This window comes from Sciurus carolinensis, chromosome 10, assembly GCF_902686445.1.
Source record: "Sciurus carolinensis chromosome 10, mSciCar1.2, whole genome shotgun sequence".
In the NCBI taxonomy this organism is placed as follows: domain Eukaryota; kingdom Metazoa; phylum Chordata; class Mammalia; order Rodentia; family Sciuridae; genus Sciurus; species Sciurus carolinensis.
In genome coordinates this window covers 137,412,755-137,688,466 of record NC_062222.1, presented here as the reverse complement: position 1 = coordinate 137,688,466, position 275,712 = coordinate 137,412,755, and the positions used below count along the sequence as shown (strand labels likewise).

At 61.0% G+C, this 275,712-nt stretch overlaps 4 protein-coding genes across 35 annotated transcripts in view; 2 read left to right on the top strand and 2 right to left on the bottom strand.

The window, feature by feature from the left end:
- The window catches only part of Htra3 (HtrA serine peptidase 3), a 23,725-nt gene extending 1,386 nt beyond the window's left edge, over window positions 1-22,339 (bottom strand). Inside the window, exons 1-8 of one of the 2 annotated variants that reach the window (XM_047567009.1) lie at window positions 21,843-22,339; window positions 15,085-15,184; window positions 12,370-12,592; window positions 10,146-10,340; window positions 9,481-9,513; window positions 8,646-8,760; window positions 2,053-2,101; window positions 563-658 (exon numbers count right to left, since the gene is read on the bottom strand). In XM_047567009.1, coding sequence (XP_047422965.1) covers window positions 563-658; window positions 2,053-2,101; window positions 8,646-8,760; window positions 9,481-9,513; window positions 10,146-10,340; window positions 12,370-12,592; window positions 15,085-15,184; window positions 21,843-22,227 — 1,196 coding nt within the window. In that variant the 5' untranslated portion in view covers window positions 22,228-22,339. Of the gene's footprint in view, window positions 1-562; window positions 659-2,052; window positions 2,102-7,078; window positions 7,221-8,645; window positions 8,761-9,480; window positions 9,514-10,145; window positions 10,341-12,369; window positions 12,593-15,084; window positions 15,185-21,842 lie in introns of those variants that run through there. The other variant, XM_047567010.1, reaches the window with a different exon arrangement.
- Window positions 22,340-43,242: 20,903 nt separating this feature from the next.
- On the bottom strand, window positions 43,243-76,866 carry Sh3tc1 (SH3 domain and tetratricopeptide repeats 1). Of its 4 annotated transcripts, none has more exons than XM_047567144.1 (17): window positions 76,845-76,866; window positions 69,368-69,585; window positions 63,497-63,624; window positions 62,601-62,706; window positions 61,906-62,052; window positions 61,189-61,384; window positions 60,200-60,276; window positions 59,239-59,434; window positions 56,647-56,780; window positions 54,921-54,962; window positions 51,586-53,274; window positions 48,423-48,603; window positions 47,275-47,425; window positions 46,115-46,237; window positions 45,466-45,616; window positions 44,519-44,715; window positions 43,243-43,847 (listed from the first exon to the last, which is right to left on the bottom strand). In XM_047567144.1, exons 2-17 carry the CDS (start codon window positions 69,537-69,539, stop codon window positions 43,590-43,592), a joined length of 3,948 nt encoding a protein of 1,315 aa, XP_047423100.1. In that variant the 5' UTR covers window positions 69,540-69,585; window positions 76,845-76,866; the 3' UTR covers window positions 43,243-43,589. The 4 variants fall into 4 exon arrangements, with proteins under 4 accessions (XP_047423100.1, XP_047423099.1, XP_047423101.1 ...); XM_047567143.1 differs by lacking the exon at window positions 76,845-76,866 and adding an exon at window positions 74,834-75,196 and having other exon boundaries at window positions 43,245-43,847; XM_047567145.1 differs by lacking the exon at window positions 76,845-76,866 and adding an exon at window positions 74,834-75,197 and having other exon boundaries at window positions 43,715-43,847; window positions 44,519-44,603.
- Window positions 76,867-98,525: 21,659 nt separating this feature from the next.
- Window positions 98,526-224,461, top strand: Ablim2 (actin binding LIM protein family member 2). Of its 26 annotated transcripts, XM_047565945.1 has the most exons (25): window positions 134,453-134,589; window positions 137,771-137,914; window positions 143,023-143,206; window positions 146,756-146,868; window positions 147,123-147,217; window positions 152,683-152,809; window positions 155,782-155,875; window positions 164,156-164,243; window positions 166,708-166,766; window positions 172,873-172,950; window positions 176,444-176,590; window positions 178,852-178,884; window positions 181,078-181,198; window positions 182,806-182,904; window positions 187,799-187,876; window positions 188,390-188,491; window positions 188,975-189,028; window positions 195,609-195,728; window positions 196,644-196,696; window positions 197,377-197,515; window positions 206,656-206,717; window positions 212,548-212,602; window positions 213,709-213,716; window positions 213,908-213,988; window positions 222,847-224,461. In XM_047565945.1, the coding sequence occupies exons 1-25, from the start codon at window positions 134,558-134,560 to the stop codon at window positions 222,958-222,960; spliced, it is 2,280 nt and encodes a 759-aa protein (XP_047421901.1). In that variant the 5' UTR covers window positions 134,453-134,557; the 3' UTR covers window positions 222,961-224,461. The 26 variants fall into 26 exon arrangements, with proteins under 26 accessions (XP_047421914.1, XP_047421907.1, XP_047421923.1 ...); XM_047565958.1 differs by lacking the exons at window positions 134,453-134,589; window positions 143,023-143,206 and adding an exon at window positions 98,526-98,700; XM_047565951.1 differs by lacking the exons at window positions 134,453-134,589; window positions 147,123-147,217 and adding an exon at window positions 98,526-98,700.
- Window positions 224,462-233,827: 9,366 nt separating this feature from the next.
- The window catches only part of Afap1 (actin filament associated protein 1), a 134,846-nt gene continuing 92,961 nt past the window's right edge, over window positions 233,828-275,712 (top strand). The window contains exons 1-2 of one of the 3 annotated variants that reach the window (XM_047566841.1): window positions 233,828-234,004; window positions 246,689-246,807. The gene's annotated coding sequence lies outside the window, so the exon portion shown is untranslated. Of the gene's footprint in view, window positions 234,005-246,688; window positions 246,808-275,712 lie in introns of those variants that run through there. The other 2 variants (XM_047566840.1, XM_047566842.1) reach the window with 2 other exon arrangements.

Here is a 275,712-nt window from a genome sequence, read left to right as displayed (position 1 = left end):
CTCTGACGCAGCCCACCACAGCACGGGGGAGACTGAGGCCGAGGAGGGGAAGGACCCCGCTGGACCCCTTCTTGGGGGCCGGTCAGGTGGGCCTGGGTGTAGCACATGCCCCACGGTCCACCTCGGCCGGCAGCACTGGGCGCTTCAGAGGCCTCTAGCACTTTTTGGTTTCAAGGGAAACAACCTCATTTCACCTGATCCTGACAAACCCCCTGGGGCGGGAAGAGTAGGCAGAGTCTTTCACACAGGAGGACTGGGGCCTCTGAAGACCCAGCTCAGCCCCTGGCCAGGACAGTGAAGCTCAAGAAGGCCTGAGCCCAGGCGGGAGCTCTTCAGCCTCTGCTTCTGGACGGAAAGGTCACTCTGGTCCACCAACGGGTATGTCCAGTGCTCCAAGGGACAGTTCATCTCTCCGGCCCTCCCTTGGCTTAGAGAGGCCAAATCCACCTCCCACAGCACTTTGCCAGGAAGCTCACGGCCACAGGAGGTCTGTGCAGGAGACCCAGCCCAGGTAATCCGACACCTCCTGGCCAGCCTCCCTGCCTCCTCTGGCAGAACCTACCTCTGAGAAGGCGAATTTGGAACAACCTCCTGCACATAAATTCCACTGCTGACCGACGGGAAGTCCGGGTTGCCAGCCTTAAGTTCTTCCACCAAACTGAAAGGACAGCTCAGCTGTGAAGCCTCTTCTGAGCCCTGGAACCAGCTCCTTGGCAGGCAGCTGCCCCACCACTGCCCAGGCCAGAGAGGGAGCCTCCTGGGGGCCACCACACTGCCCTCTCCTGCCACCTGAGCTCTGTGTTCCCCATGAGGTGCATACAGCTCCTCAAGAGAAACTTAAAGCAAAGACGGGTGAGAAATGCGAAGGCAAGAGCCGGGGGCGGGGGGGAGGGGAGCATGCATGGGAGGAAGGAGGAAAGGGGGTGGGTGGGCGGATGGACGGATGGACGGATGGAAGGAAAGAAGGATAAGTGGGGAGAAGAAAGGAGAGATGAACAGACATCTGACAGGTCAGGCACGGAATGCTCAGAGAAGACTGGACAGATGGTAGGGTGGTGGATGAAAGAGGAAAAGGCAGAACACATTCAACTGGTCCATTAGTGTGGTGACCTCGATTACAGATTGCTTCCAATCGAACCCCTGAATACACTGCTGAAACAGGAAGAAGGGTCGTTCGGGACCATGTAGGCCGGGGGTGAAGTCAGAGCTCCTCGATGGCGTCACGTCCTCCTGCTTCAAGCCCTGGACCTGATCTGCACACCCTGTCTCCTGAAGCCTACCCGCCCCTCCCTGATCATCCCACCCCCTGGGACCTTCCAGGCACTGATCACGGCAGACCTGCCATTAGGGGCAGAGTAGACATGCGTGGAACACAGTCCTCGCTCCCAGGTCCCGGTCAAGGAGGTGGGGAGGGGGCCCACAAACAGGAAGCTGCTACACAGTGGGGCCAAGGGGAAGCTGGAGAGAAGCCTGGCTCTGCAAAGAGGAAGGCCTTATGAGGTAGAATAGCATCTCCCCGAATTCTTGCACCCAGAACCCCAGTGTGTGACCTTGCTTGGAAATAGAATCTTTGTAGATGTAAGTAGTTGAGGATCCTGAGATGACATCATCCAGGATGTTGGGTGAATCCCAAGTCCAGTGATGGGTTTTGTAAGAGAAACAGGAGAGAGATTTGGACACAGACACACAGAGAGGAGGCCTTATAGAGACAGATGGAGGAATTGGCCTGATGTGGCCACAGCCAAGGACTCCTGGAGTCACCAGGAGCTGAAAGAAGCAGGAAAGTTATTCCCTGAGCACCTCAGACGGGCCCCACTGACCCCTGACTGCAGAACTGACCCCAGAACTGTGAGCTAACACATTTGGCTGTTTTAAGCCACCAACTTTGTGGTGATCTGTTGTGGCAGCCCCAGGAAAAAATACAGAAAGCTCTCTGAGAAGGGGCCTCTAAATCAAGCCCCAAAAGGAGCAGCACAGGAGTCCAAGCAGAAGCCCAGGCCAGGACCAAGGCCGGCAGGAAAGGGGTGCAGAGGGTGGCACCCCATTGCTCACCTGGGAGTGATGGTCCGCATCCGTAAGCCGATGAACCGCTTCTTCCAGTCTGGAAATGAGCACAGTGGGATGGGGTTACAGCGGCTGAAATCCACTGCCCACCCCAAGGGCACCAGCAGGGGACAGACAGACCTGCCACTCTCCTCCCAACCACTCCTCAGAGCTGGGAAATGTCCCAGCTCTAGTCTGGCTCTCCCCCGGTGGCTTTGTGTCCACGACCATCTTCCAACCAACTCATCAGTTCCAAACATCTGCTCCCCTTGCTGAGCCCCCAAGGGCTCTCCTGACAACCCCTGCATTGCTGATCCCCAAATGCTGTGGCTTGGAACTGAACCTATCCCAACCCCATAAATAATAATATCACCTGAAGTGCCCAGTGAGCCCACGCACCAGGCCCAACTGAGGTGGCACCTCCACCCCCCACTGCTCCAGCCAGCGTCCTGGCAGGCGGGATAGACCCGGAAAACACATCAACATATTCTGAACCATCAAATGAGACTCAATTTGATTTACATTTTCATGTCATAGAAGTTTTCTGACCACAATGGACTTAAACTAGAAATCAATAATATAAAGTTATCTAGAAAGTTCTCAAATGCTTTTAAAGAAGTCAAAAGGGAAATGAGAAAGTATTTTCAACTGCATAAAAATGAAAATGTGACAAATTAAACCTTATAGGGATAAAGCAGTTCTTAGAGGGAAATTAATAGTACTAAAGTGTGTATATCACAAAGAGGGATGGTCTCAAGTCAGGAACCAGAGTCCACCCGAAAAACTGGGAAAATAGGCCAAATGAGACCAGAAACCAGCACATGGAAAGTAAAGGTAGAGTATAAATCAGTGAAATAGAAACAATGGAGAAAATAAACGAAAACCAAAGCTGATTCTTTGGACCAAAAAAGTTGATAAATCTTTAACCAGCGTGACCGTGAGAAAGAGAAGACATAATTGTCGCTACCAAGAACAAGAGAGGCCGGGTGGCTGTGGATCCTACAGACAGCGGGAGGCTTGAGAGGGTGTCACCAGCAACCTGGAGCCAGCACGTCCAGAAACGTCTGTCTTGCCCCCAAGATGGGGAACTGGACCAGGACGTCCACTCTCACTACTTCTCTGGAATATCTTACCAGAAATTCTAACCAGGCAAGAAAAAGAAAGAAAGGACATTAAGTTTAGAAATGAAGAAGTAAGACTGTCCATATTTAGACTGCAAAACCATCCATGTAAAAAATCGAGTGGAATCAAAAAACAGTGACTAGCGCCAGGGTTGTGGCTTGGATCTGGAATGCCCCAAAGTCTCCTGGTTTGAATGCGGCAGAGTCCAGAGGTGGGACTCCTGGGAGGGGACTGGATTCGAGGGCTCGACCTCAGTGGCTTGGTCCACCGGTGAGACATCCGAATGGACCCTGGGAGGCGTGGAGACTGCAGCAGGGGGGCCCCACGGGAGGAAGGACTCACGGGACTGCCCTGGAGGGCACGGTGCGTCCTGGGGCCCTCCACTCGCCCTCCTCCCCAGACACGGGAGGCCAGCAGCTGCTTCACCCTGAGCCCCTGCCCAGCCCCGCCTCACCACAGGCCCGGAAATGATGGCGCCAACAGACCGTGGACTGATACCCTGAAACCGACCCACGATAAATCTCCTCTTCTGCTCTGATTTTCTCAGGTGCTTCACTTGGTGACAGAAAGCTGACTGGCCATCAGGAAGCTACCTAGCCTGCCTGATGACCAATACCCAATATCAACTTTACGTGTATATTCTTGTTACAGACGGCTGGCGACTGACCCGTACGTTATGATCTATGACACATTGCTGAGAAAGTAAAAGAAGACGCACATCACAGAGAGGGAGTCTGGGGCCGCGGGGCCCAGGCGCATCAGCATTCGAATGCCAGTTCCCTGATTCAACCTCAGGGCCAGCGCAACCCCCGTCAACACACAGCAGGATCGCCAGAGACTGGAAAGCTAGCCTAAAGGTTTTGGGAAGGAAAAGGACCTAGCGGAGCCAAAGCGACCTGGGAGGAAGATGTCCACCCCTGACTCCAGGACTCGCTGCAAGGGACAGGAGCCGAGTCAGGGGACGGCACAGGTGAAGCAGCCGAGCAGCACGCAGGTACTTGAGCTTCTGCCAAAGCCGCGTTGGCGAGTGAAGAGGAGCGTCCTCTCTCTAGCCAATGGTGTAGAGCAACGGAATATCCAAAGCAAACGCACAACTAAAACCCTTGCTCTATTTTTTGCACTCTATAATTTTTTCTTTTTTTGAAATGTGCCGTAGCCCTAAATCTGAAACCTCCAAAAGTAAAACTTCTGGGAGAAAATATTTCTGTCTTTGGGTTGCAAAGATTCCTAGAATCAACACCAAATGCATGACCTATTACCAAAGAAGCCTGACTCCCTCCAGATGGACAACTTTCTGCTCTTTAAAGACACTGGTAAGAGGAGAAAAAGACAAGGCAGACCAGCGGAAAACACCTGCCATTGATTTATCAGGGCTCCTCTCCAGGGGAAGGAAAACTCTCGCAACCCCGTAACAGGAGCACAAGCAACCTGAGGGTTTTGCTTAATGGGCAGAATATTTAAACAGACACTTTTGCCAAAGATGACGAAGGGACGGTCAGGAGCCATGTGGCAGGGGCGTCTGGAGGCCCTGGTTCCCCCAATCTCAGGCAGAGTCTGCCTTTCGTTCTGAAGACCCCCAGCTGCAGAGACAGCCCAGGTGAGCGCTCTGGTGGCCAGAGGTGAAGGAGGGGCGGCGGGGCCAGGGCCAGGGCCAGGTGCAACGTGTCTTGCAGGTAGGGCCCAAGGACCTGCTGACGGGAGGGACGGGGGTGGGAGGTCTGAAGGGTGGGACTGCCCTCCGCGGAGGGGAGGTGGCTGGCGGGCGGGCGGTGGCGCGGAGTCTCCTACACTGCCGTGGGTGGATGTCCACAGCAGCCGTGAGCCACCTCACAGCTGCGGGGAGGCCGGTGGGGAGGTGACTTTGGGGGATCACTCCCAGGTAGCGCCTAAGCCTACGAAGCTGGACGAGGACCGGCCAAGCCCAGGTCTCAACACCTGGGCACCCCCAGTTGCTCCCTCCGGGGACGCTGGATGCTGGCTGGCCTGCCATAGCCTGAGGTCACGTGGAAAGCGGATGAGGTTTCAGCCTCCCACACACGTGGGGAGCAGGGCCTCAACCCTTGCAGGTGAAGGACACCTTCCCAGCAGCCCAGCCTAGGGTCACCTTGGAGGCCAGGGATGGTCACTGGGTAGGCGTGCAGTAGGGCCAGCAGCCCAGCTGTGGAGGCAGGTCTCTAGAGACACAGGGGCAGGGCCAGGGGTGCGGTGGAGACCCCAACTCTTCCCACTGCCTTTAGTGGAATGCTGTGAACGAGGCGCCTCCTGCGAGCCGCTGGCGAGCCGAGTGGGGAGCCAGGGCCTGGCTGGGCTCCTGCCTAGGCACCCCTCGCTGGCTCCGGGCTGCACCTGAGTATGAAGCCGAGCACCAAACAGGACTTACGGGGCCCGGGAGACCTGGGGTGAGCAGAGAAGCCCTGTGCGGGGAACTGCAGTGGCCCACGGCACCCTGGGAGTTCCGCCTCCACAGACCCAGGTCACGGCGGGCGTGCTGCACACCAGGGCTCCCGTGCACAGGCTGCTCCCCAAGCCCCTCCGGGGCTCTGCCCCCTCCGCGCCCCCTGGAGCCCAGCCACACTCTACCTCTCTGCAAAGCCTGCTGCCTCAGCAGTACATGGAGCCAGGCACCAATGCTCCCGTGTGCTGCCACCCGGGCAGGGCACCGAGAGCCCTACCGTCTCCTTGGCTCACCTTGGGCCCTCCGTCCCGCAGCCCAGGGCCCCTCTGAGTCACCACTGCCCTCTCAAAACCCCCCAGGCCCCAGGGCTCCGTCAGAATCCTTGGCCCCAGGGGCCCACGGCTCCAAGGACCTCCTCTCTGGCCCCTGCTGGCCTCCGGGATCCCAGGTGGACCTGGCTGCCCACCTCTGGGATGCCACCTGCCTTTCTCCTGGTCCATCTCTCAGACACCACGTCACCTGTTGGCCCTTAGGGGCAGCAACTTTGAGGGTTTGGCCTACAGCCTGTGTCGGGGCAAGACCAGGAGCAGGCAGCTGGACACTTGCCCGGGCTGCCCTGGCCTCGTGTGGGACAAAGTCAAAGCTTAGCTGGACCTTGTCTGGAGCTCAGGAGGAGAGGCTGGCCTGGGCTTAGCTGCCTCCTCTCCCTGAAGAAGGAACAGAGGTGCAAGAGCACCTGCCCAGCTCCGGGTCACCACTCCTGGACACGTCCTGCCCTCCCCTCCTGCTCCCGCCTTCTGCCTGCTCCTCCCTGCCCCGTTCCAACCCCACTGCTCTCCTCAGCTCTCCCAGCCAAGGGAGGCCCTGCCCCCTGGGACAGTGTGGTGGTCACTCTGACCCTGGAAACCCCCACGGGCATCTGCACCCTCTTATCCCCACCCCTGGACAACAACACGACTTAATAAAAAAGACTGATCATTTTAAAGAACTTAAACTGGGTTTGGATCATTTGATAATTTTATTTAAAAAAAGAAAGACAAACCCTAACTCTAGAAGGATTTTAAAACAACAGATTTGTTACTCAGCTAAGATATGTGGGGGTGAAGGCTTCCCAGGGGCCAGGAGAGGTCAGTGCTGACCAGGACGGTCCTGTGCGACAGAGAAGCAAAGTCACGTGCTGGGGGTCCTCGTCCGAGGAAGGAGAGGAAGAGGTTTGAGGGAGCGGGGCCACCACCTACTTCAACGAGACAGGTAATCACACTGGCCTGCACAGGCACAGTCCCCTGACCCCCAGGGTGGCCAAGGTCAAAGGCATCCAGAGAGCTGAGGAGTTAAACTGGAAAGGCCGGCTCAAAGGAGGAAGGACCAAACCACAAAGGTACACGGGTGCGGCCCTGGGCCTAGCTCTGAGCTGCCTGGCAGCCACGAAGAAAAGGCTTGGGAGGCCAGGTGACCCCCACTGTCCAAGAGGAGGAGCCTTGGCTTCTTGGGAAAGAGGCTCTGCCCAGCCCCAGGCGGTCTTCACCTAAGGGCACTGAGGAACAGAACGCAGGCTCCAGTGCAGCTCCTCCTTGACCAGTCCTCGGGCTGCACGGGGTCCGTGAGCTTGGCGGGCGGGATTGTGGGGGCAAGCAGAGGAAGGCCCCTGCTCAGTGGAGTGCTGGTGAGGGGCAGGGAGGAGACAGGAAGCAATGTGAAGCCTGCGTGTCCACAGAAGGTGAGCAGATGGAGAAGCTCGCCCGGGCCGGAAGTGCAAGGTGGAGGCCACCAGGAAAGGATCCAGGTCAGGAGTGTCCCCCGGGAAGGTGGCCCAGTCGCCAACTAAAGGCGACTGGCAGGCTCTCGCTTGGACAGCCACCTTGAGCCATGGCAAGACCTTTCCCAGTGGGGTGCTCATGGCCCCATAGGAGTGGGAAGGGTGGACTGGGCATCCCTGTTTGGATGGGGGTGAGAAGACGGAAGCTGGCTGGTGGGTGCCTTCCAAGGATGAGGGTCTTGTGCTCTACTCCCCTGGAATAGAGACACCCCACCAAGACACCCCACAGATGAAGGAAGAACTTAGCAATGAATGGATGACCGGACAGGTGGAAGGAAGGGACAGGAAGAGACAGGTGAATGGGAAAATGGATGGGTACATGGACGTAAGGGTGGATGGAGAGACGGATGGACTAGTGAGGGATAGAGGATGGATGGATGAGCAAGTAGGTAGGTGGGTAGATGGACAAGTGAGTGGAGCAGGCGGGTGGGTGGGTGGATGGAGGGTGGCATGGAGGAAGGGAGAGAAGGAGGGATGGGTAGGTGGGCAAATGGATGGATGGACAGACAAAGGAGAGATGGACAGATGGAGAGATGAATAGAATACAGTGGGTAAATGGAAGGAAGAAGGAAAGAAGAAAGAATGGATGGGCAGATGGGTGGATGGGTGGGTGGGTGAGTGGGTGTGTGGAATGGGTAGATGTGTGGATGGGTGGGTAGATGCGTGAATGGAAGGATGAATGGGTGGATGGGTAGATGCATGGATGGATGGATGAATGGGTGGATGAATGGGTGGATGGGTGGACGAGTGGGTGGATGGGTGGATGGGTGGATGAATGGGTGGATGAATGGGTGGATGGGTGGATGAATGGGTGGATGGATGGATGGATGGATGGATGAATGGGTGGCTGGGTGGATGGATGGATGGCTGGGTGGATGAGTGGGTGGATGGATGGATGGATGGATGGGTGGATGGGTGGATGAATGGGTGGCTGGGTGGATGGATAGATGATCGGTGGGTGCACTGATGGATGGGTGGGTTGGTAGATACGAGGAAGAAAGCACCAAACTGTGACCACCAATGAACAGCCCGGACAAGAGGAACCCAGAAAGTCCAAGCGGATGAAGAGAATGAGATCACAGCTCCTGAGCCACAGAGCACGTTCTGGAGGGCAGGAAGTGACTGGGGTAGGAACTGAGAGAGGCCACGAGGGTCCTGGGGTCTCCTGGCTTTGTGGAGGGTGAGGGGCCCAGCCTGGCTGTGAGCATTACTCTGCCAGCACCGCGGTGCCTCTGGCCCTGCCCTACTCGCCTCCCGAGGGCTCTTTACCTTTGATGGGCTTGTCTTGGAACTCTGAAAGGAAGCGCGCGATGCGGTCCGAGGGGATGGCAAAGGAGATGCCGGCTGCGACCTTGAGCGTGTTGATGCCGATGACCTCGCCATCCTGGCAGGATCGTCACAACAGGTGGTCACAGGAGGGAGACCAAGCAAACCGCTGCCCACAGAGCATGGTGCCCGCAGCCTCCCCTCCAGAGGGGGCCCTCCTGGAGCCGCCCCAACTGTCTTGAAGGGTTGCTCTTGGGTCACGTCTGGGTCAGCAGCCCCCTTCCGCTACCTCCAGAGACCCCTCCTCCTGCTCCACCCCTGCCCTGGGGAGTAGGGCCCCTGGACCCTGCCCGCAGCCAGAGACTGAGAGGGAGGGTGGCGAGGGCATCTCCCTTCCTTCAGGAGCCCCACGGCCCTGTCTCCGAGCCGCTCCCTGCCCGAGGCTGCTGCCTCCTGCAGGACATCTGCCCCAGCCATGGGGACCTCACTCGAGAAGGTGCCCCTCCCCACAGCCTGGTCCGCCCCCATGGACCTGCGCACTGGCCAGGGTGTGGAATGCACCTTGATATAAACCTGAGGACAGGAGGCCAAGGGAGGGCGGGTGGGCAGACTGTCTCCTGCCCACCTCCACTAGCGGCTGCTCCTGGGCAGGTCACTCCTGGTGGCTGCTGCAGACCTTGGGCAGCCACCTCCTCCTGGACCTCTGGTCTGGCCGTGCTCCTGACTGTTAGTGCGCAGGTTCTGGGCCTACTGTGGGTCCTGTCCCTGCCTTGAGGCTATGTCCCCACATGAGCAAAGTCCCAGAAAACCACAGGCTCTGGACCTAGAGGACACTTACCAGGTTCACCAGGGGTCCCCCGGAGTTCCCGTACTGCAGGGGGAGGAAACGGTGTTAGCTCTGCCCCGAGCCCCAAGGGCTCCTCTGCTGGCTCTGCTCTGCCAGCGCAGACACAGCAGCACGGCTCGCACGGCAGCCTGAGCCCGGCCTCACAGACAGGAAGGTGGAGGCCACAGAGGCGGAGCACACGGCCCCTGAGGACGGCGGTCTGCCCGCGCGCACTCTCCGTGCAAGCACCTGCTTTGGTGTCTGGGGCACCTTCTTCCGCCCTGCTGGCCAGGCCCAGGGGTCCCAGTGGAGACTAACGGTTCCTGCACAGGGAGTCGAGGCCGATGTGGGGGCGTGTGCTGAGCTGTCTGGGCGGAGCTTTGTGAACGCAGGAAGGGCGATGACCCCAACAGAGCAGAACGCAACGCTGACCAGGCAGCGAAGGCATTTTGGGGTCGTGGCCAGGCCTCCCTGTCTCTGAAGGACTACTAGGGTTTGAACTCCCAGGCCAGCGTGCCTGGGTAGAAGCCACAGGCCAGCACACATTCAGGAAAAAGAGACCTTTCTAGCAACACGTCAAGAGCGGAAATCGGCTCTGGGGACAGGGTAAGCCTGGTCAGAGGCGACCTCGAGGTCCACCCTGGTGCCCTGGCTGGCCTCCCCTCTCCAGGACTCACGTTGATGATGGCGTCCGTCTGGATGTAGTCCATGTCTGAGTCCCGGAGGCCCAGCTCCTTGCCGTCCCGCTGGGCGGTGCTGACGATGCCTGTTGTCACCGTGTTCTGCAGAGCGAAGGGACTGCCGATGGCCACCACAAACTCTCCAGGCCGCAGGTCTGCCGAGTGACCCAGCAGCAGCACAGGGAGCTTTTTCTGTGGGCGTCGGGAGAAAAGGAAGGACGTGGAGAGCGAGGGTAAGGTGACCTGAGCTGAGATCCTGGCCAGGGGTTCCCGGCAGGCCAGGGGCAGTTTACAGGGTGGCGCCCCAGGAGGCCAAGGCAGACCCCAGCGTGGACGGGGGCCAGGACAGCGCCAGACCCAGGCTGGGGTCCAGGGCACAGAGGGCCCAGCTGGGCAGCCTCTAAGGTCCTGAGCCTCCTGGCTTAAGGGTCACAGGTCCCTCTGGAGATCTGGAAGAAGCTGCAGGCCCGCCAGCCAGGAGGTGTGGGGAGCTCTGAGGCGCCAGCTGAGGGCTCAGAGCCGTCGCGGGGGACCCTCGGCAGTGCCCCCACCTCCTGCTGGGTGCCGGGGAAACCGAGGCCTGGAGCAGCGAGCCGACGCAGCCACGCACGCCAGCCCCACCGAGCGGCCCTCTTTTAGCTTCACGTGGGCCAGCGGAGCCTCGACTGACCTGAACTGGGCTGGGAGCTTGGGGAGGGGCCGGGTCCAATTTGCTGTGCACTCGGGAGTGCAGGGGGCCCTCGCGTGCCGGTGAGAAAGTGCCAAGGTGCACACTCAGGGCAGGTGACTTCGGCAAAAGCCAGGCAGCTCTGCCATCGCATCCATGCCGATTCCCAGGCTCTGGTTTGCACGGGGAACCCGAGAGACACCGCGGGCAGGCTGGGGAGGGCCATGGGCCTCGCTCTGGAGGGAGCAGGACAGGCTGGGCCACAGCTGGATCTGACGCCGCAGGCAGCCCGGGGGCTCGGGGGCACTCGCACTGGGGACGCGCAGGAGGTGCTGGCCAGGGGTCCAGGCGTCCGGTCTCACTCACCCTGGCAGCGCCTCAGGCACAGGAGTCGGCCAGGGCGTCTGCTCTGCCCCAGCGGGGACGCGGCGCTGACCGCCCCTGAGGTAGTGCTGGGAAACCAGGAGAGGCCCGGCGGGCACCTGGTCTGGCTCTCCCCTCCCCGGCTGGGCCTTGAGCTGGGGCCAGGAGCTGGGGTCCCCAGGCCTCACCCTCCTGCTGCTGTTTGCAAGCCAGGTTCTGCTGGGGCACACCACACCCCGCGCGGCCTCCGCCCCTCGAGCTCAGCACAGTGGCACCGTGATGGCAGAGAGAGACCACGGGCCCGAGCCGGCCCCACCGGGCACTGCACAGGAGAGCTGGCTGCTGTCCTCGAGCCGCTCCCGCCAGCCTCAGTGTCCCTGTCTTCACGGGAGGCAGTGCCCCCAGACCCGCAGCTAGGCTGAGGGCGCCCAGGTGCGGAACTTGTGCAACCCCTGCCCACCCTGCTTTAGCTGGCCGGAGGTCTTGCCAAAGACCCGTCACCATGAATGCTGTCCCCCTGTGCCCAGGGGAGGGGCCAGGCCCCAACTGGGCACCCGGGAAGTTCCGTGTGCAGCCCTAACCCCGAGGCTTAGGGACTGCCTGACGTGGGGAGGCCACCGGTAACCCCAAGACCCACCCGAGCGGGTGACGACACGCTGGGCAGGGTGAGCAAGCACAGGAGGCCCAGGCTGAGCCGCCACACTTGACCACGGTCCTGGGAGTCCTGCCCTCCCCTGGCCTCAGTTTCCCCATCTCAAATTCCAGGTAAGGGCGGAAGCCTTCCAGAGCTGTCCTGAGAACGGGGCGAGCGCAGGCTGTGCCCAGCACCAGCCGTGCAGTTGTGCTTGGGCAGCCAGAGGGGGGCGCGGGTGCCGCGGCGTGCCTGTCCCGAGTGCTCTGGCCTTAGCACGCCATGGGGACAGCTGCGTCCCCAGGGGTGGGCCTGGGCGGGCCCGCAAGGAGCCTCCACTCAGGCAGTCTTGCTCCGTCCTGCACCTGGGGTGTGGGGCAGTGCAGGGCTCCAGACCCAGGCTCCAGCCCCGACCCGACCAGTGACCCGGGCAGATTGCCGGTGGCCTCCAGGACTCCATTCCCCCGCTGTCCCGTGGGAACGTTGGACCAGGGCACCCAGGAGGCCTGGAGGCTGTAAGAGGCCACGGCGGTGCCACCCCTGCTGTCCCTCGCGCTCACCTTGGGGTGGATCTTGATGGTGGCGATGTCGGACTTCTTGTCGATGTCCTTGATGGTGGCCTCGTAGGAGTCTCCGTTCTGCAGCTGCACCTTGAGCTGCTGCCGGCCTGAGGCGGTGTTGGTGCTGGACACCACGTGGGCGTTGGTGACGATCAGACCCGCCTCGGACACAATGAAGCCCGAGCCGCTGGAGAGGGGCACGTTGCGGCCAAACAGAGGGTGTCTGCAGCCAGAAGCACAGGCGCGCTCAGGAGGGCCTCCTGGGCCCAGGGGCCGGGGCAGAGCCAGCGTGGGGAGAGCAGGCTTGGAGTCCCCAGGCCTGGGTTTGAAGGGTGGCTGCCACTTGTGAGCCACACCCTGGCCATCGCTGAAGCTGGACCTGCCTCACAGCGGTGAGGCGGGGATGGTCACTCCAGCCTGCAATTTGCTGCAGGAAGACGCCACACCTGTGGAGGGTCAGGCCTGCGCCGACCGGCAGGGACACGATCTACCCAACACGGGCACTGGAGCCAGACAGACCAGGCAGGTCTAATTGCCAGTCCCCGCTGTCACCTGCAGCCTCAGGCAGGGCACCCAAGCTCCCCCAACCTCGGTCGCCCCGTCTGGGAAACAGGCTGTCTGCGTCGCGGCCGCACCCCACCAGGAGGGGAGGGAGGCTGAAGGCAGAGGCAGCTGGGGCCTTCTCCAGGCCGGGGTCCCAGGCCCGGCACCGTCCCTGGGGCTGCTACGCAGACTGGAGCTGGGAGAAGGGCCCTTGTGGGGCCTGGCACCAGGCAGGAAGGGACAGGCCCAGGGGGAGCGTCTGCACACCTCAGGGCACAGCGGCCTCCGCACGGGGCAGAACCAGCACCTGGGGCAACAGCCAAGGCCGCCTGGCCCCCCTCCAAGGTAGGGGCCAGGCCCTGCTCCCTCAGGGCAGGTGTCACAAGGGTTAGCTCAGGGCCTGTGACCCTGCGAACGGGGCCTTTGCAGGTGTGCTGAACTAGGATGGGGCCACACTGGGGCAAGGTGGGCCCTGAATCCAGGGGCGTGCGGGCACAGGGAACCGGGGCATGGGTCCATGGGCAGACTGCACAACACAGCACAGCCCAGGACACCACAGCTGCTGCCCACCAGGGAGGAGAGAGGCCTGGAGCAGGCTCTCCGGAGCCCCAGAAGGGTCCTGCTGGTGGCACCCTGAGGTTGGGCTTCCGGCCTCCAGAGCTGTGAGCCAACCCTTCCCAGGGCTCAGCCCGGTGAGACTTTCATTAGAACCCCAGGGAAATAATACACTACACACTCCAGGGTCTGCACTTTCAAGGAGGGGAAACTGAGGCCCCGCCCGGGCTCCACACACAGTGACGGGCAGAGAGGAGTCCGTCCGGCTGCTCAGCCACCGTGTGTGGAGCCTGGCACCTGTCCACTCAGCGGGGACAGTCCCCACCCCGCCAGTGCATCACCTCCGAAGCGCCGCACAGCCACGGCGCCTGGCATGTGAGGTTGGCAGAGAGGGCGGAGGGAGCCTGTGGTCTCCACCATGCCCAGACCGGGGCCCGGGTCAGCAGGTCCACTCAGCTCACTGCCTCCAAGGCCAAGGAGGGACCCGCGCTGCCATGCACCTGGGCCACGCAGCAGTCAGTGATTAGTGGCTTAGGGCCTGGTGCCCCTGGCCTTCCAGAGGGATGTTATGGCTGTCCAAGCCACCAGAGGGCTGGTGACGTGCCACCAAGTGCACCCAGTTGTAATTTCCTCAATGACACGTCTCAGTGCCCCAAGGGAAGGGCAGCCAGGGGTCAGTCTCTGCAAAGGGACAGGCTCTGCTCTGGGATCAGGAGCCCGGGTCAGCCTCAGCTGGGTCTCAGGTCTCAGCTTCCATCTCCAGAAATGGGTCTCAAGGGGAAGACGCCTGGGGCACCATGGACCTGTGACTGTCCCCCAGTGCGGGTCACCTAGTGCCACATGCACGAGTCCCGTGAGTATGTCTCTCTCCTCTAGGAGGTGGTCACCACCAGGGCTGCGTTGAAATTTGGACCACGCCTGGACACCACAGGGAGCTCTGGAGAAGACCCTGAACAGCCACCCAGGCTCCGTCCCAGGATGGCCGGGGGCGGGAGGGCGCGGCGCCAGGCACCCACGCCCACTCACAGGTCAGACCGATGAGCCAGCAGCCCGGCTCCTCCGATCCCTATCAGGACGGCAGGGCTCCCGTCGGACTCCCAGGCCTCACCCAGGCCTCACCAGGGCCTCACCAGGGCCTCACCAGGGCCTCACCAGGGCCACGGGGCCGTCGGGCAAGGAGCACTGAGCTCGAGAGAAGCGTGTGACCGTCTTCCTTCCAGGGCATCTCAGTCAATTGGGAAGAGACCCCGGGACTGGGTTGGACGCTCTGCCAGTGCTCTGCGGGCAGGGCAGCTGGGGTGGGGTGTGGGCAGGAAGAGGCTCCCTCCGTCCACGCGGGCCATGTGGGCCCTGCTTCCGGGCGCAGGGATCCCTCCCCACCGGCTCCCTCCCTCACTCCTGCCCCCGACACCCTGCCCACTGTTCCCGCCAGGCTGTGCCCGCAGGGCCACTCGGCCAGCTCCCTCAGGGGTCCTGCTCCCGGCCAGCTTCCTGTGGCCGCTCTCACCACCCGACACCCGCTGCCACGACGCTCTGCCTGCCGGAATCGAGTCTGCATTGGCCCCAGCGGACAGAAGGGACTCGGGACGTGGGAAGGCGCGGCAGGGCTCCACGCACCTCAGGAAGAGCTCGATGTGGACCACCGCGGGCGCGATCTTCTCCACCACGTCGGCGATGAAGTTGAACTTGTACCGCGGGCTGGTCAGCTGGTGGAGACCTGCACTGGCAGAGGCAGCAGGTCGTCAGGGAGGCCGGGGGCTCCCGGCAGCCCCGCCTGGCCCAGGGAGCGGAAGCCCCACCTGAGGCCCCCCTGTTCAGGGCCAGCCTGGGCATGAGCAGAGTCTGAGGGACAAACAGTGCGGTGACATCCAATACGCGAGAAGGGGGCCCCTCACCCTGAGGACAGGCAAGGAAGGCACTGCAAGCTGAGCATCCTGATTGCCTTCCTGGACCTTGCTGGGCTAGCCAGGAGGCTCAGAGAGGTAAAGACAATTGCCCGGGTCACACAGCATTGACGCTGGGGTCAGCACCCTGTGCCCTTCCTCGAGATAGGACAGCAGCGTTCTGTCAGGACATGACAGTTCCACCTCCTTGCAGGCTTCGGCAGGTCCTCTAAGCCTGGGGGCTAGTGCAGTACAGCAGAGACCCTGGGTGGTCCCCTCTAAGCTGCCCCCACCTGGCCCCACGGTGGCCCTGTCTGGACTGATGGCCACTGAGTCCTGGTGAACAAGGCCCATGTCTTCATCTCACTTGGCCGCAGCCCAGTCCCGTTGCCAGGCAGTTCACGAACCTCCCCGGAACCTTCCCCAGCTCAGGTTTCTGCTGCCCTCAGCAGCGGGCTGCCGGCCGCCAGGACCACAGGCCGGAGGCGTGGAGGGGCGGGCGCAAGGCCACCGCCTTTGGTCTCCTGCACTGGCCCCGTCGAGCCTCCAGGTCCCTGCCACCTGGCACCTGAGCCGCAGGGAGTCGTGGACGCCTGGGCTGTGCTGGGCACGGGCGCTTCCGCTCTGTGGCTTCGGCCCCGCGTCACCGCCCTGGGCCTGAAGGTGCCCCGGGCCTGCGGACAGGGTGTGAGGGCGGCTTGCAGACGGTGAGGCCGCTGCCCGGGCCACCACTGCACCTGAAAGTGCAGATGCAGCTGAGACGCCTCGGGGCTCTGGCAAGAGCGGAGCAGCAGCCCGGGGGGGACCTGGCTTCCTGGACTGTCCAAAGGGTGGCAGGCCTCCACCGACCGGGGCTCGGAGTGGGGTGCCCGCCTGCGGTCCCCGCTCCACAGACACAGCCCACTCGCTCTCCCCGGCCGTCCAGGCTGGCTGCGCGGCGGGAGCCCTTGCCTCTGCTCTGAAGGTGGGGAAACGGGGGCTCTGTAAGGCAGACCCCTCGTCCGGACGTGCGCGGGCTGCGGGCTGCCCCCGGGCTCCCCCAGCCAAGGCGCCCCAGAGGCCAGGCCTCCAGGCTGGCGAGCCCTGGTGTCAGAGCAAGGGGTCCCCCTCCCGCGATCCTGCCTCTCGACCAGCGAGCGGATGCCGGCCCCACCAGTCAGCCTGAACCAAAGCCACCGCTCGGGGTGGCCAAGGCCTGCAGGGAGACGCCAGCCAGCCCGCGGGTCAGTGTGGTGGCCCTGGGGCCCAGTGCCCTCAGGCCAGCAGGTCCCCAGACCACATCGCCACTGGGGTGGCCCAGGCACATGTCCCCAGGAGATCGCTGACCCCTCGCACAGCAGGCAGCCAGGCCCGTGGGGTCCTCCTCCTGTCCCCAGGTTCTGGGGTTCCCTTCCCGGACCCCCTCAAGCAAGAAGGAAGCCAGACCCGCCACCCAGGCCAGAATCTGCTCTCCTGCAAGATGCCCAACCATGGAGGCTCCTGACCAGGGACGCCAGGGCACCTCGTGCCCTCCGTGCCCAGCAGGCTGTGTTGGGGAGAGGCACTCAGACACCCCATCACAGGACGGCCCAGGAAACAGGCCGGGAACAGACCACTCATGGAGGACGCGGGCCTGGAGACCCTCGGCCCCGCTGGTCCTGGCCCTTTAAGCCGGCCCCGCACAGATGAGTCAGGATGAGTCAGTGGGAGGGAGCCGCGCCTCTCCCTGAGGAGCCGGGGCTGGAAGAGGCTCTGTTTATTTGGGGTTTCTGACAACCCCACCCCCACGCCTTCCTGGAGCCAAAGTTCTGAAGCCAACGTCGCCTCAACCCACTCAGCTGTTAGTTTTTGTTTTTTTTTTTTTCAAAAAATAAACTTCAAAAGGCCCTGCCTGAAGTTTTGACCGGGAAGAACCGGACAGAGCAAAGCCACCAAGGCCAGGTGTCTCCTGCGCCTCCCCGGAGAGGAAGGCGCACAGCTGGGACCGGGGCAGGCTGGGAAAAGAGCCACCAGGGAGAGAAGCCGGGTCTCAGGGATCCACCTCTGACATTCCGTCCTGACAGGGCTTCCAGGAGCACTGAGGCACAGTGGCAGACCCTCAGCTGAAGATTTTGTGCTGGTTCCAGTCAAAACTGCCAGGAACAGAGGGGGAAACTAAGTCCTGGAATGGAACAGTGAATGAGCAAGACATTGTGCAGGACTGCCTTGCACTGCTGCACAGGTTGTGCACTGCACAGTTCTGGGACCATTAAAGACAATGAGTGTGGCCTGCTTCCTGGGGAGCTGTGCAGTGCACAGCTGTGTGCATTAACCCTCTAGCTCCTAAGAGACACAACCAGGACAGAGACCCGGGTCCCTGCGTCTGCTGCTTAGGGGTGCCACTCCCATGGCGAGACGCCACAGCCTCCCACGCTCTTCACCCCTCCATTTCCTCATCTGTGAGCGGTATGACTGCGGCACTCTCCTTCCCTGGGTCACTAGACAGTCACATGATTTGTCAAGAGGCTTCCTTAAGCAAAGAGCACGTGAAACACGAAGGAAGGTCTGGGTGAGGTGCCAGCCAGCGACCCAGAGCTAAGGTGAGAGGGCGGCAAGTTCAAGGTCAGCCTCAGCAAATTAGCAAGACCCCCTCTCAAACAAACAGGGAAGCGTGAAGGAGGGGGTCGGAAGGTGAGCCAGGGCGTCCCTCTGGCCCCGTGGGAGGAACTTGAGACCAGGAGGGTCAAGCCTGGACTCCTTGAGGCGGGGAGGGCTTCCTGTAAGAGGAGGGCCGGGTGCATGGCTTAGGTGGCCCTGGGCCGTCCAGCACCAGCCTAGCTGGGGACGGGGCCCAGGCTCCGTCTCCATACAGCAGTGAGCTGCAGGACCGTCCTCACAGGGTGGCTCGGCGTGGAATTTCACAGCTAGAGGAGCCAGGCTGGCCCAAGCCAAGGACAGGCCAGGGCTGGGCTCTCCTGGAGGCTGGACCCCCATCACATCAGCCAAGGACCAGCAGAGGGGAGGGTCAGGAGTTCAGGGGCTGGCTGCGCGCCTTGGGCGGGTCCCCTGCTCTCTGAGCGGTCTCCTTGCCTTACAGCGACCGGCGGCTCCTGCACGCAGTCAACGAGGCCACACACTCCAGGAGCTTCGCAGTGTAAGGCAGCCGGGGCCCCTGGCCCAGGTCAGGGCTGCTGCCCTCCCTGCCCTGCGTGCTAGGCAGGACCTGGCCTGAGGTCGCAGACGCAGCATTCGCTGATGTTCTGGGAGGGGTGGGGCTGGACTCACTCGGAGCAGCCGAGACGGAGAAACACAGGGATCTGGCCGGGTGCCCAACAGACCCCGCAGGCTCCTGGGGCTCCAACGCCCGGCCCGCGGAGGGTGGGTGGAGGCCACCAGGGCCCTGGGACTGCTCAGCTGCTTCCAGAACATTCCCTCACACACTCCCTCCCTGCTAACTGCTGTGGGCCAGGCCAGCCCAGGATCAGGGGCCCAGGCCTTGGGGACCGTCAAGAGGACAGCACCTAGAGACTCGGTGCTGCTGGGTCCAGAGGGCAGAGAGTGTTCACAGGCCTGTGAGGCTGAGCCCCACGGGAGCACTGCTGGCCAGGCCTGAGGGACAAAGGCTAGGACGCTCCTGGCGGCGGACACTGCACAGGAAATGCACAGGATGGGAGCTTGCGGCTGAGGGACGGTGGCAGCAGGTGGACCAGACACCTGGTCCCCAGCGCCCTGCAGAGAAGTCCCCAGCGGGTGCAGGCAGCGGAGGCACCGAGCAGAGCCGGGCCAGCCTGGCACGTGCACGTCCTGGCCACGCTCCTGCTGCTCCGGGGACCCGGGCCGAGGTCTGAGTCCGCTCCCGGCCCACACGCAGCCATGCCAGAGCTCCCTCCTCACGGTGCGGGGCCAGCTGGGGGGACCAAGTGGACGGGCAGGGGCCCAGCGCAGGGCACATCTGTCCCTCCACTCGAGGGATGGCTCACACGGCTCGCGGGTCTCTCCTCCTAAAGGGACATGACGGCCGGGCGCGGGGGCGCACTCCCGTAGCCCCAGCGACTCGGGGGCTGAGGAAGGAGGATCACAGTTTTGAGGCCAGCCTCGGCGACTTAGCAAGAGCCTGCCTCAACCAAGAAATCAAGAGGCTGGGGAAGCAGCTGGAGGTGAGCGCCCGGGTTCAGTCCCCAGGACCGCAAAAATAACCACTGAGGTTCGTGATGCAAATGCCCAAAGACGTGACTCAGGCGCCCGAGCCTGGCACACAGGCCCAGACTCGGGGCCTCTGGGGCAGAGGGAAGCCGATCCTGGCCCTCTGGCCCCAGCTGCCCGGGCTCCCTGGCTCTGCGGTCCTGGGTCCTCCAGCCCCTTCCAGGGAGTGGCCACTCAGGGGCTCGGCTCGGGCCCCTCCTCGGGAGCCCTCCTGACACCCAGGACTGAGTGGATGCTGGCGGCAGGACGCGCGGGAGAGAACCGCAGCCGCGGGGCTGAGTGAGGAGCTGCCCTCCCAACACCGGCGGGCACACGGAGCCCCGGGAGGTGCCCTCGGGTGCACCGGCACCCCACTCACAGGGAGCAAGGGACGGGCTCGGCGAGGGGCTCTGGGCCAGCCAGTCTGCCGAGACCCCACACCCACAGCCTCCTGCCGTCCCGAGCAGCCCGCACGTGTCCCCGGTGGTCTGTGCCAAGCCCTGTCACTGGCCCAGGGCCAGCCAGCACACGGCAGGTGCCTCGTGAGAGTGGACCCAGCAGCAGGAGTGTTCCCAAGGCCAGCCTCCGCCTGCCTCCCGGCCCCGGGCCCCTCCGAGCCCTCGCCCACAGGCCCCGGCTGGGAAGGCGGCCACCACTCAGGCTGCAGCAGGCAGATGCCAGGTCCCGGGCCTTTGCCCCTGGACAGCGAGGTCCAGGAGGGACCGGGAGCCAAGCCTGCTGGGTGGGGGCCTCGAGGAGCAGGGGACCTTCTCAGCTGCAGGACCATCTCGGAGCCACGGTGCCCGCCCCACGCTCCGTCTCCTGGGCAGCCGAAACGCACGCCCGGCCACGCCCTCTGCCAGCTCGCTGTGTGTGACCCCCTCCTCCAGACCCAGTGCTGAGGCTCAACGTCCAGCGCGAGGCGCTAGGTGGGTGTTGGGGGCCCAGTCACGAGGGCCCACACAGAGGGCTGAGGCCCTTAGCGGGGAGCCTGGCGCTCTGGTCACCCCCCCACTGCCAGCAGCTGGCCCTCTGCCTTGGCCGTGTGGACCTGCAGGGCACACAGCCCCACCAGACACCCGGGTGCCTCCAAGTGGGACTCCAGCCTCCAGAACAGGGCGACAGTCTGTCCTCGGCCAGCGACCCAGCCTCGGCCACCTGACTGCACCACCACAAGCCAGGCACGGCCTCGCCCTGCCAGACCCTTCAAGGTTCTCCCACACGATCCAGAGTCCCACTGCTTCCCAAAGCGGTGCCCAGACCTGGTGTTTGTGGAGGGGTCCGCCCTGCGCGGTGGCGTCCCCAGCGCTCGTGGGAACCCCGGCTCGCGCGGGGCGGGGCTCCTTACTGCAGGTTCTGCTCCACCCCGCAGACCCGAGCCGGGAGGGTGCCATCTCCATCTTTCAGGGCTACCGGACCCTAATTTTCAGAGTGCCGGACACAACCTGGGGAGCTCTGGCCTTCAGGATGAGGTCTCAGACAGTGGCATGACCCCGACGGTCACTCACAGTCCTGTCCAGCCTCTGGTGCCAACCCCAGGCTTCCACACCAGCCGCTCTGAGCGATCTGCCCCACCCCGCAGGGTCACCTCGCCCAGCGGAACCAGGAGTGTGTTCCTGCAGGTCCCTCCTTCCAGAACCCCTGCGACCGCAAGGCTGGTCCTCCTCCTCCAGATCCCCACAAGGCCCTCCGCAGGCTTCCCTGGTGTTCCAGGGGCCTCAGACCATGTCCCGGCTGCACCCCGTCTCTGCTGCGCTGGCTGCAGGCTGTGACCAGGGCCCCCACTCATCACCACCAGCAAGCGCCCCTCCCACCAAGAGCAGAGCCTGGACGGCAGGGTTTTCTAGCACCTTCCTCATGCTCAGGGCCATCTGGGGGGCGTGGTGAGAAGCACCAATTGCAAGCCGGAAGAGGCTGTTTGGGGGACTCTGGGGCCTCCTCTCCCCATGGAACCCCACACCTCAGGTTCCCGAACAGCCAGCCGGAGACAAGCCCGAAGCCACCAGCAGAAGATAGTGCCGGTGTCGCCCTCCAGGGCACAGAGACTAGAGACCAAAGACCAGGACAGACTGCCGACAGTGGGTGCCCTGGCAGAGTCCCGCATGTGGTCAATGTGCCAGGCCAGAAGCTGGGAGCCCAGCCCAGGAGCGGGGTCCAGGGGTCTGGTTTCACTTCGACTCGCTGTGTGGCCTAGCAGCAGCCGTTTCCTTCCTGGGCCTCAGTGTCTCCTTCCTTCTGGAAGGCCAAAGGCAGTAGGACAGCTTCTAAAGGACTGGGGTGCAGGGCGCGGGCCTGCGCCCGGTCCCTCCGGCCTCCGTTCCCGGCCTCCGCCCGCCCACCGCGCAGGCTTACCCGAGGGGCAGGCGCCCTTCTGCAGCTGGCGCACGGGCGACCCCGAGAGCTGCAGCGCGCGGCGGCTGGCCGCCTGCAGCGCGCACACGTTGGCGTAGGTGCGCCCGTCGGTACCGCACACGGCGTGCGACCAGCGGCAGCGGCACACGCCGCGCGCGCACTCCAGGCTCTCCCCGCACGGCGAGTCCAGGGGCCGCCCGCAGGGCTCGCCCTCGCCGGCCGCGCACACCAGGCAGCAGTTGCAGAGGTCGGGCACGTAGCCGCCCGGGCAGCGCGGGCTCGGGCAGCGCGACACGTCGCAGCGCGCGGGACACGGCGCGGCAGGGGGCTCCCGGGCCAGCGCCAGCGCGGCCAGCGAGGCCAGGAGCAGCGCGCGCGTCTGCATGGCGGGGGCTACGGCGAGGGCACAGCGAGGGGGGCTCAGGCGGGCGCGTGCCCGGAGCGCTGGGGCATGGCGCGGTCGCAGGGCCGCTCCCTCGGCGAGTCTGCGGGCCGCGGGCGCCTCCGCGCTTAAGGCGACCGCCCGGCCCGCCCTCGCTGGAGGCCGCCCGCCCCGCGCCCCGCCCCGCGACGGGCCCCCGCCCCCGCCTGGGACGCTGCCCGCCGGCTCGAACTCCGACTCAGAGTGACAGACGGGTGCGGTGCGTGAGGACGGGGTAGGGATCCTGCGCAGGGCGGCCAGCGGCCGCCCCAAGGTCAGCCACAAGTCAAGAAGCTGCCGCACGCCCTCCCGCGCCCTCCTCGGGGCACCACCAGGTCTCCCTCCCGGCTCCCCGCTGCCCCTGGGGACAAACACGTGGTCAGCTTTGGGAAGCATCCCAGGTGTGCTGGACTGTGGCTCCCAGGCTTCAGGGTGCGGGCTCCCTCTGCAGCGGGGGACAGGGTCTGTGTCAGCCTGTCCTCCGTGGGAGTGCCAGTCTCTGCCCGCCCTCCTCTGACCCTGCCACCCCCGCCTCAGTTCCCCCTCCATCGGGAGGATTTGGTAGCACCGCCCACATCGCAGGGGCCTTGGAGTCCACTCTGACCTTGCTGACCCTTCGTGCTGGGGACTGGACGCTGACTCCTTTCTTATTGTCCCTCATGCCTTCCCCACGGCCACCTCAGACCTGCCTCAAGGGCTGCTCTGGTGCCGGGCCGTCAGGCCTGAGGCTGCGGAGTCAGGGAGGGCGCCTGCCTTTGAGGTGAGCCTTGGGCTGCGGAGGCTGCGGGTATGCAGCCGCAGGGTGCAGGCCAGGGGCCACCGCCTGCTCTGAGGCCCGGGGAGGAAGCCAGCAGGACAGGAGGCCACGCGCCTGTGCGAGGCCCGCGGTGCCAGGGCCTCACCCTGCCCTGTCAGCGTGTGACCTGCGGAGCTGGCGATTGCCAGGGGATCGGCCAGGCTGCAGGGAGCAGCACATCGCATGGGGATGGAGTGACCCTGGGCGCCCGCAGCCGCCGCGGTGCCTGCTGGGGCTCCCAGTAGCACTGAGTGAGCCGGGGGTGGGAGGCCGGTGGCCAGCGTGTGCCCGGAGACCCCTCGGCCCCAGGCGTTGGGGTCCCGGGAACAGCAGTGGCTTGGGCCTACCGGTGGGTGAAGATGAAGATTTTTTTCCCATCCAAGTTTATGGACACCCAGGTGAGGGGCGGCGGGCACCACAGGAGCGGGCGGGTCGGGCTCCTGGGGCCTCACGTCCCTGGAGGCTGGGGCTCTGCTGCGTTCAGGCAGGGGAGTGGCCCCTCAGACGGGTGTGAGCCCCAAGGGCCCGGCGGCCGCAGTGGCCGGGAGCCTGAGGTGAGCCTCAGGGCCTTCGGCAAAGGAGGCCGACAGCAGGCACTTCTGCCTCGGAATGTGTGAAGTACATGCTGCTCCAAGGCTGTGGACGCTCCAGACCCCCATGTGGATGTCCTGGGTTGGGGACCTCAGGGCTGGTCGGGGCTGGGCGACCCTTGACCCTGACCAGGGCTCCTGGCCTGTCTCCACAGAGGCCCCCAGTGCGCCTTGGGCACTGCTCCCCGGGCAGGCTGCTCTGGGCCTTGTCGTCCTGCAGGTGCTGGGCCCCGAAGGGTCACTCCCTCCAGCTTCTCCAGGACACAGTCCATCAGGGGCCTCGGAGGGCCAGAGCGCTCCTTGCTTCTGACCTCTTCACCTGCAGGTGGGGAAGCCGGGTCCCGGTTCCAGGGCTGCTGCTGCGGACGCCAGGTGTTCCCGGGGCAGGCGGCACACTCCTGGCTCCGGGGCGCCCAGGGGCCGGGTGGACATCTGCCTCGGCCCCGCCTGCTCTCAGAGGCGGGCGCCAGAACGACAGGGCAGGCGGGCTCAGAGTTCAGGCAGGCCGGGCGCGTGCTCTCCCCTCCTGACCACGCTGTCCCCCCATCTGAGGCAGAGGCAGAGTCCCGAGTGCAAGGACGCGGGCCACTTCCAGCTCCGTCCTCTCGGCAGGCCCCGCTCCCACTCCCGAGGCCCGTAGTTCTCGGCCAGAGGCGCCCATGCCCTGCCGGCCCCTGGGCACCCAGGACAGATGGCGGGGTGGTGGCGCCCCCTGCTGCTCCACCCCTTGCTGCCTTGGGCTCAGCCGACCCTTCCAGAGACCTGCGTCTCCCCAGAGCCCTGGCCTTTGCGCAGGGCCGTCCCGAGGACCTGGCATCCTCCAGGGGCCTCAGGTCGAGGCCCTGGTGCTCTCAGGACACGGGACATGGGCGTGTGACGGCCTCCGCCCTCCCTGATGTCGGCCCGCCGCCCGCCTCGGCCACGGTGAGGGGTCTTGTGGCCATGCAGACTCGCCCCTGGTGTGCGCTCCCCGTGGACGCCACCGAGCCGCATGGAGACCTCCAGGGTCTCCCCCGTCCCCCGGCCGGGCCAGGGCAGGACACATGCCGTCTCCAAGCTCCTCCCCGAGCCCAGACCACAGGGGTGAAGTCGCAGCTCACAGCACTTTGGGGACCCAAAGACCATCCTGGCCACACCCTGGCCTGCGATAAGACTCCTCGGTCCACGTCAGGGGGTGACTCAGAGGGTGGCCCCTGCTCAGGGCTGGGGTGGAGAAGCCGTGACGTGGGACCGCCAGCCACCCCTTCCCCTGGGCACTCCCTCCAAGAGGGAGACTCCAGAGCCCCCCTCCCCATTCATCCAGGCCTCCTGCTAACAGTCCTGAACCCCTCTCCGTGCCCACCAAGCCGTCCCTGCCCGTGAGGGCCACAGCTGGAGCTCATCACAGCCCCGGGAGCCCAGTAAAGTAGGTGATGTGATGCTCTGGATTTTGTAGGCGAGGCAGCCAAGGCACAGAGAGGTGGAGTAACATGCCCAAGGTCACACAGCCTGGTTCCACAAGAAGAGAAGCAGGATTTGAACCCGATGCCTGGCTCCAGAACGCCTGTCCTGGGCCGGCCTCCGTCCATCTCTGGCTGCCACACCGTTACACATGCACAGCGGATGCTGCAGTGGAAGGAAGCCAGAGACTGAGCACCACGTGGGGCCATGGAGTGGGTGGCGTCTGAGAGGGGCCCGGGCGGGGAGCAGGGAGGGAGTTCACTGTCCCCTCCCTGGGAGGACCTCCAGCCTGGGCCTTGGCTGCTGGGGCCAGAGGGGCAAGAGTGGAGGGGCAGGAGGGGCAGGCAGGGTCCAGGGTGAGAGTCTGTCCCCAGGGCCAGTGCTCGGCTGTGGAAGGAGCGGCCAGCCGGAGGGGACGCCGGGGCTGGGGTGGCAGGGCTGCAGGGGCCTCAGCCCCAGCGACAGCACAGCTCAGACTGGGGTGGCCAGAGGATCTAGCGGGACCTCTTCCAGCTGGGTCCCAGGGTCTGGCTTCAGGCGCAGCCTGATCCAGGCCCTCATCGTCCTCCAGCCCTCTGGACTGTGTTCCCTCGGTGCTGGTCGCATTCTCAGGTTCCAGCGGTCAGCCACTGCCACTGGCCCAGACCCTTGCCTCTGAGGGGCTTCGCCCCACGGCCCCAGCAAGAGGAAGTGAGTCCCCTTGGCCCTGGCGCACGGTCCACCCCTGAGAACCTGGGCTACAGCCTCCAGTCCAGCTCCTGTAGGGCCCCTGATCGCCTCCTGCTGGGACTCACTGGACGGAAGCTATGTGGGGACCAGGAGCAGGAAAGGCGGGCGTGCCTCCACCCCCCGAGGGCCGGCCTCTGCTCGCACTCCGGGGCCAGGGAGCTCACCCCCGTCAAGACGGGCCCTGCGTGGTGAGGAGGCTGTGCCTTCCTGGAACCACGTTCTGCTCCTGAACCTTTGGAGGTGGCAGGACCCTAGGGGCCTGGGGAGCACGTTGCCCTCACCTGCGGAAGGAGGCTGTGGAGTCAGCCTGCCCGAGCTGTTGCTGTCTGTTAGCTCTCAGGGGCCGACGACCCTCAGCTTCCCATCTATCCAGAAAATGAGAAGCAAACTTCCTCCAGTCCTGAAGTACCAAAGGGGTGGTGGGCAAGACACTAGCAGGCCCCAAGACCCCTGCCCACAGCCTCTTCTCGGGAGTGTGGGTGGGCCTGACCTTATCAGATGAGCCCTCAAAAAAGGGGCCGGGCCTGTCAGGCATCTGTAATTCTAGCAGCTTGGGAGACCAAGGCAGGAGAATCACAAGTTCAAAACCAGCCTCAGCAACTTAGTGAGACCCTCTCAAAAAGGAAAAGGGTTACGTACCCCTGGGTTCAATCCCTGGAGTGAATTAGAAAATAAAAGGAGGCTGGGCCCTTCCTGAGCAGGGGTCTTGGGGAGCAGGGGAGGCGTGGAGAGGACCACAGGCAGGAAGCCGTATGTGACAGGCCTGCAGCGGGAAGCCCTTGGGTCTGACCCCAGGGTGCCGGCCATGCCCAGTGCCAGGAAGGGACATGGCCGCCCGGACAGCCAGGCTAGTTGGGAAGAGTCGGTCACGTTGATGGAGGCTCTGCCGTGTCAGCTGCCTCGGCCTCCGAAGGAGGAATCATCACTGACCCGTGTGTGACCTGGGCAGAGAAGGCAAGCCCAGAGAGGTTCACAAGCTTGCCCCCGGTCACACAGCAGGGAGCTGCAGCACTGGAGTGCGGCAGGGACTCGAGCCTCTCCTGCTGAGGCCGAGCGGACTTGCTGAACTGTGGTTGTTTGAAGTTAGATTACAGCCACCCAAGATGAGCCCACTCAGGGAACAGCCAGGACTGGAGCGGGCAAACAGAGAGTGCCTGCTGTGCTGGGCAGCCTCCCCTGCCCCGTCTGGTGCCCGCTATGCTGCTGTCACGCAGCACCACAGGCTGGGGACTCACGAGGAAGGGAAGTTGAGACGGGCAGTGGTGCACACTTGTAGTCTCAGCTGCTCAGGAGGCTGAGGCAGGAGGACCAAAAGTTGGAGGCCAGCCTGGACAACTTAGTGAGACCCAGTCCAAAGGGTCTGACAGGATGCACCTGGGTCCCCTGAGTTCCATCCCCAGTACTGGAAGGAAGGAGAGAAGGGAGGAGAGAAGGAAGAAAGGGAGGAAGGAAAGAGGGAAGGAGAGAAGGAAGGAAGGAAGGAAGGGAGGGAGGGAGGGAGGGAGGAAGGAGAGAAGGAAGGAAGGGAGGGAGGGAGGGGAGGAGGAAGGGAGGGAGGAGGAGGAGGAAGGAGAGAAGGAAGGGAGGGAGGGAGGAAGGGAAGGAAGGAGAGAAGGAAGGAAGGAATGGAGGGAGGGAGGGAGGGAGGAAGGAAGGAGAGAAGGAGGAAGGGAGGGAGGGAGGGAGGAGAGAAGGAAGGGGAGGGGGGAGGGAGAGAAGGAAGGGAGGGAGGGAAGAGAGAAGGAAGGGAGGGAGGGAGGAGAGAAGGAAGGAAGGGAGGGAGGGAGGAAGGAGGAGAGAAGGAAGGAAGGGAGGGAGGGCGGAGAGGGAGGAAGGAAGGGGAGGGAGGGCGGGGGGAGGGCGGGAGGGAGGAGGAGAAGGAGGGAGGGAGGGGGGGGGGGGAGGGAGGGAGGAGAGAAGGAAGGAAGGAAGGGAGGGAGGGAGGAGGGGAGAAGGAGGGAGGGAGGGAGGGAGGAGAGAAGGAAGGGAGGGAGGGAGGGAGGAAGGAGAGAAGGAAGGAAGGGAGGGAGGGAGGGAGGGAGGGAGGGAGGGGGGGGGAGGGAGGAGAGAAGGGAGGAAGGAAGGGAGGAGGAGGAGGAGAGAAGGAGAGGAGGGGGGAGGAGGAGGGCGGAGGAGAAGAAGGAAGGGAGGGAGGGAGGGAGGGAGGAGGAGGGAAGGAAGGAAGGGAGGGAGGGAGGGAGGGCGGGAGGAGGGGAGGAGAGAAGGAAGGAGGAGGAAGGGAGGGAGGGAGGGAAGGAAGGAGAGAAGGAAGGAAGGAAGGGAGGGAGGGAGAAGAGAAGGAAGGGAGGGAGGGAGGAAAGGAGAGGAAGGAAGGAAGGGAGGGAGGGAGGGGGAAGGAAGGAGAGAAGGAGGAGGCAGGAGGGAGGGGGGAGGGAGGAGGAGGAGGAAGGAAGGGAGGGAGGGGGCGGGAGGGAGGAGAGAAGGAAGGAGGGAGGGAGGGACGGGAGGAGAGAAGGAAGGAAGGAAGGGAGGGAGGGAGGAGAGAAGGAAGGAAGGAAGGAAGGGAGGGAGGAGGGAGGGAGGAGAGAAGGAAGGAAGGGAGGGAGGGAGGGAGGAGAGAAGGAAGGAAGGAAGGGAGGGAGGGAGGAGAGAAGGGAGGAGGGTGGAGAGAAGGAAGGGAGGGAGGAGGGAGGGAGGAGGGAGGAGAGAAGGAAGGGAGGGAGGGAGGGAGGAGGAGAGAAGGAAGGAGAGAAGGAAGGAAGGAAGGGAGGAGGGAGAAGAGAAGGAAGGGAGGGAGGGAAGGAAGGAGAGAAGGAAGGAAGGGAGGGAGGGAGGGAGGAAGGAAGGAGGGGAAGAAGGAAGGAAGGGAGGGAGGGAGGGAGGGAGGAGAGAAGGAAGGGAGGGAGGGAGGGAGGGAGGGAGGAGAGAAGGGAGGGAGGCGGGAGGGAGGGAGGGAGGGAAGGAAGGAAGGAAGGGAGGGAGGGAGGAGAGAAGGAAGGAAGGAAGGAAGGGAGGGAGGGAGGGAGGGAGGAGGGAGGAGAGAAGGAAGGAAGGGAGGGAGGGAGGGAGGAGAGAAGGAAGGAAGGAAGGAAGGAAGGGAGGGAGGGAGGGAGGGAGGGAGGAGAGAAGGAAGGGAGGGAGGGAGGGAGGGAGGGAGGAGAGAAGGAAGGGAGGGAGGGAGGGAGGGAGGGAGGGAGGGAGGAATGGAGGGAGGGAGGGAGGGAGGAATGGAGGGAGGGAGGGAGGGAGGGAGGAGAGAAGGAAGGGAGGAAGGGAGGGAGGGAGGGAGGAGAGAAGGAAGGGAGGGAGGGAGGGAGGGAGGGAGGGAGGAATGGAGGGAGGGAGGGAGGGAGGGAGGGAGGGAGGAGAGAAGGAAGGAAGGGAGGGAGGGAGGGAGGAAGGAAGGAGAGAAGGAAGGAAGGGAGGGAGGGAGGGAGGAGAGAAGGAAGGAAGGAAGGGAGGGAGGGAGGGAGGAAGGAAGGAAGGAGAGAAGGAAGGAAGGAAGGGAGGGGAGGGAGGGAGGAGAGAAGGAAGGGAGGGAGGGAGGGAGGGAGGGAGGAGAGAAGGAAGGAAGGGAGGGAGGGAGGGAGGAGAGAAGGAAGGAAGGAAGGGAGGGAGGGAGGGAGGGAGGAGAGAAGGAAGGGAGGGAGGGAGGGAGGGAGGGAGGAGAGAAGGAAGGGAGGGAGGAGAGAAGGAAGGGAGGGAGGGAGGAATGGAGGGAGGGAGGGAGGGAGGAATGGAGGGAGGGAGGGAGGGAGGGAGGAGAGAAGGAAGGGAGGGAGGGAGGGAGGGAGGGAGGAATGGAGGGAGGGAGGGAGGGAGGAGAGAAGGAAGGGAGGGAGGGAGGGAGGGAGGGAGGAATGGAGGGAGGGAGGGAGGGAGGAGAGAAGGAAGGGAGGAAGGGAGGGAGGGAGAAGAGAAGGAAGGAAGGAAGGGAGGGAGGGAGAAGAGAAGGAAGGGAGGGAGGGAGGAAGGAGAGAAGGAAGGAAGGGAGGGAGGGAGGGAGGAAGGAAGGAGAGAAGGAAGGAAGGAAGGGAGGGAGGGAGAAGAGAAGGAAGGGAGGGAGGGAGGAAGGAGAGAAGGAAGGAAGGGAGGGAGGGAGGGAGGGAGGAAGGAAGGAGAGAAGGAAGGAAGGAAGGGAGGGAGGGAGGGAGGGAGGAATGGAGGGAGGGAGGGAGGGAGGAATGGAGGGAGGGAGGGAGGGAGGGAGGAGAGAAGGAAGGGAGGAAGGGAGGGAGGGAGGGAGGAGAGAAGGAAGGGAGGGAGGGAGGGAGGGAGGAATGGAGGGAGGGGAGGGAGGGAGGGAGGAGAGAAGGAAGGGAGGAAGGGAGGGAGGAAGGGAGGGAGGGAGGAATGGAGGGAGGGAGGGAGGGAGGGAGGAGAGAAGGAAGGGAGGAAGGGAGGGAGGGAGGGAGGAGAGAAGGAAGGAAGGAAGGGAGGGAGGGAGGGAGGGAGGAGAGAAGGAAGGGAGGGAGGGAGGGAGGGAGGGAGGGAGGAGAGAAGGAAGGAAGGGAGGGAGGGAGGGAGGAGAGAAGGAAGGAAGGAAGGGAGGGAGGGAGGCAGGAGAGAAGGGAGGGAGGGAGGGAGGGAGGGAGGGAGGGAGGAAAGAAGGAAGGAAGTGAGGGAGGGAGGGAGGAGAGAAGGAAGGAAGGAAGGGAGGGAGGAGAGAAGGAAGGAAGGAAGGGAGGGAGGGAGGGAGGAGAGAAGGAAGGGAGGGAGGGAGGGAGGGAGGAAGGAGAGAAGGAAGGGAGGGAGGGAGGGAGGGAGGAAGGAGGGAAGGAAGGAAGGGAGGGAGGGAGGGAGGGAGGGAGGGAGGAGAGAAGGAAGGAAGGGAGGGAGGGAGGGAGGGAGGGAGGAGAGAAGGAAGGGAGGGAGGGAGGGAGTGAGGAGAGAAGGAAGGGAGGGAGGGAGGGAGGGAGGAGGAGAGAAGGAAGGAAGGAAGGGAGGGAGGGAGGGAGGGAGGGAGGAGAGAAGGAAGGAAGGGAGGGAGGGAGGGAGGGAGGGAGGGAGGGAGGAGAGAAGGAAGGGAGGGAGGGAGGGAGGGAGGGAGGGAGGGAGGAGAGAAGGAAGGCCTGTGGGGCCATGTCTCCGTGGGGCGTGTGGGCGGGGAGCAGAGGGGGGCGTGGGTCCTGGGGACAGCACACCCCCACTCAGGGCGCCCGGGGGCCCTGGGCCTCCAGCAGGCCCCACACCCTGCAGCGGCCCCCCAACAGTTCCCTCAGGACACGTCCATGCGGGGCAGATGGAGCCCTCCGGTCGTGTCCGTCCTCCCCAAAGCCCTGCCTCTGGACTGCACTGGGGACCACGCCTGCAGCCCAGGTGGCTTTAGGGACCGTCCAGCCCCAACCATGACAGGTGTGTCCACCTCCAGAGCCCATGTGGTTATGTCTCCCTGGGCAGCCGACCACTTATCTATGCCCTGGGACCAGAGCCTGGCCACACCAGACGTCCAGAACTGAAGGTCACCCTCCTGCCCCCCTGGCCAGGTGCATGTGCTGGGGACATCTGGTCAGCCCCTCCCTGTGGAGGGAGCTTTTCATGGCTGAATACTATTCCATTGCCTGGTTTGGTCCCTGTCCCTCGTCTGGTGGACGTGGGCTGTGACGCCGCTGCAGGGCCGCTCCTGGGGACGTGCGTTTCCACTTCCCAGGGACTTGCTGGCTCCTGTGCTGAGGTGGCCACACACCTCTCCAGGAGCCGCCAGGGTGTCTTCCGCAGAGGCAGCGCCCTTTCAGGCTCACCAGCCGCACGAGGGGCCCCGGCTTTCCATCCTGACCAGCTTGCTGTTGCCGAGGTCCCCGTCCAGGGTGTGGTGTCCAGCTGGGGTCTTGGTGTGCCTTTCCCTCACGGCTAAGGGCCGGAGCCCCTGCATGAGCTCCTCGGCCATTGGTCCGTCCGTCTTTTTGGTTGTTCGTCTTCTCATTGTTGAGTTGTGAGGGCTCTTTATATATTCTGGGCCAAAGCCCCTCACCAAACAGGTGGGTGGCGCCTGTGTCCCTGTGTCCTGTGGGCTCCAGCCCTTCCTCGTGGTCCTCTCCAGCACAGAGCCTCGCCCGGGGCAGGCCGGCGTACCTATGGAGTCCTCACTGGGCTCTTCCAAGGTCCTCTCTTGAGAAGACCCCGCCCAACCCACGTCACAGAGATTCAGTCCCCTGTCTCCCTCCAGGGGATCCGTGGCTGCACGGGCTGCGTGCCTCACGTCCGTGGGGTGTGGGGCAGGGGCCTCTCCGTCCGTCTGCATGTGGACGCATTTCCCCACTGCGTGGTCCCAGCGCCGCCCGCTGCCCGTCCCTGTCACACTTCCAGCTCCCACAGGTGCCAGGCCCCACCCCGCCGCCTCTTCTCCCCTCCTTGGGTAGCTCGGACCTCACGTCCACTCTTCCAGCAGGACTGAGTCCCCGTCCCTGCCGAGGTCACTGGCTAACCAATGCTGAGCCGCTGCCTTCTCCCCATCCTTCCTGGCCAGGGTCACACTGGGACCACGGAGCGGGGTCAGTGGCCACCAGTCTCAGGCTACTGTCCTTCCTGACTCTGTGGGTCAGGCAGAAGCTCCTCGGGGTTCCTCGCCCACGGCCCCTGCTCCTGCCCGACGCTCAGCCAGGGCCCGGAATCCCTCTTCTGTTCTCACAGGAGTTGCCTCGTATATTATTGTCCATTGGCAATTTTCGGGGGATACCGGGGATTGAACTCAGGGGCACTTGGCCGCGGAGCCACATCCCCAGCCCGATTTTGTATTTTATTTAGAAACAGGGTCTCACTGAGTTGCTTAGCGCCTCCTCATTGCTGAGGCTGGCTTTGGACTCCAGATCCTCCTGCCTCAGCCTCCTGAGCGGCTGGGATTACAGGCGTGGCCCCTGCGCCCAGCAGCAATATTATTTTGATACACATCCATGGGCAGGGTGGTGCCTTGGTCCCTGTGTGCGAGGTGCCGGGGCCGGGGGAAGCCCATGACCCACCTGCTGACTTATGGCGAGACGTTGGAAGCTTGCTCTCGGCCACTGTGCACTGCGGGGATGTTGACCACGGCCACCTGCCACACAGATCTGAGACCTCCCCGCATCTGAGCCACTGCTCCGGGGCTAGGAGCCCCGCCCTCGCCGCCCTCCTGCTCCCCGCGTCTGCGAGAGCAGCTCCTTGCCTTCCACCCGGAGGTCACGGCCGGGTCCTCCTGCCCCTCGCTCCGTCCACTCTGTGGAGGGTCCTCCAGACTCATCCGTCATGTGGCAAATGACCAGTTTCCCCTCTCTGAGGCTGAGGGGGCTGCAGTGTGGCCTGCACGGTCAGCTGTGGCCCTTAGGTTGAACCCGTCCTGGCTGCTGTGACGGCCTCTTCCTGTGGTGGCAGCGAAGCCGTGTGTCATGTGGGCGTCGTGCCTGCACTATGTGTGCTGCGTGTGGACGTGTGTGGACATGTGTGTGCTGTGTGTGGACGTGTGTGGACGTGTGTGTGCTGCGTGTGGACATGTGTGTGCTGCGTGTGGACGTGTGTGGACGTGTGTGTGCTGCGTGTGGACGTGTGTGTGCTGTGTGTGGACGTGTGTGGACGTGTGTGTGCTGCGTGTGGACATGTGTGTGCTGAGTGTGGACGTGTGTGTGCTGCATGTGGACGTGTGTGGACATGTGTGTGCTGTGTGTGGACGTGTGTGGATGTGTGTGTGCTGTGTGTGGACGTGTGTGTGCTGCGTGTGGACGTGTGTGTGCTGCGTGTGGACGTGTGTGTGCTGCGTGTGGACCTGCGTGGACGTGTGTGGACGTGTGTGTGCTGCGTGTGGACGTGTGTGTGCTGCGTGTGGACGTGTGTGTGCTGCGTGTGGACGTGTGTGTTGTGTGTGTCATGCACAGTGTGTGCACGTGTGTCGTGTGTGTGGTGTGTGGCGTGTGCCTGCCCTGTGGTGTGAGGCCCTGGGGAGGCCGTGACCATGTCTGCTCGTCTGTCACCATCCCGCCCCAGGCTGAGTCCAGGAGGCCGTGTCCAGTTGGGGTGGACGTCCCTGCACTCTGGCGTCCTGGGATTCTTCCTGGAGGAAGGCCATGGCCTGGGAGGAGCGCTTGCTTCCCTGTCCCCAGGGCGGCCTGCTCGGGCTGGACGGCGAGGCAGGACAAGCCAGCATGAGCCCAGGGTACTCTGCACAGCACTGCCAGACGGTCCCCGACGTAGCGGCCACGGCCTCCGTCTGCTGTTCCTGTGTCCCCATCCCTGTCCTGTCCCCTCAGAGACACCGGTACCCATGGATGGTGTCACCCTACTCAGCGGCACAGGGCTGCTGGGGTGTCAGCTCACAGGGCAGAGTGACTGCCCTGGGGGCAGGCGCCACTCTCAGTCACTTGTCCCTTGTCAACCACCGCTCCTTGTCACTTGTCCCTTGTCAACCACCGCTCCTTGTCACTTGTCCCTTGTCAACCACCGCTCCTTGTCACTTGTCCCTTGTCAACCACCGCTCCTTGTCACTTGTCACTTGTCAACCACCGCTCCTTGTCACTTGTCCCTTGTCAACCACCGCTCCTTGTCACTTGTCCCTTGTCAACCATCGCTCCTTGTCACTTGTCCCTTGTCAACCACCGCTCCTTGACACTTGTCACTTGTCACTTGTCAACCACCACTCCTTGTCACTTGTCCCTTGTCAACCATCGCTCCTTGTCACTTGTCCCTTGTCAACCACCGCTCCTTGACACTTGTCACTTGTCACTTGTCAACCACCGCTCCTTGTCACTTGTCACTTGTCAACCACCGCTCCTTGTCACTTGTCACTTGTCAACCACCGCTCCTTGTCACTTGTCACTTGTCAACCACCGCTCCTTGTCACTTGTCAACCACCGCTCCCTTTCCGTGTCTCACAGAAAAGAAGAGCCGTGCTTTTCCCGACTCATGTGTGGGTGGCGTGGTTACGGCTTGCTCTTGATGGTCAAACGGGCACCTTCTCCTGTGGACGGTACAGAGGGCAGCAGGGCCCTCAGGGGCTCTGGTAGTCCCTGCGTATCGGGCTGCGGTGGCCTGAGAAAGAGGGTCCCGCTCGCGCCTTGCCTGGGGCAGCTCTGTGCTGACCTGAGGGAGCCCGGGAGCAGGAGGGGCGGGGCTCCCGGGGCCTGCTGACCAGCCTCCTGTGACGCGGGCGCTCCCTGGACCTGAGGGGCCATGTGGGCGTTGGGGCTCCTGCGCGGCGCCTGAGTCCTGGCCTCGCCCAGGCCCTGCTCTCCACCAGTGTGACCGCAGCGCTGCCTCAGTCTCCCCCGCGTCCACGACTGGGCAGCAGAACACGCGCTGGGGACCCGAGAGCTGGGGGACGCAGGGACAGGCAAGAGCCACAGCCCCGCGTCCTTCTGGGTGGCTCTCCTGGGTCTGCTCCGCCGTCACAGCCCTCAGGAGACGTGCAGTGGCCCGGCCGCCGCAGACAAGGCCTGGCGGTTCCTTAAAAGCCACCCATACACCCGGGCGGCTGGGGCACCGGATCCCCCGCAGGGAAATGGAGGCCCAGAGCCCCACGGAGGCGAGGAGACCGCACAGCCGCTGCGCTGGCCGGCGGCAGCCGAGGGTGCCCGATGGACGCTAAGCAAGCCCTGGTGCGGCCACTCCCTGTCACGCAGGCTGGGGCCACTGCCCAGCCCAGAGAGGGCACCACCCTCCGACCCACGTGTGCCCAGGTGGTGCCCGCACGTCACACGCCACACGCGTCCATCCGCATCACCTTGAACCCAGCGGCCACAGAGGTGGGCGCAGGCCGTGGGGCCCGGGGCGGGGCGGGTGGCGGGGTGGCAGCTCCGCGGGACAATGCAGAGCCGTCCTCGGGCGGTGGCGGTCAGAGGAGCCCACTGTGACACAGTGACCTGGGACTTCAGATGGGCATGGCGCAGCACCAGGGGCCGGCTGGGGGGCTGCAGGTCCGTGCGGCGGGGTCACTGGGGGAGACCGGGGGGACGGGACCTCGCAGTGCCTCTGCACCTTCTTGTAAACACAATCTTTTCAGAGTCAGCAGCAGAAGTAATCCTGGGGGGCGATGGGACCCGCCCCAGGCACTCAGAGAGAGGAGGCAGCGCGGGGCCTGGTCAGTGGGGAGGAAGGACGAAGGACGCTCAGAGGAACTGACGCGCTGGGCGGGGCGGGGCCCTGGCTGCAGACGGGGCGGGGCTGCTGGAGCCTGGGCGGGTCCCCAGGGCTGGGATCCTGCAGAGCCCCCCAGAGCGGCGGGAGGCGGGCCTGGGGGGAGCTGCAGCAGAGCAGGAGGCCCACCCTCCTGGAAGCAGCGGGGCTGGTCCTCTCGCCAGCCTGCTTAACACAGTGCACCTGTGGCACCCGGATCAGTTTTGAGAGGACATCTGTCTTGTTACCTCACTGCCACCAGCTGTGGGGCCACGTGAGTGTCTGTGGGGATGCAGCGGAGCCCTGGGAGGGGCCAGGCTGCTTCTCATCAGCCTGACGCTTGTGGGCCTGGCCAGCAGCCACTCGTAGACAAAGTCCTCTCATCTGGCAGCCTGCTTGATCAACCCCTCCCTGCAGCCCACACCCCACCACTCATTGTCCCAGAGAACCTCGCTCTGGAGTCGGCTCTGCCTGGAATACCCCCTCCTTCGCTCAGCACGCATTCCCCACAGGAGTGAGTGTCCTGGGTCCCCGTGGCCTCAGGAGCTTGCGGTTCTGTGCAGGGAAGCCCCTCCAGGTACCTCCTCAAAGCCTGGGAGTGAGGTGGAGGGGAAGGCAGAGGCCTGACAGCAGCGAACAGCCAGAAGGAAGCCACCCACCAAAACGGGCCAGTGGGGTGGACAGTGGCTGCAGTGGACAGATGGGCTGCCCGCGATGTCCGGTTGAGCTCCTGCCCCGAGGTGGAGGTGTAGGAGGGGGTCTGGGGCCGATGGCGGCACCCGGCCAGCACACGGCGAGAGCGCTGCCTGGGAACAGGCCCCAGGCTCCTCCGTCTCCCTCGGACCTCGGCCCCCAGAACTGCGGGAAGTCTGTGCTGACTCTCAGCCGCCCAGGCTGCAGCGTGCCCAGGGCTGCGGGGAGGGGAGCCAGGCTGCAGCGAGCCCGGAGGTGCCAGCCCTCCATGGCAGGGCGCAGGCGTGGGAGCAGCAGCCTCACGTGCCACGGGTATGAGTCGCCCCGGAGACGCCTTTCCAGACAGTCCACTCCAGGACGCAGCCCTCGCCCCGGCTGTGTGTGGACCTGTGTCCTTGCCGCGTGTGGCCAGCCCTCGCCCCGGCTGTGTGGACCTGTGTCCTTGCTGCGTGTGGCCAGCCCTCGCCCCGGCTGTGTGGACCTGTGTCCTTGCCGCGTGTGGCCCGCCCTCGCCCCAGCTGCCTTCCTCAGTCTCAGCACCAACCAGGTCTGCCCCTGGCCCTTTGCACCTGCCGAGTTGGAAGCTGCTGTGATCCTAGCTGGTTTCCTTCCCCAGGCCCCAGATACCAGCGTCTGCCAGACACCCGGGCACGGGCACCACTGCCTGGGGCTCCAGAGCAGACTCGGGCGTGGACTCCTTCTCCCAGCGTGGGGAGGCAGGGACCCTCCGGGGCCCCTCAGGGGCTGCTCTGGGGTGAATGGGAGCCAGGAAGCCAGGGCACAGCCTGGCTCTGCCATGCCAGCTCAGTTTCCTCATTCAGAAAATGATTCCTGGGCATCAGGCCTTGGTCACTGGACGCTGCCATCGTCAGCTCCCTGGAAACAGCTCTTGCAGATTATGGTGAGGCTGGGAGAGCGGCGACCTTCCTGGGTGACCCAGGTGGGCCCTGCATGTGTCACGAGTGTCCTTGTCAGAGGGGGCAGAGGGAGAGCTCACACACACAGGCCAGTGTGGCCGGAGGGAGAGACCAGAGCCATGCAGCTGCCAGCCAAGGACGCTGGTGCCCCAGGAGCCAGAGGCCAGGAAGCAGAGCCTGGGCGTGAGCGTGGGCCACCCACCGCACTCCCGACGCCTGGCTCAGGCACAGTTTGCTCAAACCCCAGCCTGGGGCACTAGGGAGCCCCTGACTCAGAGCTAGGGCTGCGGCGAAGGCGAGGAGGGTTTCCCACACGCCTCCCCGAATGGCACACCAGCGTCCTCTTCCCGACCACCCCGAGGGTCTTCATGCAAGAGCTGAACCACTGAAGGGCCAGGGAGCTGAGCAGGCCCCAGGGATGCAGGTGAGGAGGGGCTGGACCCTGGTGGCTTCCAACTAGGGCAAGCTGCCCGAGTCAGGGCTGGCCACCCAGGCCCTGGGGCCTCTGGTTGGGTCTGCTTCTGCAGCCCACTGACCTCTCTGGGCCTCAACTGCAGGGGCCCTGGCCCAGTGGCGGGGCTGTTCCGCCAAGCTGCTGACAAGGTCCGAGCGTGGGGCGGGCTCCGCAAGGCCGCGGGTCCAGGACGGGCGCGCCCTTGTGATCTTCACTTGTAACTGCAAGTCACAGTCCCTGACCGTGGCCATGGGAACTTGGCCTCAGTGAGTCTGCGAGCTCGGGGAGGATGAGTGCTTCAAACGTGCGCCCACCACACAGAGGCCCGGGGTGCAGAGGTGGAGGGGCCCAGAAACCAGTTACAGGAACCGCGGGCTCCTAGGCTGCCCACACCCGCCCAGTTAATGCTTTACCACAAAACGGCCTGACAAACAGAGCCGGACACTTGTGCCCACAGTGCAAGGGCCGCCCTGCCCATCTTACAGGACTGGGGGACGCTGCCCACCTAGAGGGAAACAAGCGGATGGGATAGGGACCCCCACGGAGCCGCCTGCTCCCTGCACAGGCGGGTAAATGGCAATGGTGAAGGAGGGGAACCTCCCTCTCAGACCAGGGTCCTCCGGCCGTCCTTCCCGAGGGCCTCCCCCGGGCCCAACGCCCTCCCCACGGAGCCCCAGCCCAGCCCTGCCTGCCCCCCGCGTCCTCCTCCCAGAGCGCCCACCTCCAGGAGCCTCGGCCCACGCCCAGCACAGGAGGGCGACGGACCCTCGGCAGGCCCTGCCTGAGCGAGGGAGCCAGGCGGAGGACATGTGTGACAGCCGGCGCCACGAGGGCTGCTGGGGTCGCGGGGCCTCCGCGCCACACGCGGGTGTGCGAGTGGGAGGCCTTCCGCCCCTGGAACGTCAGCCGCTACGCTCCAGCGCGCGCTGCCTGCCACACGTCACACAGGTGTCCCCGCCCAGTGCGATGGCCCTTGCCTGCTGGTGCCCAGCTGGTGGCCCAGTGGCGGCTGGCGAGGAGGCCACGTCCACGTGCAGCAGCTGGGGGGACCTGGACTCTGCCGGCCGCCTGGTGTCCTCGGGGACCCCGCTGCCCCTGGGTGCCCTCTGCCCACAACCCGCTCCCCGGCTCAGGTCTGGGTCCAGCCCTCGGCATGCGGTGGGGCCTGAGGGGGTCTCAGCCAGTCCTTCTGCTGCCACGTCCCTCGTGGTGCCAGCTGGTGGGCCCGTGTCCAGGCGGGGCAGGCACGTGGGCGGTAGGGCGTCCCCGCCTCGGGTCCTCCTTAAAGCCCCGTTGCCCAGGTGGTCCTGCACCCGCAGCTGGGCAGTGAGGGTTCCCGTCCCGTGTGGCCATTCCGGGGTGCCAGGCGTGTCCTTGAAGGGACGGGTGCCCAGCCTGTCCTCCTCCAGCCCCGCCTGCAGCCCCGGGCCCTGGGCCTCCTCACCCGTGGCTTGGTGCAGGCCTGGTCACAGTGAGGGCGCTGGCCGGCAGCACGGGCTCCCTCCCGTGCCCTTCCTGGGGCCTGGGGCATGGACACCGTGCACTGCGCCTTCCGCAGGCACCTGGGGTCGGTTCTGAAACCTGACGCGGCCCGAGGGGGTCACGGGCATCGGCTGCCCACGAGTGTGAGGGAGGCGGCCACCTGCACGGTCCTGCCCGCCTATTCATGAGCGCAGTGCGTCCAGTCTGGCGGGTGCCCTTCCAGGCTGCGCGGCCCTGGACGGTCCCAACTCTGGTTTTGGAGTCGAGCGTCCCGCCTCCCTGGCGCCTTCTCCACGCGCTCGGGCGTGAGCCGCCATCCGGGGCTCCGGGGTTCTACGTCAGTGACGGCGTCCCCTGTGCACGCTGCCCCTGGCTTCCAGGCGGCCCTGGGCGTCCTCTGCTCTTCCCTGCTGTGCTGTGACCGGCGGGGCCCTCGGCCTCTGTGGACCAGCGTGGCGGGGTCCCGGAGCCACGCAGCGTCGTCTGCTGCTCCTGTGTCCACGTCAGCCGTGGCGGGACCCACCAGGCCCAGGCAGGCCACGCCGCTGCCTGTCTGCTGTCCGTGGCCGGGGGTCAGGGACAGGTGCTCTGCTGTCTGGGGCCTCCAGCTCAGGGTGTCCCACGGTCTGTCCACGGCCTACAACTGCGCCGACGTGCACAGAGGGCCACGGACCCTGGGTTCCATCCAGCAGCCAGGGAGGCCGTCGCCAGAGGAGCCAGGGCAGAGGCACGGAGGTGACGGCCCCCTCCTCTGTCACCTGATCCCCTCTAGAGCCCTCTGCAGCACGGGCGGGGACACTCGCCTGGCCAGTCTCCAGGCCTTGTGGGGAGTGGGTGTGTCCGCAGCTCTTCCTTGTGCTGACGACCCACTCAGCAGACCTCCCGCTGGCCTCTGCCCTGGAGGACCTGTCCTGGGTGTGTGTCTCTGGACGGGCTTCTCCAGCTGCCTGGCGGGTGGGATGCACTGGGGCTGCCCAGGCAGGGGGCGGGAAGGGCAGGGGAGGCAGGGTCAGCTGGGCTCCGGGCTGGTGGGGCTGCTGGGCTGTCACTTTCAGACCCCTGCCCCGCCCACCCTGCCCAGCCCCAGGGAGGGCTCCACGCCCTGCGGACAGTGCTCGGAGGCCATCACCAAGCTGGAGCCTCCCTGCTTGTCCCCAGTGTCCCTGCTTCCTGGTGACAGCCAGGCCTGGAGCTCCATCTTTTCAGGAAGGAAATCCAGCCCAGGCTGCGGAGGCTTGAAACCCCGTGCTGGCCTGGCCAGTGGCTTGTGCTTGTGGGCAGAGGCCCAGGCCCAGTGTCTCAGTGGACCAGTGACCGTGTCGGCAGGGCTCAGGGCCGCTTGCACGCTGCAGCTGTTGGCAGAGCTCAGTCCTGGCTGTTGAAGGACCAGGGTCCCCCGTCCTTGTGGGTGGTCAGTGGGGACTTCTTGGCTTCTGGAGGAACCTCAGCTGACTTCCATGCTGCCTGCTGGACAGGCAGCGAGTCAAAGCCTGCAGGACTGTCCCCCCGCCGCAGGAGCCGGACTCGGTCTAGTCCAGGCCCGTGTTGGGGTGGCCCAGAGCCAGCGGATCAGAGCCCTTGAGTACACCTACAAAGCCCCTTTGCCACCAGCGTGACTGTCGTCTTCATCAAGGGGTCACACTGGGGAGGGCACTGTGCGGGCCACACAGTCACGCTGCCCACAGCCCTCCCTCCCGGCGAAGGCCCCTCCTGGGCTTCTCCCTCTTTTTGCACCAACTCTGGGGGGGCTGATGAGCCCGGGAGAGCGGGCTGGTTGATTCGGATGCTGCCGGGTAGCTGCCCAGCAAGGCACAGCCCGTAGACAGACGAGGAAACAGGCCGCGGGGGCCAGCGGGGGCCAGAGGCAGAGCTGGGATCCAGCTGGCTTCTTGCCTGAACCCGCGCAGCCCGACCTGCTGCTGGTGGACTGGCCCAGTCAGGGGCAGCCTGTGACTGACACCCCTGGCCAGGCCCTGGACGCCTGAGAAGCTGCCAATGGACAGCCACCAAGTCCCTGGAAAGCAAAGCCGAGGCCCCAGGTGGTGCAGGCAGGAGCCTGAGGGCAGCTCCCAGTGAGGTCACCAGACGCGCTCTGAGGACTGGGAACTCGCTCCTCCTCCAGGACCCCCACCTGCCCTTGAGAGAGTCGGACGCCCACCGGGCTGCGGCCACCTTCTTGCAACACCTGCCCATCCAGAGGCCACAGGCCGCGGCGGCTCCCTGTGGTGGGGAGGATGGTGGTGGACGCGCTCAGGTGCTCACGTGCCCGCCGAGCCTCAGAGTCCACATCCGAAGCCCGAGGCCAGCTGGACCTGTGCTGGGGAGGAAGCTGCCAGCCGTGTGGGGCCGGGGCTGTCGCTGTCCTTCTCTGTTCAGAGGACGAGCTCCGGGGAGCCGGGAAGGAGTGTTTCGCCCCAGCCCTGGGCACCCTGCACGTGGCTCGCCCGCTCCTGGCCGCCTGCAGCAGTTGACAGTGGTCAGTGGGCAGCGAGCACAGGGTAGGCAGGGTGCCTCCTTCCAGAACCCCGCTCTGCACCCAGGGTCTGTCACCGCCGAGGCCCCGCCCGGCCCATGGCTGGCCTCACGCCCGCTCTGCTGGAGGAGGGCTGTGGGGTGTGGCCTGGGCAGAGCAGGGCTGGAGTCCAGCGGGCCTGGCCCAAGCCGGCTGAGTCCCAGGGGCCAACAGCGCTCCTCACCCAGCCTCAGAGAGCCAGAGGCCGGGAGATGCTGCTCCCGGGCCTGCGTGTGGCCCTTTCACGCCTCCTCTCTTCTTCCTCTGGTTATGGATGAAGAGACAGAAGGCCTGGGTGGTTAAGCAAGTTGGCCATCCCTCCAGTTTTGGTCCAGTGCTCTGTGGCTGCTGGGTCGGCTGCAGCTCCGCGTGCTGTGGGCCGCAGCAGCGGTGGGCAGGGCCGGCCCGCCCGAGCTCATGGCCCACCTCGCCGCGCCTGTCGCCCTCATCTCCCTGGTGACCGACCTGAGGCTCAGAGAAAGCAGCTCCCTGAGGCCCTGTGCTCGCAGGCAGGTGGCCGAGGGTGCCTGGGCCTGGGATCCCAGCCCACGTGGAGTGTTGGCAGCAGGCCCTACGGTGGACACTGTCCAGGGGCAGCGACCTCAGCGCCTGTTCCAGCCGAGCGCTCCCCAGGTGTGGCCGGCTCTGGGTGCTCTCTGCTGCCCCCTGGTGGCGAGGCTGGGCGCCCCTGCGGGCCGAGCATGGCTGGGCGAGACCTGGGCTCAGCATCCCGGCTAGTTCTGCACTGGGCTCTGCCCTGAGCTCCCTGCCTCCCCAGTCCTGGTTTGCCTCCCCTGTTACAGGAGGCTGAGGGAGGCAGCAAGGTTTCTCCTGGAGAGGCTTTGGGCGTGGGGAGGCTGGCGCAGGGGGCCACTGGCTGCACCTCAGGGTCCAGTCTGCTCCCAACCACCTCATTTGAAATCACGTCTGAAAGAAGGATCTGCAGGACGGTGGGGCTGGGGGCCATCGCCCAGGAGCCTGCGGCCTCTGAGCCACCCGAGCCTCCATCTCCCTACCCGAAGGTTGGTGAGGACACCACCTGAGCCCCCTTCCCAGGGGCCAGGATAGAGGCGGCACTTGGAGCTCTAGCGACAGGACTGAGGCTGGTGGCAAGAGGGGAGGGCTGGGGGCTTTTGCCCACTGCCCACCTCCGGCAGGGCTGATGGGGCTGGGGTTGTCCTGTCTGGGCTCGGGGGAGTGCTTGGGCCTCCCTCCCCTAGCCTGTGACGCTCTAGGGGTGAGAAGTCCAGGAGCCACCCGCGAGGCCTAATGGCAACATACCGCTTGAGGCAGGCTGGTAGGGTGGTGTAGTTACTGCCCTGGGCTCTAGGGCTCGGCCTCTACCTGCTGTGTGACAATGGATAACACACTTAACCTCTCTGTGCCTTTGTTTCTTTAACTGGAGTGATAATGGTCCCAACCTCCTCACACACTGGCATTTTGAGAACAAAAGTCACAGGGCAGCACCAGATGCCGAGGAGGCTCCCAGGGAAGATGGGGTCACCTCAGGATCCCGCAGGCGTCCACCACCTTCTCACCATTCGACAGGCAAGGAGGCTGAGGTTGAAGTGGGAGGCTCAGGCCATGCGGGAGACGCCAGCAAGCTGCTGGAGATATTTATTGCCATAGCGCCCTTCCCTCCAGCCTCGCCCTTCCTCAGGGCCAGTCCCTCCGGGCGTCAGGGCAGGTGGCCGGGGGCCAGCCAGGGGGCCCGGCCGCAGAAGCGTTGGGGCACCAGGTTGGTCCTGCGGAGGTTGAGCTCGGAGGCGAAGGTCCTCGCCTTCTGGTAGAAGAAGAGGGACATCTCGCGGTCCATGAGGAAGTGGTGGTAGATGGTGGCCAGGCGCGTGCAGATCTTCAGCTGGGCCTTCTTGTGGCCCAGGTCCACGGCTGCCGCCAGCGCCAGCTGGTAGTAGCCAGCTGCGTCGAACGGGTCCTGCAGGTGGAGGTGGGCTCTGACCCGGGAGCCCGAGCCCCAGGCCACCCCAGCCACCCCACCAGGCCCTGGGCCTTGGCTCTGGGCAGCAACCGGCCCGTTCCTTCCTCCCAGGTGCGCAGGGCAGGCGGCTGTGTGCCCAGGAAGAGATCAAGGCCCCTTCTTGGGCACCTGGGGACCCAGCCACAGGGCAGGCTGCAGGGACCACGTCCGGCCACCAGGTGTCGCCGCGCGGCGGGCATTCAGGTGAGCGGTGGGCTCCTTGATTCCTGTCAGCCTAGAGCTGCGCCCCCCACCCCGCCGGCAGGAGAACCTGCGCTGTTGGTGAAGTGCTGGGCTGAGGCTGGGAGCAGGAGGCGGGCAGTGGGAGAGGCCCGCTCAGGGACCAGCAAGGACAGCGGGCTGCGGCCCCTGCACCCTTCCCCGAGCCTCGGCCATCTCTCTGGGCAGGCCTCCTGGGCAGGGGCCCGGTGGGCGGGATGTGAATGTGGGTCTCAGGGGACACCGGTGCCACCCAACACATCCCAGCCTTGGTGTCTCCTCCGCTGGGGACCCCTGACTCTACCCCATGCTTGAGCGTCCTGCACCCCATGACCTCCTGGCTGGCCTCAGCTGCGGGAGGGCCGGACCCCAGGCCGAGGCCCACAGCCCTGCACTGGGCAGGGGCCCACCTTCAGGTCACAGAAGAGGATGTGTCCGAGTGCCAGGTACACCTTCAGGTAGTACAGCGTCTCCTCCTGGAACTCCAGCGGCCAGCTGCAGAGAGACAGGGCCTTGAGGTAGAAGTGCTCGGCCAGCTCGCCGTGGCCCAGCCGGTGGTGCAGCGTGGCCAGCCGGTGGTAGGCCACTCGCTCGTTCAGCCGGTCACCTGGGAAGCGGGGCAAGGGGCGGGCGTGAGGACGTGGCCCTGGGGGTGGGGGGGGCCATCTGGGGCAAGTGCAGACCCCGCAGCGCCTGCCTGCCTCTCGGCACTGGGCAGCTCCACCCCAGCCTGGCTTTTCCCCTGGACCACGGGCTTGGGCCGAGGGGTGGATCTGGACACCCCGCGCAGGTCCATGCAGAGCCGCCCGGACGGGGTGCCTTTGGCTGCTGTCTTTAACCAGGAACCCTAATGGCCCCCAGGTCCATGTGCTTCTGGGCACAAGGCTCAGGCCCCTGCAGATAGGGCGTGGCCCCTTTCTGGGTCTGTCACCAGCAGAGCCTCCAGCCTTGGGGACTTTGCCTGTTAGAGAGGCAGGCCAGCCTCCTGGTCCCCAGTGTCCTTCCCCCGCAGGGCCAGCCTGGAAGCTCTGCAGCCCACCTGCTCTGGGCCAGGCCTGGGGCACCAGCCCTGGTCATTCGTGGGGAGCTCCCTGTCTCTGCAGGAAGACAGGTGGCCTGGCACAGCACAGTCTGGGGAGGGGCTTTCGCCAGCCAGGGAGCAGTAGTGGCTGCCAGAGCAGGGGGACCACAGGAGAGGACCGGTCCATGGAGGCCCAGCCCCCACATTCAGCGAGCAGAGCAGGGGCGTGTCCAGGGGCACATGGGCTTGCACCCCAGAGGGGCCTGTGCCCTTGGTGAGACAGGGTCTGGGGTGGGCACGGGCCGGGCCTGGGCCCCGACGGCAGGCAGGGCTCACCCAGGGCGATGCTGAGGGCCAGGGCCTCGTGGGCGAACTCCAGGCCCTCCCGCGACGACTCCAGTGTGGCCAGCAGGGCCGCCAGCTTGTTGCACAGCCGCAGCTTGGCCTCGCGGTTCCCCACGGTGACAGCCAGGGGCAGCGCCCGGTCCTGTCACGGCGGGGAGGTGGGTCAGGCCTCGGTGGCTGCATGCAAAGTGCCCCTCTGCCCCCGGAGCCCCGCTCTAGAGTGCTCCCCGGGAGAGCACACGCCAGAGGGGACCTGGTGCCCACCCACCCCCACGGCCTCGGACAGCTCCTCCCGGGTCGCCACAGGGCCTGAGTGGGCAGGCCCAGCACCCTCTGCTTGAAAAGCACACAGTTACGAGGACCAGGGCCAGCTGCACACCAGGGACCAGGGGACAGGCAGGAGAAGGCCAGGTCTCACGGCAGGTCCCTTGACACCTCCCATGCCTCCGAGCTATTTCCTCATCCTAAGATGCAGACAAAACCTCCCCCAGGGATCCTCAGACCATGCTGGGCCTCATCGCCTGCCCAGCTGGGGCGTCAAGGTCACCCCTGGAAGCCAAGCGGGAGCCCGCCCTGCCACACTCCGCCTCAGCCCATCAAGGGCCCGCCTGAGCCCCGCCACGGCCTGGGCGCTGCTCACCCGGTAGAAGGACACGGCCTTCTCCCGCTCCCAGGTGCCATTGAAGAAGATGTCTCCCGCTGCCTCGAACAGCTCCAGCCCCAGGTTGGGGTCCCCTGTGCACAGGGCAGCGTTCTGAGCCACCTGCAAGACGGGAGGCTCTGGAGACCAACCTGGACACCCACACGCGGCCTTCTCTCTCCCTGTGCCCTTGGGCCCCGGGGGGCCACAGCCCCAAGCCCCTGAGAGCGCGGGCATGGGCGGGTGCAGGACAGAGCCCAGCCTGGCCTCCCTCCTGCCCACGCGTCCCAGGTCACTGTGTTCCCTCCACTTGCTGCCCCTTTGTCTCCACTTCTCCTTCAGGTCCTCGGCCACCCTGACCTGGCCATCTCCACCTTCTCTCCCTCCTGGAAGTCCAGCTCCATGGGAATGGGGACTGAGGCACAGCTGCGCCCACTGCCTGGTGCACAGTAGGCGCTCAGTGGACCCTGAGTGAAGGTTAGCCCTGCCTGAATCCAGCCAGAAGCTACTGCTCGCAGCTCCGGGGACGTGCCAGGTCCCTGGAACCTCTGGGCCGCTGGATCTGCGAGTCCTGCTGCCCGGAACACCCCTCTTCCAGGGGCTCTAGGCCCCCTTGCCAGCAAATAGCCGGAGTCCAGCCTTCCGGTGCCCAGAGCAGGACGGGTTCTCCTCTCGACCAGAGCTCCTTTCCTGAGTCCTCAGCCTGGGCTCAGGGAAGGCACACAGTGGAGCTCAAAAGCAAAGGCTCACGGACTCCCCATGTGTTCCGGCACGTTTGTGGAGTGTCTAGAAACAGCTTGTATGGTAAATGTTGCTTACAGGAACTGTGCCTCATGCCACTGAAGCAAGTTCTGAGTGCCAACTGAGTGGACACACCGTTTGCACGTTGACTAAGCGCTTCCTGTGTGCCAGCGCAGGGGGCCCATCGTGCTGCCCTCGGGGAGCCGAGATCCTTGTTGGAGATGCTGGGCCCTGGGGGAGACTAGGAGAGAGCCCCGAGGGCAGAGAGGGAGACAGGGGCCCCTGGCATACAGCAGGTGCTCAACAGTGGCTCTGGAATGGGTGGATGGCGGGTGGGTGGTGTGTGTGGACAGGTGGTGAAGGAGGTGGGCGTGCCGGCAGGGAGGCGGGGGCGGGGCGCCCTGCCGTGCCACCCGCACCTGGATGTACAGGTCCACCAGCTCGTCCTGGTGCAGGATGTAGTAGATCTTGCCAGCCTGCAGCCAGGCATGGGCCTCCTTCTCCTTCTGCTGCAGGTCGATGAAGATCCCCAGGCTCCGCTTGGTGTAGTCCAGAGCGGATCTGTAGGCCCTGGAATCAGTCACCGGTGTCAGACAGCAGCCTGGCTCTTCCCCTGTGGGTCTGCTGACGGATGGACCCTGCCGCGTGCAGCGCCTGCCCCTCCCGGGCTCTAGCAGACATGGGCGAACGCACGTCATGGTACCGAAAAGACACCTTGTCAGGGAGGAGGTGTCGGCGCGGCCGCCCAGCAGGAGCGACCTGCTTCCCGTCACTCCCCCGTCCCCCGCCGGCCCAAGCAGCTCCGTCTTCTCTGGACACACCAGGACCCATCAGCACAGGCAGAAATTCAAAGACTGTCTACACTGGGTTCTCAGACTTGCACCCCGCCCCTGGGCGGAGCCAAGCCGAGCCCCTCCAGCAGGCCTCCGGGCGGGGCGATGCCGCTCTGCCGGCCCAGGGTCCACACTCGAGGACCAGCACTCTGGAGCACTGGCCCATTGCACCTGGACAGGAGCCCACCCCCCAAGTCCTCCTGGACATCTGGCTCCTGCCCAGCCATCGGCGAGTCCTACATGAGAGGGGTGTTCACTGCAGGGATCCCCCTGGGCGTGTGGGCTGGTCAGTGGAAGCCACATCGGGTCGTGTCCTGAGGTGCTACCTCAGGGAAGCAGGTGGGACAACCGGTTCTGCTTCTTTGGGTGCAAAACCTTGGGAACTGTCATGTCTGGACAAGTGAGGCCAGATCACCCTGTGACTAAAGACTCGGGGTGAGCAAAGCTCAGCTTACAAAAGCCGCCACAGCAGGAAGGGTGACCTAGAAATGCCTGCCTGGGTCTGTGGGGCAGAGATGCCTGTTTGGGAGGTGTGAGAGCAGATGCAGGGGCTCCCCACCCTCAGGGAGGCCAAGCTGGGACTCACAGGTCATGAGCAATGGCAGCATGACCCCAGGCCCATCAGGTCAGTTTGCTGATGCCAAGGAAACCCGTGGTCACCAAAGAGAGAAGTTTCCCAGGGGCAGGGCACGGATTCCATGCCACCCCTACCCCCACTGTGGCAGTACTCTTACCGCTCGGTGCCCAGGGACAGGTAGAGTTGGCTGATGGCCTCCAGGAGCTGGCCCTCCAGCCCCTTGTCGGCTACCCTGCGGGCCAGCGTGAGCTGGAACTCGTGGTAGATGACGTTCTGGGCCTCGTTGGGCATGACGCTGCTATAGAAGTGGCACAGCTGCTGGACGGCTTGAAGTTGGCCTGAGGAGAGCAAAAGGAGGATGTCACCCTTGTGGCTCCACAGTGGCCACACGCAGGCGTCACAGGCCCTTGCTGCATGTCTGCCTCTTCCACACCTCCTTGAGCCAGGTCCTTGCAGATGGGAAACTGAGCCAGAGACAGTCCAAGAGGCCTCCTCAGGGGCACAGCATTGAGTGCCCAGTGAACAGCATTCTGTGGACACCCCAGAGACAGCACTGACCATTTTGATGAACCCCAGGGCCAGGGTTCTGTCCAGGCATTCCTACTGCATCAGGCCTCCTCTTTCCGCCTCACCAAGCTCTCCCAGCCAGAACAGGGGCTGCCTCTGCCCTGCACTGATGGTAAGGTGGCACCAGCACCCAGCACCTCCTCCTACAGCTGGACACACAGAGTCCAAAGTGTTTGCCTGGAGCACATGGCACATGGTAGAATGGAATTCAGTTGGGCTCTGGTATTACAAAGCCTGCACTCTGTCCAGCAGGCCAGGCTCCAAACCACAGGCCTGCTGGCCTTTCCTCAAACCAGGGACTGGGAGTTATGGAGAGCTTCCAATTGTCAAAAATAATCCAGAGGTCAACACAGAAGTAGAACCTACCCACACCGTAAACCAGCTAGACCTCATAGGTACTTTAAAACACTCCACCCAACAATAGCAGAGTACAGTCTAAGTGCTCAAAGAACACTGTCCAAGATAGTCCACATGCCAGACCACAAAGCAAGTCTTAGTAAGTGTAAAAGGGTTGAAATTATTCAGTTACATTGAAATGAAACTAGAAGTTGGTAATAGAAAGAAGTTTGGGAAATTCAAAAATATGTGAAAATTAAAATACACATTCCTAAATAACAAGTGGGTCTAAGATGAGCTCACAAAGGAAACTAGAAACTACTTTAATATGAACAGAAATAAAAGTACAATATGCCAAGACCTTGGGGATGCAGCTAAAGCAGAGTGTAGAGGGAAATTCATAGCTCTGAATGCCTTTGTTAAGAAAGAAAAATTTCAAAGCCCATACCTAAACTTCCTCTGTAAGAAACTAGAAAAAGAAGAGTTAAGAAATCCCAAAGCAAGCAAAAAAGAAAATAATGATGACCAGAGTGGAAATAACAAAATATAGAAAACAACTAAACAAAATCTGGCGTTCTTTGCTTTTGCTTGTTTTGCTTTTTGCCATGCTGGGGACTGAGCTCAGGAGCATTCTATCTCTAAGCCACGCCCCCAACTCTACTTCAAGGCAGGGTTTCACTAAGTTGCCCAGACAGGTCTTGAGCTTGAGATCCTCCTGCCTCAGCCTCCTGAGTAGCTGGGATCACAGGTGTGCACCCCCAATGCCCACTCACAAATTGGTTCTTTGAAAAGATCGACAAAATTAATGAATCCTTCACCAGACTAACAAAGAAAAAAAGAGATGGAAATTACTAAAATCAGAACTGAAGAGGGATGTGGCTACCACCCTCAGAGAGATGGAGGCTGTAAGAAGAACCATGAGCATTGAGCCAACAAGCCAGATGACCGTGTGAAGTGACCGGCTTCCAGGAAGACATGTCCAACACCCCCAGGGCTCACACATGAGCTGAGTGTGCAGCTGGTAGCCTGGGGGTGCACCCCTGCCTGCCGCCTTGAAAGTTTGGTGTAAAGGGAGAGGGAAGAGACCCCAAGTGCCCTGCCTGGCGTTTTCAGGTCAGGTCTGAATTCCCAGCCCGGGGAGGACTCATGGAGGGTGCCACTGGGCACTATGGCCAGGACCTGCTGGAGGCCAGGAGTCTGCTTTCCCTGCAGGTCCTGAGGATGCCCATCTAGAAAGGGCTGCCCTCTGTGGAGGCCTCATCTGCTGGGGAGGAAGCTCTGGACGGCAAACCTCCCTCCCCTCTCTGGGCCCCTTCATGGGTCACTTCCAAAAACCCTGTTCCTCAGGAGCCATGCATGTGTGCTGGGCCTGAGACGGGACAGACGTGGCTGCAGCACCTGGACTCTGGATGGGCGGCAAGAGGCTCCTTGGAGTGGTTTCGCTGCTGGGTTGAAGGCCACCCTGGTAGATGGACAGGTGCCTTGGGGCAGAGGGCCTGTGGACATCCCATGCCCTGGCTCCCTCCCAGGACTCATTCCGCACCTTGACCGCTGCCCGCCAGTTCATGAGCCTATTGCCCACCCTGCACGAGCCACAGCGAGGTTCCATAGCGCTGGGTGCTGCCCGCACACTCAGAGAAAGGCCGGTCCACCATCGGGCCTGCTGCTGCCCGCACCCCACAGGGAGCACGCCACCCCTCCTCCACCCGTCCTTCCGTGCGGCACAGGGCTGCTCGCTCCTGGGCCCCGGAAGGCCTCACAGCACCCCGCTTGCCTGCCCCTCCACTGTCCAGCCCCAGACCAGAGATCTTCCACAGCTGGGGCCAGGGGCTGCCATGTCGCGCTGACCACCCCCTCATGTGGCTTTTCTGACTGGTCATCTGCCTCCCGTGCTTGGCCACCAACCAGCGAGGGCCACGTGGTCCTGCTTGTGGGTAGAGCTGGCCCCCACCCTGCAGAGAGGTGCTTTTACGTGCACTTAGCTACTCTGCAGGCTGGGTAACCCTGGGTAACCCGCCCGTGTCCTGCACAGGGATGCACAGGGCTGTCTGGGGACACCATGTGACGAGAGCTGGAGCGGCCTTTGAGGTCTGGCTCATGCAGGGCTCCTCTTGGCTCAGCAGGCCCTCGTCTCCAGGGATGTCTCTACACCCACTGTCCATCTGCTGGGCCTGCAGGGTTCCAGGGTGCAGGACTTCCATGCAAGCCAGCACCAGCCTGTTCCCCACATCGTGTGCAGCCCAGTGTGGGGACCTGCAGCTTCCACACTCGGAATTCTCCGTGGGACCTGACCGCTGGCCTCTGACTCACACCCCTGTGCTCTGAACAGAGCTGGGAGTTTTCTTTCCAGGGAGCCAGCATGCTGCAGCACACCCGGAGCACGAGGAGGGACGCGGGGGCCTTGTGGCACCACTTACTCTCCAGGTGGTCCGTCTCCACTGCCACCAGAAGGGCCCACTGGTAGTAACACTTGCCCTGCTGGGCTAGGGCCCGGCGGGCGTACAGGTGGCCCATCCACAGGAGCACCTGGGTGAAGTCCCGGCCACACTCGGAGACGGGCAGCTGTGAGAAGAGTCTGATGGCCTCCAGGAGGTAGTGCCGGGCCAACCCGGTGGCGCTGGCCTGCAGACACAAGGCCCCGAAGTTGGCCAGGACCACCGCCTGGTTCTGCAGCTGGCCCAGGCCCCGGGCCAGGCGCAGGGCGCGGTAGTAGCTCTCAGCTGCCTGCCGGGTCCTGCCCGTCCTCCTCAGGGCGATGGCCGCCATGTTGGCAATCACACCCTCCTGGTCCTCACTGGCCACATCTGCATCCAGGATGGCCTGCAGAATGTCCAGGGCCACCAGGCTCTGCCCGTGGAGCGTGTGCAGCCAGGCAAGCACCACCAAGCGGTCCACCACGGGGCGGAGGCCGGCCAAGCTGTCGGCTTGCACCGCCCGCATCATGAAGGCAATGGCCTGCCCATGCTGCCCGTGGTAGCTGTGCAGCTGGGCCAGGCTGGCGTAGAGGGGACCTCGAAGGGCCCGCCCTGTGCCCGCAGCCGTGGAGGCCAGCGCCTGCCTGAGGTAGTGGGCGGTCTGGGCAGGGAGGCTGTGAGCCGCCCTCCTCTGGCCGTGCAACCGGGGTGCGTTCCAGAGGACCAGGTCCACGCTCCTCAGGGAGCTGGCCAGCGAGCCCGGGGTGTGCAGCGAGGCCACCCTGACGCAGCTCAGTGCCAGGTGGGGCAGGCACTTCCGGCTGTAGGTGTCCGCCAGGAGCAGGTAGCCGTTCACAGGCCAGGAGGCGAGCGGGGAGCCCAGGTCCCTGTGCAGCAGCAGCAGCCTCTCCAGGTAGGGCAGGGCTGCCTCCGGCTGCCTGAGGCGGGTGTGGTGCTTGGCCAGCAGGAAGCAGGCCCGGGCCTCGGCCTGCAGGCTGCCCGCACCAACGGCCCTCCGCAGCGCATACTTCAGGAGCTCCACCTCCACCTCGGAACTGCAGGGGTGGCTGGGTGTGCCCAGGAGCAGGGCTGCGGCTTTGGGCACCACCTGTGCACACTTCTCCCTGGACTTCTGCTTCAGGTAGATGGTGGCCAGGTTTGCATACACGGCCACCACCAGGAAGAGGTCCTCAAAGCTGCCCCCCAGGGCCCTCAGGGCTTCCTCAAAGTACACGCGGGCCTGGGAGAGCTTCAGCTTCCGGGCACACAGCCGTGCCAGCAGGAAGCAGAGTCTGGCCAGTGCCGCGCCGAGGCCAGCTTTCTTGGCCATTTCCCGGGCCCGTGCCAGGAGCCCAGCCAGCTCCTCCTCATCAGCGAAGCTGCGGAACACGCTGCCCAGCCACGGCAGCGAGGCGTCATACAGGCCGCGGTAGCAGGCCTGGTACCCAGGGGCGCTCAGGAACTGCAGCAGCGAGCCCAGGGCCTCTGGGTGGGCCCCACCGTCCTCGGCATCCAGGCAGAGGGGTGGCTCCTCAGTGTCTGGGGAGCGCACACTGCTGGAAGCCTCCTGGAGACCACCGGACTCGGGCTCCTCCTTGGGGCAGCCTGGGAGGGTCTTGCATTGTTCTAGAACATCCTTTACCATCCACAGGGTCTCTCGGGAGTCTGGGGTGAGGTCAGGTGGAGGCCTTTCTGCAAGTCACAGAAAAATCCCAGCAGTATTAGCGTCTGGGCGTGAAGGTGACCCGGCCTGCACGGTCTCCCCAGGTGACACCTCCCCGCAGGCTGCCAGGAGCAGTGGGAACCCAGTGGTGACTCCAGGGACAGCTCGGCTCATTTGGCAAAGTTTGTCCCCGTAAGCACCTTTCCCCTCTCCGCTTGTTTGAGGGCAGTGGCAGTGGGGGACACCTGGCATCAGGGCTCAGCCGTGGCTGGCAGGTCCCTTTCCCTTTAAAAAGAATGGAAGCTGCAGAGCCAGTCCCGTCCACCTTCGGCGCTGGCCCACAGAGGTGTGGTTTGGTCAGAGCCATAACTGCCAGTCAGAACTACTGACCTGCCGGCTGACGCCGTCACACAGACAGAGTGGGCTGGGGCGCAGCTCAGGGGTGGCACGCTCGCCTAGCACAAGTCGGGCCTTGGTTCCACCCCAGCACCCCACAGAAGCGGATGGCAGCCAGCTGGAGGAGAGGGCGGGGCCTTCCACCCTGCTCCACCACAGGGAGGAGCCGTCTCCGGCGAGAGACCGGGAATGGTTCCTAGACCCCATTCCCACCTCTGCCTTCTGAGGCTCGGGAGTCTGAGGCCTGCAGTGACCACAGGGTCACGAAGAAGGTGCTGGCGCTGGCGGAACGTGCCTGGGTGGGAGCAGAACCCAGAGCAAACCAGCCACGCCCCCCGCTGCAGAAACAGGGTCCACCAGGGAGCCCTTCGGAAAGAGCCAGGGTTAAACAGCCTCTGGGTCTCAAGCTCACATGTGAGAAATATTTTTAAAGCAAACTCTTTGTCAGTTGGTAAAGCCTTGAAACAAGAAAAAATTAAACACAGTTTAGGGGCACAGTGCTTCCAAGGTGCTGCCAACCCAATAGTACTGGATTAGCTAAGAATCTGCCTCCCACCAAGCCCCCACGGCTGGCCCCCACAGCTGGCCTCCTCTGCTGGCCTCCATGGCTAGCCTAGCACAGGCAGCTAAGGGGCCCACAGGGCCTTTGCTCAGGAGTGAGGAGGCTGTACAGCCTCCTGCAGAGGCTCCAGGCAAGACTCAGGCAGGCCCAGAAGGCCCTTGTGAGTTTGCATTTGGGTCCTCCCAGGAATTTCCAAATGACCCAGCCCACCATTCAGGGGGACGGGGAGGTGAGCCGAGTTGCAGAGGGTAGCAAAGAGGGTGTCCCTGAACCATGCCCTCAGGAAGGACCTGCAGGGCCCTGAGTTAAGGGAGGGCTTCCTCTCCAGCTCCAGGTTCCAGATCCGCACCTTCTTGTCCCTGCCGCACCCGTGGGCAGTGTGCCCAGGCCACCTGGCACACAGAAGGGCAGGCCTCAGTTGCTCTGGGCCACACGGAGGAAGCCACAGCCAAGGGTGGGCTTGGGCCGTGGGCTGGACATCCGCCCTGTGGGCCAGTGGGGCTGACACATTCGTCAGACGAGGTGTGGGTCCCCTGCACCGCGCAGCTGCGAGGGGCTTTTCAGAAGCCTGCCATAGCCCCACCCAGCCCACACCCGCATGGCAGAGGAGTGGCACCCCACCAGCACCCGCTACCCGCACTGCTGCCTCTGCCCTGCACTCCCGCCACCGAGGCCCGGCCTCTGACCACAGAACCAGAGCCGCAGGACGGCACCCACCTGGCTCCTCAGGCCGCGCACACTCTGCTTCTTCCAGGTGGTCTGGGAAGGGAGGGGAAAGAGGCCATCTCAACCGCAGACAGTGCCCTGTGGTCCTAGGTCATGTCCTGGGGTGTGGACACAGGGCAGAGGCCTTCTGGACGCCAGCCCTCGTGAGGTGGAGGTGTGGCTCGGGAGCCAGGGAGCCCACGTCCCCCAGGCCCTACAGACCAGGACAGCACAGGGGTCTGTCCCTGCCCTTCCCCATGCCAGGCAGGACTGCAGCCTGCCCTCCGGAGCAGAAGACCGTGGCCGCAGAGGGGTGCCCTAGCCCCATGAGCTCCACTAGGAGCAGGGTGGACGGAGCCACCGGACCCACACTGTGGGCACCGTCCCTGCTCAGACGGGGCAGGCACCCCAACCTCAGCTGCCACTCCCGGGAAGGGGCTGCTGCTCGGCTTGCTGGAACCCCAGAGCACCATGTGGGCATGAGGCGCTGTGGACACCACGCAGGCAGGCATGCACTCTGGGCGCCAGGCAAGGGTCACAGAGGGCCTCTGCAGTGCCCCAGCCCACTGCGTCCTGCAGAAGAGGCCCGCTCTGCCCCCAGGAAAATCAGGCACGGGTCAGGGTGGGCTGGAGCCTGGATAGGCCAGGTCCAGTTCCAGGCTGTCCACTTAGAAAGGGACATTCTTTTGTAGGGTCTAAAAAGCTTAAATCTAATACTGGCAGGAAAAAGGTCTTTCGATGCATGTCCCTGAGCAGGAAGAAAAGAAATGTGTGTAAAAATGTCTCCGTGTGTGTGCCCACGCTATTCATGTGTACGTGTGGGCGTGCACAAGTGTGTCTGCATGTACAGCGGTAGCCTGGGTGCATGCGTGGGTGTGTGTGTGCATGTGAGTGTGCACCTGTGGGTGCGTGTGCGAGTGGGAGGTGCAGAGCAGCAGCCTGTGCACACGTCCCTGGCTCAGCCAGGCTGCTCTTGCTGTGGACGGCTGCTGCCCGCGCCCACACAGCCTTCCCACAAGGTGGTGGGGCAGGTGGAAGAGGCTCGGCTTTGCAGGTGGCCGCCCGGGATTCCACCTGCCGCTGGGTGACCCTCCAGGGTGCAGAGCTTGGGCTCCGTCTCTGCAGGGGGTGGCAGGGGGAGGGGGCTGCCGGGGCAGGACCCCACAGGGGCTGGTCCAGCCAGAGCCAGGCCATGCTCCCCTGGGACCAGCAGAGGCCGAGGGTGCTCGTGCCTTGGGCAGGACCTGGGCCCCGTGGAGGAGACGTTTCCTCGTGATCTTGGGCAGCAAGGGCCGCGGGCACCTCCCTCTTCTCTCTGTGCCTGGCTTGTCTGTGTCCCCCACGTGCCTGGCAGCAGCCGCCATCTATCTATCTGCTCCCTCTTGGACACCCAGGGCTTGGCCTTCACTGCCCACAGATGAAGGGGTGAAGAGCGGGCATCTGGGGCCGCTGGGAAAGGTGGGTGGAGCAGAAACTTCTGCCCTGTTGAGGACTCACTGGTGAAAACGTGAACCCAGTGCCCACAGGGTGGGAGAGACAGTGGCCTCAGTGTGGGCTGGACGCCACCTGCTCACACAGGCCCACAGCTCGGGCTCCACAGTGGGCCCAGTCGCTGACCTTCCAGGATCTGCCCCAGCACTCTCCTAGGTACCCCTGCGGGGACACGGTCAGCCTGGGCTGAGAGTCCCTGCAGGCAGCAGGGGAGCAGGGCAGGCGTCCTCACCGGCCCCACACCTACCCAGACTGTGCACGCAGCAGACCGCGGTGCCCGCCATCCTGCCCAGCAACCGCCTGGCGTCATCCTCCGAAAAGTGCCCCTCGTTGCTGAAGAACGCCCTTTCTTCCTGGTCGAGGAAGACCACGCGGTCCAACCTGGGGAGTCAAGTCCCGTCTACAATCACGCACTTCCCAGGTGTCAATCAGCAGGAGGCCACTGACCTGGGCTGCTCGGCAGTGGCCCAAAGACCTCACCTAAAGGCCCTGGGCACAAAGGTTCCGCGTCACCATACCAGGACTAGTGCTCCTCTGACCTCTGGGGAAGCGGGCGAGAGGGCCACCTGCCTTACCCTTACAGAACGGTGGCCTGTGGGGACCGGCACTAACTGAAGGCTCGGCCTGCCTGCTGTTCCCTAGTCCTGCTCACAACCTGCCCTCCCCCCGCCCCTGCCGGACACCAGTCCTGTTCTGCGCAAAGGCAGCTGCCTGACACGTGGCTCTGGGACACGGCCAGTTGGATCTACAGCTGAATCTGTTGTGATCGCGTCTTTGGCGGAAACACTTCGCAGTAAGACGCGTTGCTCCTCCCGCATATGAGCATCCCCAGGCTGCAGAGAGGCAGGGAGAGCAGGCAGAGCCTCTGCCCTGAGGCTGAGGTCGGGAAGGTGAGCTCCTGGCAGCCTCCAAAGCCCCACTTCCAACGTCCCCTGCAGTTGCCGTGCCAACCACGCTGATCCTCACACAGCCTCTGTGGTGTGCCCCACCGTGCCCAGCCCAGAGACAGGGCTGCCTGCAGCCCACCAAGCCAGGCGAGGACACGGGGAAGGAGGGGGCAGGGAGGAGGGAGGGAAGAGGGAGGGAAGAGGGAGGGAAGAGGGAGGGAAGAGGAGGGAGGGAGGAGGGAGGAGGGAGGGAAGAGGAGGGAGGGAGGAGGGAGGAGGGAGGGAAGAGGGAGGGAAGAGGAGGGAGGGAGGAGGGAGGAGGGAGGGAAGAGGGAGGGAAGAGGAGGGAGGGAAGAGGAGGGAGGGAAGAGGGAGGGAAGAGGGAGGGAAGAGGAGGGAGGGGGAGGGAGGAGGGAGGGAAGAGGGAGGGAAGAGGAGGGAGGGGGAGGGAGGAGGGAGGGAAGAGGGAGGGAAGAGGGAGGGAAGAGGAGGGAGGGAAGAGGGAGGGAAGAGGAGGGGGGGAAGAGGGAGAGAAGAGGGAGGGAAGAGGGAGGGAAGAGGGAGGGAAGAGGAGGGAGGGAAGAGGGAGGGAAGAGGGAGGGAAGAGGGAGGGAAGAGGAGGGAGGGAAGAGGGAGAGAAGAGGGAGGGAAGAGGAGGGAGGGAGGAGAGAGGGAAGAGGGAGGGAAGAGGAGGGAGGAGGGAGGGAGGAGGAGGGAGGGAGGAGGAGGGAGGGAAGAGGGAGGGAAGAGAGAGGGAAGAGGGAGGGAAGAGGAGGGAGGAGGGAGGGAGGAGGAGGGAGAGGAGGAGGGAGGGAAGAGGGAGGGAAGAGGAGGGAGGAGGGAGGGAAGAGGGAGGGAGGGGGAGGGAGGAGGGAGGGAAGGGCGATTTTCACCTATAGGACTAAACTGCCAGCAGGACATGAGACTTGGGAATGTATCCCATTGGTCAGCCACAGCCCCCAACCCAGAGCAGGGCCACCAAAGACGTGAGTCTCACCTGTGGGTGTGGGAGGGGAGGCCCACAGAGGAGGGGACGGGGCCTGAGGAAGGGACACTTCTCCAGGCTCCAGGCCAGGTTCTAACAATCCGGCCAACCCCAGCGAACAGATTCTTCACGACAGGCACAGCTGTGCCCACTGACCACTCCCTGAGGACCCCTGCTGTGGCCAGAGCTGGGCAGCTGTGACAGAAGCGACCAGCGTCTTTCCCTGGGAGTCCCTCGGCTGGGGTGGGGGCTAGGGGACAGGAAGGGCACTCCCCGTCACAGATAGGACACAGGACCCGAGCGAGCCAGGGAAGCCAGAGCCAGCCGCCCCACACAGCTGGACTCCCAGTGGGGGCCCTCAAGACGGGAGGCAGCGAGGCTGAGCAGCCTCAGGTCCAGGCCGGAAACGTGGAAGGCCTACGTGAAGGGCTGGCCCGGGGTGCTGAGTCACATAGTGTCCCTCAAAACTCAAAGCTCAGAGAACTGGGAAGGTGACTTTCTGGACGTGAGGACTTTGCAGGTGCAAAGGTTAAGGGGAGACCATGCATGTGGGGGTGACGTGAGAGAAGCGTCCTTATTAGAGAAAACAGTCGCAGGCACAGAGGAGGAGGCTGCGGGCACCGGCTGAGCTGCAGGGAGCAGCCCAAGCTCAGCCAGCAGAGGGTCCCCGGACCTGCGGGGAGCGTGGGGCTGCCCGCACCTTGCCCTCTGCCCCTGGCTCCAGGACTGTGAGCCAGCTGCCCATGGACAAGCACCCAGGGAGATGACCTGCGCGGGCAAGTCGCATCTCAGAGGATGCCCTCCTGGCAGCCCAGGAAGAAGGGTGCAGCCTGAGCATGGGGACAGAGACAGGGAGAAGGGCTTCCAGGCCAGCATCCAGGTTTGTCACCTGGGAAGCTGGGCAGACAGTGAAGGTCCCCTGGGAGTGGCGGGGACCGGCTTAGGAAAGAGGGGCTCATCCACTCACTCAGACACTGGGCCCTGCACGCTGATGAGGCTGGTCCTCACGAAGCCCACCTGGCCTGAGACCACGTGCCGGCCCACACACCAGGGCAGGCTGGGCACCTGGGCACCCAGGATCTCGATGAGGTCGCCAGCATGGAAGGACATCTCTTCAGGCCCCGAGCCCTGGAAGTCGGCCAGCGCCGAGGCCAGGCCAAGCCCTGTGGACAGAGACCGAAACCCTCAGTACTGGGGGCCGGGTGGCAGAGGCTGGTGCTTTTGGCAGAAAATTTGTCTTGCACCCATCAGTGGGTTCGAAGGGAAGTTTGGTCCCTGCAGCATGGAGCCTGGACATCTAAGTGGACCCCAGAGGGGGGCATTTTTATCCTAAACTAAACATGGAAAACTGCGGCGGAGGCTTTGACTGGCAGCCTGGCCGTCAGCCTGCGAGGCAGCTGTGCCTCCTCCTGCCCCTAGGGCCTTATGTCCACTTAGCAGGTACAGGAGGCCATCCAACACCAGCTGGCTTGGTGCCCAGCAAAATGCTCTGGCCCCTCCCCAGGCCCAGGGTGCTGCGGCACCAGTTTGTCACAAAGACCAGGACAGAGCCAGGACGAGACTCCAGCCTCAGGTGGGCTTCAGTACCCATCGCAGACTCGGCCAGGGCCCAGCCCACCTCATCCCAGGGTCTTCCAAGGTGTTCCCTGAGGTGCCACCAAGAGAGTAGAGACCTGGGGTGTGTCATTGAGGTGTCTGTGAAGCCACATTTCAGGCTCTTGAGGACAGCGATCAGGGCGCCAGTTCACTTTCCCAAGAGCTGTGAAGGCTGGCTCAGCCTCCATCTTGCAGACAGGAGGGGACTCTCGCTTTGTCTTCTGGCTTGGCGAGGGGGGTTCAGGGCAAATGCAGAAAATTCCAGAATGCCAGTGCCCACCAAGTCATGGACCAACTTCCCCCAGGAAAGAAAGGCCAGAGGAAGCTCTTACCCATCTGTGAAACTTCAGGTGTCACAGGTCCACCCACGGAGTCATCGATGGGGTCCCAGGGGACCTTAAGGACCCACCTAGAGAGGGGAGAGGAGGTCTGTGCTGTGGGGCCTCAGCCAGGGACAGACATATTTTGGGCAGGTGTCCAGCCCCCAGCAACCTGAGCAGATCCCCCCACCTCCCTGTCACCTGTAGCCGCTGGGGTCTGGGGACCTCATCACTGTTCTGGATCCCTGCAGACTCCCTCCCAAGGCACCAGCCCCCACTGCTTCCCAGGACAGCTCGGCACAGTGGGGCTGCAGAGGCCTGGTGGCAGCCCTGACTCTACTGTCCCTCTCTCTGGGCCTCTGCTCCTTCAGACAGAAGATGGGAACACTGGATTCCTGGATGGGAGACTGACAGCCCTCCCTGTCACCTGACATCTGGAACCTGACACGGGGATGACCCACGAACGAGCTCTGTGCCCGCCAGGACTTCACTAGAAACTCCCCTGGTCTCCGGAGGGAGAGACCTCAGCCCCTGCCTGCCGCCACACCATCACTGTCAGTCAGCAGGTGGCTTCTCTCTTGGTTTTGGCTTCCAGAAACTCGCAGCCAAGTCTGTGGTCCACTCAGCGAGCAGGCGGGAGCGCTTGCGTGTCAGCCATCCTCACGGCCTGGCCTTCCAGCTCTGGGTTTGTATCTGTGCAAACCCCCACATGGCTCCCTTCCATGGCACCAGGGCTCTGAACCTCCTCTAAGGCTTTCAGAGCAAGTGCGACCAGAGCTGTGCGCTGCACACTCCCGTGCCTGCCAGTCCTGGGACAGCCCTGCCAGGAGAGGACACTGGCCCCCCACGCAGGCAGCTGCCCGAGGCCCAAGAGGAGGCAGCAGAAGAGGCACCAGCCTTGCCTTTCTCAGCCTACTGGGCTGCAGACGGGCCAGGCCCAGGGACTTTCAAGGTCCAGCACCACCCAGAGCCATAGGGACAGTGGAGATTTCGGTACCTACTGATGGAATGGAATCAGGGGTTCAAGGGTGACCGCAGCTGCCGTCTCCTCAGATGTGGTGGGCGAGTCCACTTCCAGAGCCATATCCTCCAGGGGGCCCCCCGAAGCCTTCCTGAGAACCCGGGGGCCCTTCCCCATACTCCACGGGCCAGGTGTCAGTTTCACATGGTGGTCGGGACACAGGACGAAGAAAGGCCCTTTAAAGGACAAAGGTGGTCCTCCAGATGGCTGGACCAGGGCATCTGAACTCCGCCAGGCAGGACCACCTCCACCCCCACTGGACCCACAGTGAAGGCAGCCCAGTGGGAGACCCCACCTCAGCCACTTCCACCCCAGGAACCGGTTGACCAGATTCTGGAGGCCCAAGGAGCCCAGACAGGAGGCCAGTGACCTGGGGTGGGTCCCAGCTCTGCCTCCACTAGCCTCAGACTCCCTCTGGGCCTGAGTTTCCCCACCCGTACCATCCAGGGCCAGACAGGGGTGCCTGCACTTCCTGCGTGGACTACCAGTCCCATTAGGCACCTCCCAGACCCGAGACCAGGGGGAAAGGGCAGCTTTACACTCCCTCCCCAGAATCAGGGCCCCACTGCACAGCCAGGGTCAGGCGGGCTGGCGCACCGGACAGCCTCTTCGTTCCCTCCCAGATACCTCACCTCTACCTCCAGCGCTGCCCGGCCTGGACCTAGCCAAGGTCGCCGGTGCCACGCACAGCACCCACCTTCCTGGGCCAGCAGGCTCTGGTACGTCAGCTTCAAGGCCCCCTCCTCCACGTGCACCCGGATGGCCGTCTCCTCCTCCTCGCCGGGCGAGAGCAGCCAGAAGGCCTGGTCCACCAGCAGGTTTTCCAAGCAGTGATGAGTGAAACCTGAAGACAGGTCTGGTCAGCGGCAGGCTCTGGAAGGGGCAGGGAGGCCCACGAGGCCTCAGCCTTGGCCCCCCGTGAAGCTGCCCTGTACTGGGAGCGCATGCTGCCTCCACATTCCGTGGTCCACTGGTCTGACCACTGGCCTGGCTGCCAGTGGCCGTGCCCGGCCTCTCACCTACCCACCACGACCATGGTCAAGTTAACTGGCCTCTCTGTGCCTCTGTGTTTGCATTCCTAAGTCAGAGACTACAGGTCATCACAGGGCCATGTTGAACCTCAGTAAGATGGACACAGAACAGGCAGGAAGCCCTGGCCTGGCATTGCCAGCCAGTGCCAGCTGTGTCCACTCCCGCAGAGACAGCGCTTGGTCTTCAGGGTGCTGGGTGGGCTCCCACAGCCTCAGCAGCAGGCAGTGCCAGTCTCGCTATTTCTCTGGAGAGGTTGCTGTGCACCACCTTACTCTACAGCACCGATCAGTGCCCGGGACAGGGGTGGGTCAGGAGTGCCCAGGGGAGCCGTGATCAGCCCTGGGAGCGTGGCCACGTTACCAAGGGTGTGGTAGGTGGAGAACTTCCAGATTTCTTCAAAAGTCTTAAACGTCACCATGATCCGGTCCTGGTCACTGTGGATGGACAGCAGCCTGGCTGACAAGTCCTTAAGGAAAGAAATGACGTTTAGAGGCGCTCCCAGAGACTTGGGTGTCGGACACGGCAGGTCCCTGCACAGCCCCGCACTCTCCCCTCCTGCTCGGGGCCCCCGCGCTGCAGAACCGAGTCCAAGCTCCAGGCACGAGGCCTCCCTGCTCTGCTCTCCCGTCCTCTGAGCCTCCCCCTGGCTGCTGCTCCTCCCTTAATCCCTGCAACCAGCAGCGTCCTCCACCCTGCACACCTCTGCCCTCAGGCCCAAGGGCGGCCCTACTCCTGAGGCACCTGCAGCACCCACTGAGGCTGAGCCCAGCTGCCTCCGGCCCCCTCCCCTCTGAAGCCACGGTGACGGGTGTTGGGAACAACCGCGCCGAGAGCACTTTCGACTGAAGCAGGGGGAACATCTGACGGAACAAAAGCAAGACCTGACTGACCACCAGACTCAGAGCCCAGAGCCCTCCGCCCTCCCCTGGGGCCCAGATCCCAGGCAGAGTCCTGTTTTTTGAGCAATCGCTACGGGTTGGGCACTGCTGGCCACCTGGTGAGGTATTGACCTCACTTCTAAGCGTCTCCAATGTGGCTTCACACAGGCTAGGGGGCCTAGGGGCCCTGGTCAGGCCAGTCTGACCCCAAGTCTCTGCTGGCAACACCCCTCGCAGCCCCTGCTGCTGACGGGTCCCCAGGCCCAGCCCGGTCCCCTGAGCTGTCCACATCTCTGGGACATTCCTCCTCAGGCCTGGTGCCCCCAGCTTTACTCCGCGGACCCCTTCCATCTCCCGCCGGCGCCAGGCTGCACTCACCCCCAGCACGTGGGCCACCTCCTGGCTCTCGTTCTCCAGCAGACGCAGCCGGCCCCGCAGGGCCTGCTGAAGGCAGGGGTCTGGCAGCCCGCTCTTCCTCCGCACGGCCCGCAGCTGCAAGGCCAGGTCTGGAAGGTGCAGATGGAGGTCAGGCGGTCTGCCGGCCCAGACCTGGCTCTGGGGTGCTCCCCTCCCACCAGCCTCGCTGGAGGCCTGGGCCAGCATCGCCGAGCCCAAATCCCAGTGCCCAGGTCAAAGTCCAATACCAAACGCCCACCACACCTGCAAAGGCCAGGCCCTGCAGAGGATGGGAAAGTGGACTTCCGTCCCACCCACAACAGGCCAGCTCGGGCGGTCACCCAGCAGGGCCCCGCCAGCCCCACCCCCACCTCCCCCGAAGCCCGTCTGCAGATGTGGTTTCCAACCTCCTGCGACAGCCCAGGGCATCACGGCTTTTCATTTCCACCCTGACTCCTCGTCACCTGCCCACTCCACCCTCCCTGTCACACGCGGCACGGGCCCCCCAGCCTGTGCTCCTGGCTCCACCCTCAGCGCCCACCCGCTGCTCAGCACAGCCTGAGCCCCGGTCTGAATGGGCCAGCTGCCTGTCCTGGCCCCGCCCCATTCGCCCCATTCTGGTCGCCCTGTGACAGCACACTCTGACCTGGCCAGGCTCTGGACCCTCAGGGGCAGCACCGACCAGTGGAACTTTCCGCAGGTGGACACAGCCTCTGTCCGCACTGTTCCACGTAAAGACCAGCAGCCAAGGGGCCTGCAGAGCTCTGGAGAGCTGGCCTGCTGGCCTGTGCAAAGACGGGTGGGGCTTCCCGCCATCTCTGAAATGTGGTGGCAGGCGAGGGGCGAGGTCGAGCCCATGGTTCCTAAGTGAGCGTGAATGAGCCACCGTGGAACCCACCCTTCTGCCTAGTTCACACCCACCAAGAAGACAAACCTGAAGCAAGCTCCACGTGTGGCCAGGGCTGCCTATGGGCAGCAGCAGAAGTGGCCTCCCATCCCAGATAGAGAAGTGCAGGTTCCCGGCCTGGCCTGCTCTCTGCTGCCCAGGACAGCGGGCACCGCAGCCCCACCGCAGGCCTGCAGCTCCCAGGGCCTGTCTGCCCAGGCTCCCAAGCCAGCCTTGGCGGCTGCTGCCCTGAACAACTAGGCCGGAGACCAGCACGGGAAGGGACCACCCCTCAGGGTGCTCATCTCCACCAAGAAGGGAAATTGGAGACCCTGAAGGAAGAGCCTCAGGCCTGGGCGTGTCCAGTGGCTGCAGAGACCCCTGAGGTCAACTTCTGCTAGTGACTGGCACGAGCAGTGCCGCTTGCTGCCCCCAGCCCTCCCCCGTGCATTTCTGGGGGGGGGGGGACGTCAGGCATGGGCAATAAAAGAAAGCCTGAGAGGTTCAGCTGTCAATCAGCATCAGGGGACCCAAGCCACCCAGGGGAGGAGACTCACTGCCCGCCACAGCCCCTGCAGACGGAGGCGCCCTCCTCAGCGCCACCCTCTGCTCCCAGAGTCACTTTCCCTCCCAGCACACCTCTGCCTGGCCCCCAGGCCTTGGGTCCAGCTTGTTCTTGGCTCTGGACGCTGAGAAGCTGGAGCCTGACCCTGGGGCCCTGCTCCGGCTGTGCTCACCCGCAGCAGCAGCCTTTCGTCACTACCCTGGCCCCGGGCAGCTGCCTCACCCACCAGGTGCTGAATGTTAAGAAAATTTGCCCTCTCTATCCCTCAAGGTCAAGGCCAGCTAGAGACCGCTGGCAGTGGCCCTCAGTCCTCTACAGAGTGGGGCTGCTCAGAGAGGGAGGGGCGGGGGTGGAGGGCGGAGGTCCCCACACCCTTGGGGTAAGCCTGGAGCACCTGCCTCCAACTCTGCCTGAGGACCCAGGAGCTACACCTCCACCCCAGGCCCGGCCAGTGCTGAGCAGTGTGGAGACTTTTGAATCTGGAATGGGCCCCGCCCCAAGGCGAAGCACCCGCCCAGCGCTTCCCAACATCCTGGGCAGCTCCCGAATCCCCTTCCCACACAGAGGGCTCCCACCCAAAAGGGCAGAGGACAGGCAGGCGGCAGGGCGACCGGGGAGTCCAGAGCCAGAAGCTCTGGGCTGGGGCCTGAGCTGCTGTGTCAACAGCCTGTGGAGGAGGAGACTGGGACGGGCATCCCACAACGTGCAGAGCCTCACCCTTGCTGTGGTGTGGACCTGGGGCGGCCCCACCGGCCTCTGTGGTGATGGCCTTGTCCCCAGCCTGTGGTGCTGCGGGAGGAGCGGGACCTTTAGGAGGTGGGGACTAATGGGGGTTCCGTCACTGGGGATGCGCCCGTGAAGCGGACTGTGGGGCCCATCCCTTCCTCTTCCCGCTCGATTCCTGCTGGTGGGGTGAGCAACTTGGCTCCGGCCCTGCTCTGGCTGTGGGGCCGGCCAGCATGCACTGGCCCCTGAGCCTGTGAGCAAGATGAGCCTCCTTTACAAGCCCACTGTCTCAGGAGCTGGTTCGCTCTCTGTGGCTCTGGTTCTGTGAGTCGAGCCCAGGGAGCGTCACCACTGAGCCACATCCCAGGCTTTTTTTTTCCTTTCCTTTTTTGAGACAGGGTTTCACTATGTTGCAGAGGCTGGCCTTGAACACACAGTCCTCCTGCCTTGGCCTCCTGAGTCTCTGGAGTTACAGGCGTGCCTCCCATGGTGGAAAGTTAACTGGCAGCACTTGTGTTTGACGGGGCTGCAGCGCAGGGCCCACCACAGGGCCCCGGAGGCTCGCCGGTGGGATGCGGCACCAGCTGCCCAGTGCGGGTCTCAGCAGCTGGCCCGGTCATGCCAGGGGCAGAGTCTCAGCTGCAACACAGCGTGAGACTGTGCTCAGGGGGACCAGCTTCTCTCCAAGTTCCTCTCCTAGCACCCAGGGCTCCCCGGTGGAAAAGGGGACTGGTACCTGCCCAGCCTCCTTTGCCTTGGGCCTCCTTCCCCAGGTCTCTTAGCCCAGCAAGGAAGGCGGTGTAACAAACTGCCCCCAAAACCAGTGGCTTCAGCACAACTGTGTCGTCTGACCTGGAATTGAACATGGCCAGTCAAGGCGTGGCCAGGCAGTGCCATCTGGAAGCCCCAGTGCAGGACCAAGCCTGGCCTCCTCTAGCCGCAAGGGGCCACCCTCTACTTTCAACCCTGGGACTCTGACACCACCTGTGTCCTGCGTCCCCTAGAAACCCCTTCACAAATAATCCGGGATATTTCTCCATCTCAGAATCCTTAACTTAATCCCATCTGCAAAGACCTTTTGCCATAGGAGGTCATGGGGTCACAGGCGCTAGCGATTAGGGCATGGACACTCTGGGACCACTGTTCTGCCAACCACGGGAGTGGCTGGTGGCCTTGTTGGGGGCCTGGGACAGAGAGCATGGCTTCCTGGTGGGTCTGCAGCAACACCCACGTGCCCCCGCTCCACCCCATGAGGCTGGAGCATGGGGATCACAGGCTGGTTGAGGAAAAATGAGAGCCCAGAAGTAAGGGGTCAGAGGAAGGGCTCAGCCTCACATCTGCCCCAGCCCAGCCAGACTTAGATCCCAGGTCTCAACTGGTTGGGTTGGGGTTCCATACCTGAGGCCAGCTCCCTCCCCTGCCACCCTGCAAGCCGTGCCTGTCCTTGTGGCCCTGGGGACGTCTTGCTCGGAGCCGTGGGCGTGGTGCAGCCTGGCCACGTTGGCCTTGGCTCTTCAGCACCACGGTGCTCATTTCACGCAGCATCTGCCGATCCTGGTGGCAGTGTCCCGTGGTCCATTGTTATCAGACCCCCTTACAGACTCCACTCTACATCCCCAAGGCCAATCCTGGAACAGGGCACGCAGCAGGGGCTCAGGAGTGGCCGTCAAGTCAAAAGACATGTGGCACCCAGGTGGCAGATTCTAACCGCCAGCCTCCAATTCAGAGGCCAGGTGTCCGGGCTGAATGGCAGGGCAGGGCGGGGCCAGCATAAGATGGGTCTGGACATCTGCGGTCCCAGAAGACTAGGGCATGCTCACAGCCCAGTGGGGACGCGCGGGATGGGGACAACTTGAAGGCCCTCTGATCAACCAAACAGAGACAACCCACGTCCAGAGACTGGGTTAAAGGTCTACCAGCCACACAGAAAAATGAGTCTGGGGAGGAGAGAGCCGAGCGGCAAACCCAGAGGGCGAGGGCAAACAGCAGCCGGCCGAGGACATTCTCAGGCAATAGACCGCATTCTTCAAAGTGAAAACCTCTGGATTAAAAGGTCTCCAAGAGGTGGCGGTGACATGCAAATTGTGACCAGGATGTCCGTGTGCTACAGGGGACCGTCCTGTGATTACCAGCCAGCTCTGAATGAGCTCTGGAGACCAGAAGACGGTGCCATTAAAACCTGAAAGCTGCCACCAAGTACCCGGACTGCGATTCCAGAGGGCAGCGTCCTGCTTGTAGGAAACCTGGACGCTTTGGGGTGAGGGTGTCATGTTTGCTCTTGAACAGATCAGAAAACAGTAAGTGCATGTAGGCAGGCGACGGATGGGTGGAGGGTAGGTAACGGAGAGTGTCCTCACTGGGAGGGTAAATGGGGATCATTCATGCTACTTCTTATGACTTGGAATTGTCCGAGGGACACTAGGAGGTGGGGAGCCCGTGTGGAGTCCTCTCCACCGAGCTGGCCCTGCTGCGGGCTGCCAGTTGAGCCTCCTGAGGTGGAAGTCCACGGACTCCTCCAGCTGGGCTCAGAGACAAGATTTGGACACTGAGGGCAGCGTGTTTGCACAGCCGCAGGGCTGGGGACGGCATCACGCCCTCTGAGATTCGAAGCCACTCCTTGGGTGGGGTGGCCCTTTCTGCTTGCTGCTCTGGCCCACGTAAGTCCGGATTTCCCTGCCCCTCTGTGCACTCTGTGGGCCTAGGCAGGATCCAGGCCCTCCTGTCCCCCAAGGCACAGGGTCCATGGTAGGAGTAGGATCATGGCGGCAGGGTTGGCTGCTAGGCCCCGCCCCCAGCTCTCTAGACCACCCTCTGGGCAGGACCACTTCCCCTTGGGAATCCGTGTGCAAGGGCCACCCCGTTCCTCCCCATCTCCACCCACATGTGGAAGGACCAAGATAACGGGCGTAGTACCCTTCAGGAGCCCAGGTCTCCACTGCACTCTCCCGTCTATCATTCATCCATTGGCTCCTCCAATAGCCTTCGAGCCTCTACACGTGCCAATCCCTGGAGACCCCTGGCAGGGAGAGGAGGGAGCCTGGAAGGAGGGGTCCTGGGCAAGCTTATGCCTGCCTCTCCTCATACCTCTCCTGGGAGGGCGGAGGGAGGGCTCCTGGAGGTCACTGAGGCTGCCCCTCAGATTTCCAAGTGGGGGAATAGGCCCAGGTCAAGCAATGGCCCACTGACCACCAGGATTGGAGCCTGCTGCCCACCACCGTCCCTCACATAGAAGGCGTCTCTGTCTGGGCCTCGGAGATCCTAGTCCTGGAGCAGCCACTGTCCCCTTGTGGCCTGGCCAGTGTCTTCCTGTCTCTGGGTCTTGGAGAGAGTGTTCTCACTGGGAGGGTAAATGGAAGTCATTCACGCTCTGGGCCTTGGTTTGCCCCCTGAGGAGGAGCGAGGGTATGAAAACAAGGCAGGTGGCAAAGGCTGGCCACCAGGAGCCTCCAGGAAGTCTCTGGAGGGTGGTCAGCCTCTGGGTCCTTCCCCAGTGGCCATCACTGACGTGCCCTCAAGAGACAGGAGCTGGTTCTCAACAGGAGAAGGACTCGCCGGGCCGGCTATTCTCCTAACACACCAGGAAATGAGGAGCCCGCGTGATGGCCCCAGTGCTGTGGCCTGCAGGAGGCAGGGTGGGTGAGGGTACGCTGGGTGGGTGGCCCAAAGCCGCACTCACCGCCTCTCGCCGTCGCAGGGGCCTCCTGAGGCCCGGCTGGCTCTCGGCTGCAGGGTGAGCTCACGGCCTCACTCTGGACCTTGCGCCCGCTGCCACAGCCTCCAGAGGGCCCTGCAGGCCCCCAGCCCATCTCGGTTGGCTGCCCAGTGGTCTCCTCCTTGGGGCTTTTCATGACCAGCCCCAGCCCCAGCGCTGAGGGCCCAGCATGCCCAGCCGGCCTGTGGAGAGAGCAGTGGACATCAGCAGAGGCCCTCGAGAGTCAGGCTGCCAAGACCCACCTGAACGTCTCTGCCAGGGTCACGATAGGAGGACAGAGCCCACACTGCAGAGTGTCCAGCACCTCCAAGGCCTAACAGGGTCCCCAACATGGTGCACGGTTGGGCCTGTGAGGACGAAGCTGAGCTGGTTGTGAAAAGAAGTCATAAGAACATACAGTAAGGAACCAGGGCCTGGGAGGGTCCGCGCCCTGCCCGCAGCCTTTCTCCAGGAAGCCGACTGGCCGCGGGTCCCTGCCCTCTGGATTGTAGGTCTGACGACTCCCTCTTGAAAGTAACGGAGCCTGAGAGCAGAGCTGCGGCTCCTTTTTTTAAGTATTTTTTAGATGCGGATGGACAGTAGCTTTATGTTGTTTATTTGCTGTACGTGGTGCTGAGGATGGAACCCAGGGCCTCACACGGGCTCTGCCACCGAGCCCCAGCCCCAGCCCCAGAGCCGCTTCTCACCTGTTCTGTGAGCTGCTGCAGGTTAGAGACCCCGCCTGAGGCCTGAGGCCTTGCAGATTAGGAATCTCTTTAAAAGAGGAAAAGATCCCCAAGGACAGGATGGGCCTAAGAAGATGCCGAATAACCTGTAAATGTTGCCAGACACTGTGGACCAGGGCTCAGATTTTGGAGTTTTTCCTCTGGGCCGCCATGTAAAGTTTGGAGTTCTCTGTGAGTGTTCTCCATCCGTCTGTCTCCAAACACCCACTGCCTCTGGGAAGGGGACCTTGGCCCAGCCTGCAGTTCTGGTCTGGACCTCGGCTGCACCGGGAATCTGGCCTGGGATCGCCATGCTTCTAATGACACCCCCTCCCTACTGGAGCTGGCCAGGGGGCTCAGTCTCTCCCACCAACAGAGGTCCATGCAATCTGCTCGGTGGTGCCTGGAGCCCCTCCAACTTTGAGGCTCCCATTAGTCAGAGAGCCCAGGACACAGGGGGCCCTGGAAGGCAGGTGAGGCGGGACACCCGGTCAGGAGCGGGTCATTATGCCTCACACGTTCCTGGGGTCAGGCTGAGCAAGGACTTTAGAGCCAGGCAGTCCATGCTCCCAGGTCTGTGGCTTTGTCACTCATCTTAGGACACACTGTCTCCTTTCATGCTTCAAACTTGGGCATAGAGACACAGGCTTCGCTCTGCCACCCAGGCAGACCCCTAACTGTGGCTACTGGGACTTGGTCAGCTCTACCACTCAGGGAGGGCCGCAGGTGACTGATGGCATCCTCCCCCACAGGGAGGGCTGGGGAGACCTGCCTTGGCACGCCTAGCCCCGAGGCCTGGCACATTCCGAGCCTGACCGTTCGCTGACTGCGAGACGGGACTTTCAGCCCTGGTGGTGCAAAGCGGTCCCCAGGCGTCCTCTGCACGGAGCTCACAGGGAGCCGAGGTAACACCACCATGACTCCTCTACAGACCAAAGTGCAAGTCTGTGCAAGTCCTGTGACCTGCCCCTTCCTTGGTAGATGCGGGAGACAGACCTGGATCACGTCAGGGCCAGCTGCTCGGGGCTTGGGCTCAGACGTGCTTCGGCCCCAGTCAGGGCCGGCTAGCTGCGCTCCAGTCTCCAGCTCTACCCTGGTCCCAGGCAAGGAACTCAGCAGAGGACAGACAAGCAGGCAGGCAGGGCCGCTGCAGAGGCACTTGGGGACTGGGGCCTAGTATGCAGGACACAGGCTGCAACAAATGAGGCACAGTGTGCCCCCAAGGGCAGAGAGGGCCACCAAAGCCTTTAGCCAGGAGTAGGGGCTCGATTCTGAATGTCTGAAAGTTTGTTTTAGTGTCCGTACCAGAGACGCTGGCTGCAGTGGTACATACCTGCAATCCCAGTGACTCAGGAGGCTCAGGCAGGCAGATCTCAAGTTCAGGGTCAGCCTGGGCAATTCAGTGAGACCCTGTCTCAAACTAATTAAAAAGGGCTGGGGGCAGGGCTCGGTGGCAGAGTGCCCATGGGTTCCATTCCTAACACTGCAGAAAGGAATGTATTGAAGAGTTCCCGTGGAGGTGCGGCTGTTGGGGGCTTGCCTTTGCCCACCTCGAACTGTCACGAAGCAGAGGCAGCTGAGTCCACTCTAGATGCAGCATGGATGCCATCCCACATCAGGTACTTACAGACCATGTCCCCATCCTTAGCCCTGGATGGTTCCAGGTAGCAGGTTCTACAATGGGAACTGAGGGTCACCTAGCCCCCGAGGTGGAGGGAAGGGTATTGGGTAGTCAGGGAAGGCTCCCTGGAGGAGGTGCTCGTGGTGAAGGGCCTTGGTCCAGGGTGGCCAGGCGCTGGCAAGGCCTACAGAAGACCCGAGGCTGGGTGGCCTCTGCGAGCTCCCAACCTGCCCAGCTGCCTCCTGCCTGCCAGTCCTGTGTGAAACCTGATGGTCAGTTTGTGGCCAAGTCCTTCTTGTCCCCAAGTCCTTCTTTTCCCCAGCCATCTCTGAGGGGCAGGGATGGGGACTGGGGTGGGTAGATGGGAAGGGGACATCAAATCAAAGGGCACCCAAGGGTGGGGTCCCTTATGCCTGCAGAAAGCCTTTGCCCCCTTCGGGGAGCTGCTCAGCCCTGAGAGGCCAGTGCAGGCCTGAGAACAGGCCCGCTCCAGAGCCAAGAGGCCAGTGGATCTGGACCCTGGGAGCGCGGATGCCATGGAGGTGATGGGCTGCTGGACAGTTTGTGTCCACCAGGACAAGCCTCCTGCTGGAAGGCCACCCTCACCTGGGCATGCCTGAGGGCTCCTCGGCACCCTTCAGGATTCAGCCGGACGCCCTGGCCACCTCCCCCCGCCCTGAGTCCAGCACAAGCCTCAAGCTTTGCTTTCTTCCCCTGCCCACTTTGCCCAGCTGCCACGCTGGCTCCAACCGTGGCGATGCCCACTGCGGGGCCCAGGTTTCCATGGGTCAGGCAGAAGCTGGCAGGGGCACCTCCACAGAGCCTGACTGCGGCCTCTTTTGTTTTAATACTTCTTGTTGTCCGTGGACCTTTGTTTTATTTATGTATTACATGTGGTGCTAAGGATGGAGTCCAGCGCCTCCCACATGCCAGGCGAGCGCTCTGCCACTGTGCCCAGCCCCTGACTGCAGCCTTTTGGTGCATACAGGGCCTGTAGCTTCCAGGCCCAACCCGCTGGGGTCCCGGGCGGCTGCCACATCCTTCAAAAGCCAGGTGAAGCCGTTGCTGCAGGCAGAGCTGCTGTCCCGGCAACCCAGGAGGTGTTGGCACCACCTACTGATGCCAGGCTGCCTGCCTCCCCCGGTCAGGAAGTGGCCCATTCCAGGAGGGCCCAGGGCCTCACGGGCTTGGCGCAAAGCTGGTGCTCAGGGACAGTTCCCTAAGAAAAAGGGAAGGCTCCCCAGGCTCAGGGAACTTCCTGCCTGCTGGGCGAGGGACGTGGAGCAGCCAACACACACATGAGGCTGCTACGCAGAGGAGGAAGTGGGCTCAGTCTCTGCAGGACGGTTCCCTGCCCGGGGCTGCACGAAGAAGCCTCCCCGCCCGCAGGCCTTCTGACTGCTGCTCACCATAGCAGGAGAGGCACCCCAGAGGGAGGCCTGGAGCAGGAGCCGCTCCCCTGGGGTTGGCTGCTGAGTTTCGGAGACCAGTCTGCAGGGACTGCCTCCTCCTGGCCTTTGCCATACTCCTCTCGGTTCCTCAGGGACACAACCCCAGGCCTGGGCAGCAAAGCCTTAGCCCCAGGCCTTGTCCAGCATCCAACCCCAGAATTTGCTGCCAGAACATAGAGACCTAGGTTCAATTTCGGGGGAGAAGGATGCTCCATGCCTCAGTTTACCCACCCAGATGAGAATGAAAACGCCCACGAGGGGTCATGGGGACTGAGCAGAGGGCACGCTGGTTCCTGGAGCTCGGCCAGCCTGGGCTGGACCCGGGAGGAGATGCCGCCCGCTGGCCCTGACTGACTCGGGAGGCCTGGCCAGAGCTATTGCTGGGCTTGGACTGAACACATACTCTGAGGGACCCTCCAGCCCTGTCCCCTTCACCAGGAAGCAGCCCGGAGGGAGGTCTGGTCACCCTGCACACTGGAGTGACAGGAGAAAGTGCATGACCTCAAATTCATGCCCACTGGACCTCAGACAGCCCTCACTTGCAGCTCATCTTCAGCTGAGCTAAGTTAATGCTGGACAAGGGTGGCCCTCAACCCGGTGCCTGGCAAAGAGGTGGACACACAGAGGAGATCACATGCCCGCAGAGCCGGAGCCTGGGTGGTCGGCCACAGGCCCAGCAGCCCGGCCTCCAGAAGCAGGGAGCGCGGGACCCTCTGCGGGGCCTCCTGGTGCCGCTGGCCCTGTTGCTTCCTGTCTCCACCTTCTGGACTCCAGAACCCTGAGGGCACTTTGTGTTGCTGGGAGTCACCAGAGGGTCACGACGTGTTAGGGCAGCCGAGGGACAGGACCAACCCCATCCCTTTCTCTCTGCAAGGTGGGGCTGCGGGTACCCACGTCACGGCGTTGGTGGGGAGTCAGTGACTTCTCACATGACATGCTGGCACAGGGCCCAGCACGGGGGCCTCAGCCCGTCAACCCCGCCCCCCAACTCCCCTGACTCTGCCTGGCCATTGTCTCACCTGAGCTCAGACAGGGTGGCGTCCTGGCCCCTGGGGATGTCACCTAGGCCTGCAGAGGTCTCAGTGGGGCCTACGGGCACATGTCCCGGCAGGAGGTGGGGGTGGACCTGGGCCCAGGTCTCCCCAGGAATTCTTGGCTGGAGGCCCTGGTCGTCGAGACACTCAACCTGTTTGTTGATGTGAAAAGACCCAGGGTGCCTTCGGAGTGGCCTGGTCACACCACAGTGGCACTTTGGCAGTGTGGAGGTGCCACGCTAGCACTCGTGCCAGGGTGACCTGCGATGACCCAGGGCCAGGGCACACTGGGGACCCACTGGCCCCAGAACCCCTTGCTCCTGGCTCTGTTCCCACGTCCCACCCAGACCCTGGGGCACAACCCCTGAGGGTCAGTGTGATCCCGAGGTCGCCCGAGGGGCTTGTCAAACAAAGTCATAGTGTGAGAATCCCTGAGAGGGTCCAGCAGCACCCTGGGGGTTCCTGTGACAGCCTCCCTTGCCCCACCCCTTCCCAGTCAAGTCTGAAGAGCTTCCCAGAAAGTGGACGGTGGGAAGCTGTTCCTGGACACGACGGCCACTGCGTCTCCACCATCAAAGCTGCCGGGGGGTCCTCCGCCTCCCTGCCCGGGCCCGCCGTACCTGAGCTCTGCTCCACAGACACCTCTCAGCCCACCAGCCAAGGACGCAGGGGGCCTGTCCCGGCTCTGCTTACTGCTGGCGGCCCACAAGGCTGTCCACAGCTGGCCGGGGCAGGCAGAGGCCACCCACAGCAGACTGACTGCGAGCAGCCGCCACCGCCCCTGCTTCCTGCCCCACTTCCTCCAGGGCCTGGGGCCAGTGAGGAGAGGCAGGCGCAGCCGCTGGCCGCGATTGATCATTAGCCCCTCCCTGGGCGGGTGCCAGGCCCTATCTCTGCCTGCCCACTGCCAGCCCCGGGCTCTGGGGTAGAGGCCAGGGGCCACGGGCTCCCGTCGGGTGCTGGGATTGGGGAAGTCCACCAGCTAGTGGCCCTCGGCCCTGCGGGCTCTGCTCTCTGTTCCCCTTCCACTTCTGCACACGTGGATACACACGTGTGCATGCCCAGACGTGTGTGGGCATAAGGACACAGAGACCACGTGGCAGGGCAGACGTGGGCACACAGACACTTACAGCTCCTCACTCCGGCGCCAGGTCACAGGAACGTTCTGAGAGGAGAGGGGACATCATGCTCCTCAACTGGCCAGCGATCCCCCCCCCCCCGGGGGGACTGGCCCAGTAGTCCATCTCTTTACCCGCCTTCTGGGGGCAGCCCTGGGGGCTTGGGAGCAGGAACTTTCCTAGCTGGCCAAGGCTGGGGCTGCAACAGAACCCCTGGTCTGCTCCCTGGGGGCTCAGGAAGGAGCAGGAACTGAACGTGGTCAGCCTCCTGCCCCTTGCCCTCTCCGTGCACGCCCCTCTGGCTGGTGCTGGTTGTGCCACGCCCTGGCCACAGGCCTGGGAGCACCCTCCTCCTCACTCCTGTCTCCCTCTCTGAGGGACCAAGCGCGGGGCATGCATGCCAACCACACTCTGCCATCTCTGGAGGGTGAAGACCCCAGGCGTGCTGGCCTTCCCTGAGGCCTGTTTCTGGAAGCTGAGCTGGAAGAGGTCCCGGATGGGCTCCCTGTCCACACGGGGTCTGGAGGCATTTCCTCTCCCGGCCATTGTCCCACGCTGCAGCCCAAGACCCAGTATCCTGTTTGTCTACAGCTGGGCTCTGGCCACAGCCCAGGGGGATTTTCCGGGAGCCTCTCCGACTGTGTGTGGGCACCTGCCTCCTCCCAGTTCTGTGGCCATCCTGACAAAGGAGCAGGTGTGTTCTGGGTCCAGGGCTTTCCAGCCGGGTCTCTCCTGGGGCTGCTGGAGGCAGGCAGAAGCTCAGGGCCCTGCCTGTCAGGGACCGCCTAAAGCCCTGCACAGCTAGCATTTCTGTGACCACCTGTCCCTTTCCGGAGCTCAGTGTGCCCCCTTGCAGGTGGCAGCTCTGGGCACGGAGCTCTCTAAGTGCCTCCCAGCCCAGTGGTTCTGACCCAGACATGGCAGTAGTGAGCTCAAGTTGACCCTTGTAAGGAAGACCCTCGAGGTGGTCCTCGTCCTGTGGGTCTCCACAGCAGCCTGGCCAGTGTGAACCTGCTTGTGACTGTCGCACAGCTGAGAAGAGGCCCGAGCCCCTGTTCCCGCCTCCTCGCTGACCCAGGCTCTCGGGTGCCTTACCTGTAGCCTGACCTGCCCGCCCAGGAGCCCAGGACGCTGGCCCTGCCCAGAGGACCAGTGACCAAGCACCCATGCCTTCAAGCACCAAGCCCCAAAGCAATGACCACTCTGTCCCTTTTCCCTCGTCACAGAGTCCAGCTGGTGCCATTGACTCTACCAGGTCTGCCGGCCAGTGACCTACAGGCAGGACCCGGGAGGCTCTGGTGGAGCTGGGTGGGAAGTGGCAGCCCCGAGGGTGGGCTCCCTGTGAGGAGCAAGCATGTGCCGGGAGAAGCTCCTGCCCAGCATGGAGGCTGCAGAGGCCGGCACTCCGGGCCAGAGGGCGCCTCGCCCAGCCAACGCAGGAGCCACAGCCCCCGGGGCTTCTCCTGAGACTAAATGTAAGGGCAGGGCACACCCAGGACGGGAGACAGCTCACCTGGGAAGGGGCTCCAAGTCCAGGAGCAGAGGCTCTGGGAAGACCCAGACAGAGGCTGCGCCAGCTCTACCTCCTCAGGGCCACCGGGCTTTGGGCTGGGCCTCCTCCAACGCACGCTGCTGCCCCTGCCGCCCCCGACACCGTCCACCTGAACACGCCCAAATGTGCCAGCCTGGAGGCACTGGGAAGGGCCTAAACCTGTCCCTAGTCCATCCTGAGGAAGTCCCATCCCCCACACCAGGACCCAGTACGGCCTCCAAGTCCCCAGCCAAGCCCTTTGGAGGCCTGCTTGGTGGCCGAGCACCCTGGGGCTCCAAGGGAGGGGGTCCCCGGCCTTCCACCTCCTGCTGACCGACGGCTCTTGTCTCCATGTTTTCTAGTCCAGTAGGAAAAATGGTGATCACTGTGGTCAAATAAAGACAATTGGCCTTTCTAATGGTGTCATTTGAGAGCATCCTCAGGTCTCTGGGATAGCTATGAAGCTATGAGCTGCACCTTGCGGAGGGTCCTGCTGGAAAGGGGTTCAGCCCCCCCACAAGCATGCCGGGGTCCCCTGCACGGCAGGTCCATCCCCACCTCCAGGTAGTTCTAGGGTTCGGAGCTGCCCTGCCTGGTGTGACGGCAGCCCCACTACCCCAACCTTCCTCCTGGTCCCTCCAGGTCTCATAGACAAGAGGGCACAGGAAGCCAGGGAGGGAGGGGAGAGGAGGGCGAGATCCCAGAAGGCTTCCTGGAAGTGGAGGCTCTTGGATAAACAAGGGAAACATCAGGCAAAGAGGGAGGGTACAGGGCAGCCCAGGGACAGGGAGGCTCAGGAGAGCACGCGGCCCAGCAGCAGCTCAGACAGCTGTGCCCAGACACGCACAGCCAGAGCCTCCACCGCCACTCAGGCAACGGGACAGAGGCCTGGCACCCTGGCCCCAGGGCGGGTCTGCAGCAGGCCATCAACACCGACCCCAGGACTGCAGAGGCCCCGGATGGCTCCAGCGCAGAGGCCTCCCCATGGGCCTTCCAGGCCAGACGCGGCCTGCCGGAGCCCCTGGTTGTTCCAGAACACGGTGACCCTCAGTGTAGGGCTGATACTTCCTCACGGCTCTGCCGTCCCAGCGAGAAGGCAGGCAGACAGGAGTCAATGGGCAGGCTAGGTGACCACAGGGCGACTTTAGGAAGCGGGGTCTGGGTCGGGCCCACAGGTGTGGTTGTGGACCTGGCTGCAGGCCGGGGAGGGGCTGCAGGTGATGGGGAGGCAGCTCTGGAACACGGCAGGTGAGGGGCCAGTGGCTCGCACCTCGAGAGCCCGGAGTCACCGGCCTTGGTCACACAGAGCTGGAAGTGAAGAGCCCAGACACCAGCCGGGGCCGGGGCCAGGGTCCCTGGAGGAGCGTGGAGTGGGCGGCCAGAGAGCTGAGCCGCCCAGGGCCGCAGAGCAGGCTGCAGGTGTGACGTGTAACCGCCTCCCAACTCTACTCCACCCTGTTGAGATCCGCGCAGAACGCACAGCAGTCGAGTCCCTGTCTCAGAAGTGGAGACGGGCTCCAGTGAGGACACCTCCACCAACAAACGGGGAGACGGAGGCTCAGAAAGACCTTCACCCACATGCGCTGGGAGGGGAGCCCCTGGGGTCTACACGGGGCTTTCACTTCAAGTGACTCTAAGGCACCAGCCCCTGGCCAGATTCTGAACGTGTGGCCAGGCACATGTGACCCCAAGCAAGCCCTGCAGACCTAAGGACAGGGGAGAAACCTGCCCTGAGGTTCCTTCCCAGGCTCGCACCCCAGGGACAGTACTGGAAGCCTCTAGCTGGACCAGCATCAGGCTGGCACCAGAAGAGCAGGCGCCCACTGCTGGTCCATACAGAGAGGACGGAACAGGCCCCTGTGGGCGGCACTTGGTCCGTTAGTGATTTCTATGCTTACTACTGAAACCAGCAAAAACACGCACCCAGCACCACGATTTCAGGAACTGCGGTTTGCAAAACAAGGCTGAAGGCGTAAACAAGCTTCCCAGATGACTGCTGGCCCCTGGCCCCGGATGAGTGGCTGGGCGCGGGCCCCGGGCCTGCAGGAAGCAGCCGGCACTTCCCGCACCTCCGCCTGCAGCTAGGGCGCCCTCCACGGTCTGGCTTAACCCCGAGCGCCGCAAGACCAGGGCGTGCCAGCTGTCAGGGCAGGGGTGGCCCTCCAGCCTGGGAAGTCAGACTCCACAGCCCGGCAGGTTCTGCACTTCCCTGGACAAGCGCGGCCAGAACACAGCTTCTCCTTGGGGGTGACGGGAAGGTGGGCCGCTCCACAGGCAGGGCTCTTAGAAGAGGGGCATGGGCTCCTCACGCCCCAAACACAGAGACGTGGCCGCCAGAGGAGGGTGAGCAGAAAGGCCCCTCTGCCTGCAGAGGAGAGGCCGGGCTGTGCACCCAGGCAATGCCGCAACCTCTTCAGGACATGGAGAAGCGAGGGCCAGGCTCGCAGCCCACAGTGCTGGCAGGGCCACCTGACCGCAGGCTGCAGGGTGCCCAGAGGAGGCGGGAGTAGGAGGCCCCAGACGGGGGCCACAGTGGGTGCTCCATGGCTGCCATTCTCCCCAAGAACATGTGAAAGGGGGTCCCAGATCATAGACAAGATCCTGACACCCCAATCCCAAGGACTCTCACTCCCCAGGGCCCCAATATTCCTGAATCGGGGTTGGGAGTTGTGCTGGAATTCCTGGCAGTCCCCGGAGCCCAGTCATCCCTGTTGATCTTGACTTTGCCTTGTGCAAACATTAACCTGGCCGGAGCGCTGGCCACCCAGACCCCTCCGTGGGGAGCTAAGTCCTCCCAGGCCAGGCGCCTCTCCCTGGAGCCGAGGCTCCCAGCCAGTTCACTACCTGCCAGGTGGGCAGCAGCTCAGGGCAGGACTTCTGCAGCCCTGCATCCTCAGCTCACCTCAGGCTGCAGGAAGTGTGGGCGGAGCTGCTGGGCATCCCAGGCAACCTTGGCATGTGTGGGGTACTGCCCATTCCACTCCCTCAGCCGCTGTCCACTCTGGCCAGGGCTGTGACCCCTTGCAGTTCGAGTCAACCACCCACCCCTGCGCCTCAGAACGATCTTGCCTCAGTCACCAGCACTGTCCACACTGCCACAGCCTGACGCTCCTGCCTGACCATGTACCTGCCTCTCAAGGGTCCACCCTGCCAACCACAGCCCCTGCTGAATACCTCCTCCTCTAGACCACAGAGTCACCTTCTAGGGTCCTTGCTCCTTGGGGGTGAGTGCACAGAGGCAGGTACTTCTAGAACCTTCTATCCACCCTGCTGGCTTTGCCAGGGCTCTGACTCAGAACGAAACCTGGAGGCCATACCTCCTGGGCTTCCCCAGACAGGTGTCTTGCAGCCAGAATGGAGCAAGGCCCCCAGCACCAGGAGGCACCCAGTGCGGGACCCTCACCTCCCCACGCAGATCCGTCCAGCCCCCTGCCACCCTCAGCCCTCTGTCCCACGGTGTCCTGCACACCTGCCTCGCCTCTCCAGGCTCCCTGACACCAGGCCAACCAGTGGAGGCCCGTCTTCTGTGTGGTGGCCAGGCCCTCCGACCGCCCACACGTGCCTAACGCCCCTCATGGCCCTCCAGGGAGGGCGCTGGCAGTGCCCGCACCCACTGCCCCAGCCTGGCACAGCACAGCACTCTGCAAGGGTTTAGGGAACGACTAACTAGCAGAGTTGCCAGCAAGGGGAACTGGCCATGTCTGTGCACAAAGGCCACCACGCTGATGACAGCACATGGCCCATGTTCTCTGGATGGCTCGGCGGCTCCCAGGCAGTGGGCAGGCCAGGCCAGTGGTACCTGACATGCCCCTTCCACGCACACCCTTCCTGCTCCTCGGGGGCAGCTGTGAGGGAGTCACTGAGGCTTGGAGCCAGGTGTGGGGGCTCACGAGGCAGGGGGAGCCCGCGTGAGGCCCGGGATGAGGCCAGTGGACGGTGCCGGGCTGCATCTGGCCCCAGCCCCCTGCAGCTCCCATGGGGCCTCTGGAGAGAGGGGCAGGGCGGTCCTCATGGGCAGGCCCTCCCAGCAGGCTCTGAGCTGCACACCCTGGGCGGGCACACCCACACCTGCACGCCCTGGCGCCCAGCTGTGCTGTGTCCCAGGTGACATCACAGGGTATGGCCTGAGGGCACTGCTTTGATGCCAGGCCAGGAATGGGCCTCCAGGGCTCCCCTCGCTGCCCTGGGGGTGCAGACCTCCAGACCTCAGTGCACAGAGGACAGGGTGGCTGGCGGTCAGACATGGCGGGTCTGCACCTGGGCACACCTCCACTGGCTGGCTCGGCACCCAGGTGTGTGGTGAAGCAAATTCTAGAACAGCTGCCAGACTGGAATCCCCGGGCGAGTGGCTCCCCTGCTCTGCCTTGGCTGTCTGCCCGGCCCTGCACCCGCCCCACACGGAGAAAGGGGCTCCACCAAGGGAGGCTCACATTGTCCTTGGTCTTCAACGGGGACAGGGCTGGCAGGTGGCCTCAGCCAGCCCTACTCCGGGCCAGGCCCCCCACTGAGCACCGGGACACGGCTGAAGCAGATGCCCGCCTTCCGGAGCTCCCAGCAGAGAGCTGCCTAGAGCAGGCACTGTGAGCCAGGCTTGGAGCAGGAGGGACTTGTGGGACACAGTCCCCAGGAGGAGGCACATAGCAGGGACCCGGAGCATTCCGCAGAGCAGGAAGAAGGAAGCATGACGGACAGACGACGCCGGGGGCCGGCTGCTGGCCGGCTGGTTGACGGATAGATGGACGATTGACGATAGACCAACTGTACCCTAAAATGATGAGACTGTGTCTTTCTGAGGATGTAGGAGCTACTGAAAGAGCTCCGGATACCCAGGGTGGTGGCACATGCCTGTAGTCCCAGCTCCTCAGGAGGGGGAGGCGGGAGGATTGCAAATTTGAGGCCAGACTGGGCCACTTTGGGAGACCACATCTCAAAATAAATTTTTAAAAAAGGGCTGGGGAGGTGGCTCAGTGGTAGATCACTAGCCTAGCATGCTCCAGGCCGTGGATTCCATTCCCAGGACTGCAAAATAAGTGAAATAATATAAGGAACTGGGGGTGTAGCTCAGTGTAGGGCACCTCCCGCGCATGTGTGGGACCCTGGGTTCCATCCCCAGCACCTCCAAACAAACAGAGGCTCCCAATGGGCTCAGCCAGGACGGCTGGAATAACGACATAAAGCAGTATTAGATCCCAGCCCCACGTGCAGCATGAATGTCCCCAAGCCCACGCTGGTCTGTGTAGGTGGCTGGACGACCTGGGGAGGGGAGAAGCCTGGCTCCACGAGGCTCCAGAGGAGCCAGGGGCTGCGGGGCCTGAGGCGGGCAGCCGCCCTGCAGCTCATGGTGGGCGGGTGCAGCCTGAGGGGCAGAGGCCAGCTCACGGCCATCAGACAGGCACACCTCCCAGGCGCCACCACCAGCGGGAGAGTCCTGCGCAGCCTGTGACCTTGACGCCTGTGGCAGCGATGCCACCTCACCCTGGCTTCCTCCCCAAACCCGTTGTGTGAGGACAGGTGTGGCCAGGTGGCTTGGGGACGATTGAGGACATGAACTCTGCTCTTCCTGGAGGAGAGACCCCTGAGCAGGGCTGGCACACGGACAGGTGTCCAGCAGGAGGGGAGGTTGGAGCCCTGGGAAGGACCCAGACTGGACGGGGCAGCAGGGAGGAGGGTGGGCAGAGGGGAAGGAACGGGGCTGCAGGAGGGACCCAGCCAGGGGACGTGTGGCCAGCAGTGCCCAGCATGGGGACTCTCGAGTTCCCGTCTATTGTCTTGAGATACATGAAACGAGACTCAGTCTTAGTAGGAGTGTGAACTGACCCAGGAGACCCTTGGTCCCTTCCCGATTGGGCCTCTTGCCGCGTGCCTCGCAGGGCTGGGTCCCCACCCTCCGTGGTGAGGAAGGGCTGGGCTGGCAGCACAGAGCCTGCTCACCCTGTGTCTGTCGCACACGCTGGGCAGGCTGCAGGGAGCAAGGTGCTGTCAGGCCACCTGCAGGCAGGAAACCAACACCTAGAAAACCACAACCGTGTTCACCCTTTGACCAGCACCTCTCCGGGCCGCTCTCCTGCCTGTGTGTGAGGTTGCGATAGGCTCTGCTGATAAGGCCAACACCCTGGGGCCACCGAGGTGTCGGGGCATCTCCCCAGCTCTGCCCCGCACAGCAGAGAGGGAGGACCTGCCCCGTGTGCCAGCAGGGAAAGACCTCTGCAGCACGCTGAGCCAAAGAAGGGGTGCTGGCCACAGCCTCCTCTCAGGGCCTCAGGGTGAAAGAAACCAGGGACGGCGCCCACCCCAGCCCGGGCGGGGGCCGGCAGCCACCGGGGACTGGGCAACTGTGGAACTTTCTGGATCATGCGGTGAGGGCTGACCCATGGCACCAAGTGCCTCTCCAAAGACCCTGAGCCCTAGGGCACAGGGAAAGTCCAGAGGAACAGCTGGAGTGGGCAGCGCCCCAGGAGGTACAGGGTGACAAGGCAGCTGGTGGCCTGCGTTCCCGATGGGCGGGACGACCCGTCAGAGGGGACGGGAAAGGAGGGCCCCGACGGGTGGGAAGCAGGGGTCCCGACAGAGTGTGGACGGCAGTTAGCACACACTTCCTGCTGCTTTGAGAGCTGCCCCAGCAGGTGTGAGAACTCTGCGCCTGCTCCCCTGAGTCGCTTGCCTAGTGCACGCCCCTTGCACACCTAGTGCACGCCCCCGACAAAACTGCAGAAAAGGCCCAGTCCCTGGGATCCCAGCAGGTCCCAAGGCTGAGGCAGGAGGATTGCAAGTCCCAACAGCCTCAGCAACTTAGTGAGGCCTAGGCAACTCGGCCGGACCCCGCCCGTCTCTAAATAAAACACACAGGACTGGGGTGTGGCTGAGTGGTAGAGCACCCCGGGTTCAACCTCCAGTACTGCAAAATAATAATGACGACATAATAATAATAATAATAACAAATGATAATAGTAATGAGACCAAGGAGGCAGAAGAAGCTGGATGTCTGGAGGGCAAACCATTAAGGCCCAAGGACACACGCTGTGGGCGGGAGCCGGGCTGGAGCTCAGCGCGGGGCTGACATCCCAGGCCACCTGCGTTCCCGACCTGGGAATGACCCCGGAGTCCCCGCGTCACCCCGGCTTCCATGGTGAACCTGGTTTCTCCGTACTGTCTGGCAGGACAGGGAGACCGAGGCAGGCCTTTGGAGCAGCACCCCAGCTCCGGCAGCTGCCTGCCTGGGGTGCCAGACCCCCGGGCCACCCCTGCCCTGGGGAGGAGGGCCCATCCCTCGTGGTAAGCTGAACTGCCCCTGGACCCACACAGTCCTGACCCACATCCAGACCAAGGGCCACCCCTGCCCAGGCCAATCCCTGGGCCCCGGGCTCACCGCGCAAATGGAGAAACAGCTCAGAGAGGTCCACGGCCTGTCCTCGGCCACCCGGCTGGCCTACTCACCCGCAGGGTCTCCTGCACAAAGTCCACACACCCCTGCTAGGGCCGGCCTCAGAATCCCTGGGGCCAGAGGATGGGGTCGGCCGCCCCTCCGCTGCTCAGGTCAGGCCCCTCTGCTCACCTGGCCAGCCCCTGCCACGGGCCCTCTCTCCTGCAAACCCACTCTAAGGCCCCCCAGCTACTGGCAGGGACTTTGGCCTCAGGGCAGGGGACGGCTGCGTGGGGGGTGGGGAGGAAGGAGCTCTGGAATCCCGGAGCCCCTGGAGCTGCTCCAGGGAGGCAGGGCAGCCCGAAGGGGGCAGGACCCTGCCCCAGCCCAGGGCTCCTGATCCTCGGAGGGCCACCGGCACTGCAGCGTCATCTGCAGCCCCGGGGACTCAGCTGCGAACACCCCAGATGCTCCCACCTCATACACAGGAAGCCCAGGCTCTGGAGGGAGGCGCGGCCCGAGGCGCTCGGCCAGGAGAGGCCTCCAGACTCCCCTTTCCACCAGGCCCCGCTGGCCAGTGTCAGCTCCAGGTAGATGGCGGCCCGCCCCACACCCCCGCCCCACAGCACACGGCCCGTCACCTCAGTCAGGGACGCCAGGCTGCCCTTCTGTGGCCACCCAAGAGAAACCCTGCCCTTCTGGTGGTTTCAGCTGCACCCCGACCTGTGCCCACCGTCCCTGGCCTCACCTGTCCACACAGTGACCCTGGATGTCAGGCCCTCCGGAGGCCCAGCACAGAGTCTCAGCCCAGGGTTGGGACTTACCTGCTGCTGGACTGTAGCTGCCCAGGCCTGGGACCCCCACTGCTCTCCCAGCCCTCGGGATGGTGGTGGGGGCAGCACACTGCCGGGGCTCCAGGTGCCCATCAGGTGGCTGGAGCAGGTGGTCAAGGCCCGCCTGCTGGGCAGGGCCAGCCTCCTGACCTTCCTCCTTATCAGCTGGGCCAGCATTCCGGAGCAGGGCGGGGAGAAGCGGCCCCAGCCGAGTGGAGCTTCCAGCCCCACCTGGTTTATCTGGGCTTTCAGGGGCTGGGCTGGGGAGGGGGCCGGACCTGGACGGTCACACCTACCTGCATAGAGGAAAGAGGCCCAGTCTGTGGGACAACTCCAGGGCCACCTCTTAGCTGGGACGTGCATGGCTTGGCCTCTGTGGCCAGGGCCTGGATTCTGCAGCCAGGACCCAACCCTCCCCAGGCCTCGGGGTAGCTGCCTAGAAAGTTCAGCACATCTACTGAGCATGTGCTGTGTGTGTCCAGGCCTCAGGTACGGCCAGCAAGGATGAGCAGGGTGTCTCAGGTGGTGTCCAGAGAGACTGGTGCCTTACTCTGCTAGAGGTGAGAGTCATGGGGATGTCCCTGGAGTCAGAGGCCACTAGTTCTCCCCCTACTGGGCAGCATCTCCCAGGGCGGGCCCAGAAACCTGTAGGGACTCATCGAATGATCCTGTCATCGGGCAAGTCGAGGGACTTTCCTTCCAAATGGCTCTTGTACCTTCAGATATCGCAGGTGGGCAGTCACCTGGGGTCTGTGAAGGGACCTGTGCCCACTCCGCCCCCACAAGCCGCAGCAGCAGGGTGGGCTGCCGTCTCAGGGTGGCTGTGTGAACAGGGGGCACTGCCTCACTTTCCCTCTGCTTCTGAGGTGGCACTGCCTCACTTTCCCTCTGCTTCTGAGGTGGCACTGCCTCACTTTCCCTCTGTTTGCCCCACAGAGCCTGCTCGTCGGTGCCTGCTGCAATGACCGCAGGGTCCTGACAGGTCCCCGTGGTCTGGGGACGCGGGCCTCCTTCCTGCAGGACTCCTCACCACACGTCTGAGGCTCTGGCGCTGATCTGGGCCCCGGCCTTGGCTGTGGTGCATTCAGAGTGGAGATTTCACAAGACCAGACATCTGGCTGGTCTTGAAAACCCAGGCCCTTCCTCCTTATCAGCTCCCGAGGTGGCTTTCCCACCCTGCCTCCGGGCAGGAGCTGAGGCCAGCTGCTGCTTCGCAAGGGACCACAGTGCTGTGACAGAGGCCCTGAGGCTCTGCTCTCCCCAGGCCACCCAGAGCCTGGGACTCCAGGGGCCCCACCGCGCCCGCCCTCAGGTGAGCTCAGCAGGCTTGACTCAGCCCCGGGCTGACCTTCAGAACCACCACCTGGTGACCCTGGAGCCACTCCGGTCACCAGAGCAGGGGAGGCTGGTCCTGACGTGACCCACAGGCCTACAGGGCCTGCGCTTGGGCTTCTCCCACCTGGAGAGGCCTGCTGGGCTTTCCCACTTCCTGGGCCCCACCAGCCCTGGCAGCCCTGCAGCTGGCTGGGAGGCCACCCTGGAAGTCCTGGAGCTGGGGTCTGCACCAGGCCACACCACCAAGGACGTCCCGTGGCACTCAGAAGAACTCCAGGGACCAGAAGCTCTTTTGACCCGAGCTTTGGTGTTGGGTCCTCTGCCCACTCCGTGCCTGGCAGGGCCTCTCCTGGGCCCAGCCCGTGGGCAGCCTGCGGCTTCCACCCCTGTTCCAGGGCGATGGAGACAGCCCTCTGGGTCCCAGGTTCCCCTCTGCCAACTGGGCAGCCCTCCAGACAGGACCCCAGAGCTCGGGCACGGGGCAGGCGCCTCCCCGCTGGCCAGGCTGGGACGGCATTATCCCCCCCGCGGGGCACTGAGGGCTGAGGCCACCACAGGGCCGGCGAGCAGGTGAGCCAGGTCTCTCCTTCCCAGGACTCTCACTGGGCCAGTGGTGGCAGCGCTGACACTGCAGCCTCACACCTGAATTTAGCTGGATTTAGTTTTCCTGGGCCCAGAACGCACAGGAAAAAATGGGGGCTTTGTCTCCGTGTCCCAGTGGGGACTGGCACCGTGGAGCCCAGAATTCACTTAAAACACACAGATCCTCCTGTCACCTCAGCAGCTCGGGAGGCTGAGACAGGAGGATGGCAAGTTCAGGGCCAGCTGCAGCAACTCAGTGAGACCCTGTCTCAAAATAAAAAATGAGATGCCACTCAGCGGTAGAGCCCGGCTCAACCCCCAGCACCGCTGGGACAGAGGGCAAAGCCAGGAACCACTGCAGGGCTGGGGTCATCGTGGCGTCTTTTAAAGACCCTTTTAGAGCCCTTGTTTAGCAAGGCAAGCCAAGCTTGGCTTCCTCTGGCAGCCTTGTCCCCGAGGAGTATCAGGCCACCAAGGGCCTGTGAGGCGGGTCTCACGTCGCACGGAGGAGCCGGCGGGCCAGCGAGGTGGTGGGAGGCAAAAGGTGGCCCGAGGGTCAGACCTGTCCACCTGAGTGAGGAGTCGCCCAGGAGAGGTTGGGCGATCCCAGGTCATGAACCCGCAAGAAGCCGAGGCCCCGGGCAGGGGGAGCAAGAGCCCCAGTGGATGGCTGGGGCCCCCTCTGTGGCCTCCTGGGTGAGCATGTTCCCTGAGGCCAGAGCAAGACCCAGAAAGCGAGGGACAGCGGGCAGGGAGGGACAGGTAGACCAATCTGAGAACTGCAGCTTCACATCCTGGGCTGAGGGATGCTCAGGGCCACCCAGGACCTGAACTCAGCCCTTGTGACTTGGCGGGGGCCACCACATCCTGGACTCCCACAGGGCTGGGCCTGCCATGCCCCAGCTGGACCCAGCCTACTACCTTTGGGCGGGTCAGGTACTAGCTAGCCTTGGGCACTGACAGGCCGGGGTGGTCACTGAGCTCTTCAAATGACTTCAGGGTCCTTCTTGAAACACTTCCTAAGGAGAGGAGAAAGCAAAGGGAGGCGGGTCACTTGTGAAACGGGAACAGTGGCAAGGGAGCCCGCTGGGAATCTGTCAAGAGGACATGGAGCCAGCAGTCATGGCCGGGAGGCCTTCACCTTCACCAAGGACGTTCCTCAGCAGCGAGGCGCACCAAGGTGACGTCTGGCCAGCTGCTGAGCCCAGCGCCCACCTGAACTGGGATGGACTTGTAGACGAAGCCCCACCCTAAATAGGACGGCACCATGACGGTTCCGGAGAGGACCAGCCAAGGTCAAGGTCAAGCACTCCACCACCCGCCGCGAGGGAGGTCCCCAGCTCTCCCCGCAAACAGCACTGGGGAAGGAGGCCCGGCCGCCTGCGGCCCTCTGCTTGGGGCTGGCTCTCCTGAGCGGCTCTCTGCCGATCGCCCTCTTCATCTGCTGGGTTTCGCCTCGCTTTTCCTTCGAGCGGCGACCGCTTGGGCGGCTTGTGGTCACTGATTTTAAATCTTTCTTCGGGACACAGAAGTCAAGGTTTGGAGTTTCAGCTCCCTGCTTCCCTGTGACAGGAGGATCGTGAGTTCAAAAGCAGCCGCGGCAGCCCATCGAGACTGTCTCAAAATAAAAAACGCAAAGGACTGGGGATGTGGCTCAGCACAGAGCACCGGGGTTCAGTCCCCAGCACCCAAACCGGACGCACAAAGACGCTCTTTAGAGGGAAAAGCTGCAAGAAGAGCATGACCGCGCGGTCAGCGAGGCCAGCGCTCCCCGCACTCCTCCCGCCTGCTCTGCAGGCGTCGCCTCACCGTCAGAGCGTCTAGCACCAGGAGCGAAGCCGTCAGAGTGGCAGCTAGAGCAAGGTTTCCTGCAGGTGTGTGAAGGCGAGCAAGTTCACACACCGAGCGCCCCTGCAGGCCACCCAGCCACAAACCCCGGGACCCTCTCAGCAGCCGCACACTGCTCTCCCAGGTTTCCCCGGGAGCTGGCCCCCTCCCCATGCTTTGTGACCTTTGCCCCTCCCTCTCCGGTCTCAGTTTCCGGGTCCCCTGCTCCTCGGGGCTCCCGGGAATCTGCAGCCTCTGTGCTCCGGCAGAAACCCACCACTGCCCTCTACTGGAAGCCCAGGAGACCAGCAGCAAAGCCCAGAGCTGAGCTCAGGCTTCAGACCAGGCTCAGTGCTCAGCAGGAGCCTGTTCCCTAGAGGAGGGTGGGCGAGCGAGCCCTGGAGGCGGCGGGCAGGCAGCCACCGGAACTGAACCCAGGGCGCTTTGCCAATGAGCTAGATCCCCAGAACTTTTAGATTTTATTTTGAGACAGGGGCTAAGTAGCTTGAGGGTCTTGCTAAGTCGCTAAGGTTGTCCTCGAACTTGTGATCCTCCCGCCTCAGCCTCCTGCGTTGCTGGGATCATAGGCATGACCACCATGCCCAGCAGACCCCTGCTCCTCAGCCACAGAGTAGCTGGACAACATGTGTTGATCACTTAGGGTGACTAAGCATCTCCGGGCACTGCCAGTTTTCGTTTCTGCTCACGTGGGCTGCTTCATCTGGTCACCAATGCAAAGTGGACAGCATGACTCTTCAGAGTGACCAGCTGACAGGGCCAGCCTCACATGGCTGACAAGGCGGTTGAGCTCCAGGCCCAGCCCAGGTGCTGGCCTCCTGACCAGACACGACCTTGCCTGCCTCGATGGGAGGGCTTCCTCCCGGGAGCTGTGGCACCATGTGACCAGGACAACCAGGGCCGTGGACCACGGAGGGCCTGCGTGGAGGCGGGGCAACTTTGCTGCTAGCCTTGTTGTGGTTTGGATGTGAGGTGCCCCCAAAAGCTCATGTGTGAGCCCACGACACGAGGGTCAGAGGAGAAACGAGTGGGTCGTGAGAGCCTTGAGCCAATGGGTGAGTCAGTCGCCTGATGGGGTCAGCTGAGTGACCTGAAGGCAGGTGGGGTGGGACTAAGGGCCTCTGGGGCGCGTATTCTGTAGCTGGCGAGTGGAGTCTCTGCTTCCCGACCATCAGGTGAGCTGCCTCAGTCCAGCACACTCTTGCGCCGTGTCGTTCTGCCTCCCGAGCCCGGAGGAATGGACCTCTGAATCCGCGAGCCCTGAAGTGAGCTCTCCCTCCTCTGCGGTGTTCTGGTCAGGTCTTTCAGTCAGGAGCCAAAACGCTGGCTGGACACTTGGGGAGCTGCTGGATGAAGCGGGAGCAGGCCTCTCAGCAGGCACCCCTGGGAAGTCAGAAGGGACCGAGAAGGGCCAGGCCGTGCTGGACCTGCTCAGTGGACATCCGTGGAGCAGGCCGTGGGCGCCCGGCAGCTTCCGCCTGGGAGCTGGAGCAGCTGCTTCCACCTGGACCCCGGGGTCCGCACGGCCCACGGAGCCTCCTGGCTCCCGCCTTGGGGTGTGATTCCCAGCGTCAGACACGAACCTCTCCGCGCCTTGTCTCACAGATGGGGCTCAGGCAAGGTCAGTGTGGCATCGGGCCCTCCCCCGGGCGCCTGGACGGACAGCAACCCCAGCTGACACCCTGGCGGAACCCATGGGACCCTGACCACAGACACGGCGCGAAAATCGACATTTGATGTTGTAGCCCCCAAAGGCACAGGCTCCACGCGCACACCCCACAGAGGACAGTGTGAGTGGGCCAGGGCAGGCAGCAGGAGGGGCAGGCCTGGCCTGGGGCATGGAGCTGGCTCTGCCCCGTGCAGCCCTGGGCAGGGCCCCCCACCCCGCCCACCCCAGTGCCGGCTTCTTGCTGTGAAGTGGGGTTGCCCCCAGCTGAGGCTGGTGAGGAGCTCAGGCGGAGGTCACACAGCACCCTCGGTGAGAGCCGGCGCTGCTCCCTGCATGTCCACCATGGTGGCTTTCTGGGTGCCCCTTCCCTTGCCACCCCAGAAACTCAGCTCCTCCTTGGAGTAAGGAACCTCAGGAAGGTCAGGCCCATCTGCATCTTGGGAGAGCGAATAGCAAACAGGACCTGGAAGGACGGGATGAGAGCAATCTGGGGAGGTTCTGGCAGCCTCCCTGTCCTCTGGTCCCCAGGAGTCCCTGTGCCTGTCTGGCTGGCACCTGGCCCTGAGGGTAGGGGATCACTCTGGCCCTGTATCTCTGCAGCAAGGGTCTGGTTGATGGGTGGCAGGGATCTGCTTCCCAGGGAGGGAGAGAGGCAGGCTGGCTCTGAGGAAGCTGCCGCCCTCCTCCTAAGAACATTCCAGAATCCAGACCAGCCGGGCAGAACAGCTTCCACACCCACTGTGTGCCTACAGAACCGCATGGGCAGCTGCAGGGGCGTGACCTGGAAAGGCCCTCCCCAGGGTCCATTCAGGCCCTGCCCCTGCACAAGGACACCAGGCCAGGGACAGTGGGGGATGTGAGTGACAGTGGGGACACAGGTACCCGTGTCCAGAGAGCACCTGCCTGATGTTTCTAGCATTATTTTAAAGCATTCTACATAAAGTAAAAGTCATGCTGTTTTTGTTTTCTTTTGAAAGAGAATTTTATTTTTGCTTTTTAGAGATGGGGTGTTGCATTGCCAGGTTGGCCTCAGAGCTCGGGAGCCTCCTGCCTCAGCCTCTAGGCAGTGAGCTCCTCAGGTACCACTGCCTCCAGCGGACCCTCATGAGTCACCTGGTGGTGACCTGTGTTCCTTCCTGCAGCAGTGAGGTCCCCTCCGCCACCTCTCCGAATTCCACCTTCCCCTGCAGGTGGTCCAGCTGGTTGAGTTTGCATGGAAAGCCCTGGTCCGGTCCGGTCCGGTCTGCATGGACGGGGCTGGGGGCATTTGTAGCACCCGGCCCAGCTCTGCCCTGCAGCCCCAGGGTCCTCCTTGGGGCCGGGCCCTGCAGCAGGTGCAGCTGGCAACCAACCTGGGTGCTCTCAGCTGCCTCCTGGGACCTCCCGGCACAGGGAGGACCAGCCCACAGGACGAGCCTGTCAGTCAAAGGCGCGGGGTCTCTGGGTGCAGGGCGGGGCCCGTCTCCTGAGCACCTGCCTATGGGCACCACCTCGCAGCACCCATGTGAAGACGAGAAGAGCCAGGCGAAGGGCACAGGGCGTGGCCAGGCGCGTCTGCGTGTGGCCTGTCTCCAGGGCCCCGTCCCCCCAGGTCAAGCCTGCAGGGGCGGCTACTCCAGTGGCTCAGGCTTGGACCCTCTGAGACTCCGAGGAGCCCTCTGCTGGCGGATGGCACCTGGCGTTTGAGCTCCTAGGACCTGGCCACCAGTGCCAGCCTGGACAGCCCCTGCTCCTGCCCCTCATGTCCTGAGCTGACCCCACCCTCCCCTGGGAAGCACCAGGGCTGGGCATCGGGGAAGCCCAGGGCAGAACGGAAGACAGCGCTGACCTGACACGGGGCACATGTCCCCTCCAGAGCCAACCTGGACACATGCCCCCCCCATAGCCGACCTGGACACAGGGCACATGTCCCCTCCAGAGCCAACCTGGACACATGCCCCCCACATAGCCGACCTGGACACAGGGCACATGTCCCCCTCAGAGCTGACCTAACACATGTCCCCCCCAGAGCCGACCTGGACACGGGGCACATGTCCCCCTCAGAGCTGACCTAACACATGTCCCCTCTAGAGCCGACCTGGACACATGTCCCCCCCAGAGCTGGCCTGACACGGGGCGTGTGCCCCCCCCAAAGCCAACCTGGACATATGTCCCCCCCAGAGCCGACCTGAACACGTGTCCCCCCCAGAGCCAGCCTGGACACATGTCCCCCCCAGAGCTGGCCCGGTGTCATTTTATTTCCAGTCCTGAAGAAGGTCAGGGCAGACAGGCTGGCAGGAATCCCTGGAGCCCGCTGTTGGATGAGGAGCAGGAGGAGACCCGACTGCTCTGCCAGTCAAGCCCGAAGCCATCCAAGGACTATCCAGGGGAAGCCATGCCCAGGACACTTAATCCTACTGCATCTGTCCACCTCAGTGGCATCGCAACTGCTGGTGCTCTAGGGGGCTCGTGGAGGATGTCATAAACAACGAGACCTCAAGTCCAAGTGGCTCAAACAAAACCTTCTTCCGGGCTCACAGACTTGCAAGTCCAGAGGTAGGTGGGACTCAGGACTGGCTTGATCCAGGGGCTATGGGCTCACTTCTCCAAGATTCCCTGGGTGTTGATTTCCTTCTTGGGCTGATTTCCCACAAAAGCTGCACTGGCCAGGAGAAGCCACTGCAGGTGAGCTGACATCCTTTCGAGCACCCCTTGGCAAGTGCCTGACGCAACACCATGGCCTGAATTGGGTCCTAGATCCTCCCTGGAGCAAATCCTTGTGCTGAGGGCATGCCGGGTGTGGACTGATGTAGCTGAGCTCTGCCTCCATAGGGTGGGCCACCCTTGGCCCACGAAAACCTTCTGACTCGAGACCTCATATGGAACTGTCCCTCCCACCTGTCCCTTTGCGCTGGCCAGAGGCGGATGCTGGGGAGCTCCTGCCACAACCAACATCATGCTCCTGGGTGTGCCTGCAATGAGGGTGTCCTGCCACCAGGGGCAGCAGAGACCCGGGAAGCCGCATTCATCCTGAGTGAGGTGAAGAACGGAGCCGCAGACAGGAGGGGGGAGCACAGTGACGGGTTCACTAGAGAAGCAGAGAGAACGCGAGCTGCCGCAGGGGAGGGTCTGCGGGAGGGCTCTGGGGCTGCCGTCTAGGCCTTCCCACGATGAAGGGGTAGGTGGCCTGCAGGCCGGTCAGCGGGGCTGGAGGCCGTGGGGTCAGGGCTGCTCTGTTTGTCTTGACCTGAAGACACTGGGAGGCCCTCCCAGCTGTCCAGAGGCACGTGCGGCATTGTCATGAAGAGACGTGCCTGGGCAGCCTGAGAAGAGGAATTCCAACGGGGACCGGGCTGTGCTGCTGCAGAGAGGCCAGCTCTGACCCCAGTGGCCTCTCATACCCGGCAGGCTCGCCGGTGCCCAGCCTTGATGAGCCTGTGGTCCCTCCTCGGCAAACTGGAGGTGCTCAGCACCGTTACCTAAAAGGGACACCAGGACCGGAGACCAGGCTCGGGCAGCACCGTGCGGTTCTGCTGGAGGGCGTTCCACCTGGCCCAGAGCTGGACTGCCCCCAGCTGAGAGGTGCCACATTCCTAGGGCCAAAGCCACGGTCACCAGGCCTGCCGTCCTTGGCACGCACTGACCAAAGCACGGCAGGCTCTGATGATCTTCGAGACCCAGACCTGTGGTCCTGACCTCTTGTCTCCAACACAGGGACTGTGCACACAGCAGGCAGCAACCGTGGCACCCCATCACCTCCCTCCCCCACGTGCTCCTGCGGCACAGGCTGAGTGTCCGCGCGGCCCGGCCAGACCCGAGGCTGCGCGGTGCGTCATCTCTGGAGCTGGCCCAAGCATCGTCTTCAGTCCATCACTTGGATGGGGCCATCTCTCCTGATTCCCGCGATGCCAGCACACTGCCCGTCTACAGACCTCTCAGCGTTAACGGCCACAGACGTGGCCCGTGGAGACGACCCGTGCACCCGAGACCCAGGCAGCTCTTTACCCGGCTCTCTTTACTCCTGCTCTCCCTTGGCGAGGTTTTAAATTACTGAGCGGTTGAGAAGATCCCACAATGAAATCCTATTTCATTTGTTTCTCCACTTGGCTGCAAAGCAAGTCCATTTCTGGGCTGATTTTGGAGGTGCGGACAGGATGAGGCAACCTGCAGCTCTGTGCGTGGACACGATCGTTCCTGTGGAAAGCGGGCTCTTGGGCCTGGATGCGCCTGCCCTCTGCCACCCTGGGCCTTGACCTGCAGGGTTTCTGAGAGATAGTCTTCCAGAGGGGACACAGCACCAACTTCCTGGCCAGGCCCCAGGGGAGCCCACATCTTGCTGCTCTGTCCTAGAAGCAATTTGTGGGAATCCTGTCGCCACAGGGTGGGGCAGGGAACGGACAGGGGCTTGGGCGGGTCTGGGCTTCCTCTGTGTGGGGGGCACGTACTGACCTCACAGCTCAGAGGCTGCTGGCTTCTTGCTGGAACCCGGGATGCACTGGGCTTAGCCTTGCCTGGGGGTCTGGCACCTGGTGATGGAGGCAGGCTGGAAATACAGTTCAAGACAGTGGGTGACAAGGTGGACAGGGGGCGCTCCAGGGGCTCCTTCAAGAGGAGCTTCCATCCAAGCCCGGGGCCAGCTCATCTGTCCAGAGATGGGGCACCCTGCAGCCCAGGAGGCGGAGGCCTGGTGTGCGGTCCCTGGGCACTGCCTCTGGCCATGGGCTTCACGCTTGGCCCTGGACTCAGCCTCGGAGGGTGGGGGGCGACTGGCTGGGGAGGGGCTGGTGCCAGAGACCCTGACCCTCTTCAGGACACGCTGTGGACCTGTGTGCTCCCCCTGGCAATGATCTGCAGCCGGCAGGCTCGGGCCTTAGTGTCCTCATCTGTGAAATGGCAGCAGGGTCCTCTGAGGTGACACTTAGGAAACGTGGTCTGGTGCAGTGTGGCGCCAGGACACAGCAGCCCTGGTCCTCCCTCGCCCGCCTCGCCTGCCGTGGCCCAGGGGCGTCCTCTCGGGTGGCGCTTCACCCTGTCCTCCGTGCCTGCCCTCTCCCAGGTCACTGTGGCTGCTTCCCAGCCCTCATGGAGGGTCTTCTGCCCCAGGCAAGCCGAGGGGCCCTCGGTCACGGCCCGCCCCCTCCCAGCCCCTCCGAACCCTGCGTCAGCCTGGCCTGCCCTGTCCCCTCACCAGGGGATGCCCCAGCCCCTGTGAGCAGCTTGAAGGGACACCAGGAGGGGACGTGGGGGCTCCCAGGGTTCCCACATGCCTACAGGGAGGGGCAGGGGCCACTCAGGATGTCCCTGGGTGGTGCAGGCATGACTGGGCAAGACGTGGGGGCTCCGCTGCCCCCAGGTGTGCCTCCTGCACCTGCATCCACCAAGTTCCAGCTGTTCCTGAGTTCCTTCCAGTGGATTCTATTTTTCTTTTTAATTTTTTTTGCCGCTGGGGATTGAGTGCAGGGCGAGCGCTGTCTCCCTGAGCACAGTCCCAGCCTGCCGTGGGCGGCCGAAGGCTCCTGGTGCGACCGTGCGCTCTCAGACACTGCTGGAGTCCCCAGGTCTGTGGAGGCCTCTACATCCCATCCCTCAGGCCTTCTTGAAAAGCAGCTGGTGGCACTTTTCTGTGTGCATCATCTGACTTGAAAAACAAGCTCCCGCCTGTGTCCTCCACCTGGGCCGTGCCTGGCCGTCGTTGAACCAATGAGGCTGAAATACATGAGAACAGGCGAGCCTTCCGGGAGGTGAAGGCACACGCTGTTCTGTTTTGATAACAACAATTATCATAATAACTATCATTTATTGAGCCCTAGTCGGAGCTTTGAAAGGCCTGGCTGGTATTCTCACTTAACTCCTAAGGCTAGCAGTCCTAAGGGGCACGTGACTGGAAGGCCAAGCAAGTGGCCTGGGGTTGCACCTGGTTCTGAGCAATCTGATGAAATCAGGGCACTTGATTCAAATCAAATTCCCTGAGGGCAGCAGGAAAAGGCGGCCTGGGTCAGCCCCGCCCTGGCCACTGCTTGCTGGGTGACTGGGCAGGACCTCTCTAGGTGCAGGTCCTGTCCCATGAAAGAATATGCTGACACCACAAGACCCTGGTCCTTGCAGGTGAGAACTCCAGCCTCCAGCCCTGTTCGGAGGCTCCCCATGAGGCACACTGCATCTGGGACCACCCCAGACTCACGGGGGACCCTGCAAAGGTTGTGATGTGTTGTGCCAACTCCCCAGCTCCTGGAGGAAACCGCAGGCCCCTGCCTCTGCAGACACAGGGGCTGATGCTCTGTGGAGGCGGGCAGAGGCAGTGGAGGCAACAGAGAGCTCCTCAAGGTGAGTCCTCTGCCGTGCAAGTGCCTGGCCTGCATCGGGGGCCAGGGGAGGGTGTGGCCCCTCCTACCCCTCCCTCCTCTGGGTTTCTTCAGCAGATGTCTGTGCAGTGCCTGCTCTGTGTCCCCATGTGAGGCTCTGGGAGTGACAATAGTGCAGGAACTACACAATAGTGCAGGGTCTCAGGCACAGCTCAGTGCTCAGACTGGGTGCTGTTGCATCTAAGGACGAAGGTGCAGGCGTGAGCAGGTGGAGAGGCCAGGTCCCCACCAGGCAGGTGACCCAGGGCCACTCCACCTCCCCTTGGAGCCCAGAAGGAACGCTCCAGCCTGTGAGGGTCCTGCACTCGGAGACTTCACAGGGAGCCCTGATGCACACAAAGGGAAGGGACTAGCTCAAGCTGGCACCTCTGGGGGGGGGGGCTGGGCTGGCCATGGGACCCCCGACCCCTTCAGGTGTCCCTTCCATTACATGCCTCTTGTGTTCAGGGCACAGGCACCAGTGGGCAGTGCTGGAGCCTCTGGCTGTCCCCTCCAGGTTCTGGGGTATGCCGGGTCTCTGGGCCCCACCCCCCCTTGAAGTAAATGGATGCTGCTGACAGTGGGGAGGAGTTTCGGCTCCTGCCTGGGCATTCCATTCAGAGTCCACGTTCTCTGTGCCCGGTTTTCTTTTTCCTATTTTTGGTACCAGGGGTTGAACTCGGGGGCACTGGACCATAGCCACATCCCCAGCCTCTTTTGTATTTTATTTAGAGACAGGGTCTCACCGAGTTACTTGGCGCCTTCCGTTGCTGAGGTTGGCAACTCCTGCCTCAGCCTCCCGAGCCGCTGGGACTACAGCACCCGGCCCAACTCTCTTTCTCTTGATGGCATCTCCAAACAGCCCTGGCCGGTCAGCGCGGAATGTCCTTGGCCCCTCCTCCCCACGCAGTATCCCGGGGGCCCCCTCCAGGATCTCCGGCAGGCCTCGCTCTCCATCCGCTCAGCCTGTCTCCTCCCAGGCACTGTGGCGCACCTGTTGTCCCATCAAACACACAGCGGGGTCCACCTGCGCCTCCCTATTCCCTGACTCCCTGTCCTGTCCTGGATCCACGCCCTGCGCTGGGCGCCTGACGTCACGGAGAGGAGTTGGTCACCGTGGGGCTGCGGTCGGGCTGCAACCTGCCCGCCGTGCCCGCTCCTCCAGGCGTGCCGCCCGCAACGAGGGCGCCAGTCGGATGATGCGACGCAAGCCTGCAGCGTGTGGCGAGGCGGCGGACAGCCTTGCTCTGGAGTCGGGAAACCCGCGTTCGAACCCCAGCCTGTTCAACCTCGCCGGAGAGATGAAGCCTGCGGCGCCCGCCTCAGTTTCCCCCTCTGTAACCTAGGAACGAAGGGGCGTTGACCAGAGGCCGCCCACAACTCGAGAAGACCTGCTCCCAGCCCCTTTCCTTTGCGCCGCCCTCGTCGCCACTCGGGGCTCCCGAGAGCCTCCACCCCACGGACACCCCCAGGCATCGGTGACAGCGCTGCAGAGCCCGAAGAGCTATTGCGGGAAGCCGCAGCGAGTGTCGCCGGGCTGCGCCTGCGCGGGCCGCGGAGGCTGCCGCTTCTTGTAGTCCGCGCGTCCCGCGGCCGCGGCGCGAAGGCGGGCAGCGGAGGCGCGGCGCCTACACTTCCCAGGGTGCGCCCCGCCCGCGGCGCGCAGGGGCGGGGCCTCCCGAGGGGCGGGGCGGGCGGGGCGGGGCTGGCGCGCGGAGGGGCTGCGGCGGCGCTGCGGGGCGGGCGCTGGCCGTGTGCTGAGACGTCCGGCGGGCAGGCGCGCGGAGGATCGCGCGGGCGCGGCACCTGCGGGTGCGGTCCCTGCGGGCGGGAGTGTCGGGCGGCCGCAGCACAGGCACCGCCCGACTCCTAGCTGCTGCCGAGATGAGTGCAGGTGAGTGCCGGCGGTCCCCGAGCTACCTCCCGGTGCCGCGAGAGCGGGGTGACATTCTAAGGTTGCACCTGCGGCATAAGGGGAAATCGCCCAGCGGCGCCACCCAACTTTTGCTCCAGGGTTTTGCAGTCCAGAGGGGTCGGCACGCAGCCCCCTGCCCCTGCGCCCGGGGCGCTTAGCTCTGTGGCGCGCGCAGAGCATCCCTTCTAGACGCGCCGGCCGTGGTAGCTGCGCAAGGCTGTCTGGTAGGTGACACTCCTTTGCTTTTCATGGGGGTCTTGGGTTGTTCCAGGCTGCAGAAAGCAGAATGGTCCGGGCGAGGGGCCCAGAGCCACCGCAGTTGTAGTCACAGAGAGGTGCGATGACAGCCCGGCTTTGCAGCAGGGGGCGCCGCCCTTGCGCTGCTCCTGCAGTGCCTGGGTGGGGGTCGTCCGCGCCCCGGGCTTGGTGGGGCAGATCCGGAGTCCGCATGTGTGTCAGGCCCCGTCCCATCTCTGTACCTCCTCTCTCCAGCCCCTGGACCCTGTGAGTCCCTGCCGCACCCACCCACCGGGATTTGACAGCCTCTGTGCTGAGCTGGAAAATCCCACGTCGCAGTAACCCATCCATGCCTTATGCTGTTGGGGAAACTGAGACCTAGAGCGGAGAGGCCTTGGTTGGAGGCTGTCTGAAGCCCAGACCAAGGATGCACTCTTCTGAGAGCCTCCTGGGGCGGGTGCTCTGACGTCTGGTGCCTGCATGCCAAGGCAGGGAGGGGCTGTCACTCCAATTTTCAGAGTGGGACCAGAAGTTCACCTGGCTTGAGCCACTTGGGCTCCAGCAACTGAACTGAGCTGGGATTTGAACCTGACTTCGGTGTGATTTCCCCCAAGTCTCTCTTGCCACTGACTGCAGTATGGCCCTTGGCCATGGTGCAGAAATCTATAAGGACGGCTGCTTCCCCCAAGGGAGATCCGATGGGGAAGGAATGAGCATGTAGGGACAGCTCACTGTGGGCTTTGGGGTGGGAGGGGTGGGGATGCTCCCAAGACCTCCCCTCAGGGGAGACTGCCTCCCCCACACCCCAACCAAGGAAGGAAGGACTGCTGCCGTGGGCACTGGGTGAGTGCAGGAGTGAGCCGCAGGCTGTGGGAGGCGGAGTCCTTTGGAAGAGGATTTCTAAAATGGCCAACCTGTTATCTGGGGGTGGCTGGGGAGGAGGGCACCCCAAGACTTGGCAGGACTGCCAGACATCTATCTAATGGCAGGTGGGGATAATGACTGGGTGTCCACTGGGTAATTTCATGTTTTCTGTGACCATAATTGATACCTCTGGTCCCTCCTGTAATCAGGAGCCTTTGGAAGGAGCATGTGCCCCCCATGGTTGTGGTTGTTGTCTCTGGAGAAGGCCAGCCAGGGATGGAGCATGGGCAAGGAGCCTGGGGTTTAACTGTATATGCACCTGGTGGCTTTGGCACTGGGGGTGCTTTTGGGAGCATGGCTTCATGACCTAGAAATGCAGCAGCACTGGTTGTATCACAGCCTTGCTGGCTGGCTGTGGTTGCCCGTTGAGTTTTAGGAGCAGGGACATTGTTTGGACAGTGCCATGGCAAGGTGGAAACAGATGGTTCTGTATCAGGCCTGGGTCCAAATCCAGTGTGCCAGCTGTGGGGCTACCTGTGCCTTGGTTTCCCCAGTGGTATGCAGTGAATGCCTTCAGATCTGTACCCAGCTCCAACCCACAGTGAGCCCAGAGGGGAGATGGTGAGTGTGGTGGCAGCTTCTCCACACAGCCACATGGTCACGATGGGCCAGGTAGGGCAGGATAAGATACCTCAGTTGGGGTGGGATGGGGACCTGGTGCCAGCTCTGCCCTCCTGAGTTCTGCAGGGCCCATGCTGCCTCTGAGCATAGATGTCCCCGGGGCAGCTGCAGGTCTGGTGGGCAGAGGTCCATGGTGTTAACTTGCTCGCATAACAGTGCTACGTACCATGCAGTGTAAATGACAGACAGTGCTGGAATCCAGAAGACTGCAGTCAAAGTTGGTCAGGGTTGGTTCCTCTTCTCCTGGCTTATAGATGGCATCGTCTCCCTTCCTCCTCACACGGCCGTCCCTCTGTGTGTGTGTGTCCTGATCTCCCCTTCTTGTGAGGTCACCAGTTAGACTGGATGAAGACCCACGCCAGTGACCTCTCTTTACATTAATAAAGGGTCCTCACACAGTCACATTCTCAGGTGTTGGGGATTGGGTCATCAGCATTTGGATTTGGGGGTACACAATGCAGCCCATAAGAGGGGAGCAGGGCCAGATGGAGGGTCTGTGAGACTGGCTGAGCTGTCTTAGGCATCCATGGCTGTTGGAGAGGACCCAAGGATGTTCCAGTCTAAATCCATCCACCTGCACAAGGGAAACTGAGGCCTGAAGAAGGAAAGAAACCATCAGAGTCAAGGAGAGGCTGTGACAGCCAGACCTGAGCCCTGGTCCTCTGACTCTGGTCAGTGTGGGCCCAGGTGCTCAGAACAGAAACACATACTTCACCTACCCCAGGATTGGGCAATGACAGAGCCACAAAGGTGTTAAAACGAGTACCAACAAAATGTTAGAAGCCACCTAGACATGGAGGCTGTGAAGGATCTTAGCCATTCAGTCCTTCTTCAACCTTTACTGAATGCCTCCTGTTATGAGCCTCACTCCAGCCCTGGGGTTTCCCATGGACTTAGAGTCTAGTGGGAATGGGAGGCATTTCTAGTCAACAATGTAGTTTGCTACATTCTAGAATTGAGTTTTGAGTTTGATAGACTCTTGGAAATTCAGTCTGATTGTCCCAGAAAAGGGAATGTCCCCTGCCGCATGTAGAAGTCTCCTGTTCGACACCCGGGCTCTCAGAGCTGTTGGGAGTGCTCTGAGCTGGTGAGGGAAAACAGGAAGGCCGGAGAGGACAGAGGGGCCGGCCTTGTGGAAGGGGCCTAGCTCATCACTGACCCTTTAAATAGGAGCTGCCTGTCAGGGCCAGCCAGGCTGCAGTTGCTGGCACTGGCAGCTGCTGGGAGTCTGGACTGCTGGCTCAGTGCCCGCCAGGCCTGGAGTCCCTGCAGTGCCTAGCCCCTTTCTTGTATTCCCTGGTGGGCCCCTGGCTCCGCTGAACTTGGCAAGTCCTGTCTCCAGGCTGGTGCTCTTGGGCTCACATCTGGCTCTGCTGCCCATTGTACCTGTTGCTATCCAGCCCCTCTGTGCTTCCATCCACTGCCACCCCCCAGGTCTCAGGGAGTGGCAGGGTAGCGGGGCAGGTGCTCAGCAGCCCCTGCCTGGCCTGGGTGGAGGCTGGGCCTGCAGTTAAAACAGCTGCAGTAGGATGATGAGCTGTGTTCAGTAGAGGCTTGGTCCCTGGGGGTGATCCCACGGGTCTGCCCAGCACCGAGGGGCCAGCAGCGGGTCACGCAAGGCCCACACACCATTGGCTCCAGCGGTGCACAGTTGCCCAGGCCCAGGAAGCCTGAGGCTGCTGGTGCCTGGCAGAGCAACCTAGTGCTGCGCCTCTGCTTACTCAGGTGTCTCCATTGCCACCTGGCTGGGTCTCCGGTGTCGGGCGGCCCCCGTGGGACGGGCTTGGATGTCGGGCATGAGGCTCACCACGTGCTCCCTCTGGGCCAGGGCAGACCTCACGTGTGCTTTCTCCCGGGATCCTCACATGGCCTCCCTGGGACACTTTCAGATGGAAAAACTGGTGCCCAGGAGGTTCCGTCAGTCGCCTGGTGTCGGGGTTTGTGAGTGAGTGGTGGAGACGAGATTGGGGCCCCGGGAGCCTGGCCCAGCCGTATGCCTCTCCGCCTGAGGGGCCCTGTCTGTCATCCACCTCTGGCTTCAGCCATAGCTGTGGCACCTGGTGCTCCCTGTGACACGTGGACGAGGGCCCTCTGAACGGGTTTGGCCGGTCTGGAGGGCCCCACCATGATGCTCCTTGGAGGGGTTCACACTCCGCTCCTCGTGGGCGCCGGGAAGCTCATTCCTGTTCTCCAGGAAGGCAGAACCAGGCCTGTCTCTCGCCACCTCCTCCACCTCATATGGGTGCTGCTGGGTCATCGCGTAGCCTGAGGACAGCTCGGACGTGGGAGGGATCGTCGCCATATTGGGCTCTGTTGACCTCCATAGCCTTGGCCCTCTGGTTCCGGCTCTCACAGCCTTACCCGGGGTCCTCAGGCCTTCTAGGTCCTGACCGAAGGGCAGCAGTCTCATGGCCTGGGCCTGGCCTCTCCTCCAGCCCACAGCCAGCCCACCTGGGGGCTCCCACTGCCTCCCCACCTGGACCTCTGTGTGACCTGTCTACAGGCCAGGACCCTCCTGGGGTGTGACCCCATCTCATGGGCTCGACGCTGCCTTTCCCCTCTGCCGTGAGCCAGTGTGCTGACCTTGAAACGAGGCTCCCTGGCGAGGAGGGAGGCTTCTTGTAGTTGGCAGGTAAATGGCACCTGTAGGGAGCGCAGTGGCCGGTTCTTGGCTTCAGTGAGGACAGGCAGGTGGGCTCACTGTGGCTTTGTTCTGGTCAGAAGCGGCCAGCCCTGTGGTGCCAGGGCTGGTTCCGTGGCTTCCCATCCTGGTGGTTCCCAGGCGGTGCTGAGTGGTATGTGATGGTCAGCAACGTTGGGGACAAGGCCCCCGGTGGTCTCGAGCTGAAGATCCCGAAGCATGAGGGCAGTTGGGTGGCGTGGGGGGCCCAGTGACCTCCTGGTCCACATCCCGGCTCCCTCCCCTGCTGGCCTCAGCTTCCCCCCAGAGTAGAGGACGCCTGCTCTGGGGAAGGCTGAGGGGGCGTTGAGGGCCCTGGACCCAGCGGGCACCAGGAGGCAGGCAGGGAGTTCTGTCACAGAGTCGGCACCCTCTGCCACTGTGGGGCAGCCTTGCAGGGGTTGGTGTGCTGGTCCACGCTGGCATCAGCTTGCCACCTGAATGGTAAGGCTTGGCCTGAGCGTGCCTGGCCCGCCTCCTCTCAGCCCTGTTCACCCCTGATCTCCAGAGAGCGGCCGCGCTCCAGGGGCATCTGCAGCACCGTCCTTGGTGTCCTGGGGAGGGGTGGTGCTTTGCGTCACGTCTCCTGAGCCCGGCTCGCCGCAGGCAATGGCCGTGGCCAGCCTGCCTTCTGCGTGACATGCATGCTGTGTATTTGGTCTTCGGGTTCTTCGTGCGTAGGAGCTGGGGTTGCAGAGACGACCCGCAGTCACTCCAGCCAGCAGACCAAGCAACCAGCGTGGGTCACTGCCATGCGTGCAGCAGGGCTCCTGTCCTGTTGGCGTCTGTCCGCAGGGCGGGGCCTCAAGCTCACTTCTGTCCCGACCGACATACGGCTGCCTCGTCCAGAGGTGTCTCACGGACACCTTTCGGGTGAGTGGTGGATGGAACTGGGTCCCACCTCACCCTCGGCTCCTCTGCCCTGCCTCTGTGGGTCGAGGATGTGGAGCCTCTGACCCCCAACTTCCCTGGGACTTCAGTGTTCCCAGGATCTGACACAGAAGGTGACATTTCAGAAGTCCCTGGTTGGCGCTGCAGTTGGGCCTAAAGTCCACAGTTCCTGGCAGCAAGCCCCAGAGTCCTCTGTGTGCCCCACCCTTTGCCCACGGCTGTCCTGGTTTTGGCTCCTGAGTGGTCCAGGTGGGTGCCTTGGAGGGACCCCAGAGGCCCAGGGGGGGAGTGCAGAAGTGGGACGGGGAGGGAGGGAAAGTCAGGAAGGGGCGTTTGGATGGGCAGATGCCACGCAGGTCCCCGGGGGCTTGCTCACTCTCTGAATCATCCTGTGGAGGGGCAGGCAGCTGGGTCTTTCTCCATAGGCCCTGTCCTTCCAGGGAAGACTGCCCTGCATGGGGCTGGGTGAGCTGCCATCCAGGAGCAAAGGGAGGCACAGACTGCAGGCGTGGAGGGGCCAGTGTGCAGGGTGGAGAGGCGGGACAGGGACAGGGTGGTGTCACCGTGAAGCCACCATGCCCCAGGGGCTCCCTTCAGGCCCAGGTACGGTCTGGCCTCCCCTGGGGTGGGGCCTCCCCTGTTTCTATCCATCAGCAGCCCTCAGGGGCTCACGGCTGTTCCAGGTGTTCCTGCAGACCCCACCAGACTCCTCACGCAGGACCATCCCAAGCGCTGGGACGCCCATACCATCCGAAGCCACCTCCTCTTCCTCCCGAGGCTCTGCCAGACTCTGCAGGGCAGTGAAGCGCTCTAGTGCTCAGGGCCTTATCTGTTGTCAGACTTGCTTCTGGTCCTGGCTGCTGGGTCCCCTGGGCTGTGGCCTGCCCTCTCTGAAATGCCTCCTCTCAGATGGTGTGGGGGCTGGATGTGGCCCCCAGAACTGTCTCTGTTTCTGTACTTGGAAAACAGATCTGTTTCCCTGTGACTAAATTAAGGACATCAACGTGGGGATGTCATTAGCGTTACTTAAGTGAGCCTGGAATATCATCGCAAGCCTCTTCCTTGATGAGAGGCAGGTGGTCAGAGCAGAGCCGGAGCTCAATGGCCGAGCAGAGCTGGGCAGAGACGCCGCTGGCCCTGAGGATGGAGGGCTGGGAGCCGAGGAGCACAGGAGGCTGGACGCGGCAAGGAAGGCTCCTTCCTGGGGCCTCCGAAGGACCAGCCAGCACGACTGGATGTCAGCACCAGGAGATGCTTGTCAGGCTTCCGTCACGTGTCAGCACCCCACACACAGACAGATGGCGGCCACCCCACCGTCCAGGGCCACTGCCGGGGGAGGGGAGGCCGAGCAGGGGACCTGAAAACATTCTGCTGGCTGAAGATTGTCCCGGGGCCTCCCTGGTTCAAAGCCTCCTCATCTCCACTGGACCAGTCACCTTGGCCCTCTGGAGGCTTTCCTCTGCGGCTCCCAGGGCAGCGCTTGCAGCCCGAAAGTCTGCAGAGTTCAGGCCGGCCCACCACCGCAGGTTCCGACCACGCCTGCCTCGGCACGCCCGGCTCCCCGGGTGGGACCCCGGGCCTCGGGGAGCGTCGTAGATGGCCCTAGTGGATGCAAGTGGTCCAACGCAGAGCCGGGAGGCCAGGGACCAGCCCAACGCCTGTCCCCTGAGCCTTGGCCGTCTTGTCCACAGTTGGGGTCAGGCTGTCCTCTAGGGGCCTCCACGTGTGGCTTGACACGTGTGGCTTGGGTCGGTGGGGACCTGAGGTCCGGCACTGCTTCAGGCACAGGGCCGGGCCACGCCTCCAGGCTGCGCACCCCACCCGCCGGGAGAAGCAGCATCTGGGTTTGGGAAGTAGGTCCTGTGTGCTGAGCTCCAACCAGATGTGTTAGGGTGCCAGGGACACCAGGGGGCTCCGTTCCCTCCGGGGGAGGGCATAACATGGATGGGCAGGAGCACATGTCACCAGAACCATGCGGGGGACAGAAAGGGCAAAGCAAGAGGAGCCCCTTCCACCTGGCACCAGGGAAGGCTTCCTGGAGGAGGTGGAAGCTGTGTGTGAGCAGAGCCCCGGGACTCTCAGAGGCCGGGGAGGGGAGGAGATTCGGGCGCAGCAGACCAGCCAGCGGGGGCACCGCAGAGCCTGGAGGTCGGGCTGGGAGTCGGCCGTGGACTGAGTGGCAGGCCCAGAGCCATGGTCACCGGTCAACCCTCCTCTGTTCCCGGGTGCTCCCTGACCACGCCCAGACAGGCTCGTGGGCATCCGGGGCCGTGGGGACACGGCTTCCTGTTCAGGGTTCCCACGGAAGGACGCCCCAGCTGTACCCCAAGGCTGTTTCCTCACCCGCCTGCGCTCGGAATCACACCACGCGGCCTGCCTGTGAGAGCCGGCGCCCACCAGGCCCCTGCCTGCTCCCAGCGGGCGGTCCCGCAGGACCTCAGGTGGTGCCCTGGCTGAGGGCTGCTCCGAGCCCTCTTGGCTTCCTGCTCTCTGATCCCGCCCAAGCCCCCGGGCCTGGGTGAAATGGAAAAGGGCTCAGTGGGAGAGCAGCCGGGTCCAGTCCCACACACAGTGTACTGGACTGTCGCCTCTCCGACAGCCTCCCGACACCCTGAGCGCCCACTGCCTCCGTGGGCTCCTTCAACCTCCACTCTGCTGGTTCTCCCTACAGTGTGGCCTCGCAGGGTGGAGGCAGCATGGGATTCTTTGCAGTGGTTCTAGGTCCCTGAGGGTCAACCGGGGTAGCAGCTGGGACATTGGCCACGGAAGGGGCCGTGGCAGCTTCTGGGAGGCCTCTCTCTTTGTGCATGGCATGGCCCTGTCCTTGGGAGTTGGAGCTGGTGGCATCCAGCGAGGCCTTGGTGTTCCCCTCCTCTGGACACGGGGCCGCGGCTGGCTATTCTTGGGAAGGATAGTGCTCACAGGAGAGGAAGGTGCGCCTGCAGGCAGACCTTCTGAGCTGGCCCTGGCTGTCTGGAGCGCAGGAGGCCACAGGCCCCTAGCCCTGAGGAAGAGGCCGGGGAGGCCTTGCAGTGACCTCACGGGGTGGGTGAGGACAGCGGCAGCACCTCCTCTTGCAGTTCTGGAGGCCCAAGTCCCAAACCAGGACCACATGGTGCGGCGGGGCAGTGTCCTGCTCAGGCCTAGGGCGAAGCAGTCCTTGCCTCTGTGTGCCAGGGTGGCTGCCAGCGTTCCCCGGCTCGCAGCTGTCAGCCCACACAAAGGCCAGCACCTTCGAATCCCGCTGCTCCGTTCTCTGCTCCTCCTCAGGAGCCTTCTCTCTGTGCAAAACACCCTCTGCCCCTTTCCAGAGGACAGGTGAGTGCGCAGGGCCCCCAGGTGGTGCAGGATGAGCCCCGCCCCGTCTTCAGCTCAGCCACAGCTGCAAAGCACCCCCACCGCACGAGGTCGGGGTCCTGCTCTAGAGAGCAGCACGTGGGCATCCTTTGGGGGCTGCTATTCAGCTGACCCCTGGTGGCCCTCAGAGTGCCCGTCTCTGGGCCTGGGACCCCTCTCCCTGCGGCGTCTCTGGACTGTCTGAGCGTGAGAACGACGTCTCGTAGGATAAAAACTACTCTTAACTCAGCTAAACGTAACCCTCCCCGAGTCCTGTGAGCTAGACGGTCACAGCCTGCTGATGGGATCAGTGTGTAGCCTCTCAGGAAGCGAGCGACGGGGAGGAATGGGCCTCTCAATGGAGGCCTGCTGCTCTGGAGCCTCCTGAAGCAGGGCTCCGGCACATGGCAGTGGGTCTGTGCCCCCAGAGCCCGCGGGGCTGCATTCCCCACCACGCCAGCCAGCAGCCAGAGAGCCCGGCCCAGCACAGTCCACCCACAGCGGCGGCTCTCAGCCTCCTGAGTCGTGGGACTCACCATTACTAAGGGTCTGGAAGAACTTGCTGATGCGGGTCATGTTGATGTTTGCTGTCTTAGAAACTAAACCAGGATTTAAAAAAATATCATTGAGGGAACAAAACCCTTTGTATGTTGACCTACGAGCCTCTTTATTGGGCTGTGGCTCCCTGACAGTTTTGCAGACCTTATTCATATCTGGCTTAATGGTGGACAGCTGGACTTGGCTGGCCAGCTCTGTGTTCAGTCACAGAGTCAGTGTTGTGATGTCACAGGCCATGCAGCTGCTGCAGCCCTGCATTGTCGGGAGAGAGGCGAGGCGACTCAGCCAGCATTCCATCGCCATGATGAAAGGCCCGAGGCGTTCGCTTCTATAAAGGGAAGGTTTATTTTGGTCACAGGCTTAGAGGTCCTCATGAATGATTGGGAAGACCTGTTGCTTTTAGGCCCCTGTTGGGGATGCTGGGTGGCCATGGCAGGGAGCATGTGGCAGAGTGAACCAGGAAGAGGAAGGGTCAGGTTCCACTGTCCCCTTCGAAGGCATGCTCCAATGACCCAGGACCTCCCAATAGGCCCTCCTTCTGAAGGTTCAGCCTCCCACTAGCACCACCTGGGAATCGCGCCTTCAACACCTGGGCCCCTGGGGACACTCAGCAGTGACAAGGGAAATAACACCTTCGCCTATTTTGACCATGATCTTGACCCCACTGAGTTCCTGCTAGGGTCTTGGGGACTGTCAGGAATCACTGGGCCACACTTTGATAATATCTATTAAAGAATAAATATTATGCAGTCATTAAAAAGAGTTTCAAGAGTTGGTAGAGTCTAGCATGTGAGGAGTGGAGGTAGCTGAAGAATACGGGATCTGCACATTTTGCACAGCTGAATCCCTGCAAAATACTCAGACGCGCTAGAAGAAAACGCATCAAGGTGCGATGCGGTGGGCAACTTCCTCATCCCACCGCCTCGCTGCTCCATGTGCTTATTTGTTTCAAGGATGTGTGAGTGACAGGGTTTGGCTGGATACTCAGTCTCGAGGACGTTCTGTTGAAGAGCAGCTGTTGGACTCCCTGGCACCTGCTGGGTCTTGCTCTGGGACCACTTTCTGTACTTTGGAAGGGGGTCTCCATTGTGAGCTAGGACCGTGAGTGGTATTGAAATGTTACAAGCACAGGTTCTAAAATGTGCGTGAACTCTGGAGATCACTAGTCTACGATTATAAAAATGAGGGGATTCTTCTTGGAGTGAATCCTGTGGTTGCTGATGAGCTCTGGAATTCTGTGTCCTTGGCAGGCATGCTTACACCTGGCAGGGCCCCAGCAGAGAGCTAAATATATCCTGGGTGTGTGCAGCAACCTCAGGCACCCCCTGGAGCTGACCAGAGTGGAATCCAAGGCAGTGATTGATTTATCTCATAAAAATCAATGCCTGCCATTTATGGGACATCTAGTAGCCCTGGGCACAGTAGAGAGCGGTATGGGCTTGACCTCCAACCCCGAGAATCCCTGTGGGTAGAGGTCATTGCTCCCAATTTGCAGACAAGACAGGATGCCTGGCGGGCCCGAGGTCCTGGGGCTGGTAGAGTGGGCAGTGGGGTCAAACCCGCCCGTGGCTCTTGGAGCACAGCCCAGGCTCTCTGCCTGGAGAGCACGTGTCTCCCGACTGGGCTCTGCAGGCTCCCGGGAGTAAGGAGTGCCTGATGAAACCCCTGTGGTTGGCGGCGGGGTTTCCGCTCTCAAGCTGTCTGCGCGCTCACGGGCACCTTTGGCACTTACCCACCCGCTCCTAGTCCCTCACCCAGTTTTCAGTGGGGATGCCGAGGCCAGGGGGTGTGGAGAGGCCCAGTGGTCTCCGGTAGGGCCAGCCTCCTTCCAGACTGTGCCCTCCTGGTCTGCGCAGTGGGGAGGCGCCTCAGCAGCGGGGCTGGCTCTGCCTCTGGGTCTCCTCCATGCCTCACTGCCTCGGCTGGCCCTCCTGGTCCTCAGCTTTTGGCCCCAGGCACAGCAATGACACCATCAGCCGGAGGGATGGGTGTGCTGGACGCCAGGAGGGACAACAGCCCTTCCTGGCTGACTGGGACCCTCGGCCCCCAGGGTCGGCCACTTGGTAAGAACATCTTCCTCGAAATGAGGCTGGTGGGTCTTGCCCACATTGGGGCTCTGGGAGCTGCCCCCTGGTGACAATCTGTTCTGAGACGTGATACCTCTTGACTGCAGAGTCCCCCAGGCCCTGCGGGTCTCAAGAGGGCTCTGCTCTGGATCCAGGGAGGTGGGTCAGCCCAGGCCTCAGCCTGCTGCTCACAGGTACCTCCTCGGGCTTGATAGCCTGCAGGGTGTGGTGGCTTACCCACCGGCTCCTCCCTCCCTGTGCCTTGACCTCACAGGAAGGCTCCCCTCCTCCAGCCCGGCCTCCTGTAAGCCCACCCCAGCCTGCCTCCCATGGGCAGCTGTGTCCTCCCACATGGGCAGCTGGTGTGTCCACACTTGAGTGTCCTCCCTGGCCAGGGGCCGAGGCGTCTGATACAGTTCCTCCCCAGGAGCTGCAGCCCCTGCGGCAAGAGACGGGAGGCCATGGCAACAGAGCGCCCAGGTCCGCAGGTCACAGGCCCGGCGGGGTTCACAGCTGGCCTGGACAGAGGTCGTGGCAGGTTTCCTGAAGGGGCGACATCCTGGCAAGTGGGAGTCAGCCAGAAGAGGGCTGGGCACAGGGTTGGCGCTCAAGGACCCAGCGAGGACAGCTGTCCGGGCCTCCTGGGCTGCTCTGCCTCCACGCTGGGCAGCTCTTGTGGCAGCTGACCCTCCGAGGATCCAGCCGCAGACCTTGGGGTGTGGTGAGGAGAGGGAAGTGGAGAGATCAGGTGCCATGAAATGCAGTTCTCGGGGCCTGTGCTTGGTCACCTGTAGAGCAGGTGGGGCCAGGACAGCCTTTCTGAAGGCTGGCTGCCCCTCCATGCAGGTCATGCTGGCCGAGCCAGGGTGGACACTGGTGCTGGCATGCCCTTCAAGATGTCCAGCCATGGGCTGACGGGAGGAAAGTGCCTCAGGCTGGTGTGGCCAGGCCGAGGAGGACTTGGTCATACAGACGGGAGAGGGAGGCCGAGGGAGTACAGGGCGGGAACCAAGGCCAGTCCCTGTGTCTCCTGCCGGTCCGCGGGCTGCTTTCCTTGCCCTATCCCCCCACTCACCCCTAGAACTGAGGTCCCTCAAGGCCGGCAGGTGGACTGCCCTCTGCAGACCCTGGGGTTCCTCACAGCCCACCAGGAGTGGAGGGCACTGCCCTTGGGGATGCAGAGCAGGGAACCCCTGAAGGGCGACAGCCTGGTCATCCTCCAGGGAAGGGTGGGTGGTCCAGCACGAGGGCCGAGTCCTCCCTGCACCCCCGCCCCCCGTGTGACAGCAGTCACACCGGGGACCAGGCAGTGTGGCCGCCAGCCTGCTGCCCATCGCCCTTGAGGCTTCACAGCGCCTGGCAGTGCCTGGCGGTCCTTCAGGCCAGGGGCAGCAGGTGCCATCAGGAAGCCAGGTGACAGGATCGTGCCCTGTGCTCCTGGAGGTGGGCAGGCCTCCCCAGGGCTCCCTGGGCACTGGGGCCTCTGTGCTGGCCCCAGCTGAGCGGCCACAGGAGGCCGGCAGTGCCCTGTGCTGGGGAGAACAGTCTGGAGGCCACTGGCCTGAGTGGACAGCACAGTGGCAGCGTTCAGGGCTACATGGACTAGGAGATGCAGGGAGGGGACCTGGCAGCCTCCTGGCCCTCACTGCCCCAGTTCTGGAAAGAGGGTCAGCTGTGCCAGGAATAGAACCTTCCAGTGCCCAAGGCGCCGCCTGACTCTGGGGCTGCAGTGACCAGCAACCGGGCCTCTGGCGCTGGCATCAGGGCTGGTGACCGGCTACCTGGACAGCATCAGGACACGGTCAGGGGCACAGGGGCTGGTCCTGCTCTGTCCAGCAGCCGCGTCCCCTGCGCGCCCTCCCCGTCCACGAGCAGGAGGAGTGTCCACAGATGTCCGTGCACGAGCAGGCCCAGCCCGAGCACTTTTCCTCCCCAGTCCACGCGAAGCTCAGGCAGAACGTCGGGAGCTCTGGACCTCTGGCTGCACGCGTGCCTGGGTAAGAGCGCTCAGGGCGGAAGCCTGGACAGACCTGGCCAGCGGGCAGATTCTCCTGCGGGGCCCACGCGGTCACCTGGCAGGGAGGGCTGCTGCGTGGACGCGCGTGTAGACCGCTCCGAATGAGGCGCTCCTGCACTCAGGTCCAGCACCGCCCCTGTGGGGGGAAGTTGGATTACTCAGATGTCCTCTGCCTGACCCAGATCACACCGATGTTCCTGACGAGGCCGTGTCCCTGGGCACCGCCAGCTCCTGCTGAGCAGAAGTGGATTGCAGGGGACACTCAGGAGGAGGCTGGGTGGCTGGTGTTACCGCGGGTTGTGTCTGGGGCCTGGGCTGCGGGTTTCTAATCCACAGAGGCCAGTTTTCTCCTGCTCAGGCTGGGCCCTTCGCGGGGCACTGGGATGTCCACGCCCATTAGTCTTACTCCAGAACCCTCATGGGCACTGAGTGCTCCGGGGGAGAGGGGAGCGGGGTGACCGGGCCACAGGGCCAGAAAGAGACCAGACTCTGAGGTCAGGGCTGGCTGTCCCTTGCTGGCCCTGTGCACCACCCCAAGGTGCTGTGCAGAAGAACAAGCTTGTTTGGACGGGCGAGAGGCCACATGGGCGGGCCCAGGGGGCTGGAGATGGGAGACATCAGCTGCTGGAGGTCAGCTCAAAGGTCCTGGAGAAGGGCGGTCAGGCAGCAGCCTTTGCTGTTGGGTGCAGGCCAGGAGTCGGCCACCACGGGGGACACCAATGCCCGGGAGAGGAGAGGGCCTGCCCTGCTGTGAGGCCAGCTTGGGCCCCGGAACCAGCTAGGTTGCTGCCGCTTACTTTCAGGGGCCTCTGAGGGGGAGTGGCAGGGCAGGCGCCAGCCCGTTCCCTAGGGCTCTTGGGTTATCCCCCGCTCTCCCTGGAGCTCCACAACATATTCTGGAAAAGCTTCTGAACCTAGAGAAAAGCTGAAACAGTGGAGAACCACGAACACTGCTGTCTGCCTCGTCTGGACGCAGTTCTTCACATGCTGCCTCGGGCACGTCCCGCGGTCTCTCCTGAACCCCTGGAAAGCGAGCTCCCTCGGCCCCGGGCACCCCAGATCGTGTGCCCTGCTTGCCCTGGGCTTTTGTGTTGCTACGATGGACGGCCTGAGGCTGGGTAACTTGTAAAGAATGGAGGCTCATTTGGTTTACGATTCTGGTGTCTGGAAAGCGCAACCTGCAGGGTGCCAGCATATGGCAGGGTGCCCTGGCTGCGTCACGATGTGGAGAAGCCAAAGAGAGACAGCTGCATGCAGAACAGGCCTCCTGCATGGAGGCCCTGCTCCATGGCAGCCTCGCTCTGGAGGACCCAGGAGACCTCACCCCTGCTGTGAGGAGGCTTGGATCCCTGGAGGGTGGAACCGTGGCCTGGTCATCTTCCCCTGGGCCTCGCCTCTGAGGTTCCGCCCCCTGCACACTGTTCACTGGGGTCCAAGCTTCCAGCTTGTGACCTCTGGGACAAACCACATCAGCCAGGCACCGGTGACCCACGTGGCCCCACAGAGGAGCTCTGCCCATCCTCCCTGCAGCGGGTGCCCATCCCTTGGACCTGCTTTGTCCCCGGTGCTCACAGCCTCTCCCCTGTTCTAATGTGTGTTGCGCTGCATTCGAGGAGCCCAGACCTGTGGGCTGGAGGCGTGGCCCACCGCCTGCCTTGGCCTGAGTCTTTGCGCCAGGCCGGCCAGCTCCCTGCAAGAGTTGGGCTGGGCCGCGTCCGCCTCTGAGCACCTGCAGAGCTACGTCCACACCTGCGTCTTTGAGCCCGGCTCAGGTGATGTGTCCAAGGTGACCCTGGAAGTGGCAGTGTTGGCCAGAGTGTCTCCTGCCAGACCACCCTCCCGAGCGCAGACCACCCTCCCGAGCGCAGACCACCCTCCCGAGGGCAGACCACCCTCCCGAGCGCAGACCACCCTCCCGAGCGCAGACCACCCTCCCGAGGGCAGACCACCCTCCCGAGCGCAGACCACCCTCCCGAGGGCAGACCACCCTCCCGAGCGCAGACCACCCTCCCGAGCGCAGACCACCCTCCCGAGGGCAGACCACCCTCCCGAGGGCTGCTGGCTGCCCTGGTCCAGGCCTTCACCCAGAGGGGCGCGAGGGCCGTCTGGCCCGCTCCCCAGGCCAGGCACAGGAAGGGTGGGTCCTTTCAACCTCTGCGGCTGGAAGGGAAGGGGGCTTTTCCCGCGCTCCCGGGCACTGGCAGGTGGTGTGTTCCCACCTGCTTCCGTTTCTGGCCACCTGTTTCCCAGGGTTCCTGTCCCCTCAGCTTGTTTTTCTGTGGCTCTGCGTGTCCTTATCAACTCGGGAGGCAGGTGGGTGTGGGGATGGCGTGCTGTTGGGAAGGCAGGATCCCTGCCGATGGGTCTTCCCATCTCCCGTGGGGCCCGGAGGCAGGTTGGGGACAGTGGGGGGCTTCCCACCCTGGGGGGGTGGTTGGGGACAGAGGCTCTCAGGACTCTGGAGGCTGCCTAAGGGGACCTCTGCCTAAGTGACCCGACTGACCGGGCTGTTGGCACTGTAGCCAGCGTCTGTGGATGCCTCAGGGGACCCTGGAAGTCACCGTCTCAAGGGGACTTTGTGTCGCACATTGTCCTAAGGCACTGTCCACCAGCACAGCGGAGGTGGGCACTCCTGGTGGGGCAGAGCACGGGGACAAGGGTGGCGTGCAGGGAGCGGGGCTGCAGGAGGCACCAGGCTCAGGATCGGGAACGAGGAGCTTGGTCTCAGCGGGGAGAGCTCGTGGCCTCTGTGTGGGGGACCCAGGGGTCAGTCTGGTAGGGAGGTGGGAGCCATTACTGTGGGACTGAGCTAGACAGGCCCAGGCACTCTGACCACTGGGACTTGGAGGGGAAGCCGCCAGTGCCCGTGTGCCCGCGTGCCCGCGTGTACCAGGCAGGGCCTGGCTTCCTCTCACGTGGCCTCTCCCTGGTGGGTGGGCACCCTCTGAGGCTCTGAGAGGTGGAGTCGCTGGGCTGGGCCAGGGTCAGGGGCTGCTGGGTGGAGTGGCCAGCTCAGGGCTGAGTAGGCTGCAGAAGGCAGCCACCCGGGCCAGGCCGTGTGTCCTGTGGCTTTGCTGGGGTGGCCACGGTGGAGACCATGGGCTGAGAGAGAACAGCGTGTGTCCAGAGGAGCCCCGAGGCCTTGCCAGTCAGGGGCTCAGCAGGGGGCGGGCAGCGCCCCCCGCACCCCTTCTTTACGGCCTTGAGAGCGTGGGGGTGTCGCCCTTGCTGTAGAGCCAGCCTGCCAGCGTCCCTTGCGCTCCACGCCTCTCGTCTGTGGGCAGTGCTCAGAGGTGGCACTGGAGGTGGTTGGCACCTGGAAGGTGGGACGGGGAAACCCAGGCTGCTGCAAACCCCAGGCCTCTTCAGCTCCTCAGCGTGAAGCCCCGAATGGGAAGTCCTGCACCTGAACCTGCTTCAGGCACAGGAGAGTCCGAAGCGCTGCGCCGCATTCCGTCAGCCCACGCGGGCAGGGCGGGTCTGGCACATGGCTGGGTGCCAGGCTTCGCTGGGCCCTGTGCCTCCCGTGCACACGCGGCCATTCCTGCTGCAGGAGCCCTGCTGGGGAGCTGGGGCGGCACGTGGAGCCATGGCAGCCCCAGGGACCCAGGCCCCTTTCCTGTCTGACCAGACCCCTTGCTGGGCCCCTGGTTGGGCCAGATGGGCAGACCCAGCACTTTCCCCTCACCCACAGAGCAGCCCAGCGGGCCCCCAGGTGGCCACACGGTGCTCCAGGGCTGCAAGGTGGCCAGGGCAACATGGCCAGGAGCAAGAGGAAGAGCTGTGGGCCAGGGTGCAGGACCCGCCCACTGGCTGTGTGTGGACCTCCTCTCGTCCTGCCTGAAGTCCTGGCCTCCACCCTGCCACCAGTCAGGGACAGCTCTGGAGGCTGGGACAGAAGTCCCTGCCCTGCAGTGACAGCCTGCTTGTGGGCCCAGAACCAGTTTAGTGGGTCACAGCAGCCCCGTTATGTAAGAAGGGGAGCTGACCAGGAAAGAGCAGAGCCCGTCGCAATAACGTGGGGAAGTGCTTCTGCGTGGACGCCGCTCATGCATGACATTGACCAGATCACTGCTGTGAGGGAGGCTGAGGACGCCCCCGCATCCCGGGCATCATCTGGCGTCCACATCCTGCGAGTGTCGCCTCAGTTGGGAGAAGGCGAGCTTGCCGATGGCTCGCACTGGGGCTGCCCAGCGGGAGGCTCACCTGGATTTTCCCAGGGGCTCAGACGGCCTCGCAGTCGCTCCCACGAGGGCGAGGTAGGAGGAGATTACACAGGCCGCAGGAAAGCGGCAGTGACCACAGAAACAGATCCATCAGAGGGACGCGGTCTCAAGTCTCAAGTCAGCAGCCACCAGCAGCGGACAAGGCCAGGGAACCCCCTGGGGACCGCCATGCACACCTTGATTTCAGCCCAGGGATGCTGATCTTGCACTCCTGGCCTCCAGAACTGGGAGAGGAGACACTGCTGTTGTTTGAAGCCGCTCAGTTTGTGGCACTCTGCCACTGTAGCCCCAGGGAGCCAGCGCGCGGCCACGCAGCTCCCAGAGGCATGGTGGCCTGAGTCCTCATTGCTCAGGGCTGCTGCGTCTGTCAACTCCTCCTGGAACAACAGGCTGCCCTGTGTGACCTCCCTCCAGTGGCAGAAGTGCAGTGCAGTCAGCAGGAGCAGGCGAGGCCTGTGTGCCCATGACCAGAGCCAGCACAGGGACGAGCAGAGTCATGGGCAGGAGACACTCTCTCCAGGAGCCGAGGAAGGGTGTGGATGCAGGCGGCCCAAACTCAGTCCCTGCCACACAGGTGTGCGCACCTATACCTGCAGGACCACCGCCCGCAGCGTGCAGGCCCCTGTCTGTGCCAGTGTCTCAGCTGACCAGCGACAGGGAAGCTGGCTCAAAGTGCCTGGCCCGGCCCTGTCCCCAGGTTGACTTCTCAGCTCTGCCTGTCTTTGGCTCTGCCTGAGCATCAGCCCAGCAGGTGCAGAAAGCCCTGCAGCTGCCCCCTCGCAGCCTCGCTGTCCTTAGGAGGGTGGACCGGGGAGCCCCAGCAAGGCCCTCCTCCATGGAGCAATCGAGGCCAGGCATGGGGCATGCAGATTTCAGTTTAGCTCAAGCCAATCAGGGCCCAGCAGAGCTGGAGGTGGGGCCCCTCCGGCCCAATCACATGGCTGAGAACGGAAGGGGGCGGGCAGGAGGTTCCTCCAGGGAATCCTTTGGAACAGTGGGTCACCAAGGGGAAGGTGGCTGCAGTGGACAGTAACTGTCCACCATTTGGGGCCTTCTCCCTTCCCCAGTCCCCCACCAGGGTCACGCAGATTTTCTGGGTCGGGGCCAGGTGCAGGTGGCTGCTGTGGGATGCTCTTAGGTCCATGCCACACCACCCCTCCTGCCCCAGCTGGGAGCCACTGTCTGTCCTCCAGAGGGATGCTGGCCCCACTGCCCCCTGCTGCCCCCTTTCAGCACCCATGGACAAGGGGCAGCCTGTGGTACCCTACCCCCACCACAAGCCAGGAGTCGCCTCTAAGCCTGAGGGTCTCCCCTCCCTCGCTCTCGTCTGTCCACCACGCGTTTTCCTGAGGCCCACTCCTCCTTTTCAGGCCTGGACCACCTGATAAGCCCCCAGGCCCCACGCTCCAGAGGGAGGTGACCCCGCAGGCCTCCGCCTCCCGCCTCCCTCCCCCAGGCCTGGAGCCCGCTGCAGCTAAGCCCAGGAAGGAAGGGAAGAGGCAGGAGGATTAGAGAAAATACCTGGCAGACGCATCACCGGCTCTGCGCTCACTGGCTAACTCCACAAGCACAGAGTCCTGCCCGGGAAGCCAGGCCGGTAGGGCGGACCTCCCGCTGCCCAGGGGTCACTGCACTCAGGTCGGGCCCTCCTCACAGGCGCCCACAGGATCCCTCCCGTTCCTTCTGTGGTTTTAAACCTTCCAGCATGCTCTCATTAGGAAGCAGAGTCATGGTGTCTGTGTCCGTGGCGGCCAGCGCTTGGGCCATGTGAGTGTTCCTGCGGGAGACAGAGGAAGGGGGTGTTGGCCAGAGAGGCCGGGAGCACCCTTCCCGGTCCTCCCCTGGCGACTCTGTCCTATTGGTACATGGTAATTATACCGAGTAGAGGGTTTCGCCATGGTGAATTTGCACTTGCGCACAGTGGACTTTGGCGGGTTTGACCCAGTACCTGTCCTTGCCCGCCCCTCCTCCCCTGCCTGCCCCTCTCCTGCTGACTCCCGTCTGTTGTCACGAGGTCCCTTGTTTCTGACTTTTCTCTCAGCTTGTCATGTGAGATAAGACATCTGACCTTGACTACGTGAGTCTGGCTCGTTTCACTTCGCATGACGCTCCCCGGTTCCATCCGTTTACCAGCAAGTGCCATCCTGTCATTCTTTATGGCCGAGTGGATCTCCACCTGAGGCATGTGTGTAGAACGCTCTTTTCCATTCACGCCCTGAGGGCACCGAGGCGGGTAAGGTAGTCCGGCCGTTGTGAACTGTGCTGCCGTACGCGGGTCTGAACGTGTCCCTGTAGCGTGATGACTGGCTCCCGCAGGACAAGTACTGAGAAGCAGGGTAGCCCGGCCACACGGTGGTTCCATCCTGGTCTTTTGAGGAGCCTCCATACTGATTCCAAAGCGGCCGTCCTAACTCACAGTGCCACAGCGGTGGATCCAAGCCACCCCGCGTTCGGTGGTGTCTGCATTCTTGATGGTCCTCATTCGCATTTCCCTGATGGCTAAATATTTTTTTTCACATATTTGTTGGCCTTTTATACTTTTTAGAAATATCTGTTTAATTCATTTTCCACTAATTCAGTGGGTTATCTGGTTTCCTGGTATAAAGTTTTCTGAGTTCTTTACATATTATGGATATTAATCCTCCGTCCTGTAGCTCAGGAAATACCACCAATGGTCAGTCAATGGATGCATCAGATTAAAAAGCTTCTGCACAGCAAAGGGAACAGCAGTGTGAAGTGAGCCCCCCAAATGGGAAACGTGTGCAACCTGGTGACTCTTCGTGTGTGAAAAGTGAACTCAGTATCGCTGCAGAGGCAGAATCCCCACCGGCAGGTGGCCTGGGTTGGGCGGGGCAGGAGCCATGGGGAGTCCCCCTGCTCTCCGGAATGTTCTTCTGAGCATCCGACCGCTGCACGCCCTTCCCAGCGCACGCTGTTTCCTGCCACCCAGGGGAAACCGCCAGGTCCCTGGGTGTCCTCTGCCGCCCCCTGCAGCACCAGTGCCCAAGGGCCAGGGTGCAGACACCCCACCTCCACTGCAGCCCCGGGACCACCTCTCAGGCCAGCCCCCTCCCTCCCTCCCTCTCTTCCACCCACCACCCACTATTTCTCCAGCTGATTCCTGCCCCTCCTCCCCACTGGGCTCTGGCGACACCTCCTCCAGAAAGCTTTCCTGCTCCAGCCAGGCCTGTCCCGTGCGTCTGTGCTGGGCCGGCGCTGCCCTGCTTGTCCTGGGTGCCACCAGGCTGCTCCTGTCAGGTCCAGCCTTCTGCTCTTGTGCTGTGGGGATGCTCACAGGGTCACCTCAGGGCCGCAGGCATGGCTTACGTGACACATACAACCCAGGGGTGCTGAGCCGGCAGCCCCCCTCCCTGCAGGAGGTGCCGCCGCGGGACCTGACCCGAGGGCCTGGAGGCAGGGCAGGGCCTTGGAGGGCCCACCCCACTGCACCCCTTTTCCTGACTTAGGGAAGATGCCCTGTGATGGTGGCCTTGAAGGCGGCCATCTGCAGGGCCTCAGGCATCAGCACTGCCCTGCCCCTCGGCTCCCGTCCAAGGCCCCAAGATCTGCACACACCCTGCAGCTGGGCCGCCAGGAAGCAGGTGTGTCCTGCTCACCGAGACCTTCGGGCCCCCCTCGGGAGGACTTTCTGGTGTGTTGGGGGCAGGGGTGGGAACTCGAGGAGGGGTGAGTAGGCCACGCCAGGGGTGGCTGGGAGGACGGGAGGCCTTGCACCCCTATCTCGCACCCTGTCTTCTGGGGGTCTCGAACACAGAGAATCTCCCCTCGGGAGTGCGCCTGGTGCTCCCGGCTGGCCTTCCTCTGGGGTGGGGAGGCCAGGGGCCACGGCTCCAACGGCCCGATGCTGGCAGCCCAGCCTGGAGGGACAGGGCGGCTCTGTCCCAGCCCTGTGGGACTGCTGCTCACACGCGTGCATGTGTGTGGGCGTCTTGTGGAGACGGTGACCACGGGGAAGAGTCGCAGGAGGACGGTGCCCTCTGGCGCCTGAGCAGAAGTCCAGGACCAGCCCCCTCTCCCGCTTTGCCTGGCCACGCCCACTCCCCACGCCAGGGGTGCTGCAGCCTGGGGTAGCTGGCCACCTGCACCTACGAGTGGCACGTGCACACCTGTCCCCAATCTGGCATCTGGCACCACTGTCAGGCCTCCCCGCCCACTGGAGGGGTCACCCTCTGCTGGCACTGTCACTTGCGCCTCCATTACCAGCCCTTGTCCGCCATGGGCCCCTTGGACTCCAAACCTGGGGTGCTCTCTTGCTCTGCGGCTGGCTCCACCTGTTCACCTGCCTCCGAGCCTCCGTTTCCTTGTTGGGAAAGTGAGGGTGCTGGTGGGGCACAGCATGCCGCCTGCTCCGTGTGCCTCCATGTGCTCTGTGGGCCTCCACGTGCTCCGTGGGCCTGCTGCGTGCTCCGTGGGCCTCCGTGTGCTCTGATGGCCTCCATGTGCTCCGTGGGCCTCCGCGTGCTCCATGGGCCTCCGCGTGCTCCATGGGCCTCCATGTGCTCCATGGGCCTCCGCGTGCTCCGTGGGCTGCCGCCATCCCAGGCACTGCCTCGTCACGGCTTGTGCCCTGAGTTGGGACAGGGCTGCCGCAAGGCGGCTACAGTGCCGGGGTGGGAACCTGGCTTCTGAGTGCGAGGCGGAGCTCTGCCTGGAGCGGGTGCGGGTCCCCGCGGCTCCAGCTGGGGAGCCGCGCTCCATCCTCCTGGGCTCCTGCCGTGGTGGCGGTCACCGCGCCCCCTCTCAGGGCTGCGAGGTGCAGTTCTCTGACCCAGCGTGCGGGCACAGGGCGGGCACCCTCTGCTCGCTTCTCCCGCGAGGGCGGAGGCCTCTTGTGGGTGCTCCTGGGCGGTTCTGCCAGCGGCGCGGCTCTGCAGGCTCTCCGGCTGCCGCACTGAGGAGCCTGGGGCCCCCAGAAGCAGGCGAGGCGGGAAGGCTCTTCCCAGGGCCTCGAGGGAGCGAGGCCCTGAGGCCTCCTTGGTCTCCGCCTCCAGGCCCCAGATCTGGAGAAGAGGTGCGGGTTGCCAGCAGCCCCTGTTGGCGGTGCTGTTCTGGACCCTGGACCCTGTGTGGGCTGCAGCTCCCGCCAGCGGCCGGCACTGGGGTCCATATGGTCCCCTGCCCTCCAACCCCAGGGCCTCTCCAGAGCCCCTGTCCTGGACGCCTGGGAACAGGTGCGCGTCCGAGTGGCAGCGTGTGGGAGGCTATTTTGGTGCCTGGAAGGGCTGGGCTGCCTCGCCTTGGGCGTGGGGGTGGCGCCACGTGACCCTCTGGCGTGTCGTTGGGAGACGTCCGGCCACAAGGCTCTCTGCCCGCCGGCTGCCACCCACGTCCTCCGGCGCCGGCAGCTGGCCTCAGAGGGAGAGGCGCAGCCCTTCAGGAGGAGGCTGCGCTCCATGGGGACGCCTGGAGGAGGGGCAGGTAAAGCCCCGGCCGCCTGTGCTGGGGCCACGGGCCGGGAGGAGGCTGGATCTCGAGGGGAGGGGAGTCGGCCCCAGGTGAGCTCTGCGGGTCCGCGGAGAGGAGGCCATGTGGGCAGGCTCCGCTCTCTGGCGGACGTGTGGCAGCCAGCAGCTCTGGGCGCCAGCTACGGGCAGCGCAGGGCTTCCCCACAGACAGGTCTCGAGGTGAGAGTGACCCGATTCCAGGTGGACAGTCTGCGGCTCTGTGGGAGGGGCCCCGGCCAGCATCGCAGCAGCCGGTGTCGGAGCCCTGACAGGGCCCGCTGCCCTCTGCCGGCCCGTCGCTGGCCCACGCCTCGTGCCTGCGCCCCCTTCCTCAAGGCGGTGGTTCTCAGCCCAGGGTCGCTTGCTCCCCAGGGGACACCGAGCATGCAGCGGGGTGGTCACAGCTGGGGAGAGGTGGGATGCTGCCGGGTGTCCTGCCGCGTGCCCGGCCCCTGGGGAGCTGGGAAGCCCAGCCTCGGGATCAGCAGCCTCCCTGGTGCCGCCGAGAAGGGAGGTGTGTCCACCGCAGTGTCTTCTGGTGGGCTCAGACCCTACCTGGCGACAGGGTGGCCAGCGGGGTGTGGGCAGCGGGGGGGCGGGGCGAGGGGGAGCCTGGGCCGGAAGCAGCAGCAGGCAGGGCCCAGGCCCGCGTCCAGGGGCCGAGTTGCCTAGGGCCTCCAGCCAGCCCTCCCGGCATCTGGCGGGCACAGGGCTCAGTGCCCACCCGGGACCTTGCTGGTGGCAGCTGGTGGCCTCCTCCCAGCCTGTGGGTTCCATTCGGCAGCGGGGACAGGACAGGACAGGACCAGGACCAGGACCAGGACCAGGACCAGGACCCTCGCCTCCATCAGCACCCCGCCCTCAGGGAGCAGCCCAGGCTGGGACAGCAGGTTGGCCTTGGAGTGGGACCAGGGGAGCGAAGCCCAGCTGGCCCGACCTCTCCGGGACTGTCGGGATGCACCCACACTCGAGGACCCTCTGTGGGGGGTGGACGTTTCGTTCCCAGGCAGCTGTGTGAACAGGCGGTCGCGCGACATTGACTAGCTAGAAGGGATGACAAGGCGCCGGGCGGCCAGGCCCGGCCCAGAAGAGGAGGCCCCGCTCCTGCTGCTGAGGTCAGGGCTCCGTGCACCTGCCTGACCGTCCTGAGCTTGCTGTGGATGCCCGGAGCTGAGGATGCGCGGCCACGTCCATGTCCTGGTGGGACTTCCAGGCTGGGGGTTGGCGTCTCCCTCCTGCTGAGTGAGCCACAGCTTCTCACGCCGTGCACGTCCACCAGCGCTGGGCAGTAGTGCCCAGGGCAGGGAGCGCGTGGCGATGGTACAGACCCGGCACCGGCATGGGCCCCCACAGACCGGGGGGATCAGCCCAGCGGCCCGCAGGTCACCGAGTGGCCCTAGTGAGGCCAGCAGCGGTTCAGCCTGTGGGATCCAGCTGTGGGAACGTAAGGTCGTGCTGAGAGCTCAGACTTGAAACTGCCGGCAAAACAGCAAAGAGCCACCCTCGCAGGTCAGGCAGCCGTTTGTTGGAAATGAAAAAGAAGCGCTCTGCAGATTGGGTTTCATCACTGCCGAGGACCCTGTGCTCAGAGACCTCGCGAGGGTACCCACGACCCCGGAAGGGGAAGGGACCTGGCAGAGGCTCCGTCAGGAACGCGTGGGCGTCGAGCAGCGGACCTGAGCGCAGCCCCTGGACAGGCAGCCTCCAGACCCTGCAGGAGGGCACCACGTGCTGGAAAGGGCACTCCACACCCTCGGCCATCTGGGCGTGCAGAGGAAAGTGGGATCCTTCGCATCTGCTGGGGCCTAGAACAAAGGGCCAGGGACACCCCGGGCTGGAGGGAGGGTGTGCAGGACTCTGGTGGGAACAGCTGCTGTGGAAAGCAGTCAGGTGCTCCCTCAAAATGTTCAGCACACAGTGACCGCATGGTCCAGCAATTGGACTCCTAGTGTATATATACCCCAGAGAAATGAAAACTCATGTCTGAACCAAAATGTGTGCATGAAGGTTCTTAGTAGGATTATCGTAGGAGCCCCAAAGTGGAAACATCCCCCAAATGCTTTAAATGACGAATGGATAAACAAAATGTGTGGTGGAATATTACTTAGCCACGAAAAGGAAGGAAGTGCTGACATCTGCTACAAACTGAAAAAACCCAGAAAACATGATGGAAGGAAAGAAGCCAGACACAAAAACCACATGTGGTGCCATTCCATTTGAGTGACAAGCTCAGAACAGGCAAATTCATAGAGACCAGACATTGTCAGGAGCTGGGAAGAGGGGGAATGAGGGGAGGGGAGCTCAGGATTTTGTTCTGGGGTGACCAGGTTTCTACATCTGATCATGGTGATTGACACTCGGCTCTGAATACCGCCAGCCAGTGAACCCTCCATTTTCCAGGTGAATTGTGGGCTGTGCGGCGACCCTCAGGGGAGCGACTGGAGCGTGTGCGGGGTGCTCCTGCCCAGCGGCCAGCTTCCCTGGAGTGCGTGGGAGGCAGTGTCGGGCGTGGGCTCAGCCCCTGGAGGAGTGCCTCGGCTCCCGGGTGGACTGGCCACCTCGCGCCGGGGGCTCTCAGAGGACACGGTAGAGGGGCTTCGCCTTGGTCTCTGTCTCCTAACGAGTAATCCCCCTCGTGGGGTTGAAGAGAAGCGTTTTCGTCTTTGAACCCAGAGACGGGTGGTTCAGGCCAGCTGCCCCAGGCCTCCCCCTGGCCTTCCCAGGTTGAGTGGGGACCCAGCCGCAGCAGGCAGGCTGTGAGCTGGACGTGTGGCCTTGGTGAGCGGGGCCCGCTGGCAGGCGGCAGGCGGCACCAGGCCCAGGGTCCCGCCGGAAGGCCTGCTGTATGCCCCGCGTGCTGACCAGCCGGCGGGACTGCGGCCCACCACCCTCCTCCCCCGGCTCCCGGCCAAGGGCTCAGATGCCCGGTTTGAATTAGACACTCAGGAAATGCTTTCCCGACACCGGCCTGCCTTGCCCAGCGGATCGGGCGGCCGCGGGAAGAGCCCGGAAGTCAGGTGGGCAGTGGGGGCCGGGAGCCAGAGGCTGGTTCCTGCCGAGACGGGTTCCAGCCCCCTCGCCAGCTGCGGCTGTGCCCTCTTGCCGGGGTGCTGGGCTCTCTGAGTCTTGGGTCCCTTGTTGGCAGGTTGAGGGGTCTACGCCTCAGTGCCAGCCGGTGGCAGGGCTGGAGCTGACGTGCCCACCGTGCCACCCAGGCAGGGCCCTTGACCCTGGGGTATCCCTTGACCCGTGTGCGCTGCCCGTCTGGGCTGGAGCTGGCCTGCTGTGCTCCCACACTCACGGCCCTGGCGGCAGCCCCTCCATGGGCCCGAGGACCCCGCTGTTTGCAGCTCTGTGCCCAGGACTGTGGCAGAGTGCCCGGGTCAGGGCCTGGTGGGGACCAGGAGCAGCAACTGAGGGCTTTCAAGCTCGTCAGCCGCCCCGGGCCCCGCGCTCTGCTGTCCCAGACATGCGTGCTGACCCCTGAGGGCTGAACATTTACGGCACGTGCTGGACGCCCGAGACCTACCGGAGGCGGGCGCGTGACGTGAGGGACACTCGCAGGGCCAGGAGCCTCGTCACCCACGCGCTGCTGGCCTGGCTGGGGCTCCCTCCCTGGCCACTCATGGTTTCCTGTGTGTGTCCCAATGCCCCCAGAAGAACGGATACCCCCCGTCCTGCAGGGCCATGCTCTTTGGCAGTGCAGTGCCGTCCCACAGGGACACGGGTGGCCGGGGGAGGGACGGACAGCTGCTGCGCCTGGAGGCTTGGCCAGCCTGCCCGCAGGGCTCTCTGGCTCTTCTCCCAGCTCTGCCTCCAGAACACAGCCACGCCCCGGGCTGGCCGGGCCCCACGGGCACATCCGCCCCAAGACGCCTGTGTCCGTGGGCTCTTGGTGGCACTTCGCCATGGAGGACTCTGGGGAGCAGGAAGTGGGCAGGTCCCAGCCCCCACTCCCTGTCCGCCTCCATGGCGCCCCCCCCAAGTCCCACAGACAGTGTTCACGGGGTACAGTGCTCACGGGGTGCAGTGTTCACAGGTGCAGTGCTCACGGGGTGCAGTGTTCACGGGTACAGTGCTCACGGGGTGCAGTGTTCACGGGTGCAGTGCTCACGGGGTGCAGTGTTCACGGGTACAGTGCTCACGGGGTGCAGTGTTCACGGGTACAGTGCTCACGGGGTGCAGTGTTCACGGGTACAGTGTTCACGGGGTGCAGTGCTCACGGGTGCAGTGTTCATGGGGTGCAGTGCTCACGGGTGCAGTGTTCATGGGGTGCAGTGCTCACGGGTGCAGTGTTCATGGGGTGCAGTGCTCACGGGTGAAGTGTTCATGGGGTGCAGTGTTCACGGGGTGCAGTGTTCACGGGTACAGGTTCACGGGGTGCAGTGTTCACGGGTACAGTGTTCATGGGGTGCAGTGTTCACAGGTACAGTGTTCATGGGGTGCAGTGTTCACAGATACAGTGTTCACGGGTGCAGTGTTCACGGGGTGCAGTGTTCACGGGTACAGTGTTCATGGGGTGCAGTGCTCACGGGTGCAGTGTTCATGGGGTGCAGTGCTCACGGGTGCAGTGTTCATGGGTACAGTGTTCATGGGGTGCAGCGTTCACGGGTACAGTGTTCACGGGGTGCAGTGTTCACGGGTACAGTGTTCACGGGGTGCAGTGCTCACGGGTGCAGTGTTCATGGGGTGCAGTGCTCACGGGTGCAGTGTTCATGGGGTGCAGTGCTCACGGGTGCAGTGTTCATGGGGTGCAGTGCTCACGGGTGCAGTGTTCATGGGGTGCAGTGCTCACGGGTGCAGTGTTCATGGGGTGCAGTGCTCACGGGTGCAGTGTTCATGGGGTGCAGTGCTCACGGGTGCAGTGTTCATGGGGTGCAGTGCTCACGGGTGCAGTGTTCATGGGTACAGTGTTCATGGGGTGCAGCGTTCACGGGTACAGTGTTCACGGGGTGCAGTGTTCACGGGTACAGTGTTCACGGGGTGCAGTGCTCACGGGTGCAGTGTTCATGGGGTGCAGTGCTCACGGGTGCAGTGTTCATGGGGTGCAGTGCTCACGGGTGCAGTGTTCATGGGGTGCAGTGCTCACGGGTGAAGTGTTCATGGGGTGCAGTGTTCACGGGTACAGTGCTCACGGGGTGCAGTGTTCACGGGTACAGTGCTCACGGGGTGCAGTGTTCACGGGTACAGTGTTCACGGGGTGCAGTGCTCACGGGTGCAGTGTTCATGGGGTGCAGTGCTCACGGGTGCAGTGTTCATGGGGTGCAGTGCTCACGGGTGCAGTGTTCATGGGGTGCAGTGCTCACGGGTGAAGTGTTCATGGGGTGCAGTGTTCACGGGGTGCAGTGTTCACGGGTACAGGTTCACGGGGTGCAGTGTTCACGGGTACAGTGTTCATGGGGTGCAGTGTTCACAGGTACAGTGTTCATGGGGTGCAGTGTTCACAGATACAGTGTTCACGGGTGCAGTGTTCACGGGGTGCAGTGTTCACGGGTACAGTGTTCATGGGGTGCAGTGCTCACGGGTGCAGTGTTCATGGGGTGCAGTGCTCACGGGTGCAGTGTTCATGGGTACAGTGTTCATGGGGTGCAGCGTTCACGGGTACAGTGTTCACGGGGTGCAGTGTTCACGGGTACAGTGTTCACGGGGTGCAGTGCTCACGGGTGCAGTGTTCATGGGGTGCAGTGCTCACGGGTGCAGTGTTCATGGGGTGCAGTGCTCACGGGTGCAGTGTTCATGGGGTGCAGTGCTCACGGGTGAAGTGTTCATGGGGTGCAGTGTTCACGGGTACAGTGCTCACGGGGTGCAGTGTTCACGGGTACAGTGCTCACGGGGTGCAGTGTTCACGGGTACAGTGTTCACGGGGTGCAGTGCTCACGGGTGCAGTGTTCATGGGGTGCAGTGCTCACGGGTGCAGTGTTCATGGGGTGCAGTGCTCACGGGTGCAGTGTTCATGGGGTGCAGTGCTCACGGGTGAAGTGTTCATGGGGTGCAGTGTTCACGGGGTGCAGTGTTCACGGGTACAGGTTCACGGGGTGCAGTGTTCACGGGTACAGTGTTCATGGGGTGCAGTGTTCACAGGTACAGTGTTCATGGGGTGCAGTGTTCACAGATACAGTGTTCACGGGTGCAGTGTTCACGGGGTGCAGTGTTCACGGGTACAGTGTTCATGGGGTGCAGTGCTCACGGGTGCAGTGTTCATGGGGTGCAGTGCTCACGGGTGCAGTGTTCATGGGTACAGTGTTCATGGGGTGCAGCGTTCACGGGTACAGTGTTCACGGGGTGCAGTGTTCACGGGTACAGTGTTCACGGGTGCAGTGTTCATGGGGTGCAGTGCTCACGGGTGCAGTGTTCATGGGGTGCAGTGCTCACGGGTGCAGTGTTCATGGGTACAGTGTTCATGGGGTGCAGCGTTCATGGGTGCAGTGTTCATGGGTACAGTGTTCACGGGGTGCAGTGTTCACGGGGTGCAGTGTTCACGGGTACAGTGTTCATGGGGTGCAGTGTTCATGGGTACAGGGCCCACAGGTGCCCGGGCTGCCCCTCAGCGGGTGCGGGCAGGTCCATCCTCCCTGCTGGGCACCCATAGTGTCAGGACGGGGCTGGGCCTGCTGGGTGAGGAGGGAGGACATGGAGCCCCTACCCTCAGAGGAGGCAGACCTGGAAGGACCCCTGGGCCGGGCGCTGAGGACAGGGGAGCGTCAGAGCTCCTGGCCTGGGGTTGGCAGGGGCCCGACGGGCAGTGGGAGCCACCAGTCGGGAAGGTGGGGCACTTCCTGGTTCCCTCCACCGGCGAGCACCTGTGACAAGCCTGCGGTCCACTCCTAGGACCCAGCGCAGAGGTGAGCAGATTGCTGTCCTCAGGACAGGTCAAGGGTCGGGGAGAAACCAGAGTCTGCTCTGGGGACTGGGAAGAGGGCCGGCCGTTCCCGGGTGCTGGGGGAGCCGCCCCACGGGGGCAGCTCTCGGGGCCACAGGTTTGCTCCTGGAGACATGGCCTGGGGTCACGCGCCTGCCTGGGCCTGGGCCTCAGGCATCACTGGTGCCGCCAGCTTCGAGCCTGTGGTGTGTGCCCATCTCCCCATCTCCGAGCCCGGGAGTGAGCGGCTTGGGGACAGGGCTGGAGCCGGGCAGGGGTGGGGACCAGCGTGTCTTTCCGAGTGGAGGGCTGAATGGAGACGACGGAGCCTGCCTGCTGGGCCCAGGCGGACGGCCTTGCAAGAACGGGGCCAGCCTTGGGCGCGGCTCCCTGGGCTCGGGTTATAATTAGCGTCAGCCTAAGTAGGTTAGGCAGCGGCTCTGTGACCTGGCATGGTTTCCCAGCAAGCAACGCTGGAGGCCTGGGCCAGGCTTGGCCAGTCTGAAACCAAGAGGCGACTGACAGCGTCCTGAGGGTGAGGGGCTCCGAGGCCCCCGGCCTGTTGTCTGGAGGCAGGTGCCCTGAGCTGAGGGAATGGCTTGGGGGAAGACTGCGACGGAGGCGGTGCCCGTGCCCGCCGCTCCTCAGTGTGCCCACGCCCACGACCCCCCAGGGGGACAGTGCTGGCTGAGCACTGGAGACGGCCAGGCCAGCTCAGGCCTTCCCAGCCCTGGCCAAGTGAGACAGACCACTCAGACCCGACTGTGGCCAATGGGCTTTGGGGCCTGGGAGGCCAACAGACTGTGGACAGTAGCCACCAGGTGGCCAGGCCACACACAGACGAGCCCTGCGGAGCCTGCTGCTCATGTCCCAGAAGGTACCTTGTCCCCCAGCCTGCACATGTCACCTCCTCCCAGAGGCCCCAGCCTGCACATGTCACCTCCTCCCTCAGGCCCCAGCCTGCACACGTCACCTCCTCAAGAGGCCCCCAGCCTGCACATGTCACCTCCTCCCAGAGGCCCCAGCCTGCACATGTCACCTCCTCCCTCAGGCCCCAGCCTGCACATGTCACCTCCTCCCAGAGGCCCCAGCCTGCACATGTCACCTCCTCCCTCAGGCCCCAGCCTGCACATGTCACCTCCTCCCAGAGGCCCCAGCCTGCACATGTCACCTCCTCAAGAGGCCCCCAGCCTGCACATGTCACCTCCTCCCAGAGGCCCCAGCCTGCACACGTCACCTCCTCAAGAGGCCCCCAGCCTGCACATGTCACCTCCTCCCAGAGGCCCCAGCCTGCACATGTCACCTCCTCCCAGAGGCCCCAGCCTGCACATGTCACCTCCTCCCAGAGGCCCCAGCCTGCACATGTCACCTCCTCCCAGAGGCCCCAGCCTGCACATGTCACCTCCTCCCAGAGGCCCCAGCCTGCACATGTCACCTCCTCAAGAGGCCCCCAGCCTGCACACATGTCACCTCCTCCCAGAGGCCCCAGCCTGCACTGTCACCTGCTTCAGAGGCCCCCAGCCTGCACATGTCACCTCCTCCCAGAGTCCCCCAGCCTGCACATGTCACCTCCTCCCAGAGGCCCCCAGCCTGCACATGTCACCTCCTCCCAGAGGCCCCAGCCTGCACATGTCACCTCCTCCCAGAGACCCCAGCCTGCACACATGTCATCTCCTCCCAGAGGCCCCAGCCTGCACTGTCACCTGCTTCAGAGGCCCCCAGCCTGCACATGTCACCTCCTCAAGAGGCCCCCAGCCTGCACATGTCACCTCCACCCAGAGGCCCCAGCCTGCACATGTCACCTCCACCCAGAGGCCCCAGCCTGCACATGTCACCTCCTCCCAGAGGCCCCAGCCTGCACATGTCACCTCCTCCCAGAGGCCCCAGCCTGCACATGTCACCTCCTCCCAGAGGCCCCAGCCTGCACATGTCACCTCCTCCCAGAGGCCCCAGCCTGCACATGTCACCTCCTCCCAGAGGCCCCAGCCTGCACATGTCACCTCCTCCCAGAGGCCCCAGCCTGCACATGTCACCTCCTCCCAGAGGCCCCAGCCTGCACATGTCACCTCCTCCCAGAGACCCCAGCCTGCACATGTCACCTCCTCCCAGAGACCCCAGCCTGCACACATGTCATCTCCTCCCAGAGGCCCCAGCCTGCACATGTCACCTCCACCCAGAGGCCCCAGCCAGCACATGTCACCTCCACCCAGAGGCCCCCAGCCTGCACACATGTCACCTCCTCCCAGAGGCCCCAGCCTGCACTGTCACCTCCTCCCAGAGGCCCCAGCCTGCACTGTCACCTGCTTCAGAGGCCCCCAGCCTGCACATGTCACCTCCTCCCAGAGGCCCCAGCCTGCACATGTCACCTCCTCCCAGAGGCCCCAGCCTGCACATGTCACCTCCGCCCAGAGACCCCAGCCTGCACACACGTCACCTCCTCCCAGAGGCCCCCAGCCTGCACACATGTCACCTCCTCCCAGAGGCCCCAGCCTGCACATGTCACCTCCTCCCTCAGGCCCCAGCCTGCACATGTCACCTCCTCCAGAGGCCCCAGCCTGCACATGTCACCTCCTCCCAGAGGCCCCCCCAGCCTGCACATGTCACCTCCTCCCAGAGGCCCCCAGCCTGCACACCTGTCCCCTCCGATGGCAGATGGAGTTTGACTGAACACAGTTGGGCCCCTTGTTGACCTACTGTCCATGGCTGATACAGTGATGGAGACGGCATGTCCTGCAGGGGTCAAACACCCACGGTCTGGGCTCTAACAGGAAAGGTCTGTGACCTGCACAGACGTGAGCCCCGGAGCCTGCAGAGCCAGCACCCCAGGCCCTCCCCCGCCTGTGCCGCAGCTCCCTGGGGCCGCACGGATGCCCGGCTGCACCTGCAGCGTGGTGTCCAGCGGGGACACAGGTGGGCAAGGCGGCCATGACCCGGGGCCAGTGGCTGCAGGCCTGAGAGCCCTCTGCTGCTGGCCAAGCGGCAGCCGCTGTCCCCACGGAGGCTGCCCCGGGCAGCGGGTGGTGACGCGTCCTCGAGCGTCCCAGCCCCGCCTGGTTGGTTCTCACCGCAAGTTTCCGGCGGTGTCGTTATGGCAGCGAGAGCCTCGTTATCCCAGTGTGGAGGCTGACTGGAGGTCCTGGTGGAGCGCGCGGCCTCCGCGCGGGCCTCGGAGCATGCGGCTTCCTTTTTTAAACTGAAAGGAAAGTGTAAACAGACGGTAGACTCGCCACGCGTCCCCCGGCCCCCCAGGTCCCCTGTGGCCAGCACTTTAGGCGGGTGGCTTCTGGGTGGTGCTGACAGGCCCTGGGCCCACTGCGCCCTGGGTTCTATGAGGCTGGACAGATGCACAATGACCTGCGTCCACCGCCACAGCATCCTCTAGAGCAGGACCACTGCTCTGAAAGTCCCTGCTCCACCTGTCTGTCCCTCCCACCATCCCCCAGTCTCCGCCAGCCTTTCCACTGTCCCCACCGCTCTGCGTTCCCAGAGCACCCGGTGGAGCCTCCGGCTGGCAGCCTCTTCAGACTGGGGCCTCAGCATTATGCTTCCAAGCTCCCTCCGGGTCCCTCCCTTGGGGGCTGAGGTACCCCAGGTGAGGGCGCTCCACCGCGTGCTCCTCCACCTGCTCCACACCAAGCCCTCCAGCAGGGTGGAGCCCTAAGTGCAGGCTTGGGGTATGACTCCCACCCACCCTCCTTCCAAGCTCACCTGCCTGGGGTAGCTGACTGACAGGTGGCGATGACTCTCCCACCTGTGCAGACCTCATGCACAGCTGCACGCCACCTGCAGTCAGAGGCGGAGGCAGCCTGGCCTGGGGAACCCCGAGGATGTTTGGAGGCAGGGGCGCAGTGGTGGCACCTGCAGGGAGTGTGGAGAGGGCCGGAGGGCTTCCCGAGGAGGCAGAACGAAGGCCAGGGCCTCCAAGAGCCTGTGCCTGCAGACTGTGAGCAGGCCTAGGGCAGGCAGGAGGCAGGGCTCCTGGAGACCCGGACCCCCGGAGGAGAGTGTTTAGACCTGGGTGACCTGCTGCCCGCCAGAGGCAGATGTCCCTGATAAACCCAGGCAGGTCATGTCTAGTCTGCGACTCCGGAAGATGCGGCAGGTGTCTCACATCGAGCCAGGGGCCCGTGGCTCCTGTCCCAGTTCTCGCCAACCTCCGTCCTTGGAAGAGCCTCTGAGGCCAGCCCTCAGCCCTGGGGTGCCCCTCCCCGCCCAGCGAGGCTCTGTCTGGGGCGTGGTTTTCCAGTCTGACTGGGACACGCGTCCTTTATTCACCAAGTGCATTGTTGAAGGCAGGCCTCTGACGGGACAGCCCAGGGCTGGTCCTCCAGGCCAGAATCGCTGTGGGCGACGCTGGCCAGGCCAGCCCTTGGCGACATGAGCCAGCAGTTTCCAAGTCTGGAGTTGGAATCGTTGGGACCACTGAAGATGTTTTTAAATTAAGTGACTGGGTCCCCTGAATTGCAAACTCGGGTGGGCTCAGGGGTGAGTGTTCTGCAGGCCCCCAGTGCTCGGCCGGGGGAGCACAGCTTCTTGTGGCCTCAGTGTCCACCCTGTGAGAGGGGCAACCCCCTGGCCTGTGGGGGTGGCAGGAAGGCCGAGCACGCCTGACCCTCCCTTGGCCCGGGCTGGTTTGGAGAGGAGGAAGGGGGCAGTTCAGGTCCACACGCTGCCCTGGCTGCCTGCTGCGCAGGACAGGCTGGGGAGCAGCACCCGTCCCGGGCCTGAGCTGTGGAGGGCAGGAGGCGGCCCGCCCGGAGGCACCGTGTCCTGGAGCTTTGCTGGAGCTCATCTATGTGAAAGGCTGCTCTTCTCCAGCGTCGTGGGCACCCTCTGGCTGCCAGGCTCTCTTTGGCCTTCAGGGCCAGCTTGTCTGAGCTTGCCTCTGGTTGGTAGAGCTTAGTCTTAGGGAGGCTGGTTGACCGGATGAGCCACACCCGGCCCTGCACCCTGGGGACTCTGTCCTTGGCCAGCACCAGCTCCGGGTTCCCCAACGCCCTCCCAGGGAACACAGTTGTGGTGGCCCCATGGAACAGCCCCCTCCTGTTGGCCATGCACGGGAACCCCAGGGCACGGCCCGTGCCCTCCTGCTGCTGTGGCTGGCAGGGACGCATCCCTGAGCCGCAGTCTGCACAGCAGCAGCGCGAGGCAGTGGCCCTCTGCAAGCTCTGGAAGAGCGGCTGTCTCCTGATGCACGTGATGCACGTTGTCAGCCACGGTCAGGACACGAGAGCGAGGAGGAAGCACACAGGGCCCGCAGGGTCTTGTGCGTGCCGACCGTGCACGGCAGCGGCTGTGGCAGTGCTAGGAATGAACCCCGCCTTGGGGCACAAAGGCCCACACCTCAAACCCACCCTGATTCACCAGCGGGTGGTGACAGGGAGCTGCGTGCTGGAGGGAAACCTGCAGGGTCCACTTGGCTGCACCAAGAGGAGCTGCCCTCGAGGCGCAGTGCCTGCTTCCTGTCGCCAGAGGGCAGCACCACAGCCCGGACCCTGTGGTCAGAGGCCCCAGGCTGCTGCAGGGGCTCCAGGTGGGTGGGGTTGCGCAGCCGGCAAGTCACGCCCTTAAAATAGCTCTCCCCAGTCCAGAGATGTTCCCACAGCCTGGGAGCTGGTGATGTCAGGCCGTGTTGTTCCAGCAGCGAAGGTCATTGTTTCCTAGTGCTGACTGTTTGTGGGCTGGTTGCTGGGCTGGTTGCTAGGCAGGTGTTTTTGCCCATTGTCCCAGCACACCTGCCCTGCCAGGTGATGTGAGCAGAGGGTGGGTGGGTGACAGGACAGACAGGCAGGAGGTGGGGTGCCAGGGACTGTCAAGGTCACAACATGAGGGGACAGAGCTGAGACTGCATCCTGGGCCGCTGTCCCCACAGCCCATGCTGCCCCCTGGAACCTGAAACTGACCTTTCTCCTCCCCTGGACTCGAGCTGGAGTCCAGCCAGACTCCTGCCTTGCTCATGAAGCACAGCATGTCATCCTTGTGTCTCTGGTAGGTAAGGACACAACAGAGCCACATCGACCCCCTCCCCCCCACCATCTCTGACTGAGCTCAGATGGGGTCAGGGCCACTCGCTGGCATGTGCCCTCCAGGAGCCCCGTGGCCCAGCCCCTGTCCACCCAGCCTGGAGTGGGTGCTGTCGGGGTCTTCAGACCCCCTCCAGGCCTGTTCTCCCTGAGAAGCTTGGGCCCAAGCACAGGAGGAAAGTGGGCTTGGCTCCTCCCTCCAGCCTACAGCAGTAGGCAGGCCCGGCCCACAGGGGGCTGCGGCGTGCTGTGCAGACAGGAGCGCACCCACCACCAGGGAGGGAGGGAGATGTGGCAGGTGCCCCCGGGCTGCAGCTGAGCTCAGGGCCCTGGCTGGCTCTGCACCATGGTTTTGCTGTAGCTTCTTGACCTCTTAAAGGCGAGGCGGGTGTGGTCACCAAGCCCTGGGTGCCCAGCGCCACCCGAGTTATTATTCAGGGTGCTCCCTCTCCTGCACCTGCTTCTCCAGGGCGACAACTCACCTCGTGCCCAGGCAGCTGACGCCACCACGCTTGAGCTATTTAGTGTCCCTGTCCTTGGAAGCCCTGTTGCCCCAGAATGACCCGCTCCCTCCTCCAGGCAGTCCATGGTCAGCCTCGCATGGGGGGCCGGCTCTGCAGAGGACGGAAGTCCCGCCTGCCTGACCCAGGTGGCTGCTGGCATGCGGGGCCCTGGGAGGTGAGGGACCGGCTGGAGCTGGGGGAGCTGCCCCTGTCTGGGCTACAGTTCCTTGATTCTCACTGCAGGGACGGGGGCCACCAGGCCTGGTGGCCAGGCCAGCCTTCGGCCTTCTTATATAGATACTTGAAGAGAACTGTGGCAGGCACTTTCTGGACCAGCACCGTGTCCTCCTGCCACCTGTGGGTCCAGCTATGCCGTGACAGTGGCCCTGCCCCTGTAAGCATCCATAGCACTGCAGCACCCGGCCTCGGAAGCAAAGGGCCAGCCCAGACCCAGCAGCCCAGAGAGGGGAGGGATCTCTGCCTTGGGTGACCCTCATGCGTGGGGGACAGGAAGTGAGGGACCCCCATCTCCCTTCCCTCAGTCAGCAGGATGAGCTGGGCAGGTCCTACAGGCTCCCTGGAGCCCCGGAGGTGAGCTACTCGGTAGCACTGGGCTCTTGGCTTCTGCCTTCCCCGTTCCACCCTCCCGGTTCCTCTCTCTTTCCTGGCACTTGGGACCCCCAGATTTGCCACGTGTAGCCCCCACCTGTCTTGACTCAGCCTCAAGGGAACCCAGACCAAGACAGGAGAAGCTGGCTGAGAGCGTTGTGGAATCAGTGGAGACCAGCCACAAGGACATTCAGCAGGGCCACCTGTGACTCCCTCTGCAGTGGCTCTGAGTAGCTGGCAGGTCACCTGCAGGTGGGGCGGGGCAGCTTCGCAGTGGAGAGGGAGGCTCTGCTGGGCCTGGAGACAGGGGCACCTGTGTCCTGGGAGACTGGCGAGGGCCGTATTTGGGCTTCTGTGGCTGGTCTGGCATTGGAAGCAGGGCAGCTGTGGGCCCGTCATCGGGTTGTGCCATCTCGGACCCCTGGTTGTCACTAGAGATGGCGCCTGCCCCCCTGGGAGTGTGCTCTGGCAGGTTGGCCTCCTGGCTGTGCCGTGGGCCGGGGACTGGGTTCCGGGGGGCCGCAGGCTGTGCACAGCCTGTGGTTCAGTCTCAGTACGATTGCAGAGAGCTCTTGGCACAGGGTCTGGGCCAAGGGGGGATCCAGGGGGCAGCTGCTGGGCATGGTGGATCTGGCACCCAAATGAGGGTGGGCAGTGGATGGGACGGGTGAGGTGCCTTGGCCCCGCCCAGACCCCAGCCCATCTGGAGGCTTGTGTGCCGTGCGAGACCCTGCGGCTGCCTGACAGATGCCCACAGATGAGGGGCTTCAAACAGCACCAGGTCGTGACTGCGGGCTGGAGGTCAGACGCCTGACCCAGGTCACCCCCAGGCTCGCTACCCTTCCTGCGCCTGGGAGGCCAGTGATGTCGCTCCTCTGGCCTCCTCCACAGCCTCGTCTCCACCAAGCACACGGGGGTATCCTCCACGCCGGGGCCCTGGGCTGGTGCTGGGCCAAGCGGGGTCCTGGCCAGCTCCCCAGTGCTCCAGGTCCTCAAGGGCCGGCCTGCACAGCCCCTTCGACTACGGCGGGATTGTGCACAGGCCTGGAGATCAGAACCCACACTGGGGGCTGCGGTTCTGTCCTCTGAGGCCTCTGGCCACGGGTCCCTGGCTGCACCCTGGTGCTTGCCCGGCCCCTGACCTCTGGGGTCCTCAGTCCCTCTGAGTGGGTCCCTCACAGGTGTACTGGAGCACTAAGCATCAGCTGTGCACAGTGCTTGCGAGACCCCCGCAGCCCCCACATCTCCCCACCCAGCCTGTGGACCCACCGTGGCTCCTGCCTGTGCCCAGAAGGGCAGCCCCTCCCCCTGACCAATCCTCCCTGGGCTGCAGAGCTTGGCCGCTCCCCTGAGCTCCCCGGCCAGCACTGCCCCCCGGGGGTCGCTGTGGTTCTCCTGCTGCCAAGGCTGCCTCTTGCCAGCCCTGCGGCTCCAGTGTGCTTGCTCCAGCCTCCGTACACTGGGGAGGGTGTGCACGAGGAGGGCAGGGGACGGGTCCGGGCACCCACGGGCGGCGGTGCCCTCTCGTCAGCCCATCAACCAGGGTTCCCAGCGCCTCCCTAACACCCTGCGCTGGGATGGACTTTAAGGGGACAGCAGCCATGTTTAGATGGATGTCCCAGGACCAGAGGAAATGTGCAGCCGGCTCCCCCGGGAACGTGGGGCTGTACCCACAGGGCACAGGACCCGGGTCCCCTGCAGCAGAAGGCCGCCAGGCTTGCTGGGGGAGACCCTGCCTCAGAGACCTGGCAGGGCAAGACCTGCCCGGTGGAGGCAGCAGGGCCTGGGTTGCCCTTCAGAGAGGTAGCAACGGTCTGGTCACTGCAGGCAAGGGGCCAGGCTGCTCATGGCATGGGGCTCACTGCAGTTGACCAGGGAGCGGTGGCCCCAGGGTTGCCACCTGTCACGCTCTCTGTCCCTGGGCAACGTGGACCGGAGCCCCCCTTGGTGCCATGTGGCGCAGGGCTGGGGGTGCAGCCCGAGCCTGCAGGCGAGCTCGCCCTCCCTCTGACCCACCGCTTGCTTCCTTTTCAGTGTCCCAGCCCCAGGCCGCTCACAGCCCCCTGGAGCAGCCGCCGGCCACCGCAATCCTGTGCAACACCTGTGGAAATGTGTGCAAGGGGGAGGTGCTGCGCGTGCAGAGCAAGTACTTCCACATCAAGTGCTTCGTCTGCAAAGGTAAGTGTCCGCTCCCAGCCTCAAGGGCTGCGGCGCCTGCCAGGGGGCTCGGGGCGGGTCGGGGCCTGGGGACAAGCTTCCTGCGCAGCCATGTCCCAGGTGCAGGGAGGAACCTGCTCGGTGGGGAGGGCTCCAGGCTCCCGGCCGCCCTACAACTGCCCAGCACCAGAGGCTTCCCAGGTGTGGCCGGGAGCCATCAGCAGGGTGGGGCAGGTGGCCTCCACCGGTCGTGTCCAGGGGCGCCTCACCCAGCAAGGGAGCATTCCCATTTTGTTCCAAGGGAAAAGCCCTTTGATTTTTCTCTAGGTATAAAAATGACATAAATAATATACTAAATTCAAATAATACCAAAAAGATAGGATGAAAGTAGAACCAAAATTCCGGCAGCATCCTCTCCTGGGTGGCGGAGCCACCAGCCTCCCTGGGTCCCCTGCGTGTGGGCGGGACTAAGCGCGCCTGTGTTTAATTCCCTAGAGACGCATGACACCGCAGCTGGGGGTGGCGAGTCAAAGCCCCCGGGGTGACGTCCAGACCTGAGCCCACCGTCCTCGGAGCTTGTAGGGAGGACTCCACCAACGCCCACGGCCTGAAGATCCTCCCGATGCACTTTCCCCGGGTCCCACGCCAGCCGCTGGGCTTGGCCAGAGCTTTGATTCTAGGTCTTTCTGTGACCCTGACTGAGGTGGTCCCTCCCAGGTTCCTGTGGAGGCACCCAGGGTCCCCCCAGGGGACAGGGGACAGTGAGCGCAGGGAAGCCCGTCCCCCCAGGAGTCCTCCACTTCCTCCGCGTGGGCTGCAGGCTCCTGCCATGCGAGCCCCCCTTGTTTGAAGGGAACCTCAGGACCGCCTGGGCTCTTCTGCTGTAGAAGGGAAACCCCAGAAGTGTCCTTTGCCGCCAGCCCAGGGAGCAGGGTGCACGGGGAGGCAGGGCCGGTGGCTTGGGGACCAGAGTGATCCCCCTGGCCCCCACCTTGGAAATCTTGAGAGGGCAGGCGGGGGCAGCAGTGCCTGGTCCCTCGGCAGAGGCTGGCCACAGCCTGCCCCTCAGGGCTCCGTCGTGGGTGGGCAACCAGCCCTGACCCCGTGTCCCCTGGATCCAGGCGTCCCTGTGCGCCCGGCCCGGCTGGTCCATCACTTCTCAGGTGCTCTGATCCCCAGGATCCCCTACCTCTCTCACAAGGCCGCAGGGGTGGGGTTGGTGACAGGACCCGGCCATGGCCTCGGCTGTTAGAGAGTTCAGCGAGGAGAACCACGGCCAGCGTGCCTGCCAGAAACAGCTTCCTGGGACGTGGAACAGGGATGCTGGTGGCGCGACACCCCGGCTCCTGTCCCCATGGGGTCACCTTGGGACAGAGTCACCTCGGGATGAAGGGACGCGGTGCTCTGGGGGTGCTTCCCAAGGAGAAGGAACACGCAGTTCTGCCCTCGGCCGCTCTCCCTTGGCGCTAGGCTCCAGGATGCATCTGGTTTGCTCTCCCGACTGTTTCTGAAGAGCCAAGCCCGCCGTCGGCTCCAGACACCCGTGTGGGGAACGCGGGCGCCGCTGCATCCACAGGCTCCTCTGTGAGCTGACCTAGGACTGCAGCAGGATGCCCGGGTGGGCAGCTGCAGGGACGGCTGCACCCCTTCCTGCTGGCCAGTGTCTGGGACACTGTTGCCGTGCTCCCTGAGGCCAGCTGGGACGCAGTGGTGGTGGGCAGGAGTCTGGACACGCAGTGGCAGGTGCCAGGCTGGCCCCAGAGCGAGGCCCTGGCCCACGAGGCCTCTGTGCTCCTGCTCAGGACTGCAGAGCCACGGAGGTCTCCACGAGCTCTGCAGACAGCAGCGTGTCCCAGCACAAAAACCGTGGTCGCGGCTGGCGTCTGGTCCAGGCTCCCTGGGGACACGCAGTTCCGGAGCATCCTGGTACTGGGGGGCGGGGGAGAGCCAGCTCACCATGTCTTCACCAAGTGGACATGTCACCTTCATGAAGTCTGCAGCTCCCCCCACCTGCCTCAGGCCGCAGGGTCACCAGGACTCGGCTTCCCTCCCTACCGCCCACCCCTACCTGCCCCGCTCCCACATCTCATCTGTGCATGCCATGGTGCCTCTCCTCAAGGACTCAGGATGGCTGCTGCAGCTCCAACATCACCTCCTCATAGGGTGGCAAGCCACATAGGAGGGCATGGGGGTTATGCAGCAGAGGGCCTCTCCTTTCCTGAAGCCCCCACAGCTTTACCATGGCACTCACTGGCCAGACCTAGGCCACATGGCCATTCCACTGGCCAACAGGAACAGGAGGGTTCTGACTTGGCTCAGTTCTGTCCGTCCTGGGCTGGGCATGTTATCAGTCAAACCAAAGCAGGTTGGTCAGCTGAGGGACAGTGCCACAGTCGATCCAGGAGTCCTTTGGGTTTCTTCTGCCCAGGCATGTTCTGCCCCGGTGTGCTGGTTTCCCTGAGAAAACCCTGGAGGAAATGGCACACTTAGCTGCCCAGGCCTGGGCTCTGAGACCTGCTCTGGGTGCAGGTCCCTCCGCTGCCGCCCGCAGCTGCTGTGGCTCTTGGCCTGCTTCCTAACCCATGTTCGAAGCCCTGCAGCATCGTCGACAAGTGCTCTCGTACAGAGCACCTACTGTGTGTCAGACGCTGACCTTAGTGCTTGGGATGCATCATAGCGAGGACTTCCCTGCCCTTGGTCAGTTCCAGGGCGTGGAATGCAGGAGCGGTGAGGTTTTGTCCCGCTCAGGACACCAGAGGGGAGGAGAGGGGGCAGGCAGGGAGGGCGGGAGGCCTCTCTTTGGAAGTGGTGATCAGGGCAGGCCTCTTGGGGAGGTGGTCTCTGATGGGGCCACAGAGCTGTGCTGGGCCACCTGGGGGTGACCTCCGAGTGGTACGAGGGGCCTCCAAATGCACCTCGTGGGGTGTGGGGTTCACGAGGAGCCGTCTCGGGCTCCCGGAGTCTTAAGAGCCTGGCAGACATGCTGCCTCCCCTGCTAGGAGCAGGGTGTTCCGCTCAGCGGGAGCCACGCAGGTCACTCACAGAGCTGGGGAAGACACGGCAGAGAGTTAGATGGGCAGGCGTGGGGCCGGCAGCCTGGTGGCTGGGCCAGTCCACCCGCTGGCCGGCGTGCTGTGTGTCCACAGTACCTGATGCCACGCGGTGCCCCCGGGACAGACATGGGGAGACAGCAGGGCCCCTGCAGTTTCGGTTAGGATTTTGTTCTTCCGACGAGTCTTCAAGTCTGAAGACAGGCTGTGTGCGTACCTTTGAATCCTGATTTATTCACTTGACGTTCCTATTCCAGCCAGGCACGGGGCCCGGGCCTGTAATCCCAGCAGCTCGGGAGGCGGAGGCAGGAGGATGGCAAGTTCCAGGCCAGCCTCAGTCAGACCCTGGCTCAAAATGGAAAGAGTAATAAGAAGAGAAAGGACTGGGCTGCAGCTCTGTGGTAAAGAGCCCCTGGAGTCAATCGCAGTACAGAAGAAGCCACCGTTGAGCGCTTCCTTCAACATATAAACTCTCCCCTGCCGCCTCCCTGTGGGCCCTACTTCCTTCCACCCCCGCGGCTCAGCGTAAACTCAACTCTTCCACCAGTCCTGCCTTCAAGCCGTGTCCAGCCAGCTGCTGGGCTAACTGGCTTTTCCTTTCAACAGTCATGCAAGGGTGGTATTGGTAACTCAGCTGGTGACAACTACCTTGAGCTTCAGAGAGGTTGAGTGACCCAAGGTTGCACAGCTGAGAAGCGGCAAGAGTGGGCCGGGCCGGCTGACCCCAGGACCTGTCTCTGCAACATGTCGAGGCTGCACTGACCCTGTGGCCGTTCATGGCCACTTCCCTGGGCAGGTTCCCAGAAGGATCCAAGGGCAAGAGCCATTGCCACAGCCCTCCCGCCCTCCTGACGGCCTCTCAGAGTGACCTCCTGAGAGCCCAGAGCCAGGCCTCGTCCAGCTGCACCTCCCAGCTCCTGTTGCCTTGGCCAGTTGTATTTGCTTTTGCAAAATGTAACCGGGTAGCCGCAGCTGTCTCGCTGATACTCCTAGAATCACTGGTGGATCAGGCTTTTTACTTTCAGCAGGCAGAGGCCAGAGCGTTACTGCCCTGCGGTGACCTTGGCGTCTCGGGGCAGTGAGGGGGCCGCCTTTGCCTGGCCTCAGTCATGGTGGAGAGGACACTGCTCCTGGGTGTGGAGGAGGCTCCAGAGCGGCCTGTGGCTGGCCTCTGCCTCTGGGGAAGGTGACGGCAGCAGCTGCCACTGTGGGTGATGGAGCCTGTGTTCCCCATGAGCATGCAGAGGCCCAGAGAGGGCAAGGGGCTTGCCCAGAGCACACAGCAAAGTGCCAGGCCGGTGGAACTGAGCCCCAAAGCTGGTGCCAGACCCTTTGCTGAGTGGTGGTCTCATCCTGCAGCAGGGTCTGCCCTCCCTGCAGAGGGGACAGCTGTGCCCTGGGGAGGGGCACCATCAGCCGTGCTCGGCTAGAACCCATTTGCGGCCAAGAGCTGGGCACAGTGACGTAGGTGGCGCTGGGTGGTCCTGCTTCAGCTGCGCGGCCCTGTGGGAGTTGAGGGAAGGCCAGCTGACGGCCACCCCTGGGCCGCATTCCCAGTCTGGCTGTGACGGGCCCTGCCAGGGTCATGTGAGGTGCGCCAGGGCCACATGGCTGTTCAGAATGTGGGCTTGGGGCTGTTGAGCTGTGTTGGCCTGTTGGCACGGGCCCGGACAACTGGTGGGCCAGGGCAAGGGGCTTCCCTGAGCCCCAGCAGAGTGGCAGGGGTCACCCAAGGCACGTCACGGGCTGTTCTCTCCGAGGTGAGCCTGGCTCCCAAGCGCTCCTGGGCATGGAGGGGGCAGAGGTGGCAGGGGTGTCCCTGCTGCCTGAGGGTGGCCTCTGTTCCCCACTGACAACCGCTTCCCCGCCGGGCTTAGTAGCTCCAAGTGTGGGAGCTGCAGTTGGGCGAAGTCAGACCGCCTGCCTCTGTCCCTCCTGCAGGGCTCTGGCCTTGCCACCTGGCCTTCTGCCTAAGATCACATGTAGGAAAGTCCCCCGACTCAGGCCGGAGGCCTGCGGGCCCTGTGGGAGGGGCCTGGCGCGGCCGCCCGCCCACGCCCCGCCTGGTGCTCCCCACAGCCTGCGGCTGCGACCTGGCGGAGGGCGGCTTCTTCGTGCGGCAGGGCGAGTACGTCTGCACGCAGGACTACCAGCGCCTCTACGGCACGCGCTGCCACAGCTGCGACCGGTTCATCGAGGGCGAGGTGGTGTCCGCGCTGGGCAAGACCTACCACCCCGACTGCTTCGTGTGCGCCGTCTGCCGGTGAGTGGCCTGCCGGCCTCGCCCTCCTCCTCCCGAGCCAGCCTGCAAGCCTGGGCCAGCAGAGAGGCCAGGCCCCTGCCAGGTCCTTCTGCGCCTGGCTCTGCTCTGTGTCCCCCATCTGCAGGTGACAGGCCACCGGGACTCACGGCCTAGCGTGCTGTGCCTCCACCCCTCCCCTCTCACGCTGCCCCCGTGGCCCCAAGAGGACAGCCCAGCTCATGGCCTGGTCAGAGGGCTTCCCAGGCTGTCCCATCCACCCATCCGTTCAGCAGGCTTGGGCTCCAGGCCCAGGGCCCTGCCGGTGACCGAGGGTGCACAGCCCCGCCCCCAGGCCCCGCCCCCAGGCCCCGCCCTAGCTCCTCCTGCAGAGCCGTCCTGCCTGGGTGCCCGCCCCTGCTCCTCAGGGCCCCCACTGCGTCTTGGACCTCAGGACTGTGTCCTTCTCCAGCCCTGTAGCTGTGGCCACTTGGCGGGGGTCCTGGGAGGGCAGGGGCTGCATCTCACTCCTCTCTGGCACCCAGTGCCCGGACAGAGCTCAAGTGGTGGCCAGGGAGAGGTTGAATCCTGACCTCACTGCAAGGCCACCGGCCCCCTGCCCACAGCCCTGGGCCAAGCTGGGAAGCCAGCAGGCACTGCCCACCCAGCCTCCACTGCTCCTCCCTGGAGATCGTTCCATTTCTAGAAAACAAAGGTGAGAAAATAAAAGGCAGGGCCTGTTTCCTGCTGTCCTCCCTGCGGCACCGCCCCCAGCGGACAGGGACTGTGTCCGGGCGTTTCCGAGCTCCGTCTGTGGTTCAGCACGTACCCGGGTCAGCAACGGCAGCTTTGGTCAGAGGGTGCGGGCGAGAGGAAGCCGGGCGGCAGGAAGGCTCTGTGAGAGGCGCTGTGTGTCAGCCCAGCCGGCGGCCCAGGCTCTGATTCTGCGTAGCTCAGCGACCAGGGTTGGCTGGCCACAGTCGGCCTGGAAGATCACGTCTGGATAATCCGCTGCTTTAAAAATAATAACAGACAGCGCTGGTCACTAGGCATAACTGGGCCTAGACTCATCACCCGGCGTAAACAATGAGAACCCTGGACAAAACACATCCACCAGCTGGTTTCAGACACCGGAGCCGGGGGAGGGTCTGTGGGAAGGAGAGCGCGCCCCCACCCTGGCCCAGCCCAGCGGCCTCCTGAAACCCAGTGCAGAGTCCTCCTGAGTCAGGACTGGGCAGCAGAGCAGAGGGACAAAGCAGCAGGGAGCTGCCTGAGGTCCGTGGAGGGCACCTCCACGTGTCTACACGGAGGGAGCGGCCTGAGGGGGGCAGGGAGTGACCAGGTGGCTGTGCGCCCTACAAGTCCCAGGGAAGGTTTGCGTTCTGACCAGTGGAACCCCCAAGACACTCAGCAGGGATGACAGGACTTACTAATGGGACGAGAGTAGTCCTGAAGTGAAGGCCACGGTAATCCCAGGCCAGTGAGAACAGGGACCGTGCTGGTCTTCAGGTAGGCCAACGCCCACAGGCCCCTCTGTGGGAAAAAGAGCAAAGTCCAACCCGTAAACACCGAATCTGTGATGTCCAGCACCCACCAAACGCACTAGTCCTAAGGAACTAGAAAACGGGACCCAGGCCAGAGGAGGAGCAGGGAACAGGAGCAGGCCAGGCAGTGACCGGCGGCACCCTGGCGGACGGCGGCTTGAAGCGGCTGCTTAAATGCCTGTGCGCGTTGGAAGGAAGAGACCGGACGTCACCGGAGGAAGGAGAAGCCGGTCGGGATCTAGGAGTGAGGATTCGAGTCCTGAAATGGAATCCCCAGGAGGAATCAGCAGAAGGCAGAAGGGAAGGGTGTGACCCAGAAAGAGCCCAAGAACCCCAGACTCAACTCGGAGAGAACAGGACCCGGGACAGGAAAGAGCCGAGCGAATGAACGCTCTCCTGCCCCCGCCCGTCGGCCGGTCCCTCTGCCCATTGGAGGCCAAGGCGTACTTGCAGAAATAATGGATGGAACATTTCCAGATTCGCTGAGAACTACAAAACCGAGAACCAGAGAATACATCCAACAGGACCTCCCGAGTCCATCACCCTCCAACTGCCCATCACCGGGTGACCGGAAATCATGGCAGCAACAAGAGGGGCCCACCCATGGTCCACGGAGACACCGCAGACCCCGCAGGCCCCCCAGCGGAGGGGCACAGGCAGGACACAAAGGTCAGGGGGTTCACAGGTGAGGGAAGGGGAGCCCGGGGCTGCGGGACCAGGCTGAAGGGACCCGTGGTCAGCAGGCGAGGCCGGGGGCCCGGGCTTCTCCCGTGGACCCTGGAGACACTGGTGAAACGCACAGCTGCAGACACACCAGACCCGCAGACATGCGCGCTGCGTTGCGTGCAGATAAAGGAGGTGCCAAGAAGGCGGCACCCGGCCAAGTGGAGACAGAAGAAGGGCTTCCTCGACTCCGGCACCCAGCGCCCACCTGCCAGCCGCCCCCCAGGAAAACGCGCAGGCTGACGGGGAACCACGTCAAAAGACACGGAGGAAATGCGAGCGCAGGCACCAGCCGGGGTGTCCACTGAGGGTCGGAGGGGACTTCCACAGCTCCAGGGAGGAGGCAAGCCACTGGCAGGGGCAGAGCGTAGCAGGCACAGACGCAAGACCAGCAGGCGATGGGACAGGCGATGTCCTGGTGACCTTGGGCGTGGGGCGCATCCATCAAGCTGCAGCCCTGAGGGGACCCGAGTCTGCCAGCCTCCAGCCCCTCCTGGCCCATCGCAGGCCAGCACCTTCCACCAATGTCTGCTGACGGGCTGGCTGGCTGATGGCAACCCCGGGTACAGGTCGTGTTGGTTCCCTTTACAGATGAGAAACAGAAGCACAGAGGTGTGAGTAACTTGTTCTAGGCGACACAGCTGGAGACTCACACAGATCACACCCATGCAGGACTCCACTCAGTTCCAAGTCCCCATTACTGGGGGGACTGCAAGACACTGAGACCCCGAGACCCCGGGGCAGACCCCAGCACTGATTAGAAGATGGGCTCAGGGGCTTCAGGGCATGGTGGAGTGAGAGGGCTGCAGACCCTGGCCCGGCCCAGCACACATGAGAAGGCGGTCCTCAGAGCAGGGAGGAGCCGAGCGGGGACCCAAGACACCTACTGAATGAGGGCCAGCCCCACCAAGCGGGGGCTGTGGCAGGCCTCTGCTTCCCAAAGGTCTCCTGGTCCCCGGGGTGGCTGGGCTGGAGCTGGTGAGATGGAGGCGGGTGGGCCGGGGGCCAGGCCACAGCCCGAGGGAGAGGACAGGCACCCAGCTTGTGCTCAGCAGCCGCGGCTGGTCACTGTGGCCATCAGGGTGGAACTGAGTGGTCACGAGGCCGGAGCTCGAGGCGGGCGCCCCCACACAGACGAGGAGGCCCAGGTGTGCGCAGCCCCCTGAGACCCCACAGGGCCGTGGTGGTGTCTGGGAGGGGGCCCTGTGTCCGTGGCCTGTGGCGCCTGCCGGGCGTGCTCTGGGCGGCTCTGCAGGCCAGACGGGCGGTCAGGGGGCCTGGCCGGTCACGTGCTCTCTTGTTTCAGGCTTCCCTTTCCACCCGGGGACCGAGTGACCTTCAACGGGAAGGAATGCATGTGCCAGAAGTGCTCCCTGCCCACAGTGCTGGGCAGCAGCATGCAGTCCCCGGGCCTGCGGAGTAAGTGACACGGGGCGGCGTGGGGGCACAGCCGGGGACGGGCGGGGCTGCACTGGGACGCGGCGTGGGGGCGTGTGAGGCAGCACCAGGCTGGACATCCGGGGCCCGCCGGTGCTGGGCTCTGCCCTCCCAGGGGCCTCCAGGCCTCCCCTGCTCCCCCGGCCATTCCAGCCCCCTCCTCCAGGAGGCCTTCCTGGCCTCCACGTCCTCTGCCTGCAGCCTTCGCCCCAGCTCCCCTCCCGCACTGATTCCAGGCCACCAGAGGCGCCTTGGGGCCCTTGGAAGAGCCTGAACTCCTGGCTTCTGTGGGGTCCTCTCAGGTCCACACTCCACCCTGGAGCTGGCCCAGGTGTGTATGCAGTGGGTGCTCAATACACCCTTCTTATCACTGTAAAAGAACAAGTGCCAGCGGCGTTACTGCTTGCAGACGGGGTGGAGCAAGGTGGCCTCTCCCAGCCTGGGCAGCACTTCCGGGGTGAGAGGCAGGATGGGGCCTGGGAGGGCCCAGCACCCCAGGACCTGCTGCTGCAGGCGCCACTGCGGAAGTAAGTGTTCTGAGCCGGCCTACAACGTGGTCACCGTGGTGTCCCCGAGGCAGGGCCACTTCTCAGGACGAGGACCCAGTGGGCCTCTCCTGATTCCCAGAGGCAGGTCCACTCCCACGCGCTGCCCCTGCCGAGCGCCCTGTCCCCCCAGCTCCTGCCACGCCCCAGCCCGGGGGCCGTGCTGCGTGAGGGTGCTGGTCGGGTTTCACCTGAGCGCAGGAAGCCTTCGCCGGGGGCGCAGGGCAGGCCCTGCGTGTGTGCTTGGTCTCTGCGGCTCTCCGGGACAGTCCTCCTTTCAGAAGTTTCTCCCCAGCTGGGGCCTGGGTGGATCAAACTTGCAAGATCTTCATCACAAACAGTAGTAGTATTATAACCAAATTCTAAACAGTAGTCAAAAGCTCTGTGGCAAAAGTTTAAAAGGAGGGTATTCATTTGAACGGTTAGTTCATTGCTTCCTGGCAGCCAAAGTGAAAAGGGAACTACACCCAGACACAGAAACACTGTCTGAGGGGTTTTTTGAGATTAAAAAAAATGTTCTTGGAGAAGTCCCCACCCTTTCTTAGAGCAAATTCATTTTAAAATATCAACTGTGCATTTTTCCTTTTTTCTTTTTTTAATACTGGCGATTAAACCCTGGGGTGCCCAGCCCTTTTTAGTTTTTTTTTTAGACAGGGTCTCACTAAGTTACTAGGGCCTCGCTAAACTGCTGAGGCTGGTCTCACACTCACATCCTCCTGCCTCAGCCTCCGAGTCCCTGGGATTAGGGGCGTGCACCTCCATACCCAGCTACTGTGCATTTTCAAAGAATACATCCTCCCTGGCTTCCAGGATGGCCTGATAATCAAACCTGCCCCTTCCCCAGTCCATGGGAAAACCTTGAGCTCACGCTTTTCTGCAGCCAGAAACAGAATCATAGCCCAGGGCTCCTGCATGTCCTCTGAAGGGTCGCCTGCATCTTGTCCCAGAGCGCTTGCAAGGGGACTTCTTCCCTCCTACCAGTGTGGTGGGGGCATGCAGCCAGGACTGAGGGCCTGAGATCGGGGCCACGGCCTTTAATTCCAGGGCATGTGGGTTCACCTTGCTGTGACCAGATGCCTCCAAGGAGGTGGCCTTGGTAATGACACTTGGGACGCAGGTAGAATTTCAGTGGATGGTGTCTTAATCCATTTGTACTACTGTAACAAAGTACCTGAGACCGGCTAATTTACAAAGAACAAAAATTCCTCTCCAGTCTTGGAGGCTGGAGGTCCACAAACAAATCACCAGCCCTGGTGTCTGGCAGGGGACTCTGGGGACGCCCCACAGGCCTGCCGCACTCTAGGGCCATCCTGTTGCTGAGCTTGGGGCAGCATGGGTCACGCATGATGATTGTGCACTTGACAGAGCCACACAGAGCCACGCAGGGCCTGCTGAGCCCCACGTGTGTGCTGGCGATGGCTGTGGTTTCCATGGCAACGTCCCTCTCTCACCCTGGTCTCCGCATTCACTGCTCACTGATAGCAGAGCTCTCACCCTGAGTGGCCAGGGACGTGCAAGGGACAGGCTATGAGGTTGACCGGCTGTGAGGTCCATGTCCCTGGGTTCAGACAGAGAAATGGAGGCAGCCCCCCAGGGAGTTGGTGGTTGGGCAGGGCCCACTGCTGGCTAGGAAGGGTGGTGGCCTCTCGGGCTCCTCCCAGGCACCGTCTGGGAGAGCTGCAGGACCCTCAAATGTCCCTTCGCACCAGGACCCGGCACCTGCCTCTGCCTGCCCTTCCACAGAGTGTGTCCTCCTCTTGGTAGGATTCAGAGAGGTACAGGGACTTCCCCGTGGTCACACAGCTGGAGGGGCACCACTGGGTTGGGGCCCAGGCGGCCTGGCTCAGCTCCAGCTGCCTGTCCCCTTCACCACCACCTGTGGGCAGCCACCCAGCTTGCTCATCTTGCTCACAGTAGGCATTGGACCCAGGTGGCTCTTGAGGGGGCTCCTGTGCACAGCAGGAGGCTCAACCCCTACCTCTGGGTGCTGGGAGCCCCACTCCAGGGTCTCCGGACATTGTCCCCTGAGGACAGATTACCCTACCTAAGAGCCACTGGCATGGCGCTTACACAGTGTGCCCTGGATCAACACGAGGGTGGCTTCCAGCTCTGCTCTGTGCTCCACGGGGCCCCTGGACTTGAGCAGGGGCTTTCGCCCAGAGCTTCTCGGCCCTGGTCTTTCCTGAGCCCCCTCCCTCAGGGCCCCGGAGTTCAAGCCTCTTCTTCCCTTGTTTTCCATAGTTGCATGTGAATCTAACAGTGCGATAATTTAGGAACAGCTTGACCAACAGTTTTGTGGGTGTTAATTTTTTTTATTCTTAAAAGCAATGACTCAGGCCTCTGAGCATGACCATCGGCGTAAGTCCACATGCCAAGCAGCATCTGAACGCATGCCAGGCCTGTGCAGGTCTTGCTTAGCCCTTGCTAAGCTGAGTGCCACGCAGCCACAGTGGCAGGCCAGCCGTGCGGGCCCCTGAATCAGGCAGTGAGTGCTGACGTGACGGCCACCCCCATGGGATACAAGGGGAAGCACCCCAGCCCCGTGTGGCCGGGTAGTGGTAGGCCAGGGTTCAGGGTTCGCACCCAGGCCCGCTGGGACCTAGAGCTCATTCTTCCCGTCTCAGGCCAAGCAGGGTCCCACTCATGCATGAGCCAGCTGGCTGAGCCCCAGAGCCGTCTGCACCCAGGGTCCCTGTGGCCTGTGCAGCTCCTTGTCTGCCCACACAGGCACCCGAGGCCCCTCCTTGCCCACCTCAGTGCACAGCCAGACCCTCCCACAGACAAGCTCACGCACACAGACACTCACACCTGCAGACGCACGTGTGCATAGACACACACATGCACACGCAGGCTTCGCCAGACACATGCTCATGCCGTCACAAGTGTAGACACACAGCAACACGCAACTCACAGAGTGCCCCCTGCACACAGAGAGAGGTGCACACACACGCAGACACATGATCGGTCGGCCCCAAGCCTGGGCTCCACCTCATGGTGTTGGAGGACAGATGAGGCCGGACGCCCGAGGAATTTTCAGGAAGCAGGCTTATTTAAGCTGCAGTGGTCCAGAGGACCGGACCCTGAGTCTGGACGTTTCTCTAGATTTGTACGCAGTGGGGCGGTTGGTTACGTGGCAGTGGGCGGGAACTTAGCAGTTATTTCTGTCCCAAATGGTCGGCCAGACAGTCCCACCTGCTGCGTGTGCAAACCTGGCACTTACAGGAAAGAGGAAGCAGCAGCCACACTGAGCGCTCTGCAGAACTCCCGCGAGGCCCTGTGAACACTGTCAAGATCTCTCGGAAGAGAAGGGAAGCTTCATCAGGGAAAGGGTCTTTGGGTGGGGGTACCAGGTCTGCTTCAAGCCACGTGAGAAACCATCATGTCTGTCCCAACACCGACGGGCGGTTCCTCACCGGCGTTCCCGACCACACAGTGCAGCCATGGTCCGGGGGCATCGACCCGCACCAGGGGTTGCAGGAGGTCTGCAGATCTGCACGTGGAAGACGCCCTGTGTCAGTGACCCGAGCACCCATGGACTTTGGCATCCTCAGGGGTCTTGGAACCAAGCCCTGTGGATACTGAGGGCCGTGCACACACGACATTCACTATACGTACTTGCACACAGACATACACATGCACACACACGTGTACGTGGCCACTCTGTCCTGGACATTGCCCCACTCACCCGTGTGGGCTCCTGCTGCCAACCTTGCCCCAGCTCCCCCTTGCTGAGTTTCTCTCCCATCCTCAAGGAGCCACGTGAGTGACAGCTCGCTTGGAGGCGGGGCCTGAGCATCTGGTGCAAAGCAGGGTGGCCTCAGAGGCCCCAGGGCAGCTGAGCTGGGAAGACAGGGTGACACAGGGAGGCTGGCCAGGGGCCCAGACCCGGCCATTGGCCACAGGGTGAAGAGCACCAGCCACATGGGGACACACTGGTCAGGCTGCAGAGCTCGCTGGGCGTCTCCACCTGCAGAGTCACAGGTGGAACCCGTGTCATGCAGGACGTGCCGGGGATCCCAGACAGCCAAGATGGAGATGACGGAGCTTCCTGGAGGGCCCCAGGCAGGCGAGAGCTTGGTGCAAGCATTGGGTGGCAGGCTGGGTGACCGGCTGGGGCTCAGGCCTCTGGGGTGCGATCCCTTTCTCTTCAGCGGGCACCGCATTTCAGTGGGCTCAAAGCAGAGGCCTTGATGGAGATGCCCAGGGCCACTATTGGCAGAGCTCCCAGCCACCTGGACCCCACAGCCAGGTCCCCCACCCCTGTGCCCCTGTCTGAGTGGACGTTGTGAAGGCGCCTGCTCTTTTGGAAGGCAGGCTCTTCCCCAGTCCTGTTGTGGGAATCAGGCCGGAGCCCAAGCAGTGCCCGGAGACTGGGAGAAGCTGAGCTTTACTTCACACCTGCAGGACCGGGGAGATTGGCACTGCGGATCCCAGCGCCCGCCTCCAGTTTCTCTCGACGTTTCTAGGCTGTCTAGTGCCGTCAGTGTCCTCTAAACCTGGCTGTGCACAGGGTTTCTAAAACATTATATGATTGTGCGTGAGTTTTTTTGATTTTTTTTTTTTTTTTTTGTACTGGAGATTGAACTCGGGCACTCAACCTCTGAGCCACGCTCCCAGCCCATATTTGTGTTTTATTTAGAGGCAGGGTCTCACTGAGTTGGTCAGGGCCTCACTAATTTGCCGAGGCTGGCCTTGAACTTGTGATCCTCCTGCCTCAGCCTCACCCCCTCCCCCGCTTTCAGCTTTCAGGCGGAAGCCTGTTCACAGAGGCCGGTGGGATGAGGGCGCTGCTCCCTCTCTGGGTCCTGGGAAAGCTCTAGTCCTGGGCGGGCCTCACAGGGGGCTGGCTCTTCACTCCCAGGGAAAGTCCTTTACAATCCAGGAGGCAGGCAGAATGGGCCAGTTAGTGCCCGGAAGACCTGTGCGGGAAGGCAGGGGAGGGCACCCTCCGTTCCCAGGCAGTCTTCGGGTCAGTGTCCCCGTCCCCTTTACTTGTGTCCAGGCCTGGGTCAGGTGCCCACCACTCTCCCGGCCCCATCAGCACTCCACACACGCAGGAACACCCTTGCCGCGCCAGCTGCGGGCCAGCGTGGTCGCCTTCTGTCCCTGTTCTGGGTCCTCTTCCAGGTGCTCCGTGCCATCTGGGGCAGCAAGGGCACCCTGGTGAGGGCCGTGTCCCTCCAGGTCACCTGTTGCAGGGCCCACAGGGCAGGCCCGCTGTGAGGACGTCCTGTTCTGCTCTTGCTTGCAGGCTGTGGGGGCTGTGGCTCAGAGATCAAGAACGGCCAGGCCCTGGTGGCTTTGGACAAGCACTGGCATCTGGGCTGTTTCAAGTGCACGGCTTGCGGGAAGCTCCTGAACGCCGAGTACATCAGCAAGTGAGTGGGCGGGCCCCGTCCGGGGTCAGGGCCCTCCCCTGCCCTGCTCCCAGCCGGCTTCCCCGGCCAGTTCTGCTTCTGTAAATGGTGGCGGAGGCTCCACTCCCTCTGCAGATCAGAAGCGGGCTCGTGGTCAGCACAAACTGACCCTGTCAAGGTCTCCTCGCCCCCCACCTCCGGGACACCTGGACATTCCTCATGCTCGACACCCTGTGAGCACAAACCTGGTCAGCAAATACCCGCCCCAGGGACAGGAAAGGAGGGCTGGCCGTCTTGGTGGTCAGGGCTAGGACCCCATGGCCACACACCCCGAGTTCTGCAGAGCAGGGCCTTTGGGGCTGCCCGCCGTGGCCGGCAGTGTTCCCCCAACACGGGGACGAGCGGGGAGGGGGTCGGAGGGGCAGGGCCTGACCTACCAGAGGCCGTGGGGCGCCTCCTGGGGCTGTCGTGGCCTCCAGGGGCTTGTTGCCAGGAGTCAAGGACTGTTCTCTTTTTAAATTTTTTTATTTGTTCTCGTTAGTTACAGATGACAGTAGAATATAGTTTGACATATGATACACACATGGAGCACAACTTCGCATTCTTGTGGCTGAACACGATGTGGAGTTTCACTGGTCGCGTGTTCATATGTGAACGTAGGGAAGTTCATTCCTGTTCAGTCTCCTGTCTTTCCCATTCCTGTCTCCCCTTCCTCCCCGTCTAATTCAGTGACCCTCCACTCCCCACCCTACCTCTTGTGAGTCAGCACCTGCATATCAAAGGGAACACTCACCTTTGGCTTTCTGGGATTTTTCTCATTTCACTGAGCATGATATTTTCTAGTTCCATCCATTTATCTGTAAATGCCACGGTTTCATTCTCCAAGGCTGAGTAATATTCCACTGTGTATGGGTACCACATTTTCTTTATCCATTCATCTGCTGCTAGTTGGTTCCACAGTTTAGCAATTGTGAGTTGAGCTGCTGTAAACATTGATGTGGCTGCGTCACTGTAGTGTGCCGATTTCAAGTCCTTTGGGCCAGGGTGCGCTCTTACCTGGGGACAAGAAACTGAGGCAGGCAGCCCCATACAGTGCGGAGGGGAGCGCCAGGGCAAATGGTGAAGGACAGCCCCTCCCCGGTGCTGGGAGGTGCCCTCTGCAGCGGGTACCCCAGCCTGGGCTAGTTCTTCATGCTCCCAGGGGGACCTGAGTAGCACGGGGAAAGACCAGTGGAAAAGTCCTGTGATAAACACACATAGGATGAGTGAGCACGCACACGCACACAGTGCACGTCCACACACCCGCACACACGTGCACACATATGCACACACACACACCCATACATGCACATACAGTGCACACACATGATCCCATGTACACACACATGCACACGCACACGCCCATGCATGCACATGCACACATATGCATGCACATGCACTCCCACACCCATGCGCACATGCACATGTGCACATACAGGGGCAGGTGTGTGGAATCCAAGCCCCCGATCCTGAGATGTCACAGAGGGGAAGGGGTGGGGGCACCAGGGGCCTGTCCCATCTCTGACCACAGCTCTCACTGCCATGATCTCCAGGTGAAGCTTCTCAGGGCGAAGCCCCAACAGGTGAGCCTCCGCCCAGGGCGGGTGGGGTGGTGAGGAAGCATGAGCCCAGCCTCCATCACAGCCCCTGGGCGGGGAGGGCGAGGCAGACCAGGGAAGTGCAGAGCACCTCGCAGTGGAAGGGACAGCAGTGCCCAGGCCCGGCAGGCCGCCACCCCCGCGCAGCGCTGCCGCTGCCGCTCACCCACACCGCCAGCGTTACTTAGCAGCCTCCAGAGCTGTCCCAGAACTGAGGGGGAGGACACGTGGGGTTTCCATGGAGACGTCATCTTTGAACCTCCAGGATTTGCCAGACACACCCACTTGTGGGGCAGGGTGGGGCCCTGAGCTTGGCAGCCGTGGGAAATGACCCTGAGGACGCAATTTCCTCTCCTGTGTGAAGGAAGGGCCCGCTCTTTCCCTCAGAGGTGGTCCACTCATGGCCCAGGGGACCGGCCATCACAGGGGACGTAGCCCTGGCTATGTCCCCCAGAGAGTGGAGGGAGGGAGGCGGCCCTCACCTCAGCGGCGCCAGGCTGTTCCAGAGGCCCAGTGGCTCTCCGTGGTGCTGGAGAGGGGCCTCAGCTGGAATGCCAGGTGCCCCCCCTCCCGGCCACCTCCATGCCTGGCCCCTCCTGGGCACAGCCTATGCTGAGAGGACAGCCTGGTTAGTAAGGAGCATGGCCTCAGCCCCCATCAGGAGAGCGCCACCCGGTGCTGCGCTGACCACAGGCTCTGGAGTGGTCCTTGCTAGTCTTTCTCCCGTTTCACCAATGGGAGCTGCGGTTCAGGAGGTCAGTGACCTGCCACTGTCACTCAGATGGGACGTGGTGTTGAGTCCAAGTCTGTCCTCCACCTGCTGTCCCAGGCCCCTTCCCACACTGAGCAGGGCCACCTGACACCTCAGTGCCACCTCCGAGCCGCCCTCCCCACCCACGGGGCTGGGTCTGAAGGGGGTCTCAGTGGGCATAGCAGACCCCGCTGGGCTGCGGGGCTCACGTCGCCTGCGGGCGCTCTGGCAGTTTCACCACAGCCTGCTTGACGTGTGGCAGACTCGAAGCCAGTGACCAGAAAGAGGGTCTCACTCCATCCACACTCAATCCCAGTGCCACCAACAGCCCCGGAGCACAGAGGGGTGGACACCACTGGCCTTCCTCATGGCTGGGCACAGGCCCTGTGCGCCTCGGTTTCTCCCCTGAGAGGGGGATGCTCTTCATGATCACTCCTCCGGCAGGCCCTGTGTGTGCCCGGTGGGCCCCTGGCACTGCTGCTCGGCGTGGGAGGTGGTGCCCGCACTCTGATGGGACTCCTTGCGAAGCTGGTCACATCCTGGGGGCTAAGTGCCCAGCAGTCCTCAGGGTGACCCTGCCCGTCCTGACTGCCGTCTCTTCACAGGGACGGGCTGCCCTACTGTGAGACCGACTACCACGCCAAATTCGGCATCCGCTGCGACGGCTGTGAGAAGTACGTCACGGGGCGCGTGCTGGAGGTGAGCCTCTGCGGTGCTCCCGGAGCCTCCACCCGCACTCCCACTGTCCTGGCAGCTCCGTGTGGGCCTCCCCAGAGGCCCGCTCTGTCCCCTCTACAGGGCACAGGGCCCGTCGGGAGCCCGGGGCTCTCCCGGCCCAGCCTTTCTGTCCACGTGGGACTCCAGTGAGGGCCGGGAGGGTGGGCCCGCTGCAGCAGGACTGTGTCCCTGCGGGAGGCAGAGTGGTCGCCTGGCAGGCAGCTTGAGCAGCGATTGCAGGAGGAGCAGAGTCCCGGCCCCGGTGGCTGTGCCTTTGGTCTGGTGGGCAGGTGCTGGGCAGGTCCGGTGTGAAGGGCGCAGGGCCAGCCCCGCCAGTCCCCAGCTCCACCCGCCCTGCAGCCTCCTGGCTTTTCCCTGGGTGTTGGGTGGGTGGAGGGAATCACCAGCCCACGGTGGGCCCTGGTCCCGGAGTGACGATCTCAGGGAAAAGCAGGGCCCTGGGCAAGGCCAGGGGCTGGGAACCCTGGTCAAGAGGCGCAGAGCAGCCCCAGGGGTGCCAGGGAGGGCGGGGCAGAGCCTGGGGTGGCGGGAGGCAGTGGGGGCAGGTGACCTGGGAGCCAGAGCCCGCCCGCAGGGGTGAGCGGGCCTCCCCCAGCCCCACAGCCAGTGCCCTGCTCCGCCAGGGGCTCGGAGCTCCTGTGACTTGGAGGGTGCGCGCGCATGGCTCCAACCTCGCTTCACACCTGGCGGCTCCTTCCTCCAGCCCCTGCCCCTGGGAGGGCACTCTGCCACACCCTCCTGAGGCACTGTCTCGGTGCCCAGCCGGAGACCAGGGAGGCTGGACAGTACCCACCCTGGGACAGCCCCTGCATGGAGCCCTGCCCTCTGCCGAGCGGACCTCCTGGGGATGAGGTTGATGTCCAGCCGTGAGTGCGACATAACCTCGCCATGGCCTCCAACGCAGGTTCCCAGTTCAGGGGATGTTCGTGATTGCCGGGGTCGTACACAGGCATCTTTCCAGAGTCTGGGGCTTTTGGCAGCTTTACTGAGATGCCACGCAGCTTGCACGCACAGCCCGGGCTGTCCGGTGTCTGCACAGGCGTGTTCAGCAGTCGCCGTGGTCCACTTTGAACACTTTGGTCACCCTGAAGGGAGCCCGTAGCCTTGGCCCCCTCTTGCCTGGCCCACCTTCCGTCGCTGTGGCTCCCGCACACTCACGCGGACGCACGCGTGGCTGTGGCCTTCCACCACCGGCTTCCGTCCACAGCGTGACGTTCAGGACTCGCTCGCAGGCACCCGTTTCAGCCCCATGCGTGCCATGCCCACCGTGTGGCTGCCCCCGGGCAGCTGTGGTTGGCACCTCCAGTCTTTTACTACAGATGAAGGATGCTGCCGCGGACATTCTTCTGTGAGAACGTCCGCTTGCATTTCCCGTTTTCCTTCAGAGGAATTCACAGAAATGCGGAAACGGTCCAACCGGTGAGCCCTCCTGCAAACTCGTGGAAAGCCTTTGAAGTGCGTCCCCGGTGCCTGGCTTTCCTCAACTGCTGGGGGCTGAGTGTCTTTAGTCACTTTAATCGGGGTGGCTCTTGCACTGCGACCGTCTTTCATGCCCTCACCAGCTTGTGCGTGGGTCTCCGCGCTGCCTCTGTGAGCGGATCCTACGGCGACGCTGACACTCGCGTCTGCCTAGGTCCGGGAGAGCTCTGCTGGCAGGAGTCCTGTCCAATATGCATGCCCTCTGGGTGTGGACCACGACCCACCCTTCTCCTCCCCCGTCCCCTCCTGTGCCTGGGCCCTGCCCATTGCCCAGTTCTCTGGGCCTCACCCTCCCGTCCTCCTCCCCTGCCCTTGCCCTTCAGGCAACACAGTGTCTCCCTTTGAAAATGGCACCCAGCTGGGCCTGGTGTCCCTGCAACAGCTGCCCGTCCTTCTTCCCTTCACAGCTGACGGGTGACCTCCCCTTATCAACCTTTCCTCCCCTCTGTGAGGACCCTCGGGCCTTCCTCTCCCCTCCTCTCAAGTGCCCTGGGCACCTGGCATCTCCCTCTGGCTCACCTGGCTGACCCACATGCCCCCTCTGAAATGCAGGAGGCATTGGAGCTCAGCCAGGTGTGGGAGCTCCCCGTGTGCTGGGCCACAGTCACCGTGAGAGGAGGCGGAGCTGGCCTCAAGCCCAGGCGGCCTCCCCACTACTGCCTCTGCCCGCACACAGGCGTGTTTGCACCTTGACTTAATCCTGGGTCCACCTTGTGACGCCTGGTGCACCCTGGGCTCTCTTGTTGCTCCAGATGCGTGACCCGACAGCGGGAAGTCCAGCTTCCTGACATCTGGGCAGCAGCCCCTGCCCTAGAGAGGGCCAGGCCTGGGGAGCCGAGCCCCGACAGCCTGCGTCTCTCGCAGCACTGCCCCTAATGAGCAGCCACAGTCAGGAGCGGGCATCGTCTGTGCTGCGCCCCGCCCCACGCTGCCTGCGGTGATGGATGGGGAGGGGCCTCGACCCCTGGCCACCAGCAGGCCCCTGGGGTGGATTGCAAAGGCAGAGGCAGCCCCGAAGGGTAGCTCTGGGCCACAGGCAGAATCTGGGCTTTGGTGCGTGAGAGCAGCCCCCGCAGGGCACTCTGAGTCACGTGGAAGGGGCCACCCTGGTTGCCCGGTGCTGACCGGGCCTGGGCTTCTCCTCCTTGTCGGCAGCGGAGGATAAAGGGCTCCCGGGAAGATCTGTGCTTTGCTCTCACCCCTGCGGGAGGCGCGCGTGCCGCGGTGGCGTGGGGAGTCTGCAGCTCCGCAGAGCTCCGAGCATCCTCCCCGGCGGTGCGAGGCGGGAGCAGCGGGCGGAGAGGAGCTGGGCTCTGCGGGGAGGAGCTGCCGCGGAGCTGGCACCCGGCTGGCGACAGCGGGCTCTGGCGGAGTAGCAGGAGCAAGTGACAGAACTAGGGGAAAACAAGATCTGGGATGCGGGCAGAGGGGTGAGGTGCCACCCCGCAGGCAGGGCGGGGCTCAGGTGCTGGCGCAGGGCCACTGCTGGGCTGCTGCTTGGGCTGCGGTGCCGGGACACGAGCAGGTAGGAGGCCCGGCCGGGCACCTGGAGGGGAGGAGGGGGCCTCACGAGAGCCGTGTGGGACGGCGGGGCGGGCTCGCAGGTCAGCTGAGGCCCTGGGGGCACTTGCTACCCCCTTTGCCACCTAAGATGCTTGTGAGTGGCCCTGGCCGTCCTCTCCTCAGAGTGAGCAGGAGAGCATCCCGGGCTCCCCTCCAGCAGCAGGAGCCCTCGTCTGTGCTGGGGGTGGCGGGCACAGGGCCATCTTGAGCGCTGAGTTCCAGCAGCCTGCCCGTGAAGTGTGCATTCCGTGGTGACGGGCCCTCCCTCCCTGCTCCCCTCCCTTCCCTCTGAGTGTGGCTCCTCCTGCATTCTGCATCTCGGGTCCTGTCTTGAGCTCCGTGCGGGGGTCTTCTGGGGTCTGGGAGGGGCTGGTGTCCATGCCCCTCCCCTTTGGCTAAGGTGGACAGCTGGGAGTCTGGGGGAGCAGGGTGCTGCAGGAGGCAGCTCCTGGTGCTGGCAGAGGCTGCTGCAGTGTGGCTCCGGGGGAGGTTGCTGTCGCCCTGCAGAGAGCTGCCTTGGCTGGTGAGGTCGCCGGGCTGCAGCTGGGCGGAGGGGAGAGGCTCCTCCAGGGAGCCCACGCCTCTGTGCTCAGCACCCGCTGGGTGCCTGGGGCAGGTGTGGAAGGAGCGGGTGGGCAGGGCCTTCTTCACAGAGCCCTCCCTTAACCCTGGCAGAGCTGCTCTCTGGGCTGCACGGGCACCTGAGTCTGTCTCCATGGTGACGGGAAGCCCAGCGTCTGTCCGTCCCTCGGGACCTCTCCCTGTCCTCCCCCTCCCTGGCTTCTTCCTCCCTCGTCCCTCCCTTCCTCCGCCTCACACACCCAGGCTGCACTTGCTGTCCCACCCTGGCTGGGGGCTGGGTAGAAGGGGAAGGCCCACCTTGAGGATGGGGGACCTCTGTGGAGAGGGGTCACCAGGCTGCTCCTGCCCTGTCAGGCGGCCACTCCCACTCTCTCCAGCCCAGTCGCATCTCCTCTGACCCCAGGATGCTCATGGTTGGCCTCCTCCTGTCATCTTGTGGGCACTGTCCCTAAGCAGGTGGGGCTTGTCATTGGTAGAAAACAAGCCATGTGCTTCCAATCCACCAAGAGCATTCCCAAGGACAGAGAAGCCAGCTTCCCAAGCGTCCGCTCGAAGTCAACATCTAATTAAAGCCATGCTGAGACGGAGTGCTTGCTGATCATTAAGCCAGCCAAGGAATCAGCATGACCCAATGCCACCATCAAACTGCCTAGCACTCGGAAGGGGCCCTTTTAACGTTCGCATACACAGACGCACAGACACCGGTGGGGACGCACAGATGCACACGCAGCACATGCAGGCGGGCGAAGGCATGCACCGCGCACTTTCCGTGGCCTTCCACCTTCTGCACGTGACCCATGTGCAGCAAGGCCACCGTCCTCCTTGCACACCATTCACAGCGTCCTGGATGCTGGCACAGCTGTGTCCCTGGCCCCTGTGTTTGGGGCTGACAGGGGAGGAAGGGTCTAGGGAGGGGTGCAGACCTCCCAGGGCTCCCCTGCCCTGGCAGAGGCTCAGTGTCTGGTGGGGGAATGGCAAACAGTGTGAACCGGGCAGGAGGGACCAGGTCAGGGACTCCTTCAGGGAAGGGCTCTTCTTCGGGCAAGTTGCCCCTACAAGAGCTCAGGGTGCAGAGCCCTGTGGGGTGGGGCACGGTGGCCGTCACCTGTTGAGAGGCTGAGGCAGGAGAATGGCAATTTCAAGGCCAGCCTCAGAAATTTAGTGAGGCCCTAAGCAACTCAGTGAGACCCTGTCTCTGAATAAAAAATAAAAAGGCTGGAGATGTAGGTCAGTGGCAAAGCAGCCCTGGGCTCAGTCCCCAGTACCAAAAAAAAAAAAAAAAAAAAAAAAAAAAGAGCCCAAGGGGATTTTGAGCCACTTGCCACCAAATGCTTCCAGTTGGCATGGCCCCTGCTCAGAGTCTGGATTCTCTTCTCCATGAATCTCGCCTTCTCTCTGCATCATGGTAAGGAGGTCTTTTAAGACTGAATTCACTTCTGGAAATTTGAAAAGGAATCTAAATCTTAGAACGTGGCCAGCGAGCTGTGAGCAGACCCTGGAGCCATCCGCCTGGACCCCAGCAGGCCTGGCCCGCCCCCCCGGGGGGACCCCAGTGAGGACACAGGGCAGCAGGCGGCATGGCTGGGTCTCCAGGGGGCGGAAGGGCCCTTCATCAGATTTTGTGTTTGGACCTAGCCGGGAAGTAGGGCCTGCCTCCGGAGAGAGAGGCTCAGGCCGGCCCAGGGTGTCCGGGTGGCCCAGGGAGGAGGGCAGACAGTGTCTGAGCGCAGTCGACCTGGTCCCTGTGCTGCTGCCTGCTCTGCGTGACCGACGCGGGGCACCTGACAGCGCTCGCCTCCACCTACGTGGCCGGGCAGCCGGGGCTCTCGGCCCTCGGGGAGGAACCACACGCACGTGGCCTCTGTGACTGGCTTCCTTCACGTGGGGGTCGTCCAGGCTCATCTGACCGCGGCCTGGGTCAGCCCTACCTTCCTCCTCCACTGTGCCACCTCTGTGGTGCGGATGTGCCTGGATCTCCCACCCACGAGGGACACTCGGGTGGACTTCCAGCATGTGTCCTGCTGCTGTGGGCCTCCGGGCACATCTTCCTGTGCACACACCTTCCTCACTCCCGTTCCGACCCCTTGTTCTCCTTCAGTGCCAGGCTGTGGATTTCTGGTCCCTGTACAGTGCCGTGTTCAGCTGAGTGGGGAGCTGACCAGCTGCACCCTGGCCCTGCCCAGCCCACCAAGTGCGGTTCCACACCTCACCGGCCCTCACTCTCGCCCTGTCTGTGGTCACTCTTGTGGCTGTCCTGGTGGTTGGACCTGCATTCCTAATGGCAGTGATGCTGAGCACCTGTCCATGAGCCAGTTGATCATCTGAGTCTCTTTTTTGGGGAAATGTCCATTCAGGTCCTTTGCGCATTTCCTAGTTGGATTGCTTTTCTTCTTGTTGAGTGGAGGGAACCTTTCATACATTCTGGACACTACCCCCTTATCAGGCATATGATTTGCAAAGATTTTCTCTCAAAGTTTGTCTTTTCACTGTTCTGTTAATGTCCTTCAATGAACGAAAGTTTTAAATTTTGTCAAAGTCCAATTTAAATGTTTCCTTTTTGCTCATACTTTGGTGTCAAATCTAAGAATCGATTGCCAAATCTGAGGTCATGTGGATTTACTCCTGTTTTCTTACAATGGTTTTACCATCGGGCTCTTCCATGAGGTCCTGTGGTAGCACATGCAGTGTGTAAGACAGAGTAGAACCCACTGGAACTGCAAGTGTGCAGCTTGATGGATACATGCCAATGTAACAGAAACCAAATCCAGACAGAAAACCTGCCCAGCCCGGAGAGGTTCGCTGGGCCCTTCTGGACCCTTCCCCCAGAGCAGCCCCCACCCGACTCCAACAGCCTCCCTTTGAAGGTGGGGAAAGCGGGTCTGTCCTTGTTTGCGCCTGTCTTCTTTGCTGAACCTTAGGCCCACGTGCGCCTCCGCCGTGTCTGCTCAGGGCGTGGGGTGGGTGCCTGTGGGGTGGGGTCTGCACTCCAGGTCGAGGACCTCCAGGCTGGAGACTGAGCGCCCCGGGCACGGTTCACCCTCCTGTGCTGGGGGCGCTGGGCTCCACCCCAGCTCCACCTCTGCCTGCTCTGTGACCTTCTTGAGCTCCCCCACACTTGGGGTCTCTGTGGAAATGGGGTGATAGCGCCCCTCGTGGGCCACGGCAGGGTTAAAACAACCTGTAGGTGACGTGCTTCTCTGGAGCAAACTGTCCAGACCACAGCCTTGCTGCTGAGAAGCGCGTGGCGTGTAGACCTCAGGAGGACCTTTGTCACTTCCTCCTTCGTAGGGCTGTCCCCAAGGTTCTGAGACAGAAGCCAAGGGGGCCCCTGGATGGGGTGGGTGCAAGGAAGGTCAGAGGTCACAAACTGGGAGCACCTTGCCATTTGGGCTCCTTGAAATGTGACATCAGCCGACAATGGTGACTCCCGCTTCTGGAAGGCAGAGCTGTCTCCACCTGTCATTCATGCCCGGGAAGCAGGCGCCTCTGGCCACTTGCCCCGTGAGCCATGTGAGCCACTGAGACCCCTGATCACAGAGCAGCCACCCCCCTGTGGCCAGGCGCTGTGGTGTGACCTGCTGTCCAGAAGAGCAGGCCACTGGTGATCCCAGAGGCCCAGGTGCCCACCCTCCCCGCCAGAGCCTCACTGTCTGGTGGGAAGACAACAGCAAAAGGCGTGAACCAGGTGGGAGGGACCAGGCTGGGGACAGCTTCAGCGACGTCTCCTGAGGACGAGGCATGGGAACGAGCAGAGGACTTTCAGGGCGGCAGCCAGGGGACAGGAGGGACAGCCTGGGCCGAGGCCTGGGAATGATGCTGGCAGGACGAGGGTGCAGCCCCTACAGTGCCGGCAAGGGTCCCAGAGCCTGAAGGTCAGGCCGCAGCCCATCAGGCCCCTGGGGAGTGCCACCTGGACTCTTCTCCACCGGGTAGGGGCTGCGGAGGCGGCGCAGGGAAGCAGGGAGGACTGGACGTGACCCTGCCACCCGCTCCTGCAGCACAGAGACCATCACGGGTTCGCACTGCGGCAGTGGGGACCGGGCTTCTTCCCATTTCAGAGAAGAATGGAGCAGGGACTTCCCTCTGCCTGTAGCGCCCGGCTCCGCCCGCCTTGCCCGAGGCCAGCCACGGTCACCGCCCAGTACCAGCGAACATGATATTTTGGAGTGATTTTTTTTTTCCGTGTCAGCCAGAAATAAGCCAAATTTCATTACAACTCATGTAATTTGTTTAGGTTATTTCAGTATTAATATTTATAATCGAATTTAATGGATTTTAAGAATTATAAAAATAGAAAATGCTAATTGAGTAAGTTGAGGAACAGAGTTGGAAACACACACTGCCGTTCTTACCCCTCACTGGCCCTCCACCTGGGGGCACGGTGCCCTCTCCCTCCTGCCCTGCCCCCCACAGCCCCTCCATGTCCTGAGAGGCAGAGGTAAAGGGGACCAGCCTCCCTCCAGCCTGGCCATCTACTGCCCAGTCCAAGAGGGGCCCTGTGGTGGCCTGGGGCTCCTGCTGGGTGGGGCCCTGTGCGGGGTCTGCGGTTGTGGTGGTGTCCAGGGTCCGGAGGGCCCTGTGCGGCCCGGCTGCAGCGCACCTCTCTCCCTCCTGCAGGCGGGGCAGAAGCACTACCACCCCTCGTGCGCGCTATGCGTCAGGTGCGGCCAGATGTTTGCGGAAGGCGAGGAGATGTATCTTCAAGGTAATGATCACACGTGCTATTTGGGCCCCAGAGTCAGAGGCCACCCTTGGTGGGGTCCATGCCACAGGCTGGCCGTGAGCCGGCCAGTCGCTGGGAGCCAGCTGGGCTGGCCGAGGGTTGAGGGGCCCTGGAGAGGGGTGGGAGGCAGAGCCGGCGGCAGCTGCACCTGCCTTGCCCTCCAGCAGACGGCCGCTGAATGAGCTCAGCAGCGGCATCTCCTCGGGCCGCGTGCTGGACAGACGTCCCTTTCTGAGGCCGGCATGTGGGTGATGTCAGACAGCACGGCCGCGTCCCGGCAAGGCCTATTGTTCCCCGAGTCTGTGCCCAAGGGCCCTGAAAGGGGTCCTGTTCTCCCGTGGAGAGCCCGGGCTGCCCGGCAGGGGGTCTCCCTGCTGGGCCCACAGTCAGTGGTGCTCAGACAGCGGGGCTGGGCCGGGCCAGCACCACGCTGCAGGGAGCCACCAGGAGCATGAGCTTGCAGCAAGGGCCACCAGTTCTGGGGAACAAGGACACTGTCATGACTCTGGCCTAGGCTGGCACACGGTCTCCACAGAGGGACCGACTGGGAGGTTGAGCCTGTCCAGCCCCCTCTCATACCCTGGGTTCCCCACACTGGACAGTGGAGACCCTACCAGGTTGGTGGCATTCAAGCTCTGCCCTATGGTCACAGGACCCTGTGGCAGCAGCCTCAGTGGCCCCTGGGCCTGGCCTCCCTGCTTGTCAAATCAAGGTGCTCTTTGTCACCAAAGCCCTGACATGTGGCTCCATTGACCCAGGGTCTCCAGGTCACCCTAATCCCCCCCAGACCCTCCCAACACACTGGGGCAGGGAGTTGGCACTCACTGGTGACCAAGGAACACAGGCTGAAACCTGACATAGGCTCCCCTGCATTGCTGAAGACCCAAGGCAGGCACCGGGTTGGCGAGAACTCAGGGCAGTGCCCCTCCATCCACTGGCGGGGTGGAAAGTGGAGAGGTGCCCCCAAGTCTTAAGAGCCCCAAGAGTGTCCTCTGCTGGGAGCCAGGACTCCACGTGCTGACTCCAGGGGAGCAGAACCCCACACCCCGGCCCAGAAGCAAGGCAGCCCTGGGAGAACGTGTGGTGAGGAGCGCCACCTACTCATACAGCAGAAAGCCACGCGCCTCTGTGACACGTGGGGTGACAGGTCCCCAGAGGTCGTGCTCGAGCGGGGCGAGGCGAGAGCCGTGGGACGTGCCCGGTGCAGCAGGTGCGCAGCCTGCCTCCCATGCACACGGCCGCGATCTGACAGGCCAGGCAGCAGGCAGTGTGTCCTGGAAGCTGGCCAGCAAGGCCGGTGACAGCAGATGACTCCATTTTCTCGTTCATACCTTTTCAGTCCCTAAGGACTTTAGTAAGGAGCGTCTGTCACCTCTATGACTGTACAAACGGTCCGGAGACGGCGCGTGCAGCTCTGCGGGGCAGGCGGCTCCTACGAGGCACAGCCCCGCTCCCCGGCCAGATGTCTTCCGCGGCCTGGGAGGCTCTGCCCGCAGCAGATGAGGAGTCCCCTCATCCCAGACCACGGTTCAGCCCCTGCTCTGTGCCAGGCCCTTGTGGCCTGCCTGGGGGCTGCATGGTGGCACACGGCTGCCACCCCAGGGGACGGTGGGTGAGAGGTGGGACCACACAGCCAGGGAGGGTGCGTGGGAGCGGCTGGGGAGTGGGTGGGGCTGGGGCTCAGGAAGCCTGGAGGAGAAGCCGGCGTCCAGCTCTGGGAGGAGGGCCGCCTGTGTCCAGCCCCAGCAACCCCACTAACCTGGCTTACGTTCAGTCCTCCAGGTCCTCGCCCGTTATCACCTCCGCCCAGGGCTGATCCACCTGAGAGCTGCCGGGTGGTAGCCACACGAGTAGCCTTGGGTACAGGGCCAGTCGGGGTTGCCTGGAGAAGAACAGAGGGCCAGGACGTGGGGTGCTGGGCCACCTGGTTGTGGAGGCAGCATGGCTGTTGACCTGGTGACCAGCAGAGCTGACAGTGAGGAACCTGGGGCACAGCAAGCCTCAGGGGCGGGGCAGATGAGGGACGGGCCGGAGCCCTCCACACGCCCTGGGAACAGACCCAGTGCCCTCCACAGCGTCGGCTGAGGAGCACAAGGTCCTCAGACAATGGCACCCACCAAGGAGCCTAACTACCAAGGAGCCCAGGGAGCCCTTCCTCATGCCTGCCTCTGAGTGCCAAGGACGTCGAAATGCCTCCTGTGGGGACATTAGCTCACAGGGGTGCATTTGCCCCTTCATTTCCTGTCTCCACCCACACCCGGGCCGTGAGCCCCCCGGGGCGGAGGCCCAGCACCAACCTGTGCAGAGCGAAGCCGCAGGCTCAGGGTCACTTGGGAGATGGCTGGCAAATGTCCATGCTGGACGCTGGCTCCTCCTCCGACTTCCCACCCCAGCCAGGCCCCATGGGAAATGGCTCTGACCCTTCCTCTCGGGAATCTGCCTACAGGTTCTTCCATCTGGCACCCGGCGTGTCGGCAGGCAGCCAGAACTGAGGACAAAACCAAGGTGGGTGGTCCGTCCCCCTGACGTCGCTCCACTGGTGCATGGTCGTCCCACTCAGGAGGCTGCTGGCCAGTTTCTGTGGACTCCTTGGCCAGTGCCACAGGCCCCAGGACAGGGCAGCCAGGCCTAGGAGGTGCAAGGGTGGGAGCAGGTGGACAGGTACAGCAGGAGGGCCACCATGCAGGCCCAGCGAGGGCTCTGCCCTGGACTGCTGACCTCTTGGCTCACCTGTGGACGTCTAGGGTGACTGCACAGTGGGAGTCCCCAAGCCCACCCCACTCGGACACCAATTGCACATGCAGGGCTGCCCTCGAGTCTGATGGTCCCTGGAAGGGCTCCCAGCCCTCATGGAGAGTGTGCTCCTGGGCACGGCTTACCACAGGGCAGGACAGGCGTAAAACCAGCCACGGGGGGAGCCCCCGGGCAGAGTCCGTGTCCCCACCAGAGCTCCCGCCGCCCCTCCCGCCCCCAGAGCCAGGACGCCTCACTTCCTGTGTCAACGCGGGAGAGAACATGCAGGGTGCTGCCAGCCAGGCCGGCGGGGCCCCCAAGACTTTACTGGGGCTGTGACATAGGTGTGATGGATTGACTCCTGGCCCATGTGCCACGTTAGCTGATGCCACTTGACCCTGGCTCCCGCCCTGCTCCAGTCCTGTGGTTGGTCTTTCTAAGGTGGCCACCCCGCCGCCCCGTGTTGGTCAGGTGTGGTCAATCCCTCCATGAACAAAGATGCTCCTCTCAGGTAGAGCGAAGGCCAAGGGCTCCCTGGGCAGGGCCAGAGTCTTACTGTTCAGACACCCTGCTGTGTGCCAGGCAAGGGGCACAGCTGTGTGAGCAGGCAGGACCTTGCCCTCCTGGTGCTGATGCTGTGGGGCCAGGGCGGGCACCCTGCAGAGGGCAGCACCAAGGACTGGTGTGGCAGGGGCTGGGGGAACCCCGAGGTCACAAGCAAGGGCCACAGGACAGCCCTCCAGGCAGCTGCCAGGGAGCCCTCCAGACAAAACAGCTCTGGCTAAGCACCCGAAGAGCCTCTGGCCGGCAGGAGGATGGGCTGGGCCGGCAAGCCAAGACCCCGGGGCAGGCCCGAGGCAGGCCCGAGCCAGGCCCGAGCCAGGCAGTTGAGGTGCTGCCCGGAGGCCAGGCTGCCCCCACAGGCTGCTGCGCCTCTGCCCTTCCTGCACCCTGCCCTCTGCTCCTCTGACAGAGGGTCCTCCCCGCCCATTTCGGCCCAGCAAACTCTTCCTTGGGCTCAGAAGGCCACCTTGCGGGTCACCGCTGAAGACTTCTCTGACCCCACATCCTCATCACACCCTGCGGGGGCTCAGGAGCCCCCACCCCGTCACACGCATGGGCCCGGCCCACTCCACTGCCCTGGGTCCTGGGCAGAGGCCCTTCTCCCTGTTCCGGAATCCCCGCTCCTTGAAAGTGGCGGAGCCCTGGGGAAGAACTGCTGAGTGAAGCAGCTCAACTGGAGAGTGAGCTGAGGCCTGGGGACCATGGGCCTCCGAGGCAGGGAGGAGGACGAGCCAGGCGTTCCAGGGACCCAGCCTGGCTGGCCAGTGGCGTGTGGCCACAGCTCAGGCCACATCCTGGTGCAGCCTTAGGAGCACAGCCGCCCTGGGCCCCACCTCCTCCCCACCAGGCCTTGTCCAGCGCACCGACCCAGACTCCCGAGCCCCTGGGCAGTGGAACCTTGAAGACGCGGAACCCTCGTGACCCACCGCAGCAGCTCGGGGTCCCCGTCTGGGACACAGGAACTAGCAAGCACCCCTGTAGGAAGGAAGCTGCGTTCAGAGCTGTCATGGACCAGGGTCGGGATGCAGCCCCAGGCCTCCCAGAGCTGAGCCCGCCATGTTCGGTGGGGCCACCAAGACCAAGAGCAGCAGAAGGTGTTGAGCCAGATTGGACTCATGGGGTGGAGACCAGGCAAGGTCACAGGAAGTGGCACAGGTGGGGCAGCGCTGGCTGCCCAGGTCCCTTCTCGGTGGCTCTCCTCTGGGGAGGCGCTTGTGCTGGTTGTTACCGCTCCGGCACAGCGCTAGAGCCTGCCTCGGCTTCCGCAGCCTGGAGGGCACTGAGCAGCCCCCAGCGAGAACCCCATCATCCCCTCCATTGGCTCAGTCATCCATGATTCACTCTGTGCCTTCCTGGGCATCCCTGCCCTCAGTCACAGCCAGTGACCCTGATGTGGCTACAGGGTGCTAACCACTTGTGTGTGGCACCCCTCCATGCTGCCCTGAGGCCCTGCCGAGGTCAACCGAAGGGACCTGGTGGATGAGGCCAGCGGGTCAGGAGGCCCCAGCTGTGCTCTTGCATGTGGGTGTATGTTGGGGAATATCCTGTCTCCTAAGAACAACCCCAGCCAGGAAAGGGGGGCCCCCTAACCGTAGCCAGGTACCCCAAGGACAGGACAGAGTGCTTGTGCTGCTGCAGAGCTGGCTTGGGCTGTAGGGGGCTGGCAGCAGTAGCAGCCTAAGCATCAAGGGTCACCCTGCTGACCCCAGAGGTCCCTGGCCAATCAGAGGGAGGCTCTCTGAACAATGGATGCTGCCCAGATGGGTATGCAGGGGTCCCTGTCCTCCTGGTCTGTGCGGTGGGTCAGCATCCCGAGCCCTGTTGTCTACAGAGGTTTCGACCAGTTGTTTTATGATTGGGCTGCCTGCAGCCAGCAAGTGGGCAAGGCGGGTAGCCTGAGAAGAGCTGTCCCGCAGTGCTGTGCCAGGGCTGGGCACAGCTCAGGCCTGCTGTTCCTCCGGGACCACTCAGGTCCCCTACGGGCTAGTTCTCATTGTGGCACAGTGATTGCCTGGCTGGGGGCAGGAGAGCCATCCTCCGCTGCTCATCTCCCAGGAAGATGCCCAGCACGCCAGGCCTGGTGGCCAGGGTCACAGCCCCTGAGCAACACAGCAGGAAGGGGCATCTGCATCATTAGCTCTCTGACATCTGTCACTGAGGTGGAGGTGGCTCCCTGTGTTCCCCAGGAGTCAGGATGAAACGTCACTCACCTGTCATGGGGCTTAGCAGTCTCTGTAACAAGTGCCCCTCGACATCAGTCTTAGCTCCAGGACCCTCAAAAGAGAAGGCTCCACCCTGCCCAGGGCTTCTGTTCTGTAGCATAGACCAGGGCCTGAGCCTGGACCCTTGCGAGACCTGACTGCATGGCTGCCCTTCTCCCCACGAGGATGGAGCTCCTGAGAACAAGGGCCCCACGTTAGCTGTCTGTGGGCTTCTGCAAAGGATGCTCAGTGGACATCAGAAGGTGTGGGTCTCATGGCCCTGTCCCAGGGCCTCTCTGGGCATTTGGTCAAGTGATCATTCAATGCTCAGCCCCAGTGTCCTCTGAATGTGTTTTTGAATTGTTGCTGGGAGCCCAGGGATGCCTAAGACTCGTGGCTCCCTGTCCTTGAGGGGCCCCATGTCCAGTGTGGGGACAGATGTGGAACGGACAGGCTCTGCAGTGCAGGAGGGCCCAGCCCAGCTGGGTGGGGGACCACAGCTGGCTTCCTGAGGCTGAGACTCAATGCTCCTGAGAAGTCAGTGACGGGCAGGGACTGGTCAGGGCTACAGGCCACCGTGGGGCAGGGCCACCTGAGCTTACTGGGAAGCTGGAGCTGAGCCCAGGGAGCCATCAGTAGTCAGCCACAGGGATGCTCTGCCCAGACAGCCCCCTCTGGTCAGGGGCTGGTGACTTCAGAGGAGGAAGCCTGGACCAGCCAGTCTGGCCCCCCAGGCTGTGATCTCCATGGTGGCACCTCCTTATCTCCTTTGGAAAAACCCAGCAGTCTCCCCCGGGTGCAGAGAGTGAGCTGCTCACTGTGGGCGGACGCCTGGGAGGCAGTTGGAGACTGTGGGGGCCACCGGGCGTGCTGAGGCTGCCGAGAGGCCAGGACACATGACGCTTGGCTGTGAGCAAGAAGGTTCTACCAGAACGCAGCACAGCCAGAGTGGCCGAGCAAGCCTGGGTACTGACGTGCAGCAAAGCCTTCCAACGGGGAGCCGGCCCTGCCTCACCCCGCCTGGACCTGGGTGTCCGTCAGTCAGACTCCTGGTGCCCCACCGGACACCTGCTTCCCCAGGACTCGGAGCCCCTCGCGTGGCCCTGGGAAGGCATGCTGCTGGAGTCACTGTGAAGTTCTACGGGCAGATGGGAGTGGGGAAGGGAAAATCAGAAAGGCTCTTGTCTTCTCAACTCCGCACCCGAGTCCCCTGGCTGACCGTGAGGCGGGACCTGCCCTCCGCTCATGCCCACAGTGCAGAGTGGGGCGCTGGGTGCAGAAAGGGGTCACAGGCCGTCACCACGCTCAGGCTGAGTGACGCCCGTGCAGTTGGCAGGCGCATCGGCGGGGTGGGACTCCACCTGCTCATGCCGTCTGTGGCAGGGAAGCCTCTGGCCAAGGCTGCCTCTCGAGGCCGGCCCTCGTGGGAGTGATGGCCGGCCAGCTGCGCCTCGCGTGTCACGGGAGCTGAGCCTCAGGGACGGAGGCTCCTTGCTGGGAGGTTCTCGGTTTCATGGAGAAGCTGACTCGAAGGTGTTCCAACGGGTGAAATCGATGCAGACCACCCTTGGGGCCAGTAAAGGACACGCCTGGCTCCAGGGGCAGCAGAAAGAGCAGACCCAGGTTGTGGGTGGAAGTGGGCCGCCTTCCCTGCCAGCGGTGCTGGAGTGGCCGCGGTCTTGGGCCAGCTGAGCTCTGTGAGGTGACCCCCAGTTGCTGCCCAGAAGCCTGTGTCTGAGGGTCAGGCAGGCCCTGAGGCCCAGGTGTGCAGCACCAGGGCCAGGGACCGAAGGAGCGGGCAGGGCTCCAGGAGGGCCAGCACGGCCTAGGCCAGACAGGCAGCCAGGGCGCTTGAGGGCAGCCCACCTGCCCTCTCCCTTTAGATGCACAACCCACCTGCAGCCTGGCCCGCCCGGGCACCGCGCCCTGTGCCCTGCAGGTTTGTGCCCACGCTGCTGAGTACGACTGCATCTGGTCCTGGTGTCCTCCTGTCCTTGCTGGTGTCGTGCTGGGCAGGAGCTGTGCCGAGGGGGTCCAGGGCTTGCCTCTGCTTGGCCCCTGGGCCTCCCTGGTGAGGCCCCACAGCCAGGCACTGGAGCCCGGAGGTCGCCCGTCCTACAGCTCTGGAGGCTGTGACTGTGATCAGGGCCTGGAAGGCGGGCTCCTCTCCTTGGTGTGTGGACAGCATCCCCCTGTGTCCTCCCATGGTCATCTCTCTGTGTGCATCTGTGTCTTGGTTTCCTCTCCTCCTGAGGACTCCAGGCCGACTGGCTGAGGGTCACCCTAGTGACCCATCCTGAAGTACCTCTGAAAGACCCTGTCTCCACATAGCCACACTCCAGGGCCTTGGGGGCCAGACCCTTGGTCTGGGGAATTGCAGGGACCCAGCTCGGTCCCTAACACATGGCACCTCCCAGGCTGCCGGTGCCCACCACGGCAGACACACAGGACTAGACAGACCATCCGGAGGGCCGAGGAGATGGCCCTCCTAGTACCAGGACCAGGCATGGCAGCAGGAGGCCTTGGGGGCTCCGTGTAGGACCCGGCTGCAGGGAGAGGGACCCCTGGCTCCTGCTCCCCGGGGGGGGGGGGGGAGGCAGACACAGAAGCCCCTGAGGCCCCACAGAGGCCGATGGGCGGCGCCCAGACAGCAGCGCCACAGGCCCGGGCAGGTCCCAGGCGGAGCGCTTGGCGGCAAGGGCTCACGCAGACCTGGAGAGGCCTGGCCCAGGACGCTTGGGGCTGGGAGCAGCCGTCCCTGGCGGTGGCCAGGGGTGGGGCGCAGCATGGGGTCGGCTGGGGAGCACTGCCCCCGAGAGGCCGCACACTGACCACACCGAGGAGGGACGGCGCCTCTGTGCAGCAGGCAGTGGTGAAGGCGGACGCCTGGTGGGTGGAGTGGGGCACAGCTGCCTTCGCCCGCAGGGGAAGGTTCTGCCAGCCGCCAGGCTGCGGGCTGCTTTGCCTGTCGCCCGAGGCCTTCCCGTTGCTGGTCCAGGCTTCTTCAGCAGGGGTGGGGACCAAAAGCCTGTGGGTGGCGCTGCTGGAGAGTGGCGACTGCCCGCGGGCTCCAGGTCAGGCCCTGGCTCAGCTGCCACCGCTCTCCTCCCTAGGACACCAGGACTTCCTCGGAGAGCATCGTTTCCGTGCCCGCCTCCAGCACCTCAGGGTCTCCCAGCCGCGTCATCTATGTAAGTGGGGCCTGCGCGTGTCGCCCGGGGTGGCAGGGGTGAGGCCCGTGTGCTGGCCACTGGCCTGGGCAGTCGCATGTGCAGATTTCCTGGGATTGATCCCCCTGGAACTCACCCCAACTCTCTAGTGACCAGAAGGCAAAGGGGTGGCTCAGAGGTGTTGCCTACAGTGGCATAGAAACATCACACGGGTGGTAGGTGTGCTCGGGACCGCAGGGAGGGGCACCCCGGAATCCCGTTAGCAGTTGTGGACGGCTGTGGCTCTGAGAGGCAGCGTTAGGGACCGGGCTTGTGCTATCTGCCAACATTCTTGTGAAAGTGGCCCAGCGTGCCGCGCGGGGGTGGCTGATCAGGAGAGAGGGCCCATCCTTGCCAAGAATGGCAGGTGACATGGGACAAGTCTCTTCTGCAGTGGGTTCTCTGCAACAGGGTGTGACTGGGTTTGCACTTCTCTGCGCGTCTCCCCTCCCTCCCGTGGTCGTTGACAGGCTTTCTCCTGCCCTGATTCTTAAGGGTGATAATGATGAACACTCTTTCCTTGGGTAACTCTTCTGTCACTGGCCTGAAGGGTGACATACCGTGGCCCTCTGGGGACATCCCCTTGAGAGTTAGTGTGAGGTCGTCAAACCTGCCATGTGATCTTGGGTGACATGTTCTCCTCTCTGAGCCTCTGGTGGTTCATCTGTAGGGTGAGGAGACCCCGCCCCCACTGTCCAGGGCTCACTGAGGTGTTTTGCAGGAGGCCCTGGGTGCGAATCCTGGCCCAGAAGAAGGACCTAGGCATTGCTCGCTGCCAACATTACTGTTACCATCTCTACCAGCTGCTCCGCTGCCGTGACAGCTGGAGACAGCGTTTGAACGAGGGAGGTTGTTATCTCATGGGCTGGAGGCTGAAGTTCAAGATCAAAGTAAGGGTAGGGCTGGTTCCTCCTGAGGCCTTTCTCCTGGGCTCATGGACGGTGCTTCTCCCCGTGTCCTCACAGGGTTGTCCCTGTGCCTGTGTCCTGATGGCCTCTGCTTATAAGGACACCAGGCATACTGGATTAGGGCCACCCTAGAGACCTCCCGCCACCTTAAGGAACACTAAAGGCCCTGTCTCCAAACACTGTCTCACTCTGAGGTCCTGGGGAGACAAGGTTCAGCCCACGATACCATTATCATCACCTCGAATCGTAATGCTCATTAGGATTATTCGATGTTTACAAAGTGCTTAGCTGGGCCTGGCACGTGGAAGGTGCTCCACAGATGCTAGCCACTGCTGTTGGCACAAACTGCTTGGCACACAGTATCTGCTCACTAAATATGAGCTTAAAAATGGCATTTGCAAAGGGCTCAGTTTCTGTAGCGACCACGTAGCCAGGCATCGAGTGGTGGCAGCAGCCGCCCACGTCCCAATACCACTTTCAGGACAGTGAGCAGCAGGGCTGGGCTGGGCTTCAGGCCCAGCTCCCTGGCCCAACAGCTGGGCTGTCTCCAGGGCCCCCGCCACTCCATGCCGCACGTGACCATGGCGGGTCCTTTCTTCCCTCATCAGGTGGTTGCTAGCACAGCTGAGCTCCAAGCCCCCCAGGGCCCTGGGAAGCCAGCCAGGATGGGCTCAGGCCATGACCGTGCCTCCCAGGGACTTTCAGTCCACAGGAGGGGGACTCTGAGCACCTGGCCTCAGGTGGGGTGTGGGCCCAGGAAGGGTGCAGGGCTCTGCTCGGTGAGCAGTGTCCCAGCTGGAGTCGCCTCGCTGTGTAGATAGGTGCGCACCTGATTCCGTGTTAAACAGAATCGAGTGAATCCAGCTCCCCAAACCTAAACCACCAGTTCTTAGACTGGCTCCGTGAGGCAGCACTGGCCAGAAGCAGGGCAGCTGTACGGGGGTGGCTCAGCCAGATGCAGACTCACCCGAGCGTGGCCTCTCACACATGCGAGCACGGGGCCACAGTCCAAGGACACATGTCCTCCCAGAGCCCGCAGCCCACGGCCAGAACACCCAGGTCTGCCTCCCGGGTCAGGGTTGGTGTCGGGGCCAGTGGGCAGGTCCTGTGGTTGATCCCTTCACTGGAAGGGAGCTGCGGGAGCAAGCCCTCCTGTCTCCGGCGGGGCCTCTGCTCGGTCCCCGCTCCCCGCTGGGGTCTGCCGTCAACCTCCTATGTGCCTGCCCTGGCTGGGAGCTGGACACACTGGAGATGAAACCGGGGAGCGCCTTGGACTTTTGCAAATGCCGCTTTGATTTTAACTCATTTTGGCAAGGGTGCCTGAGCACTTTGGCTATGTCAAGCTTGGAGTTAGGGAGAGGGACTCGATGGGGAGTCAGGTGGGGTTCGGGAACCCTCTAGTGTTGGCTGGGGACACAGACTGAGATCAGTCCTTCTCCCATAGGAAGAAAAAACACCACCACCCTAGCTGGGAGGAGGGAACCAGAGGAGGGGCTGGTTCAGTCGGAGCTGGGGAGAGCCCTGCAGCCGGGCCGTGCTGCCCTTGCTGTGTGACTCTGAATGAGTTATGCAGCCTCTCTGGGCTCTGAGCTCCTTGTCTGTTAAAAGGAGTTACTGTGAGAGTCCCTGTTGTGAGTGCGTAGTAAAGGGCTCAGGTACCTGCGCTGCTACTGAGGGCGCCTTGTTGGAGGTCCCCACAGGGGAGCCCTGGGCAGGCTGCTAGGGCCAGTAGGGTCTGGATCAGAGCCACCTGTGGCTGGAAAGTGCCCAGGCAGCCTGAGGAGCACCCAGAGCCAAGGTGGAGGGGCAGGCGGGCAGGGCATTGGCATGCACGTGCCAGCAGCAGGGCAGTGCTGGAGAAGGCGGCCATGAGCAAGAAGCAGCCGGCCAGGTAGGATTCCCTGAGCCCAGCCAGGCCTCCCACGCTGGGTCAACGAGCGCGGGTGAGCGCCCTCTGTGGGCAGGTGCAGGCCAGGGCTAACCCAGGTGCGCATGCTCGTGGTGCCAAGCTGTGTGCCCAGCATGTGCGCGTGCATGTGAATGCGTGCACTCGGTGGGTGTGGGGGTGATCGTGTGTGTGCAGGCAGGTGTGCTGACGTGCAGGACGGGCGTGAGTGTAGGCGTGAGTGAGGCCCGGGGGCCAGGCCGGGGGCGCACGAGTGTGCACACCAGGTGGGAGAGATGCAGGTGTGGGGAGCATCCCTCCAGCCAGACAGGCGTGTCCGCTGTGAGCATAGACACGCACTGGCACCCGTGTGTGTGCGTGTGTGCCCGCGCACACGTGCCTATTCCTGTCCACACCTGCCTTTCACCTTCCGCAGGCTGGTGCTGGGCACATCCGTCCTGACCTCTCCAACTGAGGGCCCCTCTGTAGAGGAGGACACAGCCTGGGGAGGTGTGCTCCAGGTCGTGTGGCCCTCTCGTGGCTGGCATGGGGCAGGCCGTCCCAGCGGGGTCCCTGCCCACCGGGGCTCGTGGGGCTGTGCTCTGGGCCGTGAGGTGGTGGTGGGGTGGCTGCTGCCTGGGTCGCAGGCTCACTCCCCTCCCTTTGCTCTCTCCTCCCTCAGGCCAAGCTTGGGGATGAGATCCTGGACTACAGGGACTTGGCGGCACTTCCCAAAAGTAAGGCCATCTACAACATCGACCGCCCGGACATGATCTCCTACTCTCCCTATGTCAGCCATTCTGCGGGGGACAGGCAGAGCTACGGCGAGGTACGGCCTACCTGTGGCCAGGTGTCTTCCCGCGTGTGGGCTTCGAGTGGGGTCCTTCACCCCTCGGGGCCCTGCCACACCCCACTCACTGGTCCCCAGAGCTCTGGCTCAAGTAGAGCCTGCAAGAGCTCCTTAGAGGAGCAGGGAGCAGGAAGCGGGGAGCAGGGAACATGCTGTTTTTTGGGAAAAGGGGTAGAAACTCCGTGAAAATCTCTGGCTCCTGAAGTGTTGGAGTATTTTCTTGAAGCATGAACACAGGTTTTCCTCTGCCCGGATCTCCGGCCACACCCACCCCCCCAGCCAGCAGCCCCCCTCGGTGACTTCCGTGGACCAGTTCCGCCCACCTTGTGACCATGCATCACTCCCCAGTGTTGGGGGAGCGTCCTCCGTTATGTGGTGGCTTCCTGTCCGAGGCTGGCCTTCTCCGGCTGGCGTGGCAGTGGCACTTCTCTTTCTGGGATTTGAGGTTTCGGAGCACCTGTGGCTGCAGGGGCTGGGCCGTGGGCCTCAGTGTGTTGCCCAGGTGTGGCCAGACGCCCGTGCTCAGGGGGCAGGGGAACTGGGTCCTTTCAAGCACAGTTCCTTTGGTTCTCACTTGAGTGACTTCTCAAAATGAGGGAAACAGGGCCAAGACCCCAGGACCCGTCCACAGCAGGCGGTGCAGGGAAGTCCAGCCGGGCCTGGTGCGTCCAGGTACCTAGTCGGGTCACCGCTGCCAGGCACAACTGCGGGGCTCTGAGGGCCAAGCAGGAGGGAGAACACTCAGGGACAGCAGGTGCCCCTGCCAACCACAGAAGCCTGAGGGACAAACCTCACTGTCCCAAGAGACCAGAGGGAGGCAAGGCAGGTGGTCCACCCACCTGCCCGTGCCAGAGCTGGGCAGGTCCTCGCCGTTGAGCATCTGGCCTCAGGCACAGGACCAGTGCAGGGCCAGAGAGCTGAGCGAGTGGCTCTGGTCTCTCTGAGACCCAGATCCAGGCCTTCTCCCCAGGACCCCGTCCTGGCTGCTTCCTTGACCTTCTAGAGCTGGTTCGGGTTCCTGCTCCCCCTGTCAGCCCAGGGTGGTGGCCAACCCCTCCCTGGTTGGAGGGCCTGCTTTTCAGGAGGTCACGTGGGAGGGTTGGGAGTGAACAGAGGTATGTGGGCGCATGTGGGGTGCGACACCCTCGCCCTGCATCCAGGGCTCAGACAATGTCCCCAGTTGCTGAGCAGCATCGCGCCGTGGACGTGGGTCCTGAGCCGTCCCCCCCAGGATTTCCTGAGGGCAGGCTGTCTGTGAAGCACAGATGATTCCTGCCACGAGGGGCTGTCCCTCAGAGGGTCCAGGAGCGGCCGGAGGGGCGACTGTGTGTGTTCCAGCGTGGCTCCCTGCTCCTGGCCCATGGGTCCTGCCTCTGCAGGCGACGTGCCAGGCTGTCCTGGGCAGCAGTGTTTGCCCCAGACTTGGCCTCTTCTCCAGGCCGGGGCAGCCGGGGTGGACAGAGGACCTCGGTACCCTCGCAGAGTCAGCGTCACCCTCCCTGCCTCTGCCTTGAGCCCCCTCACTCTGCATGGAGCCAGGTGTTCGCTTCTGTCCTGGGTCACAGCCTGGTACCTTGAGAGAGTCCTTCAGGTGCCGATGAGAAGCCAAGCTGGGCGCGAGGGCGGGCCTTGGGCCGGGCTGTGCTCGCCCCTCTAGCCCAGGCCCGGGCTCTCTGCTCTCAGCCCTGCGGGCCCCGGCTGGGAACGTGCTTACTGATGGTCCCCAGGGGTCCTTGGAGGTCGGGGACTGTGCAGAGCAGACACTGGTCTCGGGCTGGACGGCAGACCCACTGCCTTCCAGGGGTCGTCGCCGAGAAGGGACTGGCAGGGAACCCCAGCCCTAGGCTCCCGGTCACCCTCTGTCCGCTGGCCCCCTCTCCCCTCCTTTCCAGGGAGAACCCAGGTGATGTGCCCTCGGAGTGTGGCCAGGGCCGCAGCCTTTAACTCCAGGAAGGCGTGCCTTGCGCACCGTGGTGGGCACCGCAAGCCCGCCAAGCCCCGGCTCAGTGGCACCAAAGCCCTTCTTGGGGCCCTTGCTCTGGTGCCTGGGCCATATTCTTCCAAAAGAAGTCTCGCGGGCCGTTCCGTGTCTCCCCGGGTGGGGTCTTTCTCTGTGTGGCGACTCAAGTCCGTGGGTGCACGTGACACCCCTGTTGCCTGCCGGTCCTCAAACTGCCCCTCTGTCCCCAAAGTAACTGCCTAGTGCCAGGTGCTGACGGGTCACTCTGTTGTGTCCACAGTCTCCTCAGTTGCTCTCGCCAACGCCGACTGAGGTAACCCACCTCTTGCCTGTGCCCTGTTTGCTACGGAGTTGCCGCCTACGGGTTACAAAGATAACCAGCCAAGGCGCCCTGGAAGGGCCCGGGTTCCTGGCTGCAGAGCCTGGGGCTGCAGCCCCCAGGGCTCGGCCACCTTCCTTGGCTGGTTATCTTTATAATCGCGCCTCATCTGCATGCTTCCCTGTGTCTGCGGCCCTGCCCTCATGGATGCCTGGGGCACAGCATCACCCGAGCGGGTTGTGGTCTGGGTCGTGGCTCCCAGGGCTAGCTCAGGGTCACCTCATGCCCGAGCAGGACACAGGAATCTCCTGGGCCCTTGCAGAGGAGCACTCTGAAAGGACCTCTGTAGCAAAAACCTGTCTCCTTAGCAGCCCAGGGCATTCCTGGCTCTCAAATTGGCCAGCAAGGTACAGCGGCCCAGGAGCTGCAGGTGGGTGTCACAGGACTCAGGAGCAGGGAACAGCGACAGCTGGCGCTGGAGAGCTTCCCTGTGTTCATACCGTCTCGAGCGCCTTATGCCCAGGAACGCATTTGCCCCACGGTCACTGCCGGAAGCGCCCTTTATGATTTTCTCCAGCGTGTGCGGAGAAGCCCAGGCGAGGGGAAGTCCAGTAACTCTCCAGGGTCACGAGCTGTAGAGACAGGAGGATTCCTGCACCACTGGTCTGCAGAACCTGGGCCTCCTGCTGGGCTCCGGCCCCTCATCCCCTCCCCTGTCCTGATCAGCAGTCTCCTGGCCACTGTCTTCACGGTGGTGCCCTAAGTCACTAAAGCACAGGTGACCTCTGGTGAGCCTAGCTGGCCTTTCTTGCACTGCCCCATTACCTGCACAGTGTAATCCTGGGAGGGACAGCAGCTCTTCCCACGGAGGTGGCAAAGGTCTGTGAGACGTGTGCCCTGAGAATGAGCCCAGCCTTGGCAAAGCCCGCCTCTCGGAAGGCAGCCCCCACCTGGACACCAGCAGGCGCCTGGTCAGCAGGAGGCTACACAGGCTACAGGCTTCTGGTGGTCACTATGACCCTGGGACCACCTGCCTCCTGTCTACCCGTCTCAGTGGGGTTCCCAGTCCACCCCTCAGGAGTGGCCCCAGGAGATGGAAGCTCCTTCTCTTGCTGGACTCAGGACTTCCCCTCCTCTCTCATAGTTCTGGGGAACCAGAATCTTCTATAGAGTCCCTGCCTGGTCCCTCTGCCTGCAGGGGGGCATCAAACCCCAAACCCTTGGATCCAGACCTGCAACAGCCAGGCAGGCAGGTGGCCACTCAGGCCAAGCTCCTCAACCTGCAGTAGCCAGCCCAGGATCCAGGCTGGGCCAGGAGAGAGGACAGCCCCAGGTATACCTTGGTGGCAGGGCTGCGCAGAGGATGCCAGAGGTGGGAGGGGACAACAGCACTCTAGCCAGACAGGAGAGGAGGCCCTGAGGCTGGGAGGTGCCAGCAGGAAGTGGCCCCAGGTGACTGGGGGGGGTGGGAAGGAGAGCCCCAGGCTGGAGGTCAACTCAGGCAGGCCAGGGCAGCCACGAGCACCAGACCAGACCCCGCTCATCCCTGTGACACTGCGAGGGGTGGACAGCGGTGCCAACCCTTGCCAGGGTGGTGGGCAGGGCTGGCATGGTCCAGGCCACGTGCCACGCTGCAGGGTGGGGGCAGGCTGCTCCCACAGCATGGTGCCATGCCATCTCATGCTGCCACCACCCGCTCTGACTGCTCCCAGCAGCCCTCTCTTGCTTGGATGGGGCCGGTCACCAGTGCCTGTGGGCACCTTCCCCTCCCTGAATGTGACCCACAGCCCTTGGTGCCCCCAGCTCACCTACGAGGAGTCCCCGTTTGGAACTAGAGGCACTCGGTGGTTCTCGCTCTCGGTTCGAGGGGCCCCAGGGGCTGGGGAGGTCTGGGGAGACATGGAGGATGCAGGTCCATCAGGGCCTCCACCACCCCCTGGAGCCCCAGTCCACAGGAGGCCCCGACGGAGGGAGGCCCCAGTGCTTGATGGGACGGGGCCATGCTTAGGCCAAGGGGCATGTCAGCACCATGGCCAGGCTGAACTGGCTCTTCAGGTGGGGCCTGCAGGGAGGTTCCATCTGGGGCCTGTCCAGTCAGCCCTGGGCAGGGCGACCAACGCTGAGGGGCGGGCGAGGGGCAGGCCGTGCTCTCGCTGCAGGTGTTCACAAGCTCGTCTTCCCTCCCAGGGGGACCAAGATGACCGGTCCTACAAGCAGTGCCGGACCTCCAGCCCCAGCTCGGCGGGCTCCGTCAGCCTCGGGCGCTACACCCCAACCTCACGCTCGCCCCAGCACTACAGTCGCCCAGGTACTCAGTCCCCTGGCTCCCTGGCCCCAATCAGACTGTCCTCGTGGCTGTTCTGCTGTTCCTCTTATGCAAGTAGGAACGTGGCCGAAGGGTGGGATTGCCTGGGGGTGGCCGGTGGAGTTAGTGACATGAAGGAAGAGTCCCGCTCCCGTCCGGGCAGAGGCGGCAGGGTACCCTGTTGGTTAGAGTATCGCCCTGGAAGCACACACCCAGGAACGCTGGTCCTGCTCACGCGTCCATACAAGGTGGGAGAGCATGTGGGGCGGCGGGCAGAGGACTTGAGGAGGCAGGAGAGCGGCCAGAGGGGGATTAGAATGTGCATCCGCACCTCGCCTGTGCTCAGCCGGTCCTGCAGGGGAACCGTCCTGTGGGAACATGGGCATGAGAACCCTGGCAGGCTCCCCGGTCAGGGGGCGCCCCACAGCGGATCCCTCCACCCCTCACCTCATCCCCACCTGCCCCACTGTGCATTGCTGCACCTCAGCTTTGAGACTCCTTGGCCCAGAGTGTCAAAGCCCAGGGGGATGCACATGAACGCTGCCTCTGTGAGGGATTTTTCCAGGCTGCTTCCTTTGTCAGCTGTGCATGACCCCATTTCCACATTTGTGACGACAGCTCTGATGTTTGCAAACCTGGTGGAAAAATCAAGTCATTCATTGCAAAGTCACTTTCATTGACTCTTTAAAATGTGCTTGGTCCAACTGCCCAGCAAGCATGAAGAAAGTGGGCAAGTGAGTGACTGAGTGACTGAGTGACTGATTGACTGACTGAGTGACTGAGTGAGTGAGTGACTGAGTGAGTGAGTGACTGAGTGACTGAGTGAGTGAGTGACTGAGTGACTGAGTGACTGAGTGACTGAGTGACTGACTGAGTGACTGAGTGACTGAGTGACTGAGTGACTGAGTGAGTGACTGAGTGACTGACTGAGTGACTGAGTGACTGAGCGAGTGACTGAGTGACTGAGTGACTGAGCGAGTGACTGAGTGACTGAGTGAGTGAGTGACTGAGTGACTGAGTGACTGAGTGAGTGACTGAGTGACTGAGCGAGTGACTGAGTGACTGAGTGACTGAGCGAGTGACTGAGTGACTGAGTGACTGAGTGAGTGACTGAGTGAGCAGATGCGAGTGGGGAGCGAGTGGGCAGGCAGGTAGTGGGGCCTCCGTGAGTGACCATGGTCAGCTTTACCAAGTCCTTCTCCGCAGGCCCCTTGCTTACTGGACCACTCGCCACCACATGGCAGGGTGGCCTGGGTGCTGGCTATGTGGTCCAGGCTAAGGCTAGAGGCCAAGGCTTGGGACACACCATGAGGCCTGAGGATGTGGTGACAGACCACTGCCTGGCCTCTGGAGCTGCCCTCCAACTGGGTCCTTGATCCCAAGGAAACCCCCAGGTGGAGTGATAGGCATGTCTCAGGGGACCGTCCTCCCCTGGAGCCCCAGCCCGAGGCTTGGGCTTGCTGCCTTGGGCTTCCGCCATGTTCTTGGTGGGCACCCTGCAGAGGGTCTCCTGGTGTGTTCCTGGAGATGGGAGGCGCAGCTGTTCCTAGGCCAGTAGGGACCAGGATGGTCGTGGCCTGGGCTGACTCCTTGCTCTCTGTCGCCCGCAGCTGGTACTGTGAGTGTGGGTACCAGTAGCTGCCTCTCCCTGTCCCAACACCCCAGCCCCACCTCCGTGTTCAGACATCAGTACATCCCCTACTTCCGAGGTAAGGCGCGCAGCGCTGTGGGTTGGGCTGCTCGTCCTGTGTTGGCCGCATGGCTTCCCGAGCCCTCTGTCTCCTCCCCTGTGCCCCTCGTGGTCTGTGTCCTGTGTGTCCAGCTCCATTCCTGTTGGTGTGTGCGTGTTCCTGGCAGGGAAAGGCTGGTAGCTGGTTAGGCGAGGTGCAGAGGAGGAAGGGCCCTGAGAGGTGGGGGAGGACGCAGGCTGCTCTGTGCTGGACACCTCTCGCTGCCCCCCACGTCGGCCCTGCGGGCTGGGCTCCCTCGAGTCGGTTCAGGAGCAGAAGCTCTGCTGGGGAGCAAGGTGCCGGCCTCGGTCTCGCAGCTCCGGTGGCAGGACCAGGAGGCTCACCACGCAGCTCCAGACCCTGGCTCCTCCCAGGGTGCAGACCGCCCCCCCGCCCCGTCCCTGCGAGGACACATGCCCATGCTCCCCCAGGAGGCAAACCTCCTGCTCCCCTCCACACGAGGACTGGACTGTGTCCCCCACACTCACATGCTGAGGTTCTGGCCAACCCACCCACGTGACTGGAGAGGACCTTTGATAACGTGCATCCTGTCAGTTGCACAAGGTCCCCCGAGGGCTGGAAGGAGGGGCCCTGCACACGTGTCTGTGCACATTCAGAGGGGGCCACGCACGCCCGATGCCGCCGTGGACAAGCCGGGAAGAGAGACCTCAGAGGAACCACGCCCGCCTGCCCCGACCACCACCCCAGCCTCTGCCACCGCGAGAAGATATGACCTGCTGTCGAAGGCCATCTGTGGTGTTCCACACAGCCCAACGTACAGACGCCACAGACACTCAGGGCGGGAGAGGACGCAGGCAGGGGACCTGGCCGAGTCCCCGTCCCTTACAGTGTGGAGTAGGACCTCTCCAGAAGACGCTGCCCGAGGCAGCTGGACGCGCCATCCTGGGACAGCCGGCAGCCAGGGGCCACTCTCTCATGTGCTTCCATCACAGGCTTCACCAGCCAGTCCACCCAGAGGGGCCCAGGCCATTCACCACCTTCCCCACCATGGGCTGTGTCCCACCATGGGCTGGGAGGGACACAGAGCCCGAGGCAGGCTCCGGAGCAGGGGCAGCCCGAGACCCCGCTGCACGTGTGCACAGTCTGAGGGAGCCCGAGTTCCCAGTCACCAGCCACCTCCCCACCTCTCCACCAGTATGAGGCCCTGGATCCAGGCAGTGGACAGTCGCTGTTTCTGACACTCTCCTGGTTCCCAGGCGGCCATCATGAGCAGCTTCCTGCAGGGCCTGGAGCCAGACCCCCCCTGGTGAGCCTCCTCCGCCCACTTCTGAGTCTCCACCTGGAATTCTTACCACTCCAAGATGAGGAAAGGCCCGGATGAGACCCCAGTCCAGGGCAGGCCTTCAGGCTGCAGTGCCCCTGCTCCAGTCTGGCCTGTGGGCAGCACGCATTCTCAGCCCCGGGAGAGGGCCAGGGAAGGCGGCAGAGTGGAAGGCAGCCAGGCCTTCCTCCCACCTCCCAAAGAGGGGCCTGTGCTCAGGCCCCACCCACCTGCCCACCAAGATGTGGTTCAGGGCCTCCTGTGCCACTGCCCAGCACAGCACCCAGGCCAGGAGGCACCTGCCCTGCTCTCTTGTGTCAGATGCAGGAAGCCTAGAGCTTTACCCCAGCCTGACTCCATGGCCTCTGTGACCCTGGGCGTCCCCAGGGTCCTTACAGAACTTGCCCCGGAGGAGATCAAGGTTAAGAGGGAACGTCCTGGTTTGAGATCAAGCCCAAAGCAGAGCCAGAATGGAGGCTTCTTCCCAATCCACATTCACGTCCAGCTGGCTCTACTCCGAGGCCACCAGAGGGAGCCTTCCCCAGCTCCTTCTCCCCAGCTCTTGGACTGCAGCACACCCAGCTCTGAGCGCTCAGCTGCCCACCTCTCACTCGGCCGTGGGCCTGGCATCCGCCCCTCTCTAGGAAGGCCCTTGAGCTTGGCTCTGGGCGTCATTGGCTCTGCTTGCAGAGCTTCGTGCCAAACGACACTGTGGCTGGAGGGCTTCGCCTGAGAGTCGCGCCCAGCCGGCCGGTGCTCGCCCAGCCTGACAGCTGCGGCCAGGGGCCCCGTGTGTCCCTCCCCTCTGCCCATCCCTTCAGTGCCCAGGCCCACCTTCCCACTGAGGCTCAGTGCCCAGGCCCCTCCCCGGCACCCACGTTCACTAGAGGGGCCCCTGGCATTTGTACTTTAGTGTGGATTTCCGTCCCTGGTGTGTCCCTGGGGTAGCGTATCGTTTAAATCTGACCTCTGGCCTGTTGAAGAGCAGGCGGCAGGGACGGGTGTGGGGTGCCCAGGGGTCTCCATGCTGCCGAGGCCCTGGGTCTGGGCAGCCGCCACTTGCTGACTGGAGAGCCTCCTCTGACCCACGCGGTATGAGGAGGAAGGGAGGGAGAAGCTTTAGCCCAGCTGCCCACCTGCCACCCTGCCCCAGGTAGCTCCTCATCTGCCGATGTCCCCTCCCTCAGCGCTGAAGTGGGCCCTGTTGCTGGGCCCTGAAACCCACTGGGCGGCTGTGGCCCACAACTCAGGTGGGAGGCACTGCCGTCGAAGTCCCGCACCTGTCCTGGCCGCAGTCCTGATGGCCCTGGGCCTGACCAGGACCTAGACTTGCTTTGGTTCCACCTTAAAAAGGCCCCACAAGAGCAGGTCCAGAGAGCCCGAAAGGCCTGGGTTGGCCCAAGGGGAGCGACCAAGTGAGGCCGTCACATTATAACCTGAAGCAGGCCACCAACTCCACGAGTCCACCTGGGATGACGAAAGGGCCGAGTGCATAAGTAAAGGGGAGAAGACAGATCCGCCAGCGAGCGCGGCAGGCGCTCCCTCAGCTGCTGGGCAGCACCCCACCCGTGTGGCCAGGGCTTACCTAGGAGCTTCTCTCCAGAGAGGAGGCTTAGGAAGAGGGCCCCGCCAGCCCGGCTGTGGCCTCAGCAAGGAGCCCTGTTGACAGCCGTCACTGGTCTGCCCCACAGCGAGGGTGGCTCCCCCCCCCCGTGGACCCCCCCAGAGCACCGTGTGTCCTGGGAAAGGAACAGACAAATCCGGCAGAAGCACTTTCCGTTCAAAGCCTGCCAGCGCTCTCCAGGACCGTCAGCCATCGAGACGAGGGAGATCTGGGAAACAGGCCTGCCCACGAGGCACAAGGGAGACGTGCCAGCTAACGTGATGTGTCATCCCCGGACAGAGGGAGGACACAGGGAAACAGGCACCACCCTCACGATGTGGCATTTAAGATGGTGCTGTTGTGCCAACCTGCAGCAGGGCACCAGCCAGAGGACGGGCTGGGGGCGTGACTACCTGAAACTGTGTTTAAGCTGGAAGGCGAGGACGCACCCACAGCCAGGGGCGGCCCACCACGACAGGGCTCACCTAGGGCAGAGGGCATTGGAGCCCCCTGGCAGTGTGAGAAGCCCCCTGGACGTGACCCCCTGCAGGAGGAGCCCTGAGCTCCTGCCGGGGGTATTGCCCCTGAAGCTGGAGGAGGAAGCTGGCCCCTGAGCGGCAGCAAGGCTGCGGGCTGAGGCAGGCGTGCGGGGGAAAGCGCAGCAGAGCGCTCCTGCTAGTGGGAAGCCCTGGGCAGCAGGCTGGCACCGTGCAGACCAGGGGGAGGTCTGCTCTGGGCCACGCCCTCCAGAGGCCGAGCTGGACTCAGGAAGTGCACCAGTGGGAGCCGAGTGGAGGGCATCATGGGGAGTCGGGGTGGTGGCGTCCCAGCCACAGCTGTAGGTGGCAGAATTCGGTGACCCGTGTCAGAGGCCCCTGAGGGCAGGTGTGCAGCGCACATGGCTGTGCCTCAGCCTCCCCGGGGGGGGTCTTGGGGCCCCCTGACCTGACGAGAGTCCAGGGCTGTCCTGAGACGCGTGAGCACACGGGCACTCCAGATCTGGTTTGCCGCTTCCCAGGCCACCGCACGACAGGCTGAGCCCTGGAGAGGGACGGGAGGCTGGGACGGGTTAGAAGCCTTGGCCAGTGGGGGGAAGCAGTGGAGAAGGAGCCGCGCCTTCTAGATGAGAAGGAAGTGAGCCCCTGAGGCCTCCGGATTCAACAGGTCCTGCCGACCGCCAGCTCGGCCCAGCCATGGCACCTGACGGGAGTCTGTACGGATGCATTCTTTAAAGGCTGTGCTTCTGTCATGTGTCGCTGTCCTTGGGGGGGTCTAGTCACAGTCATCCTGGGGAGAAGGGGCCTGTGGTTTCCTCTCCCTGCACAGGGCTCCCATCCCCCTGGTGTGAAGCCCCTGGAGGTGCCGGAGCCCGTGGACTAGGGTGGAGCCCAGGGCAGGCGGTGCTGTTCTGAGGGGCAGCAATTACGCCCATCAGTGTCAACAGGAGAAATCAGCACGCACACCCAGGTGGGAGAAGGTGGTCCCAGTGGGCGTCAGCCCACCCGTGTGGCCTCAGCCTGCGTGGGCGGTGGCGGGCATGGCAGGGTTGACCAGAGCCGAGCCCTCTGCCCTGCGTGCCCTCCCGCTGCACCCAGGTCCCCCTCCCAGGCCCCACTCCTCCAGAGCCAGCATCTGTCCAGCCTGCTGCAGTCCCGGACAGGTCCCCTCCAGGCCAGCTCAGCCCTCACTTCTGTGGGTGTTCTGTTTTACCGCAAGGTCACTTGGGTCCTGCTGTTTGGACCAGCCACACAATGGGGAGGGTCTCAAGTCCAGAGTGTCCCTTTCCCCTGCCTAGCTGCCACCCAGTGTCCTGCAGCTCCCTGAGGCTAATGGGTGTCTTGCTGTGAGCCACAGTCCTCCTCACAAGTGTCCAGTGCCCATCACACTCTGTCTGTCACCTCATTCCTTACGGAGCTGTGGGGCATGGGGCGTTCACCAGGTAACCCTGCTGTCTCGCTGGTGACTTGATAATCCAACCTCCTTCCCAGGCAGAGATTCCACTTCCAGATGGGGTAAAGGACTGGAGCCAGGCTCGGAAGCTACTTTCCACTGCATTTGCCAAAAAAGTATGACTTCAGGGAGGTGGAAATTGATGGGTGCTGGGCTTCTCTTTTTATGTATTTGGCAAAATGTCACTCGGTGACTTTGAAGGACTCATCCCAGTGCCTTAGTTTGACCCATGAAGCTGATTTTAGGTGCCTGGAGAAGCAGCCCTGTGCGCACAGGCTAAGGGGAAGGCAGGCCTTGGCTGGAGAGCGCAGGCCGCAGGGTGCCCAGGGCAGCTGGGGTGCGTACCCAGGATCGGGCTCTGCCAGCGGCAGCCCACTGCTGGAGCGCCCACAGGCTCTTGGCCCTCAGGCTGCTCCCTGCCAGGGGCCACTGGGCAGGGTCCAGCTCAGGTTGGATTAACAAGTCATTGGGCCCAGTCCAGAAAGTCCTGGGACCCTGGTCCCTCTCTGGGCCGAGGGTTGGGTGTTCCTCCTGCAGGAGAGGTGGGGCTTGCTGCACCAGCCGTTTTGCTTGAGATACTCTGCTCTGCTTTTCCGCCCCCTCTGCTGTCCCTGCGCTCCCGTCTGGAGGCAGTGAAAGTGGCCGCAGCACCCCCAGCCTCTCGGTGCTCTCGGACAGCAGGCCTCCTTCCTCCACCTACCAGCAGGCACCGCGCCACTTCCACGTCCCAGGTAGGCCCGGCTCACTTGCCTGCTCCCACACGCACCTGGGGTGCCAGAGCAGGTGCCCCACTGACCAATCCTCTCCCCTGCTCCCCAAGCTCTGAGTTTCTTTTAAAATCTCCAGAGAGCTTGCACACCCAGACTGCCATTTGCCTGAGCTTCTCCCCATGTGCCAAGGACGCCGGGGAGACATTTTAGCCTCCTGGGGACAGGTTGGAGAAGGGCCTTTCTGAGCTGCACTAGGGCCCCAGACTTTGGCTTGCTGCCCTTCCTAGCTGCTCTCTCCCTGTGCCCTCAGATCAGGGGTGGCATCTGCAGTGGGGGTGCTCGATTCGGGGTGTGGGGTGCAGGGCTTCGCCCTCAGCACTGGTGGGAGGCTGGACCCTCTCTGGTGGTTCTAAGCTGGCGAGTGAGAGTGGCTGAGGCCGCGGCGGGCGGGCCCCTCCTGACTGCCGCTCACCTCCTGTTCTCTCCTTTTGTCTTCTCTCTCAGACACTGGCGTAAAAGATAACATCTATAGGAAACCCCCCATCTACAAACAGCATGGTACAGTTGGAGTCTGCTGCTGTCCACCCTGCCCTGCATGCCTGTCACCCCCTTGCTTCTGAATGCACCCTTTGCTGTGCCCTGGTCCCTGTGGTGACGGCTTGGAGGCCCTTGGCTGTCTGAATTTTAAATGCAAATTTCCTAGGAGGCCCCAGAGGCCTCTCTTCAGACAGGAAGTGGGAGTCCTTGTGAGTGAGGACCCTGTGAACCCCAGGTACTGCACGCAGACAGGCCCAGGTGGGGTTTTGGTGATTTTGATTATGCTGTTGTGAGGGGAGTGGCCAAAGTAACCCCCACCAACCTGGCAAGGGACAGAGGCTTCTCCATCTGTGCCCCGACCCAGCCTGATCATTGAGAAACAGCGCAATCTGGAGTCGGGCACGCGTACCTGCGTGAGCACTATGGTCCTGTTGCTTGAGAATTTCTGACAATAGAGTGGACGGCCCTGCCCCCAAGTAAAGGGGCTTCTTGCCTTAGCAAGCGGGGCCTGGGACATTTTGTGGCGAGGGTGTCTCTTGGCCTGTGTGCGCCTGCCTGGGACAGGTGAGCAAGGGGCAGATAACTGGCTTCCTGGAGCAGGAGTCAGAACTGGAATTTCTGGGTGACAGGGGTGTGCTGCTTCATGATCCTGAGCCTCCGTTTCCTCATCTGCAAAGCAGGACTGTCCCCTGTCTCTGCCCTCTGCCCGGGCTGGCTAGGAGGCCCTCAGGGGCTGTGCCTGGAGACACACTCTCCGCCGTAGAGTGCAGGGAGCATGGGGTTGTCAGCAGTCCTCCAGAGATGGGCCGAGGGATTCCATCCCGTGTTGGAAGTTCCTGTCAGATGCACCAGGGAAGACAGCCACCTCCCACACCGGCAGGCCTGAGGGTCCCGTGAGCTCTCTGTGGCTGGCAGAAGGGTCAGGGCCTGGCCGTGTGAGCGGGGAGGGGTCGCTGTCCATTCCCTCCATGGTGGCAGGAGGCCCTGCACTTCCTGCCATCCTTCCTCTTCCCGAGAAGGAAAAAAAGAGTGAGCTGTCTGGGTTTCCGAGCGCCGGATCCACCAGCGGAGCTGAGAGCACACGGCTCTGAGAGGGAACAGAGGGGACAGGCTCGTCAGACTCTGGGGCCCTTGCAGATTGCCCAGACCAGCCCCCGCGTGTTTCAGAGGGAAACTGAGGCCCAACCAGAGGAAGGAGCATCCCAGAAAGGGACCCTCCCAGTGCCAGGCTGGAAGGCCCGCATGGAAGTTGGCGTGCTCCTAGAGCCCAAGACGGGGGTTGGTGGGCCTGCTGTCACCCACTGCTCTGCCTTCGGTGACACCTCAGAGGTGTGGTTACACGTGCCACACAGGGGCACCAGTCCTGAGAAGGGGCAGAGATGGCAGATCTGCTGCGTGACCACCCACCTGCTTCTGGCGGGCCAGGTCCACCCCTGGGCCTGTTCACGAACCCTGCAGTGGGGGTCTGACTGCCCTGTCACCAGGGCCACCTCTGTGTCTCTTAAGTCTGAATGTAAAGGCCTCTCCTCTCCAGGGGCAAGGATCCCTACCTCTCAAGCCTGAGCCGTCACCAAGCCCTTCCCGCCTTCCAGAACACCCTCACAGGGTTCTGTTAGGAAGCAGTTCACACCAGCCCCTGCTCGCGGCCGAGCCTGCGGCCGAGGTCCAGAGCTAAATGTGAGCCTAGTCTGTCCCTGACTGTGCACAAGCAGCCACCTGCGTTGCTCCTGGCAGGGCACACGTAGAGACTCCCCGACAGTTCCAGGGGACCCTAGGTAATGACATTCTGGACCTCCTGTTCCAACAGTGTCCCTGTTGGAAGAGTGTGTGTGTGTGTGCACGCATGTTCAGATGCTGTGTGTGCACGGGGCACGTGCATGAGTGTGCACGTGGGTGTTTGAGGCCCACGCAGCCCCCTGCTCCCTCTGGACAACCTCCTGTGGGCTTCGAGTGGAAAGAGGAAGACCATTCGAGCTTGGGTCGCAGCATTTGAACCCCAACCCACCCACTGCAAACCCCAGGGGACGGTGGGAACTCCTGGGCCATTTAATTAGCTAAGGTGACATATTCAACAAGTTTTCAAACCTAGTGTTTTTACTAATGCGTTTAGTTTCTAGTTCTCTGTCTCGCGCTCATCGGAAGGCTTTGTTTTACTTTTTAAGTCATGCATTGTAATCACGCACGGCCGCAGGAGTCACGGTTGCCCCCTCGGGCCCACACAGTGTAACTGGAAGCCCTTTGTTGACTCTCTTCTGCACCTGAGTCCCATTTCTGCTTCTGGGAAATGAGCCTCCAGGGCGATCAGGCCTCCAGCCCTGGGCTGGCACTTGGTAGTGAGGACGGAGATGCGCAGGGTCTATCCATGCAGTGGCCTGTGACGTGGGGGTGGAGCCTGGGAGGTAAGGCTTGCCTCCTCTCAGCAGGCTGCCGTCGGTGAGATGGGGAAGTGGCCGGCCACTGCCCATGGCTCCCTATCGGGCCTGCCTGACCCGGGCTAGGACCTGCTGCAGTCCTGCTGGTAATCGAGGCTGACAGTTTGTCTGCATTAGCTCTAACCTGCTTGGTTATTATTTAGGGTTTAAATGGGAGGGGGGAGGGAGGGAAGGAGGGAGGGAGAGAGGCGGGAAGCAAAAGTAAAAGGAAGTAAAGAGGTAACAACAGGGCAGGAGAGCACAAGGGGCAGGACAGTGGCCTCCCTGGCCCTCCGAGCGGATGCCAGGCGAGTCCTCTGGCGCCCTCAGCAGGAGGCAGCAGGCGCCGGGGCCTGACACTTCCAGAAGTTCCAAGGCTCAGGTGCAGTGTGGCTCTGTGTTGTCTTGTGCCCCATTGCTTTAGGGGACAGCCTGGGGCAGGCCGTGGCCTTGGCTTCCACCACGCCCCCGGGAGCAGACCTGCCTTCCCCAGGGCCCGGCTCCTCTGGGGTTGGGCCAGTTTACTCACGGGCTTCTGAGGGGCGTTCCAGAAGGTGACCGTGGTGCTTGGCACGTAGTAGGGAGTTTCCAGTGGTACGGCTGCCGATGGAGGGATGTCGTGGCCGTTTCTAGACTGTTCAAGATGAACTCTTGAAAATGAGTGCTTCCCCCGAAATTCCCCAGGAAGTTCTGCCAGGGGCAGGGAGGGCCTGAAGCTCACCAGATTGGCTGTTGGGTTTCTAAGTAAATGTGAGTACAGACGCAGAGTGAGCCGGCGTGGCAGCTGCTGCTGGGCACAAGGACGCCGGTCCTCCTTCCTGTCCTCAGTCTCCCACCCAACAAGACGCAGGAAGTGACTCAGGGTGTAGTCAGCTTTTTCACTCTGTGATTGGAAGACCTGACAAGAACAACTTTAGATGAGGAAAAGTTTATCTGGGACTCACAGTTTCAGAGGTCTCAGTCCACAGACAGCGGGCTCCACTCGCTGGGTCCTGAGGTGAGGCAGGACGTCATGGTGGAAGAGCGTAGTGGAGGGAAGCAGCTCCACGGTGATCAGGAAGCAGAGAGGGACTCCAGGCGCCAGGTACAAGATACATACCCCAAAGGCATGCCCTTGCCCACCTCCTCAGCCACTCCCCACTGCCTTCGGGGGTCCACGCGCCGAGGCCAAGGCTCACACGACTCAGCCATTCCTCCCCTGGACCTTCTTGCCTTGTCCCCAACGGGAGCCTTTGGGAGACACCTCACTCCAAACCATCTCACATGGCGTGGCACGGGTCGTCCACTCTTTCCTTGGACCCTGGTTGTAAATAAGAATCGACCACCTGTGCCTCTCCTGGGGCTGACTCTCACTGGGTTCGGGGTCCTTTCTTGGGATGTGAGGAAAGGGCAGGCAGCCAGGCATATGCTTGAATCTGGGAGGAAACGTGGAAACCTCTTGCAGAGGCTCCCCAGGGCCAGCAGTGGAGAGCCGCCCTGTATCCTGGAGGCCTGGACGCCCCTGCAAGGTGGAAGAGGGAGGGAGGAGGATGGGACACCAGCGCTGCGCCTGGGTGCCCCTGTCAGTCCTGATGGCAGCCCGTGACACTGTCCTCCTGACCCAGCGGTCGAGGCGGCCTGCTGCCGAGGGTTCGAACGGCTCGCACTGATTTGTCCAGGAGTGGTTTTCAAGCTTGCATTTTGTGCTAGGCCCTGTCCCAGCCCTGGGGACTTGTGCGTGACAAACATGGCGTCTGACCCCATGGAATGGGATTCTAGTGGACTTGGCCATGTGTGTGCACCCGCGCTTATTCTCTCTCTCCCTGCCCCTCTCTCCCCCTTCTCTCTCTCTCTGTAATTCCAATTCCATTTGAGTCATGGAGCTGGATATCCCAGATAAGAGGCACCGACGGGGCCATTCCTCAGAGCTGCTGAAGGGCAGGGCAGAGCCCCCAACCTCCTACAGAGCCCACGGGGTCGGGGAGAGGGCAAGACAGACTGGCCTGAGGAGTGAGCCCTGAGCACCTTCCCAAGTCCCGTCCACTCCTTCCCGCGTGGGGACAGCAGCCCTGGGTGCCGGCCTGGGCCTGGGTCTGAGCCCGTCCTGCCCTGTGGTGGTCCTGCACTGGAAGCAGAGGTCCAGCAGTAGCACGACACCCCTGGAACAGTGACCAGATCCCTCAGCCCCACCTCCCCCCAGACACCAGCAAAAGAACCTTGGAGGTTGGAGCTGCCTGTGCTGGCCCAGCCAAGAGGTGTGCATGTGTGAGCACTTACTGAATACCTACTCCTGGGACAGGCCCTGTAACAGGGAGGGTCCCCAGAAGCAGGGGGCCCCTGCGCTGCACCCGCCCCCTGCTTCCTCTGTACACCCGTGCATGCGCCACCGCGCGAGGCACCCAGTGAGCCGTGAGGCACCCCCTGGAGCCGTCTGGGGGAGGTGGATTTGCACACAAGTCACCACAAGCAAAATCAAGCCACACAAACCCCTCCCGAGTCCTGTGGAGCGTGCATCTGCCAGGGAGAACAAACGAGGCGCTGGGGACAGCTCTGCACCTCACTCTGGTCTCAGCCTCCTCACCTGAGTGAGTTCCACAGGGGCACGACACCTGGTACCACCCAGGCAGGGCACGGGGCCCATCCCAGGAGTAGGTATTCAGTAAGTGCTCACACGTGCATGCTCTTGGGGAGTGCCTCTGGTCGACTGCCCCCATCAAAGCCTGGCCTGGTCCTGACGGCTGCTGAAGGCCTGTCCCTCTCACAGCGGCCGGAGGACAAAGGTAGTGCCCGGGCGTTCTGCTTCCTGCACCTTGGCGAAGGGGGAGGGCAGAATAGGGGGAGAGAGGACAGTGTAGCTGCGTGGACAGCTCAGTCAGCCAGGGAGTGGACTCGGTGGACACGGGCTCGCAGGGGGCCATGCGTGGCTAGCTGCTCAGATGAGCAGCAGGTTACCTGGCGGCGGGTGCGTGGCGAACGGGTGGATAGGAAGGAGTAGACAAGCAGCCAGGGGGACGCAGACATGGCTGCGGGACGTCCAGAGGCGAGAGGGTGGAGGGGTGTGGGAGGAGGGAAGGCCAGCCTGCTGTGGCTCCAGGAAGGAGACCGGAGCCTCGCCTTCACTGCGGCGCCTCCAGCAGAGAGGGCGCGGGGAGCGGTGGAAGCTTCCCAGGACTCAGGACCGCGGGGTGTACACAAGACACCCGACTCCTTCCCTGCTTGTCCTGAGAGGGTCTGCGTTCTCCTCGCGTCCCAAACAGCACCCTGCAGATTAGCCTCAGCGTCGGTCTCCAGGCCCTCCTGCTGCGGGGGTCTTTGGAGCCTTCAGGCTCAGTGCTCCATGGCCGGCGTTCACTGAGTTATTCCTCCTGACCTGGAGGTGTAGGCCTTATTTGCCTGTTTTACAGATCTGGAAACTGAGGCTCAGGGCTGTTAAGGAAGCAAGCCACCAATGGTGCAGAGTGCCAGCAGCCTGTATTTTCCTGCCCAAGCTCCTAGTTCTTCAGAGAGCCTGTGGTACACTTAGCAGGCTGGTGAACTTCTCTGTGAGCAGCTCTTGGCTCCAGCCTGTAGACCATGCACACCTGGGCCTCTGGAGGCTGTCGCGGAGGGACTCTTTTAGCAAATGGCGGGGCTGCTCTTGAGCCCAGAGGCAGCTTGGTAGCCAGAACACGCCTGGCTGACCATTGTCCGCAACTGTGTAACCTCCTCCCAGCCAGAGCACCCCAGGCCCTCAAAGCGCCCCTTAATTGCTTTTGCCCTTGCAGATCATTCCAAGGGTGGGTGGCCCCCTGGCTCCCGGGAACCAGGTTGGCTCTTTTTGCTGGCATGCATGGCCAGGCCTCTCCAGTGTGGGTGGTGGTGGTGCTGCCCGGGCTCCCAGCCGCCACTGGCCTCTCGCCCCTGCTGCTGGCTGAGCAGCTTCCAAGTGTGGGACTGATGTGTGCCACGCTAAGGGCACCGCGCCTGGTGGCAGCTGTTGTCAACAGTAGTGCCGCCCTGTCGGCCTCGGCTCCGCCCTGCTGTCTCCATCCTCCTGGGAAGGCCCTGCTAGCTCCCTCACCCCTGGGAGTAGAGAGGACACGGGTTTTATCTTGGTTTTGAAAGTGGCTGTCTCTCTGTGGAGGGAGAGACGTGTTGCCGTGGAGAGTAGCAGAGCCGGTGCGTCCCGCGTGGACGTGCTCAGACTTCACTCTTGGCCTTATCTTGTCAAGGTCCTGTAGCCCAATCCCCAATTTCCCAGCTCTCTGGCCTGGTGTCAGTCTTGTCCTTGGTGGTGCAGGAGGCGGGCTGCTCCAAAAGATTGACAGGTCCCAGCCCACCGAAGGCTGCAGGTAAGAGCCCACCCTCCACGTGGCTCAGGCCCGGGACCGTGGCAGGCTGGGAAGGAGGCCGGGTTTCCATTTAGTTGCTCTGTGCATGGGGTCGGTATCTTCATCTGGAATACACAACGGTCTCTGGGTACGGCTGGATGCGGGGCCATGAGCAGGACCTCGTACGGTCTTCTGCTCAGTCTTGGTTGAAAATGTCAGCCCAGCTGGGTGACAGTTTCCCCAAATGCTGTGGATAGTATTCTTGTAAACAAATTGCGGCAAAATGAGCCCCCTTGCTCTGTGTCCTTGAGCTCGTTTCTGGCTGGATTCTCTTTTCTTTACTGTTCTTCACGGACTTGTCCAGTGGTGCAGCTCACTCGCTGCTTTGTGTGTGCGGGCAGCAGGGAGCCGGGGCAGGCAGGGGCAGGGCTTTGGCCTCAGGCTGCCTGGGCTCCTGTCCGCCTCTGTCCCCGCCAGTCCCTGAGTGTGGGCGTGGCCTCTCCCGGAGCCTTGGTCTCCCTGTCTGTGGAATGGCGAAGCTCCTTCCTGCAGGGTTGGTGGGGACAGGTGGTGAGAGGTAAAGCACCTAGCTCGAGGTGGCACCGAGGGCCCCCTGGCTGAGACCTGCTCCTCTGGTGTCCCCTGGAGAGGTGAAAGCTGTGTTCTTCAAAGGCCAAACCACGCCTCTGAACGCGCAGTTCCTTCCTCCACCTGGGCATCTGGCTAGAACAGAGTGGCCGTCACTTCCCACCGCTGTTCATGCCCAGCCCTGCACCTGCCTCCCAGGCAGCCTCCGGGGCCTGCTCTGGCCTGGTGTCCTCGGCGGTCCTTGGAGGCACTCATGCCTGCACGGACGGCCTTGGGCTCAGAGCATGACTGTGGCGGGGGCGGGGGCAAATGGCGTCCTGCCTTCACCAGTTGGTTTTTCCCTTCCAGCCGCCAGGCGACTGGACGGGGAGGATGGAAGCTTGGACCAGGACAACAGGAAGGTAATCAGGGGCAGACGCCCTGAGCAAGCTCTGCCATGCCCTGCCGGCCGGAGCCCTAGCTCCTCCTCTTACCCTGTTCCTCGGTCCCCAAAGAACAGAGGTGGGCCACCAGCCCCTCTGGCTTTCAGACCAAGTGCATCTTCTGCCCAAGTCCCCGCCACATGCCGCTTCCGCAGCCACGGATCAGCAACTGAGGACACTGTCAGTGTCTGGGAGCGCGGGATGGTGGATCTGGAGCAGGTTTCGGGTGTTTTCCACTCGGCAGAGGGTGAACATCTTCCTCCTGGAGGGTGGCACCTCTGACGCAGCTCTGCAGCTCTGGAACAGCTAAGGGACCCTGGGGCCGGGGCGGGACGCTTCCCTCGCAGGAGTGGCTGCAGGCGGGATCTGGCCAGGCTGAGCTCCTCCCGCTCGCTTGTCCCTGCTGCAGCCACAGGGTGCCGAGCTCCCAAGCACTGGGGCCCCGTAAGATGGCAACACCACTGTGCCCGATGCTCCGCGCCCCAGGAGCGCGGACGAGTCCCTGAACGGCGAGGGTGTGCTTGAAGCTGGATCTTACCCAGCGAGCTTCCTCACCGCGGGTTAGCTCGTCACTCAGAAGAGAGCAAGCCGTTGGAAGGTCCGGTCAGACGCTGCCGTTGCAGATGACCTGAGTTCATGTGACTTCTTTTCCTCTGCAGAAGACCAGCTGGCTCCTCCTCAAGGGGGACTCAGACACAAGGACTAACTCTCCAGACCTGGACAGCCAGTCTCTGTCCCACAGTAGCGGCACCGAGCAAGACCCTCTGCAGAGAGTGCAAGGAGACAGCTTTTACTCACGTGAGTGGCCCTGCTGAACAGGAGCTGCGATGTGCGTGGGAAGGCCCACAGGGGTCCACCAGGGGTCCACCAGGTGCCCACCAGGGGTCCACTAGGGGTCCACCAAGGGGCCCAACCAGGGACCCAGCCAAGGGAACCACCAAGGGGGCCACCAAGGGGCCCAGCCAAGGGGCCACCAAGGGACCCAGCCAAGGGGGCCACCAAGGGGCCCAGCTAGGGGCCCCAGCCCCAGCCATGCTTGTTAACAAAGTGTAGGAGCAGGCCAGCAGATGCAGGGGACTCTCTGATGACCCTGGCTGGCTGCGCTGGGCTCCAGTGTGTGGCTCCTGGTGGCACTCAGAGCTGGTGGAGAATAGAAACCAGTTGGGCTTCCACGTGAGGTCATGAGGAAGCTCCCAGCGCCCAGTCCCTCCAGAGCAGGCGTGGGCATGGTCCAGGAGGCGGGGCCGGACTGGCTGGTGATGGGGCACTGTCCTGTCCCCTGTGGTACCCTGAACGAGGCACTGGAGAGTCCCAGGCCTTATGGCCTCAGACTTCACGGCAGTAAAAGTTGCTATCTGCCTGGCTCTGGGGTGCCACGGAGACTGAATCAGAAATGATCTTCAAATGTTCAAATTTCAAATTTTCCTGATCATGCTTAGTGCAAGGTACTGTCCATGACACGTGAAAACCTGCAGTGGGCCGTGGTCAGCAGACTTGGGGTCTCCAGGAAGCAGCGTCTAGGCTGGGCAAGTTGTTTTCAGTGAGGGAGGCTGGGACTGAGGTGGGATGTGGAGGCTGTGGGGGAGGACGAGGGTGCGAGAGGCAGAGGAAGCCCCAGGCTTCGCAGTGAGACTGACAGTGGCTCAAGTCCAGCCCGGGACCTGCAGTGTGGTGTGGACCTTCTCCGCCCGCTGCCTCGCAGCCGCTCAGGGGACCTGAACTGAGTGCTTGGGTAGCGCCCCACCTAGCGGGTAGTAGGTGCTCAGTAAACACATGGCATTCATCCTGGTCCTCACCGTCACCCTCACCGTCACTGTCACCCTCTCCATCACCCTCACCCTCTTGGTGTCCTCCCAGGAACATGGCCTGGTACAGGGGAGGCGAGGTGATGCGCGCAGCAAAGAATAACCAGGAGAGAGAGGCTCTGCTCCGTGCGGGGTCTCTGCGAGCAGGCGTCTGGACCCCACAGTGCGCCCGTCCTGCCTGGGGGTTGGCCCCAGGGCATGGGACAGCACGCCAAGACATTTCCAGCGGGGAGGGACCCCTGGGTGTCCCACAAGGACATGGCAGGCAGAGTGGGGGCTGGTCCCTCCTTTCCTGCCTATGCTACCTGCAGGTGGCTGCCCGCAGGTGTCCAGCTCTCCCTGCACCCCAGCGACCGCTGCCCAGTGGTGTGGCCAGGGCCATGCCTGGTGGTGGTCTCACTGCCTGACATTCTCATGTCCGCCCTGGTCTTGTGTTGGGAGATGGAGACTCCCGTGCACCAGCTCAGGCTGCCCTCTCGGCCGCACGTGTGGCCTGGCTCCAGGGCATGAGTCCTCCCCCTGCGGGGGCAGGAGGCCTCTTCAGTCAGCGGGGCCCGCGGCCTGACCTCCCCCAGACTCTCGGGGCGCGAGGCATCTATGTCCCCAGCAGCTCCCACTGGAGAGTGTGGCCTGCCTGTGGTCCAGCACCCAGGAGGGCGGGGCTGTGTGGGAAGAAGCCGGGAGGGACACAGGCGTCTGGTGGCACGTCCCCTGCCACTGCCTGCCTTGTGACCTGCATGTGGCCGGCACCTCCTCCTCACTTGCAGTGCCTGGCAAGGGCGGCTGGGGCTGACTGAGGCAGGAGCGTGGTGGTGCTGGTGCCCACAAGGCCTGCTGTGCCAGCTGTCCTGCGTGGCGTGTGTCCCCCTTGTCTCGTCGGTCAGCTCCTCCCTCCTCCTGTGTCCCCACCTCAAGCGGCATGTGGGCCATGGCTTCCACGCAGGTGCACTGACCTGCAGGCACCCAGCTCCAGGGTGGGGACGTGGTCTCACTGGAAGCTGCCTGCACAGTGCCAGCGCGACAGGAGGCCGGGCCCTGCCAGCTCCTGCTGTGTGGCCTTCCGCTTCTGCCGGGGTCCTGACCGCGGTTCCTGCACAAAGCCACTGTGTCCAGCATCACAACCGCGACTTCATGTTTGTCCCGATGTGCAAGGACCCAGCGGGGCGGGCCAGGTCGGGGGAGCCTTGCCATCTGCCGGCCGTGGGAGCGACAGGGGCAGAGGGGGAGTGGTGCCCACTTTGTGACTCAGCCAGGTGAGGCCGCAGACCTGCCTGGAGCTCCGGCCGAGAGCGTTTCCCCCAGTAGGGCCGCTGCCTGCACCCGGAGCCCCTCTGCAGTGCACCAAGGGAGGCAGGAGTGCGACAGTACACAGCGGGCGCTCAATAAATGTTGGTTGAATTGAGATGCATTAAATTCAACGGGTATTTATTGAGCACCCACTCTGTGCCAGACGCTGAGCAGGGCACCGAGGGGGAGGCAGAGAAGAGGAGAGCTGCCCCTGGTCCGGAGCAGCCTGCAGGGAGCTGGGAGAGGCAGGGGTGGTGGTGGGAGCAAGGCTTGGGGTCTGCCGCCTGCCCCTAGGCACCTCCTGGCCCACGGGGCCTGGTCATAGCCTCATCCTACCTGTGACAGCACCAGACATCCCATGGAACTGGATTCATTCAGTCCTTCATCCATTCCTCCACCCAGGATTTACTGAGCACCTACTATGTGCAGACATGGTGCTGGAGCCACGGTGAATGGCAAACAGCATGGTGACCCTCTCCCAGGGCCGTGGCTCCCAACCGGGCCCGCCACCCTCTCGGATGCCATCTGTGGTTTGCCATAGGCTTCCTCTGTCCTCCTTCGGTAGTACACAGGTGCTATCTGGGCTCTGTGTGGTAGTCTATAGCAAGGCCCTGTTCCTGCCCAGGAAGGCCCCGGCTCCCTTCTGTTACAAGGAGTTGGCTTGAAGAGGCTCTCGTAGGGGAGGCTTCCTGCAGTTCCCGGGCAGGAACACCAGGGGGCCTGGAGCCTGGCCTGGCCTGGCCTGAGGGGCCCTGCTTCTGCCTGGTCCGGGAGCCTGACCTTCAGGCGCTCCTCTCCTCTGAGGTCATCGTGCACACACGCGCACAGTGATTGGAGGTGTGTCAGCATGACACCAACCCCTGGCTGGCTGCACACCCTGCCCCAAGGACTTAGTCCCGAGAAAGTACCGAGGTTTGCAGGGGAATAAGCCCCTTCCCCAACCCCTGTATCTGAGGCAAAGGTGGGTGGGTGGGCTCATGCCGTACAGAGCTGGAGGCCAGGAGGGCTGACGGCGGCAGCCGAGGTGGGGCAGGGAGACCTGGTGTGGGCACTCCACCCGGAACTGGCTTGGGTCTTCCTGTCACCCTCTGTGTGTCCCCTGCCAAGTCCCTTGTTGGATTGAGCAAGCTGGCTGTTGCTCATTACCCTCCCTGTGGCCCCCCGGGGGCTGCAGGCCCCTGGCCCTGGCTTCTCTTCTGGCCAGCAGGAGGGGCGGTCAGATGGGGTTTTTTTCCCTTCCCCTGTGGGTCCTGCCAAGTTCCAAGTGGATCTCGGTGGGCCACACTCCTGATGGAGGGGCTGCGACCAACTCGTGGGGAGGGATCTGCACATCTCAGACCCAGAAAAGCCTCGGCATGGGCTTCCTGATTCCACCACAGGGAGGCAGGCCCAGTGAGGGCACAGGAGGCTGGTCACCAGCATGTAGCTCATGAGCACTGCCTGTGATCCGGGTTGACCTGGAACTGAGGACAGAGCAGAAGCCCAAGCAGGCTGGGCTCCCTGTCCCGGGAGCTGGGTCCCAGAGCGGGTGGGAGTCCAACCCAAAGGTCAAGTGTGCAGTCGGGAGGGGTGGTCTTGAGCACAGACAGTGTCGGGCCTGATGGGCAGCTGGACCACTTGACCGTGGGACCAGGTCACTAGCCCTTTGTCAGAAGGTTCTAGAGGGGTGAGAGCAGGGTTCTCGGGTGATCTGATGTATGTTTGAGCAGGCCCGCGAACGCAGGCAATGTCAGGAGGCACCCCGGCTGGGAGGCGAGCTAGGCCTAGGGTTCCGTGCGGGACAGGGAGGCCTGGGCTGGGCTCAGGGACAGGCCGCCGTCGCTGCAGGCTGAGCAGGAACGGGCGTCATCTCCAGTGTCTGACCTGCCAGACAGACAGCTTCCGAGAGGGCGGCTGGAGGGGCCAGTTTGGCGCCCAGACAGGCAGCGGAAGCCCTGAGCAGGCCCGTGAGCGGACGTGCTGGCACCGGCGCTGAGGAGCAGCGGAGTGCCGCCTTTTTCAGAGAGAGGGACAAAGAGGTCGCTTTCTCCACGGCCCCTCGGGGAACCTGACATACGAGAAGCTGGAGGCCCTCGGAGGCTCAGTTCACAACAGGCTGGGACCTGAGATGCAGAACCCTGCTCGCCTGCCGGGACCGCCCCCGTCTGAGCGCGGGCACGCGGCGGTCCTGAGCTGGTCACTTAGACCCGAAGCACGGGCTCCCCGCCCCACCCCACCCCTCTCCTGGCTCACTCCTTCCCACTTCTTCCACCTGCCATCTCTGCATGTGCTGGGGAAGGACAGGCGGGCAGGTGGGGATGGTCCAGACCCACGGGGAGGAAGGGAGGCGGCTCAGGAGCAGGAGCAGAGAGTGAGCCAGAACGGGCGACCTGTGGCACTCTTAGCAGGGAAAGGCAGAGGAGAGAGGCCGAGGGAGCTGGGAGCTCAGGTCCGCTGCCCTGGTGTCCAGCGGGTAGGTGGAGGTCACTCGGTGTGAACACTGTTAGCAAGGCAATGGCCTGGGTCCTTCTGGAAGGGGTGACCTCCTGCGGAGTGGGCGGGTGAACTCTGCCCCTGCCCACCTCGGGGTTCCAGGGGGAGCAGTGGGAGCTCCAGGTCAGAGAAGCCCCAGCGCAGGAGAGGAGTCTGGGTCTGGGGGCAGAGATGCCCCCCAGGGGAGCTTCCTGGCACAGCTCAGGCAGGGCTTGGGAGCCCAGGGAGCAGCCGGCTGCCCTCCGCCAGGGTCAGTGGAGGCTCTGCTCTCATTCAGCAAACCTCCCCATGCCGCTTGTGCCCAGCAGCTTGCCTGAAGCCAAGGACTGGACAGGGTGGGCAGTGGGCAGTGCATGTGTCCGAGACGTCACAGTGGAGCCCTCATCTCGGGCAGTCACCCTCCAGGTTCCATGTCTGCCCCACCTGGGGTCCGGAGAGCCCTACCCACAGATGGGAAGCCGCCTCCCCTCCCCCAGGAGAAATGGCCATCTGTGGACGGAGGGTCTCCAAGGACGCTGCCGTGGGCCTCTGTGGACACGTGGCCCTCACTCAGTACCCGCCTGTGGAGAGTCTCTGTGGGGGAGAACGAGAGGTCAACAGACAAAGTGGGCGGGCACAGGAGGTGGCCGCCATGGATCCGGAGCTCTGAGTGTGTCCAGGAGACCATGAGAGGTCAGCAGAAGCACTGCATGTGGGGGCCGGTCCCCCAGCATCAAATCTTAGCTTCTCACTTGCTGTGTAACCTTGGGCACAAAAACACACCTCTCCGAGTCTGAAATTCCCTCATCTGTGAAAACCAGGATGACCCAGTCCTCCTGGCAGGGAGACCCTGGGACGAGGCACAGGACATCCTATGGCCTGGCCTTCAGGGAATGTCCAGATGGGGCACATGCAGCCCACAGGCCATGCCACAACAAGCCCGCAGCAGCCAGCTGGGGACATTCAACTTGGTTCCAAAACCTGAAGCTCAGACTAGCCAAGGGCCTCCTGCTCACTGTCACTCAGGGATAAAGGGGCTACAGTCGCCTCTGTCCTCAGACAGGAATGCTGAGGCTCAGAGAGGGACCATCGCTGCACACGCCATGCTGCTGTGAAGTCGCCTTGGACAACAGTGAGCCAATGGTCATCTGCCCGGGGAGTGGCCTGCTGGTCAGTTATCCATAGAGCACCTTGGGATGCTGTGGTGACCACGTGTCTCCTGCTGCATCAGGAACACCCGTCCACCCACAGGGCCTTTTCCTGAATGTCCAGTGGCTTCTCTGACTTCTGACAAGCTGGCCTAGAAGAAGACAGAGCCCCAAGAAGGTGCTCAGGGCCCCAGAAGCAGTCCTGTGGAGTGCCAAGGGCAGGGTGGCACGCACCCCTTGTGAGACGAGGCGCAGGCAGCGTGGCTGGGCGAGCCTGGACGTGGGTGTCCAGTGCTTGCAGGGCCCGATGTCACCCAGGGTCATGACCACCCAGGTCCTCTGTACCTGCTTCTCCCTGTGGATTTCTCTCTTGAGTGCCCACACACAGCCACACGCTCTTGAAGTCCATTTGATTTAATCAGACGTGTGGGTCCCTAGAAGACCACATGCCTGCAAACCCACCAGGGCAGACCTGGGACCAGGCAAGGTGACGTTTCCCAAAGCCAGAAGCCCAGGGCCCTCTCTAGCTAGTAACTGTTTGACTACATACAGGCCACTTGATTTCATCAGGCCTCAGCTTCCTCATCTATAAAACGGGCTCGTATTCAATGTACAGGCCAGTGAGAGTTGAATGAGACCCTGAATGTGTGAAGAGGCTTTTGAAATCAACCAGTGGCTGGTCCCTCCCACAAAGAGACCAATTTTAATTGGTCTAGATAGCAACTCAAAAGATGAGATCACATAGACTCCTTCCCGTGTTTCCCACTAAAAAACAAATGAAGGAACCTAGAGATAAGACAGAGACAACCGCAGGAGGGCAAGATGGTGGTCTTCCCACTGGGGGCCAGTGTGCAAGATGTCACCCTCCCCAGTCACACTCACAGATACCAAGGAGGAGGCCAGATCCAAAGAACAGGCCAGGGATATGGCCTCCTCCATGGCCAGGGTCTCCTGCCTCCTCCCTGTTCAGAGGCGACCCAAGGTAGCACACCTGACCCCCACGGGCAGCACCGGCCACACCAACCAGGGGGTGCAGCAAGCCAGACTGGCTCTTTGAGAAGCATTCTGAACACTAAATTGTCATTGGAACCATAGCCTACGAAGGACCAGACTCGACAGGCTGAACCTGAACAGATTGAGAGCTGCTAAAATGGAAGACTTAAATAAGATCCAGTCTCCTGACATAATATCCAAAATGTCCAGGGGTTCATAAAAAAATTACTCATCACATCAAAAGCCATAAAATTAACCATGGCAGTGAGAAAAGACAACCCAGAAATAATAACACTCAGAAGAATCAGACATTGGAATTATTTGACAAGGATTTTAAGATATCCATAATAATAATGCAATTATAAATAGTTCGGAAGCAACTGAAAATACCTCACCAAAGAATTAGAAGTTATTCACAAATAAAATGGAAGCAATTGAACTGAGAAATAAAATGAGCAAAAGAATTGACCCACTGATGGGTTCAGGAGTAGAATATCAGGGGAGAGACTCAGGGACCTGGCATAGAGAGCGAAAAAATCATCCAATCTGAACAACAGAGAGAAAGGAGCAAGCGGAGCCCCAGGCGCCCAGGGAACAACACCGGACTGCTGGAGTCCCGGGACAGCAGAAAATGGGCTCGAAGAAAAAAATAACGGATGGAAACTTCAAACTTGGAAAAGACAGAAACCTACAGTCAAGAAACTGAACCCCAAAGAGAAGCCAAAACCTGCACGCTAAAGCACATTATGATCACACTTCTGAAAATTAAGGACAAGAAGAGGAAAGCCTTAAAAGCGTCCCGTGAGAAAAGACGCATCTCCCGTAGCAGGCACAGCCAATTGAGTGACAGCCGGTGCTCATCAGAAACCGCGCGACCCAGAGGAAGCGGCAGGTTGGAGACGTGTGGGAGGAGCTGCCCGCGTGGATCCTCTGGTCCTTGAGAAGCTGCCTCAGTTGGGGAAATAAATTCTCAGACAATGGAGAACCAAGAAAATGTGTCACTAGCAGACTCCAAGAGGCCAACCGGAAGGCGCGGAGCCACGGAGAGGAGCAGCGGGCAAGGCGGCGGGCCGCTCCTCCAGCTCCGGGAATCGCATCCAGTGGCGAAGCAGAGCTGCGGCTCCCTCTGGTACCGTGGGTGGAGGAACACCTCCAACCTCTGCAGCCAGGAAGCCGGAGGCCTCACGTGGCCTTGGTGGCAGTCGAGTCTCTGCGCTGCGCCTCAGTGACGCACAGGCCTGTGTCTGTGGGCGGCACCGGGTGCTGGGCATGCTCCGAGCCGGCTGGACTGCCATGGGCTCAGGAGCAGGCGGAGGCTCAGAAGTGGGTGAGTGGGCAAGAGGGTGTGCGCGGCCCTCAGGCCTCCGTCCTCCGCATGCACGCGGCCTTGTGGACCCTGAGGGGTGGGACCTCCATCCTCTTGCTGCCCTCACAGGTGGTCTGTAGCTCCCAGTAGTGAGCTTGGCCTCAACCCTGCGGGAGGTTGGTCTACACTGCCAGATGCTGGGCCGCTGCCAGGGTGGGGTGCCCAGATGAGGCAGATCTGTGCCTGCTCTCTCAGGCCCGAGGGAAGGTGGAAGGACAGCTGAGGGACAGGCCTCTAAGAGTGCTTGCTGGTGTGGAGTCCCCGCCTGCTGGGGACCAGCTCTGCCAAGCTCCCTCCTTCCAGAACACGCCCCCGCCCCGGGGCCAGGCTGTCCCTGCAGAGCACCCTCTGCCCCCACCCCAGGCAGCACTGAGGAGGGCACCCGGGTGGCCTCCCTGCCTGGGTCCACGCAGGGTCAGCCCTTCTGACGGCACAGCGAGTGTTGCCCCGCGGGAGGGTCCAAGGCCCAGCATCTCAAATCAACTTTTTTATTTGGAGAGAAGCTAGCAGTTTGGATTTCCATGTGAAATTCCCACCACGAACAGCTGAGAGTGTTTAGAAAATAAAATTGTCTCAGGGCCCCCTTGAGGCTAGCGCACGATGCACAGCCTGGTCAGGGCGCCGGGGTGACAGAGGATGCCCGCCCTCCTGTGGTGCACACGGGGCCAGGTGTCTTCCGGTCAGGGCAGGCTCGGGAGGTGGCCCTGCCCCGTTCTTCCTCAGTCCATGCCCTGGGCACAGGAGCCACACTGAGGGGTCCTCAGGGGCCTCCCACGTGCTGCCCCTGGTCCAGCCCTGCCTGCCCCTCTGTTGGCAGCTGCCCTTGTCTGAGCCCGGGTCCAGCCCGGCAGATGCCCGAGTGACAAGGCTGTGCTGTGTCTGTTTCAGGCTTCCCCTATTCCAAATCTGACTCTCTCCCAGGACACAGGACGAATGGCCTGGACCATCGGGTAGGTACTGACCCCTTCCTGGCCTGTGGCACACTAACCATCCATTGCTGCCCACCCCAACACAGCCCGGCTTCCTCGCCACAGCCAGGAGGAGAGGCCGGGCCCGGTCGCCGCCCACCTCTGCTCCTCCGCCTGAGCGCTGCCGCCACCACTGCCGCTTTTCCCATACCAGGTGGAACAGACCTGGCAGTGCCAGCTGCCCGTCTCCCCTGCTCTGTCCCAGGCCTCAGGAGGACTTCAGTGTGGGGGTCGGGGGCAGGGACGACCCAGAGTGATCAGGTCCTGGTTCCAGACGCCCTCGGGCTGCTGCTTCTCTTGAGCACAGCCCAGTGAGGCTCGGGAAGGGCTGCTGTATCTCGTGAGCCAATGGGACGCCGTTGGCTGCTACCCTCACTACGTGGCACGGTCACTAGGACCACCCCTCTGCCTGTACCACCGTTTAAATGCAGAGCCGGCCACTGTGCTGCCGAGCCTTCCTTCGCAGCTGGCGGAGGCTCCCCGTCCCGAGTGCTCGGGACCCGGGACCTGAGTGCCCGCCCGGCGCCCTGGCTCAGTCTGCCCTGGTGGAGAGCCACTCACTTCTGACCCTCTTCCCACAGCCCCAGGGGCCTCCAGGGAGGATCACCGGGCTGGGAGACCTCCACCACCCAGGCAGCCTCTCCCCAGCTTGCGGGAGTCTGTCCATCAACGAGCCAGGCAGGCCACTCAGGCCCAGGCCCTGTTGTGTGGGAGCGGAAGTGTCAGGGCGCAGCTGACACCACCGTTCACCGGTGACGAGTGCTGTGTCCTCGGGTGCTGAGGTCTGAGCACTAGAGAAGCTCGCGAGGCAAGCGTGTGAGGCAGGTGTTATTTAAAGGTGATAAACAGACCGCTCCCGGGAGGGAGAAGGGCCATGGCTGAGGTGCTAGAGTCCCAAGAAGTGAGCACACCTACATCTTCTATAGGCTGAGTCTCTTTTGTTCTCCAGTTCTCTCCCCTTATCTCTCCTTCCTGCCTAAGTGGCTGGGCCTGGTTTTGCAGGTGAGATGGGCAGGGGGAGGGCCCAGGGGGCATTCATTAGCAGCTCCCTGCATGCAGTCCTGATAAGGGCAGGTAAAGCTGGTAATCAGTGGGCTCCGGAGATCCTTGACATTCCGTTCTCCCAGGGACAGTCTCCAGCTTCTGGAGGCAGATGGCTCTCCTGACCTCCATTTCCTCCACCTGACCAGATCCCTATTTCTACACTAACTGCCTGTCCCCAGTTCTGGCTGCACAGCCCAGGGGCACCTGTCACCTTCCTTCCCCAGGGTCAGGGCTCCAGGACACTTCGGGAGCTGGGAGTCCCTGGGCTTTGCTTTTGGGGGCTGTCAGACGCGCTGCTGTGTCCATGGCCCAGGTCCAGAACCGCAGGCCTAGGTGCCTCTGCATGGTGGGTTCTAATGGACCCCCGCTCACCGCTCTTCCAGTCAGGAATGGCAGGATGGCGCACGTGGCAAGCTTCTTCGAAAAGCAGTCTCTCCCCTTCCTTCTCTGCAGGGAAACTAGGGCCGAGGGCTCTGTGCCCAGGCCTCCTACGGCACCAGCCATGCCAAGCCTCTGCTCAGAGTCAGGGGCCCGGGCAGAGGGGAGCCCTCAGGCAGGTTCTCGTCTTACCTGGAACAGCTGTTCTCTGCCCAGGGGCCGTGGGCACCGTGTGTACCCTCTGTCCAAGACAGGTGTCCCCACCCAGGCAGGTCCTGCCGCTCTCCTCAGTGTGTGGGAGGAGAGTAAGGGCAGGCGTCACCTCCCAGCCTGCCCTCACCCAGGACAGGCCCTCGGTTCACATGGCGAAGCTACGGGCGGTGCCCGATGCCCACGGAGGCCGGGTCTCCCAGCGCGCCACCTCCCAGTGGAGAACAGCTGGTCTGACATTCCGGAGGACAGTCTCCCTCCCTCCCAGGACCAGTGGAAGCAGAGTCTTGGGTTGCCAGGACTGAGAGCTGACTTGGTGTCCAGTGCTCCGCCCGATGGGGGAGGGCGTGCTGGCCAAGGGCTCGCAGCGTCCGTGAAGCTGGGGTCACCCTCACTTTGACTCTTGGCTTTCTCATTGCCGGGGGATCAGTTGCCACCGCAGACGGCCTGGTGCTGGGCCTCTTCTTTCCCTGCTAACGATCATTTCAAGGCTTTGTTTTAACCGTCTGAGACCTGTGTGTCGTTTGCCCACTTCTCAGCGGGAAGGCCAGCTACATGATCTAATGACCAGTCTTTACCATGCGGCCAGGCCCAGCAGCTGGACTCTGGCCCTGCCCCTGGGCTTCCCGTCTGCGCACCTTTGCGGGGTCACTCCTTAGGTGGTTCCTTGGTTTGTTTTTCTTCCAGGAAGAGCTCTTAGGGGCCCAAGTGAAAGCACAACGCAGTGAAACCAAAGTCCTGTGAATGCCAAATCTCAAGAGAGCGGGGAGGAGCCAGGTGTGGCGGCACACATCTGTGATCCCAGGGACCGGGAAGGCTGAGGCAGGCAGGAGACTGGAGGAGAAAACCATGTCCAAAGCAGAAAGGCCACTGTGTGAGGACGGCCATCAGGGCTTAGCTCTGAGCCTCCTGTGATCCAGGCAGGGACTCGTGTGACCTGGACCAATCGTATAGTCTGATGGGGGAAAAGAAAGGAGTTCGTGGGGCACAGGTTTTCCTGGGCTGTGCTCCAAGAGGAATTTGTGACAAGGCCCCAATAATCCAAAGTACCGCGTGTCTCAAAGGTCAGATGGCCCGGTAGCCAAGCCTGGCCACCAATGGATGCTCTCAACCCACCCATAGGGTGGCCCGAGACAGCCACCACTGCAGACCCCCCGGGGGTGAGGCTGGGTGACTTGGACCACATCGCCAGTCAGGCATCAGGGGCGTGGCCGCGGCCCCCAGGGCCTGGTGGAGGCTCCCTAGCAGAAGTCCCGTTCTGCTAATGGTAACAGACTGAATCCCTTCTATTGAAAGACAGAAGCTGTCAAGTTGGGTCAACAGAAGAGCAAAGTCATAGTGTGTCACTGCAGAACGCACACTTGGAAATCATTTTTAAACAAGAAGAAGTAAAAGGGTAAGAAAGAGATGCTAAAATAGCTAAAAACAAATGGAGATGGGGACGGCAATGTCAGCTTCAGATGAGGAAGTCGAGGTTGAAATGCATTAAGAGAATCGGGGCATAAAGAGGAAGCGTCGGCCAGTGATGAAGCCCAGCAAGGGCACCTCAGCCCGGAGGCACCGGCAGCCTGGCCATGCAGACCTGGAGGAGCTGCGAGGACGGCCCGACAGGAGCGGCTCTGTCGAAATAAGACACGGACGCAATGAACAAAAACAACGATGAACAGCAATCGAAGCACCCAAACAGGAAGTGTGATCTAATTGGCACATGGGAATATCATTTCGATCTGGTTCCCACTTATTTGTAGAACAGTTATGAAAATGTCTACATGAATACAAACAAGATCTTAACAAATCCATACAACAAACCGCAGTGCCGGAAAGATCACGCGCTCTGGAGTTGGCAGCGCTGAGTCCACGTGCCAGCTCTATCTTTGAGCAAGTTTCTAAAATGTTCTGACTCATTTCTTAGAATTAAAAAAAAAAAAAAAAATCCTTGCCTCTTAATGTTATGATGAAAACAAATGGCTTCTTGGTTATGAATCTCTTCATAAGCCCCGTAAGATATTTAAAAGCAAGTTCCTAGCCCTCTTCCCCATCATGATTGCTGAGTGAAGTGGCACATTCCAACATGAGCTTTAGTGAGAAAAGAATGGCAGTCAGGGATAAATGGCCACAATCTCATTCCTATTAGCCATCCTGGTATGGTTTTTGGAAAGCAAAACACATGGGTTCAAATTTCTCCAGTTCTGTGTATTTGCTGTGTGATCTCAGGCAAGTTGTTTAACATCTCTGAGCCTCATCCATAAAATGGTGATGATAATGCCCACCTCCTGAATTTTCAGCAAGATTGGAGAATGTATCTGTAGAGCAGCCATCACGTGATTCATGCCAAACAAATAAAGGGATAAATAATGTGCTGTCTTCCAAATCCCCTGAGAGCTGCAGGGAGCCCGCCACCTACCTGCTCTTAGCTCTCCTGCCCGTGCTCAGCAGGGAGAGCCAAGGCTGGCTGGCTTGCAGAGTCGTCTCCCTGCACTGGGAAGCAGACTCCGCTCTCCCTGCTCCGGACCAACCTGGCACCCCTCCCCCGCCTGGCCGGTGCCCCCCTCCCTCTGAGGTCCCCACCTGCGAGCTGGTGCTGCTGCAGGGGAGGCAGCCCGGGCCTCTGATGACGGTGGTGTGAGGCAGCGGGCACTAGGTGGCGGTATCTCTCCTCCACGGCAGCCAGGCCAGTTGGGCAGAGGCGGGCAGAGGCGGGCAGAGCCAGGTCCAGCTAGCTTTATGCCTCTAGGGAGGCTCCCTGGCAGGAGAGGTGCGCCTTGGGTGCTGGTCTGAGGCTCCAAAAATGTCTCAGAAAACTTTCTGGAAAGGCCCGCGAGGAAGAGGCGGAGGCGCCGGGTGGTGGAGAGCTCCTGGATGGGTGTGGACGCCTGACTCAGGATCTGGGACTGGATGGTGGGGCGAGAGAGGCCCCAACCAGAAGGCTCAGCGTCAAGATGCATCGGATTCTAAAGCAACACTTTTAGAAACAAACTCCTGCAGAAATTCCAAGATGAACAAAATATCAAAATTTAAGTCCAGGCCAGTTCCAGCCCCCCCCACTCACCCACTCAGCGCTGTCCCCACGGCGGGGTCCAGCTGTGAGGCAGGAGGAAGGTCCCCGCTTCTCTCTGGGCCTCAGTGTCCCTGTGTCAGATGAAGAGCTTTGGACTTGGGGTCTCCTGCTCGGACCCTCTCGGCTGTAACCAGCTCCTTGCTGTGGCTGAAACAGTACCCACACGCCCCTGCACTGAAGGACTCTGGGAACGTAAGCCCGGGGCCCAGCCCCAGGAGCACTGGCCCACAGTCCTGAGGCCGTTTCCGACCCTGGGCCAGGTGCTGGGGACCGTGGCATGAAAAAGACATTTCTTCAGGGGCTCAGCCCACGGTGGGCCGCGGGTGCATGAGCCATCCGAGCGTTGCTCTGAGCACAGGAGCCAGGCGCCAGCAGAGTGTGGGAGAAGGACAGGAGAGGGCCGACCAGCCCCTGCGGGGGCCCTGCATTGGCAGGATGTGTCCATGAGTTTTTTCAGGTGGACAGAAAGGAAAGAATCCCAGACACGGATGGTCGTGATGCGCCAAGATGGCAACGTCTCCACTGCTGCCATGGCAGGTGGCAGAGGTGCCTGGGACGGTGGCCAGGGGCTCTCGGCCCCTCGCCCTCTCAGAGCCTCAGCCCTTGGGTGGACCGTCAGAGACGCCGTCCTCCATGAACAGGGCTTGCGACTGCCCAGGCGCTGGGCCAGAGCCCGGCTCCTCGAATCCTCAAAACGGCCATCAGCAGGCCTGCCGGAGCCGCAGGTCCAGGGCGCGGACGAGGCCCCTCTTGACAGGCACACAGGCATCCGCAATGGCGTAGCAGGACCGGGGGCTCTGGGAGGAGAGCGGGGGCCCTGGCCGTCTCGTAGGGCTCAGGGAGCACTTGGGCCCCGGGTCAGCAGAGCCCTGGGCAGAGGACAGGGCCTGCGGTGAGCGGAGCAGAGTGAGCTTGGGGGCCACGGCTGAGCCTCCCCTGCTGCTACCCCGCGCCCAGGCCCCTGACCGCCTGAGGCCTCCAGAGCTGGGCCTCGCGTCTGCCCGTCTCTCAGCCCTGGCTGCCTGGCTGCCCTCCTCTGAGGCCTGCGAGGGGACGGTCCCGGGCCCCGTGCCAGCCCTGCAGCCCGTCTCTTGCCGCCCTCTCTCTCTCTCTCTCTTCCAGAATGCCGGTATGGCCCCTTGCGGAGCAGACCCGGATGCCGGCTGGGGCACTCGAGGTACACACAGCGGGGACCCCGTGGGTCTCTGACTGGGCCAGTCGCTAGCACGTCCGCCAGTCTCGTTCTGAGGCCGCCTCTGGGGCCTGCTGGCGGAAGGCCCCAGGCACGGTGGGCAGGGCCCCGGGGGAGCGTCAGCTGACCAAGCCACCGTCTGCCTCAGGTGCTCCCCATCTCCCGCCCAGGGCGCAGGGCGGGCCTGGTGACGGGTGCTCTGCCCCAGCTCTGCTGGGGAAGCAGAGTCCCAGGCAAACAGCTTCCGGGCCGGAGTGGGTCAGAGCGCCCTGTCCCCTGTGGCTACTGGCATGCGTGGGACACACTGGGCTCCAGGCCGGGGATGGCTTGCGGGTGGAGTTGCTGCAGTGGCCACCTGGCCACGCGGCAGGTGCTGCACCCAGGCCGCTGCCCAGCCCCGGCAGGTCTGTGCCTGTTCGCCTCCTGGCCACCCCTGCGATGCCGGAGCCTGGCTCTGTGGGCAGGTTTGCTCGCGGAGCACAGCATCGGGGGGGTCGCGCCTGCTCCTCCGGGGGTCACACACGTCCCCAGCCTCAGAGCTGGCACGTCGGGACCCCGCTTGGCACGAGGGGCCCTCGAGGACCGGCCCCTCGGCTGCAATGTTGTGGGAGGTCCTGGCGAGCCTGCTTTCTGAGGCCCTACGCTCTGCACACTGCAGTTTGACTAAGACTCTTTTTGTCTGGAAGAAAAGCATTTTCAAATCTAGGGTGAGGAGCTTGCTGGTGTAAAGGAAGAAGTGGAGAGTAGGCAGGGGAGAGAGTTACGGGAGGGTCCGTGGCAGTCCGTCTCCGGGGCAGTCCCCACAAGGTCGCCTTGGAGTGCCACTGCACGCAGGGGTAAACTGAGGCAGGGTCTCAGGGCGGCCCACCGCCAGGAGCCACGGCATCTCAGCCCAGGAGCCCAGTGCCCTGCCCAGCCTCCCGCCTTCCTCCAGCCTCCTGGCCACGCCTCCTGCTCTGAGCCCGTCCATAGCCCCAGAGAGACCCATGCAGGCTGCTCAGGGGACCGGGAGACCATGCATGGCCAGGCTGACTTAGGGGGTCAGGGGTCCGTGCTTCCTAAACCGCCTCCGTGTCCCTCTTGTCTTACAGAGTACAAGGTAAGAGGCTGCCCGCTGCTGACCGTGCCTGGCCGAGCTGCACCAGCCCAGGTTAAGCGTTCTCTCCTTGTGCTTTTCCTATGACATGTCTGTGTCCCATGCCATCGCAAGTATGTGCCTCGCTTTGCCCTCCGGTGGGCCCTGGCCCTGCGCCCTCCGGCTTCCCGGTGAGCCCGTGGCTTTCCCTGCAGGTCTACCCGTATGACGCGCTCATCGTCACGAACCGGATCCGCGTGAAGCTGCCCAAAGATGTGGACCGGACGAGACTGGAGGTAAGGGAGATGGCCTCTGCAGGCGGGCCTGCAGAGATGTCCCTGACGTGGCGTCACACTCATCTCCCCGGTGCCGAGCACGGCCCGGCACCACGGCCCAGCTTCTCGGGTCTCCGTTGGCCACAGCGGCTTGTCCCTGGAGAGCTGGAGTATGTCTGAGAGTTCAGCAGGACGTCACTCAGAGTAGGGTTGGCTAATGTCTGTTAACTGAAAGCAACGTCTGTGTAGGGCCTACTGTGTGCCGGGGCCCAAGCCCTGAAGCGCAGGCCTGCAGCGTGAGCAATGTCAGCCGGTGGGTCTCTCCCTGGGTCCCTTTGGGAAAGTCTCGCTGCCTTCGACAGACTCTTTGCCCGGGGCCGGGAGTCTCGAGGCTCCTGGGAGCAGAGGTGACGGGCTGGCTGCACCCCAGGCTTGGGCACCAGTGAGGCGTGGTGTGCGTGTGGCCCGCCCTCGCCCTGCCAGGCCCCCGCCACAGGGTTGTGCTGCGGGAGAGGGAGCAGGAGGCGTGCCCGCAGCCAGAGGCCAGCAGGACCCAGGCCAGGAGGGCAGGTGGGCGGAGACCAGGCAGACCCACCAAGGGCCGACCTCCAAGATGGGACAGATGGGGGCAGCAGGAGCCGGGTGTGCGGGGTGTGGAGCCGGGAGGCCACGTCGGGAGAGGCCACGTTGGGACGGGTCTTGGACGGCAGGATTGGGTCCTCATTCCCCAGGTTTAATCTTCAAAACCCGAGAAACGCAGAAAGCGAATGTTCTTTAAGAAAGAGGCAGAACAGCGATAGCAGATGGATCCAGAGAGAAGCGCCCAGAGCGGGGTGCCGTGGGAGGGGCGGCCTTGTCTTACAGAGCTCGGTCCACCTCCTCTTCCTACCCTGCCCACGTGCTCCAAGGCAGGAAGAGCACCCGGGTGCTCCTCAGCAGCTCCTCGGCTGGGACCGCGGTGGGCGTGACTGGTGGAGCAGAAAGGAGCGCCCTGGAGTGCTAGCCACCGTTTCCTGCGCGTTGATGACCAGCCCTCATCTTCCCGACCTGATCGCTCGTCACCTATGCTGACTACCTGTCCGCTGCCCCGTCTCCACGTCCAGGGTTCAGGAGCAATTGCTCGGTCTCACCCTTGAAGGATGGGCAGGGCCTTCCTGAGCAGGGCAGGGAAGGGCTTCGCCCACGAGGGAAGCCTGCAGGGAGGCCGGGGTGGCGCTGGGACTGTAGCAGTAGCATCAAGCAGGCACCGCTTTCCTGGACCGGCTGTTCTCAGCCTCTTACGCTGGGATGTGGATTTTATGGCCCTTGAGTGACTCTACGCAGACAAGAGGTCATGCAAACCTCAACACATTGGTAGTGGCAGGCGGAAGGTGACGAGGACCCTGCTGGGGCGGAGGTGTATTGTTCTGGCCGCCTTTGTTGTAAATGACAGGCACCTGACCCAAAGAGACTGAAGCATAAAGGAAACTGACAGCTGGTGTAACTGAAGGGCCCCCTCAGGTATGGCTTGATCAAGGCTAAATGTCTCTAGCACCCCGTCCCTTGCCTCCTGCCTCTCGACGGTGCTTTCTTTGTGTTAACCCCATGGAGAGACAGTCTCATCTCAGCCCTGGGCTCACAGTCTGCAGGACGAGACCCCCCGCAGGTCGACCCCCAGGCCTGTGCTGTCGGAGGGTCAGTGCTGTCCCCAGCACTGCAGTACTTAGCTGAGTCTCACTTGTGCTGTGGATGTGTGCCAGCCACTGAGCAGATCCCTGGGGCTGCCTGGGAGCCAAACCCGTCACGAGCTCTGTGCTGGTCGGCAGACACAGCCACCTGCGATCCAGGTGAGGTGTCTGATCACGCACCAGCGTCCGGACTCTGAAGGAGAGGAACTCGGCCTGTGTGAGTGCTTAAGATGAGTGGGTGTTAGCAGGGTTCAGAATGCACATGTGTGCAAATGTGTGTGTGCCAGTGTGTTTTGTGAGTGAGGATTGGGTCACATAGGCAGAGAATTCTATGAGGCGCAAGCTGTGTGTGCAAAGGCCCTGGGGTTGTGTAGAGATTGCTGGAGGGCTGTGGTGGCTGGACCTGACCTGGGAAGGGAGGGACCATGGCAGTGAGGGTCTTAGCCTGAGGAAACGGCTCTTAAGTCGGGGACTGCACGGTTAAACAGCCCCTGTGGCTGCCTCGTGATGCTCAGGCCGCATGGCTGCAGGAGGTTGTTGTCATCGGGCGAGGTGTCGTGGTGACGTTGCTGGGGGACGGGTGGGCGACTCCGGGGGTGTTGGGGAGTCAGGGCCAGGAGTCAGGTGGAGAAGGCTCGGGCGAGGGAAGGACACTCCAGGTGGGGCTCCGGGCTCTGCTGACGGCCGGCCCCCAGGGAGGCAGCGAGCCTGGAATGATAGGCCGGACAGCCTGGCCCACCAGGCACGGCCAGGGCACCGGACGCTCGGCCTGGCAGCACTGGAAAGCACCACCTAGGTGCCTGGCGCTCACAGTAGGTGCTCAGTTGTTGAGCTTATGAAGAGGCAGGATGGCCTCTCTGACTCTGAAGGGGTCGGGTGGGTCCTGTGGTGCCAGGTGGCGCCCTTCCTGAGGGGGCACTTCCGTCCCAGGGCTCTGAGCCTCGGTCCCTGGCCACTGACCAGGCCTCCTGCCTCGGAGGACCTCGGGCCTTCCTGCATTAGGCAGTCATCCTCTGGGGGCCTCGAGGCCAGGAGCCGAGTCCGAGGGCCAGAGCCTCCGTGACCCAAGCAGAATCAAGTCCTCTAACCGGAGCCCTTCCTGCCCCCAGACTCACCAAAGGACATCATCCTTCTGCCGCAGAGGCAGATCCTGCCATCCCGGGTGGCATCCCTGGTGGAGGGGAGCCCTTAGACTCAAGGTGACCTGCCATGAGTCGTCTCCAAAATGTCTTGCTGTGTGACTTGGGCGAGTTGCTTAAGCACTCTGAGCCTGGCCCCTCACCTGTCAAGGGACCGTGGTGCTGCCCTGCTGGCAGGTCAGGAGTTCATTTAGTTGCTCAGAAGTATTCACTGGGCACCACCGGACAAGTACCGGCAGGCACAGTTGATTTCACCAACCAGAGAGATGGCCGCGTCGGTGCCGGGCGGCGGGCATGTGTGAACAGAGGCGAGTCGGCTGCCGGGAGAGGAAGGGCCTCCCGCGCCCCACGGCCCCCGGCGCGGTGCAGGCTGACGAGCACTGTCCCGCCGGACTCTACAGGGGCTTCCACACGTGGCACGCTGGCCAGCTGGCCTTCCCAGACCCCTGGCTCCTCACAGGCAGGCCAGGGATGCAACCTAAGGTGTCCCTGGGAGCCACTGCGCTGCCCTGGGGACTGGCCTCCCCGGGCCCAGCCTCCCAGAGCGCTCACACGACGTGGCGCTTCTTAGGTAAGAGGGTGTGGCGGCCAAGCAGCACCACTGGATGCAGGCACACAGGCACACGCCTGTGCAAAGGAACATGCACACGTGGGTGCAGACGAACACACACAGACACGTGCGTACGCGTGCAAGCAGACACCTACGCGTGTGCGCAGGGACCCACGCGGGCACACGGGAGCAGACGGCAGCTGCGCATGAGCACAGATGGAGACGCGCCTGGGAGGCTTAGGTGCCGCGTACGAGCACAGGCGCGGACGCCAGGCAGAGATGCGCACGCACACACATGCAGACTGAGCTCTGTGTCTCAGTTCCCGGCACAGCCTGGGAGTGTATCTGACGGACTTGGCACGCGGCGGGGCTGGCAGTTCTGCAGAAGTCGTGCATCGCGGGCACCCCGTGGTTTCTGGGCTGCCTCTGCCAGGCCCGGAGGCTAAGCACATACCTGGTTTGCTTAAGCGGTGAGCCCTGGTGAGGGGTGCCGAGAAGCCGTGCCCCGCCGTTAGCAGGCTCCTCCTCTGTCTAACCCGACTGATCTGAGGAGGAGGTGCCCCCACGTACTGGTGGTGGCTGCCAGGGGTTTGAAGCCACCAGATGCTCCCTGGCCTAGTGGAGATTCAGAAGGGCAGTGCATGTAGTTCTGGAGGCTGGAGAGAGCACTGGAATCAGAGGGCCAGTGGAGGCCAGGACCAGTGGAGGCCAGGGCCAGCGGAGGCCAGGACCAGTGAAGGCCAGGACCAGTGGAGGCCAGGACCAATGGAGGCCAGGACCAGTGGAGGCCAGGACCAGTGAAGGCCAGGAGCAGTGGAGGCCAGGACCAACGGAGGCCAGGACCAGCGGAGGCCAGGGCCAGTGGAGGCCAGGGCCAGTGGAGGCCAGGACCAGTGAAGGCCAGGACCAGTGAAGGCCAGGAGCAGTGGAGGCCAGGACCAGCAGAGGCCAGGGCCAGCAGGCCTGCAACATCTGCGAGCAGGGTGGCGGTGGAAGGGAGCTGGAGACAGACTTACAGATGCACTGCCAACAGACGTTGCCCCTGGGCAGGGCAGGGCCCGGCTCCCTCCTGGGGCTGAGTCAACCAGGTCAGCAGTGCCTTGGGGCCAGGGTCAGGCTTGGCCCTGGAGCCTGTGGGCTAGCGCAGGCCAAGAGGGCCTCCGGAGAAGTTTGAGTCAGGACCTGTAGGACCCGAGGAGCCACTGGCTGCACTGGAAAGAGCCGTGCAGGTCACGACCTGTCCCTGGCCTGTGGACACCCACCGTGGAGCAAGGGGGTGAAGGGGGCCGCAAGGCCGGACGAGGTGGAGCCACCTCACCGCAGCCTCTGAGCCTCTGTCCCCTGCCGCCCACGGGCTGTGAGAGGTCGAAGTGGGCGGAGAGTGGCCGTGTCACCAGGAAGCCGCCCAGGCGCCTGCTCAGCAGACCACTGTGCAGGGAGGGGCCTCGAGCAAGCCGAAGCGGCGGGACTGAGTGGACACCAGGGAGCCAGCTCTCAGGAGGTCAGCCCCTCCTGACCTGGTTCAGAGACCCCCCCAGCAGTGCTGGTGCAGGGGCCACTGGGACTATGGGTTGGGGAGAGGAAAGAGGCGTTGGGAGGCCTCCTGCGGGGATTCGCAGCCTGGTGGGGTGCGGGGCGTGGGGTGTGGGGGTGCCTGGAGGAGACCTGGGCCGGCAGGGCTGGGTGGCTCTCCCCTGCTGGAGCGGAGGTAGCGCGGCGCCGCGCCTTCACCACTAACCCAAGCTGGTCTCGGAAGACTCCCTGAGAGGGAGGACCGGGCGCTCGAGCCACTTTGCCCGGCCCCAGGCCTGCTTGCTGCTTCCCAGCTCTGTGACCTTAGGCAGGTCACACCACATCTCTGATCCTGGAATGAGGACGGGACTCCCAGGACAGATGTTGGCACGCCTCTCACTCCAGCCCGGCCCACAGTCCTTGGTCAGTGCAGAATCGGGGGTTCAACTGCCGGCTGGCCGTGGGTGGCAGGAACCTGCCTGTGGTTCACCTCCCTGTGCTCCTCGGCCACTGAGCTGTGGTACGCTGTGGTGGTGACGGACGTGGCTACTAGGTCCGCCTGCTCAGGACACCGGTGCTGGTGACACCAGGTCACCTCAGAGCCATCTCTCCCAGGAGCTCCGTAGGGCTGGGCTGCTCCGGCTGGCTTCTGTGTGCCCAGCCTGGCGCCTCTCGGGGGATAAAGAAGAGCTGAAGGCCAGCAGAGAGCAAAGCAGCCGCCCTGGGCTGGTGGCTAATCCCAGCTCTGCAGGTGGGGAGGCCCAGGGCCATGGCCGCAGCAGGCTGGGTAGGGCAGGCTCGGGCCAGCGTGTGGCTGCTCCTGGCAGCGGCCATCCCAGCGTGGCGGGCAGCGGGTGGGAAGAGACGAGGCAGCCCCTCCCGGCTGCTAAGTGGCCTCTGGTCCCATCGGCAGGGCAGAGCCCCTGCGGCTGGCCCCGCTCAGAAGGCCCCACCTCTTAATGCTGTCCTGCGGCAATTGGGCTCCAACACGTGCTTCAGGCCTGGGGGTTTCTCTCCAGTCCTTAGACCCCTGCCTGTGCCACACAGAGAGCTCCAGAGGCCGGGGAGGATGGTGGAGGTGCCACCCTGGTCTCGTTTATTCCCATTTCATAGCTGGCACTACTGAGGTCAGGTCATCAGCACAGCGGGCAGGTGGAGCCAGCACTCGCATCCTGGGAGGCCCTGCCTGGACATACAGGCCAGCTGGCACAGGCCACCAAGCCACCACTGCCAGGCTGCTGCTAGCCAGGTAGCCTGCCCACCCTTGTCCCTGCCGCCTGTGACCACCCCTGTTGAAACCTCACAGCAGGCGCTGAGGTCAACTTGCTGACAAGGACAGCTCAGGGGCGGAAGTGTGGGCCCCAACGCCATCCCACCAGAGGACACTGAGCTCAGAGCCCAGAGCCAGAGTGAGCCCTGCAGGCCACACAAGGGGCCCCGCCGGCCCACATGCTGGGGACACCGCCCTGGCCCCTCTCTTTGCCGTCGTCTGACAAACCTGGTGGCTCCTGGGGCCTCCAGCACCTGGGTCACAGTGTCGCTCTCCTACAGGACACCGGTCACTTCAGAATGATGGATGCTCCCTCCATCCCCTTGGCCAACGCCCACTTCAACCACCCACAGGTGACCACCCCTGTGGTCGTGTGGCTTCTCCTGTGAGCTCCTTCTTCCGGGTGTCCCTCCCTCCTTCCCTGTTGCCCAGTCTTGCCTGCGGCCCCCTGAGGTCTGAAGCACAGGTGCTGAGTGTGGTCGGCCACCGTCCCCTTCTCTCCTCCCTCCTCCAGCACAGTCCCCAGCAAACACAGTCCTGAGAAAACCAGGGCCCGATGCTCACCCTCGTCTTTTCCCTCGAACCTCACGATGCAGGCAGCCTGGGCCCGGCTCCTCGAGCTGAGGCGGGAGTCTCCCAGCACCAGGAAGCCGGTCCATCCCTGGTCGCTAAACTCCCTGCCCCCAGGGACCCGTGACGCAGCTCCCCAGTATTAGACAAGGCCTCTGGATCCCAGGCACGCAGTACTGGTAGAGTAACGGTGGAAACAGGTTTCCTTGGAGGGTCCCTTTCCCTCCTCTTGATGATACACAGTATTTCTGAAGGTCTGACCCCCGGAAGTGCATCATCAATGTCTTTAAAGGCAGAGTCTGAAGTGGCGATTCTAACTCTCTGTGGACCGAGGTGTAGATTTCTCAGCACACAACCCCAAGCTCAGTGCCAGCAAGTGCTCGGTTTCTGGCAAGTGCCAGGATTCTTTCCTGCCCGCACACTGAGATGGGCGCAGGTGGCCGAGGACCTCTTCCTGGGGGCCTTGCTGAACATGCGTCAGAGAGACTTCCGGCCAGGTTCAATTAGCCGTGGCTTTTGTGACCCAGGATTCTGGGGGGTCTTGGCTTACCTCCTCCAGAGCACCCCACAGCTGGACCTCAAACCCAGTGCACGCTGCAAAGATGAGTGGTTTTTGAGACATTCACAATGTCCATGCTTTTTGGAGGCTGCATGTGTCTCCACCTGTTTTCTCTCTTGATCATTAGACAACCTGTAGTATCAGTAACTTTGTTTTTGGCAAGAGTTTCACCCATCTGAAGTGTACGTTCTGTGGCACCTGCTACGTTCGCAGCATTGCATGGGCCTCCCCACTGTCCGGTTCCAGAACATGGTCATCACCCCAAAGGAGACCCCCACGCATTCAGCAGGCGCTGCCCGCTCCTCTCCCACCCGCCCTGGCAACCTCGAGCCTGTCTCCTCTCTTCGCGGACGGCCCGTTCTGGACACCTGGACTGCGGTCCTGCAGCAGTGGTCCTGCAGTGTCTGGCTTCTCTCTGTCCCTGGGCCTGGTCTTTTCAAGGCCACCCTCGCTGAGCCCTGAGCGAGAACTTCATTGCTTCCTAAGGCTGAGTACCGCCGTGTGGCGCAGTCGCGCCTCTGTGTGGTGGGTCCACGCTTCCAGGGGTGGACCCGGGGCTTTTGCCACCTTTTGGTGGCTTTGAATCATGCTGTGGCCGTGGTGTTCAGTGCCTGTCTGAGTCCCCGGTTCCTTTCTCCTGGGTCCCCAGCTAGGAGTGGAAGGCTGAGGGGAAGGTCCTTCTGCTCACTTACAGGGTGACCGCTCCCGTTTCCCACGCAGCTGACGGGCCACGCCTGACCCCCTCCTGCCTTCCCTGCCCCCAGCCTCCTTCTGGCCCCTCCCAGGCAGAGCTGAGCCCCACACTTCAGGGGGGCTCCTCAGGAAGGGGATGCTTGAGCCCACCCGAGCGGGTCTCGAGGAGGGAACCACTTCCTGACCCTCTGAGGACAGATGAGAGATTAGCCAGGCGGGCGTGTTTTGCATGGGGCTGGCAGGGTGGCAGACACCTGTGCTGCTGTCCACGACTGGACTCCCTGCTGGGTGCTGCCCTGCAGGGACCCACCCGTTCCTGCGACGACCCCACCACACAGATGCATAGACTGAGGCTCCCAAGGTCAGGTCCACTACCTGTCTGGTGGAAGCTCCTGACCATTAGGTCACACAGCCTTTCCAGGCTGCCCCCCCAGGAGCTGGGCTCCAGGACACAGTGTAACTAGGGAGAGTGGGGACTCACACTCAGGCTGGGCCCCGGTCCTGCACTCCCTGGTCACGCCCCAGCTTCCTCAGCTGGGGAACGGGGAGCGGGAAGCCACCCACTTCCTGCTCACGAACACCAGCTGAGCAGTGAAGGGTACGTGCATCCTCTTGAGGACAACTGCGGGGAGCCCAGGCGTGGCGGGCAGGTAGGAGCCCGTCCCAGAGTGCCTTCGTGGGCCTGGTAAGTGGGAAGGCGTGTCGGTAGGATCGGGTGGAGGATGTGGGCCCAGCTCTGTGCTGGCCCTGCGTCCCCAGCTGAGCCTCTGTCCTCTGGGCTGGGCTCCTGCCTTGCCAAGAGGGAATAGGGGACCACAGGCACACCGAGAGGCAGTGCCAGCCCGGCCTTGAACCGAGGGTGAGGAGAGCGGGCCCAGCTGTGAAGCCACTAACTGCCCACTGTTCTCATTGTTTGAAGAGACACTTGTCACCTGAGGAGTTCCGGGCGGTGTTCGGGATGAGCACTGAGGAGTTCGACCGCCTTGCGCTGTGGAAGAGGAATGACCTCAAGAAGAAAGCCCTGCTCTTCTGACGGCCGCCCGCCCTCCCCCGCCCATGCCAGGCAGAGCCGAGGGACCGGCCAGAGCCACACGAACCCCGCCCCGCACCTCGCCGTGGCGTCTCTGTGTCAGTGGGGCAGGTGGGGGCCGGGGAAGCCGGGCGGGGCAGGAGGAGGGCCCCAGCAGGCGTGGCCCCGACGCTGCCGGAGACGCTCCTGCCTCTAGTTTAGGGCCACAACCCCTAGCTCGACTCACCCCCTCCCGGCTTGGCTTCCAGGCCGAGTCTCCAGACAGTGGCGGCCCACCTTTCCGGCCCGCCCGGACGCGCCTGGCCCTGGGATGCAGAGGTGGCCACACGTGCACTGTGAGAAGGCTCTTTGGTGGCAGGCGCGTCGGGGTGCGAGCGCACGGCTCCTCAGAGCCGGGTGGGCCACTCGGCAGGCAGCAGACTCGCGGGCCAGGCAGGAGAGCAGAACCCAGGGTTGGGGCAGTGCCAAGCAGGGGGCGTGCGAGCTTCTGCACATCCGTGATGGTCTCTAGGATAAGTGCCCACTGACAGGGTGCCCACCAGTGCTCCGGGCTCGGCTCCCTGCAGGCCAGCCCGAGAGGCCCAGATGAGACCTTTCAAGTAACACAGAGGTTTTATTTTTAAAGAGCATAGTTTACGTACTCATGAGATGACACACGTGCAGAGTTTAGTTTTACGTCCCGGTGAAGGGGATCACCTCTGCCTTACCCACATGCGGGTCCCCGTGGCCCCTGCTCGTGGTGCCCCTGATAGACAGGAATCCTTGGCCGTATCCTCTTGTCTTTCCCGGTGTGTGTCACGCAGATGCCCGGAAGACAGCCCCTCTGAGTGGTGCTGTTTGTAAGTACGTGTGACTCCTGGCTGCCATTACTCCTTGCCCTGATTTTCCCAAGTCTCTCCCTATGGCTCTGGAATAAAGGTCTCCACATAGCCAGCCTGGTCCCCTGCGGCTTCCCGCGCACTGACCTAGCGGTGACCAGCAGTGTCTCACCTTATCCACTGTAAGACAAACCACACTTGGGGACCCTGTGCCCGAGCACCACCCTGACACAGGCACCACGCACTTTGTGAGGAGAAGGTGGAGATGTCGTCTCTTCCAACCTGCGAGGCCAGCAGGGCGCAGGCCGGGGAGCAGAAGCTGGCTGGGGCTCCCCAGAGGGCAGGCCTGTGACTGCACTTACTGGTGGGTGGGGCCTGACAAGGGGCAGCGGGAGGCGGGGAATGCTGGGCTCCGTTTCTGGTCCTGTGTGCCCACCCGCTCCCGCCGGGAGTCGCCCTCGCTCCGCTTCTTCTCGGCCCTGGAACACACCAAGTCCCGCTTGGCTCAGCTTCTCGCCAGCCTGGCTTTCCCGCGGAGGGGGACTTTCAGCTCCTGATATGCTTCCTGCCACTTAGCAATCCGAGCCTGCACAGCTGGAAACCCCCGTCTCCTCGCCCGCCCGGAGCCACGTCTGACCCGGGAACCGGGGTAATAAAAGACGACCTGCCGTAACTTGTCAAGTGCACAGCCACTTGTGTCGTGCGTGGGTGATTTCCGAGGGGGACAGCTGTGCTGTGAACAGTGCCAAGGTGCAGCTGTGGGCAGGCACGTGGAGCAGGTCAGGCCCCCAGGAGGCCCAACCTCTGCAACAGCGAGCAGGAACCCCCACCGGAGGCAGCGCCTGGGTCTAGCCTGGGCTTGCTCAGGAGCCTTCCGCAGCCCTCCCAGGCCAGTTCCAGGTGCGGGTGTTAGCGGTGGGTGGGACCTGGCTCCTGCCTGCCCCGGGAGGCAGAGGAGACCCACCAGGAGGCGGAAGCTCTCTGCGGGGAAGGCCCACAGGGGCCTCAGATCCACCTCCAAGGCCAGGCGAGGCTTCTGGGGAAGGTGCTGCCCAAACGAAGTCCTGGTGGGTCAGCCTCACTAGAGGATGGCGAGGGAGGGACATCCTGGGCAGATGGAGCAGCGGGCAGTGCCACTGGCGTTCCGGAACCGGCAGTGAGGCGCTGGGTCCAGGACTGGGGGGCCAGGAGGAAGGAGAGCCCAGGCAGGTCTGTCCAGGGAGGGCCGCAGACGTCCTGGGGCCAGACGTCTCCTGGTCTTGAGCCTTATGCCAAAGACTTGTGAGTCTTGGGTTTTCCCCCAAAGTCCGTCCAGTGCACAGCCTGACCCTGCTTAGCGAGTGGCACCACTGTCTACCCAGTGTGCAAGCCCAGAAGGGGTGCGTCCTGCGGGCCTCTTCCCTTCAGCAAGTGCTGGTCATTCCACCGCCCAGGTGTCACCACATCTGTCCATCTGCACAGGTGACATCATGGGATTAGACGTTCTAAGAGTGGGGGTGGCACTGTGACCAAGGACCCTGGACACAGGCAAATCAGGACACGTGGTCACCCAGGCCACGCCCCCGCCACCCTCACCTCTCAGCACAGGTTTCCCAGTCGGCCAGAGTGATGCTCTGAAAGCACAAGCTGAGTCACGCAAGCTCGAATGGCCTCCTTCTGTGCTCTCGAGAGCCAGGCCTGCCATCCCCCCCCTTCAAGTCCCAGAAGTCCCAGCACAGTGACTTACACTGCGTTCCCTTGGGCTTCGATCCCTTCCACCCTCTCAGCCTTCTCCTTCCAGGTGGGTCCTGCTCTTCCTCCTCAGTCAGTTCAGAAATGCCCCCAAGCCCTGCTGACTCCCTGAAGCCCCCACCCACCCTGGAATTCCTCATGGTGCCTTCCTCAGGCCTGCGGAGTGCCTGTGTGTCCCTCCGTCCAACTCGAAGCCCACCAGCACTCCACAGCAACCGTAGGACAGGCTCCAGGTCCTGTGCCTACCAGGAAGTGTCTTGAGGCATGGAAGTTTCCAGATCAGAGCCGTCCAGCTGCACTTGGCATCATGCTGGGAACGTTCTACATCCATGCTGTCACTAACACAGCAGCCACTGCTGTTTGAGATAGCTCTGGTCTGACTGGGGGATTTAACACCAGTCTTAAATCTTAATTCATTGAAAGCAAGGTAGCCATATCTGGCTCATGGCTGGGTAGCTCCAGAAATGAGAAAGTACAGCTGCCTCCTCCTGAGATGGAGCCATGGGAGGCCCCAGGATCCGCCATGGGGTGCAGCAGTGAGTGCTCCTGCCTGCAACGCAATCATCGGTGCCCAACCTGGGCGTGGGGAAGCACGCTGTGTGGCCCTGTCCTGCAGAGCTCTCAGGGGACACCAGCTGGGTGTCCATGAACTCAATGAGATTCCTGGAGACGGTACTCCCTCTCAGATGCCAATCACAAGCCCCAGGTGGCTTTACCTTTACTTCTGACAAGTCAGTTATAAATCAGGATTCCCACAACCCACTTCTGTGTTCAACTTACTTGCTAGAATGGCTTACAAAACTCAGGGACACACTTATGTTAACCAGCTTATGATAAAGGATATCACCAGGGGTGCAGATGGAGAGAGGTGCAGGTCAAGGTAGATGAAGAGGGGCGCAGAGCACCGCCCTCTGTCCGGCCACCCAGGAGACCACATAAGCACTTTCCTTTTGGGTTTTACGGAGCCTTCGTTCTGTTGGTATGAATGATTACATCACCGCCATGGTGATCGGCTCAAACTGTGGTCCCTCTGCACAGAGGCTGAGGGCACAGGTGGAAGTCCCAACCCTCTCATCCTGCCTCGTCTTTCCCATGACCAGCCCATCTAGGAGCTGGCTAGCAGCTGCCAGTCAAAGGTCAGTTGTTAGCATGCAGAAAGCACTTTGGGAATTTCAAGGATCTTAGGAGTTGTAAGCCAGGAAATAGACAAGACCTAATGTATATTTCACAATATCATCCCCTCCCACCCCGGAGGCCCAGGACCAAGCTGGCTCATCTCCATGCCAGTGTTACAGTATGCCCATGGTACTATCCTCCTGAAGCAGCACCACCTGGGGCCTGTGTCAGGGCCCCCAGTGCAGGTGAGGCAAGGAGAGATCAGAGGCTGCAGAGTCTCCTTCCTGGACGCATCCCCAGAGCAGCCATGCCCTGCAGGCCACTCAACTCAGACCAGAGCTGTGGCAGGGAGAGCGCAGGGCAGTCCCACAGCTGGTCTTAGTGTTCGGCTCAGAAGTGACATGTGGCCGCTAGTCACAGCCCATGGGTCAGAACTGCAAAGAGGCCCAGAAGGAACACCCATTCATTTGAGACAGGGAGGTGGCACGGCTGGGTCTAGGGCAAGAATGCACAAGGGCTCATCCCCGTGACCAATCTTTAGCGCCTTGGGGGACTCTTCCTGGGACTCCTCAGCTGCCCTGGGTACTACCTTCTGCAGGGGGCAGCCCACTTGCTCCTCTGTGCGGACTTTCCCCCAGCACAGGGCGCTCCATCAGACCCTCCAAGGCCCAGCCGCTCGCAGCCCCCTCCTGGAGCGTTTTCACCCACAGGCACGGAACTCTACCCGTGACCTGCTGTGCCCGGCACAGGAAATGGTCTGGAAGGCTCCCCTCCAGACCCCTGAGGAGGGGCTCCACCTCCCCCAGGAGGTCATGGGCGAGGCGAGGCTGGATTCCCAGCTCCAGCTGTGGGGACACTTCGCTGTGCCAGTGAAGGTGGCAGTCGGTTGTGTTCTAGATGGTGGAGAATAGTGCTCTGTCAGGAGGCCTGGCCTGGGGACCAAGGCTGCTTCCCGTCACCTTTGGCTCTGAGGCCTCTAGATGGTCCTGGCTGCGAGGACACGGAGCAGCTTCCGCTGCTTGCAGTCATGTCCCATGGCCTGACCCCAGCCTCAGGCCTCCCTCCCTGCACTCCCAGGTGGCTACTCCTCACCTTCCGGGCCTCCCCCTGCCCATGTTTTGGTCTCTAAGAGGCTGCAAGAGGCCAGCTCTGCCTTGGCTGTCGTCTCCCCTCGGCTCCTCTGCCCTTTGTGGGGACCCAGGCTGTCCCTCCAGAGGTGAAACCCATGGACCACACAGGTTTATGCACATTACATCTGTTAAGTGAACCACTCCGGAAGCTAATCCCTCCTCTCACATCCCCCCTCCCAGAGTGGACAGACCCCTGGCGTTGGTGAGCAGCCCACCTCTTCCCTGTAGGCACCTATTCCAGTTCAGGCATGGTCTCTGCAGAGACCCAGCTGGATGGGTCGCTGAGCCACAGAGCTGGCAGGCACACGGAGCTGGAAAGCACCTCTGCAGATGGAAGGGGAAGGAGCTCAGCACTCCCTGGGGCAGCAGGCCCATGGCCGGATCAGTTCCAGGAGCGATAGAGGCTTCCTGCTTTCTAACTGCCTGAGCACTGGGCCGCTTGCCATTGCCCCCACCTTCCTGCAATAGCCCAAGTGTCTCCACCACATGCCATGCCACTCCCGCCTGTCACGGTCATCTCTGTAGTGCAGACTGACTGAGCTCCTGGGGGGACCTCATGGGCTTCTTCCCTGCTCAAATCCTGGCTCCCGGTCACCGCTTGCCCCGCCTCCCTCTCCAGCCTCTTTTCACCCCTCTCCTCTTGCACACCAGCTTCCTGAGCAGCTTCTTCCCTCCTCCCAGCACTGTCCTCAGCAAGGCCTTCCCTTCTGCCTGGAACGCCCCATCTGACCAGCTCCCGCCTTCCTTCAAAGACTCTCATGATTCCACTTCCCTCTCAAACTGTCACATCCGAATATCCCAGAACAGACATAAATAAGAGACCTCCCTGACCTCCAGAATGGATCACAAACACAAAGAGAAGGCAAAGCAATGGTCAATGGCGACTCAGGTCCACAAGCTGGTGTGGAGGGAGGGAGCACGGAAAGAAGCTAGCAGGAGTGAGGCGGGGCTCTGGGAGGCCTCCAACTCATCACCAAGTTCCCTGGAGCTGAGTCCAAAGGGGTGAGTGGGGTCAGCCAGGGAGGGTGGGGGGTGGGCCTTCCAGGCAGGGGAGGGCAGGCCGGCCCAGGCCTGAGGACAGGAAGCTGCATGGCGCATCCAGGAGCCAGGCCAACATGCCAGCGTGAGTCAACGGGTCCTGGTGCTCTACTGAGGCCTGCCGTGCCTCGGGGAGGATCCTTCTACACATTCAGGGTCAGTCCTGTGCCACCCAGCTCCTTCTCTGCTGACCCCAGCCCCTCCCTGCCGGTGCTTCCTGGCATCAGCTCTCTCTCAGCCAGCTACACTCAGGGCCTGGTTTTGGGTCTACCTGCTGACTTACGTCTGCCTGGCTGTGACTTTCTATAGCTGTTGTCCTTGGGGGCCTGGGTGGCAGCTCTGTGCACTTTTCATGCCCAGCATCCATGGGGCTTGGGCAGCATTGCCTGTCCTTATTCTCTGCCCGCTGCACAAACTCATTCTCCTGCAGGGACTGTGATGGCGGCTCAGCGGGCTTGCTGGCTAGGTTCAGTGGGCTGCTAGCAGGCAACAAGGTCGCCACGCGAACCTCGGGGACCACCTGTCCGCCCACCTGCACACGGTGCATGCCCTGGAGCAGGTCAGTGGCTACCTGGAGATGTGCGACATAACAAAACCAGGGGTGCCATCTGCCTACAAGTCACAGTCACTCCTTCAAGGAGTGGGACGCCCTTGGTGCCACCATTGAGAAGGCCAGGATCGGCTGCAGATGGCAGCAGCCTTCAGGCGGTAGCCGACTGCTGCTATGGCTTGACGATGGATAGCGTCCCTCAAAAGTGCCCGTGTAAGTGTTTGGTCCCCAGGGCAGCGCTATTTGGACGTGCCGTGGAGCTTTCAGAGGTGGGGCTCAGCGGGAGGTGCTCTGGTTGTTGGGGGCGTGCCCTCAGAGGGGACTGCAGGACCTTAGTCCACGCTCTACACTTCCTGGCTGGCGATGGGTGCAGTTTGTTACATTTCTCCTCCAGCAGGAGGGACTGCGCTCTGGAGAGGCCACTATGGGCCACTCAATCTTGGATTGGAGCCTCCCAATCTGTAAGTTAAATCAGTCTTCCTAATTCGACTGTCCAAGGTCTTCCACTGTAGTGACGTGAGGCTGACTAAGACAACTTCCAGACCAAGTCTGACATCAACACCTGCATCTGAGCGTGTGGGCCAACGTCAATCACTGGCACTGTTAAGGTGCTATTCCAAAATCCTAAATGAAATTCTGGGTTCTTTTGATGTAAAAGACAAAGGATTTATTCTGGCCAGGGCCGGGGAAGCAGCAAGCAAACAGTTCTTGAATCTCTGACACCGACATGGGGGTCGAGGTTTGCTTAAAAACTGGAAAACCACGAAGAAAGGGGGAGGCGGGGTTGCAGTTACAACCACAAGTTACACAAAGCGTATTTTCTCAGAAATCCTCAGCACATGCTCAGAAGGGCAAGCGCACATTCTGAAGTGAGGATCGTGTGGTCAGGGTGCGAGTGGGGGTGGGGAGGTGTGAGCTTCTGTGAGAGTGGGCTCCTGAGGAAAAGGGGGGCCGCATTACACAGGGTGGGTGGGATATCTGAACCAAATGGGGCCAACCTGGCTTAATTTTCAAATCAGCCCTAACAGCACAAGGTATGGGGCAGGCTGACCTGGGCCAGGCCTGACCTATGATACAGATCAGACACCTGAGGTAGAAGCTGGACTACCTGAAAAACAAAAAACAAAAAAAAACTGTAAGGAGGAAATGAAATCAGTTTCCCGAGGGCCAGGTGGGTGGCCAAGTCAGTGTGGCTGTGAATTCTGCCCAGACATCGACCTCATGGAGATCCTGAGTGACATGAGAAGAAAACATGAAGTCATGGTTGGGAAGAACTGGAGGGGTGCCAAAGCCTGGGTCGGTCAGACTCAGGAGACGATCCTGGAAGTGGCTGGCCACACCAAGCAGCTCTGGATGAGTGAGTCTGAGTCACTGACTCGCACGCACCCCCCGGGACTCAGGATGAAAGCCACCTGGAAGTAATGCTGCAAGAATGGAGGCCCACTGTTGTCGCTTTCTCAGAGTTGATCATAAGAATTTTCTTTTTAGAGTGCCTTTTGACATAATCTAATCTATGAGTGGGTTGTCTAACATTAAACCATCTTTGCATTCCTGGGAAAAACTCTACCTGGTCAGAACTTACTGTCCTTTTTTTGATCATTATAATAATAGAATATTCTAACAGGTATAAATTAATAATGAGGTATCTTATTATTCTGCTTTTCAATGTGCTATTGAATTCTTGGCTGCTGTTTTATTTCAGAGTTGACGTCAATACTTATAGGTGAGATTCACCTGCAGTCAAATGTCTCTCACAGAGGTCTCTAGATATTTATATCATCCACATACTTTGGGAAAATCATCAAACTCTTTTTAAAAAAATCAGCCAACTATGGGAAGGGAATTGTGTGAATGAACTCAGCATGTGCTATGTCTTGAATTAGAAGAGCCGTCGTTTTCCTCCATCGTTCCTCATGGCATTTACCACAATGCCACTCTCTGGGCAAAAGCATGTGCAGTGCAGATGGATTTGGTGAGGAGGCTCAGGGGTTTCACCCTGGGCAGCCAGCCCATCTCAACTCCAAGCTGACCTGGATGTCATTAGCCACTGTGAGCTAGAGACCCACAATATGGCGGCTCTGTGCGGCTTCAGCCTGTGGAGCTGGCGTGGGGACCCGCCGGCCCTCGTCCACCCTCTCACCTGCAGACTCTCCTGCCTTCATGCTCTCCTCGCCCTTTGGCCAGCAGGCTGGTGTCTTTCTTCTTACACTATTTTTGAATATCAGTATATACCAATCCGAAAATTGATATACAGATAAAACAGGTGAAACAGACTTCATAGAGTGTAGCGTTTCTTCTCTGATTATGATGTCAGCTGTGCCGGCTGCCTCCTGTAGGCCATCTTCAGCTCCCAGAGCCTGTCCATTGCCTGGTGGGCCTCTGCAAAGGCCCGCTCAGCAAGACAGCTTCCTTCTCGAAAGTCAGCAGGTGGAACTTCTCTCTGTAGTGCACTTGGGTGGAGTCCTATATAATGTAAAGTGAGCATGAAGGTGACACTCCACCACCACTACCCGCTTCCAGGGCAGACTTGAGATGCAGATTCCGCCTGCCCTCAGGGCTGCAGGGGTTACACAGGGCATGAATCATGAAAGGGCACCTTGGGGTGTGGCTGTCACAGCTCTGCCTGGTAGTGGTGGGGTAGCCATGAAGGCTTCTTGGAGGGTGACTTTAAGGGTAAGACTGGAAGGATCAGTAGAAATTGGTCAGGCATGTAGAGGAGAGTGTGTCAGGTTGGGACATGTGCAGAAATCTGGGGCCTTCATAGTTACGGGGTCACTTTTCCTGATCAGTAGGGACATCCCAAGCCACAGTGGGGCCATGGCTGGAGAGGGGTGGGGAAGATTCTCACCTTCGTGGAGGAACTTGGCTAGTAGATCCCATTAGAGCCCAGGCTTTCAGTGTGCATGAGTGTGTGTGTGTGTGTGTGTGTGTGTACACACACGAGCAGACATGGGCGGATCCATGTGTGTGAAGACAGGGGGGACAGGTCAGCCACTGCCACCGTCAATACTTCATCTGACGGCCATCCTTCCTGCCAGCCTTCCAGGTGTGCCCTAGGATGCCAGCTCCTGCTCTGCACACGCAAGTGACTCAGGGCTGGTCCCTGCTGGGTCCTAGAAAGGCCTCACCTCACCGGAAGGAGCCTGCACAAATGAAAATCCAGCAGGGCCATGAGGAGGTGACCTGGTGCTGTGGGAAAGGTGAGGCTGAGGGGTGTGAGTGGGGCAGAGAGGCTGTTCACCTACAGGGAAGGATGTGGAGGTGCAGGCGGTGTGGTCAGGGAAGCACCTTGTTTTGGCCATGAGTAGTGTGAAGTGCCTCCTGGGAGTCCAGTGGGGGTCTGTGGGAGGTCAGGGCTGGAGTGATCTGGCAGCGCCCAGAGCATGTGGTTGGTGTCTGAAGCCAGTGACAGTGAGGTGTTCTGGAAAGGTGTTCATGCAGACAGACTGCTGGCTCCAGCCAGGGGACACCCTACCATGTCAGCTTGTGCAGAGAAGGGGGTGGGTCCCGGAGGGAGAGGGGAAGGGGGTGGGTCCCGGAGGGAGAGGGGAAGGGGGTGGGTCCCGGAGGGAGAGGGGAAGGGGGTGGGTCCCGGAGGGAGAGGGGAAGGGGGTGGTCCCGGAGGGAGAGGGGGAGGGGGTGGGTCCCGGAGGGAGAGGGGGAGGGGGTGGGTCCCGGAGGGAGAGGGGGAGGGGGTGGGTCCCGGAGGGAGAGGGGGAGGGGGTGGGTCCCGGAGGGAGAGGGGGAGGGGGTGGGTCCCGGAGGGAGAGGGGGAGGGGGTGGGTCCTGGAGGGAGAGAAGCAGCCAGCAAGGTAGTGGAAAACCTAGACCGTGGGTCGCCTTCCCCAGAGCTCAGATAACAACAGGACAGGTTTTACAGACTGATACTTGGGTAAATGGGGGTGGCAGGTGGAGAGAGGGGGGCATCTCGGGCGGGGAATGGCCAACACTAAAGCTCTGGGGCAGGAAAGGGCATGATTAGCTCCGGGCTCCTGGCTCCTTTATCAGGCATTAAAGTGAGACGAGTGGTCCTGCCTGGCAGAACTCAAGGGACGCTCAAGTTCGCTTTCATGCCATTGCTAAAGAACACTCGCATGCTTCGAAATGTTTGTTGAATGACTAAAACGCAAACGATGGAAGGGACTATGTGACTTGCGGCACCAGGTGATCTTTTTCCTTGGGCCTCAGCTTCCCTCGGTAAAGCAAGCCTGTCTCTCACTCTCAGTTCTGAAACCTGAGTTCGGGGTTTGCGGTGAGCACCGGCGGCCTTGCCGAAGCGTTGTGGCCAGACTTCCAGCAGCTAAGCATCCAGGCAGCCGGGGGTCCAGGCCAGCCCGCAAGGCCCCGCCCGGCCTCCCTTTGTTCCCTGGCCCCGCCCCCTGCACGCTTCTCTCTTCTCATTGGCCAGGGGGCGGGCCCCGGGCGCTGGCCGCGGGGCGGGGCGCTGCGACGGGCGGGGCTGCGCGCGCCTGCGCAGTGCCAGCGGCTGCAGCCCCGTGCCGGCTGCATCCCCGCGCGGAGCCGGCGGAGCCGGGAGCTTGCTGAGGCGGAGGGCCCCGCCCCGGCTCCATTGTTGAGGCGCCGCCGCTCTGCCGCCTGCCGCTGCGGGCTGCGCTGTCTCGGCCGGCGCCCGGGCGGGAGTGGCGCTGCGAGGCGGGCCTGAGGTGAGGCTGGCAGCGGGGCCCGCGGGGTGGCGGGCGGGGCGGGGGTCCTGGCCCCGGCGACCGGCCGTGGCGGTCCCAGCGGGCGCCGCCCTGAGCCGCGGGCCGGGCCGGGGACCCACCGGGCCGACCGGGCCCTAGCGCGGCGCTGCGCCTGGGCATTGTCTCGCCTCGGGGCGGCACCGAGGCCCGGCGCCCGCTGCGACCCGCGCCTGAGTCCCGGTCGCCTGCGAGTCGGGCTCAGCCACGGTCCCCGCGTGGGACCGGTTCTCCGTGTGTCATTGAGGGCGGCCGCGGACCCGCGCCTGGCGCCCTTCCCGGCCCTTCGGTCGAGGTGCAGGCTCGCTGGCGTCTGTGCCGCCCAAGGCACTGCGTGGACCAGCGCTGGGCGCGGGTCTCCGTGTGTCATTGAGGTGACAGCGTGGACCTGCGCGTGGGAGCCTGGTCTCCGTCCCACCGGGTGCGAGCGGCTCTCTTTTCAGTATGTCATTGAGGGTGACAGCGTGGACCTGCGCGTGGCGTCCGCGTCTTCGTGTGTCACTGCGGGAAACAGCGTGGACCTGGGCGTGGGGGCCAGACGCCTGTGTCCTACCCTGGTGTCAGCGGCTCTCATCTCAGTGCGCCTTGAGGGTGACAGCGTGGAACCGCGCGTGGGGCCGATCTCCGTGTCCCACCGGGTGCGAGCGGCTCACATCTCAGTGTGTCGTTGAGGGTGACAGCGTGGACCTGCGCGTGGGCGCTCGTCCCCTCCCGCTGTGGCTTCTGGGGCTGTGGTCCCTTTTCACCCCCAGCGGTGCTGGGGGGGTGCACCGCGGGGTGCGCCAGGCTGAGCGCGGGGGCGGGGGCGCAGTTGGCTGGGGCGGCCGCACTGTCGACCGCTCTTTGATTTATTATTTGCAGAGTGAGCAGCTGCGGGAGCGACAGGCTGCGCTCCCCTACCCTAGCCAGGTCCCCAGGGAGCGCGGGATTGTCACCGCGGCTGGGACCACGTCTGGCTGCCGAGTTTCCTGCTCTGCGGGCGGCTGGGCAGTCTGGGAGCAGGTTCTGATTGGAGGGAGCAGAGCCCCTCTGCCCAGCACTTCTTGATTTCTTCCGTTAGGAATAGGAAGAAGGAAACGCGCGCGCGCACACACACACACACACAGACACACACAAACACACGAAAACTGGAAAGCCAGAATTAACACACACACACACACACACACACACGAAAACTGGAAAACCAGAATTAACTTTGCAGCTCTCAGCGCTTGGAGAGGGGGAGGAAACTCTCCCAAGAATTTGGCGGACTGGAAAATGCGTTTGAAGCAGGAGAATCCACACCCAGGGAAAGAGGCCAAGGCAGTTACAGTTGGAGGTCAGATTAAAAGCGCTAGGGTGAGATCCGGGGAGGGGGAAACTCTGATTTGGGATGGAGGAGAAGACCTGAGGCTGTCCCTAGGTCCTCTGTGTTTCTTAGGCTAAGTAAAGTGGGATCATTTATCCTTCCATCAAACGTTTCAAAACACCTATTATTGCCCAGGGAGATTCTCCTCCTGGGTGATGCAAAATCAGACAAGACAGCATTTCCTTTTTACCGAGCTGAGGGAAAACAACAGTAGGCACAAGAAGTGCTCATATCTGGCCTGAAGTCCTTTCAAGAGAGGCTGCCCAAATAACTGGTCTACAAGACAGCTGTGCTAATCACTTGGCTGTCACTGTTGTCCATATTAAGCTTAGGGCCCTTCATCATTTTCCAGTTCTGTCCTCACCTATGCTGCCCGCCCCAGCTCCAGTCATTCAGCTCCTGCTTAGCCATTCTTTTTAGTGGTACCTGACCTCTGAAGCCTTCCCTGCCTGAAGTCCTGCCCTTAGGAGTGCATGGTCTTCAGGGACAGTGTGGGTTTGGGCAGTAAGTGGTTAACTGTAGCACAGCTTGAAATATGCTCTGATAGGGAGGCACAGTTTGTGCCCGGAGCAGGGAAGAGGTGCAGCCAAAGAGAGGCCTGTTTCTATACCGAGTCCAGTCTTCCGTGTTAGCGTGAACCTTCAGATCCTTGGCTCACCGAAGGGCTGTTAAATTAATTTTTTGCTATTACTTCCTAGTATTTCTTGCATAGTGCAGAGTACTTGATTAGAATTTATTGAGTCTAATTTTGGGTCTGGAATTCATTTACTGTTTGTTCCTGTAAGGCTGCCTCATCTGGACTTTATAATTCTCACCTTTGAGGGTCTTAAACTGAATAATTTCCAAGATCCTCCTCAGCCTTTAACCTTTCATTCTTTCAACCAAATATAGCAGAGAAAAGTTCTTTCAGTAGCAGTGGTACAAATAGTGAAGATGTTTGAAAATGTCTTCTAAAGAGAAAGTTCCTTTTCTTCCTTTTTAGTTTCTTCTAAACAAGATTGGTTGCCTGGTGTGTACTATCTCATTGTTAAGGACTAGCATCTACAATGAGCTTAAGTGACCTTTTGGTGTTGTGTATTCTTCATAATTATGTGATACTTGCAACATCTTCATTCTATTCCATTAGTTTTTTTTTTTCTCTCTCTTTATGAAATTGTCGGGACAGATCTTTTTTTCTGGAGCATTTTATCAATGTTTAAGTATCATTAAGTCTGTCAACTTTAGGCTTTTCTGTGTCCCAATTCATAACAGAGTTTTTATTTTGGAGAATCTGAAATAAATAGAATTTCGAGGCTGCCTCAAGTAGATGCACATGGCTTTATGTAACAGCTTAAAGCATAGTTTAAAATTACAACTTGCAAAAAGTTTCATCATATGTTAAATGACCTATAAGGAAGCTCTGATTTTAAGGAATGTAGAATCCAATCCTTTAAGACATTAAACCCCTTTTCAATTTATCTATTTGATAAGGGGGAATTTTGGTGTCCTTGAGTTTCTTCAAGCCGCATGTCTCTGTAGAAAGGGTACACAATTTTCTCTGCTGATCTTAGTTATTTGGATAATTACCAGGATTAAAAATAGATAATAGCTGTTTGGTCAAGTAGTAATGCTAGTGTATTACGATTTTACCTCGGTCAGTAGCACTTTTTGATTTGTGTTCTTTTCTTAATTAAAAAAAGTTCTTTGTTATATGCTCCAGGTGGTTCGTTTACTTAGGGAATCTCACTTTAGAAAAACTGGACTGGTTTTTCTTCATGGTTTTCTTAATGTTTTAACTGAGACGTAACTAGTTAATGCTTGTTCTTCACTGAGAATGTTTGCAGCAGGCTTGATTTTTTTGTAGATTCAATGGCAGGGGGTTTCGTGAGGGCACGTGTGGGGATGTACACTTCAGAACTGCCCTTTGTGCTCTCGCCTAGGGCTGGGACAGAGAATGACTCACACATCACTGGAGCACTCCTTGGTTTGATGCCATTGGTGTGGTGTCTGAGAGATTGGTTTGGCTGCAGGAGTGTGTTAAACAATGATGGTACGTCCCCTTTTTCAGATTATGATGATTCTATAAATCATCTTGTTTCCCCTAAGTACTTTTTGCCTAGAACTGGAGATTCAGAGAGTGTTTTTTCTTGAACTGTGGTTCTAAGTCTCTGTTTCACCTTCACCCCTGCCTACCTTGCTTACCCAGTGCTTTTCTCTTTCTTTTCCACTGTCAAGTTCTGATTATGTAGATGTCTGTTGCAGGCCGCTTAAACCTTTTTGAATGTTGACAGGATATATAAGAGTATATTAAGGATAGCTTACACTGGTTCTTTTGTGCAGGGGACTCAGTTAGAAACTCGGCTCTACAAAGGCTTTTGTTAAGTCCACGTTTATCCTCTGAACTTCAGTTCTCATCCCTAAAGGACGTTAGCTGTTAGTAATACCTGTTCTGCCTAACTCAAAAGATTTTTCTGAGGATCAAATGAAACTATGAATGTAACAATTTTCTAAGTTGTAAAATATTGTGTTGACAAAGATGAATAAAAATGCTTTATTAATAATTGAATGTATCTGTGTTTTTCTTTAAAACTCCAAATTTGATATGCTCTAGGTTGTTAGGCAACTTCATTTACAGTTCCTGTCTTTAGTTGGCCAACATTGTTTGAAGTGCATTTTGGGGCATCATCAAGTTCATGTTCAGTTACCATTTATCTTTTGTAAACAAAATTATTGAGAGGTGTGCACAATTGAGCCTTTAGTAATCTCTCCCATCTGCTTACATCCCCACGAGCCTTCCTTTAATGAAGCATAATTTCTTTCTTAACATTTCAATTCCCAAGTGAGCGATCTTGTGGTTGGGGAAGGCAGAGGGCAGTGGGAGGCCAAGGTGGGGAGAGTACTCACCTGTTCGTATGGGAAGCAACGGTGCTAGTGAGCTTCCTGCATCTGGGTGGGCCTGGCTCTGGCACCGAGGGGTGCCCGTGACTCTCCTCTCCTCAGGCCCCTGCCTGAAGAGCTGTTTGTGAGTGTCCAGCTTTTCTTTGTCTTCGTCACCTCTACAGAGGGCTTCCAACGCCCTAGACATCAGCGGCAGGAGAACACAAAGGCCAAAGAACCTGGCCCTGGGCCTCTACGAACTCTCGTTGTCTGTGTGGATATTAAGTTATACCATGATATGTTGCATCGTCAAACATCCTATGGATTTCCTGTGATGTGCCAAAGCACTATGCAGGGCCACAGTGACTTGTGGGAAGAGGGGTGCTCACAGGCAGTGGGAAAAGCAGACTTGGATGTGTGTAGGCAAGTGCTGGGAGAGGTTCCTATGGTGACTGGCGGCCAAGTTGGTGAACACACACCTGCATTTAGTCCCTGGTGTGAGGCTTCAAGTTTTCAGTAAGACAGGTATGGGTAGGTATATAAGTTAAAGGAAAGGCTTTTGTAGACATTATGAGACGTTTATAGTTCCTCAAGTCACTGTTTGTCAGGACAAGTCTGTAATCCTTTGTTTCAGATGGAATATGGCCAGTCTTACCTTTTGATTTAAGGAAGTCAGTAGACTTTTGTCAAATACCCACATTATACCAGACACTGTTGGGGGTTTCATCAACATCACTGTATCAGTTTCCTACAGATGCTGTAACAAATGACCACAAGTTTAATGACTTCAGACAACACGCACGGTACCTACAGTCCTGTAGGTTAGAGTTCTGACCTGGATCTCAGTGGGTAAACATCAAGGCATCCTCAGAATTTCTACTGGAGTTTCTGGGAAGGGTTGCTTCCAGGCTTACTTGGCATTGGCAGAATGTAGTTCCTTGCGGTTGTGGGACCAGGTCTCTGTTTCCTTGCTGGCTGCCAACTGTGGACCCACCTCAATGCCTCTTTCTGTCCCTGCATGTGACCCCCCAGCTCAGAAGCAGCAAGGACTGTGGAATCCTGCTCAAGCTATCAACTCCTGTTCTCCATGCTCTTCTCCTCCCAGAGAAAGTCTCCAGCTTCTAAATGCTGCTGGACTTAGAGGGGACACTGAAGTAATCCAGGAAAATCTCTATCCCATTTTGCCATGTAAGGTGACATGGTCACCTGTTCCAGGAACTAAGGCCCTGATGTCTTGGGGCTGTCATCTGCCCACCAGCATGAACTGGTCCTCTTATTACAATGTCCAGGTTATTGTTAGTTTCGGTTAATAGATGCATAAACTAAGGCATCAAATTTTTAAGCAAATTGTCAGGAATGCTAAGAGCCCTCTTAAAAGACAAACTGTTCGGACCTGATGTGGGGCTGTTGGTGAGGTTGTCAGTGTGGAGGCGGTTCCATCAGAAACAGCATTTTGGCGGCTTTGGGGCCTTTGAGTGGCCTGCTCTGACTACAGACATTATGCCAATGAGTTTTAGAATGATTCCTCTACTGGAAGAAGCTGTGTGTGGGTACTTGGGAACTTTCCTTTTCAAGGTGGAGGACTCCTCACAGGAAGCCAAGTGCATGACTCCTTGTCTTTTTCTAGAATGGACGCAGTGATTTACACTCTTGTACTTCAGAGCCTTGCACTGTTTTGAGTTCTAAGAGCCAGTAAACAAGGTTCACACCTTCATTGAGAGCTGGGAACCATGTGAATCTGGAAGGAATCAGGAAGCAGCAACTGATAGCAAGTATTGTAAATCTCATTTGACCATCAGGAATTTTTGATAGTTTTTCATTTTTTTCCCTATACAGTAAATGACAAGCTCTGCTCTAAGATAAATTTCCTTTAAGAAACTAGAATCTGGGCTGGGGTCTATTTCAGGGGGAGAACACTTGCCCAGTACACACAAGGCCCTGTTTCTAACCCTGCTTCTAACCAAGGCACTGCAAACAAAAACAAAAACCAAAAGCAAAAAAAGAAATTGGAATCTATAATTCTAAGGTATTTAACCTGACCTTCATAAATTTATAAAATTCTGAAATTCTGTGTAAGAGTTTTGTGTGCACATGCCTATGTGTGATTTATAGCTTTCTCTACATTTTCCAAGTGATTGGATTCCAAAAAATTTAAGAATATACCACATGGTATAATATTCTTGTTGGTCAAGTATCAGATTCTGTTTACACACTAAAAACTCATTTTTCACTAGGTTGTATAGGCACATAGTTTAAGATTTGAAAGTTCTCCAAGGCTTAGAACAAAAACATACCAGTTGCCTGCCCTACCCTTCACCCTCTCCACCCGACTCTGAGCCCCAGAGGCTATCACTCAGCATGTTGACTCTTTCTTCTAGGGAGTATGTGTGTGAGGCATCCAGCTATGGAAGGAGAGGATTTAGGTCTCTTATCCCCTGCTCCTGCTACCCACTTACTTGTCCCCAGCCTCCTAGGATAATTGTGTGATAACGAGAGTGTAAGAATATGTATTTGGTCTTTGTCCTGGTTCCTGACCTAGAGCTCCTGAGGTACTTTGTAGTTTCCTGAGTCATAGGGGTGATAGGAACATCTTTCCCCATATATTTGGTCTTAGTTCCCAATTCCTGACAAAAGCCCTTGGAATCACTGGAGTGATAAGGGTGTATTTTACATGATAATGAGATATTGGGTGGTGGGCCATCCCTAGACACCTTCAGTCTGGGGACTGGTGGCCAGAAAGATCAGGGCATGATGAGAGAGTTAGAAATTTATCCCCCCACCAACCTCAGGGGAGGTGCAGTGGCTAGAGGTGGAATACTTTAAAGGGCAGCCCACACGGAGAACCCTTTACAAAGCCCCAGACCCTGAGTCAGGAGGGCTCCCGGCCGCAGACTCTGGGTGGTGCCCCAGGAGGCTCTGTGCTCCGCACCCCGGCTTGTGCCTGTCCCCTGAGCCCTTTCCTTTGGCTGCTCCTGAGTTGTGTCCTTTGTAATAAACTGATAGAGAAGGGTTTCCCTGAGCTCTGTGGGCTGTTTTAACAGACGCTCAAGCCCAAGGAGGGCTTGTGGGAAGCCTGGATGGGTAGCTGGTTGGTCAGAAGGATGAAGGACGTGGCAGGCTGCTGATTTCTGAAGTGGGGCAGAGTGCCTGGTGGCCTTCCACCTTCACGTGCAGGACCCGATGCTGATCAGAGTGTATTTGGGTTGTAGGACACACAGTTGGTCTCACGGTGGGTTGGTGTGGGAAAACCCACACATTTGATTTTGGAAGTGTTTTGTGGGTCAAACAGATCACAGTAATTATTTTAAAAATTTTGGTAAATTTCAGCAGCACTATGATTATGTAAATATTATTTATGGATGAGATAGAGCCTATTTTTTAAAAAAATTTTTATTTGTTCTTATTAGTTATACATGCCAATAGAGTGCATTTATGCATTTTGATAAATCATACATAAATGGAGTGTAATCTCTCATTCTTCTGATTTTGCATACTGTAGGATCACATCAGTCATGCAGTCATATAGGTACATGAGGTAATAATGTCTGTTTCGCTCTACTATCTTCCTCCCCCCACACCCCCTCCCCTCCCTTCATTCCCCTCGACCTATGCGGGGTACTAGGGGAGATAGTCTATTTTGATCACATTTCTTTTCATAGCTTTTTCTTTTTTCTTGAGTTAACAATTGCCTTTTTTTGTTTTGCTTCTTTTTCTTTTTATGTGTCATGTATTTACCTCTCGTCTCAACTCATCATGTTCATCAGGAAGTCTCCATTTCATCCGTTCCTAGAGTAATCCTTCCTGGGCCTTACCTTCTTCCTGCTCCAGCCTGGGTCCATAGCTCCTTTGTCCACTTGAGGTCTTTTTTCTCTCCCTGAGGATTCCTTTCATCTCTTTCTTGGGTTGGATTCCTCCTTTTTACAATGTTCTCTCTTGTTTTGGTTAAGCGTATTCACCAGTTAACTTTCTGAAAAAGAATTCTGTTTTGGATCTTCTGTAATGTTTAATGTTTTCCTCACTTTTAGCTGATAGCTTGACTGAGTATAGAATTCTGGGTCGGAAATAATTTTCCTGCTGGACTCAGTGGCACATGCCTGTAATTCCAATGGCCCAGGAGGCGGAGGCAGGAGGATTGTGAGTTCAAAGCCAGCCTCAGCAAAAGCAAGGTGCCAAGCAACTCAATAAGACCCTGTCTCTAAATAAAATACAAAATAGGGCTGAGGATGTGGCTCAGTGACTGAGTGCCCCTGAGTTCAATCCCTGGCACAAAAAAAAAAAAAAAGAAAGAAAAATGAGAGTTTTCTGTAGCACTGGGACCCAACCCTGACAGGGTCCATTTTTCATTATAAAAATTGTTTAGAAGGGAATGAGACGTGATAGTGATGATCTTGGCATTAGATTACAGCAGTACAAGCTAGGGTAATCTTTAGCCATGGTGGACAGCTAGATTGGGGGCAGAGGTCTACATGGATATTTTGTTCAAGGACATTTAGAGAAATGGCTTCTTGCATCTGGACACGGTGCCTCCTGGGGCTGTGTGATGAACAGGTTTGCCACTGATGACCAGCAAGGAAAGAGGAATGTCTGGAAATGGTTTTGGAGTTTTACACGGCACTTGAAACTGTAAGGCTTTCCTAAATGTTATAATACCCAGACTCCTATTGATTTAAACTCTCTGATGTGGGGACACAGGTGAAGGTGGCAATTGGGATGAATCCTGAGGACATGTGGTACCATGTTTTCTATTTTAACCCCCTCTTCCTAATTAATTCAAGTGTGTATCCTGGACTTGCCTGTTCTGAAGAGCAGCCCTCCATGCAGCACAGATGGGCTGTCTCTGGGCTGACGGAGGCCTTAAGTGCTCAGCACGGGTGTGGAGTTCTTGGGAGCCCAGCCATCCTTACCTCCAGCTTGCCATCTCCACTTCTCTGCTGAGTGCCTCTTCCAGGCACTCTGGTGAATGTTTCCATCTATTATTGCTTTTATTCTTTTTTTTTTTTTTTGGTACCAGGGATTGAACCCAGAGTTTTTTTAGTTAGAAATCACATTATCTAGTTGGCTGTGAGGCAAATTTATATACACATGTGGTTTAAAATTGTCAGATGATACGGAAATATATAAATAGGATAACAAACTGAAATTTGTATCCCCCCTTCTCTAGTGGTGGCCATTGTTGATAGTTATATAAGAACTCCAGACATTTTTTGTGCATTGTAAATATGGTTTGAGAGTCCGGACATATTTAGTAGAGGCTTACAGTTATTCATTCACTTAACACATGCTTCTTGAGCTCCTGTGCGGCAGGTTCTGTTCTAGATGCTCTGTGTGTGGTAGCTCACTGGATTTTTACAGCAGCATTATCATTGTCACCACGTTACAGCTAGGAACTTGAGTGTAGACAGCCTGGCACCTTGTCTAGCACCACACAGCCAGCTGGTATTTGAGTAGGGCAGGAACCTGGGCAGTCTGGCTTGGGAGCTCTTGACAGTTTTTGCTGTTTATCTCCTGAAAACTTGTCACCAACAGGTGTGCATTTGCTCTGTGACCAAGCTGTGTACATGAGGTATCTTTTTACCCCTTTAGGCCTAGACCTGAATTTTGGGAATTGTTCTAAACCCTGGCAGGGTCCCCTGAGGTCTGGACACAGGGACCTTTCAGATCTGCCCCAAGGCCCTCGTCTCTGACTTAGCTATTTTTGAGGTGGAAGGAGAGTGATTTTGCTGGAAAAAAGGCTAAGATCACTGGACTGACTCCTGAGGGAAGCGGCTCTGCAGCAGCCGTGTGACCTTGGACATGTGGGGGAAAGGAGGGAGGGAGACTGAGACATGGGACGCTGAGCAGTCAATGCCTGGGCCTGGCTGCCACACGCCCTCTCCTTGGTGACTGCGTGAGAAGCACACGTCCCCTAGAGGCCATGCATGCAACCTCTAACCTGCCCAGGGTAGGTGTCTGTCCACACCTGCTGAGCAACGTTCTCCTCACCAGCCCAAATGTTCCTGGACAGCTTTTTGTGGGATCAGAGTGGGACAAAGTGCCTTTTGTAATGTATTGCTGATAACAATGTTTGTTTCATTCTGAAGAGGACAGATCCATTCAAATCTGCTAAAATGCAAGTGTGGGAAATGAAGAAAATATTATGGATCATACAGTGTGAGGGTTAGAAGCCACCAGCACCTGCATGGAAAAAGCAAAACAAATACTGTATGTAGGTTCCATGCGTAAGTGTGGGTTCCCCCCCCCCCCCCCGCACTGGGTGTGAGTGCAGGATGCCCAGTGTGGGGGAGTCCTCGGCCTTTCTCTGAGACCTCTGGCGTCCCTCCCTAGGGCACAGGCAGCAAGAGAAGGGAATCAAAACTGTCGGGCACCTGGCATTTGTCAGTTATTGCACATGGGGTGTTCCCTTTAATACCGCCTTCCAGGGAAATGTGTTATTAAATGAAGACAGAGGCTTAGGGAAGTTGACGAAGTTGCTCACCATCGCATAGTTATAAGGGGAAAGTGAATGCTTGTGAGCCACAGGTTTGATTACAAAGTTCCTAAAAGCTTTCTGCAGTGCTTGGATTCTTCCCCAGCTGCGGGGGAGTGACTGATCTCTCTAGACTTGGACTCTGCCACGCTGGGCTTCAGAATTATATGGTTTGAGCACATGGAGAGAAGCCCCTCATTTCCTTTGTGGAAATAAACAGAGACAACCCACTTGAGCAAAGCAAAGGCTGCTTACTGGGAGCTGGCCACTAATCACTGTGTCTGGCAGGTCACCTGCAGGTGGGGCGGGGCAGCTTCGCAGTGGAGAGGGAGGCTCTGCTGGGCCTGGAGACAGGGGCACCTGTGTCCTGGGAGACTGGCGAGGGCCGTATTTGGGCTTCTGTGGCTGGTCTGGCATTGGAAGCAGGGCAGCTGTGGGCCCGTCATCGGGTTGTGCTATCTCGGACCCCGGGTTGTCACTAGAGATGGCGCCTGTCCCCCTGGGAGTGTGCTCTGGCAGGTTGGCCTCCTGGCTGTGCCGTGGGCCGGGGACTGGGTTCTGGTAGGGGCACAGGCTGTGCGTAGCTTGCTTCCATGTGCAGACCAGCCCCGCCTGTGGTTCAGCCTCTAGTCTTCCTTTTGTCAGTGAAATACTAAATGACCAGCTAGGAGTGTGGGAGGTTTCTAGACACTTGTGTGCCCTGGAGGAAGCCCTTGCACGCTGAAATTCAGTCAGAATGGATGCCAGCAGCCGGCCACTGAGGAGGGTTTACAATAGGAAGCCCTCAGCCTCGCCTGGGCCTCGCTGCTCTGCCCACCCTTAGGTTCTGCTCTCACCCACAGCTGCTCCTCTGCGCGTGGGTCTGATGGCCTCTGCATCTCTTCTTCTGTGCATTTGGTGTCTGGAAAGCCTGGGCATTTCCGTTTGTGCAGTTTGTTTTTGTAACCTATGTTGGTACGAAGGTGTCTGTGGCCGGCTGACTCGGGAAGGACCTAGAGGTCCCCTGGGCCAGTCCACTGAGTTATTGTTGGACTCTGCTCAGAGACACAGCCCAGCTCTTTTGGTGGCAAAGTCAGAAATAAAGTACCATGCTCCCAGTGCCACAGGGGGATTGCAGGAGGGGCCAAGCGTGTGGCTTGAAGTGCGGTGTTTTTATGACCGGCTTCATTGATCTCTGCTTCTGACTCGTTATTACAGAAATTTTAAATTGGCTTTTACGTATCATCAGAGATATAGAGAGTCTCAGTGTGTTCACTTACCTGTGGCTTTTTTTTGTTATCGGGTTGCTGTTTTCAGCGTAATCAGCAGGACTTTACTGTGGACTGCCGTGCACTCCCCAGCGCATGTGCCGGAGCCCTCCTCCCAGTGCTTGGTGCTAGGAGATGGCCTTTGGAGGTGCTGGGGCCAGGTGAGAGTCGGCAAGGTGGGGGCAGGGTGGGCTTCCTCACAAGGAGAGATGCCACAGAGCTTTCTCTAGTGCTCTCTGTCCTTGCCATGGGGAGTCGGTGAGGGTAGCAGGGTCTCGCTGGGAGGGAGTTGCTGGCCCCTTGGTCTTGCACACCCCACTTCCAGCCAGGACAGATGCATTAATGGGCTTACACCACCCAGTCTAGGATGTTTTGTTATGGCTCTGGAATATTGGTGCTGCCATAAAATATGTTGGTGCCCTCCTTTGCAAATAAAGATAGCACCTGAGACCTGAAACGCCCTTGCTCATGTCCTGTCTATATTAGATTGCTTCCTGCTTCTCGTTCCCCTCTCTCTGCGGCCACCTCACATATCTGGATTGAATCTTGCGTTTGGCATCCTGCATCTGTTCGCAGTCTTCTCGGCTGTCACTGAGACGCGGTGCAGGGTTTGACTTGGCCTCAGGGCTTGTGACCTGGGTGTAGTCTGTTTTCTCAGTGACTGCCATTAGCCTGCTGCCCAGTTCAGGAGCTGTGCTCAGGCTTTCCTCCTCTCCTCTTGGTCTTTGCAGGTGCTCTCTCCACCTGGAACCTGTCGCCACTCTTGCCTCTTGTCCCTGCAGGACTGGAAGGACTCTAGCAGCCCTCTCTGACGTCCGGACTCGGCTACCCTCCCAGCCTTGGAACTCTGGTAGTACAGGTTTCCCTTACTTAATGAGCACTGCGGTCCCGTGTTTTAGGTGGCCATGGTTCCGTTTGTCCCTCTATTAGTCATTTATTTTGAATCTAAGCAGCAGAGACATCCACAGGCCCCGGCGCCGCTCTGTGTGCCGCCTGTGCCAGTCTCGTTTGAACCTTGGGATGTCCTGTGCCTGCTCCCGCACTCGTGGAGATCGCGTCTTCGTTTTGAAGCAGTCCTTGGGGTGACCTGCAGGTAGTGCCTGCCCCTAGTCGATCACGTTTGGTTGCTCCCACCTGGAGCTGCAGCGTGCTGTCCTCCGTGATTCTGTATGCAGGATGTGCTCCTCGGGTCGCGCCTCCAGGTGGCGGCTGGGTGAGGTTGCGTGCCCGTTAGGCGGCGCCTGGTGCTGCGGCTCCCCCAGGTCATGCCATTTTGTGTTCTCTCTCGTAAGACTGCCTGTTTTCTATACCTTTGCCAACACAGAGCGTTCCCACACCTTTTATTCTTTGTCAGTTTTATGCATGAGTAAGAAAATTCTTTACTCTCATTTTAAAGAGCAGGAAACTGAGGCCAAGAGAGATTAGATAATTTGCCTGGTCTATAGTATGTGGTTAAGCTAGGACCTGAATTTAGTGTTCTGATTTCAAGATTTGCTTTCTTTGGAGACAAGCTGCTATAAAACACATATTGCCCTTAATGAGTTAGTAGTTATATACTGTTTAGCCCCTCTTCTCTCTAGAAGGGAATTTTCATATTTAGAGAATTATTTATTAATTACAGGACTGAAAATGTAGTGCAGATAAAAAGACAATGTGGAATTTTCTGTTTTTTAACCTCAAACCTATCTAAAAAAATTGTTTTTGGACCTCTCAATCCTTTTGACACGAGGGTTATTCTCAGGGAGAAATCCAGACCACTTGTCTTTTGGGAATCGTAGTTATCTTACTGAGAAAGATTGGCAGCCTCGTTAGTGACTTTTAATTGGCAGAAGTCTTTTGTGCCTAGTATATTTTCTACATGGCTGTCAAGAGTATTTTGGGAAGCAAGTACAGGGTTTAGTCATCCTCCAAGAAGGGTGATCCCAAATTTGGATGATTGCAAATCAAATTACAAATTTAGTCCAGGAAGATTGTGCATAGTAACTGGGTATTGTCAAATTTTCCAAATATATAAATTGAATAATACAATTCATATACTCATTGACTAGTACAGTTTGCGTGTGTGTGTACATGTACATTTATGATCTAAGAATCAAGTAACACTATTTTAAGATAGCACTTTTGAAAAATTCAAAATTGCTCTCATTCTAAAGATGTGGAAACTCTACCCTTGTGCTTGAGTGTGCTCACTCTTACTTGATGGCTCTGCATTTTAGTGGGATCTGTTTTGAATCTGTGACCAGTCTTGGCTCTGTGCCGGCGATTGCTGTGTCTTTGGGCCACTGAGAGCCGGTGTGGATCCTGGCACCCACACCCGGGTCCCCCCGGCGCACAGCTGTAATGTCCCACCGGGTCTTACTCTTCTCCCAGCAGTGTGAGTTCAGGACTCTGGGCCAAACAGCTCCAAGGGAGATGGTGCTCCTTTTCTGCGGCAGGGCATATTTTCAAGGCAAGCAAAACATTTTAACGAAGTTTTTATGGGCTGAGTACCAGCATTCTCCTGGGAGTCTGGAGGCCTGCGCTGGGTTCGAGCTATAGCTAGAATGTTACTGAAGATGGGTCCGCCCTTGCCCTGTCCCTGCCTTGATAAGCAGAGCGGCAGGGGTATGTTTCTAAGGCGCCCTCCTACGTGGCTTTTCCTGTCACAGGGAACCCTCTCTTTGAGGTTGGGTCCATCCCAGCACCACATGCACAGAATTCACTTTGGTGACAGTCATTGTTTTTCAGAGGCACCTATTAAATGTATTCAGTGTGTCATGTGCTGTCCCAGGAGCTTTCCCAGGGAGCATTCTTGAGATGGTGGTGCTGAGGGCCAGTCAAGGCACTGGACCTGCTGGTGAGAGGGGACCTGGAAAGGAGATGGTGCCCTGAGGGGAGGCCTCTCGTCAAGCCTGGTGGCATGGTTCACTGGAGGCAGGTGTTCGGTCTCTTCTGGTTTGAGCCATCTTCAGAGACACGTGGTGTTTATTTTACCATTATTCCAACTGCCTAAATGAAGGTGGAGGGCTTCTACATCTCTAGTTTGCACTATCACCCTGGCTCCTGGAGGAAGGGGTCCCGGGCCCGGAGTGGTGTGCCGCAAGCAGCTGGTTGGCGTCTCACTAGGTGGGTTCCGTTTGCTGGGCCAGAGCTTGCTGTTTGCCACTGGGAGGAAGCCGTGGGACGCCTTTGTGGGTTTTGCTGGGAGCCCAGGTGTTGCAGTAGGGGTGAAGTTTGTTATCAAGGCGCATGTTTGAGGGCAGTGAGAAAGTTTTTAAGACGTGGAAACGAACGACAGCGTGGTGGATGGGTGTGTGGTGTCTTTCTCTAGCGATGGGTGTTTCTGCAGCAGAGTGGCCTGGGATCTGTACAGTGGCACTGTGTTCCTGCGCCGTGTTGTCCCTGCAGGTTTCATTTGGTTGTCTCCTGTGCAGAAGGCATGCCATCAGTTTTGGCCACTGTTTATCACAGCTGGTGCCTCCTGCATGGGTCACTTTGTGCTGTGGCTTCTCTGGGGGATCACAGCTCTCCTGCCCATGCTGCACCCCCTTTTAGGGTGTGGCTGACTTCTGTAACCTCCAGAGAGCTCCAGGGGGGCGGCTGACTGCACCCGAGGAGGAGGCCTCAGCCACAGCTTCTCTCAGCCTCCTGTCCTCCTCTTGTCTTCTCTTCTTCCTCCCCTACCTCAGAAAGCATTTCCTGTTACACATTGATCGTTTCATTCCTTCCTTGGCTATTCTTTGCTGATTGCATGTGGCAAGCCTGGGGAGGTGAGAGAGAAGGTCAGAACTAGCCACTCTAAACTGTCAGTCCTCAGGGCTCACCCTAGGCTAAAGACCACTTCCTGGTCACTTGGTTGGGAAGTGGCACAGTGGACAAAACCCCGGTGACTGACTCAGAGAGGGCTTCTGGTGCCCACATGGGCCTTAGCTTCTGGAGGTAGAAGTGCTGAGCTCGGCTGGTGCAGCGAGGGGGGCAGCCTTTCCCACCTGGATAGTGAGCCCGGGCACCTCCTTCAGAGAGCGGATGTGCCTGACTCTTCAGCCCGTGTTTTAGGACCGGAGAAGTGGCCCTCAGGCTCCCTCTAGATCCACATGTTTATTATCCTGCCACCGTACTTAGAACGTGACTTTGATATGCTGTGGTGAGAAAGAAAACCCTAATTAATAGCCACGTGCTGTTTTTCTTATTGTACAGTTTTAGTTGCTATTTGGGCTTATAATACCCTTGTTAAAAATATGTGATACCACACACACAAAAATGTGATGTCATGGGTAGGAATCAGAATTTTAAGATGAGAATAGATATGTTTTCAATCTTTCAACCTATACATATTACTTCATCCAGCACATGACTGGAATTAAAATCTCAGAACAACAATACTTGTCGTCAGAACGGGTGATGACTAGCAAATTTTTCTTTTTTTGGGGTGGGGATACCAGGGATTGAACTCAGGGGCACTTGACCTCTGAGCCACATCCCCAGCCCTATTTTGGATTTTATTTAGGGACAGGGTCTCACTGAGTTACTAGCACCTTGCTTTTGCTGAGGCTGGCTTTCAACTCACGCCCTCCTGCCTCAGCCTCCTGAGCTGCTGGGGTCACAGGGGTGCACGACGGTGCCCAGTGACTAATATTTTTCATTCCATTAAGAAACACTGGTCGCCTAGAGCAATTGGATATCCACAGACAAAAATAAAAAAGTACAAAATAAAAGAAGTACCTTGACCTAGCCCTCACACTTTATATGAAAATCTAGTCAAAATGAAAGAATCACCGTCAGATGTGAAACATGGAGCTATGGAACAAACAGACAAAGGGGAGGGGGGCGCAGGGAGGTCTGTGGAGGCCAAGGGCTCTCAGCAGATGGAAGCTAGACTCGCGTCTGCAGAGTGAAGTGCACAGGGAGAGGGCCTTGGAGGGCCTTTGCGGCTCCCTCCGCCGCTGTGAGCAGTGTCCGCGGTCCTGGCACCTCAGTCTCCTCAGTGTTGACTGCTGTGTCACTGCTTCCGTCTCCTATTTCCCAAGAATGGGAAGGCCACTGGAGTTCCTTTGTCATCTTGCCTTCCTGGTCCCCTGCTCCTCTGGTGGATTTGCCATCTTGGAGCTGCATCAGGGTCAATGGGGAGAGGCTGTTTTATCTGGACTCAATCCCTAGTGCTTAGGATTCAGTGGTATTTGTTGAGCCAAGCTAAAGTGTGTGAGCACCTGGGATGAGGGTTTGTAACCCTGTCTGTACCTGGGGTTCTGAAAAAAGCACGCGTGCTCACAGCAGACCAGCTGAAGTAGAATCTGTGGGCACAGAGCCTGGGCAGCTGTCATTTTGAAGATCCCCGTGTGACCCTGATGTACTGTGAAGGCTGAGAACCATGGGTCTGAGGCCCAGGTGATAGCCGTGCCCGTGCTTTCACGAAATAAGACTGGCTTTGGGTGCTTTGGGGAGATTAAAGGAATATCATGCAAACAAATGTAGGAATTGCATGCATGCCATGTCCTGCTAATATCTACTGTGAACGTTCCCAGTTTTTCAGTTTATTCTGATCTCTGTCCATTCTCCTCTTGTCTTTTTTGTTGCAGGGAGGTACTGCGGTTTGAACTCGGGGGTACCTGACCACTGGGCCACATCCCCAGCCCTATTTTGTATTTTATTTAGAGACAGGGTCTCACTGAGTTGCTTAGTGCCTTGCTTTTGCTGAGGCAGGCTTTGAACTTGTGATCCTCCTACCTCAGCCTCCTGAGCTACTGGGATTAGGTGTGAGCCACTGTGCCTGGCTCCCCTTGTCTTTATGGAACAATAATTTGACAGTTAATTATAAAATATCATGATGAGTCTAGTTTTTGTTCGTTTTGTTTTGGGGTTTCTTTTTGGTACTGGGGATTGAAACCAGGGATGCTTTACTGAACTTCATCCCCAGACCTTTAAAAAAAATTATTTTAAATTTTGAGACAGGGTCTTACTAAGTTGCTGGGGCTGGCCTTGAACTTGCCATCCTCCTGCCTCAGCCTCTGGAGTGTCTGGGATCATAGGTGTGTGCCACCGTGCCTGGCTGTGATGAGTCTAGTTTTATTGAGGATGGGCTCTTTAGTAATGGTGGGACTTGTTCACACAGACATTACTTCTTCACAAGGGCTGTGGAGTCAGGCTGCCTGGCTTCTGCTAAGCAGCTGTGTAATTTTGGGCAACATTTTCAGCCTGTCTCTGCCTGACTTTCTTTATCTACAAGGTAAGATAACGGCCACTCACTGCCATCTCCCAGGCCTGTTCTGAGTCTGAGGTGAAGCCTGTGTGCTCTGTGCTTGGTCAGCGCCTGGTGCAGGGAAACGCTCAAGGAAGTTGTAACTCGTGGTCCTCGTCGTTTTACGTGTAAGCATTCAGAGCTGGCTCTTGTGCCAAGCCCTGCCCTTGAAACAAGGTTGCCTTAGTTTTAGCTGGTGGGGTTACTCCTGGCCTCTTAAATACCTTGAACTTCAAATGAATGTGGCCAAGGGATTTCATCATGAGACCACTGCTGCAAACGCTGGTTCAGGCTGTGCCAGTGAACCACTCGGGCCTTGGTTCATTTCTCTGGTTTCTTCCTGAACCAAGATGTGGCTGTGCACTGCTCTGCCTGATTTCCGGAACCCTGCAGCTTCATGAGCACCCGGGATGTGTTCTGCTCCAGGAGGCCCTGGGTGTGGTACTCTGGAGCTGCCCAGCATGGCTGGTGCCTGCCATGCAACCCTCCTTTCTTTTCTTAGCTTTCTGTCCTCAATCTGCCGATGTTTTTCTCCTTCTGTTCCTCACAAGATGATCCCATCTTTTTGAACAAGGACTGTAGTTCTTGTCACTGCTGGGTTCTCAGCACTTAGCAATGTCTGGTACATATTAGGTGCTCTCTAAACAGTAGATCCTAATCTGTCAGAATGCAGGATGAATCCATATGTCGAGATTTGGGCCATGTGATGTGACATCTGCATTGGTAAAACTTATTAGCTCAGTTTTGTTAGTGCAAATCTAAAATATTTTGATAACTTAGCTTGGTAATCATTTATTGAGTGTCTTATGGGCAGGCATTGGGGGTGGAGAAACCGTGTATGACCTTGCCCTGATGAGCAAGCAGCAGCATCTTGTGTGATGGACAGACGTATGAACACCTGGCTGTAAGACATGGTAGGTCTAGAAAACGGGGTACCTACGTGCACTTGGATCCTGAAGCAGGGCTGTGCTTTGTGGACTTGAACTGTGAGTTGAAATTCAGCTGAAACTGCCTTTACGTGTACATGGGACACTTGCTCTCCAGAGCTCATGTGGAGCCTCTTGAATGGTTTTATTGTGGATCGAGTGGCCTTTGCTTGGGCCTGAATTTTTCCTTCTTCCCTGAAAAGCAGTGCAGTATTGTTACATGAGATCTGGCACAGAGGCTGAGCTCCTGGTTTTGATTTTGGTTCTGCCAGTAACCCAGGTTGCTCCCTTCCGTTACCTGGGCCTCGGACCTCTTGGCTGCAGGAGGAGGTTGGGTGCGTTATGGGCAAGGCCCTTTTCGGCTCTTTCTGACTTCCCTCGTTTCTCTCCCTCTTCCTCAGGAACGGACAAAGGAGACAGTTACTCGGGGAATGCTTATCTATATTTTCTGGACTTTGCCTAATTTTGATCAAAGTCATCATTTGTGAGACCAGGGGAAGGGCTCAGTGGTCTTTGTTCAACTGGGGACAGTCATCTTCGATCTCCTGGCATTAGTAAAGCATGGTAGAGGTGGCTGCTCAGCAAGGCGGCTGCAGAGGAGGTGAGCTCTAGGTTAGTGCGTGCCTTTGAAGCAGAGTCACCAAGCCTTTTCTGTGAATGCCCTTGTAGAACATTTCAACTTGGTGTGATTTCTCTGGGTTATGCAGAGGACATTTTATACCATGTGACATCTGGACACTCTTTGACTTTGCTATAGGACTGTACAGAAGCCAGTTTGAGGCTAATGGTAGAAAACTTCATTGCTCAGCTGAACATTAAGTTTGGTGACTTGAGGCCTGTCTGACAAAGATGTCACCCACTTTGCTTTAGGAGAACCAAGGGACACAGGGAGGCTGAGCGGGAGCTTCCCGAGGCAGAGCCAGCAGCGGCTGCCCGTGCACTGCTGCAGGCTGGGGCCCCTCTGCTGGGAGCGGGAGGAGAGTGCCCTGGCTCTCATTTCACCTCCGTGGTTTTTGTATTTGCTTCTTGTTCAAGAGCACTGTGGAGTCCGTGATCCCATCCCCCTCTGTTCTCGCAGAGGCCAGGGCCCAACCCGGCCTCGGGGACCTGGTGCTTCCTTGGAGCAGTCTCTCACTGTTGTACCGGGCCTGTTCGGCTCAGGCCCCAGTACGCCCTGCTCCATGTGGGCCGGGGTTCTCAAGGTCCCTCTTCATTCTGGAGGCCCTGGGCTTCCTGTCTGGTCTCCTTACTGCTGGGCATGTGGCCTTCTGAAGGCCCCTGATTGTTGGGGCCAAAGCTGTGCTTGTGGGAATGGTAATGAAGTCCTCTGGAGTCCCTCTGCAGCATGAGCTCCTGAAGGGCCAGCCCTGCCTGGTCACCTGTGTCCACCACAGCGCCTGGCCTGGAATCTGGGCCATGGTGGACCTGCCATCATGTGCATTGTCTTACGAGGTCAGCCGTGGCATTCAACCTGGAAAATGACAACTGGGTTAAAAGAACTTTTATTTAAGATATTTTCTAAAGAAATCTTTTTTTAGAAAAGTTGACCGGTTTCTCTGTTGGAGTTAAATTTCAGCTCAGAAAAGCAGCTGTGTGCCTAGAGGGCTTTGGGATTTCAGTCTTTGACAGATGAATTTAATTTATTGCTGTACAAGTGTATTATCCTTCTGTGGTTTTATAGACCTTTCTCCCTGATGGAGTGGATTTTTCTATAAAAGTCACACTTCCTTTTGGAGAAGTATGACACTAATTTTATGGGACAGTCTCCCAGAAGGTTACCTGCCAGCAGCCAGACTTGAGGCTTCAGGCACACAGCCTGGGGTCCTGTCTCCCTGGCTTGGGAGAAGATGCAGGGCCCGGCTGGACATGCAGCTCTGTGTGGGCAGTCCCTGCCGTGGAGCCCTGGGCTGGTGTAGCGCCGAGAAGGCCGGTGGGCACAGGAGAGTGTGGTGCAGGGGCACAGGGCAGCTCCGCTGCCTCTCTGTGCTCTCCCTGCCAAAGGGCCCTCTGCCCACGGATAATTCACACAGGGTCACCAAGGGCCCTTTATTTTCTGCTCTGCTTTCCCGCAGGGGTTTTGCAGGGTCAGTGAAGGCTCTGTGCTGGTAGGTGTGGAGTGCCTCAAACTGCTTGTGCTTCCAAGCAGGTCGCTACAGTTCTGTCCCACCCAGCAGCACCTTCACTCAGTAGCTTGCCTCACTTGCCAGGAGGGTCATGACCCCACTGTTAGCATCTTCATTTTACAGATAAGGCAACTGAGGCATAGAAAGCTCCGTCTCCGAGGCCACACAACTCTTTAAGATCACCTTTGTGTTTTTAATTACACTTGTAGTCGTTCCTATTTTGGGGTACAGTGTGGCATTTCAGTACACGCCCACGCTGTGGGACGGTCAGAGCAGCCTGCTAGCTTGTGTCATCCCAGACGCCATCATTTCCTGGTGTTGGGAGAGTTCAGCATCTTTAGCTGTTGTGAAATACTCGATGGTTGCTGTCCTGCCCACGTCACGCACCCATCCGTGGTGGTCCGGGTTCATCCCCCACCTGTCTCCCTGCTGCAGGGGCTGCCTCCCCACCACCGCCGCCTCCTGACTGCCTCCTTCTGAGCCCACGGGCTGTGGCTCCACCTTGGTAGCTTAGCGTGTTTGATCAATGCTTGCACGTCCTTTTCTCCCTGGACCCTTGCGACTTTGAGGCAGGTAGCATTTCCCTCCCTTTCACACCCAAGAAAACCTAACCCTGCGGTCGGACTCCAAGCGGTGCAGTCGCAGGTGGCAATGGTCTCCATTCCTGGTCCTGTGTCTTCGGTCCTCTTTCCTGGACTTTTTGCTGACATTCTGATGGTGGGGCCGTGGGAGGGAAGCGAGGCATGTGCTTTCATGTTGACCGCGGGAGTCCTCACAAGTCCTGCACGGTGTGGGAACGGAGCTCTGTACGGCAGGTGCCCGCCCCCTGAGATGACGCGGGCACTGCGCGGCTCTGCGCAGCTTCCGCCTGTGGAGCTGGCGCGGGGACCGCTGGCCCTTGTCCGCCCTCTCACCTGCAGACTCTCCTGCCTTCATGCTCTCCTCTCCCTTTGGCCAGCAGGCTGGTGTCTTTCTTCTGATACTTTCTGAATATCAGAGAAATTTCTATTTTCCCTAAAAATGTAAACCGGTCTGAAATATCAGTATATGCCAATCTGAAAATTGGTACCATACAGATAAAACAGGTGAAACACAACTTCATAGAGTATAACGTTTCTTCCCTGATTCTCAGTAAGACACATGCTCAATTGCAGCGAGCCTGGGAACACATGGAGATGAAGAAGGTGGTAAGTCCCTTGAGCAATATAACCACTGTTAACATTGTGGTCTGGTGCAGTGGAGAGTTCTCAGGGCGGTCGAGACCCGTCTGGGACAGGCTGTGTGCCGGCTTGGCCCCTGACTGAGGGGAGGCCCCTGCGCCTCAGGGGTCTGTGTAGACGGTGAGGTCTGTGTAGACGCCTGCCCCGCCTCTGGGAGTCTAGAGGTTTGGCACGGACCCTCCAAGGTGCTCAGGGGACCAGCCCCAGTGAACGCACTGGACACTGAGTCCCTCCTGGGCTCCCTGGTTGGCACTGCCACACGTGCTGCCAGGGCTCCTTGCTGGGGAGTCAAGCGCGTCCCCAGCCTCCACCAGGAGGGGCTCTGGACACCCGCCTGGGCTCCTGGACTTGGCCCCACTTATCTCCTGCTGCTGGTTCTGCTTTGAGCCCCTTTGCTGTGATGAGCCAGGCTGTGAGTGTGCCTTGTGCTGAGTCCTGGGTCGCGGGCCCCGGGGGTGTGCCTGGGGACCCTGACACAGGGACACAAGCACAGGTCTGTTCTTTTTCTAAGCATAAACAAATACACACACACTTTGTGGTACTGGGGCTCAAGGCCAGGCTTTGTGCATGTTAGGCAAGCTTTCTACCACAAGCTGCACCCCATGAGCTGCACCCCAGTCCTGTATATATTTTTAGTACAATGGTTGTAATATCTTTTTGAGATTTTTTTACAAATATCTGAGCATTTTTCACGCCTTTCAGTATCCCTCAGAACACAATTTATGATGCTCTTAGGTGATATCTTAGATGTTTGGGTGATCCTGGATGTTTGAGTTGTGAACTCACGTTGCTATGCTCAGTAGTAAAACCCTCTTTCGCAGAACTTAGTGCATGCCTCTGGTTTTCCTTGGCATGTTTTCTTTGGAGTTCGGATCACATGGACAGGTGCAGTTGTTGCGCACAGTGGCGGTTTCCCTTCCTCTCTGCTCAGCAGGGTTACTTGGGTAGCCATCTTGCTGAGTGCTAACCTACACTATTATCACTTAAAGTCACTCATTATTTCATAAATAATAGGCAGTACACATTTTAATTTGCACGCTTGAATATTGTGAAGTGATCTGCCTTGTGTTCATTGACCCCTTTTCTTTTGTGACTTGGTGTCTGCGTCCCTCAGATTGTAGGGCAGGTCCCAGCTTTGCCCAGGTATTTTGTGGTCCCTGTGATGGCTAGTGTGGTCCACTCCGAGGCAGAGGTGCCGTGCCGCTCCTCCCCTGGGTCTGCTGCCCTTCCAGCTCTGGCAGGGGCTTGAGAAGCGGGTCTGGTTAGGAGAAGTGTCGGGTCCTTTGCCTGTAGGTCATGCGCGTCCTTACAGGGGAGGCACTGAAGTGAGTGCTGTGACAGGGGTGGCCCCGGGAGGTGCCATGTGGAGGCAGGGGGAGGCGGGGGGGCCTTCGGCATGTCCCTGCTTGCTGAAGATTTTGAGCACCTCCACCGGCACGTCTTCAAGTATTTTTTATGAAATGTAAAGGAATTATCATGTGAAAACCTTCCCAATTAACTAATCTCACATAATTGCAGGAATCGTTCATGGGGTGGCAGTGGGAGATGAGGGGAGAAGTGAAGGAGTGCCCAGGGTGTCGGGAGCAGAGGCACCGTGGCAGCAGATGATGAGGGAGAGAGCCTCTGGGGTCCATGCCACACAGGGAAGGAGGAGCAGACGCCGACCGCGGAGGTGGGGCTCCTGGTGGCCCGCCAGCCTCAACCACACCACTGGGGACCTTCGCCATGCTTAAGAGTTGGGCGTTGGTGGCCATGGGGAGGGGCGCCTGTCTTGGGCCCGGTGGCGGGCAGCAAGCCTTCCTCGTGGAGGACGCTGGACAACACGCTGTCGACCACAGTGGCAGTGGTCTTCCGTTGTGCAGACTCTGTGGCTGGACTTGGGATGGCTGGGGAGGGGACATGGGCCCAGGGCTGCCTGCAGCTGTGTCTGTGTCAGTGCCACACCTTTTACTTTGTGTGTCTGCTCGAGGGCTGGGGTGGGCGTCTGACGGACCCCGGCATGTGGGTGGCTAAACGCCCACGCTGCCCAGGTGCTCTGCTCTCCATGGTGGTGTCCAGCGGTCACAGCAGCTGCACCACAGCCACGTGTGGGTCCCGTGCGTTCGTGTGTGTGCAGCCGTGTCTGGGTGCAAGGGAGGGACTCTGGAGGAACCCAGCATGCCATCACCACCCGCTGCCCCTCCGGCAGACTGGAGTGGGCATTGTGTTGAAGTGGGTGCCACTGTCTTGTAGGATTTTGAATTTTTATTATTGATTCGTAGTCACTTCTAATTTTATTTAGTATTTGTAATTAAAGCAGTATTTACTTTCAAAAATTTGAAAAAAGATCCTAAATAACCTGTGACTGTGGACAACTGGTAGACCTCCGTTTCCTCGTCTACAGATTGGGGAACAAAATGGCACTGATTCATAGAGTCGCAGTGAGAGGTGAGATAAAATGCTGAGCGTGGTGTCAGGGGTGCTCACTCCACGCGCATATTTCAGTGTTTTGGAGGAAAAGAATGCCAGTCAGCCGCTGTGACTTAATGTAGCATCCATGGCGCTGGCTTGCTCATGCTTCTGGAAGGGACCGGAATTCCTTCTAGATGGTGTGATGGAGAAAGGGCTTGGCATGGCTTCCACTGTGGATTGGGTTTTTCATCAGCCCATCGTCCCGGGCAGTCCACTTGCTCCTCTGCTTCCGTCTCTCTCATCTGCAGAGTGGGCGCAGTGGCCCTGGCACGGAGCTGCTGTTGGGGGGATTCTGTGGTGTGTGGCAGACATTGAAACAGCCTGAACTGGAGAGGGCCAGACTGTCCACAGTGCTTCACGCACTTATCTGAAGGATAAAGGGCGTGTCTCTCCCTGTGGAGAGTTGGTTCCTTCTCTGCTTCTTCAAATGTCAAAGGAAAGTGAGGCAGCTCTGCGGCATCCATCTGACAGCCCTGAGTCTCCTGCTGATTCAGCCAGTTTTCATCTGCTGTCACCACAGCTTGCCTTGATTTGCAATTTGGGGTGTTTGTGCTATTTATAAATAATTAAGAAAAGACATGGAGGCCTGTCAATGGCAAGATGGCAAATTCATCAAAACACGGGGAAATCTGTTAGCACAGCTTGCACGTGCATTTCACAAAGCGTTCAGATAAACATATACTTTCGCCTGTGTTGGACATTTCCTCAAAAATGCACTGACCAGATGGCCTACAGAACGCTTCCCTTAAAGTGCGTGAGCATCTGAAGTGCAGAGCCGTCTGGAAGCATCACCTTTTTTGGTAATTCATGAGGAGTGTCAATTTACCAAGGCTTTGTTACAGTCAATCTCTCATGTTCCTCCCCTTTTATCACAAAGTTGGCATTGCCCAGCTGTGGGGTAGGGACAGTCTTTCCTGCCGGACATTCTCCATGGCCTCAATCAGTGTCTCGCACCTTTTGGTTTGTCTGGTGTGCCCTGCAGTTTCACTGGGGCCTGGCCAAGAGTCACTGTTTGCCGAGTGAATGAGTGGCTTTCTTCTTCTTTCTCCACCACGTCATGGAAAGCGCTGCTGTGTGAGCAGGGCCTGTAATAAGCAGGGGCCCTTCAGACTGTGGTGGGATGGCGGACCACCTTCAGATTCTCATCTGGAAGAGGTCGAGGTCCTCAGTCCGCGAGCCGAACCCCTGCAGGTGGCCCTCAGGGCAGGGAGCAAGCTGTGCCTATGGTGTGCGCACGCATATGTTCCTGTACAGACAGAAGGTGTGAGGGTAAGCTCGGCAGGCTGCTGCAGGTCACCCGGGAGGAGTGCTGCATCTACTCCTCTTTAAAGTTTGTCTGCAGTGCTGGGATTGAACCCAGAGCCTAGGCGAGTCAGCATCGTGCTCAGGCACTGAGCCACCCAGCCCTGAAGCGCCTCTTCCAGGTACCAGTTAGCTGCTCCCATACTACCCTCATCACTCAGGGCCTTCCCTCTGAACAGGCCCTAATGGGGAGAAAATCACAGGTGGGAGCAGAACCCAGCAGGGGGACAGGCGTGCACGGGTGTCGCGAGCAGTGAGGAAGAGAGGAATCAGGTTTGGTTCCGACAAGTGGATTTTATTCACGCAATGCACACTCAATTTAACATTCCTAATAATAGCAAGTCTCAAGTACATTGAAGATTCACTCCCTTGCTCACCTAGAGTCCAATCCCCTTGGACTAAATGCTGCATCTCTTAGCCAAGAAGTCAGTCAGCAAGACCGAGGGGACTCTTCTCAGCCGTAGCCTCTCTCAGCTCTTTGGCTATCTTTGGATGTCCTCGGGCGTCCGTAAGCCGGAGGCTGGGTGGCAGCCGTTGTGGGAGAGGTGGTCAGTTGTCTGGCCTTAGTGACAACCGGTGATCAGCAATCAGTGATGGTGTGACAGCAGCCGGGGCAGTCCAGAGACAGAGCGACGTGGAGTCCTCTGGTCACGGTGCTGCTGACAGCTTGCTCCAGAAGTCCAGGGGTTTAAGTAGTGATCTTCAGCCCAGCCATGCTCGGGTCTTCATGGATAAAGACCAGAACATGACTAGACTAGGAGCCACCACTCAAATCATAGATAAAGGTTCGTATCGGCGTTGTTCAGGAGTGTCATCCTGCCACACAGCAAGTTTGTTACCAGGTGCTGTTTATGATTTTAGTTTTACAAGTCCAGGCAAATACCAAAGACAGCTTATTATTACTATATAACACACAACTATAGTGATTCCTATTATTTCCTTGTCTCATTACAACGGGTTTGTACCTGGAGGAGGAGGCAGTTTTCATAATGCCTTTCAGTTTCTACTGTTCTCAGATGTTTAATCGAGCAGATAGGAAAATAGGAATCTTGGGACTGGTGACTTTAGAAAAAGGAAAACATCAATTTGTTTTTTTTCTCAGTCTAGAATGGAGGCACTTTTTAGGGTACCCTGTTTAGGGTACAGCTCAGATACGATGGGAAGCCATGGTGTAGCTGGTGTCAGCTGTCACAGTAGCCACACAGATGCAGAGCCACTCTCTCGACTATAGGGAGTCTCATTAGTGTCAAATTCACGTGAAGGAGAGGCAGATGGTGAGGCGGTGTGAGTGCTCAGATGTTAGGTCACTGATAGCTTTTACTTCTATGTATTGCATTGGGACTTGGGACCCACAGAGCCCATTGAGAAATGATTAGGATCTGTTCCCTAACCAGCTGGGTTCTTTTTCATGCTGGGTTTGGAAAGACTGCTCCTATTACAATCAGTAAAGATGGATGATTGATCATGAGGAAATCATGAACTTTTATTTGTTCCACCCAAAATTTTGGAAGTAGAGCTGTCCAAATGTTGTCATATCTATATCTACTGTATTTCAAATCTGTGTTTTTTTTTTTGTTTGTTTGTTTTTTGGTGTGTGCATAAGCAAATCAAAGTCTTTAGTGGTTAGTTGTGTAGTTTTTGGTGTGAATGAGAGGCACAGCCCTCTGCAGTGTCCCGGATTCTCTCTGTTTGGACATGAGCCTGAGAACTTCAGTTGGGCTGCGTAGATGATCATCTGGGCAGGCGCTGAGCACTGACCTTTAATAAGACACCTCTTCGGATTTTGTGTTCAGATTTTATACCAGGACAGATTGAGTACCCCTTCACCTAAATGCTTGGGGTCAGAAGCATTTCAGATTTTGGAGTTTTGGGGATTTGGGAGTACTTGCCTTTACTAGTTGAGCCTCCCAGAAATCTGCAATTGAGCTGCATGAAGCTGAAAAGGTTTCGGATTTTGGAGCATTTCAGATTTTCAGATGTGGATGCTCAAGTTGTACTTAGAAAAGCTACAGAAGAACTCTCGCTGGTCCAGTTCTGTCCCTGCCGTGTTGCCTGAAGTCTGGGTGTCGGCGGGGAGGGCGTCAGCCTAGCTGTTCTGGGAAGGGCACACCTCTTACCACTGCAGGTCCTGCAGGTGCACACGCAGCCTTTCCCTCCTGCTCGGGCCTCTCACCAAACTGGGGCTGGTGAGAATGGTGTGCGGGTGCTCTTGCTGCAGGGGACATTAATCTTGCTGGCTACTCCTGGATCATATAGCCTGTGGTCCAGGGGCTGTTTTCAGTAGCCTTTGAGCCAAGCAGTCTTTGCTGTCTTTCTAACCGTAGGTCCTGCTGCCTCTGATCCTGTGTACACAGGTCTGTCTTTCTCATTCCTCTGCTCCAGTGAATTGCTGCTTTCTTGTCCCAGGGTGCAGGTGTGGCAATGTTTATTCCTTTCCCGGACTTTCAGTTGTTTTAGAAAGTTGCACCTGTAGTTCTTTGTTGGTCACAGGGGGTCTTTAGATTTATGGATCTTTAGAGGCTGGTTTGGTTAGGACACAGTCAGTGGAGGAGAGGGCTTGGGGACTAGGACATTTCCTGACAGCTGCCCACATCATTAGCAGTGTGGCACCCACGCGCGTCCTTACTGCCACTCCTCTGCAGCCTGTTCAGACTTGTGGTTTCCTCACGTTTGCACTCTTGGCTTCATTTAGGTCTCCTAGGTTGCTATTTTAGCCAGCAGTTTCAGGCTCTGAAAGAGTGGCCGTTGTAGACAGGACACACAGGCAGGGACAATTTGCTGAGTAACTGTGAGCAGAGACACTTCTCCAGGTGTCTTTGATTCCTGAACAAGGCAGAAGGGTTGCCTTCTGAGTGTGCGGTGGTCTCTCCATTCTTCTGGAAGGACTGTGGATTCGTGGTGGTTTCAGTGCTAGTTGTTACTGTTGAGAATGGCATTCTTGCAGGTTCTGGCGAGTCAGGATTTGTTCCATGTGAATTTGCTGGAGACAAGTGTTTTTCTAGCCAGGTGCCCACTCGATGTCCTCCTGGCAGGCTGTTGGAGGAAGCACAGGAGTTTGAACACCCCCTGGGGTTACACTCAAGCCACGAATAAGTAAAGACCTCTGAGGGGTTTTGGCATATTGGTCATTGATCACTGATGTAGTGATGAATTGCCTTTTTTATATTGAGTTAGATTAATTTTAATAACTAAAATGTGAACATTAGCATTTATGGTGTAATGATGGAATTCTTGAGCCTCCCAGATCTCCAATCGGACATTTTATTTGAAGACTGAAACATGTCAGGTGACACTACCAATCAGTTGGTGTTTTCAGGTGGAAACCTACCCAGGCCTCCTGATCCACTGTTATGTCCAGTCACTGTGCTGTGTCCACTCTCAGCTCCTATAGTGTTCTGGATGAGCCAGCTGAGAGCCACCTGCATGGTTATCAGTCATGGCTTTTGGAACCTTGCCTTTTCCAGGCCTGGGGATGGGGGAGATCTGATCAGAGATCAAGTTTTATTAGGTTTGTCCGCTACTGATAATGATGAGACAGGAAGATAATTTGTGAACCTGTCCTGTTTTCCAATAGGAAAGATACCACTTGTGCAATTGTCGACTCAGCCCCTATTTTTTGGGCAGTATTTGTGAGCCTAGTGTAGCAGGCCCTTGTAGGCGCCAGGACTGACCCTTGGGAGAGTGGTGCCCAGGGAAGCAGATAGCCACAACTGGGGAAGTTCCACTGGGCACTTGGGGTGCCCACATCACCTGTCCCATGCCTACATATTCACCAACGCAGGACTCAGAGACGACTTTGAAATTCTGTTTATGTGTATGTCCTTCCCATGAAGTGGAAACGAGTGAAGGACAGATGGGCTAGGCATATTACACATAAAATACATGTGTGTGCGTGTGTGTGCATACAATCTTTAAAAAGTGACACACTCCTGTTGCCAAGCAGAGTCAGGCCAAAGACAGCTGTATTAGTTTTCAGTAACTGAAAGGAAATACCTGCTTTAGCCAGGTGCTTTCTAAAAAGAATAGGTTTATCTCATTGATTCAGCCTCTGGTGAGGCCCCCTTGGCTGGTCACATCACAGCAGATGTCATTATGGGGGGAGAGTGAAGCATCACATGGTGAGATAGGAAGCAGAGGAAGACTGGGGAGGGGCCAGTAATGCCCTCCCCACTAAAGGCACCACAGCCTCTTAATAGGACCACACTGAGGATGAGCTCCCAGCTCGTGACCGTGGGGTCACACTCGAGTGATATCTAAACTGTAGCATTGGTAAGGGCCCTTTCAGTGTTGCCTGAAAAACTAAATGGGCTTGCTGGGAGCGTCTCTTGGGTGGCCGGGGGAGACAGGAAGGGTTCACGGGGGGAGAGTGGGGTATCTGTCCTTCGTCTACTCTTTATTTTGAAATAATTCAGACTTACAGTTGCAAACAGGGCAAAGACTTCCCGTGTGCCCTTTACTCATGCTCCCCAGGCATGGGACCTTCTCCCACCTGATCTCTGTGTGAGAGAGTCAGTACCTTTCCAGTGCCTGGGGCCCAGGATGGGGGCCTGAGCCTGGTTGGAGACGGCAAGGGAGGAGAGGTGGCAGGTGCCCGTGCATTTTGAAAGGAATCCCTGCACTATGCCGATGGTTGGCAATGAGCAAATGAGCATGGGACAGCTTTAGGGTGACTTATGGGTCTGGGCTGGTAGCTGGGAGGCCAGAGCCCAGCCTTAGTGGAGTAGACCCTTGATGGCGCACAGCCACCTGCCGGGGAGCGACCGTGAGCGTGCTGCACAGCCTGCTTCTCATATACCTGCAGCTCCACTGTGCTCTGTCACCACCCTGCAGCTGCTCCCGGCGGCGTGCCCAGCACTGGGGATTCGTCAGTGAGGTTAGCTTGAGTTCACGCCCCCTGAAGGCAGTTGGAAAGTCGGGTTTGGCACGGAGGGCCGAGGTCTAAGCTGAAGACACCAGTGTGGAGTTAGACTGTGTAGAGAGGGCACTTAAGACCACAGCCCTGGAGGACACCACCTAGGGAGTGGGTAGGGTTAGGAGAGGAAAGGAAGCCCCTGGCCTTCCCAGCGGTCGAGGAGCAGAGAGAGACCAGGGCAGCCAGGCAGCTGACAGACCAGGAGCAGGTGATAGGTGCAGCGTGTCAGACGCCGCCAGCTCGCGTGGTGAGGACCGAGCTGGGCTGCTGGGCTTGGCAACGGGGACATCACTACTGACCAGTGAAGGCCAAAGGCCCACAGGTGAGGTGAGCTTAGACCCTTGTCCTGGGAGCAGGACCTTTTCTGTGACTGGAAAGGCTGTGGATTACACACAAGCCTCTCCCAGTCGGGCTCTTCTGTGTCTTAGTCACACGCAGCACATCTTCTCGGTAGCAGTGGGACCTTTGGGTTAATTCCTTAATAAAAGCACTTTCAGGGCTGGGATGCAGCTCAGTTGGTAGAGTGCTTACCTGGCATGCACAAGGCCCTGGGTTTCATCCTCAGCACCGCAAAAGATAAAACTAAACAAAACAAAAAAACACTTTTCAGCTGCAGGCCTCTCATGTAAATGATGAGGCAACAGAGTAGCTTTTTTGCCTTGTTGAATCAAGGGGTATTGAGCTGGTGATTCCAAAAATTCACGTTCTTGAGAAAGTCAGGAGACGTTTGGATCTGCGGGTGCAAGAGCTGCAGGGTGTTGTGCGGGGGGCCACCCAGGAGGCAAGGGCCTTGTCATCCTCGTTGACTTGACCTAGCCCCTCGCAGGTGGTATCCTTCAAACCTCTGTGTACAGGTGATACTCTCTCTCAACCATGATGGCAGCTGACAGCGTGTGTCGAGGCTCTTCCCGTGCCGGCCTCTTCCCACGTTGTGAAAGCCCCTAACACCGCCCACAGCCGCGGGCCAGCCTGACTGAGGAGAGGCACAGCACTGTGCAGTGCCCTGGAGGCAGTGCCCAGGCGCTTCCTCACGCTTCACTGGAGTGGGCTCGCAGCCCCGCCTGAGCCTGGGCGCCTCGAGTCGAGAGACAGCCCTCTTGCCTGCCTCGCTTCCATTAGCACCCTGACATATGTTGCCAGAGCGTGGTGGACTGCCCGGCCCCTGCACCTCCATGCTCAGCGGGGAACCATCTGCCGGGCAGCCAGTCTCCTGTCCAGGAGAGCAGCTGCCAGCTGTCAGGGCCTCCCAGGCTCTCCCTCTGGGCTCTCAGGAAGACTTGACAGAAGCAGAACCCAGGGGCTCAGCACTTCCTGATGACCAGATAGCAGAAGCCTGGTTACCCAAGGGGCCAGTGATCATGGTGATGGAAGCTGGGGGTGGGGCGGGAATTTAGAGGCAGAGCCCCTGGGCCTTTTGTCCCTTGAGTGCAGATCCTTCATTATGGAAAGTGAGCGCCATGCAAAGCCCCTGTGGCCTTCCCGTGTTGACTGAGTTCCCGTTTCAGGCTCTCCTGCCTTTGAATGGACTGAATTGGCACTGTCCTTTCTGCAGAGATAAGACAGTGTCTTTGTCTCAATTTCAGGTTTCCTTTGTGGAGTTTCTGCCCCTGAATTCTTAGAGCAGAGCAGCTTTCCATAACCAACTCGATTGTTACCTAATCTGCAGGCTCTTTTCCTATTAAATACCAGGAGCAGAACTTGGGCAGGGGCATGGTGCTCTGCACTGAAGGCCCGTCCCCTCAGGCCCTGGGTCCGGGCTTTTAGGAGGCCTGGGTGATGAGGGGCTGTGGCATGCGCACTGTCGTCAGGCTTCTCCTGGAGAAGGGAGGAGACTTCCAGGAATCAGAGTCCCTCCTCTTCTCTACCCTAATTTGGGCGTAGTTGGATCTCATGGTGCTCTGGGTGTGTTTTCTTATCATCCGGAGTGACAGCATGGTGCCTGAACCAGACTGGGCCGGCTGGCCTGGAGTTCCCCTGCCTGGGAGCAGTTGGCGGTCAGCAGTGGGAGACATGTGGTTATGGCATCTGTCTTTAAGGACCATGAGCAAGCAGCAACTGTGCGCAGACAGCTGATAGAACAGCAGGCTGTCAGAGATTTCGGGGTGCAGGGTAAATATTTTGGCTTTAGGTTTCTGTTGCTGTAAGCTCGGGGGCATAGCTAGTGGCCAAATAAAATCAGACAGAAAGCAGCCAAAGCAAGCTTTATTGGAATTTGGCTCCCGGGCAAAATTCCCAGCCCTCCTCTGGGGTATGGGTCAGGGTAGGGAGCTGTAGAAAATCACACGTGGCCCCAGCTGCCCAGGGTCTTTGTAGGCCAGAATGGGCGGGGGTCCTGCTGAGTGACAGGTGGAGGTAAGGGTCAGTGGAGTTTTCCTGCCCGTTTGATTGGTTGCCGTGTGGTGCGCTGCCCTTTGCCTCAGTTGCTCCGCTCTCCCTCATATAGTCGCCCAAATTCTGACCACATCCTGACTTTTTTGGTGATATAGGGCACCGGACTCCATCTGGCTACTTCCTGCATGTTGGGGGGCGTCGTGGGGAAGAAAAGGTTTGGGTTCTAAGTCGGTGGGGAGGTGACTGTAAGAGTGTAGGAGCGTCTGGTTGCATGTCACCCTTGCAGCCTCACTCATGCAGATCTGGGCAAACCTGAGAAGACAGGGAGCAATCATTAGCAGAAATCCTATCACAAATAGGGGAGTAAGGGTGGGGGTCAGCCAGGTGACAAGAGTGGAGTTCAGCCATCCTGGCCAGGGGTAGTTTGATTCTTCTTGCTTCAACCTTTCATTTAGACGTCTAGAGTTTCGACATTTTTTCCATTAGACTGGTTTCATTGATGCAGCAACAACATTCTTCTCTTAGGAAGAGGCGTGTTCCCCCTTTATCTACCGTCAGATCGAGTGCTCGACGGTTCTGCAAGGAAACTTGAGCAATAAATGTTATTCATCTTTGCAGGGATGTCGGGGGGCAGCAGATGCCTCTACTGCCTTCTGGAGTTGCTGTTCTAGCTTTTGGTTGGCAGTGACTGCATAACCAAGTCCTCCTGTTGGTATAACCTGTGTTTAGTAGAGATCTGTGACTAGCAATCATAGATTAAGCCTACCTATGTAGCTTAGGAGGATCTGTACGCCTTAAACTGACTAAAAACTCCTGATTCTGGCAGTTTCTCTTGATAGTTAGCAGGTACATCTGCCTAAGAATCTCTCTCTTGTAGCTTTCAGTCTTTATTCTAGGGGGGTTAACACAAGTGTACATCTTAGGTTGCATTTAACTATTGTTTCTTTTAAATGCCCAAGAATGGCTGTATTTTGGTTTTAACTGTTTTACTAGGTGTTTAAGACCAAGCTGGTCAAATTGACCTGTTCCTGTCTGTTAAGAGTCAGCTGAGTTCCCACAGGGGTCGCTAGTAGGGAACTTAAGAGCAGCTTCTTTAGCTCCGTTAGTGCCGTCCGTTAGGTAGGGTCTCCTCGATGAGGTGGCTTCCCTTGGAAGCATCAGGATGTCTCCTTTTTCCAATGACCCTCCTTGCAGCAGGTGCACTGATTGGCTTTTCATCCTTCAGTGGTGTCATCAATCTCCCTGATTGGGAGGTTGTGTGGCCCAGAGTTGCAAAGCTCCTTAGAGAAGTTCTCTTGTTCCCTGGATTCAGGCTGACTTCCAGGGCAAGAGCCAAGTGCTGGCTTTTCTTGGCCTCTGTATTTAATCTCAATTTCTAAGTTTGATCTTAAACATCCAGCAAGTTAGTCTCACCAGTCATAAAGTAAGAGTACTGGGCATTAATTTCAATGTCTATGACTACAGATAGTCACCCCCTTTTATCTAATTGGGGTCTACACTGTCTGTCCTGTTGGTGATGCCTTACTATTTCAAGTTAATTTATGGTGTCTGCTCTTGAAGCAGTACTTCTGCAAAATATTAATCAGGCAACATTAGTTAATCGTTAGTCTGGGGTAAGAACAGAAGAAAGACATGCTAAATGAGATCATAAGTCTGGGAAAGATATCTAAATTCCTTAATATAAGTAGAGGAGTCAGCAGAGAAAGACCCTAAATGGTTCTCAATCTGGGAAAGGTCCTGGACTGAGAATGGAACCTGGATTCGCACCTCTGCACCAGCCACCTCTGGGTTAGGCAGTGGAAGGGTCTGATGAGATCGTGTGCATGTGCGAGCGCTAACAGGGGAGGAGGGATGTTCTAGAGGAGGAGAAGGAGGGGAGGTGGGAGGGCTCTGAGGAGGATGAGGAAGAGGAGCTGCCTCCGCAGGAGGAAGACAGGAAGAGGAGGGGAATTCTGGCCAGAGCATGGAGGGGGCGGGGTTTGAGACCAGTCCCTGGAGAGGAGAACTTGGGTGGTGGAACAGGTAGAAGAAGGGCGGGGCGAGCGCCAAATTCCAAAAAGAAAAGCTTGCAAATGGTCGTGAGTGCCCTTTGGTGGCCATCTTGAGATCTAAACCATACTGAGGCTTAGCCACAGTCGAATAAAAACTTGCCGCTTATGGCTTAAGTTTTGGGGGAGTCCCAGTTTAGTAAAATTATGGTAGAGACAGTCCAAAGGAGTTTGGGGGTCCAATGAGCTACCGTTATTTCCCATTAGCCATCCAGATAGATGTACAGAAGCAGAAAAAGGCGTCCTAATTTTAATTTGTGTACACTGGAAAAATGGCAGACGGGCCAAAAGCCAAAATGTCTTTTGACTTTCGGGGGTCTGGAACGGAATAAACGGGGGGCTAACTGGAGGCCAGGACATCTCCACAGTGACCAGAGTCCAAACGGAATGGGCAGGGGGATCTGTGGTGCATGCAATGGACAGACCCCGTGTGGATTGGAGGGTGAAGATTGGAAAGGCAAATGGGAAAAACCCCAGGGGACTTACCCTGTCTGATGCCCGATAAAGGGAAATGGGATGGAGCGGAACGGAGCAGAGCTGAGTGGAACAGAACGGAATCTCCTGGTTCTTCTGAGGGAGGGGGTGAACTTCAGCCCCGATGGGGGAAGCCTGAAAACCCTCGCAGGTTTCAGCACCCAATGTAAGCTCGGGGGCATGGCTAGTGGCCCAATAAAATCAGACAGAGAGTGGCCGAAGCAAGCTTTATTAAGGGTCAGAGGAGTTTTCCTGCCTGTTTGATTGGTCGCAGTGTGGCGCGCTGCCCTTTGCCTCAGTTGCTCCGCTCTCCCTCATATAGTCGCCCAAATTCCGACCTAACAGTTGCCTAACAGTTCCGACCTAACAGTGATAAATAAACAAGCTCCAGGGGCTGTGTGCCCTCAAGACCTCATTTACAAAAACAGGTGTTGCCACAGTTAGACTGTGGTGCCCTGCTGCAGGTGCAGGGGTCAGGGTCGAGCCTGCACAGCCCTGCCTGGCCCTGCATTTCAGGGCGAGTGGAAGCTGAGGGTGGAGTGTCAGCCAGAGGCCAAGTGCAGCGCTGGGGCACGGTGGCTCCACCTGGTCACTTCCTTGGCAGTTGGAATGCAGTCCCCGTGGAGGCCTGGGGCTCCCTGAGGCTGTGGGGAGGTGAGTGACGAGGGCAGCGGGTCAGAGTTGTTGCTGGTTGCATCCACAGGCGGAGGCACGCTTTCCTTGGTGTATCAGGACAGCATGCTTTAGGACCTGGTTCTCCAGGGTGACCCAAGGACCAGCAGCACCTGCGTCACCTGGTACTTTTGGAGGTGCAAACTCTTAGGCCGCAGCCCAGACCTCAGGGTCAGAGTCTTTGTGGTAAAAGCCCTCTGGGCCATAGTGTCCCCAGGACGGCTTAGAAAGTGCTCTTTCAGGGAGTCTGAAGGGAGTTTTAGGGAGTTCTGAAGGGCGGAGAGGAAGCGTTTCTCACAGCCTCTGCTGCTGGCTTCCTCGCCTGCGCTGTGTGACAGTGCAGCCCTGGAGCAGCGAGGGCAGCGGCCAGTCTTCCCAGACAGTGTCCAGCGCCTGTTGGAAAGGGGTGTTGTCATCTGCTACTGCTGGCAGTGCCGAGTTTAGACCAGTGAGAGGACACTAGACTAAACCAGGTGGTTCCTGCCGCCCCTGTGGAGTGACTGACACACCCCTTGTCCCTTGGTGCCTTGGTTTCCTTATCATGGGAGTATCTGACACACGGTGGTGACAGTGCTGTGGGTGACTTGTACTGCTGTTTTCTGGCTGTGGGCTTTGACCCATGGTCTCTGCCCGTGCCTGCTAAGGAGGAGGTGTCCACATCCCACTTGGGGGTGCAGCTTCGCCCCAGCTGACTGGGGCCAGGGAACAGTCTAGGAAGTAGTTTGGGGGACTTCAGATGATGGGGTTCATGCAACGGGAATGTCTGTTTTCCTGGGAAAAGCTGCTGCCTCCACCTTTTCTTCCCCACCCAAAGTTACGGCTCTAATGACTTAATTTGGGCGGGCTGTTAGTTTAATGAAATAATGACCAGAGATTCATGTAATCAAGTTGGGAGTGGGAAAGATGGCAGTGAAGAGGAAGCGACGGTTCTCTCAGCTGTTGGAAATGTGGGGCCTTGCAGCTGGAGCCTGGAGGGCTACCTGGATCTGGCATGATCGCCATCTCTGAGCCCCGTGTCCCCCTTCTCCCTGCACTTTGTGGGGCGTGCAGAGGTCTCAGCAGCTCTCTCAGTCTCTGCTCCCTCTTGTGCAAAGCCTGTTGTCCCAGTGGTCCTGCAGCCTGTCCCTCTGGCAGCTGCCGAGCTGGAGGTGGGCCCCAACACCTGGCATATGGCTCATTGTCACCAAGCCTAAGTGGCTCTGTAGGTGACATGCCTCTGCCTAGAGGAGGTGCCAGGACAGCTGTGCCTGCACTTTGGCTCTGCCTGAGCCCTGCAGTGATTCAGAGGCAGGGGCCTCAGAGAGAACCCCTTTTGGGCAGCCAGCCTTGGATTTTAGTCCTTCCTGGGCCATCATCTGTCTAGTGCCCTTGAACATCCTTCCATCTCTCTCTGCAGCCATAGAAACGTAGCACGGGAGGAGGTGTCGGAGTCCCTGGGGCTCTAAGCCTGGGCATTGAGAGGGAAGGCAGCGGGGTGGTGGTGTGACGGCCTGGCTGCCTCTGTACAGGTCCACTGCTCAGGGGACAAAAGGCACAGAGTGGGCGGGGCGTCAGGCAGCCTTGCCTTCCCTTTCCACCCTGGCCGGGCCCAGCTGTGGGCGGGGGTTGTGCAGGGCTGTGTGATGCTCCCTGTGGAGAACGGAGCCGACTTTGTACCTCAGGATCTTGTAAGTTTCAGGCAAGGACAGTTGGGGTTTGGATTGCTCCTGTCCTTTCCAGCCACTTGGGCTGTTCGCCTCTACAAGCTTCATTTATTTTGATGTGCCCGTGTTTTGCTGTGCTTTCCCTTGCTCAGGGAAAGGCCCTTGAGTAGAAGCCCCACTCCTGAAGGGCGGCCAGAGGCAATGAGCAGGACGCACTGCGTTGGCCTGGTGGCTGGAATCCTGGCTCTCCCTTGTGGGGAACAGCACTGTGAACCGCAGCTGGCCGGACTCTGCTTCCTACGTGTATTGCTGGGGTGTACCAGCACGTTGTCTTAACATGCTGTCCACCCGACACAACCTGCCTGCTGCTCTTAATTTCACTTCACCTTGGCTGCTGGGTTTTTCTGACTCTTGTTCTTCTACTCTGATGTGCTGCTTTGGCCCTCAGAGCCCAGTACATGACAACAGAAATCCCTTGCCTCATTCACTCACGACCTTCGTCCTGGGCCCTCCCACCATCCTGGACCGAGGCCATCACTGATCTGCTCTGCTGGGCTGGACTTTCTTGAAAATGGAATCATACAGTTTGATACCTGTTAGCTTCTTTCACATAGTTTTTTTTAATTTTTTTTTTTTTTTGATTCATCTGAGTTACATGTATGGATTGTTTGTCTCTTAGGTGGTTTTTTTCTTTATTGTTGAAAATTATTTTATCATGTGATAATTTGTTTATCCATATGTTAAGGGTTGGGTCATTTAGGTTGTGTTCAGCTTTAGACTGTTAAAATATAGCTGTTGGTTGGGCACGGTGGTGCACACCTGTAATCCCAGTGACTCGGAAGGCTGAGACAGGAGGATCTCAAGTTCAAGGGCAGGCTTCAGCAACTTAGAGAGGGCCTCAGCCACTTAGTGAGGCCATCTCAAAATTAAAAAATAAAAAGGGCTGGGAATGTGGCTCAGGGTTCAATCCCTGGTACCTAAATAAATACATAAAGCTGCTAATGCGTTAGTTTGATGCATGCAGTGGAGCTAGAGTGGAGTTGCTGGTCACAGTGAGCCTACCTTTATGACGGAGGGATAGCTGTGGGCTGTTGCTCTGTGTGCCCTCCCACCAGGAAAGTGCAGGGAGGTTCCCCTGTGCCCGTCCTGCCAGGCCTGGTAGCTCTCAGCTGCTGGACTTGAGGTCACCATGCGGGTGCTTCAGAGCATCACGGTCATTTTAATGTGCCTCCGCCTAGTGACTCGTGACACAGCATCTTATATTCTGATGGGCCACTCATCTTTTTTCGGTGAGATGTCTATAATACCCCTTTGCCTGTTTTTTTTTTTTTTTTTGAGTTTTTCTTTGTGTGTTCTTAGCATTCAATGTATTGGTGTAAATGATTTGTTCAATACATGTAGTACAAATATTTTCTTCTCATTTCTCAGTGATTTCTTCCCAAAAGTTCAGTTTATGATTATTTTTATGTTAGTACTTTTATTGTCCTTGGAAATCTTGCCTACCCTAAACACACAAGTGTTTTCTCCTAGATGTTTTCAGTTTCATGTTCAGATCTCTGTCCATGTTCTGTATGGTATGATTTGAGGGGTGAAGGCCATTTCCCAGTTGAAGTTCACGTGTTCTGCACTGTCTGTTCAGAGACTGTCCACTTCCATGGAATTGCCTTAGGTCCTTGACAAAAATCAGCTGGTCACTTAAGTGAGGTTGTTCCCTGACTTGACCCTGTCCCACTGGTCCACCTGAACACCAGTGCCACCCCACACTGACTGCTGTAGCCTTGGGGTCAGCCTGGCATAAGTCCTCCAAAGGTCCTCAGCATGGTTCGGCTACTCTGGTTATTTTCATTCATGCCTATTATGGAACTGGCTTTCTCTTTTTTTCTTCTTTCAAAGACAGATAAGCTTCTGGGCCTTGGTTGGTGCTGCACTGAGCCTTCAGGTGAATCTAGGGAGAGTCACTTTCAGCAGTGTGGACTCCGAGCCTGCTGGTGCCAGCCTTCTCCTTTGATGGAGATCTTCACAGAGCTTTCCCGACGTCTTGTTGCTGTCCGTGTGGAGGCCTTCCTGTCGCATGCTTTGTGAAACGCATCCTTATGTATTCATATTCTAATACTGTCTGAAATGATGCCCTGCCAGGTGTGGTGGTGCCCGCCTGTGATCCCAGTGGCTTGGGAGCCTGAGGCAGGAGGACTGCAAGTTCAAGCCAGCCTGGGCAAAAATCAGGGAGACCCTGAGCAACTTGGTAAGGCCGTTTCTCAAAATCAAAGATAAAAAGGGCTGGGGATGTGGCTCAGTGGTGAAGCACCCCGACTTCAATCCCCAGTCCAAAAATTAAAAATACAAATAAAAATATAAAAGAAATGGCCCTGGTTTTTTCCCTCTCTCAGTGTTCTTCATTGTCGTTAGAAGATCTTCCTGTTTTATAAAGAAACTGGCAAGTCAGCCTGTCTTTCAGGGGCCTGGTAGCAGACGGATGCTCAGTGCCAGGATCCCTCTGAGAAGGCTCTCAGAGCAGGTGGCATCTGGCTGTGCCAGAGGAATTTTGATCCATAGGGCAGCTGAGGGGCAAGGACAAGGGTCTTCTCCTGGGAGACCAGGCTAAGGTCCTAGGCAAGAAATACAGGGGTGCCGTGGAAACACGGGGAAGTGACTGCCTCGGGCCACGGGCAGCTGCGAGGGGACCGTGGGAGGCGATGAGCCGGAAGGATCACGTCGCGCAGAGTGGGTCTCGAAGGCTCCCCGCGTTGTTTCGCCTGTCAGGAGCTCCCCCCTTCGTGGACTGGACACACCCGGTGTGCACACTGACCACCTGTGGTATGTCTGTTCTCTGGGACATGGGGCTGCTTGTGCTGTTGGCCCTCTGGACTAGGGAGCCTTCTCAAGGACGGAGGCCCTCAGAGAGGAAGTGGGGCCGAAGCTAGAGGAGGAGGGCAAGTGGCCCAGCCTTCCTTCCCCCCCCAGCTCTGCGAGTGGTGAGGAGCGTTCTGCGAGTAGAAGAGGCTCTCTAGGTAGTGAGGTGGAATGACAGGTGGGCCAGCAGGCCAAGCAGGACTGCTGGGCGTTTGAACGCACAGATGGCCGCCCTGACGCCCTCTGTCTGCGCGTGTCCCCTGGTAAACCAGGAGGACTCTTTCTTTTCTTAGTCTTTTGTGCGACCTGACGTGTCATAGATCCAACACGCGCCTCGGAATTCGGGAGCGAGGGTGCTCTGGCCGGAGCCTGGCCTGGGGCCTGGGGGCCCGCGTGGCACACGCCCCCGTGTGCAGACGCCAGTGTCTTCCGCTCCTCCACCTGTTTCCCGCTTGCTTGCTGGGTCGGGTTGTCTAGCATTTCACTTCTGTGCAGAGCTGCTGGGAACGCTCGTGCGCAGCAGGACTGCAGGCCGCGGCTGGGTTCTGTCCTAGGGAAGCGCTGGTCCCTCTCGGCCTCTGCTTCCTGT

What these genes read in the sequence shown, in the direction of transcription:
- Sh3tc1 (XM_047567143.1), bottom strand. Translation starts at nt 75,072, where the DNA reads ATGATCAATCGCGGCCAGCGGCTGCGCCTGCCTCTCCTCACTGGCCCC. An exon ending in CTCCACCTACCACACCCTTG is followed by an intron (nt 62,053 to 62,600) that starts GTAACGTGGCCA and finishes ACCTGTCTTCAG; the next exon opens with GTTTCACTCATCACTGCTTG. An exon ending in AGGCCGTGTCCTTCTACCGG is followed by an intron (nt 45,617 to 46,114) that starts GTGAGCAGCGCC and finishes CCGCCGTGACAG; the next exon opens with GACCGGGCGCTGCCCCTGGC.
- Ablim2 (XM_047565945.1), top strand. Translation starts at nt 134,558, where the DNA reads ATGAAGCACAGCATGTCATCCTTGTGTCTCTG. An exon ending in CCACTGCATTTGCCAAAAAA is followed by an intron (nt 187,877 to 188,389) that starts GTATGACTTCAG and finishes TCCCGTCTGGAG; the next exon opens with GCAGTGAAAGTGGCCGCAGC. An exon ending in AGGAGACAGCTTTTACTCAC is followed by an intron (nt 197,516 to 206,655) that starts GTGAGTGGCCCT and finishes TGTCTGTTTCAG; the next exon opens with GCTTCCCCTATTCCAAATCT.